A 244747-nucleotide genomic window follows, 5' to 3' on the forward strand; every position below is an offset into this window, starting at 1 on the left:
GTAGTCATGTTAGAATTACGATTTGACAATAGAAGAATCAACTTAACATGCAAAAATAGTAGAAGACACCATGCATCAAAGGACAAGGGATTATTTTGTCACACTATTTACTTATTTTATCCCACCATTAAGAAGTCCATAGTTACAATAAATTATTTAAGAAAATTAAAATTATCAAGCAAATGAACGCTGAAACAAAAGAACAAACTAATAGCTCTATCTCTGTCCTCTCTGGGTTGTGATATCAGTAATTTCTGGGATAGCTAGGTACTAGCTTTTAATACATAAGGGAGACACATATTTGAGGCTTCAATCTATGTAGTGTCTTTCTGAAGATACATATGCTGTTCAATTTTCCAAGTTATGAATTTAATATTTGAGACCTAACATTTATACTGCCCTTTACAGTTTATAACATGTCTTCACATCAGTTATCTCATTTGACATTCTCCAGTTGTGCCGAATAATTTAATAAACTGGGTAATACTGGCATTAAGTTCTTGTACAGAATGTAATCATGATTAACAAAAAGCAATTTAATGTATTTGCTGCTATGCCCTATACATCCATTTATTAAGGTTTAATGTTGCATGATGACCTAATTTTTGAAAGATTCCTATACATGCAGTCAAAGGGCTTAAGAGGAATGGTACTATTAAGAAGGAATATTAGAAAGTGGATTTAGAATTAGGTGAGCCAAGCTAAAATAGACGATTCTGCTCACATAGCTCAGTTATTAAGTCTGATTTTTTTTTGCAGAAGTCCACAAAGAAAATTTCCAAAGTAATAAAGTTTTATCTCTTTAGGATCTATCATTTCCAGTCAATTTATTCAGTTTTTAGAATTTCTGTAGTTCCAAGTTTCCTGGGTGTACTTGGATGTTCTTAATCTTGGTGATTAAGGAAACAGAGTTGATAGGTGTTGAAGCAGTCTGGTCATTGGGGCCTGGAATCATGGACTTTTTTTTTTTTTTTTTTGCGGTACGCGGGCCTCTCACTGTTGTGGCCTCTCCCGTTGCGGAGCACAGGCTCCGGACGCGCAGGCTCAGTGGCCATGGCTCACGGGCCCAGCCGCTTCGTGGCATATGGGATCCTCCCAGACCGGGGCACGAATCCTGCATCGGCAGGCGGACTCTCAACCACTGCGCCACCAGGGAAGCCCATGGACTATTTTGCTTCCATAAACTTGACTATTAGGGCCAAATACATTATATAAAATATATTTAATGCTGCTTTTAATAAAGATAACAGAGTTTTAAAAATAGACTGCAGAAAACTGAGATTTTCTTCAACTTAAAGAGGTAAAATAAAGTCTTTTATCAAGGTAGGTGTACACACTGAAAAGGTGAAAGAATATGTATTATAGAATCTTAAAGTTCTTATGAAAGTTCCAACTGAACCTGGTTAATAATCTTTGAAAAGATAAGAGATAACATTGAAAGTTAAAGTGAGAAAGCTTTTTGAAAGTGAAAGCATTTTCTTCTCTTGTAAATTATAAAAGGACATATGGATAGGTAGATAAAGATGACCATGTCTTAATGAAAGTAGATAAGAATAACTAACTTCTATGGAGTGATTACTGTGATCAAGGTCACAGGCACTGTCCTCCCAACAGCCCTGTGATGTACCCCTATTTTACAGACAAGGACACTGAGAGACCAAGCAAATTATCGGAAGATATGAAGCAGTTAATGGGCAGAACAGGATCCGAACCCAGGGAGAATCACAGCCGCCTGTGCCTTCTGAGAAAGTTTAGTTTCTCCTTGAGGCACTTGAGGTTGTTGCAGTGTTCTGGCAGGCCAGAAGTTAGTATATTGGAAAAACAAACCGGCTATGTTGGGTAAAGGAACAGAATAAAAGATTCATCTTTCTTAGCTGAGAAGAAAATGAGTTTCTGCTGGCAGACTGAATGTTCCCCCAGAGCCTTGGAAACGTTACTTTGATTTCCAAAATTGTTCAGCTTACACCAGAAAATGAAATGTTTGGGCTACAGATGACAGGTGGGTCTCGTATGAATGAATGAGAGAGACTGTTGATAGAGGCTCGGAGAGGAAGGATGCTTGGAGCAGCTCTCCAGGTCTTGGGTCAACAGGGCACAGTGCTGTCTGCCTAAGATTGGGGAAGGGATTGATGCGTAAGAATGCTAGGACTGTACCAGTCTTGGTATAAACAGTCCGAGAAAATGACTTAGTGAGTATAAGGAACGATGAAATTTAAAAATTCCCCTCTCCTCTTGGGGTCTCCGACTCCCCTCCCTCCCACATACCTCCTCACTACATACCTCCCCTCCCTCCCACATACCTCCTTCTCAGAGTGTCATAGTATATGTATGTTTCCTTGTAAAATGTATGATTTATTTTAAAAATGTAGGTTGCACTCATTTAAAAGTTTAACTGAGGTATGTAAATTAAAGATACTCGACTGTCTTGACATCCCCAATGGCAATCCTGTATGGTGCCCCTAACATAAAGGATAGTGTGCAATAGAGCTGCTTTTTCCTTTGTTCACTCAGCCGTGTGTTTTTTCACTCAGTGCCTGCTGCCACTGAGAGATGAGATAGTGTCAGCCCAGGAGCCAGACGGTTGGGCTTAAATCTTGGCTCTGCCACTTACTAGCTGAGTGTTAGTGGACAAGCCGCGTAGCTTCTGCTCTGGCTTCTCCATCTAAAGAAACTGGGGAAAATACAAGCGACCTTATATACCTTAATACGTATATCATAGACTCCAAGCCATGCTGATGCTAGTGCTTTATTGTTGTTATCAAAAGGCGTCACTGGGGAGTTTTCACACAACTTTAACAGAATAGGATGCTATGGGCCTTCTCTGGACAGCCACCTGCCCCTGCCCTGCCAGCCTCTCATGTCCTCTGCCTGCCTTGTTTGCAAAAAAAAAAAAAAAAAAAAACAAAAAACTCTAGCCTCTTAGGCCTTCCCCACGTTCCAAAGAATAAATTTAATCAGAGATATGAGAAAATGCAGAAACAAAGGAAAATAGTCAAGCAAGACAAAATAATAATAGTTTAGCCATTAAACAATGGCTCCTCTTCAAGGGCTATACATAACATTCTGAGCCATATCCTTTGAGCTGTTTTGCAGGTACTGAATCCCCCACAGGTAGAATAAGTTAACTGTATGCTGCCCACAAGCATGTAGACCTCAGACCGGTTGGAACCAGAAGGACTAGCTGACCAGAGATTTATGGCTCAGATAATGTTCCAACCACAAGCGAGACATGGTGGCTCCTTGGAATTGCACAATGGAGACAATCATCTCTGAAAATAGAAGACTGTCCCCTACCCAGCCCGTAGTCCGTTCTTCTTTTCCCTATAAAACATCCAAGCAAACTTAGGGAGTGGGGAGTTGGTTCTTTGGGACATGAGTCTACCTCTTCCCCATGATTGCCAGCTTCCTCGATAAAGCAGTCGTTTCTTTTACCCAACACCTGTCTCTCAGTATTGTATTCTTGAACGATGAGCAGCTGAGCCTGAGTTTGATAACACAACTATAGTGCTGCACCACCAGGCTGGGATTCACTCAGTAATTGTATGATGCTTTCTGATCTTGGAATTATTACATTGTGGGGGAAAAAAATGATAAGTCTATTAGAAGCAATGAAGTAGGTAATTACTGTAAGCATTAAATGAGCCAATATGCCAAGTGACTAAATCAGTATCTTTGCACATAAAAAGAACTCAGTATGGTTAAAATTTTTCCATGTAGTTGAGTGTGTATGTGTTTTGGGGTATATGTGAGCAAAAGGTTTAGTTCAATAGAGTCTATGAGGCCATATTTTCTCCAAACACAAGAGTCAACTTCAATTTATAAGTTCATAGGGGGACTGGGAAGGTAAGGCATTGATTCAGTTTGACTTACTCTGAAGGTCGTAGAGATCCTAGTGCAGCGATATGAACTAAGTAAGTACAGAAGGTGAAAAAACCCTGGGGCAAAGGAAGAAGTTTCTTTCAGCCTGTGGTTGTTGATGCCTTTATTTATACTAACGATCAAAAGGGATTTAAACAGGAAGGTAAAAAATAATCTCATGAAACAAGAAAAACATTATTAAAATACAGTCTCAAGTAACCCTCCAAATACAGAAGCCATTTAAAATTAAAATAAACTAAATTAGAAAATATTTTCATACAAACCAGTCATATTTCTCTTCTGACTTGGATGTTACCACAGTAAATGTTTTTACCACACACAATCAAAAACCCTATTAGAAAAAAGCAGCAAACTCTAAAATTGTAAAATAAACTGTCGCTGATATATATGTATTAACATACAAGATAAAGGTACCATTGTAAAACTTGAAGCTTCTTACTCAAAGTACATTAGTTGCAGAAAAAGATCAAAAAACAAATTACTGTAGCAGCTGACTGGTATCCATGCAGTAATTAAGTTCATCATGCATTCCTGAACAAATAAATGCTTTTAAGAATTATCCTTGAGGTCAACATGTTGAAACTTTAAAAATTGAATAAATGAATCCAATATATTAAATAGATATATTGATTTAGAGTAATAGAATACCTCAAAAATATCAGCCCACCATCATGTTTCTGATTCATAAAGGCATTTCTAGTCAAGAGACCCACTCTACCCCAGCCCATCTCCATCTATGAGTAGGCACTTAAAATAATCAGTATCACAATCCTTACATGGACATATATTTTGTTAAAACAAAAGAATAAATATATTCTCACACTTTCAAGTTGCACCTATATTCAGCACAATCATTTGTTGTAAGAGAAATTAAGGGAATCTGAATTACTTTAAATCTATAGATAATCTCCCACAAACTTATTTTAGCTAATTTCCACCCACTGAACTCTTAATTAGACTGGCTAACAAACAGAGAAAAATGGTGATATATGAACTTTCATTAACAACCTTATAGAAATGCTCACAGTCAATCAAAAAGTAGTATCTATAGTAAGACTGAATTTGCTGCCTCAAGAAAAGGAGAGTTTTGTTGCTTTCCTCCTCCAAATGCCTTCTTTTTAAAAAAATATTTATTTATTTATTTAGTTTTGGCTGCATCGGGTCTTAGCTGCGACAGGTGGGATCTTTCATTGTGGTGTGCAGGCTTCTCTCTAGTTGTGGCACTGGGCTCCAGAGCGCATGGGCTCTGTAGTTGTGGCGCAAGGGCTTAGTTGCCCCGAGACATGTGGGATCTTAGTTCCCCGACCAAGGATCGAAACCGTGTCCCCCGTATTGGAAGGCTGATTCTTAACCACTGGACCACCAGGGAAGTCCTCCAAATGCCTTCTTAAAGGGGGTTAATCAACTGATATTTTCTAAGAAGAAGGGTTTTTGTTTGTTGTTGAACACATGGTAGTAATACACCTGTCAGGTATTTTATATTTGTATCATCTCACTAGCATCTCCTATGAGTTAAAAAAAAGCGACAGTTCAGGGTAGTATGGCTTTCTTTAGGTCTTCCAGTTTTTCCTTTGAATACAAAAATGATACATTGTCCCCTCCCAATGAGGACAGAATATGTAAATGAACAACTGTAAAGCTGCAAGGTAAAAATGAGAGTGGAAAGAGACCTGCTTTTTAATGCCTTTACTGTTTTCATACCATAGGGGTCAATCAGTTCACATGCCATTGGTCTGGAGATACCATGAAAAGCAGTATGAACTATTAGTGGGAGGGTCACCTCATATGCCCAGTTCACTGAGGTTCACTTCTAAAAATACACGATTGGAGGTTGCTGGTTGCAGAGATGGTGAATTGTAAAAAGCAAATCAAGACCAAATTGTAAAAACCATTATCAAGACTGATGTTTTGACCCATCCTCTTTTATAGTGCCTGTTTGAAAATGGCAATAAAACAAATTTAAATTTGTATGTTGGTTGCAAGGATATAAAAGGCAAAAATATTCCAAAATCCTTAACAATAAAGAGATGGACCAAGCTATATCAGGCAAATGCTAAAACAAAACCAATAGAAAAAGGAAGACAGGTATGGCTACATGAAGGACAGACAAAATAGAATTTAGGGCCAAAAGCACTAAAAGTCATCAAGCAAGATGTTTCCCACTGATAAAAGCTAAAAACCAAACTAGAGGAGAGAACAGTTTTAAGCACACATCAATATGGCCTGACATACAGAAATCCAAAATGCTACAGAAACTGATAAGTCAAAAGTAAGTAAAACACTAAATACTTGAAGAATAAAAGAAACAGGTTTAGAAAAATGTGTACCCTGTAATCAAGTGAATAAATATTCTATATCAATAAATCAAAAAGCTAGCTATTGGAACAGAAAAATAGACACTTTAAACTACTCTGTTGAAGGAAAAAGGAAAAAAAAAGTAAAAGACAGAAAAAAAGGATACATAACTTCAGATATGAAACAGAGTTTTTAAATCCTGTATGGAACTTTCTATCAATAAATTTTTAAAATGTTAGACACTTTTTCAGGAAGATGTAAATTGTGAAAATTGGTCAAAAAGAAGCATAATGTCTAATACACCAGTTTCTACTGGGAAAAGCCTATCCCCACAATGGTAAAATTGTAGAATTCTAACAAATTTTTATGAATAGAGAATCCCAGTTTATATAAATTATCTCAGAGCACAGAAAAAATGGCAGTCTTCCTAATTCTTTATTGAGGCCAGAATAAATCTAGGATTAACATTGAGCAAGAATAGTGGAAAACCATAAAAGTACAAAAAATTACATGTAATTTAAAAGTCCTAAGTAAAGTGGCAGCAAATCAAATACGTGAGTCTGTTAAAAGAATAACATTATGACCAAGTAGGGTTTATTCCAAAAAAGTTTGATTCAATATTAGAAAACCTAATGGCATATTTCACTATATGAATGGATTAATATTTTAGTATCTCTGTGGATGAAGGAAATGCATTTTATAAAATTCAACATGGACACTCATAAAATCTCAAAGTCAGCTAGCTATACCATGAAATATACCTATACCTATAGTAAATGTTATACATAATGATGAAATATACAAAACTATCCTATCGATAGAAACAATAAAAGCTATGATTGACATTATTACTAACTACACAGGAAATAAACTTAGTATTGATCTTGGAATAAGGAAGAAACCTCATTGTATGCAATAATGATTATCAGAAAAATCCAAGAGAATCACTAAAAAGCTATTAGAAATAACACAAGAGTAAAGTGACAGTTAGAAACAAGAAAAATAAATAAACGTGGATAAATTTCCAATACAGCAGTAAAAGAATCATTTGAAAAAAATGCTGCAAAAGTAGATTGCACTAATGAAGTAAAAATTATAAAACAGTGTAATAAAATGAGATGTTTAATAAAACTCTCTATATAATCGGAAAAGCGAGAGAGATTATAGTATTGGATGGGAGAATAAATGAAGCTATTAACTCTTCACAGCTCTATAAAATTTCCAAGAGAATTTGTTATGGAACTTGACAAAAAGTTTCTAAAATTAATGTACAAAAGAAAGATTAAGAATATAGAAAATTTTGATTAGAAGAAAGGACTGTGTGGACTGGCTTGTCAGAAATTATATTCTAGTATAAAGATCTAGTAATGTGCAGGGATTAAGTAAATGATCAGAATAAATGGTCTAGAAATAATCATACACTTCTATGGGAATTGTGTATATGATAAAGGTGGGTTATGATTGGGTTAACAAATGGTGTTTGGAAAACAGACCATGTTATCTAGAAAGTTATTTATTTATTTTTGGCTGCGTTGGGTCTTCATTAATGTGCTCAGGCTTTTTCTAGTTGCAGTGAGCGGGGGCTACTCTTGGTTGTGGTGCGCGGGCTTCTCATTACGGTGGCTTCGCTTGTTGCGGAGTCCGGGCTCTAGAGTGCAGGCTCAATAGTTGTGGCGCATGGGTTTAGTTGCTCCGCAGCATGTGGGATCTTCCCGGACCAGGGCTCGAACCCATGTCCCCTGCATTGGCAGGCGTATTCTTAACCACTGTGCCACCAGGGAAGCCCCTAGAGAGGATTTTAAAAGTTAGATTTCTACCTCATACAAAATAATTATCAGGTAAATTAAAGAGCTAAATAAGTGCAAAACCATAAAAAAACAGAAAACAACATAGGATAATAATTTTATAATTTGGAAGTGAGAAGACACTCTCAAAAATCTACGGTTGAAAATACTGACAGAGTAAACCACATAAATGAAGTGTTTGTCCATAAAACACCATAGACAAATTTACAAGACTAGCAAAAGACCGGGAAAAAAAATGCAGGTAACAAGTTCTTACTAATCAATTGGAAAAAGCCAAGTAATTCAATAGGGAAATAAAAATAGGCAATTCAAAGAAACACAAATGGCTAATAAACGTAAGAAAAAAAATCACCAACCCATCTCATTAGTAATCAGGAAAGTCATAATTAGCATGAGTTTATCTTATGTTGTGTATCATATTGGCAAAACTTTTAAACACGTGTAATGTCTCAGATTGTTGAAGATGAGGATCTATAGATTGTTGTCGGGAGTGTCAATTGGTGTAGTGTTTATTAGGGCAATTTGGTCATGTCTCATTAAAATTTAAAATGCAGACATTTTTGTCATGGAAAATAACCCACTTCACAGAGATTCTAGCACTTTGTATGCAAGTTTTTTTATTGGCAATGTTGCAGAAGTGATCCAAATCACTAGAAACGACCTAGAAAAACATGTTTCTTGATGGGGTCCATAAACCACGTTCATAAATATAGTCTTCAAGGTTTTATTACATTACATAGTTACAGTCATTTTACAGAGTATTTGAAACTAGCACTGTGGCCTGACTCAAAGGCTACCTTCCAAAGAAAAAAGAAAAAGGCCTTGGCTAGATTGTCTTACATTTTGTGGTTACTATTTTGAGCAGCATAAAATCCTTTCGCCAAAGAAGGAAGTTGCTGGCTTTTAGAAAGCCTCATCATCTTTTAGCTAAAAGGCACTTTGAAGTAACATTAAAACACTTATAATTTTAGCCATATTTAATTAACTACTCTTCACATTCTTTAATCTAGCAATTCCACCTCCAAGCATCTAACATACGAAGAGACAGGCAGAAGGATGTTAACTGATTGCAGCGTTGTTTGTAGTAGTGAAAAAGTTGGAAACACCCAATTACTTAGGACAGGGGTCCCCAACCCTTGGGCCGAGGACTGGTACTGGTCCATGGCCTGTTAGGAACCGGGCCACACAGCAGGAGGTGAGCGGCGGGTGAGCGAGTGAAGCTTCATCTGTATTTACAGCTGATCCCCATCGCTCGCATTACCACGTGAGTTCCACCGGCATTAGATTCTCATAGGAGCGCGAACCCTAGTGTGAACTGCGCATGCGAGGGATCTAGGCTGTGCGCTCCATATGAGAATCTAATGCCTGATGATCTGAGGTGGAGCTGAGGCGGTGATGCTAGTGCTGGGGAGCGGCTGCAAATACAGATTATCATTAGCAGAGAGGTTTCACTGCACAGAGACCTTAATATGTCAATTGCTTGCAGGCTCGTCAAAACCCTATCAGTGAGCGGCAAGTGAAAACAAGCTCAGGGCTCACACTGATTCTGCATTATGGTGAGTTGTATAATTATTTCATTATATATTACAATGTAATAATAGAAATAAAGTGCACAATAAATGTAATACACTTGAATCATCCCAAACTATCCTCCACCCCATTCGTGGAAAAACTGTCTCCCATGAAACTGGTCCCTGGTGCCAAAAAGGTTGGGGACCAGTGACTTGGGAAAGTGTTAAACTCTATGTGCATATTAAGGTATACTATATGTAGCAATTAAAAAGAATGAAGTAGATATGTACACTAATATGGAAAAATTTCCAAGATTCATTCCTAGTGAAAAAGACAAATTACAGAAAATACATAACGTACAATCCCACTTTCATGAAAACAAAACAAAATAAAATCTTCATGGAAAGGTATATGTAAAAATGCTTTTTTGGAAAAGACTAGAAATTACATATTAAATAGCTAAACAGATGTTCCTCCTGTATCAGGGCAGGGGGCTTCTACTTTCTGTTTCCTGTTTTTTTTAAATTTGAAAAAGTATTTTCACAAAGGAAATGTAGTCATGAATTACTCCTGCAAAAAAGGGAAGTTTTGAAAAATACTATGTTTACATTTACTGATTGTGTATATATAAAATGCTTATTATTAGTGCTTAAAATTTATATATATATATGTCTGTGTGTGTGTGTATATATATATATATATATATATATATATATATACACACAAGCATACCTCAGAGATATTGAGAGTTCAGTTACAGACCACTACAATAAAGTGAATATCGCTATAGAGCCACACAAATTTTTTCTGGTTTCCTGGTGCACATAAAAGTTATGTTTAGGGCTTCCCTGGTGGCGCAGTGGTTGAGAGTCTGCCTGCCGATGCAGCGGACGCGGGTTTGTGTCCCGGTCCGGGAAGATCCCACATGCCGCGGAGCGGCTGGGCCCATGAGCCATGGCCGCTGGGCCTGCACGTCTGGAGCCTGTGCTCCACAACGGGAGAGGCCACAACAGTGAGGCCCGCGTATCGCAAAAAAAAAAAAAAAGTTATGTTTACACCATACTGTAGTCTACTAAGTAGGCATCAGCATTATGTCTAAAAGAATGCACTTACCTTAATTAAAAAATACTTTATTGCTAAAAAAATGCTAACCATCATCTGAGGCTTCAGTGAGTAATAATCTTTTATGCTGGTGGAGGGTTTATAATATTGCAAAATTACCAAAATGTGACACAGAAACAAGCAGTTACGCAAATGCTGTTGTAGAAATGGCATGATAGATGTGCTCCACGCAGGGTTGCCACAAACCTTCATTTTGTATAAAAATGCAGTATCTGCAAAGCGCAATAAAGCAAAGGGCAATAGAACAATGTATGCCTGTGTTAGAGATAGTCTGTGACTGAACATCAACCATAAGAAAGTAATTGGGGGACTTCCCTGGTGGCACAGTGGTTAAGAATCCACCTGCCAATTCAGGGGACACGAGTTCGATCCCTGGTCTGGGAAGATGCCACATGCCGCGGAGCAACTAAGCCTGTGAGCCACAACTACTGAAGCCTGCACGCCTAGAGCCCATGCTCCGCAACAAGGGAAGCCACTGCAATGAGAAGCCTGCTCACCGCAACGAAGAGTAGTCCCCGCTCACTGCAACTAAAGAAAGTCTGAGCGCATTAAGGAAGACCCAACACAGCCAAAAATAAATAAAATTAAAAAAAAGAAAGTAATTATATTTGTTTACCTGAGTGCTGCGAATTTTAAATGTTGCAACATTTGAATTTAAGAAGATAGTTCAGTTTTCATTTGGATGTACGGCAGCACAGAGGTGCAGTCTAAAAATCCATTAAAAAAAAAGACTATTCCAATTCGCAAATTAGTAAGTTTCATTATGAAAATTCCCAGAGGTAAGGTCTGGCATTTAATGATTAGAAAAGTAACAAGAAAATATTGCTTACAGAGTGAATCAATAGAAAAGTAAATTTCACTAATATAAAATTATCTTTAAGTTAAGCAAAAAACCACATGGAGTTAATTAGAGGAGGTATATTGTGTAAGTTTTTTTCAAAGTGTACAACATAAGCATATGTAGTGAGATAACGATCATGAGGGATACAGGAAAATAGAGTGAGAATTTTTTCAAGTCTCTTAAAATCCATTTAGGAATCATAGTATGACACTGAACAGTTTTACAAAACTGAGTAAGGTGGTTTTGCTTTTCTGTCCTCTGTGACTACATCAGGCTCCTACTGTACTATATGCTTGAAGTTTGTTAAGAGAGTAGATCTTAAGTGTTCTCACCACACATACACAAAAAGGGTAACTATGTGAGGTGCTGGATTCATTAAATAATGTGATTGTGGAAATCATTTCACAATGTATACGTATATCAAGTCATCACATTGTACACTTCAAATATACATAATTTTGTCAGTTATACCTCTTTAATAAAGCTGGGGGGAAAAAAAGGTCCAGTCAATGAATAGAAGTCAAACCAAAGTGTATTTCACTAGACACATCAAACAATGGCTTCAACAGATTGCCTGGGAATTCCTGGCATCCGCTGCAGTGTCCAGGGCCAGCTCTAGCCCTTTTTAGTGAGCTTTTCTTTAAATTGGTGCTCTAGTGGGAAAGGCCCATTGGAGTCAGTTGTAACCACAAGCACGAGCAGAAGGGCATAAAGGATGTTAAGAATGACACAAAGTTCACTGAACTTAAGGATGTGATTTGTATACCACCTTCAGTGTAGTCTATTCTTGTGTCACTCGGTGTTTTTCTTCTATGATGAGAAGATCCACAGTGGTTCTCTCTGCTGCCCACTGGACACGGCTGCCACGCTAAGGCTTTCAGTGGTGAACAGTGCAAGAACTAATACACGCTTTTGTACTACGGTTCTCAACGCAACTCCAGGACCTGGATCTTTGCAACGTTCAAAGCAGCTCAAGTAGAAAAGAAAAAGTTCAAACCAGTCACCAGATCCAAAATTAGCATTTTATTCAGAACGCTGGGGTCAGAGGTGTATCATTTATATTCTGGTACACAATACAGAGGCAAAGCTGTTGTCAGAAGTCTCTCCAGTTTAAAAGCTTTTTTTTTCATTTTTTTAAAAAAACACACACTTTAGTAGTGCCACCAGTGTCAGGCCACCCCTTTCGTTTCTTATGTTTCCTTTTTTTTTTTTTTTTGGTACAAATTATGTAAAACATTTGTGCTAAGAACTTTTCTCCCTCCCCAAACAAAAATGAAAATAAAAAATAAAAAAAATAAAAAAATTAAAAATTGAGTATTCTAACTACAGCTCAACAACTGAATCAAATGTCACTGTTTTGTAAATACTTTATCCATAACGAAAGATATAAACATGCAAAAAACCTGAATCCAGTCCAAATAATACATACACGTGTTCTGAAGTTTCTGCACTTCTCCATAGACTATGCCAATAAAACATTATGTACACATACCATTTTTACAGTGAAGTGGAAAAAATACAGTAAATAAAAAAGTGTACGTGGATTAAGACCAAAATGTGTCTAACATTCTAGTTTATGAAAAAATTCAATTTTGCTACAAATTGGTGATATGAAAACTCCCTTTATTTGCAACCAGCTGCATAAGTTTTAAGATTTTAGTGGAAAAAAAAAACCAAAAAAAAACTAAAGTCTAAATCTAGAAGTAATGTACATTTTCCAATCTCATGGTCTCATCCCCCAAGATAATAAAATTGCTCCATGAGTGGTTTTGTCTCTTTAATTCCGTACTTTTAATAAAAGCAAATGCATTGTAACAAAAGCGTGTCGAAGCATATCATGGTTTAACTTACTGCTCCCACCACAAAATATTTTGTCTTTTACTTATCGTTTCAGAAATCAGTACCATTAAAGCCTTAAACATAAAACTAATTCCAATCTGAAAAAGGTACAAAAAGGCACATAAAATCCCAGTGCTTCTGTACTGTAAAATTCAAGTGTAACTGAGCTCAGTGTCTTTCCAAACAGTATTGGATCACTGATATTCCCTCTGAGCCCAAACTGGTTTACAGCCTCTGCCACAGCCTCCAGCAAGCACTGTGCTAGTAGACTACAAAGTTCAAGCCTAGCTTCTGAATGCTTTTTGGGAATATCAGTTGAAATTGTTTGTACTTGTCCAAAAGCGAAGTTCACCCTGAAGTTCAGTCATCACCTCCACCGTACATGTCGGCGAGTTTCTTGAAGCGGGGCCCCCAGTCGTTCAGGTAGTCATAATCCTGGTCGCCTCCACTACTGGAGGAGTTCAGGGAGCTCAAGGACCCGGCCGTGGAACCACTGCCTTCATAGTCAAACACTAAGAGGGAGTCATACGGCGGAGCTGTGGGATCGTTGTCAGCAGCTTTAAGGCCCTGCAGTTTGGAAGACAGGAAAAGGATGAAGAGAGGGTTACAATTAGCAAATCCACAAGCAGACGCTAGTGGTCCCGTGGCATCAAACACTTGTTTTTAAGTTTCCACCTGCAGACCACCACATTTGCAACCCAGAGAAACTGGGGTTATCACCATGTTTGAAAGTTAGACAAAAACTAACTGTTGTCTCTTCCTCTGCGAAGAAAGAACCCTAAGGAGTCTAGCCCAGTGAGGCCGAAACATACCACGGGACAGGGTTCATTGGAGAATGCGTTTGACAGGTGACAGAAATGAATGGCCAACTGCCTGAAGCTGTGAGGGGGAAGACCCTAAATGAAGTCTGGTGATGCATTCCTGTAACAGTACATCGGGCAAGACCAGTTTTGAATAATTACTGGAAGAGTAAGTTACATGAAATAATACAGAAGGCTATGAAATCATGTGGTATGTGGACCCTAATCTATGTAGGGTCAGTCAGAGGATTCTGACAACAGACTGGCTTAAAAGGAATTATAGGCAAGGCAAAAAGAGAGACATAGAAATGAGTGCCATATGATCCTTGCCCTCTGTAAGCTTACAGTCTAGCATAACAGACGTTATTGTAGTATGAAATAAATGATAAACAAGTACCCAAACTATGAAGTCTAGACAAAAATTATCAGAATGCTGAAAACAAACTTCGACCAGCGATGAGAGCTACGTGTCCAAGGAGGAAGTGGCATTCTATTTGACATAAGTTTGGAAAGATGTCAAAGGAAGAAAGAAGATGGGCCAGAAGTGATTACAATACAAGGAAAGTTATTCACTAAATCATTTATGTTCTCAACAGAACATAAAATGTGAAATTAATTGATAAATTGTGATCAGGTATTATTTTTTAAGAACGGAGTGACTTCTAGCTCCCACAGGCTTTAGAAACGTCATGATCCAATATCAATACATAGTATAAACATTGAGGAAGAGGATCCTGCCAATGTAAAGTAATATGTGTATACATGGCTCTTAAAAAGAATTGGAAAAATAAGAATCAATGAAATGCTTATCAATACACTTAACTCCTGCAAAAAGATGCTTTCTTTATACATAACTCATGTATCTGAAGCTATCGTAATTCATAATTATGCTCTACAAAACTTTAAAGATTTAATACTATGTCTTTTTGCCACATACTAAGTATTTTTTTTATACTAAAAATACTAAGTATTTTTTTCTCTATTTTTTTCCCACTTCCATTCTAGTAAGTCCAAGATATACCAATGTTAGTCTCCAAACAATCATTCTCTTTTCCCACAACTCTTAGATGTAGACATAGAAAATGGACTTGAGGACACAGGGTGGGAGGGGGAAGCTGGGACGAAGTGAGAGTAGCATCGACATACATACACTACCGAATGTAAAATAGCTAGTGGGAAGCAGCCGCATAGCACAGGGAGATCAGATTGGTGCTTTGCTATGACCTAGAGGGGTGGGATAGGAAGGATGGGAGGGAGGCTCATGAGGGAGGGGATATGGGGACATATGTATGCATATAGCTGATTCACTTTGGTGTACAACAGAAACTAACACAGCATTGTGAAGCAATTATAGTCCAATAAAGACTTAAAAAAAAATGCCGGTGGGCTTATGGTGGCTTCACTCATCCAAGACGTGATGAACTGTCCATCTTTAGATCAGTCCTTCCAATCCACATGTGTTTTATGAGTACATATATGTTTTTTATCAGTAGAAAGGAGGAGGGAGAGGGAAAAGGGCATGAAAATTAAGGTCAGAGTCAGCACACGTAGTGGTTAAGAGCTCAGACTCTGGGGCGACGCTTCGGCTCCGCACAGTACTAGCTGTGGGACCTGGGCTAAGCTCTACCAGCTTCATTTCCTCATCTGCAACTGTAATCACAGTAATAGGATCGTTACGGAGACCAAATAAAATAAAAGGGACCCAAGGGCTCACCACAGTATCTGGCACTTGTTAGAGCTCAAGGAATATTAGTGATTTTTTTTTTTTTAATTTTTAAGGTTAGAGAAAAAGATTCTTGCTTTGGAATTTGAAAAGAAGAAAAATAGATGTGAAGACATAGCATTTTAGAAACAAAATGGCAGCTGCTGCACTTCAATCAAAAACCAGAAAGAAAAGTACACCCTACTGCTTCCCCATCCCAAAGTCTGTCTCACCAACAATCCTAACCTTTAATTAAACACCACTGTTCCTCTTCTCAGGTAGACTATAACCCAGACATGCCTGTGTAAAGTAAAATAAAACAAGTCTTCCTTGAACTACTTCAGTATATAAAACACAAATAATTTTGGATAGGAGTTTCTTGATCATATTTACAGAATAAGCTACAGGGCAATTCTGTTAAGACGGAGAACTGCAAACTCCCAATTTCTCAAAATTCCTAATTTCTTTTTGTGGTAGATTGTGTTACTGTCCTCAGTGATTCACCATCCTCTCCCTGTGGGTGGATCGCACGCCCGCAGCACCACAAGTGCCTCTCTGGAGCCAGCTGACTTCCCTAACCCACTGTCAGGCTTGGCTACCCAACTGGCGTTGGCCAATGAATGGAAGCAGCTGCGTGGAGGAGACTCGAAGAGTCTAACATGCTTCCACCAGTCCCCTCGCCTTTCCCCCTCTGCCAGGAGACGAGCCTGCCCCAGAGGAAAGTTTTCCTTCTGCCTGGATCCTGAAATACAGAAGATATGTGAATCATGGCATCAGCACCAAACTGGAAATACGGAAAGGTGAAGACGAACTTGAAAGGGTCAATGGCAGGGCATCATGTGTGCCTGGATTCCCTGGAGATGAAAACCATGGCCTGTGCTTCCTGTGACTTAAAATAAATGCTAGACGCTCCCTGGTCTTCACCAGTGTGTTAAAGGGCCCAAGACTCTTCATCAAATGTCTATGCCACCTAATTAATTTCCTTAAAACAAATATAACACTGGTGAGAATCCAGCTCCATACTCACCACCGAGGTTCTCAAAAATATTTCTTAAAAATTTTTTTAATCTCCTGCCCTGACTTTCTGGTCATTCTGATAGCTGTTGAATCTATGCTTTACTTCTTTTTTAAAAAAGGGGTTAAGGCTATAAAACCCCTGAGAGGTCACTGTGCTAGCCAGAACATCAAACACTGCCTCAGGTTTTCATGATTACAAAAGAGCAAAACCCAGTGAAGTTTTCAAGAATTCTTAGGCAAGAGCCGTCTTTCTAGGCTGAAGGTTAAGAACTTTAAGTCCCCTCCACTTGGAAAGCACTGATTTGTATCCGAGAATAAAATACGACTGTTCCGGCTGAGGCATTATATCAATTCCGGGTAGTATTTTGGTAATTCTATAAAGTTCATAGTCAAGTCCTGAGAAACTGATGGTGACAGGCCGGCAACCAGGGTGAACGTACCGATAAATCTGGGAGTGGGAGGCGGGGCACACGAGCTCTGGTCCTCCCTTATGGGATTCCTTTATTTGTACATGTGGACACCACTTCACATGATGTGTGACACGCTGTTGCCACATTTACAAGCTAACTGCAGGTGTATCTCTCTCCCTACCTGGGTTTGACTAAATCTAGAAGAGGATGCGCTTGTTTCACCTTTCCTGGACAGGCAGAGCTTGAACTCTGGATAAATCTGAACTAGTTTCCATAGTGAACTGCCTCTGTCAAATCAAAGAGCTGTGGCCCTGGCTGAATTCTTGCTGAGCTTATATTTATAGACTTCTGATCCCATGCTTTATGGATGGAGACATGCTTCTATAGGGACTATAAAAAACCCACATTCTTGGGTGAGGGAACACACGAAGGAGGTAAGAGGAAAGAGGTCCTATTGATCCCTTACATCCAGTCCTCTATTGTCTCAAATCCACCGCCTTAGTTCAGGTCATCATTATATCCTGCCTGGACCACAGCAAAGGCCTGACTGGTCTCCCTGTCCCCAGGACTATTCCTGCTTTTTTGGGGGGGGTGCGGTGTGCAGCTTGTGAGATCTTAGTTCACAGACTAGGGATGGAACCCAGGCCCTCGGTAGTGAAAGCGCAGAGCCTTAATCACTGGACTGCCAGGGAATTCCCTATTCCTGTTTCTTACTTACAAACAACTATTGGTTCCTTTTTCAGACGTTATTTGATTATTTGATGTCAATCCTCCCCACGCCAAGTAAAACTTTCTGATTGCTATCCCCTACAGCAGTGTTTCCAAAATAAGGGAGGAGTCCCCCTAGGTGTATGCAAGATGATTTTTAATTGGTGCACAGGCACTTTAAAACAATTTATTTAAAAAAAAGTTACAATTGATTAAAAGTTTAATAAGTACATCATAGATGAAGTTTGCAGACATGGAAAAAATTAGGTGTTACTCAAATGCCTGATGCCTGATGTTAGAGTAAGCTATAGGATGATGTCAAAACCCTCTGAGGAGCATTCAGTGGACCTAATCTGTTCACCCACCTCTTCTGTTGCAACTCTTCTCAATTCCAGCAACCATAACTGAATTATTCACCAAAATCTCCCCAAACCTAAAAAAGTCATGTTCTTAGTGTACCTCCATGTTATTTATGCATTCATTTCCTGCTAGCTGAAATGTGATTCCTCTTGTTTAAAATGTCCCATCTCATATTTTTTCATTTAATTTCCATCCATCCATCCATCCACTGTTAAAAATGTCACTTCTGGGCTTCCCTGGTGGCGCAGTGGTTGAGAGTCCGCCTGCCGATGCAGGGGACACGGGTTCGTGCCCCGGTCCGGGAAGATCCCACATGCCGCGGAGCGGCTGGGCCCGTGAGCTACGGCCACTGAGCCTGCGCGTCCAGAGCCTGTGCTCTGCAACGGGAGAGGCCACAGTAGTGAGAGGCCCACATACCGCAAAAAACAAAAAAAAAAAAAAAAAAGTCACTTCTGCTGCCTGGAAGTTTTCCCCTAACCATGACCGAGAGTAATTCCTGTGGTCTCTCTGGTCCTCTTTACTTCTATTGCCATGTTTTGGTTACACTAGATTGTGACATCCCTTTCTGCTGAGGTGGTGTTGTATTCATTTCATATCCGCTGTCCAAAACACTGCTTGACATCCAGTAAGTATTCTAGATGGTAGCTTTGTACTGTTGTCCTGGGCTTAATTTTTTCTCCTCAGCACCTCGTTCATGTTTCTATCTATACCTTTCAGAAGAAGCTAGGATTTAGGTTTAAAATCTCTGTGGACATAAAAGTATACCATGATCACATGACAGTGGAATTCTGTGACTTACCAACGCCAACATGACTATGTCTCCTTCTGGGAAATTCATTTTACTGAAAGCATTTTTTTTTTTTTTGAAAAGGAGAGGTTTCTATCTGTTTTATTTACAGTTATAGGGCAGTAGAAAGTTTTTACTCCTGAATAGTAACTTGTAATGATAATACAATACTAATAATAATTAAGAGATTTTACTATGCAACAGTCACTATACCAAGCACTTTACATCGATTTTATTATTCATTCCTCACTGCAATCTTAGTAGAAGGGTCTATTCTCACCCCCATTTTATGAATAAGAAAACTAGAAATCCAAGTGGTTACGTCCAAGGACCTTGACCTTGTACAAGGTCACAGAGCTGTTAAATGAGGCACCTGGATTTGAACTAAAACGCCTAACTCTTGTAGGAGAAGACAAAGATATTTTTAAAAGAACATGTTAAATTTAATGAATAGGAGAAAAAAGGCAACAATTTTAAACTTCAGGAGTTTTAAACAAAGTATTCCAGGAGCACCTTCCATAAGTTTTTTAATAATATTAATCAAAAGTCAGTCCTTTAATAGAAATATGTCCTTGGTTTTTAGATTCCTGAGATAAAGAAATATACAGAATTAGTATCGTTACTGGAGGTATGCTAATATCTACTGTCGGGCTGAGATTAAATGACACTGTTTCAACTCTTCACCATCTGAAGGTCTTGTTTAAAAATCTCAAAATAGAATGAAATTCTGTGTTTAAAATTCAAAAATGTGTGATTTGTTTTACCCTACCTACCATCTGGAAACGCTATCATTTTTGAGATTTATTATTTAAATAAACAAACTAGAAAAATTTCTCATGCGTTTACCTATTCCTTACACCTGTAAACACACTCCAATTCTAATCACCACTATATTCTTCTTCCTTTGGAACATTCGGTATTATGCTAAACCAAATAAAACCTGGGGATAAAGAAATCTGTTTGTATTTTAAGTGTATTTATAAAATGTGCTTGAGTTCTTTCTAGGTGACTGCAACCACTTTTAAAACTTTATTTTTATCTGTCCAATTATAGAAAGATACTGTACAAGTCTTAATGCGTGTCTTAGGTGGAAGAATCTACACAGTGAGTCTGAATGTAATCTCTGATTTAGGCCTTTGAACAGTTTGATCTCTTTGGACTTTTCCACAGACCTGACCATCACATCCCTCGACCCTCTTTTTAGTTGTTTTCTGTGACACCTTAAACGCCTTAGACTTTCTTTTTCCTGTGTCCAAAAGTAGGGCATTTCTAGGTATAGATTTTGGGTTCCCCTTTCTACTCCATATTCCTCTGCCTTACAATCACATTCAATTTCAAGGATTCAGTAGCCATTTGGGGAATAATTTCCAAATGTGATCCTTTTGTCCATTCATGTACTCACCGAACCAGTGTGCCCCACAATGATTCCCCAGGGATACACCTCTTCCACTGGACCACAGGAGGGCCCTGAGGGGAGGTAGAAGGGATGCTTGGGATAGGAGTCATGGAGGGAGGCGAGTTCTAGGTACATTGGGATGTCGCAGGATGGTGCCCACCCATACTCTGTGTCCCTGACCCTTCTTGGTCTGGTAAGGACTTAACTAATATCTAGAAAAAGGGCAAAGGACACTCCAGGCAGGAAAAACACTGTGGGAACTGGTGCTGGCATGGAATCACAAGCTGAGAAGAAATTACAAGTAGAGGTCTCTGTTGCTGGCCTGTAGGATGCAGGTAGGGGAGGGGCCTGAGATGAAGCCGGACCACCTAATAAGAACCAGATCTAATGGGTGTCCTCTGCCTGGCAAAGTAAGAGTTCAGATACTAGAACGTTTGCCTGGTACAGAGATCACGCTAGCAGCAGCGCAGGGAACTCACACAGAGAGAATCTCTGTCTAATGTCTTATCTACACATCACTGGCACAGGATGTACACACCATAGATATTCGGTAGTTATCTGGTAAATGAATAATCCTTAACCAAGCTCAAGGTGATTTCCAAATGACCCATTTCTAACAAATGCAGACAACTTTCAAAGTATGAATGGGTTGTATTCTGGAAGTTAATCGGCAAGTCAGTTGTTCAGAACAAACTTCTTCATATATGTATTCACGCATGTTTGCTACGACCTCCAGCCACTTTATAGACTGTGTACCTGGGCGCTGTTTTAGGAAAAGGCGATTCCAAAGGGAAATTCCTACTGTGTACCTTTTCCTACTGTGGCATTAGAAGGGTTGGGCAACTGAACCTTACTAACTAGATACTCTCCTCTCTCTACTGAAGAAAATCCAGTCATGTTAAAAAAAAAAAAAAAAATGAGTGAACGCACCAGACACAAACACAAGGTACACAAAACACACAACTTGGAACAGCCAATATCCTCACTTCCTGAATGTAATCGGCACCAGTGAGAGTGAAAGCCTCCAGACATGGGCCCCAGTGAATCCCAGCCAAATGCAGATGGGTGATGCTCATGGCTGCATGCCCTACACGCCCGCCACAGTCCTTGAATTCCTTGAAACAACAGAATCTAAGAGTTACGCAACATAGTAGATGTTTAGGTTACACAAAGAAGAACGGGAAATGGCCCCCGTTTCAGAGAGAATGGACGCACTCATAAGGAAGAAATAAATACTAACAGTGACACCCCATGGTGAGGGAGAGTCTTGTAACCTTCCCAGGGGTATCAAAGGGGCTTCACAGAGAAGGGGCGCTTGAGTTGAATCTGAAGGCTAAATGAGTGTCTCACTGAAGGTCAAGAAGGAAGGGCTTTGCAAAAGTTATAGTTAAACCTGTGATGCTTTTGAGGAACTACCAATAGTTCAGGGGGCTGCAGCACAGAAAGGGAATATGGAGGGAAGAGAGGGCAGGAATCAGATTACAGACAGCCTTAGAAATGACCCTTAGTGCTTGAATTTTATCACGAGAAAAGCAGAGTGTCCTGGATGGGATGGAAGCCCACGGAACAGTGACACTTCAGGAACTGGCAGAAACATTCAGGTAAGTATTTGCTGAATTACACCAAAGCCAGAAATCTTGCTTGAAAAAAATCCAGTGCCTACACCTACAGTCAAAGGTTCACTATATCTTGAAACCTGACAACCACAGGAATAAATAATTTCTTGTAATGACGAAAGCTAAATTAGAAGTAAAATCATCAGAAGTAAAATCATCAGGCACTCTTATATATTCAAAAATATCTAGTTTTATATATATATATTATATTTTATATAATATATATATTAAATTTATAATATATATTATATTTTATATAATATATATGTTTTATATAATATATATATTATATTTATATCATATATATTCCTGCTAATTCCCCTAACCAGGCCTATATGTATATAAGTAATCTGGAAAAGTCGGGGCATATTTTTGTACATAAAGGAGTTACCAGCATCCTGTTTTTGCCTTCTCTCAGCTTTTAAATCGTGTCTACTACAAATTAACCTATTACCTATTTAACAGAAGTGAACAGATAAGTTCAAAAAGTAGCATGTATTTTAGGAATAGATAGTAATGAATATTGTAAAGACAGATAAGCTAATTTTGTTTCAAAACTTTTCCTACAAACTATAAGAGCATCTAAAAATCTAAGGTAGATTGATGATGTAGATGTAATATACAACTATTTCAAGGAAGCCCAAGAAATGAGTCTTATCTGCACGAGACTGAAGGCAATATATACAACAGATGCTTTCCACTTTGTAAGGCACTGAGACCAATTCTAATCTTGGAGATTCTGAGTGGGAGGATCTGGCCAGAGAACACAGGCCCTGCCATATATTCGCGATCAATATCAATATGTATCATTTTCTTATACTAACAATAAAAATTGGAAAGAAGAATTGCAAGGCTTCCCTGGTGGCGCAGTGGTTGAGAGTCCACCTGCCGATGCAGGGGAAACGGGTTCGTGCCCCGGTCCGGGAAGATCCCACATGCCGCGGAGCAGCTGGGCCCGTGAGCCATGGCCGCTAAGCCTGCGCGTCCGGAGCCTGTGCTCCGCAACGGGAGAGGCCACAGCAGTGAGAGGCCCGCGTACCGCAAAAAAAAAAAAAAAAAAAAGAATTGCAGTAAAACTGTAGACATGATCAAAAGAAGCAGTATAAATCATCTGACTTCAAAACTTAAGGATTAAGTGTAGCAGAACTCTTGGTCAGTAATGAAATAAGAGAATACCATAATAATTTTGACAGTGGAAATCATATCTGTTATATTCAACAGAGAATTAACTGCCTCTTGCAGAAGCTCTTAAAACTCCTCAACTAGACAAGTATTTAAATCACTTACATAATATTTAATTTAGCTGCTCTTCCTGTTAATCTCATATGATGGACCTCTCGTTGTTGGGTAGGCACTGAATTCTCACCATTTGTGGCATTCAAAGGGTACAGTGTGAGGAAAATGAAAGTGAACTCTTATTACATGTATCGGTGCTAATAACTGAAATTAGAATTCACTATAATATCGTTAGCCTATTTATTACTTGTAATCTAGGGAAAAAATTCTTTTGGAGAGAGTGTGACTAATACTGATAATATATACGGATGTCATTTACAAATGTAGAATATTAGTTGATCCGTCTCTTTTGGGCTGACCAAACCATCTCATCTGTTCTCTGTTACTGAAGCCACATTTCCTTTTGCATAGTTAGGAAAAAGAATTGTGTTTTAATGAACTACATAGCTGTATTCCCAGCAAGTTGTGGTCTCCATAGTACTAACTGTTAGCATAAAATGAACACCCTTATAAAAAAAAGTGAGTCTCTCTTTGCACCTCATTAATAAAGTCACCGATGTCCCCAGGGTGCGGGGCTGCAGATCGAACTGGGTACTGGGGCTCAGCATGGATGGGTCTCTCATCCAACCGTCGGATTCCGACCGGCTTGATGGCATCTGGCTCCACGGTATCAGGCTGCTGGAGCTGGCTCAAATCATAGTCCTGCAAGAGACAAAACCAACACCCCATGGGAGACGGGCATTAAGATGGAAAGTTACCACCTCTGTTTTTAAACTCATACCCAGAATGCATAGAAATGAATGAAATTTAACATAATGGAAAAGTTGCCACTAGGAGCTTTTCATGTTATGATTAAATATTTCTTTCACGCAGCTCTTTCTTCTGTGTTTTTCATTTCGACAGTCTGTGCGCCATCTGCTTTCCTATGTTCCTCATCAGTTTCCAATGGGAAACAGCAGTGAGATGAGGTCCCACTACAAAGTGACTAAAAAACCGACTAGAAAATATAGTTGTACCATAGAAGTAAAAGTACTAGCTTAATGTTGATGGGGTTCAGGACAGCTACCCCAAACTATGGCATCGTGGCATATTAAATATCTGAAGCTCAAGCACTCTTTTTAAAAACGGCAGAAGCAGGAACGTCCCTCTGACTCTTCCCACCTCACCCTTCTTCCCTGAAACAGGTCGTAACGTTCCCATGCGAAAAGCCCCCTCCTGGACCAGGAGGAAGAAAGTCCTCTTCATCATCAGAGACTAGGATTTGGGACCTAGAACTCTGCACAAACAAACCTTTCTTTAATGATAAAAGAATTACGTGTTTATGATATAAAACTCAGAAAATAAAAAAGCTATAAAGAAAGCAATCTCATCTGTAATTCTGCAATGCGGCGGTCATATTTGGGTGTATTTTATTACTATAATGAAATGTTATTTTTTAAAAAAAATTTCTATTGGAGTATAGTTGATTTACAATGTTGTGTTACTTTCCAAGTGAATCAGTTATACATATATCAGTTATACATATATCAGTTATACATATATCCACTCTTTTCTACATTCTTTTCCCATATAAGCCATTACAGAGTATTGAGTAGAGTTCCTTGTTCTATACAGTAGGTCCTTATTAGTTATCTATTTTATTATATACAGTAGTGTGTATATGTCAATCCCAATCTCCCAATTTATCCCTCCCTCCCTTACCCCTGATAGCCATAAGTTTGTTTTCTACATCTGTAACTCTATTTCTGTTTTGTAGATAAGTTCATTTGTACCCTTGTTTTAGATTCCACATATAAATGATATCATATATTTGTCTTTCTCTGTCTGACTTACTTCACTCAATATAGCAATCTCTAGGTCCATCCATGTTGCTGCAAATGGCATTATTTCTTTTTCTTTTTTTACGGCAAACCTTCTTAAAATAACCCTTAACTTCCTAGTTACTTCACCATTTACTACTCTTAGCCCAAACCCTTTGTCTTGTCAATTCTTTACAAATTTACTGTTTCTTTGTCTAAAGGGTATAAGCTCTTCTTGCTCTGGTCACTTCTCCAGGTCTTCATTCTCTTGTGAAGGTCCCCATGTACAGGTAAAAGTTCGATCAAACGTGTGTGCTCTTCTCTTGTTAATCTGTCTTTGTTGGTTTAATTTTCAGACTCAGTCAGGGACCTGAGGAGGGTCGAGAAAACTTTTTCCTCCCCTACAATGTTATATTGCTTTCATATTAAAAGAAACTGTTGCAAGTGTATTTTCCTTTACTTAGAGGAAGGCATTAGTTCATCAAGGTTTCAAAACCACTTCACTCCTCCCTCCCTTCAGTGGTCTAGAGCAGGGGTCCCCAACCCCCAGGGCACAGACCAGGCCCCACAGTAGGAGGTGGGTGGCGGGTGAGAGAGTGAAGCTTCATCTGTATTTACAGCCGCTCCCCATCGCTCTCATTACCACCTGAGCTCCGCCTCCTGTCAGCATTATGGTGAGTTGTATAATCATTTCATTATATATTACAATGTAATAATAATAGAAATAAAGTGCACAATGAATATAATGCACTTGAATCATCCCCAAGCCATCACCCCACCCCACTCCGGTCCGTGGAAAAATTGTCTTCCACAAAACCAGTCCCTGGTGCCAAGAAGGTTGGGGACCGCTGGTCTAGAGTCTGCAAACTATTGTTGGTGGGTCCAGTCTGATCTGTGGCCTGTTTTTCTTGAAGAATGGCTTTTACATTTTTAAAGGATTATTTAAAACAACGGTAACAATAAAGAAGACAAAGAATATTCTACGGAGACTATATGTGTCCCCCAAAGCCTTGCTATCTAGCCCTTTAAAGAAAAAGTTTTCCAACCTCTGGCCCAGAGGTAAGAAGCCAGGGAGTGTGGATTCTCTTCTGGTGCAGTCCTGTGGGAATGTCTTGGAAATACAGCCTGTTCACTTTGAGAGGCAGAGAAGAACTTGGGAAGAAGGATGCTCTGGGCATTGGTTGGACCTTCAGAACTACTTTCAGCTTTAGCATCAGCCAGCTGGACAGGAATGTCCAAAGACACTAACTATAATGTGGAAATGCATCAAAATTTTAGGTTTGGGCAAATACTTTATAGTTTTCAAACCTCTAAATTCTGGTGATATAAAACGTCACATCCCCAGCTTAACTGAAATTCTCTAATTCACTGTTGATATTTACAGAAAGTACAGATTTGCTGGTACTCTTTTTAGTTCAGGCTTCATCTCTGTCTGAAACCAGCTCAAAACTGTTTACAGTTATCTCTATAGTGGTTTTGATTCATTCGACGCTTGAATATTTACCATGTTCTGGCAATGCTCGAGATCCTTTACATATGTTTGCTCATTTAATGCTCTGAACAACACTGTGTGACGTTAAGTTTTATTATCCTCATTTAAGAATTGAGGAAACTGAGTCTCAAATCACCCAAGTCATCTGTCGATGGCTCCATATCTACTGAGACACAGAGACAGGCTCTGACTTCAAATGGATTAGACTCTAAAGCCTAGCTCCTGGCGCAGGCATCCGGGAAGGCGAGTCAAGTCCCAGCTACAAGGTTGGATGGATGAGGGAGAAGGGGCAGGAAGGTGAAGAATGATTAAAACAACAAAGGAGTCACTGACATTCAACCCACTATGTACCAGGAGCTATACCAGCCTCCTGTAAGTGTCTTCTCACTGATACTTCTCCTTTCTTCTTTCTGAAGAATGCTTTATTACCATAATTTTAGATGAAGAAACAGACTCGGAAAGGTTGAGTAACTTGTCCAAGGTCACACAGCTGGTATTCGATTGGCATGAGAATCAAAACCAGGTGTGTCTGACTTCCAAATGTCAATCTAACACTGAGCTCTGTTCGTTGAGACGCCCTAGTTGTTCTGACAACCCTCCCCTAAACAACTCTTAACCAAGGGCTTCAACTAAGCCAACGAGTGAAGGCACTCAGGAAAAGCTCCTCCTCTGAGGGATGTACAAGGTGTTACGGGAGGGGAGGCAGGCACACAGAGTAGGACAAGCCAGAGTGGGATGTACGGTTGGTACATCGCCAAGTATAAAACGCTCAGAGAGGGAAAGAGCGCGTTAGGTTCGAACCTTGAATGACACGTGGGTTTGGGAGAAAGGACCATTCTGGTGGAATCAACAGCGTGAGCAAAGGCATGGGGATGCTGTCTCCTTTTGTGAGGGTAGAGTATTTCAAAGCACCCATACAAAACTTGAGTGAAAACACCTTGATCTTGCACACATGGGCTCCATTTAAAATTTTATAGGACGTGTGAGTTATTTATAGACTATCTTAAGGCAGAGGCACATAATGGTATGACAGACGGGAAAGCCTTTGAAATGTTAAAATGTTATACAAAATAAAAAGAGGGCTTCATTTAGAGAATTCTGAACGCTTACATATGAAGAAGCATCGTTTTCCAGGTGATGTTTAATTACATAACTACCAAGCTTAACAGAGGGGCTTAGCCATGAGTAAGCGTGTCTTCTGACAATGATGGAAGCTTTTTTTTTTTTTTTTTTTTTGCGATATGCAGGCCTCTCACTGTTGTGGCCTCTCCCGTTGCGGAGCACAGGCTCCGGACGTGCAGGCTCAGCGGCCATGGCTCACGGGCCTAGCGGCTCCGCGGCATGTGGGATCTTCCCGGACCGGGGCACGAACCCGTGTCCCCTGCATCGGCAGGCAGACTCTCAACCACTGCGCCACCAGGGAAGCCCGGAAGCTTTTTGTAGAAAGGGAAAAACAGACTCTAAGTACAGGGATGATGACAGTTAATAAATATTTTTACACTGAGGGTGAAAAATGCTCTATTAGAGATCTCAATTACATGAAATTAAGTAATTGAATCTTATGCTCAAGGACTGTCTTTAACCTGGTGACACATTCCTTGACCGTCCTCAGTATATCACGACAACTCCATATAAGAATACAGAGTGATTTCTTTGGCATAACTGGAGCCACGAGAGGCAGTGGGATGTTTCTTACGTGGAAAGGACTTGTCCACCTTGATTTCTTATACAGCTCCCACTATATCCAAAGGTTACAAGCAGAAATGCATTATGTTTGGTTGACAGCGTTGAAAAAATTTTCTAATAAGTTGTCAACACTCAGACTTTGGGATATTTTGCCTGCAAATAGGAAGATGTGGTGTAAAACCAGGCTTAACTTCTGACACAGAAAGCTGTTACAGCTGAGAGCATCTATCTCGTTTGGACAAGGACAGACCGTCCACTTGGCCTGCTTCGCTTATTAGTGTACACATGCACGAGCATATTCATTTACAGATTCTTACCTTCCTTTCGATAGCCCTTTCCTACTATCTTAAGAACCAGAGCAGGAAGTCTAAAGATGTCTGTGGTCAATATGTCAGGCCCATAGAAAGTGCTCACTAAAAATGTGTTGAATAAAAGTCTCAGGGATGACATTCATGCCAGATGTGCACAAGAGCAAGAAATGTGCTTTGGATCGCGTGACACACCATGGCAGGGATTCACAATGGGGAGGAAGGGAAAAAGACCCTGGGTCCCATTGCTGACACTCTTGGCCATGGTGAGTACCTCCCCCTCCGTGATGCAAACGTGTCATGTTCCTCAGATACACTGATATCTAAAAAAGAGGCACAAACCCACTGATTTACAGGAAACTAGAATTTGGGTTAAAACACGCGGCTTAACTCTTCTCTGTGATGGTTTCCCTTGTCTATTGCAAATACGGGATATGAAAATCTGATGGTGGTATGAAGTGGGCAGAAGTGTCTTCAGATCACAGAGACGGTTTTTCTGTCCACATCCATCTGTGCTCTATGGCAGAGTCCTGCCCCGAGGATCCAATTTTAAGCCTTTTGGTAAGGGGTCACTCTATGTGAAATTATACACCCTAAATTATATATCTTTATAATCCCATGATGCTTTACTTAAACACACAAATTACAGCATGTAGGATAAGAATTCTAAAGAGAATTACAGAGACTGAAAACATTCTCAGGGTCACTGGGTTCATGGCCTTACTTCTGAAGATTAGAAAAAACCCCAGAAGAAATCTTTATTTGGTTCCTAAAACTCTCTAGAGAAACAGTGGATCTGAAAATTCTCTTACAATTGTCAACCTTACTTTGTCAACATTAACTTCCCAGAGAAATCCAGTTTTCAAACTAAGGCCATGGAAAATCTTATTTTAACTAACGTTTGGAATATGTGTTATTTGGCAATGGTCATGAGAAGCAGGCATAGAATTAGGGTTTTTAGATATTAACATTGCAAGTAACTGAAAACACTTCTTTTTGGGTCTATGATTTAAAATGTCTTAAAGGTGACACAATTCTGGGAGAGTTACTAAGAAGTTAGTCAGCAGCTTTAACTCTGGTTCTGTCTTTTCTTATTAAATTCCACTGACTTGCAATGATCTATAATTGGTTCAGAAAATGATACCACGAATTGACCCGAAGGCATTTGGTTACGTTTAAATAAAATAAAATGCTGCTTCAGTATAAAGTGAAATTCTAGATTCCCAGGCAAAAATTTCAGAAAGCTCTGTGGCTGGTAGAATCTACAGAATCGTGCAATTATGTCTTTTTCTTTTTTACATTAATTAATTAATTAATTTATTTGCGGTACGCGGGCCTCTCACTGTTGTGGCCTCCCCCATTGCGGAGCACAGGCTCCGGACGCGGAGGCTCAGCGGCCATGGCTCACGGGCCCAGCCGCTCCGCGGCATGTGGGATCCTCCCGGACCGGGGCACGAACCCGTGTCCCCTGCATCGGCAGGCGGACTCTCAACCACTGCGCCACCAGGGAAGCCCCAATTACGTCTGTTTTATAGAGCGATGAAAATATTCATTTACGTTTCATGAGTATCCAAAGAGAGCTTACTGGGTGCCTGATGCCATTTTTAGCTCTGAGAGTGTGAAAGAAGGAAACCAGCCTTTACCTGGTGCCCATCATCTGTCAGGAGTTACCTTAGGTGCCTCCTTATGTGATATCTCAGACGCTCCAAGCAAAATCCTGCCAAGAGAGTGCTGTTCTATCCCATTGATTCCCGTAACTCAGAGAGGTTAATGATCTGCCCAAGATCATGGACTCAGTGAAACAGTGTGGAAGGAGCAAACAGAGACCACCAGAGCAAGCAAAATAACAACTAAAAAAAGCTGTATCTTCATATATAGAGAATAGAACTGTGGCTGTCAAGGGCGGGGCGGGGTGAGGGAGGGAAGGACTGGAAGTTTGGGATTAGCAGATGCAAACTATTACATATCAGACGGAAAAACAACAAGGTCCTACTGTATAGCACAGGGAACTACATTCAATATCCTGTGATAAACCATAATGGAAAAGAATATGAAAAACAATATATATTTGTATACCTGAGTCACTTTGCTGTACAGGAGAAATTAAACACAACATTGTAAACCAACTGTTCTTCAAAAAAAAGGCTGTACCTTGTTGCCTGGGCCAGTGAAGAAAGGGACAGAAGAGTTTGCTGAAGGGGGGAAAATGAGGGGCTTTAAGAGCCAGAAGGGAAGTTCAAGGTGGTTATGCTAACTAGGCCGTGGAATCCAGGACTCTGGTCTGCGCATAGCCGGTTAAAGCCTCACTGACTTTCAGTCAGAAAGGAGTCTTCACTTGGGTCCAACAACAGTCTGTCACGTGAGGGAGGGGGAGGGCTCTCAAAGTTCCTGGTCCTTTCTCAGCCTCCACCAGTGAGACCCAGGGATGGAACACAGGAGCCAGTTTGGCTGGTTGGTACAAGTGGAAAATGTTCCTTTTACAGTAGCAAAGGCAAGTAACTTTCAAATTCCCATATAGATAAGGTAAATATTTTTAATGTTTCAAAACTGAGTGAGAGAAATAAAAATACTAACATGAAAGTAAATGGACAAAATTCTCAAGGGGAAAAAAAAAGGTACCCGATACCTTTTACTTTTTCTTGCCTGTGGCAAAGGTAAGAAACCCTTCAGTCAGCCACAAAAAGGAATGGAAGATGGAAAAGGAGAACATTATTACCTCACCCTATATAGCTCCTGGCATTAAAATAATTGAATAAAATAACGATAAGGTGTCAACACATTACTATACAGCCGCTGACAGCTAAGTTGAATACACTTGCAAGCTTTATGTAAATTACATTACAACCTGATTTTCTTCCCCAGTGAGGTGTAGTTAAGATGGTTAGCTATTTACACAGGGGAATTGATGTGGAAAACGAGGTTGATTCTAGGGATTACGAAAGCCCTCAAAACAAAAGATTTGCTAACAGCTTTTCTGGTTTAAATCATAAGCCTAATAGAAATAAAGTAACTTGGAGACTTAATATATAGATGAAGGTCCCCCATTCTCTGTTTTCATCTCACTGGAGAGCCACTTTACCACTCACCACAGTGGGAGGGAGGTGAGTCTCCATTAAACACATTCATGGCTTCTGCTTCCGTGGTTTACCGTTCATGCTGCCCTGTCACAGCTTCTTTTAAAATTCTGTTTTCGAGAATGAGCACATTCTTTGGTGCAAAATTGTGGTTCTGCTTCAGAAACTGGCACTGTTGAAATTTTATCACAACTTATTTCCCATTGTAAAATTATGGCACGTTTTTCTGGAAACACATGCAGCAAATACAATGCAATTCAATTTGATTCAACAAAGACTTTCTGAAGAGTCTCTTGGGCCAGAGACTCGGTTACTGACCTCATAGAGCTTTTAGTCTAGTGTCTTTTAAAAGGACACATTTAAAGCTAATATAAATTTAACATAATAGATAAAACTATTACAAAAATATGGAAAATGAAGGTGTAAGGAGCTGTGAAAGAGGTGTTGCTGAAAGAAATAAGGATGTGGATACACAAAGCATTTCTAGCAGAGTAACAGGGGCTTCAGACAGATGATATGCTTCTCTCAAAATGTAAGATTTATTTTTTACCCTGATGTTTGTAATTTCCCATTCTTTCCATGTAATTCAGTTACTGCCTTATAAACATGGACATGTTTTTTTAACCCTTTCAAGCACTGTCTTGGGAGACAAAAAGTATAGCTTTCTGAATGCATCTTCAGTAATACATTCTCACCCCAAGCCCCAACTTCTCCTTATGTAACACAAAAATGTCACCACTCTGAAAAGGTCAAGGTCATTCTGTCTTAGCGTGACCTATTATTCTACCTTGGAGGAAATCTAAAGATAGGTAATAAAGGAATGGCAGTATTTGGTTGGGAATATGGTGACGGCATCAAAATCCTTCACTCGTTTATGTCACGTTGTTTTGGAATTTCCTAAAGAGATATAGTCTTTGTTTTAAGATAAATTTACAAATGAAATCAATACAGAAAAGGGAGTATAGTATTGTGATTTTAAAAAATGGATTCTGAAATCAGAGCATCTGGATTCAAATCCCGGCTCTACCCTATCTATCTGGGTGACCTTGGGCAGATTACATACATTTCCTGTGCTAACCTTCAGAGTATTCAACCTTTGGACAAAAGAGTGAATGAAGACTTCATTAATGGAAAGACGTTTATAGCAGGGATCAACTTTTCCTGTGAGACCTGATAGTAAATATTTCAGGCTTTTTGGGCCATCGAGTCTCTGTCAAAATACCTCAACTCTGCTGCTGCTGCTGTGTCATAGTAGCTATAGGCAGTACGTAAGCTGTGGACATGGCGCAAGGCCACACAAAATGGAATTTTTATAGTTCCAATACAACTTTATAGAAATAGGCAACTGGTAGATTTGGACAACTGGTAGAAGTCTGACATATACCACTTAGTATCCTAGCTTCTTTTTACATCCTGGTAACACATACTTGGCATACAAATCTTTATCTCTGTATTGCTGGGTAACTTTCCATTCCTCTAAAACTAAATGTAATAAACTTAAAATCTGTCAGGAAGAATAAACATTAAGATGAATTACATAAAATATTGTGTTAATTTACGTGAAGTGATCAGGATAGTAAATAAAAAAGTCACGTGCAGATCAAGTGCACATTAAAAATATTGAATGCCCAACAGGGAATGGGTACCAACCAGTTCAGACCATATGTTGTCTGTAGCCTACCAGTGGGTCACCTGGCCATGAGGGTTTTTGAAAACAGCATGAAAAAAGGGATGGCAGTGTGCTAACCCAAATTCCTGGTGAAACTTTCCTTTTGTGAAATCAGTGTCACTCTTTCAATAGCTAATATATACTGGAGTTTGCAGGTGGGTATAAATGCTTGAACAACTTGGGAACATATTTACAAGAGTGTGCTTTGGCCAGCAATGAAAATGTTGAAAGTGGTCTCCACAGTTATGTCCAGAGTCAGCCATCTGTTAGCTTGTTTATAAAGCAGAATGATTTTGTAAAGCAGTTATTTCGAAGAATCAAATATACCAGTTTCATTCTCTGCTTGAGTCAGAGGGTCAGGCTTGGTTGCCCACACTGGGGCTCGTTCCTGAGATTGGTGGGTAATCTTTAGAGCCCGTCTTGGCTCAAGCAGAGATCCCTGGTCTCAGGGAAGTGGCTGGTTTGGTCTCCAGGTGCTTTCTTGTACCTGTGTCTCATCCTTCTGTCTAGGTATCCAGCGTGGATTTTAGATTTTAGTACCTGTTGCCCAGATTGTATCTCAGGTCTTTTAATAACTTGGCTGCTCAAATTGCTTTTCCAAGCTTCTACACTTGTCAGTGTCAAAATGTGCTCAATTTTGCAAGCCATGCTTAACGAATTAATTGGGTCTTGCCCTTTGCCTGTTCTAAAGCCAGATTACCAGTGGTCATCTAATAAACTGAGGCTAAGTGCCCAGCCTCACTGTTTCTACAGAGTAACACCTGCCTGCCATAGACAAGCAAGAGTAAATAAAACGTCTTTTATGTGACCTCCATCCTGGTGCATAAGAGCTGGGCCTCTCAAGTCACATGGACCTGGGTTTGAAAACTGGACTAATGGCAATATCTACTGCATAGGGTTGTTGGGATTATAAAAGATTATAAAAGACACGTGAACGGAGAGCAGAGCCCAGTGCCTGACACAGGACAAGAATGTAATGAAACACTGGCATTTATGAATCTGATTATCATTTCCTGAAGCCATCATAGATTTCAAAAAATGAAAGTGAAGTTATCAGGCTGTAATGGTTCAATTAACCCTGTAGAAAGACTTGCAAACTAAGAGATTCTGGAAGAGGGCCCAATGCACAAACATTCTATGAGTGCCTGCGAGGTGCCAATTGTCCTAGATGCTGGAAGAAAAAAATGAATGTGACAAGTCCCTGCTCTCAGGGCCTTTAAGGTCAGGACCAGGGCTGCACACAAGATCTCAAAATAGAGGCAGACATGGGATATGCTGTGGGAGCACGCAGCAGAGACACCTGATTCAGCCTGCGACCCTGAGAGATGTCCTGAGATGGAATCTTGGGGGCTGAACAGAGTCAGGTAGGGCAAGACTGTGGACTAAGCCATAAAAGTGTGAAATAGCGTGAGACAGGTTAGATGTATAGGAAGTTCAATTCTACTGCAGTTTAAAATGCAAGGTGGAGGATCAATGGGAGGTAAAAGTGAGTCATCAACCCGCAGAGTCCCCCTTCCTCAAAGCCAAACCCTGAGTCACAGGAACTGTGGGTTCTTTCCCCAGCTCAGTCACTTCAATTCTGCTAAATGTGCTTTCTGAGTCATGGAGATGCTGGGGATCTGATCTACTGAAATACTGAGACTAATTTCTAGAAATCGCGTAAGACATTAATTTCATTGAAAAAAAAAAAAAAGCCAGTTAACACTCATACAGCAATCACATCTGGATCTTTTGGGCTTTGGAATCCCTGCCCACTAAAAAGAGCTCCTGGCATGACTCCTTTTATCCTTAAATACGTGATTCCTTTCATGTGCAAGTGCTGGGCCTCGATCAAGAAGACTTTAGTATCCCCGGGGCGCAGGGGCAGTGCTCCCCAGGTGGGGGACAGCTGCTCTCCCTGGATTTAGGTGAGCCTGACACACAGTGTCCCATTTTCCTGCTGGACCTTCTGTGTCTCCTCCGTGTCCAGGGACCCACTTCTTTCTGACACATCTGGATGGGTCAGATCGATGCTTTTGATCTAGCTGTAGGTAGTTACTGTGAGAAAGCATGTTCTCACAGAACCTCAGAAAGATTCTCTAAACTCAGGTACCTAACCAGGGTGGCTAGAGCCTTCCAGCTGGTCACCAAACCCATTTATTCTTCTCTCAAGGCAGGAGTGGAAGTGATGTGTCTCATTTCTAGGCCTGGCCCATGAAAATCTCCCACAAATCATCCTTCCTGCCCTTCTGTCACCCAGTGACACATGTACGTATGGCTAGGGTGACCTTGGAAGCCACATGTGGAAGATGGGGGAGTCACTGGCGCTCTGAGTGACTGCGTGGAATGGCACGAACTTTCTCTCTCCATTCCAAACTCCCATGACTCGAAACCCAATTACGGCCAAGTAAGCAAGAAATAAACTTCAATGAGGCTTAGGTCACTGAAATCTTGGAGCTTGTTCGAGCAGCTAGCCTATTTTAACTAAGAGATCTGCCTAAATATATTTGTGGCTAATTCTCGTTCTTTCTTTCTCTTTTTCAAAAACCAGTACTACAGGAAACCATCCCATGGTTTCAGAGCACTGTAGTACCTCCTTCCCATAGGAATTTGGTTTTGTTCATCCAAAGCATAATAATTATTATATAATTGACTCAGAGTCTGCAAAAAGGGGTATCTCCAAAGGATAAGCTGATAACATAAATCCATAAGGCTGGCCTGGTATGGAAAAAAGGAAACCAACAATTACTGGAACGCGCTTGCTGCTTAAAGAAGACGTCTCTGTTTAGTTTCCAACAATCACTGCCACGTCAGGATGCAGGCCATCTTTCCATTTTCTGAGAGGACAGGAAGAGCCAGAATTCTTTTATGTGCATTTTTGTCGGTTTTTAAACTCTGCCAGCTGAACAAAACACAGCTGTGGGCTTTTCATGAACAGACCCCCTGTGTCTGAACTGTGACTTTCAAGTCATCCAGAATCCAGCTTTCTGACATGGCCCTGAACCATCAGGGCTGGTAGCAGGTACCTTCTCAGAGAGCTCAGAACCATCTCTAGTGCAAAAGAAACTAGCCCAGAGCATGTCTCTAAGACTTCAGGAACCAAGTTTGGGCATTCTGAGAGTCCCCATCGGCCTGGAATGTGAAGCCTGCTGAGCCCAAGAGGTGCTGGGCCTTGGGGCAAGAGACCGAGAGCAAACAGCTTATTAGCCAATTGTGAGGCTATGCTCAACAGCAGCAGTAGGTATGGGAATTCAGAGTGGTACCCAGTGGATAACAAGGGCTGAGAATCCAAGAGTGACCCAGAGAGCGGCGACTTCATGCAGCTATTCACACTTTCCGTCCGGATCAGCCCTGACCAGCGTCAGCATTAATCTCAAATGAGTTGACTCTGCTTGTGCAGATGACAAGCCTGCTCCCTTACTGCTACGCTTGTTCCCCTGAACCACCAGCTGTGGTCCTAAGGCCCCCAGCATCCACTGACTGTCACTGGAGAAACTTCTGAACGTGCGTGGCAGCACCTTCTTCCATAGACCCAGAGCCCCCAGACAGCCCAAGGCCTCGGGAACAGAAAATCTTCCCAAGTTAAATTTTAAGAGCAGAGAAAACTACTGTAGTAGTTTTCATTCACCCGGAGCCTACTTCAAGAAGGGGACGGCCTTCTTCCGATAAATTCAGATGACATTGTGAAAGGCACTGTTTTCGTTGCCAGGCTGAGTTTCAGCTTTGCCAAGGAAGGTACCATCTGGGATTTAATCTGGGATTTAATCCCCACCTTCACTACTTTCTAACAGTGGGGACCTTCTTTGCTGGACTAGGGGAGGCTCAAATGAAATTACGGATATAAAACACTTAGTAGAGGTATTCAGTATCGTGCCTAATACGTAGGTTACCACACACACCCTGCCCCCCCCCCAACAATAGCTTCTGCTGTTATTATGGAGAATGAAGCTGTATCATGTCAAGAGATTTAGGCAGAGGTTGTTTAAAGACAGCACTAGTGAGTATTACAAACATAACACACATTCAGTATATGTCTGTTTAATGTAACAGTAATCGTAATTAAGTCTAAGATTTAGAGAGCAGGAAGCTAGCAGTTTCTGTTTCCCATCCTGGGGCTAAAAGGGGATGGGCTCCAGGAGAAGTGAACTATCAGGTGGTTCCACTGTACATTCACCCGTATTTTATTAGTGATTCTGATATGGAAGGAACCAGATACAAAGATCGTGAAAAGGGAGCCAGTGTCTGCAATCAGCTCCACTGACCAAAAGGGCACTGAAGGACATTTACTAATGAGGATAATTAAACATGACTCGATAAACACCCAAAGCCCCCCGATCACGGCAGTGAAGCAGATAAAGAAGGGACCTCACCCTCTCGAAAGAGACTGGGCATTATACTGAGTCTGTCCAACTGCCAACAGCGCTGTGAGGAAATAATGGTTGTGTTCAGAACACATCTAATGCCAGTTTCAGAAACGGGCCCAACCTAGTCACATGACAATGGAAACCAGAGCAGAATAGCCACACGCACCGAGACAAGTCTACTGTCCACAAGACAAGAGAAAAGATGTGGAGGTGTTTTTCTGGTCTGTTTGTTTTGTTTTTCTTTTCTTAGGCTCTATAGTTTTAGCTATTTTGTTAAAGAAACTAGCAACCTGTGTTTTGGCACAGAACTTAAACAGAGATGCTAATCAACAGCAGGGAAGATAAAGGCTCCCTTGTAAAGGACTGGTTTGCTTCGTTTTCTTTCTAATCAGTTAGCTCCTTAAGGATACTTCCTCTGGGCGGGAAGAATAAGAATTTTGGCTAAGCCAGCTTTAGGCTAGGCATCGTAGCCTCCTGGCGACAGCTGCTGCAGACCTGCCTTTGCCTGTAGCCACAAGCCTCCACCAACTAGCTAAACTGACCTCTGAGGTCTACCCATCTTTGAAAGCTGATGATTCTGAAAGACTGTCTGGCGGAGACGTCCGGCGGACCACAGCCTGATCGTGACAAGCTGTCTGCTTCCTATGGCACAGTCTCCAACCACATCTGGAGGTAACACCCATGCTCTGTAAAATACCTGCTACGTGTAATAAAAATTGACCAAAACTTGTCTAGAATGTAACGTGGCACCAGTTCCATTTCCGAGGCTCACTCTTGTAAAAACATAATGTCTTCAAAAAAAAAAAACAATAAAAAGTATGAGCCAAAGTCTGGTGCCAAAAAGGCTTAATGCATGCTTCAAAGAAATAGAATTTCTAACAGGGAGCCACATGTGAATTATGGACAATAGTATACAGTATACTTCACAAAACTGAACTTCTCAGGAACCGGCTATGACTTTAAGATTAAAAAGCAATGGCATCTTGTTTAGAACATGGAGAAGCATTTGGCATAAATTCACTTAGAAAGTAAGAGTATTAAATAAAGTGTTTCTTTTTCTTAAGGAAAAAAAGTGAATGATAAAATCCATCCAAAACTTTAAAATAGAAACCTTGATGAATTCTATTGGAGAAAATATCCTAACAGATGATAGGGAGATATATTAGAAAGCTCTAGTAATGAAAACAGCATGGTATTGGCCTAAGAATAGACAAATAGGACAACTAGTACAGCACAGAGCATCTGGAAGCCCCCCCACAGGTCCACACATATATAACCACCTGCTTTATGACAAACGAACCCCTTCAATGCAGTGGAGATGGGTTACCTTTTTAGTAAACAGTGCTGGATAGCCAGCTAGGAAGAAAACAAGAGACCCCTGATCTATATCTTTTTTTTTTAATTGGAGTATAATTGCTTTATAATGCTGTGTTAGTTTCTGCTGTACAATGAAGTGAATCAGCTATATGTATATCTATATCCCCTCCCCCTTGGACCTCCCTCCACCCCCATCCTACCCAACTAGGTCGTCACAGAGCACCGAGCTGAGCTGCCTGTGCTATACAGCAGGTTCCCACTTGCTAGCTATTTCACACATGGTAGTGTATTTATGTCAAACCTAATCTCCCAATTTGTCCCACCTCCACCCCTCTGTGTCCACATGTCCGTTCTCTACGTCTGCTTCTCTATGCCTGCCCTGCAAATAGGTTCATCTGTACCATTTTTCTAGATTCCACAAATATGCGTTAATATACGATATTTGTTCTTCTCTTTCTGGCTTACTTATACTACACGAATAATCCATTACAGATGGATCACAGACTTAATATAATAGGTAAAACCATAAAGCTTCAAGAAGGCAAGATTTTTTTTGGGGGGGCATTCATTAACTCAGGGAGACAAAGTTTCCTTAAATAGGTATAAATGTACTAACCATAATGGAAAAAACTGATAAATTAGACTTCATTAAAATTAAAAACTTCTTTTCATCATAAGGTACCACTAAAGAGAATAAAAAAGCAAGCTACAGAATAGAAGATATTTATAATACATTTATCCGACAAAGAACTGATATCCATAGTATAGAAGGCCCTCCTACAAATCAATAAGAAAAAGACAAACAACCCAAGAGAAAAGTAAACAAGTAAGCTGAACAGACACTTCACAGAGAAGATATCAAAAGGGCAAGTAAGTCAGTAGGAACATCCCAATTAAATCATAATGAGGCATACACCACCAGAGTGGCTAAAATTTTGAGAGTCTGAGAAAACCCAAGGGCTAGTGAGGATGTAGGGCAATTGGAAGTCTCGTATGCTGCTGCGGCCGGGGGAGTGTGAACTGGTACAATCACTTCGGAAAACTGGCAGGATTGTACTGAGGGCTGCGCCTATATGCATATTCTAGGACCTAGAAATTCAATCCCTGAGCACATACCAGCGCAAGTGTGCCAAAACACAGGCATAAGAACATTCATGGCAGTTTTATTCATAATAACTCAGCTGGATCAACTCAAATGCCAAGTGTAGTAGGATGGATAAATAAAATGTGGTCAATTCTCACAACACAACAGTATTTGGCAATGACAAGAAATGAACTACTTCTAAATGTAGCACGGATGAATCTTACAGATAAAATATCGAGTAAAGGAAGCCAGGCAGGAAAAGTACCTACTGTATGACATCCATTTTTATAATAAAATCCAAAACCAGGTAATGCCCATCTATGGTGATAGAAATAAAAAATACTAGTTACTTTTGACACAGGGCATACTGCCTGAAACACAGTGAGTTTCTGGGGTAATGGAAACATGCTTTGTTGACATGAGTGATGATTATACTCTTAAACAGAGAGGAAGCCTTCTGCTTCTGGTTGGGATAGAGAAAAGCATGAGATTATCATTGACACTCTAATGCTAAGAACGAGCCAGGTATTTTACTAAATCACAGATTTCTGAGAACATAAGATAGCTAAAAACATAATGAGATCTAACTGAATGAAAATAAAGAAACAAGCAAGCCCTTTCTAGGAGAAAGAAGACCCATAACTGTTCTTATCCCCGGAGGAAGAGTGAGAAGAGTCATTCAATGGGAGAAGGAGGGATCACCCTGACTCTGAAGGAAACTTTAGTGGCCATGAGTGGATATAGGCTTGATGAAGTCACATCCTTGGGGAGCCCGTACCTACCACCAGCTCCTTCCCATAGCCTTTACCTAGCGCACAAAGTGGGGGTCCACCAAAGGGTGGGTGCAGGGCCACAGATCTGTCATACTAAGGAGGGAGTTTGGATTTGGTAATTTCCAAAGAGCAGATGGGGTGTGCATCCAGAGACCGGACGCTCATGAGGAGGCCGCCGCAGGTCAGTGATGCTTCTGACCTAAGTGAAGGCAGTGGCCTGGATGATGGTGAAAGTGAGTGGATTTCATGAACCACTTTAGAGGCAGAGGAGACAGAACCTTCAGTGTAGGCTTCCTATGCTGCATATTTTATTCCGCTATTATGAGGTCCAAGTTAGAGTGAATAAAAAACCCGTTATCTAATTTTGTCACAATTTTCTATAATGAGAACTGCAAATGGGAATCGTAACAGGATCAGAGAAGGGTGGAGGCTCTTGATCTAGACGGAACTGCCATCAAAGAACCAAAGAGGCAACAGGAAGACGCCACAGGAAGACCAGCGCTATTTCAATAAAGAAACGAGCCACTGAGGTCAATCCACAGCAAGTTCCAGAAGAGTCTCTGGACTATCAAGAAAGTGGGTAGGAAGTGACACATTTGTGCCCAAGAGTTGATCTGGGAGCAAAGAAAATTTCCCGGGTCAGGTAAAGAAGAGGTTGAAGATCGATAACAATTTTAATAAATCTTGCAATAGGTTAAGTTTTACCATTTGATCTCAAGCATCAATCTAAGTGGACACAGTCAGTAAAAGTCTTTCCTAAAATAACGACAACAATAAAATTTCATTAAATAATTTCTTAAAGGAATTGGAAGGGAGGAGAAAAAGCCAGATCAGCTGACATCAAGTACCCTGGTCCAGACCCTCGGAAGCTGTGAAATATCTTGGTTCTTGATTCTAGGCAGCATCCAGTCATGACTGATGTCCTTCTAGTTGTTACTATTTTTACCAAAGCTTCACTGAGTTGGGTTTAGGTTTATGCCTAGAAAATTATGCACAATGACATGAAAAATAAAATGCTGAAAGAAGAAGACTTATGAGATAATGTGATCAGTATAATGTTTGCTGTTCTTGAACATAGCTCAGGAAAGTGAAAGGACAGATTAATGAGGGATTAAGCCAAACATGAATTTTAATATCCAAAGACATTTATAAGCAAGAAACCCTGGAGTATATTTATAGAGCCACTTTAATTAGTCAGTATTCAAAACAGCTTTACACATGAGTCAAGTTTTCGACAGATTTAAAATACACATCTCTTCTAAATGAGAGAATTGAGGTATTGTAAACCAAGCATGGAATCAGGAATCGGAAGATTCGGGCTTGAGTTCTGACTCTGCCAGTTACAGACTTGGAGAGCAAATCACAAAACCTGTTCAAATGGAAAATGGAAAACTCTGATGGACTGCCACAAAGATGAAACACAACAATGGGTGTGAATGTGCTTTGTAAAACAAAAAGCGATATATTATTTCCTCAAAGGAGTAAAGAAGAGAAAGAGAACATATGTTCAGAAATTTGCTTGAATTAATTTTTCAAGTTAACAGTCCTATCACTAATGTCTACGTATATACTCTGCAGACAGAGTATTTTGAATTTACTGATAATGATCCCAGACCCAAGGATTCTGGGTTCTTTACCTGACTACTACCCCCAACACTTGCATTAGTATATGGAAGTGAGCGCTATCCAATGTATCTAAGAAATACCTCTCACAGTGATTGCTCATGGATTATACTCATACCTTCCAGATCATTTCAAAAGGAACTGTATATTGATAACTATATAGTTAGTTTAGGCTGTATCATCAGACAGACCTGGATTCAAATCCTACTTCTATCACTTCCTAGTTGTATGAATTTATAGACTCCAACAATCCCTATCTGTTTGCTAACACAAAAGTGGACATAGTCACAATACAGTACACAGCTTTCAAAGATTTAAGAGGTAACAGCATTTAATGTGCTTAGCAGAATGCCTGGTATGTAGTACAGACCTTGAAAGTGTTAGTTATAATGATAGCTACAATGCTGCTTCCCAGCAGATAAAGTTCTTCATTTTCCACCTATTGGTCATTCCCATCCTCGAACAGGGATGCAGTTCCTTATGTACATACAGAAGCTCATGTTCTATAACCAGTCAGGAGCTCAACATTTATTAAGCAACTACTATAAGCCAGGCACCATGACAGACATCACGGGTACAGAGGTGAGCTAGATATTGTCTCTTACATTCTCAAGAATGTAAGACTCTTGGGAATTCCCTAGCGGTCCAGTGGTTAGGACTCAGCACTTTCCCTGCCAGGGCCCAGGTTCAATCCTTGGTTGGGGAACTAAGATCCCACAAGCCATGTGCGGAGTGGCCAAAAAGAAAAAAAAAGTAAGATTCTTGAGGGCAAATCTTTGTTGGCTCTGCCCACCTCTGTTTCCCCAATGATTAAAATAGTGTCTGGATTATTGAATGTGCTTGGTAAGTGTTTATGAAATGAATAGCTTGTGCTTTTTCTGCCATACTGATAAAAATCCAAATTCCAACATAGAAACTACTTTTACTTTTAGTTTGGATATGCAATGAAGAAAAACTGTAAAGAAAAACATTTTTATCAGTACGGATATAATTAGTATTAGGTGTAAATCCTGGGCTCCTTGAATCAATGTTAATGATCTTCTCACAAAATAAATACAATGACATTTGGCACTTTGGGAAAAAAAATCAATAAGCAGCACAGGTTGGAAAGAATTCACCAAGTGTCTGAGAATGGGATAAAGGAAAAGAAACTTGATCCCATTCTTTTACTCTATGTATTAACATTTTCCCCACCACTTTAATTTTTTGTTGTTGTTGTTTGTTTTTTTGTTTTGCGGTACGTGGGCCTCTCACTGTTGTGGCCTCTCCCGTTGCAGAGCACACGTGCAGGCTCAGCGGCCATGGCTCACGGGCCCAGCCGCTCCGCGGCATGTGGGATCTTCCTGGACCGGGGCATGAACCCGCGTCCCCTGCATCGGCAGGCGGACTCTCAACCACTGCGCCACCAGGGAAGCCCACCACTTTAATTTTAAGATGATAAAATTTCACTTAGAGATTTAAAGATTTAAAACATTGCTCACCTGGTCTTCTTCTCCTCCACCTTCTTCATCATATTTTAAAATATTATCTCTTACATCGTCTTCTGGATCAATTAAAAGTTGCTTGGCCTGGCGTTCCTTATCCCGACGTTTCATCCATACTACAAACATCAGAACGAGGACTAGGCAGAAAGAGAGTAAAGATGTACAGTGTTGTAATTTTAAAAACTCGACCTGTCTAATCACAGTCTTCAACATTAAAAATTTATACTTATATGGCTGGAAAACTTGTAATGTGTCTTTTACTCTGTTACCTATTTCTGGCCTCACATGACCAGAGCCAAGACAAAGCAGAGGCCCTGAGCGCTAGGTTTAGAGTGTGAGGACCCGGGTTCTGCAAACTGGTGCCCTGTGAACTCACTGAGTGGACGTCTGTCCTCAGTTTTACCATCTACAAATGGGGACAAAAACTATTTCTGTCTTTTACTTTGTCTTGCCAGAGGATAGGATATGCTTAATATAATGGCTTGTAAATTTTAGAACAGCAAACAACAGTAAGTGAAACAGTCACTCGTTATTTAATTGCTGTTTCATTCCAGTTGGTCCGTCATCATTCTACTCCCCAAATCAGAGAGAAGGGCACTTGTCAAGGACAGGACGTGCTTGCCAAGGTGCCTTTGGTAGTACATTAGACCTGGATCAGCGACCTGATCATGAGGATTTTTGACTCCCAAGGGCCTGGGTCCTTCTACTGCACTATTGTGCTTTTCCCTTTCCTATTCCACTGCATGTTTCAGGTAAGAAGGCCAGGGGATTAGTTTGAGCACTGAAATAACATTAGGCATTCATGCTTTACATTTCTGTGCCAGGATTAGAATCATAAATTTTCCAGTGCATTGATGCTACAATCAGCATTGATTCGTTTTCCTTCAAAATGGCTTGAGTCACTTCTTCATGCCACAATCCATCAGCTCTAAGTCTTTCTTGATAAGGTTGGTGTATATGCCCCACGGTAGTTGAAACTGAAGCATATCCTTAAGAGTACATCTAGTGCACATTCCTTCTAAAACCTGGGGCTATCAGTTTACATCCTGAAGCAAAAGATTTAATGACTCTATTTGAGCACATTTTTATTATTGGCCATAAAAGTAAATATCCTCCTTTTAAAGCCAGATACATGATCTCATTTGCCATTGTTCCAGGGCTAAATCCAGCAAGTGGATTATTAGTACAGCATGTAGGTTTCAAATTATAGTCAGAGTAGTCTCCACATAGGAAGTAAAAAATGCTTAGCCCTCTACAGTAATTGCTTAGAAAAAAAGAGGGACAGCATTCTAAATTACTAGAACACTTGCAAATGGAGAAAACATAAAAGAAATGGCCAACACTTTCAAGAAAGTGATTGGTGCATAGCATGACCGCACAGTAAACTAAGTCCGGCTGCTATTCAACAATACAACACAGGGTCCAGGCAATTTATTCTTTTAACCTGCATGCTTACAAGTGGTTCCTAAAGTACTTCCCAGTGGTTAATTCCTTGCATTCCACTGAACCAAAGACTGCAAAGTATTTTAAAAAGGAGCAATTCCTTAATCTAGACTTGCTCTAAAGACAGACAGTTTATTGAGCTGTGCAATCATTTCTATTATCCAATGTGCTGTATGAAGTACAATCTCTCACTATTTTATGCAGCCCGTCGAAAACAAATACCTTGATCCTTGCATGACTAGAGCAGGTTGCTGACTGCACTTTATATGAAGGAAAGCAATACACTTATTTTCCTAAATCACCAACTACGTGCCATGAATTCAGACTCGAATCCTAAGAGAAGGGCTCCAACTGAGCACTGTCTAATATTTTTCTATGAAACGAGTTTGCTACAGCTCCCCAAGCGATCAGCATCAGAAAACTGCAACAGGGCACGAAAGAGGTAGGCTGGCTGGGTTTGCTGCAAACATGTAAGTGCTTGCAAGGATGCTCAGGGCTTCTCTCATTCTGAAGTGGGCGTGGCTGCAAGAAAATGCTCAGAGGTGGAAGAGTGTTGTTAGGTTACGATGAAAGGCGACAATAAAAAGTTACTTTGCTGAACATCCTAGAAGCAACAAGAATTACACCTAAGAGACGAGGAAAGTACTCACTGAGCAGGATGATGATGCAAAGCAGGATTGCAATGATGGCGCCCGTGCCCAGCCCTGCGCCCACAATTCTATCCACATCTGTGCAGTCCCCGTTGGAGTCACACTGGCAAACCTTCACGCGAAGGATGGAAATATTTGACTTGGGAGGATTACCCGAATCTGTGATTATGATTGGAACTTCATATATCCCGGCTTCAAGAAATTTTATCTTTAAATTGAGCTGAGCAAAATCACCTATACAAAAAAGGGAAAAATACAGTCTGATAGTTCATACATTACACGATTCAAAAACACATGGCATTTTCCAGAACGTATTACTCCCGAATAGTACATATAAAGCAGTTTTCAACTACCTTGCACTGTCAAGTTTTTTTTTTTTTTTTTTGTCTTTAAGGGCTTCTAATATCTTATTTAAACTTTAAGTAGCTTTTAAAATACATTTAAGGGGAAGATAATAAAGCACTTAAAATTAACTTTTCATGCCAGGTCAAAGCCTCTCAACTGCACATATATTCAAATAATGAACCTGTTCTCACCATTAAGCCGAGTGATGGTCCAATTTCTCTTAATAGTCACTGGAGACAAAGGAAGATCAAAAGCAAATGGTCCAGCGTTTGGATCAATGTCATAGTCAAGTGCCGTGATGTTAATTGAATTGGGGTCCGGAGTTTCGCAAGTCTCTGCCTCTTGAGGTAGCACTTGAGGGGCATTGTCGTTAATATCAAGTAAATAGATCTGCAGCGTTCCTGTTCCACTCATAGGAGGGATTCCTTAAAAGGGAGAAAAAAACCACAAACCGACGCTGAACAATTCTTTCCCTTGAGACTCACTTACGATGAAACTAAGTTTCCAGCCTGCTTGCCCCTATCACTGCGTAACCTTGGAAGAATGTAGTTGCCACAGCATCTCGGCAGACTGTTTTTGGTACAAGGCCACTTCATGCCTCTTTTGCAGGATGACCCTGTGCTGCCCCCGCTGGGGCTGCGGGCGCTGAGGGGCGGTAACAAGGCGCATGCGCACGCCCCTGGCCTGGCCAAAGGGTGATCCGGCGCCCTCGCCGTCCTTACTCTGGGCCCCGTGCACATCGCGCTCCTCTAGGCACCGGCGATTGTAAGAGAAGCAGAACCCCTGGCTCATGATCTCATGGGCCCTACTCTTTGAGGGAGAACCAAGCCGTGTGCACAAAAGAACCCAAGAATGCTTTTCAAGCTCAGACACTGCTCTGAAATATCGAAACAGTCTACAGACAAGTGATATGGACCCACAGACCTCATCTTGGGGAGGAGCCCATGGAGAAGAGACATGGTATTTACTGATCAACCAACTACCTCCTTGAGAAAGTATTAGGTTGCTCCCTATACGTTATTTCATTGTCATCCTACGAAGTAGGTTTAAACAGATAGGCACCGAAGTTGCTGTAAACTGGTCACGGTCACACCCTCTTAGAAGTGGTAGGGTTGCTAGTAAAGACTGGTCTGCCTGACCCCAAATCCATTCTCATTCCACTATAAAATGTGGTCTCTGTACTTATCACTTGTGAACATTTAGACTGGTGACTTGGACTCTGCTGTGTTATAAATATTTATACCTAAATATATAACAAATATATAAAATGTAATGAAACCATTATTATATAAACATTATATTAAATATATAAGACAATTACATTTAATCATATAATTGATATATATTATATAAATCTAATATAATAGAAATATAGGAATTTTCTAAACAAGGCTGAATATTGAAACCCAGAGGTTTAAGTGACCTGCCCAAGGTCATGAAACCAGGAAGGTGTACACATACACTCCTCAGGAAGGGACAAGGAGAAATCTCCACGGACCTCCCTAAGGAGTACGGGTGGCTCTGAGAGCAGGGAGTTTAAGGTGGAGCGGTAGGATGGCTGTTCACCATATTCTAATAGCACCAGAACCACTATGATTCTTTGTAGTTTGAGTTAGTTTCACATTTATTATCACATTTAATATTATTTGACTGCCATGACAACTTCACAGAATAGCAAGCAGCAAAAACAACAATTAATAATGAAACAAAGGCACAGAGATTATAACAGCTTGTCCAATTATTAAGGAGCAGAACTGGGGCTGTAAATCCAGTCTTGTGATTTAGAGTCAAGTGCATTTGCAAAGCATCACAGCTACACAGATTTAACTGCTCACTTCTCTCTTGTATCAAACACCCTTTCAAGTAGAAAACAATCCACCTTGGTGAATGAAAAATCTGGTTGTAACTCACAACCAACATATATACATATAATTTTATAGCTCTTTAAATCTCAACATAATGGTGCAAGATATATTACTTTAAGTTTCACTGTGGAGAAAGCTACCGCTTACATATGGCGAGACAAGATACAACACACACGAATGCTGTGCTTTGATGTGAAATGGCAGAAGAGGTTCCTGCCAAGTTTCAATTCTAAATATTTGAACAGTAGGTCTCATATTAGAAAGTATAAGAAATATTGCTTTGGCCCTGTCACCTTGTAGATTTCTGACAGATAATGATCTCATTGAATCTTATTATACAGGATTTGGAAAGGTTCTTTGAAACTGTTCTTATCAAAAATGTTGATATGCAACGTTTTTCAAACTGCATATCTCGGGGCCACCAAATAGAAAAGCCTACTATTTTTATTAGATGCTAACATTCAGAGTCCAACATTAAAATGATTTTAAAAGATGGTCATGATTCAGTTTTAAAACTATTAACACATATAGAAATGTTTATTTGAGTGTTTAGTTTGTGCCAGGCACTGTTTTAAAACCTTTACATGTATAAGCCTTGTTATCTTCCCCTGTACGCTGTGAGTTACATACTGCTACCATTATCCCTATTTAACAGAAAAAGGAAATGGACAGATTTAAAACCTTGTTGCCAGTCCTGCAGTTAGAAAATGATAGAACTGGAGTCTGGACCCTGGGGGTCAGGTGGAACTTCAAAGCTTCACTCTTAAACCATGTCATATTGAGAGCTGAAACAAGTCCGACTCCAGTTTAACGTGAGTCATTTTCATCTTACATATCTAAAAAAAAGTGCTCTCTGTTAATATCAGCCATTTAGAATACAGCAGAGACCCAGAAATAAAAAAGATGCTAAACTATATGTTTATGTTTTTCAAAACCAACACACTAAAGCTCAAGTACTCAATTATTTCAATTTAGGCATGAAATTTAGAGTTTCCTAGCCTGTGGCAGACTAGAGGTAGAGAATTAGAAAAAATGCTAGATACAGACAAACTAATGGCAACAAACACATTGACTAGAAGAAATATAAAAAGACCACCTCAAAAACCACTGTGTCTGGGCCACTGAGGCATCAAGGTGCAGCAGGGCAGAAAAACCACAAAGGCTTGTGATCACAATACCAGGTGACCACGGAGGGTATAAGGACATTGGGAACATTCATTACAGAAGACAGGGGATGTATCACAGAAAGCCCAGTGGAAATGGAAAATAGAAATTGGGGCCTTAGAAGAATGAAGGTCAGTTTTCTAGACAATTGGGTTTTGTAGAAAACTTCATTTCCTGATGATGCATTTGTGATAAGGCTCTACGCTCTTAACAACATCCAGGATAATAGAGTGACTATATTTAATTACGTACCATTGTCAGAAGCAAGGAAAGTAGCGTTATATATATTATTTTTCACATTTGGAGATTCTCTGTCCAAAACAGCAATTGTAGTTATCTGCCCATTCACAGGATCTATTTTTAGCCAGTTGGCAGGATCAGATAATTTTGTGTATCTACAAAATGAAAGCACAATACATTTAATATTTTTGACATGACACTTAAAAAATAAAGCCTATTTTTCAGGTTTAGTCCCAGGTGAAACCGGTGCATTAACTTGCATTTTTGTAGATGATGGTTGGACATGCAGCCGTAACGCGGGAAAGAATTTCTGTGGCAGTCGTTTGGGGAGGTACATGAAGGTTGTGTGCTGCGTGGCCAGGCGCACAGGAAACATTGCATAGGTGTTCCAGGGGAAAGACCAGGAGCCCAGTCTCCCTACTGCAGTTTGGGGTTAAGGGGGATTTGACAGATCTGATTTTAAGCTCTTATCTAGTTCATAGGATAGCAACGGTGCAGAAAAAATAGCTCAAATATATCTTCTAAGCGAGCAGGAGCCCTAATGTATAGGGCTGAAGAGAAATTTTCATAGAAGTTGAATTTTCTATCACAGAACACTCCTAAAAGGTTTACCACCTTATCATGGTGGAGATGTGGTCACAGTGGGGAGGACCTCCCCCCCGCCCACCAATTCCCATTCCTCCTAGGATCTCCCCACCTGGGCCAAGCCTCAGAACTACACCCTTCAAGGCAAGTCCCATGGTCTGAGCAGATTTATCTGTATCAGCTTAACCTCCTTTTTTATGTGGCGTGGGGATAAGCTTTTCAAGCTTGGGAAACCAATAGACACATTGGAAAACATATCCTATGTTTTGAGAGGTAAAAATTTGCAGGAGTCCAGGATACCTATTCACTAGCTATTTCTCTATCTTGATTCCAATGTATAGAGAAATGAAGAAGATACGCAGTTATTCATGTGTTAGCAACAGTTCTGAAAGAAGTTAAATAAAATATGAGCTAATTTTAAAAATTACCATCACCAGCGACGGATAACAGTCATGTGTTGTATGCTCCGCCAACCATCTACTCCCTCATTAGGAAGGATAAACTAGACTTTGCTGAGGCTGGAAATCTTTACACATATGTTTTGGAAGTCCTATAACCACTGTACAGGTGAGGGATGAAGATAATTAGCTCTTATATCTTGGTGTTGGCATGAGTTTTCTTTTCTTCCTGATGTGTGGGGAAGAGGTAAATGTTATAAGCTTCTGAGACTCCCCTATTTACTCACAGGAGAAACTTTATGTGATGGTTGGCATAAAAGCACAGGCTAAATTATTACTAAAGTTTTTCAAAAAGGAAAGAGGACAGGAGAAAAGAGGCTGAAAACTTATTTCTTTAAATAATACATGAGAAGATCCATCTTATATTTCCGATATAATACACTCATGGGTCCACTGAAGAAACTTCATCGAAGAATTAAAAATAATCTCGTAATACGGAGTTTGCGTGCTAATGAAAATTTCTCACTCAGATGGCGAATAGATTTTGTGCACAGCATAGAACAGAACGTAAATTACAAAATGGCATTTGATACCTAATATTTTGCTGCATATATCGATCTGGGTCCTGAGCAGTGAACGTTGTTAACATGGTACCGGCGTGAAGACCTTCCTCTTGGCGAATGATCTTAGGATTTGGGGCAAAATAAGGGTTTTCATTCACATCAATAACCGTGACAGACACAGTCGCAGTTGACTGAGGTGGGTGCTGAATACCCTTGGCTAATGGCACTTGATTTTCTGCAGCGACAGTAAGGACATACATCCTATTTGTTTCAAAGTCGATTGGCTGGAAAAAGAAAAAAAAAATTCTTTTAAAGGAGAAACCGTATTTTTGCAGGAAATAAGAATATTTGCATTCTGCAGTTTATCCTTCTAGCAACTCCATTTCTAAAACATTAATTTTTCATTCACTACACCATAGGTTCCTCTCAAATTTCTGGAAAATATGCATTAGCATGGCCATTGACTGAAACATTTATCGCAATTTAACCTACTTATATAAGATATTTATATATCTAGGGCATTTCACAGATTTATGTTCACAAAATAATGCTTATTACTATTGCACGCTGTATTTATTTAGCTACATCTAACAACTGAGTTATTCTTAAGAACAGCACTGTTGACCAAAAATAAAAAAAATACTAAATAATCTGGGATCAAGTGAGAACATGATGGTGTCGATTGTACTCTCAAACATTGGTACAAAGACCACTCCTCACCCGGGAAAGCTTTTACCAGTCTGTGGTAAACAAAGTGGACAAAAGTGGACAAAACAAAAACTAGAAAATGTGATTTTTTTTTTCCTCATAAAGCTAAACTTACTCTATTTAAAAGTATCATTCATAATTTGAAGTATACATTTTAGAGTACACACACATATACACCTTAAATAAACAGTAGTGTTTGTAGGTAGAAGGATTTTTATTTTTTCCTTAGTTAGCAAACTAAAAACTTTATTTTTTCTGGCTGTTTTCCAGCATAATTTTGGGGATTTTACTGGTCTGTACAAATCCCAAACCTAAGAATGCCACTCTAGATAAAGGCAATGAGCAAATAACCTTAATGTAAATATTAACTTCCAGAGTTCCACTGAATCCCATTGTCAATAGAAAAGTTACCAGGAGTCAAGGGACCAGACTGGGCTTTCCCTCTTAATTTCCCTGATCATCTTCTAGCTGAGGTGCAGGTAAGCATTACTGTGCATAACAGTATGAAAAAAAGAGCTTGGAGAGCTCTCATGCCATCCTGGAGAGTCTAAGAAGGACCAAGGGCAGCAGCTACGAGAAAGCCACAATATTAGCACAGACCACACCAGTTTCTTCACCTAGACCACCTCCTCAACTCTTCAGAGTTTCTTCCCTCTCACTCTACAATCCCCAGTTCAACTTCCCTTTCTGAATTATTTTCAACAAGACGGCCAAGAAGCCAAGAAAGAAGACAATTCTTTTGAGTAAGCGCATTAGCTCCATGAAACATCCCTGACAACATTTACTTTTGCTAAGACCTTTAATGGGTATTAAGCTTATTTATCCCACAGAACAACACTGAGACTTAGGTACCAGTTATCTCCTCACTGTCTGTGTAAGAACCTGAGGCTTAAAAAACCTGCCATGTTGTCTCCACTACAAAGGGCAGAGCTGGGATTCGAACACAGAGGAGTGGCACTGTCACTCACTATGCTGTGTTCAGAGAATTTCCCACTCCCACCTCAAGGGGGAGATTACCGTTCTACTCACGCACATATAACATTCTTGGCAACGGAGCCCTTGGTACACCTTTCTCTGCAAGACCAACATTCAGGTTCCCTTACGAATCAAGAATGTTGGGATGTGAGGCAAAGAAGCAGCTCTCTTCCCTGGATGGCTAAAAAGAGATGATCGCTTCAAAGAGCTCTTCCATCCGTTAGTACCATCTATTTGTTACCCTAGAAGTTAACATCCCTTTTACTTCCGGCACTCAGCTTTACTTTTTTTTGACAATTAAGGATCAGAAGGACCAATTTCTTAAAGTCTTGAAAATAGCACTTAAAAACAGCAATGTAGGGACTTCCCTGGTGGCACAGTGGTTGACCTCCGCCTGCCAATGCAGGGGACGCAGGCTCGAGCCCTGGTCTGGGAAGATCCCACATGCCGCAGAGCAACTAAGCCCGTGCACAACGACTGAGCCTGTGCTCTAGAGCCCGTGAGCCACAACTGTTGGGGCCAGTGCGCCTGGAGCCCGTGCTCCATGATGGGGGACACCACCGTAACGAGAAGCCCGCACGCCACGGCAGGGAGTGGTCCCCGCTCACCGCAACTGGAGAAAGCCCGCGTGCAGCAACAAAGACCCAACGCAGCCAAAATTAAATAAAAAATTTAAAAAATTAAAAAAAAAACAAAAGGAAATGCGAGCTAATACTTAAAAAAAAAGAAAAAAAAAACAGCAATGTAAATTCAAAACCTTTTAAGAGCGTAGGCCCTCTCCTTGCCTACACTCACCCTGTATTACGTCTGTGATATTTTCTGGTTTGTTCCCTGAGCCAATACTCTAATAGCAACCTGTAGACATAAGAATAGTATGTGTGGGGCATCCTTCTTAATAGCTATCAATTGGCCATCAAAAATCCATGATGTAACATATCACTAACATATCCATGGCACTGACAGCACTGTTGAGGGCTGTCCTGTCTTCACTGTTAAAACTCCCCGATGACTGAAACACAATCATATTCCAGGGATAAAGTGAGACTATCTATGTTGGCCTCGGCATAAGTGAAAAATAACAAACGTGACTCCTCCAAATACATTAACTCAGATTCAGACATGTTCAAAAGAAAAAAGTCCTGAGATTCAATAACAAACTAAGGGGTAGGTGGCATATATGGGTTGCTGCAGAGTGGCCATCAGAGAGACCATCGCACTTACTTTTACTACAGTGACTAAGCCGTCGTTACTGTTGGCGTCGGTCTGAATGGCAAAGCGCCCAGCGGGGTCCCCGCCGCTGATTCTGTAGACGGCGTTCCAGGCTGGCGTGTGGGGCTGATCCTTGTCTGTCACAGTTAGATTAGCAACTATGATATCTACCCTGTTTTCAGGGACTTCGCCATAGAACTATAAGAAAAGACAAAGCTCAGTCAGAGGAGCGACAGGCACCGCTGAAGGACAGTGTGTCTTGATGACCACACTGCCCTGATGTTACCACCCCATTACATCTTTATTATCCACACTAAACGAGGAGATCAGTAATGCAGGTAATCACAGCATTTATGTTTGACTTTAAAAATACTATAATTTTTTCGGCCCTCAAATTTTTTTTTTTGAAATTATGTTACAGTTTCATTAATATTAAATTAGCGTCCTTCGGTGAGTATCTGGGTGGGGGGGAGTGGGCAGGAGTCAAGGACTTGTCTGAAGGAAATCATTTTACTCAAGAGATCATAATGATATGCTGACAAAGTAGCATCTATCAGTCACGTGGTTCGTGCAACTGAAGATATTTATGAATATTTTGTTATAACAGCATAAAGTCTCTTTAGGGCATTTCTTCTAGGCAGCATGTTTTAACAGCTTTATCAGTGGACTTGGAGAGAATGACAAAACAAATGACTTCGGTGCCTTATTTAAAACCCTGGTGTAAGTGACAGGAAACTTAGGAGTCAGTAGCCATTCTACGATGAGAAGAATGAAGCAAGTTCCAGCTCTGTTTTAACGCATTTATTATTCATGACGAAACTTCTCAGTAATGGACCGCAGGCCTAGACTTCCGTGAGTGACAGTCTGTACTTACTGTCATGGCAGTAAACTCCGGAGGATTGTCGTTGACATCTGTCACCGTGATGACAGCCGTGGCTGTGTTTGAAAGGCCATATGTGGGATTGCCTTCCATGTCTGTAGCTTGAATTATTAACGTATACTGTTGCACTTTCTAAAAAGACATAAAGATAACAACTTAAAGGCAACGAATTCCTCAAGAAGACGTAACGGTTGTTCTGTAAACGGCTCTTGATTACACACGGAAAGCACAGCATTATTCACCCTGATTAACAGGACTCAAAATTTCCCAAGTGGAGTTTACTTTAACTTGTGAAGCACAGGTCTGGTCCTTGTCTAGAGAGATGTAACTATATGTTTTCGCCTCTACTGGCGGAAAGGAAAGCGTGGCAGATGTGTGAAATTCACTGCGAAGCTGAAACTTCCATCTGGTCTCAACCTTTCTTTTTCTTCTGAACTTCACAACATTGTCATCAAGCATTCAAGTCATGTGGTTTGTATTTACTTTCTCAGACGTTAATTTCTACTCGGTTTAGGATACTGAAAACAATAAAGAAACTTGAGAGAGAAGAAAGCATATATAATTCATAAAGTATATATGCTTTCCTTTTATATATCCTTAAAGATGTTCCTTCTATTACACCAAGGTTGATACAGTAATTTTCTCCGAATTTCCATCAGTGTATACTATTTACAACTATAGAGGAGAGAGACATTGTTAAATGAAGTCAAAACCAGAATAAAGGGTTTGTGTCTATATCCTTCATTTTGTAACACAGTAGGTATTTAATAGTTGCATACTCAGCGGACTGCTATTTGGGCATAACACTCATTGGGTCCACAGACCTATAATGAATATGGATACATTTTCATATAGATGGTTAATATCAAATAGCATCACTGCTTTCAAATTCCAGACTGAAGTTTTTAAAGGGGAGCCATATTCAGCTGTAATGTGTCTCAGAGAAAAACCTTGAGATCGTCTGAAATGTCTACAGCACTAGTTGATGAAGTTCTGTATTAGGAAAACCTAAACAAAACAAATACCTGAAATCATTAGAAATCTCTGTGGAAACTGGCACAGATAAAAAACATAGATCATTGAAACATGTTAAAACATCCTGAACAACAAAACTCACTTCTTCATACAAAAATAAACAGTCACTGCAACGAGTAGTTTTCTCTAATTCTAAGTATAGCCAACATTATGAATGGCCACTCTTGAGGGATTTCTGGAGCTTAGAGAGAACAGACACAAATTGTAGCTCTTGCTTCAGCTGTTAGTGGCAAAGGCAAGGCAAAGAAAGGGGTAGGAGGGAAAGTCAAACCTCACACATTCAATTTTTAGTGTCTGTCCACCAAGACGCCAATCTCTAGCAGTTATTTCAGTTCCTTTTCCTTTGTCTTCCAAAAAAAACACCCACTTTTTTGATTGGGAAAAAAAAAAAAAAGAAACAAAGGAATAGTGTTGGTTGAGCCATTTTAGTTTTTCTTAACCCATAACCCCTCACCATAATGCTTACATAGGCTAAAATATTTCTCAATGATTTCCATTCCCAATCAAGAGTGTCATTTCGGCATAATGCTCTCACAGTTAACAAGAGAATTTTGTAGGGCATTCAATTCAGCCTCCCAGCTGAAAATCATGAAAAATAAAAATTTGTTATGACTTTGAAATGCCATTTTTGTTGGCTGCTATTTGCAGAAACAGATGAACATTCTCAAAAAAGAAAAAAATGGAATTTTTTACAGAAGATAAAAAGTGTACATAGGTATTATCTGGAGATATGGTTCTTTGTTAATGTCTACTTTACAGTGATCTTTAGAATTATATAAGCATAATATGTACAATTTTCCACTGAGCTGAAATATTGGGATCAGTAGCTAATACCTGAAATTTCCTATTGCTTCAAGCGAGTCTTCAGATATCTAAGTTACAAAAGAACATTGTTATTTCTAAAATGCAGTGCTTCTTCGAGTAAAGAAAAATACCAACTTGGTAAATAATATAATCTCCAATTTTAAGTGCCTGATTGGTAAAAATGCTTTTACATTTAGTAAGGAAGTCATCGCAGTCTATGTTTTAGACAACCAAACTATTTAGAGCTTCTTGCCTAATTTAGTCACTTGGCATCTGGTTCTGAATGACTGGCATTTAGATTTCATAAGAATTTGACTTCCCACCCTCATAGTTTCGCATCTGATCAAGGGGGCTTTGCTTAAAAACATTTCCTTGCTTTCTGTTCTACAAAGGACAAAGTCTCAACCCCTCTGCTTGCTGTCAATCCTTCCATGTCTGTGACTCACCTTTCCCACCAAAGCTCTCACCTTCCATTCACTGACCCCATACCTTGAGCTGTTTGTATTTATCTTCAAATGCCTATCGCATCCCTGCGCCACTGCATTTGGCATTTTCCTCTGCCTGAATCAGTGGTTCTTAACTGGAGCGATTTTGCCCTACATCTCCCCCAGGGGATATTTGTCAATAACCTGAGACATTTCTGGTTGTCACAACTGGGTAGCGCTACTGACGTCTAATGGGTAGAGACCACAGACGCTACTAAACACCTACGATGCACAGGACAGGCTCCCACAACAGAGACTTATCCTGTCCAAAATGTCAACAGAGCCGAGGTTGAGAAACCCTGGCCCAGAATACCCTTCCCCCTTTATCTGAGCCTAGCAAACACGAAGCTTAAAGTCGCCTCAGAGATGACTTCTGAAAGTCCTTGAGGAAGAGCTGTTTGCCTGCTCAGGACACACCTCTATCACTGTTTCTAGTTTCTGAGGCTGTTATCAGTCTATCTGTCTGTCCTCCCCGGCTACATACACATATACCCACACCCCTCCCCAGGGTCACTGCTTTGCAGACGTTTATGTCCCTGGCATATAGCGTAATGCCTGACACAGCATAAGCAAGAGACAAATGCTTTTGAATCTGTAGCTGGTGGGTGAATGTATGGGAAACCTCGGGCCTTGCATTATATTATAAAAATCACTTCAGGTTTGGGAAAAACCATCTCCTTATTTACGTGGCTAGCTATCATTTATTCATTAAAACATATATACTGGGAGCATAAACTAGCTCACTGTTTCCCAAACCGCTAAACTGATTCATATACCATCTTCCCAATTCTGCTATATCCTCGTATTTCTACACCATGAGTCACTTACTATTTATCTTGACGTGAACTCCCTTTTAAAAAACAATTTATTGTAAAAGTACTGTAAATGGAAAAGTAGCATCACTTGCCATAAATATAACTCTACAACTAAACACAGTACAAAGCCTGTGCTCTGGCAGTCTCTACTTGATGGAGTAGCTTCTAAAAGACTTGCGGTCTCTGGTTTTCCCTAGAGGCTTCCCTACGTGTATCAGTTAAAACCATTATACTTGTGCGCCACACTTTTGAAATTAGAGCCCTGAACCAGAGTGCTCTAAGTGAACGAAGAGGTGAGAACAGTCAGTCATCCATTGGGCACACATTTAATGAGTGTCTACTAGGTGCCAGGCAGTGTAGTGCTTACCTGGAGAAAATAATGAACAAAACCAGAGATGGCTTTGCTGCCATTAAGTGAAAGAGACAAATATGAATGGGTCACAGGGCCAAATGTGCAATGCAACCATAGTGAGAGTAGGAAGAAGTGATGGGAGGAAGCTTTCATAGGGTGCCTTCAACCAGTCCTCCAAGCCTGGAGGGAGGAATGAATGCAAGACGCATTTTGGGGGTAGACTGAAAGGAACTTGATGGCTAAATCAATCAGTGGATGGAAGGCAGGGCACAGGGAAGGGAGGTATAGACCATGATCTTGGGAAACTGGGGAGGTGGCACACTGATCACATGAAATAGGAAATTCCTCAGGAAGCACAGGTTTAGGGAGATGATAGGTTTGCTTTTGAAAAGATGCATTGAGTTCAAGGATGGAAAAGTAAGTAATAATGTCTGAGAACTTGGGAGGGGAGTGCAGGTTCGTGACCCTGTTCAAATTCTTAAATGCAAAGCCCCAGTTCCCTCATCTGTGAAATGGGGCTGACAGTGCTATCTACCTTGTAAGTTTGTGGGCTAAAACATTTTTTTTGAATGGTTACTGTATACCGGGGCATTGTTCTAAGGGCCTTGATAATAAAAAAATAACATTTATTGCAAAGGAGCACTAACTATGAGCCACACTATACATTGTGTCTCATTTAGTCCTCAAAATAAACCTATAAGGCAGGTGGACTGTTTTCATCCCCATTTTACAGAGGAGGAAACCAAGGCTTAGGGAGCCAGGGAAGCTTTGCCCATTGACACCGAGTCATAAGCAGCTGAGAAAAGATTTGAATCCAGGTCTCTCTGAGTCCAGAGTCTGTACCATTAATTGTTGTGCGATATGAGTGCCCTCCAAGCAAGTGGGAATACAGGCACGGCCTGAGTGAATCCTGAGTGGGGGAAGGAGGCGGAAAGCCAGATTCCAAGGAGACCAGGAAAAGGGAGGGGTGAGAGGTGAGTATGGGCTGCCCTTCTTAGGAGTCTGCTGTTGACAAGAAGAAAATCGAGTAACTTGAACTTTTCTTCCAGGTTCCTGTTCAAGGTGAAAAGAGGAGCACATGGACCTCAGTGAATACCAGGAGATGGCAGGCAGGTATGTTGTCCACGTAACACGGTCTCCGTGTATCTGGAGGAACACACGCCACTGTGTGTGCCCTGGGGAGGGGCTGAGGACCCGGCTCTTGGAGAGCGAGCATTAGCCTGCTCTACAGAGAGATGGGGCAGAAATCTTCAGGCAGGGGAAACAAAAGACAGAGAAGGATAGAATAAGTTCAGATCTGTACGAGGACTGACATGTGGCTGTATGGGCGGAGGGCATCAGTGGCTCCTTAGCAGGACGTAAGGAATTCTAGGAGCTTGGACTAAAGAAGGCTTTGGGACCAGTGTGCTCGAGGGTCTGGAGCGCCACGTTAAAGAGCTCTGACTTCATGCTGTGGGTTGTGGATTAGGAAGGAACCAGTGGGGTTTGTAGGAGGGAACCTGCAGAGGAGGGAAGACCAAGACCACAGGAAACAGGAGAACATTCCTTCAGGAGAGAACACAGAATCGAGGGCACGAGTAAACGTATTATTGGGCGTGGAAAACAGGAAGCATAATTCTTTCTTCATCATGAGAAAAATTATGATGAAGAGTCAAAGTGATGGTGATCGTACACTGGATGCTGGGAATGGATTTATGATGGCAGCAGGGAAAATGAGAGTTAGTATGTATTGGACACTATCCTGAACGCTTTCTGCCTCACGTTACGTCATCCTTACAACCGTCTCATGGAGTAGATGTAATATTATCACCCCCATTTACAGACGGGGGAGCTGAGGTTTCAGGTTAATACACTGAAGGTCAAATAGCCCATCACAGGCAAAGCCAGAATGATTCCAACCTAGTGAAGCAGAGGGTAACTCATCAGTAGTCCTGACCAAAAAGGGCAGGAGATGGACATATAAAAGCTGGAGCAAAGAAGAAAATGCCAGGAATGGGTACCACCAAATCAGGCAACAAGAAGTCAGGTGGATAAACAACAAGGTCCTACTGTATAGTACAGGGAACTATATTCAATATCCTGTAATCAACCATAATGGAAAAGAACATGAAAAAGAATATTTTATAAAACTGATAAAAAGGATATATGTAAAACGGAATCACTTTGCAGTAGAGCAGAAATTAACATAACATTGTAAATCAACTATACTTCAATAAAATAAATTTAAAAAAATGTATTTGGAAACCCCCCCAAAAAAAGAAATCAGGCGGAGATTAAAAAGTTGAAGACTGGCAAGTATGGTGGGTACAGCTTTAGGCCTGGAAAAACCCCAAGAATTGGAATTTTTTTTAAACGTGGAGATGAAAGGTAAATAAAAAGCTGAATCTCAGTAAGCATTTCAGTGATTAGGAATCACTTAAAGGTGTCATCCATCCTGGGAGGATGACAACGGAAATGACTCAACATAAAGAAAACTGTGAATTCTAATTGAAATAAGAGCATCCCCAGCCAGCACGGAGGCCCGGAGATGTCAGAATAAGGTACCCCCCCGGCCTCAGGCAGAATTACCATAAACCACCCAAGACAGACGTTTTCCCCATGTTAAATGACTTTTAGGAAAGGAAGGTTTTCTATAATTTTCCCTAGTAACTCGTTGTTGTGTTTAATAATTTCACTGTTAAGGAGCAATTTCTCATACTGTATCTAACCCGTGATTCACCGGCTTTGAATTCACGTCCACATTCATTTCATCGGGTCGTGGATAGCTGCTTCCGTTCACCGCAAGACATCCTTACCCAAAGTACAGCCTGACTTCCGACTTTCACCCTCTAAACTAAATACAGTCTCTTTGATTTTTAAATACAGTTGGTTTGCTTTGGCAAAACTATCTTTCATTCTCTATGCCTCTTGCTTTTCATAAAACAGTGAGGCTAAATGTGAATATTACCGTATGAAAACAAGATGAAGCCCCATTTCTGTATCTCACAATGAGAGTGTGAAATGAAAGAGAAATATTAGCTTTGGGAGATGAGCTGTACCAACTTAGTATGTGAGCAGCCTGGCACTCAAGAGACAATATTAAAAAATATAACATATTCTCATATAAAATATAGCATTCATGCTGAATTTACTGACATTTAAGAATAGTATTTCATACAGTAATGGAAGAGGTGTAAAGACATACATGTTCCAAATATCACTGAACTAAAGGTACTACTGCAAAAACTAAATTTCAACCATCTCTGGTGCAAAACATTCCTAGAGGAAGAATTGTTGACACGTGGGAATTAATAAGCACAATGTAACAGCCATACATCTAACTCCTAAGTAAGGTCTCAGCTCAGTTGTGAATTAAGTAATCTTGATTGGCTCATATTACTTTATTAAAGTGTTGCTAGCACTAGCTTGCGTATATAATGAATTGCAATAGTAATGTTTTCTTCAATCCAATTCAAGTGGATGCTACTTACTAAGGCAAATAAAGCGTCATAAAAACCAACTCCTAAAATCCTTGTCAATGATATTTAGTATGGTAGGCCTAATGGTTGGTTCCTTTTGACACACATAATATGAGGTCTTATCAATATAAAAGCTGGCTCAGCCAGAAATCTACAAGCACAGATCTCTATGAGTTGGCACCTGGATAATTCACTCACACAGTGATCACCAATGGTCACTAATGACCTTGAGAATCTCTAAGGAAATGGTCAGAACAGAATAGAGAAAGGGTGTAAAAAATTTGTGAGGGCTAGAGTTTTCAGGAAAGGATATAAGCAGGGCTTGAATGGCAGCATGAAGAATTGGAAGGTTCAAGATCAAGAAAAATGGGCAAGACATTCCTGGCAGAAGGAGTCACGTGAACAAAACACAGCAGGGTGCCGGAGCATGATGGGCTCAGGTCTGTCACAGCGAGATGACCCATCTGGAACGACTGAAATACCTATTCCCTCTCAGCCTGTGATACTACATAATAGTTCAATACTGTCAAGATTTTATGCCTTTGCAACAAAATATTAGGCCAGAAATGTGTTTCTCTGAATTTAGAACTTTAAAGCCTTGTCAGCAGAATGAATGCCATTCTTGGTGTTCAAACCTGTTAAATAAGTTAATCTTATTTAAAGTTAAAGGGAAGGAGATCATCTCTTCTGCACTAAATCAGGAGGCCACAAAAATACTCATCATACATGTTATCTGTAGCCTCTTAGAAATACGAACGTTAAAAATTATCCTAAATTTATGTATACTTTATTTGGGCATGATTTTTCACTTAATTCCTCACCAAAACCTTTGAATATGAGGGAAAACAGAAAAATGCCAAGAACTGTAAAAATGAGATGCCAGAGGGTTATTGGCATAACTTAGTCAATGATCACATTAAATATTACATGGACCAGCAAAGATTCATCCAGTATACCTAGATCATCTGACCAACTTGAAGTTCTGTAGAAAGCAGTACAACAGATTTCTTCGTGACCGTGAGCATTGTGAATGATCTTGTGGAGTCGTTATTACCTGGAGACAAACTGTATGTGACCCTGTGCACTTTTAAGATTACAAACAAATTCAAATACAGATGTCAGTTGGCTTACCTCTCTGTCTAGTCCAGCTGCCACTGTGATAATGTCCCCAGTCTCGTTGTTGATTGTAAACATGTTGGGCGAAGGGCTGCTTGGTGCCTGGGACAGGATTCTGTACCTCAGCATCCCATTGAGGGCATTTGGATCGTCAGCATCAATTGCAGTGACCGTCATCACATATGTTCCTAGACACAGCAGACATGGACAATGAATGGTCACACTTCATGTCAGCGTCTCCCAAACGGAAGGTATATTTACCTTCTCCATCAATCTTCATTCCACTTTTTCAAAGCAACATGTAATCATTTCGACTTGATTAAAAACACTACTGATAAGAAGAGTACTCAATTCAAAAAATACTGGACATGGTTGTGATGCTTGAAAGGAAAATAATTTTTTTTTAAATTTACATCTATAAAGACTCAATGTTTCCATATACTTAGAAGACAAATTCACTGTATGATTCAAAGAAAGAACCCCTTTAGACCTTCACTGATACAAAATGCAAATAATAAGTAACATGGATGCCATCTGAAACTTCTTTTATGGCCACCAATGCCTTCCCTCTGCCGTATTTTTCCGTTATGCAGTAACATCTAAAATAACATGCTGGGCATGATTCTCCCCAATGCCTAAGTCACTTTGTGAAAGTAAGCCAGCTGCGTAAGGACACACACTCCATTTACTGAGGTCGTGAGGAATCATTCCATGCATGACTTTTTGGTACATTGAATATAGGGAGTTTTGCATTGTGGTTCATTATTTCCTAGGAGATTAAAAGAACACTGTAACAAACTCAGGGACTTCAATTTACTACATATTGTGGAAAGGAAGTCTACAAAGCACCAGGATCAAATAAATTCCAACTAGCTAGACACTCTGTGCAACTGAGAAGTAGAGAGAAAAGTAGTTACTATTAAAGATGGTTTGTTCTTTGTGATCTTTATAAGAACTGGATTATAAAATGTTCCATCTCCAGTCTACCATCTTTGTAAGTACCCTATGGTCAGTTCTAGTTTAGAGCCTTTACCATTGCTGTTCCCTCCACAGGGTACATTTTTTTGCCCCAGAATTAACGAAGGCTTGTTCACATAATTCAAATCTCTTTTCAGAGCTTGTCCCTCTAAACAAGACACGCTATTTGACGATATGCCAACTTTATTCTTTTTCCCAAAATTTTACTGCACATTTACTTGCTTGTTTGCCTTTTACATTTCTCCTCTACTAGATTTTAAGCTCCAACAGGGCACAACTAACTTGTCACTGCTGTATCCACAGTGCCAGAACACTGCCTGGCACACAGCATGTGCTCTATAAACATTTGTTGAATGAATGAATTGTTGAAACAAAAAAAAATATGTTTTGGAATCTTGAACCAAATACTGCTTACAATATTGCATCTTAGTCTAACTCAAGATTCATGACATTATCAAACCTTGCCTAGAAGGATGTTTTCAAACTTACACTGCAGGAAATCGACTCACGAAATGTCTTTATGTCTCCTGGTCACTGAGAGTCATTTATTTATGGGAGGGATTTATGGCAATTCATGGTCAGATGCGTAATAAATATATCTGTAATGGTTTATTTTTGACAAGTTTTATGAAACAATACTTTTGATACAATTAGAAATAATAGAGGAAAAAAGAGAATGAATGATTTTAAAAGACCGAAAACCTTCCCCAGGCAAAAAAGCACAACGTTTATTTATCCTTAGAATATATGTAAAAACCTTGTGTTTTAGTAAGGATATGTTTAACATTTTTTGATTTTTTTTTTCCTGTATTTTAAAATACTGACGAATGCGACTCTGAAATGTGACTCAGAGCCACAGATGGTTGAACTTCCGGCACAGGCCCTGTCTTCCCACCCAGCTGCCTGCACACCCCACTCTTCTGAGGATACAGACAAGTGTATTTGGACCAGGAAAAGTGCCAGTTTAAGGCATAGTTGGCTATATCTATAAATTGGCTTATGCAAATCCAGTATAGATGACGAAGGAAACGCATAGCGTAAGTTGAAATGTCGAGGCTTTCTTACATACAAAATATTAAACTATAATTAATTAAGTCTCTCTAAATACCCAGACATCTCAGGAAAGCTGGCAAAATGTTTCCTTTTACCATCTCTATCCCAACTGATTTCTTGTCCACAAGTTTTCCAAACTCAAGAGACCTTTCTGGCCTTGGTATTCCACTGTGACTGAAGTTTACAGGGTTTTCAGTACAGAAGTCTAAAATCTTGGTCAAATATCACTTCACAATGGCGAGAGGCTTTCTGGCAGCTGCTCTTTCTAGGCTAGGTCACTTTCCATGACACTAGTTTAAATGCAAGGGCTGCAGAAGACATTAGGGTCACCCTGCAAGTAAGTATCTTGTGTAGCTAGAGAACAGCAATCTCTCACCAAGCCCCCTCTCTGCTTTTGGTTTTGCCCCACTGCCTGGTCCTAGGAACGCCACGTGTTTTAAGACACTCCAGTTGTTTTAGGTGCTGCTACGACTAATAAGATAAAATCTACACTTTACAAACAGAAAGACCCTGGTCTTCCAGTGTTCACTTTCTAGCTGTATGGCCTTTATCAACCATAGCGGAATCAAAGGATTGTATAGATTTTACAGTCTAGAGTCAGATACTGTAGCATATATTTTTTCAAAAGTGGAAAAAGTTATTGTAGGCAGTAGAGGGGTATTTTTCTGTTTTCTCTCTTCCGTCTGTTTTTCCCTAAGTTACCTTCCTTTTTGCCTAAAAGCAGCATGAATGAAAGAAAACAACACAAAAGGCTCACGTGATTTCTCCTTATCCTGCTTATATACGTGTTGGATTACATTGCATTTCCTCAAGCAATCTCCAAATTATGATCTTTGAACTTACCAGGCTTTGATCCCTCAGGAACCGTCCCATTCCAAACCTGGTGTAAGAACTCGGGTCTGTTATCATTCATGTCAATAACATTGATGACAATGTCAATCGGGTTCTCCACTTGGTTTCCATTAATATCCACTGCATGCGCCCTCAACTGCAAGAGTAATTAGAAAACAAAACAATTTAACAGACTTAGGTCTCGAGTGAGAAGATAAAAGACAACATACCCATGCTACCAAAACAGCACAGATGGACTGAAAACCAAAAGCTATTCGTCCCATCAAAAAAAAAAAAAAAAAAAAAAAGGAATTCCCTGGTGGTCCAGTGGTTAGGGCTCCGAGCTTTCACTGGCGAGGGCACGGGTTTGATCCCTAGTTGGGGAACTAAGGTCCCACAAGCAGCGTGGTATGGCCAAAGGGGAAAAAAAAAGCTATTTGTCCCATCAAAATTTAAGTTAGCCAAACTCTATATAATTAGGGGAGATGGAGTAGCAAAAGGTCACCACTTGCATCTGCTAGGCACCCTGCTCAGAGCTCTAGGGATTTTACTTCGTTTAATATATATACAAAAGAGTGAGGTAGAAACAAATCCACATTTGAAGGTAAGGAAATTGAGCTTCAGAAAAGCTAAGTAACTTTACTCTGTTTATTGACAGAGCCCCTGTCCAAAGCCAGTTCTGTCCAGCTCCCAAATCCTTTTGCTAAGTCCGTACAAGAGTCAGGGTAATTAAAAATGTGGTATTGGCCTAGAACAGTCATAGAGAACAAGAGAAAAGGAGAGAATCTAGAAAGAATTAAGTGCGTACAAGGAATTTTGACTCTTTTTTAATTGTAAAAGTCACTCACTCATAAATATTAAAAGTACATAAGGCAGTTGTTACTCTCCCAAGGTTGAGTTCTCAGTATTATAGGTACTTTTCTAGAAATTTTATCTTTTTCTTCCTTTTTAAACAAATATAATCACTCAGCTACTCTTGGCAAAATATCTTCAAAATCTTTTCATGCGGAACATAGAAAACCATTTCAATCTTTTCAAAAGCTATGTACTGTTCACTGAATTGTTTCTTTAAAAGAGAATGCTTCTATGATTTTCCTGTTAAGTATGATGCTGCCTGCTGGTTTCTGTCGGATATGCTTTATCAACCTAAAGAATCATCAGCATATCCTTTTGTTATTTAGAGGTTAACACATGAAACAAGGTAAATTTCATTACACTGGCCTTTTCAACACCTACAGAAAGAATTCCTTTTTCCCTTGACTTATTTAATACATTGATGGTGTTAAATAATAATAATACTCTTATTACATTAAGAGATTCTTAATAATGAACTATCCTGGCCATTGTATAATTAATTCTATTTTGTTACGGATATTGCTCATTTATGTGCAAGTACTGAGAATCTGGAGATCAAGAATTCACCCCGAAATTGACCTGAAAATATTTATTTCCTGAGTTTTAACCACAGAAGTTCAGATAGTGAGAATTCGTACAGAAGAGATATTTAGAATTTTTGATATTGATATTATTTGTATTCATAAATTAGAAACTAGTCTAATTAAGGACTGGTCTATTGTGTGCTGCCTTTATTAAGTTTTCTTATAAATGTGATGTTTTTGTGAAAGGCTTGCAAGGTTTACTTCTTTCTTTATGTTTTAGAACAATATAAAAAGCATTAGAATTACATGTTCCTTAAGGATTTTAGAAGAATTGGTTTATAGAACAATCAAGGCCTTTGGGAGGAGGGAGTTGAGCGATACTTTGGATTTAAAACATTTTTAGTTTTTTATATGCTTATTTGCCTGTTTATATCTACGGGAGTCTTGCTCTACCACATATCAATATTTTAATAATTTTCAAAACTTCAATAATCTTAAAAGTTTGTACAAGTGCAAAAAATTCAACAAATATATTAATGAGAAAAGTAAGAGTCTAAAAACAAACACATGCACAGGTGGAGTAAAAAGTATGGAATGACATGCTAAATCAATGGGAATACTAATTCAATGTATGGTGTTGGGATAATTGCGCTGGCCGTAAAGGAAAAGCAAAGTGGATCTATATCCCTTTCTTCTTTTACTAAACTAAACTCCACAGAGGTTGAACATTTAGAGGCAAAAATAAATAAATAAATAAAACAGATAAAATGGAGGAGATTAGCATCTTGGAGAGGGAAAAACCTTTATAAACATCTCTGGAAAGCCAGAATGCCTGATAAAATTAAAACAACAACAACAAACATCACCATGTAAAAACTATAAGTTATAATAAGGTAAAAACTATAAACAAAGTTTAAAAATGAACAACAAAAGGGGAAATATATGACAAATCATGTATTAACAACGCTAGGAGATAAAAGGTTCTTAAGAGTACAGAAAAAGATAAACAACCCCCTGCCCAAATTCAACATAAGACAGGAGTAAGGATATCATGATATTCAACATATGCAACTTAAAAACGTCAAGATAATTCTTTTACCAATAGTACTGGCAATAAATAAATAATGCCTGGAATTGATAATGGAGTGGAAAGTATCTACTATATAGTGGGAAGGTAGTGCAACACAATACAACTATTCTAGAGAACAATTTCACTATATTTATCAAAATAATTCCAATTTTAGGAAATTTTTCCAAGGATATAATGCGAAAATGTACAGAGAGATGTTCATTGTCACATTATTTATACAGTAGTTGTAAAATACAACTGAAAGAACTAAATTACCCAAATATCTACCAGTAGGTAATTACTTAAAATTACTTTAGAGCAATCAAAAATGATGATATAAATAAACAGTGATTTACTGACATGGAAAGATGCTAAATCTTATGATTGCTAAGTGACAAAAGCTGGTTTCAGAGAATGATCCCAATTTCAAAACAATACATTTATGAATCTATGCACAGAGAAATATCTTACAGAATATCACCAAAGTTAGGGGAAAAAAAAAAAAAAAGAAAATGGTTAGTTTTATGTACTGGGATTTCAAATTCTTTTCACTTTCTTATTAATACTGTATTATTTGAAAAATTTCATTTCTGTATTATTTGAAGTTTTTACAATGTGCCAATATTCTTTTCTAAGAGAAAATGATACTTTCATTAAAAGTTTTAGTAATTCCTATAGAAACTGGAGAAGTAATAAAGATCAACTTAGGTTTCTATATTAAATGCATGAAAAAATTGTTGAAATCTTGTTCCAGAAAAATGTGCAAGCATGGCTAGAAAAAAACGAAAGAAAAATGCTTTCTGGAATTAAGACTTTAATATTAGGTAATTCTTGAGTTTTAAAATACTCATTACAATATTATTTTTAAATCAGTTTCAAACAAATACGTATATTAAAAAATATGAACATATAACTATATACAAAAGCTGTTATAACTTAATAGGAAAATGAATAAAATAGAAAAATAACACAAAAATTAGCATAAGAAATATAACTAGATAATATACCTAAGAAAAGATTGTTCAGACTGGCAGATTGATGAAACCAAGTATTGGCAGGGTTATGTGGAAAAGGGAAATCTTAATTCCCAATAGGCAGACCAAAATGGCACATCTTTCTGGAGTTAATATGACCAACAAATAACAAAACAAAAATGTGCTATCCATTTACTACGACTCTAATGGTAATAATAATACCAGCAGGAACAGATAAAATGACAAACATAAATGTATATTAATAAGAAACTGCTATTAAAATGACAGTTTATGTATTCAATGAATACTATACAGCCATTAAAAATGTTGTGGTCTTTATATAATTTATATGAAACAGTATTGACCCCTTTCATGTAAATTTGTTCTTATAAATTCTTAGCCACGTATCTGAAGGCAAGTATCAGCATGTAAACAGTAATATGATTTTAAGCAGTTTTAGTATTTTCTTTGGCATTGTTTGTTTTTTACCACGAGCATTCATCAATTTTATGAAAACTGTAAGTTATAGTAAGGTAAAAACTATAAACAAATAAATAAAATAAACAATAAGTAAACTTATTAAAAATAAACTGAAAAGGCTACAAGTACATTTCTGGTGTTAGAATCAGGATCAAAGCTTTAAGACTGACGTGAGAGGCAAATGTTAAACCCTGCACATATTTGGAAGAGTATTAATACAGAGAATTATCAGCTGGCTGAAATCTTACATGAAACCGGGCTATGAGCTCGCGATCCAGAGGCTTGGTCACTGACAGCTGACCTGAGATGGGGTTGATAATGAAGATACCAGTTGGAGGCTGGTCGGCTCCCGGCCCAGTTACGCTGTACCGCAGAGAGAGGTTTTTATCTCTATCGGACCTGATCTGAGGGTCAAGAAGACAATCACATTAAACAAGGGACTAAATAAGCTCATTATCAGAGACAGGGCATGCCACACCTCACGGTCTCTTCCAGTTACAAACGTATACCATCTCTTCCCAGAAAACCCTTGAAACTCTGCCTGTCCTGCCCCTTTTCCTTGCTGCTGGGTGATGGGCTTCAAAACGAGATGTCACCTATCACCAGAAGGACTGGGGGCAATGTTAACATCTAAAAGAACACACACTAGGAGTAGTGCAAAAGTCAAAATTAAGGAGCATCAGTTTTTAAACAGAATCAAAGTCTCTCCTGGGAATCTGGAGTTTAGAATATTTACCCCTGTAACAGGTGTCCAATTTAATGAAGATAGAAATTGTTTACTTTTTGCACGAGTTAGGATAAGAAATAATTGTCTCACCATAGTGTGAAAGAGCCTCACATGGGAACTCTAAGATTATGGTTGAGCCTGGAAGTGAGATTCCTGTACTTGCATCGTGCTGATGTTTTTCACTGCGACCAAAGCTTCCCATGTTATTTTAAGGTGGCACCTAATACCCCGAAGTCTTTATTAATAACAAAGCAAGCAAGAAATGATTTTATAATATATCTCTATTACTCTTAAAAATTACACCCATTATAGGCTCACTGCCTTCTCCTCCAAATACAGCAATTCCTGGAAAAATAAGTTTACAGATGAGTGGTCATAGGAACAGGTTATAAAAAGGGAGGAAGGAGAACAGTACAGAGAAAGGGCCAGCTGAGCAATACTGTTTGGAGGTGATGATACAGGATATTTGTGTATTAGGTAGATATCTTTAATCCAGTAACAGAATCCAGTTTTTGTTTTGTTTTGTTTTTTTAGCTAAGGCAAAATTCTTTTCTCATTCTCCATTAAAGTAGGAACACAGAAAACACCTCGATTGGGGGGCTACGTCTTTCATTGTTAAACTGAATTATAATGCTCATTACCATAGACTATACAACACAAATAAATGACTTATTAAAAAATACAGCTTTCTGTATGTATCTGTTGGAATGTTAAATTAATCCTATACAGAAACATTTACTTTCTACTAGATGGGAATACAATGACTTTGTCTTATTTTCTTTTTGTAATAAATAAAAGGTTGCTCATTTTACTAAACGTGCAGAGATATCCGTCATTTTGTTCTCTGGATCCGATGGTATGCATTTAGAGTAAATGGAGAAAAATCTCACTCTTCAGCTCTGAAAGCCTATGTTTTTGCACAGCCCCAGGGAGTCTGTTAATGGTATCAGAGGTCATTTTTTATTTCTTTAGAAAACTCTCAAACGCACTTGGTACTGGCATTTTTAGCAATGATTGCCCCTTTATTTTTTCTTTGGCCCAAAAGCTATTTGTAGAGGGCAAAGATCATCACGGGGAGTGCAGATTTCAGACAGGGAAGCTAAGGTGTGTGGGAAAGGGTACGGTGTGGGTGTGAAGCATGTTGGAGCTAAGGCGTATGTATTCAGACACTGAACAAACTTTATCATCCATGAAATATAGGACTGACCCACAGAGTGCTCTATCTATAAATAATCTGAGGTAATGAAAAAAGGGAGAAGAGACTGTTTATAACACTACAGACATTTCATCACTACAAAACAAAATATGTTTTAGTACATACATGTTGTAAACTCTACCTTGTGAAAAAAGAGACAAAAGCACTTCTAACATACACTTGACACATGCCATGGAGATCAATGAAATTGTGCCACCCTACCCTGACAAGTTCTTGAGGAAAAGGCCCTCTGGAGTTTTCTGGCAAGTTGATTGGAGGGATAACCCAGTCTCTCTTCTGCCTTTGTAGGTAGCCATTGTGCTTAGTCAATTGTCTTGGGAATACTATTTCTTCAATTTCTCGTGATTCCTTTGCATTAAAATACAAGAAGACATTCCTGAGTACTAGGAAAACATTTTCTGAAAGTACATCAATATCAATGGATACCTGTAAGCGTAGGAATCACAGTTTATTATGAACAAGAAAACAGGTCTGGAGGCCCTCTCCTCGTCCCCCTATTAAAATAATAGAAAACACCGTAAAATTGTGGGTGACAGTGTTCACTGAAAAATTGAATTCCAAAAAATTTATTATGTGGCACAGCTGTGTAAACTATTTGCGGTTTCTATAAGCCATCTTAGATAGCAGTTAATACTGAGCAAAGTTTAATAGTGCCCTTTTATACACTTCTCATTAGTTTAAACCATAGTTCAGGTAATGTGCTACTGTGTACGTTAAATTTAGATCTTGATGTGCTAAAATATAATTTGGATTTCAAAAGGAGTTTAATACATACTGCTAAGGAACGTCTCACATATTTATGACCCTATTAAACCCCACAGAATTAATGCTGTACTTATTCTAAACCTATGTCAGTCGTGATGGATGCTGGAGATGACCCACTTTGCACATGGGGTATTAATCTCTGCTGGGTGTCAACATTTTCTTCTGTTTCTCCCTATGTCTGTAGACATTTCAGCCATTAGCCCTTGCTGCTTCAATGCAAAGATCCAAGCTAGTTTGCTGGAACACAGCGAATCATCAACAACAACCAAAGCATCTTTTCACTCAGTTACCAGTTCCTTACTTTATAGTACCCAAATGACATGATTTCCCCTAACAGTTAATAGATTAACAAATTACATGTCACATAATGAAAGTCCAACATGGGTATAAGAGAAAAAATATCTTTTTCTCTAAATTTATTCATATTTGATTATGGCTGTGTATATCACATTTACAATGAAATACCAGAAAAGAATGTGTGTATTCTTATCTCTCACAGTACAATAAATATACAAAATGTAAAAGTCATAAAATCATGGACTTGAGATTATATTAATCAACTCAAAGGACTAGAATATTCAGAACTAATAATGTTATCATAACTTTACTGAAGAAGTTAACGTTTCTATTTAAAATTCTTAAAATAGTGCCTTACACAAAATAAGTGCTCAATAAATATTGAACTGAATTGAACTTTACTCTGTTAGAAATGTATCTTATTTATTTTATCTTGGCTTATAGCAGCTTCCACCAGAGGGAGTATATTATTCCTAAAAGTCATGTCGGTAGTATAAATAATTCATACTCCCCAATTTAATTATTAAGAGACAAGACAAAAACCCAGTACTCCTTGACAGAAATTCTTTCCTTCTACTACTATAAATCTGTATTTCCCATCTAATAAATTTGGCTGGTGACATCTTACAAACAATTGTTTATTTTGTGGTTAAATTTAACACCTTATCAAGTTTCTAAGAAATTTAAAACAAACAACTACTTCTAATTTAAATTAAGTTATAAATCTCAAAGTATAAACAAACCTTTCAAATACAGTTTAGGATTGCTGATACTATATTTTGTCTAAGCATCTTATAAGGTTAAAAACAGCAAAATACTATTGTAGCAAATGAAGCTGATACAAAGTCAAATATTGGCCACCCATTAATGTGATGCAAAGTATGTATTTAGTTCAAACTGCACATTTCTGATCTGCAAACATAACTCCATCCAAAGCCATACTTGGATACTCTACCTTCACTGAATCCTCAGATAAGGTTGGTTTGAGGCTCAATTTTACTGCCACTTGCCACTTTTCCTGAGTCTCTTTGTCTTGAGCATATATCAGGAACTTTGAGTGCTCAGAGGAGAGGGGAAAGCTTCTCACGGCATACACCATGCCATCTGCATCCACCTTAAAATCTGCTGGTTCGCTGCTTTCATACTGTACTTTTCTTTTCCCGTTGCAGTTGCTAAACTTCACTGCAGAAGATAATAAATACGTAAGACTAATTATACCACAAAGGCAAAAAAAACTATTCATCTAATGCTATATCCTGATTAGGTTAAAAATAAAACGTAGCATCATGAAACACAAAAATTTTATTTTATTTTATTTTTTGCGGTACGCGGGCCTCTCACTGTTGTGGCCTCTCCCGTTGCGGAGCACAGGCTCCGGACGTGCAGGCTCAGCGGCCATGGCTCACAGGCCCAGCCGCTCCACGGCATGTGGGATCTTCCCGGACCGGGGCACGAACCCGCGTCCCCTGCATCAGCAGGCGGACTCTCAACCACTGCGCCACCAGGGAAGCCCCCAAAATTTTATTTTTACATTATTAAATTTTCATTAAAATTTTTTTTAAAAGTTACACCACTCCATTTACAGTTATTCCAAATATTAGCTATATTCCCCATGTTGTACAGGACATCCCTATAGTCTATGTTACACTCAATCATTTGTGACTCCCACCCTCACCCCTGTATTGCCCCTCCCCGCTTCCCCCCACTGGTAACCACTAGTTTGTTCTCTAGATTTGTGAGTCTGCTTCTTTGTTGTTTCATTCACTAGTCTGTGGTATTTTTTAGATCCCACATATAAGTGATATCATACAGTATTTGTCTTTCTCTGTCTGACTTATTTCACTTAGCATAGTCCCCTCCAAGTCCACCCATGTTGCTGCAAGTGGTAAAACTTCATTCTTTTTTATGGCTGAGTAGTATTCCATTGTGTGTGTGTGTGTGTGTGTGTGTGTGTGTGTGTGTGTGTGTGTGTATACCACATCTTTAGCCATTCATATGATGATGAACACTTAGGGTGTTGGGCTGTGAAAGAAAATGAATTAACATCTGTTGAATGCTAGGCACTGAACAAGACACTTAAGGTTATTTACTTTAACCTTAAGAATAACCACCCAAAGTAGGAATCATTTTATCTGTTCTACAGATGCGGAAGAAAATTCAGAAAGCCACCAATTCTCCAAGCTTTTGACTGTTAGTGGTTGTTTGCCTTATAGGAGCACAAAGGGATCTTCACGTCTTAAACCTTTAACAGACAACAAAAGTAAAGTAAAAGAGGCTTGATAGATGCTTGGGAAGAGAGTAATGCCACATTTAGATCTCTGAAAGTACCAAAGTAACTAGCATATTAAAAAGGAGTTCTTCATTTGGAGCATAGCTTGAATGTCCCACAGAGGGGAGGAGCTGAGCCCCTCACAGGCTAATGAGAGTGTGTGGCAAATGAGAAAAATTCACACTCACTGTTACTGCCACTGACTTCGGCTAATTTGGTACTCAGCTTACCTATTTGGATTCAGGTGTCAGAAAGATGCAGGCTAGGAAAGATACAGGCCTTTGAAAAAACGTATTAGCAAAGAAGGAAAAAATATGCCTTTTCCTACAAAGGGTCACTGCACATCCTATGAATGAGAAGTGGGTGATCCCAGAGAGTTTGACATCGGAGAAAACACGTGGGAGGAAATTGCATAATGGTTAGTTACTTAAAATTGTTTCGCTTTTCTAATACCCCTGCCCCCATTGGTTTAATATTTCTGTTATTAAATTGTTCTGGGTTTTTAAAACAACTGGTAATTTTCATTTGCTTTAATATTAAAATAAGCAGCATTTGGGACATTACTCAGTTTTAGAGAAAGGTCTTGTATTACATAATTCCCTTTGTACATTCAACCAGTGGAATCAATACCTCAACTCAAGGTCCATTGCCAAATGAAAAAGTTCTCCTTAGTGAAGTATCAATCCTGATTTCATCCCGTGGTTGTGATTTAATGCACAAAATATGCCTGGTTCACATGCTTAATCAATAATTACCAGGTTTTACTGTTTTCAAGTCATGCAAATTAAAAAGCTTATTAATTTCAATGAGTGTTATGGACTGAATTCTGTTCCCCAAAATTCACAGGCTGAAGCCCTAATTCCCAGTACCTTAGAATATAAGTATATTTGGAAATACGGTTTTTAAAGAGGTAATTAAGGTAAATGAGCTCATATGGCTGGGCCCTCATCCAATATGACTGGTGTCTTATAAGAAGAGGAAATTTGGACATAGATGCACATATACGTAGAGGAAAGACCATTGTGCGCACAGAGGAAAAGATGGCCATCTGCAAGCCAAAGAGAAAGGTCTCAAGAAAACCCAAACTGGCTGGCCCCTTGATCTCAGACTTCCAGCCTCCAGAACTGTGAGAAAATAAATTTCTGTCATTGAAACCACCCACTCTGTAGTCTACTAAATGGACAATACACGAATTCCATTTGTTAACCATTGGTCAGCGTTTATTGTGTGTTGTTTTGTTCATTTATGACTTAGATGCACCATGAATATTTTCTCAAAATTGACCAGATTCACTTCTGCCCTAGCACCAAGCGCTGAAACTTACTTAGGAGAAAGTTTTTACAGAAACATAGAAATTAATAGAAAAAGTGGAAAACCGCTATGTTATAGAATCTCAGTTACAGCACTAATACATATTTATAATTTATATAATATATTTATTTACCAGTTACGGACTTTCAAAACGGTTTTCAGGAGGACTATGGCAAAATATGTTTACCAGAAAACCTGGTTAAAAATAAAAAGGAGAGTGGACAGAAGCCACTTGAAAGGGAGAATGAGATATTCAAGGGACATGGTAAAATTAAGATTAGATTTAAATTTCCACTTTGAGATGAGGAAGGCAAACATCATAGTTATATGACTTGTGAGGAGAAATACATAGTTCACTGGAACCACGCTGTTTCTGTTATTAACATATTTTCCTAATGGATAGTAGGTAAAGAATTCTGAGTAATATAATACGATTTTCAACATTTATTTTCCAAAATATGAAGCAGTTTGATCATTTTTTAATGTATAGGTTTTTAAGAAAAGGTGATGATACGTTTACTTTAAATTAAAATGCATCCTTAGCAGTGAAACTATTCTGTATGATACTGTGATGGCAGATACGTGACAGGACGCGTTTGTCAAAACTCATGGACTGAGCAACACAAAGGGTGAATCCTAAAGTAAAATTAAGGACTTTACAGTAATGTATCATTATTGGTTGTAACAAATGTGCCACATTAATGCGAGACGTTAACAATAGGGAAAACTATGGGGTGGGGTGGATATGGAACTCTTCACTTGGTGCTCGATTTTTCTGTAAACTTAGAATTGTTCTAAAAAATAAAGTCGATTCATAATTAAAAAATACTTCCTTTAGGGGAACTAGCTATATTATTAGATATTTAAAAGGAGTAGATAGTTGTCAATATCCTGTCTCTCCCAAACGTGAGTTCCAGTGAATTGCCCCAACGTGGTATTAGCTGGAGCTGGATAATATAACTGAATCAATAACTTTACATAAACACCCTATGTATGGAGATACTGAAGGTAGTTTCATGAAAGTCATAATATTTTACCAGACATGTAATAAAGCTGAAATTCTGTTATTTGAAAAACAATCGAACTCAACTTGAAATATTTTTTTTCTGACGATCTTCTTTACATTAAGACGTTAATTTTGCTTAAGTGCTCAAATAACTTAGAGTAGAAGCTGTAGAATTTCAAAACATAGGAGAAAAGGAAATAAATTGCCTTAGACAACTGAAAAAGCAAACTTGATCCACTGGATCATTCAAATTTAAAACAACTCTACACACAATTAAATGTTTGTGCCTAAAAACATCATCATATTAAACAAGAAATTTATTATTAGTCATTGCATAGTTTACATATAATATATAGTTACTGTGTTCTAGCCTACATAAAACTTTGTTAACATGATTAATATGAAATTAAACACCAGTGAAATAATTATTTTAAAGTACTTTTGACTCTTAAAGCCATACCTCAAATTAACGTTGACCATAAAACCATAATATCCTTATAAAATATTAATGGCAAACCACGGATCTTATATATTAAATGTATTAGCAGTTAATAGCACTACATAAACCACAGAAATGAAAATGTGCAAATACACACATACAGTTTATAATTTTTGCCTGAGTGAAACATCACCCATATTTAGAAACAATTACAAGAGAACACTGTAAAATAGTTTTGTGCCTAAATATATCTTTGGCTATTTTATTGTATTTTTTTCCCACATTAATTGCTATTTCTGAAGGCATATTGGGAAAACAGAAATAGTTTCACAGTGTTAACAGACATTCTCCTTCTATGGGGACAGGGCAATATTTATTAAGGAGTTAGCTAGCTATCTATTAGTGAAGAAGTGATAGGGAGGAAGGTAGAGAAGAACTGTCTCAACATTAAGGATTTCATGGTGTTTTTACTTACAGATTCCAATGGAGAAAGGTTACCAAGTGCAGGTTTGTTCATAAATCTGCTTAGATATTCTTCGCTTACTCTAGGCCCTTTCTGAGTTTCAATTTGAGGAACAATTTTTCCTAGAACCATTTAGGGTCCACCAATCCTTTTCACACATGCACAGTAGGATACACTAGAGACAGTTTGGAAATTTCCATATGGACCTTGGTGGAAAAAGTCATTCCATTTTCTTTATAGCATATAATTATGATAAGAAAAATGAAATACAGAGTTTTGGGAAACATACTGACTATTAAATACACATAAAACTTCCATACAAAAAAATTTTTTTAAATCTTTAATAAGAAATTTGAGCTTATTTGCATGAAATTCCTTTTTAATAACAAGTTTTGTGACAGAGACATCAAATGCTTGATAATTACCACCAAGGCAAACTTTATTCACAAAAGTTGGTGGTAGCAAATGGGTAGCACAGAGTTCATCACTTTTTCTCCAATTGACAGAAAGTTCTTTCTCGTCATGAACCATGAGGGATATACTGATTAAATTTCCTGGTCCTTCTTTTTCTTAATTGACAAATACAATGTTGAAATTCCTTGTGGAAATGCAAAAGTTTTCATATTTTTTCATCCTAAGTATTTTAAAATAATGATAAAACTTGACTTCAAGCATATATAGGTATTGCTCTAACAGTCAATAATTCTTCCTTAGGATTTAAAATGTAACACCAACTAAATATCACAAATGAATCATTTTTATCCTTTTTCCAAAGCTGAACTTTGCTTCAAATCCATAAGCTTGGTGAGTATGTGTACTATTATTTACATGGCCTTTGCGATTTTCAATTAAGTTCATTCAGGTGCTCCAAAATGTCAGTTAAATAGGTTATTTTTTTCAAACAAATAACTCTCCTTCAACAAATCTGCAGTGAACAACATTCAAACACACTCACAATCCATTTTTCTATTAGCTAATAAACTCTTGCAAAAAAAGTGTCCTTTGGACAGCTTGGGCACTTTGGTATATATCAGCAAATATGGTTTTCTAATCCCTGATCTTTGCATAAAGCTGTTGCCATTTATTTTCATAATATCAATTTATGTGGTTTTAAGATTTATGAGCAAACCTTTATATACAAGAGTTTCTAGGTGAGTAAAACTAACAGAATCATGGGGCTCTCAGATTAAATTCCTGATGTTTATATCTTCATACCATTTATAGCCATTATACCTTCACGCCATTATGGCCAAAGCATCAGCCTCATGTAATATTTGCTTAAAATCTTGCTTTAAAGTGTTCATTTGGGTCTTTGAATGTATGATTTACAAAAGTTTGTCCTCCTTTTTTTTTCAAAATGAATAATGCTCTTTAAGGATTCTAACGACTGCTATTAACCAACATATTTATTAATTCCTTAAAGTCATCAACATGCAATGATCACTCTTTTGATCTAATCATCTTTTTGATTAGTGCTGTCACTATGATGTGTGACATGCCAACAGTACCTCTCCTGAGTGTATTATTCAAAAGTGGCTCCTTTTCGATTTCTTCTACTTCCTTGGTTTCCAGTATAGCACTGATGATACATATATAGGCTGGTAAACTAAGAAATTCTGCCTTTGTGTGAGGCATTTTGGCCTCACACATTAAGTGGAAAATCCCATAAATGGCTTTTAGAACTTGATCATGTAGTGCTATACTCAATCTCATAAAGGAATTTCCTTACTTTCTGCTTAAGAGAATCCCAAATTTCTTCTGCCTAAATTGGTTGTTTTGGGGTACAGTGAGCACACAATTAGTCCTGCATGTAGCTTCACTTTTGCTTCAAATAAAACCTTTAGACCAGGTGTGAGAATAATTATAAGGACTCATGAATTCCAATTTGAGGGAAAACATTTGAAGGGGTTTTTGTAACTGAAGTCTTTTCATTTTCCACTGGGTTGGGAAAGTAAACATACTTTAAAATGAAATCTAAAGACAAAAGAGACTGCAGGCATGTATAGCTTCAGAAAATCTATGTGTAAATAATATATAATATACATATAATATATAAATAGTAAAGTATAAGTAATATTATCCTGTAATATACTAATGAATATTATAAATATTACAACTATAAAATAAATATATTTCAGGTCTTCTGCATTGTTAAAACATTTAAATATAAGGCACATGAAAAGCTTGGAAAATTAAACGTACTGTAATCTAAATTGGAATACTGAATATTAATTTTCACTTAATTTAATAATTGAAAGTCTTAAAAATGTACAAAATATAATCATTATTTACAGTTCTGGATAATCAAAAAATATTTTGAAAGCAATCCATTTCTGCAACTTACAGTCCCGTTTAGTAATTTAGTAAATTTTATGTCCAGAAAACCAATCAATTTAATTCTAAGGAATTTGTTTCCAAAAACCTATATAAATTTAACATAATAGAGCCATTTTAATTTTAAAAAACACACAAAAATTAACTATTGGTTTCCATCGAGAAAAGATTTTGACTGTTAACTTTAAAATCCAACAGGAATAAAGGAAAAAAAGCAAAAGAAGAAAGTGGAAAAAAGAAAAAGAAGGAGGGAAGAAGAAATAAACAACTGAGAAATCTAACCAAGTTAATAATTCTCTGGTACCTGACAAAAACATAAAAGTTATATATACCTTCTCTTTTACAATTAAAAGGAGAAAAGTATGAGCAAAAGATGCAAGCAAATTAAATTGAAAGAATAATAAAAGTAACATTTGCATAAAATTTTCACTTAGGATAAACACGCTGATATGAAAACAATGATCAGGTGACTGGGGGGCTTCAGTGGGAAAGGGGACATTTTGGTGCTCACTCCATGTGCGGTGAGTACTTGGCCAATGAAAAGATCTGGGGACATGCTATGTGGAGACTTGGGTCTATGCAAGTCTTAGCAAAAGAGAAAAATAATAAAAACTTTCAGGAAGTTTTTACAGAAAGCAATGAAAGAGCATTCAAATGTAATTTTCACTATTGTGAGTTAATTTACTGACCTGTTTTATAATAAAAATGCCTTCACATTTTTAACACTATAAAAAAGTTCAACCATGAGTATCTACAGCACACTTATATCCCATTCTTGGCAATCTGGTTGGGAAACACTGATCTATTTTGCCATACTGCTGAAATATTAACGCTTCAGTTGGCATTGAGAATGATGACCAATAATTTCAGTTTTTCTCCTCTTTCTAAACATTCATAAAGATGACACTTCTCATCTCCTTGGCCTTCATTCAGCATGACCATGTGGATTACTTTGGCCAATAAAATCTGGGGATTGAAGTCACACATATCGCTTCCCAGCAGCAGCATTTAAAAGTTGATACCCTCTACAGCCAGACAAAACTATAATTCAAAAACATACACGTACCCCTATGTCCACAGCAGCACTATTCACAATAACTAAGACACAGAAACAACCTAAATGTCCATTGAGAGAGTAACAGATAAAGAAGATGTGGTACATATATGCAATGGAATACTACTCAGCCATAAAAAAGAATGAAATAATGCCATTTGCAGCAGCATGGATGCAACTAGAGGTTATCATACTAAGTGAAGTAAGTCAAAAAGAGAAAGACAAATACCTTACGATATCACTTACATGTGGAATCTAAAATATGACACAAATGAACTTCTTTACAAAACTCGCAGACATAGAGAACAGACTTGTGATTGCCAGGGGCAGCAGGGCGGGGGGTGTTGGGAAGGGATGGACTGGGAGTCTGGGGTTAGTAGATGCATAGAGAATGGATGGACAACAAGGTCCTACTGTATAGCACAGGGAACTATATTGAATGTTCTGGGATAAACCATAATGGAAAAGAATATAAAAAAGAATATATATATATATATATATATATATATATATATATATATAAGAGAGAGAGAGAGAGAGAGAGAGAAAGATATAGATAGAGAGATATATATATAAATAAAGAGGAGAGAGAGAGAGAGAGAGAGGGAGAGAGAGAGAGAGGGAGAGAGGGAGGGAGAGAGAGAGAGAGAGAGAGCGCCACCTGAGTCACTTTGCTGAACAGCAGAAATTAAAAAAAGAAAAGTTGATGCCCTCTTTCCCTGCAGTGGCAATTAAGAAAGGACATGTTAAACGCAGATAATAACAGGATCGAACCCCCGGGGTGAGTGAGCCCAGCCATGGAGAACTGCCCTGGAGAGTCTCCTGCTTCCACCGAGGACTTCTTCGCAGGAAGGGGAAATTGACATTTTTTACGTTAAGCACAGAAGAATGGGGGTAATTGTTACTGCAGCACATCCTAGCCTATCATGATAAGGTCTCAACTTGAGTGACCTAAATCCCTCTCACTGCAGCAGAATTAGGATGAAGTGTCTATGAAATGAAATAAATCAGAATCAAACTTATTGTAGATCAAATTAATACAACTAAAATATTTCTTCTTACTAAAAGCGTTGCTATTTCCCCACCAAAAGCAAGAGGTTTTATTATAATGTTCTCTAAAATGTTATAAAATCTAGAGAAGCTGTTATTTCATTTTCTTTCCAGGGCAAGTCATGTAGTATTTAACTAACATCTATATACAAGTTGCCACAAATAAAAGAAAGGAATAAAGAGCTACGATATTCTTCGTGAAATTGAAAAAAATCAAAACAAGCAGTAGGGATTATGACATTCAAAATATGAAATTTAGATTTTCAATTGTCCAATAATGCTATGCATACAATTTCATATATTAAACCTCTGGAAAAGCAGTAAGGTTATTACATTCTCCCTTATATGCAATTCTAGTAACTCAAAAAATTTAAACTGTTCTTCTGTTCTTCACTTCATTGATATTCTTCCTCCAGGCATCTCTGTTTCATGAAATTCAATGAAAACCCTTTCTTTTGACAGAATCCAGCTAAAAATATATTAAATGATCAGTGTTCAGGCAGAATTACTTTTTTTTTTTTTTTGGCAGAATGTGCCCATTAACAAATTACACTGAAATATCACTACCTCTAATTAAATTACTCTGACAGAACACAGGTTGTGTGGAAGCTCTTTTTCCCAAATGTATGATTATTAGTCTCTGAAATTTGATGCAATTTAGTTAGCTTTATGTTTCAGGCTACTTATGTCAACAAAGAAGGATCCTAATTCCTAAGTTTTGTGGCAGGTTTTTATTAATTTTTAAAGAAAACAGAGTTCTCCGAATAAACTTTGCTGAAAAAAGAAATTCTTGCTAATTGGAGTTTTCAAGTATACCACTAGAAAGGAAAAAACAAAACTAAACTAATCTTGTGTTTAAATCAATTTCAACAATGTGGCTTAAAAATGTGCCACAGAGACCAGAAAGAGGGAACGTCTCCCCAGAATGCCCAACTTGCTAAGTAAGACATGGGTATACCAAGGAACAAAAGGATGTTGTACATTTTATAAAATTTGAATAAGAGAAAGAGGTACATAGAACATAATGTTCATTAAGCAACTCAGTCCTACAGTATGACATGATATCACATAAATGGAAATTAAAGTCCATTGAACTATTAAACTATTAAATCCCAAATTATCTGCTGATAGTAAAGTTAGAAAACAGAAAGGATAAGATTTTTATCCTAAACACTTAAAACAATTTAAGAAATATTTATTCCTTTACTCGATTTTAGAGAAAAATATCCTTGTCATATATGAAGAAATGACAATGTACTGATATATAAAACAGCTCTTGAAAATCTGCCATAACACATAACTCATAATTTAAAAGCTGAATTCCCAATTATTACTGCCAAATTCCCCCCAAAGAAATACTGGCTCACTAGCTACTGGAAAGAACTTTGCAAAGAGCAAAGTTGGACTTTCTACAGAAAACAAACTAAAAATTTAACAAAAGCAACACCAAAACCCACAATATTACATGCGTTATTTCTAAAGGCTGTCTACATTTTTCTGAACATGAGCAACACGATGTGTATTAAGTATTTAATATATATCGGATTCCATAAAAATGTCATCAATGTTACTATGTCTTTCACAGAGCCAATGAAGTTGCTCAAAGTAATTATATGAAGTCTCTAAGTTGCCAATGAAATTTAAGTAGTAAAAGCAATGAACAAATTCTAATGTAGATTCAGTTAATGGGTTGTTAGTGGGTAAACATCACTGTATAACCTGGGGAAAAACATGGCCTCCATTTTTTTATTGTCTCAGTAGACCAGTTTCCAACTTTTTGAAGAATTATTGTATAAACCCTAGAAAGCTGCTCTAACAGCATGAAAGTATTCTTCCAACAGCCTAACCAGACAGTATTTCTTAGTACTTACTCTGATCTACTGCAGATAGTCACAAGAAAAACAAGGGTAAGTAATCTATGACATATAATAAAAAAAATGGGCTATGATTTTAATGCATCAATGTAATAGTAGTAAAGGGCTATTTCAAGATTATTTGGTTTTATGCAAATGCATAAATATTTGAGTAATACTCTTTTAAATGTCAATTACTTATTTATATTTAGAAATTATATTTTATGCTTATTAAATTTTTATTATAATGCCCAAAATTGCAGTCATTCCAAAACGCTGTCATTGGTTTAAAAGAACCAACCAAACAAACAAAAAAGTGAAACAAAAAATCCTCTTCAAAAGCGTTCCCCTCCCTTCTATCACAGCCTGAAATGAACATCTACCTCTGTGAACACACCAACTCAGCAATCCAAATTGCTGGGCAAAAATCTGCTGCTTCAACTGACAATAATAAGCCTTCTACTCATTAATGCGTTGACATTCCCTCTTGGAGAAATGATTACACTTCTATTTCACCATTCTCCTTAATTATATCAAAGTGCATGGGATGAATGGTCACACACTGTAATATTATGGCCAGCTCACATGCTCCACACTGTGATTTATCTGAAAACATCTTAGGTGCATGAGTGTTCTGTCCAGCGACATTATTCTTACCCCTGCTTTTCCAAATGACACTTAGTCCAGCTCTAAGGTAAACTTATGAAGGGTCAGGGTATCTCTACGTTTTACAGAGATAAAGATTTTGCATGTTTGATTTACCCCATGAATACACAGGCATGTATTAAAGGATTTTCACTACATTAACCAAGAGGATGTCAAGGCAAGTATCCTATGTACACACTATTTACTCCCAACTTAACCAATTCTCAGTCTGCATGTGTTAGCTACAAAAAACTGACTTAGGCTAAAACAATATCCTTATCCCATCCTGATAAGTAGATGCATTAAGCAGACCAGTTGGAATTACATCTTTTTGCCTAAAAGCCCCAGCAATACTAATGTTTTAGGATAATATACTAAAAGCCCTATTTTTAAAAAAGTAACTTAGACATTTGACTTCCAGAGTCGTTAAAATGAATTAAAACAACACACGTAAATAATTGAGACAAAGATATAAAAACATACGCCTAAACAGGGATGATGAAAGATCTATTAAATGTGGATTTTTCATCTTAAAAAAATCCCATTTAAAAAAAAAAGAGGGATATAAAAACCAAGAACAAATAGAAATGCAAGGTATGAAGGAGACTTCTGGATAGCGTGGCATGGCACAGTCGGGTCATGTTTTCGATGGACAACCTTGCTCCAAACAGGCAGCAATGATGAAGTATAAAGAGTTTTTAAAAAGAGAGAGACAAAATCTAGCCACACTCTAAAACAAAATAAACATCTCTGTGGACCAGAAATGAACTTAATGTAATTTGCCACCTGGATAGGAAGCAGGCAGGGACAACTGGAAGTTCAGCTTCTGTTGGGTTAAGGGGCTTGAAGGTCAGAAGACGTAGGGCACAGCATCTAGGTTGCCATTTGACGCCAGGATGTGGGGCTGGGACTGGGCTCAGAGTGGTTTTGTGCAAGGGCAGAATGAGAGATGAAAACAAAAATTCCACAATCCCAAAGTATCGTACATCAAACAATCTAATACTAAGGACAGTCAACGAAATCAACAATCAGAATCTAACACACTTCAAATGAATTTAATTTCATGGAACATTCCTCTGGTTCGCTCTAACCCACTGGCTACTTCTTCTGCAATTCTGTAAGATGCCTCAAGCTTCAGCCCGGCATCTTCACTTCTTTCCATTCTCACCCTAGGTGATTTCAACCAGCCCCAAGGTTTTAAAAACCACCTACACAAAGAAGATTGTTGAGAAAGTCTATATAAACCTTGACTGTTCCCTCGAGCTCTAGACTCCTATATCCAATTGCCCACTTGCCACCTCCATTTGGACATCGAATAGGCAACTCAAACTGAACAGGTTCCAAAGCCAACTCTTGATTCACTTCTGCCCTCAACAAATGCCATGGTGAACAGTTTCACCCTTCACCCAAATGCTCTGACTACAAGACTAGGAGTTGAGCTTGACTCCTGTCTTATTCCAAAAGGAATCTATTTGAAAGTTCTGTCAGCTCTGCTTTCAAAATATATCCCCAATATGGCCATTTCTCAGCACCCCCACGGCACCAGCCATTATCTGGGTTGAATTACAGCTGGAGCCTCTGACTCGCCTATCACTCCCACTCTCTGCGACACCTAGAGTGGCCTTTTAAAAACATAAATTAAATCATGCTCAAAGGCTTCCTATCACACCACGTAGAACAAAATCCTTAACAAAAGCCCTTGGCCCTGCAACCTCTTCCTCCTTTCCTCTTGGAGCTCATTGGGCAGCCACAGTCACGTAGGCCGTCTGGTGATTCCTCCAACAAGCTACACTGATTCCTGCCCCAGGCCCTTTTCCGTATATTTGGAATATTACACAATGCAGGAGAGAGGAGAGGAAAGAATAAGAGAGGAAGCAAGAAAACTTGGACAACAGGCAGGCAGGAGATTGATTAATTAATTGATAATTAATCGATTAATTGATTAATCAATTGCCCAGGTAAAAGGCCACTAGGTTAATTTTAGTCTTTTTAGTCTTTATAGATAAAGTCACCTTTCCTAATTTTTCCAACTTGCTTCCTTTCTTTTTTTTTCCATGTCACTGATAGCAATACATGATTAGAGTTGACTTTTTCCAACCAAACCAGAGAATGAATAAAAGGAATGCAAGACACTCTTTTTATTTATTACCTGGGTTGACTAGGGATGAGTAATAGGAATCACAGAACACATAGGGGAGGAGCACAGCATATCATGCATCTTAATAAGAGCTAAGCAAATAGAGAGGCAGCAAACGAAAGTGTTTTGATGTTTGCAGCCTAGTCATTGGCCTAATGGGCAAAACGTGTAGCCATGGCTGGGATGCCACAGACCTCCCAGAGTCTGTGCTCTACTGTACTACATGACCTCTCAAACAATGGTGGTTTGAAAACTTGCAGGAGGAATGAACAAATTCCAACCAGCTCCTCAACAATGAAGAATAAGGCAAACAACAACAGTCTAGTGCTGAGCTAGTGTTCATTCTTGTATGCATGAAGTCTCCTCAAAACTGGGGACCACTAAGAATGGGCATAAAGCAACTTGTGGGTTTCAGCATCTTAACCACCAACTATAACCTGCTTCAATGAGAAGGTGGATAGGATGACCGTTTTTTTTTTATTTAACTTTTAAAAAAATTGAAGTATAGTTGATTTACAATGTTGTGTTAATTTCTGCTGTACAGCAAAATGACTCAGTTATACATACATATACACATTCTTTTTTATATTCCTTGGATGACTCGATATAAAGAAACAAAAGACAAAGGCGGGGATTTCACCCTCTTCCGCAGATCCAACAGTACTAGTTAATAACATCACATGAACTTATTTTGTATGTATGTGTGAATCCATCTATCTGTCTACTTAGTGCTGTACTCTGAATAAGTAGTAACTACAGAGTAGGTGGTCAACTTACAGAGTAACTCAGCATGTACAGAGTAAGCAGTCAACTAATACTCTCACTACTACTGTTTCCAAGTCCAGAGTTCAGAGTTTAGAATGTTTGTGATATGTCTCATTTAAATATCACCTACAATGATATAAATACTTTCATGTACTTATTTTTTCCTATTCTTTCTTTAGCTGCCCATCTTCATACATAGGGAAACAGAAGGCCACAGAGTGTAAGTTCCCTCATCACATTGAGAGTGTGGCCACTGCTGCCCGAAATTCTTTGGGGGCATCCTAAGAGGCACCCATTACCTCTCAGGACGAAGGTTGATTTCCATTTCTCCCCGAACAGCCCACTCTCAATGAAAATTAACCAAATGATTCCTTGTTTGCCATTTAAGATGAATACTGAAATGAAGATGACAAGATCCCTAACCTCTAGGAGTTTAAAATTAGGAGGAAAGGGCTCCAATAACTAACAGTAAAGTAGAACAATATATAACAAGATGGGCTAAACCAAAGCTTTTGACAATTACAACCGAAGGGAGAAAGGGGATCACTAAAGATGTAGTGAAATGGCAGCCGACTTTTGAACTGAGCAGAGAAGGATGAACAGGACTCCGATAGGCTGCGTGGCGACGGGCTAGAGGTGGTGGCTTTAACGTGATCGAGGCATGGCAGTCTGGCAGTGATGGTGCCTTCAGAGGCATCAGTGTTTATGGAAAGAGTGGTGTCTGGATCAGCTCAGCTGCTCCTCGCTCAATGCTTTTGTTAAGGATGAGTATCTGTAAAGGATCTTTTTCTAGGGCAAATTTGTTTGGCAAGGAGTTTTGGGGACATATTATCTTTGTGGGGGAGGGAGTCTTATGGGCTAAAGGCTTTACTGAGAGAAGCAGTCTCCAGGTAGACTGAAATCCATTCAGCTAAAAGAAGAAATGTCAACAGAGGTACAAACGAACAATCTAATCACTGATGCACATGAAATTGGTTCATAGAATTCAGGAGCAGTGCGTGTGTATACCATGCCTATGTGACAGTAGGATTCACTGTTAAAATTTAAATGCCATTCTAGTTTTTAAAAAAGGCTTAGCATTTCCCCTTTTCCGGAGCCCATGGGTGACCTCTTAACATGAGGAAGACCATGAGTGGCATTTTTTAAACGTGGGAATTATTCAAAAATACACAATATAATATGCAAGATGTGATTATAAAGAAATAGGATTGATTCCGCAAATTACACAGAAAAATCAGACTCATTATATAACAAGCACGCCTTGAATAAATTATAGTCCAAACAACAGGGGCACTAAATATGCACTTTAATTTGGAGTACAGTACAGAGGTAACTTCAGCTTCTAATCAGATGAATTATTCATAAAGCTAAACGATACTAAAAAAAAAAAAAACCAAAACACTGCTTGTATAATAAAGGCCAACTCTAATCTCATGTATTTTATAAGAAATCTCCATTAAAACACTACCGTTTTATACTCAATTGAACCATACTCTCAACTAGTCTGACGTAGGGTACTTTTCTCTGAATAAGAAGGAACTGCATTGATGATGAGATGTTTTTTCTTATCATTCTGTTCTTGTTTGCAAAAAATAAAGAGAAGAGAGGACCACAAGTCAGTAAATTCAGTTTTGGTTGCGGTCCCACTGATGCCCAATAATCCTCTGAACAGCTTTGGATCTTCAGTTCTTATGGGAAAGTCTCACTGGAAGACTGCTAATATCTTTTACAGCACTAAAAATATGCATACACATATTCTAAAATTCAATATCATAACAAATCCCTGAGTGAATATTACCACTGAACGTGATACTCGTTTTTTTTTGTTTTGTTTTTTTTGGTTGTTTTGTTTTAATTGTTGTTGAGTAAGTTTTAAGTAAAAGACAATGGCTTCTCCGAGACAAAAAGCAAAGGACTACTCCTACAGGAATAAAATCATTTTAAATGTACTGTTCTCTAGTTATTAAAAGCTATCAAATTCCAGAGCAAAGTTAAAATCTAAGTATCACATTCCATGTAACGATGGATGAAAGGGCAGCAACAGCTAGAGTGATCGAAATCATGACAATGATTCAATGGTCACTCTTCCTTTCAAGAGGTTAACAAATTACATGGGCATTAATGAATTGTACTTTATAATCTGGTTGCTTTCCTTTTGCTAGAATTTCTTTGTCACCAAGAAAAGTAAAAGAAGCTTAAGTTATTCTGTTTGAAACACAACTCTTCCTCTGATAGACCAATCACCTTCTTTGCATGAACAGATTTCAGTCATTTCTGTACTAGGGTGTCACAACGAGTATAAATCTTTGAAGGCAAAAGATACGACCAGTATTTCAAGTTCCAAATTCTATTCCTCACTCCCTTTAAAAATAATGAATGTCGGGCTTCCCTGGTGGCGCAGTGGTTGAGAGTCTGCCTGCTGATGCAGGGGACGCGGGTTCGTGCCCCGGTCCGGGAAGATCCCACATGCCGCGGAGCGGCTGGGCCCGTGAGCCATGGCCGCTGAGCCTGCGCGTCTGGAGCCTGTGCTCCGCAGCGGGAGAGGCCACAGCAGTGAGAGGCCTGTGTACCGCAAAAAGAAGAAAAATAAAAATAATAATAATGAATGTCAATGAGAAGAGGTAAAGCCTGAACTTCTTTAGAAGACATTTCTTTAGAACAGTTCTTCAGAAATATTTCTCTGGAAATAAAAACTCTGGAAGACAAAAATATGCATTCGAGACAACTAAAGATGCGATCCATGATTTCTCCTAAGTTTGCAATTTTGATAGCATAAATGCTCCTCAGGAAAGATAAATTGAGGACCTACAAAGTTCCTTGGGAGATTATACGGCAAGAAAACCAATGTGACTATTTCAAGATGAAGTAAAATAGGTACTCCTTTAGCTTTTACACGACGTATTTTCTTTTAAAAGTTTCCAATAAAATAAACTCAGTGTTTGTTATAAAGGAGACATTCTTTATTCAGTTCTTACCATAATGGCCATACAGAAACATTCTGCTGCCAAGTTTTGGTTTCTAATGAGTAGCATTCTTTTTTTTTCAGGTTCAAAGTCAATTTCTTTAAACTGCCTGTTTTATATGCATATACCACCTTTGGATAATTCTTTCATGGATTACAGTTTAGCCTTTAAAACAAGAAACTTTGTTGAATATCTGATTATTTTTCTAGGCGGTTTCAAATCCCTTGATGTCTGGCAAATTTTTACAAAATTAATGAGGTTAACCTTCATTTCTCAGACTTGCAGAGTTACTTTAGGTTAACAGAGATCTCTTATTTAAAGATGACTCGTAGCCAAGGACTTTTAAATTTGACTTTATTTTCAGGAAGATCTACTAAACTCAAAGTATATCTTAAGTAAGAGAAGTATGCGACACATTCTTAATCTTAAGCACATTTAGGCAACTAAATACAGGTTAATCCCGCTTCAAATAAATTAGATTTGTAAAAATATAGACATCTGAACTAAAATGTAAAGGGACATGAATAATGTTTTTCTATTTATAAGATTCCTTTTCATAGCTGCCTAATATTCTATCTTCTTACTCCTTTTCCCATGTCTGAACGTGTCCGTCCTCCTGTAAGGAAGGAGCTGAAATCTAAACGTAAACATGGCAAGTGTTCTACCATCAAGGAAGTCACAGTCTCATCTAAATATTTCTCTAGCAAATTATGTGATTTAAGATGAAGATCTACATAGTGGGGATTAGGGAAATTAGGCCACGAAATCAAAATGCTGAAGGTGACATTTAAAAACATGTTTAAATAGAGTATCGCAAAAGGGATAAAGTTTGCCACAAAAACGTGTGGCTTGTAAACCTTTCATTTATTTGCAGATTGCAGGAAAATGTCTACTACATACAGAAAGGGACAAACAGAGTCTGTTGCCAAGTATCAGCAGCTGGATTTGAAGATGTGCAATTCTCTATACTTACAGCACTAAGGAAGGCAAAGGAGAAATATGGCTTTTAAGCATTCCCTCCTTAAACCACCACCCCTGCCCCACAGAATACATGTGTACAGTTGTTTTTTTTTTTTTGGCTGCGTTGGGTCTTCGTTGCTGCTCTTAGGTTTTCTTTAGTTGCAGCGAGTGGGGGCTACTCTTCGTTGCGGTGCACGGGCTTCTCATTGCGGTGGCTTCTCTTGTTGCAGAGCACAGGCTCTAGGTGCACGGGCTTCAGTAGTTGTGGCTCACAGGCTCAGCAGTTGTGGCTCATGGGCTTAGCTGCTCCCCGGCATGTGGGATCTTCCTGGACCAGGGCTCGAACCCGTGTCCTGTGCATTGGCAAGTGGATTCTTACCCACTGCATCACCAAGGAAGCCCCTGTGATTATGTTTTAATTTGATTTTTAGAATCACAGAAATTCATAGCATCACTGACTTCTTTTTTTAAAAATATAAAATATGCTTTGTATATAAGCCTTCTCATTTTATGCTACTTTGTTTTCTGGTTCAACCAAATCACTGTTAGTGAGAATGAATAAGGCAATTTCTGTTACCTGAAAGGAAAATGTAGGATTCTGCTTGGTTCTTTAATTTCTCCATGAAGATACACACATAGCCCTTTAATAAAAACATGCCATTGAATTTCCATTTCCCATAATTCCTTCTGCTTAGTGAACAAAGTCATAATAGGTATGTCAGAATAAAAACAGGGATAAAGTTCTTTCGAGTGGGCGGAAATGCCTCTGCAGCTTTTTATAACTGGAATACTGACCGTCAGCAAAAAAGAGAGATTGGGTGGCTTAACAGGGTCCACATTACATCTGATTCACTGATCCCTTTCAAATTCTTGCCCCCAACCTCGGTGCAACACAAAACCCTCCTGAGCTCTGCCGGTCCTTTTGTCTGTTTGCAAAACAAAATACAACAGAATAAATTCTTGGGGGTGGGGGTAGGGGTCGGGGGAAACAGCTTTTCTCTTTGGACAAATCTCCCCCTTTGGGTTCTCTTAAGATGAGTGTTCTACCTAGTTTTGTCAGCTAGTCACTCTCCGTCACCTGTTATTTAGCAATTCGTTAAGTAATAAATATCTGTAGCTCTCGTAGCTTTCTCCAAAGAAGCAACTTGGATGAGAGGTCAATAATGAACGTGCTCTGTGTACCCAGCAGCGCTCAAAGTGCTTCTAAGATCATTAAGGCTGGTAAGGACTCGTTGGTTTTGTACCCAGAATTGGGTATGAATCCAAGATTAAATGTCAAAATGAGTGTGTCGGAGAATACTTGTTAAAATACAAAATTTCGTAATTAGAGAAAGGCACTCTATGCTCTAAATGCACCTAAAAGATGCTCAAAGTGTAAACCATGCCTACAAATAATTTCACTATGGGTAGACACAAGATTCTTGAGCGCTTTTTCTCTCAGATTGCTACAGACGTTAAACGTTCCAAAAAACTTTATAAGGTTTTCAGATAGGGTTCTCGCGTGAAGGCAGAACTACTTTTAACAATGGCTAGTCAGACGTTGTCTTGTTCTGAAACATCCCCCTTTCAACAATTAACTTTCCAGTTCATACCATATGCTAAATAGTTGAGTATAGCATGAGAGTACTGTGGGAACCAGTGAGGAAGTCTACAGAAGTATTTTGGGGCAATTGTGAACCTTGGAGGATTTGGGAAGATGATACTAGGAAGAAAAGGGAATTCTGGTAGGTAACTGGAATAACCCAGAGCAGAGGAAAGAAGACTTACAACATACCCAAGGAAAGGCAAAAGCTAACCACTGCTTGAAATATCAAGTTAATATAGGGATAGAGTGGAAGATGCGCCTACAGATTTAGTATAGACAAACTGTAGAGCTCTTGTAAAAATTTGGGAGACAGATGCTGAAGATTTTTGGGCGGGGAAAGCGCAAGCAGTGTTTTGGGACAAATGACCTAACTTAAACACGCAGGCTGGGATTAGAGTGAAAAGCCAAAGACATTCTACTGAAGAGATCAGTGTTTGAGCATGAACTAGGGACCCGAGCCAGTGATGGCAACAGGAATCCCAAAGAAGAAATACAGATTCAGAAAAGTGGTGAAAAAAGAATCCATAGGAACAGAAGACTAATTAGATGTGAGGAGGAGAAAGGGCTAGGAAGGAAACGTTAGGAATCGAAAAGGATTCCAATGTTTTGAGTCTAGCTGACTGTTTAAAAAGAGGAGTGGAAATGGGCTAAATTTGAGGGAGGAAATAGTTTTAGGAAAGACTCCTTTCCAGAACTGCTGATTTAATTTAGCATTAAAAAGAATATACGGGGCTTCCCTGGTGGCGCAGTGGTTGAGAGTCCGCCTGCCTTTGCAGGGGACACGGGTTCGTGCCCCGGTCCGGGAAGATCCCACATGCTGCGGAGCGGCTGGGCCCGTGAGCCATGGTCGCTGAGCCTGCGCGTCCAGAGCCTGTACCCCGCAACGGGAGAGGCCACAACAGTGAGAGAGGCCCACGTACCGCAAAAATAAATAAATAAATAAAATAAAAATAAAAAAATAAAATAAAAATATACGAATCGTGCATCTTCTGAATGCCTGACATGGGGCTAGGTAGAAGGAATTCATAAATTACCATACAGACCTTATCTGAAGGAGCTCTTAGTTTGACTAGAGAGACAGACACACAAATCGTGCGCTCAGCCGAAGCCACAGGGATGGGGTGAGATCTTTCAGGGAGAGTCATGTCTAATCTAAAATTTTCCTGCTGAGGTGATCTTGTTTAGTTGTCTAATTGACAGAAAACACCTGATAGCCATCTCATCCGCAGACATCTCTTCAAAAAGATAAAAACTTACTGAGTCAAGCTTTTGTCTTTTTTTTCCTCCTTATAAAATCTATTCCCTTCTTTACTCCTGAACCTTTGGTAATTTGGGTTTTTTTCCTCTGTGCCGTATTCTAACTTGCTACTACCTTTTTCAAACATAAAACTCACAAAATTAAATTCTTAAGAGCTCCAATGCTGGTGCGAATTATTGCAAACAACACTTGAGTACCTACTGAATGTAAACTAGTTTTCAGCTTTTGTATCTCTTAGGCAGGCTTGGCAACTTCTTCCGAGCCTAAAAATCTTTGGAAGGATTAATGATCATTGAGCCATGCATGCCCCATCTCTGGTGTGGTACACAGGGTGGCAGCGGCCTCTAAGAGTCATTCTTTAAGTTCTTGGTCCCTTGCTTAATGCTCTACCAGATTTATGGCTTGGGTCTCATGTCACAAAGAACCCCTTCATTTCTCTCCTTTCCACAGTCACTGGAAGTTATCTCTGGTGAGGCCACAACCTATACTGCATGAATCCAGTTCTGACATCTGAGGATTCTGAGGCTCAGGGGAGGGCAGGAACATACGATGCATGGGATGGCAGGTGTTTGAGGTCAGGGCACATGGGCACAGTGGTCCCCTTCACTTGGCTGCATTCTTCTAGTGTTCCTTCCAATCTGCTCTTGGATGGGGGAGACTGGCGGAGACTGGCGCTGACATTTCAGTGATTCCCAGATGTGACCCTAATGGTACCTGACGACTCACTCCAGCCTGAGTAGGCAGCAACTCATATTTCTATTTTACAATGAATTCATTAAAGCTCAGGGAGATGAAGCAACCTGCCGGAGGTCCCATGACTGTCAAAGAGAGCAAACTGCCATTATTCGGGACCAAATGAACTACAAATAATGGTAGGTTTCTAGCTCACATTTAGCTGATGGCTTGTTAAATGACCTATTTTCTGCTCTATCAGTGCCAAGTCAGGATTTCACAGTCTGTATCATGTGTTTTTTTGGTCAAATCGAGGTTCTTCTCACGACTGATTTGTAAGGATAATTTCCCTCCAATTCTCCTAGTCGTAGGGATAAGCAATTCCCCCAAATTTAGTCTTGTGTGACTATAAAACAGATCTTGGTATTTTACAGTGACACCGCAAACACAAAGGAAACGAAGTTAAAGTAAGTCAACATTCATGGTGCAAGAAAAGGAGAGTATTAGGCAACCAACAATGAGTCAATGTCTTTTAAACTATATTCTGATGATGACGCAGGCTTTACTATTGTCATGACTGACCAGCAATGCCCAAAATAGAAGCAAAGCCTTTTTTGACTAATTGAGCACAAATAAAAGTTGCAAATAGTTTTTATTATGATAATACCTTACGATGGTGTCACCAAAGAACAAATATCTATCTTCTTAGTTGGAGCCCGTGATGCTTATTGAACGTTGACTAAGCACTTGTGCCCAGGGCCTTGGAGTTAAGTGTCCAAGCAACTGTGTGTCATGCTGTGGCCCTTTCCACTGCTCTGCTTTACAGCTAAGACATTGCTCTTTAGCAAAGGGAATTATATCAGCTGTACTGTCTGATTAAGATAATAATAGGACCACTATCCTACAGCTATATAGCGCTTGAAGAGCTACAAAACTGCCTTCATATGAGCAGAGGGTAAATTATGATTTCTGCTAAGGCAGTCCTCCAAAAATGTGACGCCAATGGCAAAATAATTAACTCATTTCCCAGTAGCTAAAATTCCGTGAGGAACAGAGCATGGTAATTTTCTTAGGTCAGTGCCCTGATAAACACTGCGTTCCTAAGATCTGCACTCAACACAAAATTTCTTAGTTTTCCCTCCTGTTAACAGAAGTGTCAGAAACAAGGTCATCCATAGGTTGCAAAATTGATAACTGCTTGAAAGACATCAGATGCAGAAAGCGGAGGAAACAGTATAAAGGAGAAGTTGAACTGACACAGTCCAGCTGAGCTTTGAAGTGGAATTCTGCAAACCCTCACTACAGTGAATACCCTACTAAGTGCAGCAGTATTAAACACAGAACACCAAGATGGGGAACTCCAGTCCTGGCCTCCAGAGACTCACAGGATAGTGAAAGAAAAACAAAGACCAAGGATTCTAGCTCATCATTCTCATATTGAAAGATCTTTCGTCCATTGATTCAGTGATTATGCCAGACACACTACATACACGATCTCATTTAATCCTAAAAACAACTCTAAAAGGTAGATGCTATTTTAGAGATGAAAAGAAAAAGAAGAAAGAAAACAAGTTACAGGGAGATAAAATACCAGGTCCAAGGTCACACGGTGGTGGAACTAGTATTTGAACATGGCTGTGTGATTCCAAAGCCTGGTATGCTTTTTCAAAAATACCTCACTGCCTTTCAGTTTGGGGAGAGGAGTCCACAGTAAGCACAAGTGGAGAGTAAAAACATAAGCCTTGCCATGAATCAATATATTTATGAATAAAACTATCTTTCCCTTAGAAACCACACTAGATTACACATTTATAAACTAATGGAATCCTATCGTTTGATACATTCGTGAAACAATCTCTCTTAATTGGCATGTTCGTAAAAGTGGTTTCCTGCTGTGAAAATCTGTTAAAATAAGGTATCCACAGGCACCTGGGCTTCATAAATCTTTTTGACTTTTCTTAAAAAAAAAAAATTCATTTAATTTCTCACTGGAATCACACATCGAGTTTTACATGAAATAAGAAGAATGGATTTCTACTGAGTACTTCTTGCTTTAATCAAAGCCTGAATCAGACCCAAGACTCACCAGGCAAAGTGAAAAAAATGGACAGTCAGCAGGCATCTGTGTGTTTTCAATGGATAAGTGTCCATGACAACAGGAAAAAATGCCACAGTAGTGCAAGCAACACTGTTAGCAGGCTCAAAGAGATTAGGAATAGAATTAGCCTAGAGATCAATCCACCTCTTTCCTTTCCTTCTTAGAGATGAATCATTCTCAGCAGAATTAAGAAGCATTGCAGAAAAAAGGACCTGCCTCCGCATCACTTTTATACCTGTTCCTGAACTGATAGAGAGCTTGTGTGCTAAGTGCTGTCCATCTGGCACTTTTTAACAATCCTACACTTTACATATTTCCTTGTAATTCATAAGCAAATTATAAAGTTCCCAATAACCGTAAGAATGGATGAAATGAAAATGTATGTTTATTTTCTAAAAATGAATACACAAAGGTATACCATTTTATCAAAATGTTTCCAATTACCTTAAGTATGTAACCCTGATTTCACTTAAATACAATTTTTTCATTCATTGGCCTTATTGAGGTATAACTGATGAATAAAACCGTAAGATATTTAAAGCATACATTGTGATGATTTGATATACGTGTACATTGTGAAGATTCCTCTCATCTAGTTAATTAACACATCTATCACCTCACATATTTTATATGTGTGTATATATATTTATATTTATTTTTTGGTGAGGACCTTTAAGTTCTATTGTTTTAGTAAAACTCAAATATACAATAGTGTTATAGTCACCATGTTACACATTAAATCCTCAGGCTTTATACATCTTATAGATGAAAACTTTTAAAAATATAATTTATTGATGAAACAAATGAATTAATACCAAGAAACAATTTTCTCTTTAAATAGTTGTTCTTAGGTTTTGTTACACCCTTTGTAGTTACAACTGAGAAACAGCTGTATACTAGGAGGGCAATCATCATCATAAAAACAGGAAATATGAAAGCCGTAGCTGGTATATTTGTTTTTGTTTTTGTTTTTTTTTTGCTGTACGCGGGCCTCCCACTTTTGTGGCCTCTTCCATTGCGGAGCTCCGGACGCGCAGGCCCAGCGGCCATGGCTCACGGGCCCAGCCGCTCTGCGGCATGTGGGATCTTCCCGGACCGGGGCACGAACCCGCGTCCCCTGCATCGGCAGGCGGACTCTCAACCACTGCGCCACCAGGGAAGCCCTGTAGCTGGTATATTTGAAACACCAAATTGTTAATAAGCACTTTTTTTATTCACAATATATGTGCTTTTATATTTTACTAATACATTTTGTTGTTAAATTTTTTTGACTGTATGTATAAAGGAAACAAAGTTCTGAACATTGTATTTAGACCAACTGATTTATTTTTCTGTTGATTCACAGACAAGATTTTCTGTTTTTATAACAGCCAATAATATAGCATTGGAATTACTGAAATAGTGCTTTATTATTTTACTTTAAGTGTACTCTAAGTTAGAGGTTCTTTGGTAATTCCATGATTACCTGCCTCAGATGACATCTAAGGTGATCTGTTTGACACTAAAATCCACTCTTTATAAAATGGTATTATAGTTCGTGTATCTCCACTGATGGCCTGACATAACACACCCAAAGCATATACACATCTTAAACTCTGATAAATTCTGTTGTATTCTTCATGTTGAAAATAAGTAGACAAATCGCCTCACTTTAACATGTCATAAAATCATTCATTCATTTAACAATTACTTATTTTTCATTGAGGTATAGTTGACTTACAATGTTGTGTTAGTTTCAGGTGTACAGCAAAGTGATTGTCATATATATATATATATATATATATATATATATATATATATGCCTTTTCAGATTCTTTTCCCTTATGGGTTATTACAAAATATTGAGTGGAGTTCCCTGTGCTATACAGTAGGTCCTCGTTGGTTATCTATATTATATAGAGTAGTGTGTATATGTTAATCCCAAACTCCTAGTTTATCCCTCTCCCCTTTGGTAACCCTAAGTTTGTTTTCTGTGTCTCTGGGTCTACTTCTGTTTTGTATATAAGTTCATTTGGATCATTGTTTTTTAGATTCCACATATAAGTGGTATCACATGATATGTGTCTTTCTCTGTCCGGCTTACTTTACCTAGTATGGTAATTGCTAGGTCCATCCATGTTGCTGCAAATGGCATTATTTCATCCTTTTTTTTACCGCTGAGTAACAATTACTTATTGAACACCTACTATGTGCAAGGCACTGTTATGAGCCTTAGGAATACAGCAGTGAACAAAACATCCCCCACTCCCACCACACAAGTTTTTAAGTGAATGAAGGCCATGTTTACACGGGTAAGTCGTTAAAGGAAAATAAGGTTTTAAAAATACACTTTTAGCCTTATTTCTGCTTGACATCTACAAAATGAAGGAATTTCATCATTTTCCACTAAAGAAGAAGAAGAAAACACAGAGTAACTAGAACTAGTGACTTCTAGCAGAAATCATGACCTGGCACAGGAGTGAAAGGAGCGACCTCCTTCCTACTGTGGAGATAAAATGTGGATATCTGAAAAACAGGTTTGATTTGGAGAAGTTCCTGGAGATCTGTGATTTTTAAGGGCACTTGAATAAGTTCTTTAGTGGCAGTGAGTTTTCATTACATTTCATTTCACTTCTAACTTTATGACTTTTCCTTATGAAATAAATATCCCACTAGCATTATTCTTATGGCCCACACCTTCGAAAAATGTCATTTTCATTTCAAGTTAACAAATAAAGATAGAAGAAATGATTTCCCTAAGATCAAAAGTTGGACAAGAGACGGAAAGGAGCTGGAGAGGCCAGGTTTCCAAGTGAATGATCTCAAGAGACAAGAGCAGCGCTGAGGAGCCACCCCCAGCTAGACTGTGCATCTCTTTTTCAGCTTCTTGAAATTTTGAACAGAGATACAGAAAGCCAGGGCCCTGCAGATAGCATGTTAATTTTCGGCTGAACCCTGGAGGGGAAATTCCACAAACTGCTCCACTTCTTGGCTGTTAACCTCTTACTTTGTTTCTGGGAGACTTTCTTGGGATTCTTCCAATAAACAATCCTTTTTGCTTAAGTTGGTTTCTGTTATTTGTAACCAAAAGAACATTAATATTATAATGTTATCAGGTTGGACACAAAGTTCGTTCGGGTTTTCCCATAACGTCTTACAGAAAAAACCCAGACAAACTTTTTGGCCAACCCAATATATCCCTTTTCACTGGTTCATTTTGTATCCTTATTTGAATTCATTTCCTTTTTTCTAATTACCCTGCTAAAGACTTTCACTGTTCCCAACTGCCAATAAGATAAAATCAAATCTGCCAACATTCTGATATTCTCTGGATGGCTCTCCAATAAGCTTTCAAATCCAGGTCCAAGTGCACACATAGCCTGTCACCACTTCCATCCCTTGCTTCCAATTCTTCCTAAAACAAAATAATGGAAAAGACAGTGAACATAATTTTTAAAAAAATAAATTTATTTATTTTTATTTTTGGCTGCCTTGGGTCTTTGTTGCTGTGTGCGGGCTTTTCTGCAGTTGCTGCGAGCGGGGGTTACTCTTCATTGCGGTGCGCGGGCTTCTCATTGGGTGGCTTCTCTTGTTGCACAGCACGGGCTCTAGGTGCACAGGCTTCAGGAGTTGCAGCACGCGGGCTTCAGTAGTTGTGGCACTTGGGCAGTGAACATAGTTTTAATGATATATGTTTGGCTTCAATGCTGGACCTGCTAATTATTAGATGTGGAAGTTCGCACAAGTTTTCTCACCTCTCTAAAACATAGTTACCCTTTAATAATGTGAGGATAATCATATCTTGTTCCTAGAGTTATACTAAAGATGAAAAAGAATATATATATAAATAAGTAGCACAGGGTCCAGCATATAGAATGTTTTCCATAAATGACAGCCATTTTATTTCATTATGACTTAAATCTATATCTTTAACCTCAAGCCCTTTCTTGAGATTCAGAGCCACAGATTTAAGGGTCTCTATGACCTTTCCATGTAGACAGACCTCAAATTTCAAATTCAATCTATCCAAAAGAAAAATTAACATCTTCATTCCTTTCAATCTGGGTTCTCGTACATCCCTTACTTTGAAGAATGAAGGATACCATCAACCATCAGTCACCTAGCCACAAGTCTAATCATCTTAAAACTCTTTCCTCATCCCACTCGAACCCCACCTTGTAAAATTTACCCCCTTAACATCGCTCAAATCCGTCCTCTCCCCTTCTCCGGGTACAAAGATCTTCTATGCCTCTCACCAGGCTTCCATCAATAGCTTCCTATCTGATATGCTTGGCCTTTGCAGAGCTCACCAAATTTACCCTCCCAACAGCTAATGAAGATGTCTTTCTAAAACTCAAAGCAGATCAAGTTTAAGTCTATTAATAGCTCTCCATTGATTAGAGAATAAAGATGTACTCTTTGGACTGTTACACATGTCCTTGACAATGTGGCCATGGCCTGGAGTTAATTCTCTCATCATGCCTTGTTAGTGAACTCTGCTCCAATCACATCTACTTGCTTACAGTTTCTGGACCACAGCAGCCTGTTCCTGCTGGTCCATCTGAGTGGAACGTCCTTCCTTCAGCACCCTGGCAAGTGGCTATGCATCTTTCGAAGGTCATTTCCTTTATGAAGCCTCGGCAGATATAGCCCTCCCACACATTTGTGCTCCAACTGTAACCAGTTGCAAATGTAACCTTAAATACCTCCATCATAGCACCCACACTTGTATTTAATGTGTTTGTGTACCTATTATTCCAAACTGAAAGGGCAGAGCTGTGCCTTTTTCCTTTAGGGTCACTGATGATCAGCTCAGGTCTGGCCCATAACAGGCCCTTAACATATGCTCCCTGAATGAAGGTAACAAACAGAAAGAGACAGCTAAGGGAATTTAAAATTTGAATTTCAAGAATAAAAAGCAAAGTTCAGAGTATGTTTTGGAGTCTGAAGACATTCAGCATCTCACAGGACCCACAATAATACAGAATATCATAACTGTTCATAATTATGATTTCTACTAATTAAGAAGACATTCCATCATAGCTATTCAGAGTACTCTATTGAAGGTAACCACGTGTGTGATGAAGCTGACATGTTATTCCAAAAGGGGCTGAGTCAAGCGTGCAGTTTTGTAAGATGGCTATTGCCCCTTAAATGACAATTTGAGAGACTTATAAATGTCTTCTGGTCTAAAGAATTTCAATGTGGTGCATTACTGAGCAACACCAGAAAACAGCTTACTAGTGTCTAGTAATCTGAGACCATCTCCTATATTATTAAGAAATTTGGGCAACTTTAGTGTTAAGTTGCATAACTTCCTTAATGGGTACTGAAAGTTTTAGAAGAAAACAAGAAGATAAAAATGCACTGGGGGAGGGCTTCCCTGGTGGCGCAGTGGTTGAGAGTCCACCTGCCGATGCAGGGGACACAGGTTCGTGCCCTGGTCCGGGAGGATCCCACATGCCGCGGAGCAGCTGGGCCGGTGAGCCATGGCCGCTGAGCCTGTGCGTCCGGAGCCTGTGGTCCGCAACGGGAGAGGCCACAACAGTGAGAGGCCCGCGTACAGCAAAAAAAAAAAAAAAAAAAAAAAAAAAGCACTGGGGGAAACTGTTTGATAGCTGATTAAAATAGAGAATTACTTCTTTAAAAAATGTTGATAAATATGCAATAATAAAACATTAAGAAAATATGCAAAGATGTGGTCAGAAACCAAAAAAAAAATCAGTATTTTTTGACATAAGGTGATTCAAGGAAGGAAAGTAAAGAGAACTAACAATTTAGAAGAAAATCTTACATTCCTGAATCAAATTATGTTGTAATATAAGACTCGGTGCTGAGAAACACACTCTGCAAATTTCCAGAATGCATCCTAGATAACAGATCTTCTACATATTGTCACAGACCAGAATAAAATTGACATAATTTATCCATCAGTTTCAACCTACTCAGTCAAAAACTCTAAAGGAAATGAATGGACATTTTAATAGACTTTAAGAGCACTATCCATTCTAAGTTTAATAAACAGTTGAAAAAAAATTGTTTAGACTTTTCCAATGAACTTCCCTGGGAGCAAGACATAATTTTGCATTTAAGATCTCACTTCTGTTGAACTGGAATAATGGATGAAAGTGACAGGAGCCATGACTGATTAAGCAGAAGTAAATTTCTCCTTTTCAAGCTGCCGAAAAGGCAGGTACACGATATTACCTTTGTGAAATCTAGTGGAGGGTTGGGAAAGGAAGACGATGAATTTCAAGAAGCAGGCATTACTGGGATGTGTGAGAAACCAAATGATTGTATTTGATGGGATTCCTAGAGGGATTCCTTAACCCTTCAGCTCTTCTATGGCTTGTGATCTGCCATGCTCCAGGGAGTTCACAAACGAATTACCATCACTTCCAGAAGAAGTGGATTCTCAGCTGTAGGAAAGGCAGCTGAGTAAAAAAAGCACTAAGAGATTTAAATACCTAGAAGCTTGCTAGAAGCCAAGAAGGAATGAGATACTGATAAAGGTTAAACATCTGTCCATAGAAGGCCTTGACCCTCTCTATATTCATTGCTGAGCAAGAAAACATGTCAAAATACTCTTCACTTTACATCCCAAGATGTTTTAAGACCAGAGGGTAAGATTGGCCTCCCGAGCACTCAGCCAATGAACTGTAATACTCATGATTATCCTTTTAAAATAAAAAATAAAACGTTAAAACTTGCCTTCTAAAGCCAGGCTAGACTTCAGTTCCATAATTATCAGTTAAGGTAAAATCGAGTTTTCATCTGATTATTTAAGTTCTCATTACAAAACATTTTATTTATTTATTTATTTATCTATTTATTTTTCATTATTTTTGGCTGCATTGGGTCTTCGTTGTTGCATGTGGGCTTTCTCTAGTTGCAGCGAATGGGGGCTACTCTTCATTGTGGTGCACGGGCTTCTCACTGTGGTGGCTTCTCTTGTTGCAGAGCACGGGCTCTAGGTGCATGGGCTTCAGTAGTTGCAGCACACAGGCTCAGTAGTTGTGGTGCATGGGCTTAGTTGCTCCGTGGCATGTGGGATCTTCCTGGACCAGGGATTGAACCCGTGTCCCCTGCACTGGCAGGCAGATTCTTAACCACTGTGCCACCAGGGAAGTCCCACAAAAGATTGACTAACCAGCTCATTTCCATATGCAGAATAATGCTTTGGTGAGTTTGAAATGTGGTATTTTTTTTTTACCTTTAGTGTTTAAATGCCGAATGCCAAAAAATAAAAGGGGAGGGGAGCTGAAATAAAATTTCCTGTTACATTTCGGCTCCACCTCTGCTTCTCACTTGACATGATGGTCAAAGATTTTATCATGTTAAACGTATACACAGAAACAACCCTGACAAAATATGCGTCACATGGTGATAAATAATTCCAGTTGTTATAAAGAGTAACTGAATTTGATATGTAATGTGGGTCCAGTGTCCCCAAAGCATACAAAGTGGGAAACGAGAGACTGACGTTAAAGTTTTTTTGGCATTTCTTCAAAACTACAGTGTTATTCATGACGCTATTTCCCAGCCTACGTGGAGGTGTTTCTATTTAATATATCGGAAGCACGATACTCAGGGACATGAATCTGAATGGAAGGAAAAAACGCTGAACCCCTAACTAAATGCAGCAGTCTCCCTACTTCAGAAGAGGCAAACACTGCCAGCAAAAACAACAAACTCAATTTCTGTTGAAACAAAAACGGCAGAGCGTGAAAGAGCAGCCTGCCATCAGACATTGGGAGTTTGATTTTCATCAATGGCAGGTGAAACAGCCCTCTCCTCCCACTTGTGTATGGGGAAAAAGAAAGGACAGACAATACTATCTGCATGCAAGCAGAAAGACAAACCTTGCCAGTCCACTTGCTCACTCCAGCATGAAATCCCCAGCAGCCTCTGACGCCCCTTTACGCACTATTTTTTTCCCTGAACCCATGTTATGCTCCTAGTTATTGTACATTTAGAGGGAAACACAGTTCTTTTTAAAAAGATTCCGCTGGTGTCACATCATATACGGGAAAAGTTTTCAACCAGAGGGCTTATGATTGATTTGTTTGGGGTCATGTGGAGGTGCAAGGAAAAGTCTGAAAGCAGCAGCATGCATTTTAAAAGTCCCCTCTGTGATGTCTACACAAAAACGTGCCGTGGGCACGTGGTACTTGTGCCAAAACAACAGTCACTAGTTGCTTTACAGCAATTTCCAATTCACCTGTTACAATGCTAAACAAGCTCCTGAAACTCTCCCTTCAGTGAGAGATGAAACTCTTCACACAGAGATGAAATGAACAGTACAAATACACACTGTGGTAGGACTGAAGGGCAAGTTAGATGGAATAATGCAGATTGATAAAACAGAAAACATCCTCAGCTAGATGCGATCATTAACGATACCACAGAAGCACCAATGTGCCTTACAATTTTTATAGGCGTTTGTTCATTGGGCATAGTGTACTGACCAGAAGGATGCTGAGGGACTAGACGAACTCATCACTGAATAACGTCCATGACGAGGCCACATGCACATTCAGTGTCAAAAAGTAAACAACCACCAACAAAAAACCTTCTCAGACCTGTTCGCTGCTTTTAGAAACTTTCAATACAATGTAACCAGATGCAATGAGGAATAATGACAGATGATGATAATCATTTTAATCGTTTGAATTACTAGACAGGAAATATTCACTCGCTTCTTCCCCCGCTATGGGCAGAATATTACTTTCCCATTCCATTGATGTTGGGCTTGAATCTGTGTCTTGCTTTGGCCACGGGGATGTTAGTAGACGTGACACGAGCCAATGCTTGCAACGCGCTTCCACTGAGGGGCCTGCCTTCTTGGAGGATGCCATCACGGTGCAAAGGAACATGACCTGGCTACCACGGAGCTCAGGAGGATGAAGGGAATGTGGAGTAGATAGAAACTCAGTCTGCAGCTTGTATCCAAGCCCAGCCTGGAGCAGCTGAGCCTTCCCCAGTCCACAAATGCACGAGCAGGAATAATGATTGCTGTGCCTGCCACTGAGTTTTGCAGTGGTCTGTTATGCAGCATTATTTTGGCGAGAGCTCACTAAGATAATAGTACTAATAATGATATGATTAACATATCATCATAAATAGTGTCTATATGTTAAATAATGGTATAGGGTGAAATAAAAACATAGAGATTTCATTATTGCTGACAGAATATAGTTAAAAGCCTCAATCAAATTGGACCTTCTTAGTTTTAATCCCCTCCAAGTTCATGTAAGTAGCTGCTGCCATTTCTTCAACACGATGTTTCAGCCTCAGCATCTCAGGCACTAAAGCAGTCACTTTCTATTCATTTGACTCTTAAAACAATTCCCGTAATGTAACTTTATTCCCCTTCTGATAAGGGAATCAAAACTCACAGAGGTTAAGTAACTTAGCCCACAGAGCTAATAGGCTGCAGCTCTCGATTTCAAGTAGGTGCACCCTTAATACTTACCATATTTCAGTAAAGTTTTTTTCTATTTAAGAATGTTTAAAGGAGGAACAAGCTGACTCCACAGAGGAGATATAATGTCTTTTTCATTTTTGTTGCTCTGTAGGGACTCATCTGGCACTGAAATAGCTCTCCCATTCCCACCCCCAGATGGTCCACTTGACAAGGAGAGGCCTCTGGGGATGACTGAAAGCTCTCTTCTTGTAAAGGAGAAGTACAACCTAGAAAATTCCTAAGATAGACATAAGTTTTAGCTCAAGAGGGTACTTAAGTTTACTTCTTTTCATCTATGATCATTAAGTTAGCTCAGGCTTGATAAGGGCTACTTATACATACATACTAAGAACTGAAAAGAAAACAATTCTTTCAAACAATTTTCCTTCCCCATTTCTAAATCTTATGCATATTATTAAAAAACAGATAACTATGAATATTATCCTTTGGATGGTAGCTTTTAAAAGATTCTGAGGTAGCTTTGAAAAGATTCTGACGCAGAGAATCAGCCCTTCTAAGCATTATACTAAATTATCATAAAATTCCTGTTGCTCATAAAATTCCTGTTTTATCAGATATATTTCCTAATATTTCAGGGTGGTCAGGCTATTTCATAGTAGTGGAAACTAAAGGATAGCTCACATGACACTGGGTAAAGACCTTTCAAAACTTTAAGATGTAGGAAAACTAGATATTATGTTAGGAGTAAAAATGACCTTGCAAAGATACCAAATGCACTAAAAATAACACTTGCATAATTGATAGGATGACATTATCTCTACAGTCAGTAATATCAGGCTTGCAACCAAAAATGTCTGCTCATCCTAAGAAATGAAGTCTATAAAGTAAACGGAGGTAATTGCATGTAAGATGACAGATTCTATGTCAGAATCATTCTAATACCTATCAGGAATGCTTGACTTTTAAAAATTAAGATTTTAGTGCTCAAGATTTTTAATAAAAAAATAATTTAATCCTTTGCTGCAAATGAACCATACTCAAAAATGCTTCCTACTAACTGTAGAATTGCCCTTCCCCTGGTACAAGATTCTTTATGACCACGTTTCCTAGCACATAGTCTGTATCAGGCCTGCTAGGAATGCCTGTGTCTCTAGGAAAACAAACTGTATGAATCAATGTGGTAAATACTTACTGGTATATATTTTTCTATGGACTCACTATGTAATGATGATAATTATGTCATGACATTAATTTTAATTGGGAATAACTGTAAAATACACAAAAGGAGAGAATGCACAATGAACTCATACCAATCATCCAGAGTGGGCTATTATCAGAATTTTGCCGTATGTGTCTCTTCTGTCTCTTTTGTTGTCACTGCTTAAGTATTTTAAAGCAAATTCTTGATCCCATTGGTATCTGTCTCAAAAAATGTGAACACTTTCTTACAGAATCACAATGCCATGACAGCCCTAATACAGTCAGTGATAACTGTTTGGCATCATGGAATAACCAGTCTACGAAGTTTAAAGCAAGTTTGTTTTCCCATCATAGTCTATTTCACAAGGAAAATTACTTGTATTTCCCAGCACTACAATACTTTTCCAAAAGGCACAATGAAGAAATGAAAAAGTAATTAGATAAGTCATAATTTCCATTTTCAATTTATAACACATGGAAAGTAATTTGTGTAAGGGATGTATGACTAAGAGAAGACATGGTATCAATATGTATATCAAACTTGTAATTAAACAGACAAAGGGGGAGAAATCATTACTTGAATGTTAGTTTATATTTAGGCTGTAACAACAGCGAATGAAAAATTGCATTTAAACTTCTCAGAGTTCATTGTCATTAAAAAGCCTACGGAAGTGAACTCTGAAGAACATTCTTTCTTAAGTTAATTTAAATAAAAAGCTTACATCATACTTAAGGGTTTGCTTCTCTATAGGGTCTTACTCATTTGTTTGGAAAGGGTGGGAAATTCCAAAAACTGTAGAGAGGTGGTTTCAAATGATTAGATAGTGCCCTAACTTCAGTGTTGCACATGCATCAAAAGAAAAGAAAAGGAAACCAGCACGGGAACAAAGCAGAAACGGATAAAGGACAGAAAGTGAAAATATCTGGCATGACCAGGTGGCCAGGTGTTCTCCAAGGGCTTCCGCTTGTTGGACACCAAGAAATAGATGGTTGAAACAATAAATGCTGAAGAGAGTGTGGAGAAAAAGGAACCCTCCTACACTGTTGGTGGGAATGTAAATTGGTGCAACCACTATGGAGAACAGTATGGAGGTTCCTTAAAACACTAAAAATAGAGCTGCCAAATGATCCAGCAATCCCACTCCTGGGCATATATCTGGAGAAAACTCTAATTCGAAAAGATTCATGCACCTCAATGTTCACAGCAGTATTATTTACAACAGCCAAGACATGGAAGCAACTGAAGTGTCCATGGATAGATGACTGGATAAAGAAGATGTGGTACATATATACAATGGAATACTACTCGGTCATAAAAAAGGAGGAAATAATGTCATTTGCAGCAACATGGATGGACCTAGAGAGTATCATACTAAGTGAAGTAAGCCAGAGAAAGACAAACATCATATGATATCACTTATATGTGGAATCTAAAATATGATACAAATGAACTTATTTACAAAACAGAAATAGACTCACAGACATAGAAAACAAATTTATGGTCACCAAAGGGGAAAGGGGGTGGGGGAGGGATAAATTAGGAGTTTGGGATTAGCAGATACAAACTTCTAATATATATATAACATAGATAAACAACAAGGTCCTACTGTATAGCACAGGGAACTATAGTCAATATCCTGTAATAAACCATAATGGAAAAGACAATGAAAAAGAATATATATATAGGTTAGATCACTGAAACTAGCTAACTTGTTTTTTGAACAAGAAAAGAAATCAATCTCTCTCCTCAGATCACTAAAACATATTTTGTGTGTTATGGGCTCAATTTTGTCCCTACCCCCCAAATTCATAAGTGGAAGCTCTAACCCTCAGTACCTTAGAATATAAGGAATTTAAAGAAGTAATGAAGGTAAACTGAAGTCACATGGGCAGGTCCTAATCCAGTATGACTGGAGTCCTTATAAGTAGAGGAAATGGGGACACAGATAGGCACATACACTGAGAGAAGATCACGTGAGGACGTGGTAGGAAGGCGGCCACCTGTAAGCCAAGGAGAGAGGCCTCAGCAGAAACTCAACCTGCCAACAACTTGATCTTGGACTTTTTAGCCTCCAGAACTGTGAGAAAGTAAGTTTCTGCTGTTTTAAGCCCCCCAGCCTGTGGTATTTTGTTATGACAACCCGAGCAAACGAATATACTATGTAATGCCGAAAACTCTAAAACTTAAGTCACTGACTTCATTCATAATCAGGCAAGTCAGTATTACTTTAATATTTTAATAAGTATTAAACATTTTGTAAAGATAGTAATACGTATCATATCTCAAAGTGAACTATAATTCATTACAATTACCAAATATTCAGTCAGGAATCGAATTTCCCTGACTGTCATGTATATACATACGTATGCATATATACATACACATTTGCATGTAGATGTGCTTGTTTCACATATAGACTTTACGTGTATTTGTATGTCTATTATAAACCTGCACACACACATACACATTTGTTTGAATCAGATTCCAGTGAGACTGGCTCCTTTAATTTATAAGTTCTCCATCCCCTTTTTCCTTTTAAGTTTTTTGCTGTTGCTGAAGAAACCAGATCATTTGGGCTACAGCATTTCCCCACAATCTAGATCTTGGCTGATTGTAATTCTATAATGTCATGTAACATGATCCTCTGCCCTCTGTGTTTCTTACAAGCTGACAGATCTAGAAGCTCGATCAAATCCAGGCTTATTAATTACTTTTTTTGTCAGGTGACGCTAGTTCACAGATGATGTTGTGTATTCTTAGAAGAAGGAAACAACAGATTTTCTTTCTTTTAGTCACTGGTGATCATTGCCTAGAAACACTATTTTAATAAGAGATGCAAAATGGTGATGATTTCTGTAGTTCCTTCTTCATGTATTAGCTTCAATACTTCTATAAAAAGGAACTTACTCCCACCATCTATTCATATATAGGGCTACCATGAAATCAAGCATTATAGAAAAAAACAAGATAAATACTTTATTATTTCCCATTATTTAACAATTTTCAAATCAATGACCAAAATGGGTTCGTTTTTTTTCCACTGCAGTCATTAACCTTGTTCATGGCCAAAGCTGACCTAACTTGGGGAAACTGTTTGATAAGACTAGTGATCGTTGATAGTTGTGTTGCTGTGTGGTGGGGCAACAAGATATTCCAGGTCATCCCATATACTTGTGGACAAAGAATGTCACCTGCCATATCAGTAAACAAAGGATGTTGTGGCCATCAAGCCATCAGCCCCTGCAGCCTCAGGTGTGCAACCTGAGGGGATTCAGGATGGAGAAAAACAGGATACTGGCCTTAGATAATCAAGGTGCAAATCAAAGAGATGATTTCATTGAGCCTAGATTCTTGCATCTTCCCATACATAGAAAAGCACTAAATTCATTAACTTGAGATGTCTGGTTTTCTTCAATTAACAGTAATCTTTTGATGTTCCGACTACTGGTTTTTGTTGCAAAACATCCTATATCCCGGCTTCTCCCTTACCTCTTTGGAACAGTCCCTCACAGCTATCTGAGAGGCTGACTCCCGGGCTTAAGTCCTCAGTATGTCCACTGAATAACACATAACTCTCAGCTAAGGTTGTGCATTTTTTTCAGTCGACACACTTCTTGCCATTCACCTGGAATCAGCCATTTCTTCCAAGAGGTTCCTTCTGGTGAATCTCAATGTGGACCCCAGGGGAACTCATGGCTACTGGAAGGATGTTCATTGTTTTCAGGTATTTTAAAGGACACATTTAAGAGATAAACATTTTAAAGATGAATTCATTTTGATACCTCTGACTTGATTCAGGGTATCAGGATTTTTACTCAGTCACACTAATCTTACATCTCCCTTCTCCCAGCCAAAAACATGGTCACTTACTTGCTTTACCCCACAATTACACACACAACAGTTTCCAAAACTAACACTGCTGCCAAATACGATTGTGAGAACATTTAAAATTTCTTTGCCTCTTTTTTTAGATCTTAGAGTATAATCCACTGAGGATATACAGTCAAACTTCTGTGTCTTAGTATCATTTGAAATGGTTTGTCTCTGACTGGTTAGACCAGAAACTAGATATACAGTGAGGTTTATTTATTTCATCTTTAATGGTTGTCTTCATTTTATTGATTTTGTTTTATACTTATGTAAAATATGGACACATTTCCAGAGCCAAATCCACAAAACACCCCCCTTAAATAAGCAGTAGCACTGTTTATTTGAGTACACTTTCCTGGGCAGTGCTGTTTTCACTTAACATTTTATCTAAGAGATCTCTCCACAGCAGTTTATAGATAGCCCGCATTCCTTTTATAGCCGCATAGTACTTGCTCCGATGGATGTACTATAATCTATTCAACCAGTACCCAACTCAGAGTCATTTGGTTTGTTCCTGTCTTTAAATTTTACGAACAGCTGCAATGAACAGCCTTATTTTTTGCAATAAACTTGTGAGATATTGAATCTTTATTCTAGCCACTTATGTCTCTTTTAACTTTAAAAAGTGGCTAACATTGTTTCAAAAGGAAGGGAATATAATGGAATAGGATAGACACCTGGCAACTTTTCATGCACCTGTCCACTAAATGAAAGGATCTAGCGATGTTTCCAACAGGAACTATAGAACATTCAACTAACTGACGGCGATTTATAATCTAATAGACGCAACTTGAGTCAATAATAGAGTCTCAGTTTTGGGTGTCTTCATTATTTTTACAGCATACTATAGATGAAAACTTTTATAATTCCTAGGTGTTTTTTAAAAACATCTCCTGATACTGCCAATCAGGTAATCCACACTAGGTAGTTGAGAAATGCAAATAGGAACCACATTAACATGAAATCAGGCGGCCGCGTATATGAAAACTTTCCAAATTTTAATGGTACAACATTAAGGGAAAAAATGGAATGAAACATCACAAATTGTGAAATGCAAGTTTTATACAAGCCTAACAGGCTCCCAAATTGTTCAGACTATATTATAATATCATAGAAAAACAAGCAGGGCTTCAAAAAGCAGCTACTCCCTCTTAAGCCACTCATTTTAAGGGTGATTTTCTAAAAAAATAAAAGCAGAGAGCTTTGTACAATTCTATTTATTTCATGAAAAAGGACTTGGACAAAAATCACACACTCTCAAATTATTATAGGGCGACAGCAACGTTGATATCATTTTCTTGCATTTCGAATCTCAACCATTTTACTGTACGTCTCATGACTACTATAACACAGTCACTGTCTGGTGTCAAAGGAAAAAAGAAAAGAAAAGTGGGCAGGGAGTCAAGAACCAGCAACAGAGGAAGAGTACACGGACCAAAGGCAGAAGAACACCCCATTGTTTGGGGGGATGGGAGGAGAAGCAGTCTTTCTCATCTGGAGGAAAAAGAAATGGGGACCCCTGGCAAGTTATTTATGGGGGCACACACCCAGCACAACAGCAGATCCCTCTCACCCGCCGTATGGAGCAGGAAAGCATCATTAACGCACCCTAATAAAAACTTTGCACAAGGGTTCCTTTCTCATCTGCATGCAAAACTAAATGTCAGCAGGAGGCCTATAGCTTCAGGAAGCCGTAAAGGGAAGCCTGAACCCAGTAATGATCTGTAGCGGGGTGTCTACGGAGACAAATTCCCCTGGCTGGGGCAGATCTGACAGCGGAACTGTGTATATGTAAAACTTCACATCATTTAAGCTACACGTCCCTGGGATTTGTAGACAAAGTATCCTCTTTCACGCTTCAAAAAGCATTAATAGGCTTTTCTACATTTTTTTTTTTCCCCTAAAGGAGCTTCCTATTATTACTGGTAACCATCTATATTCTCCAATCTTCAAAAATCACTAGCGGCACATTCTACTACATACAACCAGCCCCAATTTATTCTATCATTAAGGCCAACTTAAGCAAAGGAAAAAGTAATACAATATTTATTGCCTGCCTGAGAGGTGTTAACAGCCAAAACAAGTTAAAATATATGCTGTCCTTCATTTATTTCTCCAGACGTGTCTGGATGAGAAACATCTGGAAATCTCTTAAAACTATAAATTCCTCAAAGCGGGAAGGGAGCGGGGAGAGGGAGAGTTTCTTTCTCCTGTCTCAAAAGGAGCCTCACCTCTGAATCTAGTATTTGTATGGAAGTGATCTCTGGGAATTAGAACAGTTTTCCCCATTCTTTTTCTTCTACGGGCTTCCGAAAGTAGAAATTTTTCCATGAAGTACCAGCCAGAGCTTATGGGGATATACCAGAGTGTACTGAAGTAGAGAATAGGAGGAGAGGGAGAAAGAGGGAGGGAGAGAGAGAGAGAGAGAGAGAGGGAGGGGATGAGGAAGGGGGGAAGAAAAAAAGAGAAAGAAAGGACTGAAATAGAGACTAAAATAGAAAAACAGGGATGAATGTAACTAGCCACCCCTCCTAGTGTTCTGAACTTCCTGAAGAGATCTCAGAAGAAAGAGACCTGAATCTCTCAAGGCTCCAGTAATTTTGGTGATTCATTTCTCTCATTTTAAGTAAATGTTCACTCCATTTTACATTCTGTACTTTTTTAAACAGGGCTTCAGGTTTCTGAATACATCTGGCTTGGTTTCCACATTCATTTATTCCTTTTCTTTTCTTCAAACCATTTACTAGAAATGTTTTCAGATTACAACCTGGCTTCTCGTCCCCTTGGAGGAGACTCTGGAATAAATCCCAACAAATCCCATCACTCAGGGCCTGCAAGTGAGGGGCCCTGAACTTCCAGCTTCCTTAGCTTCCTGATAAACCCGCCTCTGCTCTTTGCTACTCCCTCCGCTTGTCCTGTTCAAGAACCATGAATTTTCAGGTCACTTCCTTCCCAGCAGCTGCCTACCATCATCAGATTTCTCAGACCCAAGCACGTCACAAATGGTGTTGTGCTACAACTCAAGGGCTGTGCTCGGTGGCCACTAAAAAACTGTAACTTACTGTGACCACCCTCGTTTGTAGCTCATTTCAACATGCCTCAGTCCCTCTTGTAAAGGGAGCTCTTGGGAGGAGAGTCAGAAACTCAGTCATCAAGGGGTTTATCTCCCGTTGACACTTCACTGTTCAGAGAGGTAATAAGATATAAGCCAAGATCCAAACCAGGGCCCCAATTCTATTAGGCATCACAATTGATAATCTATGCAACGTAACACCCAGATATCAGGATGCAGGTAATAGGCTGATTAAGGAGTCTCCAAAACAATGCTTTAATTACAGAAGATGTATTACTCAAAAAGGCACTCAAATTGTCTGTTAAGAAGAATCCCTCCCAGAGCAAACGTAATAGAGAAATCTTCTGAAAGGACTGCTATTTTCAACTATAAAATGCTTCCATCTCCTAATATGGAAGAGGGATTACTGTTCTACATTCTCAGACGCTGGCTCAAGTGCGAAGAATGCTGGCTACGCTGATAATCCCGTTATTGTCAACCTCCAAAGAAATCCATGGTCACTTGCTATAGAATTGGTTCCTTGTTTTCCCAGAGTGCTGACATGGTAAGAGATATTACATCAACATCTTCTCCACGGTAGTCATTGTCATTGTCATCGTCATCATCATCATCATCATCATCATCGTGTCCAATTCTACAATATTAAATTCTGCAGGAGACCATAAGCAAGGGTATCTTAGAGGAAGACCTAGTCAGTCCCCTGGGTAATGAGGTGATTAACGACTCAGAAAAGCAGGACAACCATCGGCATTCATTTCTTGTAGGAACGCCAGACTTGAATGCTGGGGGTTTGAAAAAGATCGCAAAATTAAATTTCACTCTCCCTAGGCCCTGATGATTATTCCTTAAGATACATAGTAAATCTGAGGAAGAAGGCATCTTGGGGCTTTCTGGTTAAAGTGGGGGTGGGAGGTGATAGGGTTTGGGGCTACATCCCCCCACTTTCCCTGTTTGTTCATCAAATATCTGAGAGCCTGCTAGTTTCAAGATCGGCATGTCAATTTCTGCCACAACTCTCTATGATAACTGTTTGAAGGGTACTTAATCACCGTCTTTAAAAGAATCATTCTTAAATTCAAAATGTTTATCTGAAAAGCTAGAACTCAAATGGATTGAACTGGACGGCTTATTTCAACTGCACACAGGAAAAAGAAAAGACTTAGCCAAAGCAGATAATTACGAAATGTAAAATAATTTTATTTTCAAAACCAGTTACAGATGAGCTTCAAAATTGCAGATATTTCATGAAGAGAAACACTGCTTTTACATGATTGAAAGTAAAACTTGGATTCCTAATCAGAGTATTTTTAGAGTTGAAGGTTGCCACCTTTAGAGCGAGAGTTCGAACAAAGGTTCTTATGTTTAATGCATCAACAGTTTTCAGAATAATTCTTGATAGCGGTGCATGGGATTGTATTGACAACCCCCTTTTCCAAATAGACCCCTTTCACTTTTCAAAGGCTAAACTCTCCTTTTCTTACTGCCTATCAAACAGACAAGCATGTAATTAAAACCGTTTTACTAATTCTCTTTTCAGTTTAGGTGCCACTGAAAGGCTGGTACTACTCTACTGTTTGAATAATGATTTCTATTATAGTCAAGTTGAATCTGAATGGTGCAAAGGATAAGTTTTACCACCGGATCAGATGGAAAAAAAAATTTAACCTGTAAGTTACAAAAAAAATGTGTATTGTCAGAATCTGAAATCCACAGTATGAGCACATTGAACATTCCAGAGACTCAACTCTTGCAGCATTTGTATACATGCTCCTCCAACATGAAAGAAGTGACAAAGCCCCAAAATGGAAAAGCCCAAAGTAAATTTCAAGTAACACTTGAAATAAAAGCCCTAAAACAAAAGCATCATAGAAATTTAGTTTTCTACCTGAATCTTTCTTCTCATAAACAAACAAACCTACAAAAACAAAACCTCATAAACTGGAAGGGAAAACAAACTCTATAAATGTACTAACAAAGAGATTGCATGGATTTATATACTTCATGGTAACGGCAATAACTAGAAATTTATGTTAAAAATTCACAGAATCTGAAAGCAAATATTGGTAAACTCATATTGAATATGCAGTATATGTATTCCTGTGTTTGTGGTTTTGGTTTTGTTTGTTCTTTGTTTATTTCCAGCGACACTGACTAATTTTCTCATACCTTTATTGAGATATAATTCACAGATTATACAATTTACCCATTTAAAGTATACAACTCAATGGCATTTAGTATATTCACAGAGTTGTACTTCCATTACCACAATTTTTTTAATCCAAAAAGAAACTCTGCCCCTCTTAGCTATCACCTCCCTTACCACCCCCCATCTCAACTCCCTACTACCGAACCCTAGGCACCCACTGATCTACTCTCTGCCTCTATAGATCTACCCTTTTTTTTTTTTTTTTCCAGTACCTGGGCCTCCCACTGCTGTGGCCTCTCCCGTTGCGGAGCACAGGCTCCGGACGCGCAGGCTCAGCAGCCATGGCTCACGGGCCCAGCCGCTCCGCGGCATGTGGGATCTTCCCGGACCAGGGCACGAACCCGTGTCCCCTGCTTCGGCAGGCGGACTCTCAACCACTGCGCCACCAGGGAAGCCGGATCTACCTATTTTTTAGATATACATGGAACATATGGCCCTTCCTGACTGGCTTCTTTCACTTAGTATAATGTTCTCAAGATTCATCCAGGTTGTAGAATGTAACAGAACCTCATTTCTTTTTATGGATGAAAAATATTATTTTAGACAGCTATGCCGTATTTTATGTACCCATTCATCAGCTGATGGGCATTTGGGTTACTTCCAATTAACTACTTTTAAAAATAGTAACTCTTATCTAGTTTTACTTTCTTGACTAAATATACTCATCCTATCAAGCTCTACAAAGCATCGTCTCCGCAAAGTAAAATAATTTACTTACCGTTCAAGATTATGGTCAAAAGTACTAAATGTCCCTGAGAGTCCAGTTGTAAGAGTTAAAAGCAAGGCTCACCACCTTATATGGGCCTCAATTTTCTCATTTATGAAATGATGGATTATCTAGTTATGGTGAAATAAAAATTATTTCTGAGTTTCAAGTATAAGGAATCTAGAAATTGATTCTCTGGCAAGGATTTCATTGGCTAAATCCATCCAGAAACAGAGGGCAAAGGAGCCCAATGGTGTAGCCCATACAGGCCAGCCTCCTGGGGCAGAGAGCCGACCTGGAGGAACAAAGAAAAGATTCCTGGTCCCCAAGCACTTCACACAGTGTTTCAAATTTTGAAAGCTAAGAGCAAAAGAGGAAAAAAAAATATCAGAGTTGCTTGCTTTAAATTGTCAACATTATGAGCAAGTATGCTGGTTATTTATAAACACAAAGAATGTTCCAGAGAGTCCAAATGATACGTAGTCAGTGTGCATTTCTGAAGCACCAGGTAAGCGAAATCAACAAACACGCACACACATAAACACTCATAATGTCACTATCAAGACCACTTTGAACAATCTGAGAAGGAACCCTCAGATAAATGTTCTTAACCAGCACAAAACTTATCAACAAATTAAAAATAAACCGAATTTACTCATACAGCCGATAATGCAGACACTTGGTATTAAAAGCAGAAGTGTCAACAGCATGACCAAAATAGCTTCAGTAAGCCTTGTGGCAAGGTTATGACACCTAATGTTCGTACATGAAGATAATGACATTAGCCACTATCACTCAGTAGCAGCAGCTTTAAGACTAAACTTGGTCTTAAAAAGGCTGACAAGAAATGCCCTCCAGCTAAAGAAGAGCTGTAGAGCCAACTCATCATGGTGAACTAGATCCTGGGCTGTTCCATTAACTAGTGACTAATTGGACAACCTGATAGAAACCATGCTATCAATAGTGAAAAGCTATTCAATCCGAAATCTGTTTAATAACATGAGAAACAGGTTAAATAAGAAAAGGACAAGTCATTCCCTACCATATAATAAACCATCTTTATTCTTTCTCTCTTTATTCTCTCTCTCTCTCTCTCTTGCTATTTTTGGAGAACAGTCATGTATCACTCAAGGAGCATATTCCTGGATTCTCCCTTAACCAAGACTATGCCTGGTAAATGACTGAGCTATTTCTGTTTACCATATGAAATAGAACCACCATGAAAACTCATTCAGCTCAACCATTTTGAAATTGTAGTAACCTTGACACATTTTTTACTTGGGGAGATGCACATTATTTCAGAATTTATGCAAAGAATTTTCTACATATCTTTATATTCCAGTAAGTATTTTCAATTTTGGAAATTCGATAACACTGACACTGTAATGCTACCCTTTGCTTGTCTTATTAATCTAGAATTTGACATGCTTCTTCAAAATTTTTCGAGGTAACAATCTGAAAATATCTATATGATTATTCTCTAAGTGGTAAAAAGAGTCAATTTTTTCTGAACCTCCAATATTACTCCCAGGCAATGGAAACTGAATTTCATTCTTCCCGAAGGAACTACCCTCCTCATTTTGTCCTCTGTGCCATGGTTTTTCACTCCAAGTTTCAAGTGTCCAGAACCAAGAGACCCAGTGACAACCAACTCATCTTAACGCGACTTTCCAGGACACCTTCCAGGTGGACTGCCTTGAACGTTCCTCTCTGAAATCTTGAGGATAAAAGACAACATTTGATATCTCACCTGAAGATGAGCAGTACCCAGTCCCTGGGCTTCCGCAAGCTTATTTGATACCTGTTAGTACAGCACACACACACACAAGGAATAAGATGCCCCACCAGAATGTGAGATACATGAAGGCATGGACCACGTTTCATGTGATGCTGGAGTCACCCCCATAATGAGCCTGAGCTGTGTCCAGTGCTGACCATCCAACTTATCTGGATGCATCTGGAGGAATGACTTACCTCGCCCTCCACCTCACTTTGAAAAACCCTGAAGGTTCCACTTCCCTGGAGAGTCTATAAAAAAAATGTGATACACAAGCAGCCTCCCAACCGAGAATAATGCAAAAAGTGAAGGTCTACTTTCAGGCCTCCAGAGCATCCACAGCCGCGAGAAGCCCAGGAGGCAAGATGGGCTCAGGAGGATGAGAAACATGGTGACTAGCCAGACAGCTAACCCGATCTGCACAGGATCAGAGATGGGAAAACTGGGGTTGGAGGATACAGCTTTGAATTAGGCAAGAACTCTGCAGGTCAAGAAAATTTACACACACACTCTCACTCTATTACCTATTTGTCTGTCTATCTCTCTATCTACCTATCTATCTATCTTCTCTGTACGAGGCACCTTGCCAAGAGTAAACGTTGCTTAGGAAGTATAGTATCTGCAGCTATTGTTCTGCCCTCTTAACAGCCCTAACTACAACTACTGCCTTCATAATTTACAAAGTGCTTTCATAGTAATTATCCTTTTTGGGTCCTATTACCAGCCAAGGAGGTAGGTATAATTACCCTCCTTATTGCTAAGGCTGGGAAAAGTGTGTAAAAGTTGCTAAGGTTCTTGCGGGGTGGAGTAGAGGTGGACTGCAGTGGGGGTCATTCCATCCCACAGAAGGAGACGAACTCCACAAGCCCAGGGAGAAGCCAGGGCCGAAATGCAAAGGGCAAAGCGCGGAGCCAGTGCATCTGGGAAGAGAACACCACTGGTCCAGCCTCTCTTCTGAAGCTGGACGCCTCACTAGATCAATCTCTACAAAATAAAAACTGCTTGACTTTCTCTGACGCACGCAAGAGCCTTCTGGAACATCTATTGTGGGTGGATCTCTGAGAAGGCAGTATGCCTGGTCCCAGCTCTCATGGAGGTCCCTGGCCTAACTGGAGACAACCAAGTGTAAACAAGTAATTAAACATCCTAAGATAAATGTTTCAGCATTTATCAGACAGCGTAGGTAGAGAGGTGAAATTTCAGGAAATGGTAAAAAAGCATGCCACACCGCTAATTACGAGCAATACATTAGTGGTAGGATTCGGATTAAATTACAACTAGATTTTACGTATTTATTATTCATTAGACATTCTGTTTTTCAATTATTTTTTCTTCTTCCTCCACATTAGCCCACCCATTTTTAAGCCTCCAGCATTAATTTGATTTCCCACCAATAATTCAAAGATAATGACTTGTGTCTTGGTTCTGTCTGCATGGATCTTCCTCTGATAATCTGGAGAGAAAATGATGTGTATCTCCCCTCTTTTCAGACAGTGGCCTTAGGGATTTTATTCATCGTGGGGGCAGGGCCTTAGCTTTTCTGACAGATTTAAGGAACAGGAAGACAGAAATCCAGAACCGAACAAATCTGTTAAACTCATTCTCTTGCAGGGTTTTCTGCCAATTTTTGTTCCCTCCCTCCTCCCCCCACCTTTTTTCCCTTCCTTTAAGTAGGAGGAAGAAGCTGGGAAAATATGTATTTCCCAGTTCCTAAAGGGACAGAAAAAAAAGTGCTAGTGAGCAAAAAAGCAGGTGTGTACAAGCTGGAAGGTCATCTCTGCTCTGAGCAAAAATTCAGGTGTGTACAAGCTGGAAGGTCATCTCTGTTCCCTGGAGAATGAAGCAGGAAGTTCACAAGGGCAAGTGAGTGAGTGAAAGAAACAGAGATGGGGGGGACAGAGGGACATCTGTCCATAACTGTAACTCCATCATCAATGCCTTCACAGCAGAACACTGGGGACAGGAGGCCACCTCAGCCTTCCTGGAACTGCAGGACCCTGACCCACTCTACCTTTCTCACCCCTTATCTTCCCATTAGTTCAAAAGCAGGCAAATAATTAAACCTCTTTTATTGCTATATAAGAAACCGCCGGCATTCTGAAAAGCCAGCATGCATTTTCTTGATCAGTAACCAACCCAAGTAATTTTGTTTATAAGCTACTTAAGATAAATCCCGCCACTTAAAAATTCGAGATGAGCCTATGTACACTGTCCATTTCCTTGAAGTAGCTTGAGGAAGCCTTTCTTCCCTCCCTCCTCCTTCTCATCTTGGGGACTTCACTAATAACCCTAAGGGTGGCAAGAATGCTGCCTATAGTAGTTCCACCGTCATTAGAAAAAGGGACGGGACTTCCTTGCTGGTGCAGTGGTTAGGAATCCGCCTGCCAATGCAGGGGACATGGGTTCGAGCCCTGGTCCGGGAAGATCCCACATGCCGGGGAGCAACTAAGCCCATGCACCACAACTACTGAGCCTGCACTCTAGAGCTCGCAAGCCACAACTACTGAGCCAGGGTGCTGCAACTACCGAAGCCCACGCACCTAGAGCCCGTGCTCCACAAAAAGAGAAGCCACTGCAGTGAGAAGACTGTGCACTGCAATGAAGAGTAGCCCCCGCCGGCCGCAACTAGAGAAAGCCCGCACACAGCAATGAAGACCCAACGCAGCCAAAAAAAACTAATTAAAAAAAACAAAAAAACAAAAAGGGACTAGTTTTATGAGACTTTCTTTTTTTTTTTTAACTTTTTATTTTGTATTGGAGTATAGCCGATTAACAATGTTGTGATAGTTGCAGGTGCACAGCAAAGTGACTCAGCCATACATATACACGTATCTATTCTCCACAAGACTCCCCTCCCATCCAGGCTGCCACATAACATTGAGCAGAGTTCCCTGTGCTATACAGTAGGTCCTTGTTGGTTATCTTTTTTAAATATAGCAGTGTGTACATGTATGGGACTTTCTTATACAATTCCTCTTCTAAGATCCTAGAAATTCAATAGACAGTAGGGATAATGATATTGCTTTTGATAAGCCCACCAATGACTGCTTAATTGCCCAAGTCAACGACTCTGTAGAGAGCTTGTCTTGAAAGATGCAGTCAGATTTGACACCGTCAACTCTGCCCTGAACCTTCACCCTCCCACCCCTAACCTAGCTCTTGGTTATCATTTTCTCCTGTTCCTCGCCCACTTTTGTACCTCTTTCCTATCTCTTTGTCCTCTCTCTTGAGTTGAATCTTCTTTAAATGGTATAAAGAGCACTTTGGCCCATCCAAGCTAACCACCCACCTATCCCCAGGCTAGCCTTATATGACCGCCATACTGCATGCTTTCCAGCTTCTGAGCAGCGTCCGCATCCACGTGGCTCTCTCTTTCCTTTGCTCAACCTTGGAGACTCAATCTGGCATGAATCTTCTCCATCCTCACCACAATTTGGTATCACGACTTGTTAGCTGTCTGTCTGACTCACTAGTTTCACCAGGTCAGGGACTCCATCCCTCTAGTTACCCACACTACTGCTCCAGAACTTTGCAAGTAACCAATCAAGAGTCCTGAGTAACAGAACAGATGAGAAGGTCATATCTAAATGACAGAGACCAAAACCAAAACAAAACGATAATTTTCCATGAAACTTTTACATGTAACATGGGGAGACTTTCTGAACTTTAGGATATATTATTCATCATCACAATGTATTATCCTTCAAACAGAAGTAATCTATTAAAAGACCTTAAATACCACATCTTCTCTATCCATTCCTCTGTCGATGGACATTTAGGTTGCTTCCATGGCTTGGCTATTGTAAATAGTGCTGCAATGAACACTGGGATGCATGTATGTTTTTGAATTAGAGTTTACAATGGAATACTACTCAGCCATTAAAAAAGAATGAAATAATGCCATTTTTAGCCACATGGATGGACCTAGAGAGTATCATACTAAGTGAAGTAAGTCAGACAGAGAAAGACAAATATTATATGATATCACTTATATGTGGAATCTAAAATATGATACAAATGAACTTATTTACAGACAGACTCACAGACAAGGTTACCAAAGGGGAAAGGGGGTGGAGGGAGGGATAAATTAGGAGTTTGGGATTAGCAGATACAAACTACTATATACAAAATAGATAAACAACAACGTCCTACCGTATAGCACAAACTATATTCAATATCTTGTAATCACCTATAATGGAAAAAATATGAAAAAGAATACATATATATGTGTAACTGAATCACTTTGCTGTACACCAGAAACTAACACAACATTGTAAATTAACTATACTTCAATTTTTAAAAAAGTCCTTAATTGTTTGCACCCAAGGCAATTTCTGCTGTATGCAAAGTAATATTTGAACATGAGTGGTATCATAAATTCAAAATAAAAAATCCATCAATGTTCAAAAGCATGTGAACTCTAGTTAGATTCATGGGTTACACAGTTACGTGCGTGTGTGTGCCTATACACACCTACATGCGTACTCACACATACACACACCTAGAGTTCCTATTACTGTCTGAGCTACCAGTATACTAATTGTCAATAATCTCACATAGATTATATAGATGGTGACACAGAGTGTTTTTTTTTTTTTTTTAAATAATCACTTTACAAATGCATATAAGCCAGAGGGTACTGCGAGACTATCACTGAGAATCATTATGCCCTGTCATTTGGATTACATTTCCTTCAGTTCCCTAGTGTAAACAAGCCTTCTTCCAAATAGCCCTATTAGTAAATGAAATATTTACCACACTGATAAATTTGCCACAAAATTTGCTGACCAAGAATGTTTTTAATGTTGAGAACTTCATTTCACAAGGCATTTATTTCATATCCTTTGTCAAGGTTTACATACAACAGAGGCCTTTAAAAAGCTTACTAGGTTCTTAAAAAAAAAAAAACAAAGCTTACTAGGCCTGTTTTCTAATGACGTTTTTTAAGTTTTTCTTTTAAAAAAAATCAATATAAGTATAAGATCTCTTAGTTGATTGTTTTTCTTTGAAAAATATAAATCAAGCTCCTGAAGCGCTAGAAAATGAAGACATTACTTTAAACTCTGCTTTTAACGCTGACTCTGCATCTTTAAATCGTTACTTTGTTTTCAAGGTGGGGGGTGACTGTTACTAAACGGGTGACCTTGAGCCTTCTCAGCTTACCAAAGGCAGATGACAGTGCCACTCTGCTGAGATTCTTGTAAAGACTGTAATGCATGGGAAGCATTTGACTTGGGACCTGGTACATTGGAAAGTACACCATATATATTTATAGAATTGGTAAAGACATGAAGCTACTGTGGGAGGATTACAGGCTCTAGAATGAAAGTCCCTGGGTACAAAATCATTTGCTACTCGTCATGTGACCTTGGGAGGCCTTTACTCAATATGTCCAAGATTCAGTGTCCTTATCTACAGAAGAGGGTTAACAAGATGACCTGGCTCCCAGGGTTGCTGCACGATTCAATAAGATGGTGGCTATAAAGAGCTTAGCACAGCACCTAGCCATTCGTCCTCTTATTATTTCTACCGTATTAATTTCATTTAGCAGGGGCAGCAGATGTGCCCAAAGAATTCTGGAAAACTAGAAATTCTCACTCTACAAGGATTTTTTAAATTAGATTTTGTTTTTTATTCACCAAGTTAGCACGAGTATTTGATGCCCGCCTGTGTCCACATGTACAAGGAGGTTCAAAGCAGTCATGGGAAGGTGGACTTGATATGTATATGATACTGTCTTGTCAAGCAAAGGTCAAATGATGCCATGCCATGCTGTACGAAGCTTTGAAATCATCTGAACGAGGAAAGCAGTGAGGGAAGTTGGTTGCCATGTGACACATGCATATATGAGAACACTGAACCCATTAGCGTAATACAGACACATTTTGTGTAATGCTTGTTTCAACAAAACCTCATCATCCATGACACTGAATTAACACTCTAACTCCAATTCTAATGACTTTTTAGTTTTCTGGTGTGGCTTAAAACTACTTTGCCTTTATGAGAGATGTATTGTAAGAAAGGCTTAACTAGTTTCATATTTTGCATGTTATAACTAACATGATAGAATTTAAATCGTCTGTGAAAGAGGCCCTTTTTTAAATTCCAAGCTTAAGAAACGCTGTTTTTAGGGAATGCATTGCTTAGTTCATCAGATCTCTCACAAAATTATACCCAAACATCTTTGCCAATCTCTGACAGGTGAAAAAGCAAAGAGCTGTGAAAATTAAATGAGATGATGCATGAGAAGTACTCTATACGGTACCTATCTCCTGTTCTTAATAAAGTTTTGTCATTATCATTACCATCATTATCGTAATCATCAGTCATCATTATCTATAGACGTATCTATTCATCTTTCACTTTAAGAAGGAAACCTAGGTGCTATTTGTATTAAGTAGCCAAATTGGCCATAAATGTTCATTTTATGTTTCCTATTTAGATAGTTACTGTTTTCTGGTACATTGGCCACACTGTTGTTCTAAGTATGTTCAAACTGGGAAAAACCAACAACTGAGTAACAACATTTTATTCTGCTTGTGAAAAGCAGAAGTCATAATCTTGGAATAAATACTAAATGAATAAATTACATCAGAGATTTCAGAATCCAAATTGACTAAAATGTAAATTTATAAAGGAAGATGTTATCAAACTAGAAATTAAAACAAGATTGATATGTGCTCTAGTAAAGGAAATCACCAGTACAAGGACATTCAAAAATTCCTGCTTCTGTTACACTAAAGCCTTCTAACAGAGTAATGTCCGAAAACCCAGAAAGACCATCATCTTTTAACTTCCTCTAAAAATCAACAGAAAAAAATTAAAAGAAATTGCAAACATCTATCGTGTTTTAAAAGAAAAGGAACAGTGGTTATCACTAACATTTATTCTCCTATCAAGTGGAAGCTTTGTAAAATTCTAGATGCTAAATCAGATCTGTGGCCATTGCAAGGGAGGCACTACTTGGTTATCAAGTTCAAAACTGATTAGGTTCTGTTCAGAGAACACAAAGTTGGATGTAAGCTTTGTACCAGGAGACATCCACGCCATGGCATATATACTTAACTACTTGCAAAATGTCCTTGCATACAGAACACATTACATTCCTTTTGCATTTCCACTTGACATGAAAACACAGTTTTCAAAAGATCTTGGAATGTGCTTTGCAAGACCTACTCTGTGCCCCAGAATCCTCCAGATTAACTCAAAGCATTCTCCAGGGCTGAAAGAACTTTCCAGGTCATCTTAAGCTCCCTGTCTTGGGCAAACACTACACTTATTCAATTCGTACAAGGAAAGTAGTGATGTTCACATATAAATGAGATGGAGAATTATTAATGAATTTCTTGATTCACTAATGTCTTGATAAAAAAAGGAGTGGGCTTCCCTGGTGGCACAGTGGTTAAGAATCCGCCTGCCAGTGCAGGGGACAAGGGTTCAAGCCCTGGACAGGGAAGTTCCCACATGCCGCAGAGCAACGAAGCCCGTGCGCCACAACTACAGAGGCTGCACTCTAGAGCCCGCAAGCCACAACTACTGAAACCCGCGTGCCTAGAGCCCGTGCTCTGCAACAAGAAAAGCCACCGCAATGAGAAGCCCGCGCACCGCAACGAAGAGTAACCCCCGCTCGCCGCAACTAGAGAAAGCCTGCACACAGCAAGGAAGACCCAAAGCAGCCAAAAATAAATAAATAAAATAAATACATAAATTAAAAAGAAAAAAGAGGAGAATCTATATTTCAGCAACAGGACAGGTAGAGTGTTGAGGAAGAACTTAAGGAAAGGTAGGTTGAGGTGGTAGGGGCAATCGCTGGTGACTAACTGGGAAACTGGGGTCAGGGAGTGGAATGATGTTATCTCCAACATCAGAACCAAGTGCTTCCTGATCTTACCAGCCTGCCTCACCTCCTGAGCCTCCCCTTCCTCACATCTAATACCCAAGCTACACTAAATTCTCCCTTCCAGTACAGTAAGTCCCCTACATATGAATGAGTTCCATTCCGAGAGCATGTTCATTAAGTCCAATTTGTTCGTATGTCCAACAAAGTTAGCCCTAGGTACCCAACTAACACAATCGGCTATATAGTACTGTACTGTAATAGGTTTATAATACTCTTTGCACAAATAATACATAAAAAACAAACACAAAAAATAAAGAAAATATTTTTAATCTTACAGTACAGTACCTTGAAAAGTACAGTAGTACAATACAACAGCTAGAGCTTCTTAGCAGTACCGGCTACGTCACCGCTGCTCTTACACTTGCTTCCAGATATCCTGGGCTTGAAATAAAGACACTGTACTATTGTACTCTATACAGTACTGTACAGTAAAGTACACAAAAGCACAGCCACTTGTAGAGGATGCACACACGCGACAATGTACGCCAGACACGTGAACTAACTCACGTGGTTGGACTTGCGAATGCACGTTCACATCTTTGAAAGTTCGCAACTTGAAGGTTCGCATGTAGGGGACTTACCGTACTGTGTTCTTTCAAGCACTCGTGAATTTGCACATGGAGTCTTTCTGCCTGAAATACCTTTCTCCAGCAGAAAAACTCCTACTTATCTTTCCAGACTCTAGGAAAACATTTCCACACATCCACAGCTTTCTGTGCCTTTTCCCCAGCAGTCTCATCCCTGTCTTTTATGCCTCCAAAGCCCACTGCTCACTCTTCCATTGTGAGCGTGCTTATTTCACACAGGGCTGAGCAACCAAATCTGGGATAACTTAGAATGGGAATTTCCTCTGGACACTCATAACATCAGTCTGCCACATACGAATCAAGAGAGTAGAGCCCACCTTGAACTGTAATTGTTTACCTGGTTTTACTAGTGGACTTTCAGTTCCTCAAGCCTATAAGAACGTTTCTTATTTATCTTTGCATCTAGCAACATGTTAAGTGCTCAACAAATATTTGCTAAATAAATAATGAAAATAATCTAACATTTAGCTATTTAAATTAAGATTCCTTCTTACACAGAATTTTCAACTTTTAGGTTGTGTTTTTTTTCAGTAGACACTTGGCTTAATTTCTCAAAGTAAAGCTCTGTAGTTAAAAAGTAATTCATCTCCTCTCCTCCTCCATAGGTGGGGATGAGCCATATTTCTCGTCCACTGAATATATTATAAAAACCCTTGTTCTCTAATCATTCTTTCTACTCCTTTCTTTAATTTCTCAATTCTTAAAATATGGCAACCTAGCAAGAAAATAAATATTATTTACAAGAGAGGCATAGTGAAAGGTTTACATTATTTCCAATCTTGTGTGGGTCCTGTCTGTATACAATCAAATACATATTCAGCTGTATTTGGGTCTCTCCAATTATTTGCTGTTCTATAGCTCTGTACTTTCCCTTGATGCAAATTATCCTGCTTTTTTAGAGATCATGGCTTTAAATTCCCTAATCCCAATGAATATTTTTCCTTTGTAGGATCAATTTACTTAAAAAAAAGGATGCTCTGGTCAATGGTTTAAAGTGGTAAAGATTCCCAATTCCAGTTCTGTTATCAGGTCAGAGGCAAGATGACACATACTTGAGAAGGGGAGAGCTCTGTCAACAGGACACTGTCCTCAAAACCACAGCCCTACATTGTTAGAGCAAGGCCCTATCTATGACCGAGACTTTAATTCTAGCAGATACAGTGGGTAACCTTTATAAAACGTGAATTATTTTTTCCAGAGAAAATGTGTCACATGATCGTACAGACTTAACTGATTTTTAAAAACTGGCCCGTTATTTTCTACATTAAAAAAAAAAAAAAATTTTAGCAAAGGGAAACATGAGGTCAGAAAAACATCTTCCTACATCTAACATGTAAACTGAAATTCTCTAGAATGAATTTACCCAGAGTCTGATTCAGGGACCCTGAGGAGTTTTCAGTGATTAATGACAGATTCCTCAGGGCTGATATTCAAAAGAGAAAGAATATTCTGGTAACTAATTTACCAGAAGGTGGAGAAAAGACAAGGCCTGAAGGCAAAGAAAAAAAAACACAAAAAGACAGCTGCTGTAAGGCCAAAGAGAAATTAGCCATGAATATTGAAGGTCACTACCTGAAATCTAACACAAGCCCAGAGGCCTCTCAGGGATATTCTAAAAACCATGAATAACACCAGAATCTAACACCAGAATACAGAAATCTCTGTTTTCATTTCCTATTTAATAAGGCAACTTGAAATAGCCCATTCCTATTCAAAAAGAAATTAAAATTCCACAGAAATTACACTAAGACACAAGTTTACAATGCAAACTGGTTGATTTTTGCTGTAAAGATGCCTCACTTTCTAAATTTTGAAGTTGTCAGACAATACCGCATAAATTTAATAATCTTTAATAGGTCTTTCAAAAATTAACAGCACAAGACAACAAAGGAAAAGGAAGTACTTTAAAAAAAAATCTGACACCTTTGATTATCAAAGAATGGGGAAACAAATTACCACAAGTTTTAATACAGTTTAAAAAGTTATTTTGTTCATATAATACTTATGGCTCATTTGTGAAATCATGCTCATGCTAACTTTTAACCCAATGACCAACCTCATTTAAGTATTATACAGTAAATTGAGAAAGATGCATTTCTCCTGCACACTGTCAACTAAGATACCTGAGCACCTAAGATATTCCACACCTTGTAATAAATACCAAGAAAGATATTTAACGATAATCAAAAGGGTCCTGGCTCGTATGTAAATCATTTTTCCAGTAATGCAGATTTCCTATAAGCTCAGCAGCCACGAACTCCTGGAAAGCACCGCTGAGCCTACCTCAGGGCCTTTTTTAAGCATTCCTTCCACTTTGAATGCCTTCTTATCCCAAAGTAGCTTTGTGATCAAGGGTAAGTGACTAAGCTCTGAGACTTGGGCTCCTGGTTGAGAAAAGGCTGTTATGAGGCTTACGATCCACAAAGGGCCTAGCAGGGCCTCTTATAGACCATTGGAGTCACTTACACTTGCCCTCATCATTCTAGATCCAGTCCTAGATGCTATTCGTCCATCTAGGTCAGGATAATCTCTCCTTTCCTGGATTCCTTTAACTCTAACAATTTACATTTAATTGCTTTTAAATTATTTACTCAAATTAGTAATTCTCCCCAGGTGTATTTTATTCCATTAGGACAGGTCCCTTTTATATCCTGAAGTACTTCATAAAGCACTAGTCAAGATAAATATTCACTGAAGCCCAGAGTGGAGCCATTTAAAATATGTTTTAGGCAAACAGCTTATACCTAGATATTAAAATTAACTTTTAGGGAATGTTTTAAAATTACAAGGCATCCCTCACAAACGGGCTATTTTTAAAGTTTTTTATAAACCAGTTGTAATATTTTATCTGCTAAGGTGTTTTTTGCAAGTTGCAGTATTATAAGTCTTACTTCTTAGACCATCCTACAGAAGTAATTTACTCTCTATTATATGAGTAAAGCACAACATTAATTGTATTATTTCACCTACCATGTGTAACAATGCTTCCTGGATGGTTCATAAGACTTTGCTGAATAATGATTACGTCGCATCTGTAAAATTAATTATTTTCTACGCTACAAGCATCAGTCCACGTCAGCATGGTTTAAACGGTTAGCTTAGTGGCTGTGGAACCTCACACATAATTTAACATTAAGGTAATGAAATATATGTGAATAATGTTTGCCAAAGGTGAAACATTTTAGAGCAGGGTATTTCATTTGATTAAAATGCACAGCATATGCAGGTCAGAAAGCGAGAGGTTCATATTTTCTTCATTGCCATCTCTTAAACAGTACCTTTTTCTGTAACGGCTCCTCACATAACATATTCAAGTTCAAAATTAAGTTTATAGTTTGGTAAGAAAAATCTTGCTGTGAACTATTTGCAAGCTTATTGTAACCAAATGGCTGATCCAAGTATTTTCTACCTATTACTATAAGGAACACAGCTACCTCAGGGTTTTTTTTTTTTTTTTAAGTTTTAAAAATGGCAACCAATCCTTTTAGGCTTGGTTACATTTCTTCTCTGGAGACTTCTTCATAACCTAAGTCGATTCGAAGTAGCCACAGTGGATCAAATTCCTATGAAGTATCTTTGTCACATTAAAGATTTTAAGAGGCACCCCCATCTAGAAATTAATTTCTTTTTTTTTCCTACAAACTGTTCAAAGATTCACAAAGCAATTCCTATCATTTCATTAATCCTATTTTATATTAGATTATGAAATGGGTGCATTACACATGGTGTCTTATGACCACACAGCTGTTCCTTAAATGATTGCTTTCTTAATTGTACTTCAGCTTTCGTTTCTTGAATCTAATGCAAACACACGTTAAATTTTTTTTCATTATTTAGGACTCAAGGAAAAAGGACAGGAAAAATACTGTCAGTACCCACAGGCGAGAGTGAGAGTCTTCTCTGAAGGGGAGGATTTCAGCACTGGCGGAGGACTGGTCTGAATCACCTCGAAGGTTCTTTCCCACCCTGGTCTATGACCACAGGAGTAGGGTTTGTTCTTCTTCACACTGGACTAAACTAAAATGCGCTATAAACACTTCGGAGCAGCCTAAAAGCAAGTAACAATTTGTGCCAACCCAAGCAGAAAAGAATGCTGATATGAAATTTCCTGCCCATGAACTTCCTAGGGGAGAAGTCCTAGAAAAGATGTGTGCTCTTGTTGATCTGTTTGTAAAGCCATTCCTTCAATTAGCTCCTGGAGACATAGAGAGTATAATTAAGTAACTACAGATAACATCCCCCAAGAAACTCATTTTCAGCATCAGGACAAAGCCTACAGCAGTATCTTGCCTAAATCTTTTTTTTTTTTTTTTGCCATACTCGGGCCTCTCACTGTTGTGGCCTCTTCCGTTGTGGAGCACAGGCTCCGGACGCACAGGCTCAGCGGCCATGGCTCACGGGCCCAGCCGCTCCACGGCACGTGGGATCTTCCCGGACCGGGGCACGAACCCGTGTTCCCTGCATCAGCAGGCGGGCTCTCGACCACTGCGCCACCAGGGAAGCCCTCTTGCCTAAATCTTATATTTTATCATCCCTGTCCACCTCTCCCTGAGGTGGTAATGAATAGACAAATAGTCAAAAGTCACGAGACACAGAGAAGACTAAGAATTTGAAAAGAAAGGGCTTTGATCCAACAGAAACCTGGGTAATCTATAGTTTAAGCACAAGCACTGTTGTGCCAGGAAAAAAAAATGTGGATCACATTTACCCAAGTAGAAAACAGCAAGAAAAAAAACAACTGTTGTAAAACTCTTTCAAACACAACTGAAAGAATCACGAATTATTAAGAGCTGGAAAAGACCTTAAAGATCATTTTATGGCAGAGGAAATTAAGACCCCAGAGATAAGTGACTCACTCAAGGTTACGAAGCTGGTTAGTTGCTGAACAAGAACCAGAACCCAGATTGCCTTATTTTCAGGCCTAGGTTTACTCACAAAGTCCCCAGCCCCCTGAAGCTTGATTTCAATATGTTCTCTCATTCCTCAAAGGTATGACAAATTTAAGGCCGACTGAAAATACACATACACACACTATAGTCAAATGAATTAAAACCATGATTTTCCTTAAGGCAAATGGAAACAGGCACAGATATTACAACGTCAGGGTAGGCAATAATCACTGTCCTGAATTCAGTGTTTGGAGAACACATTAGGTTGGTTCTATGACCAACTCCTCAAACTCACATTTTTACATGGGGGTGAGAAGGTACATATTTTGGTTTAGTTAGCTCCCCAGCTGCCTTGCAGAGTACAGCAGAGAGCAATTTTGCAGAATTTAGAGAGCTGTCTCCAGCTGGGTTCACATACAATCTGCAGCCTGTCCTGGGTAGCCAGTAAACAAATCAGCCATGAAGACTTTTGTCTGACAAATTCAAATTACCGAATACCAACGGTACATGACTCAGGGCTGACAGCTAGCATAAATGAATCCTATTTATTTAACTCTCTGTATACCTCTTAGTCTCTGAGTTTTTACAAATATCAAAGGCAGTATCCACAGTTTCTTTGCTGCCTGAAAACTAGCAAGCAATATTGAAGACAGAATTCAACCCCTTACTCAGAATTCTAAGGACATCAATGGGGTGGATTCAGCCAGAGTCACTGAGATCAAACACACCAGAGAAAGGACTTTTATGTTCCCTCCTTTGTTGTTTCTTCGTTATTTTGCTTTCCCGGAAGACTCAAGAGTACCAAATGATGACAGGAAGAATCACCAACACTTCAGGGCTTGCTTTTTGTGTCTTCATCTGTGGTCAAGCATCTGAGAAATGGCCAGAGAATCTCCCCGTTTACCTGGTTTCTCCATGCCACTATCAACACATTTCATAGAGAAGGAGGGGTACTGAGAAGCCATGGCGTGTGCACGCACACACACAGACATCACGGTCCACATATCTAAGCCCCAGGCCACCCTTACTAGGTTACTGATCAGCTAAATGATTGTTCCATTTTGGCCTGATCTTTCAACCTCATCCGCCCAGCAAAACTTGAAAACTGGGATCGATATAGCAAAGCACCATCTCACCCAGATGCAGGAAGCTGAGAGTTTCTGGAAAAAAATCTTGCAGCTCTGCATCTCCTCCAATGCACGCCTTGAGTCCTAATTGGGTAACTAGTAGGCATGAAGTTTCTGATAACACTTTTTTCTCCCCCTCCTTCAGGGACCATACTGAACCTTCACTAGGCTCCCACCCAACCAACGGGTGACTTTACCTCCTACTCTCCTGGGAAGATGGAGGCCACCAGCGATGGTCAAAGTTCAATTCCCCACTCTTCTACCTATAAAGTTATCAGCATTCACACCCATTCCCAACTCCAGGAATACAGTTGGAAGTTCTCTTCCTATTGGTGACTAGCCTTCCAACTTTGTCCTTGACCCTGATTTCACCTAGAGACGTAGGTCACCCCCTCCCTTCCTTTTTTCAACTACTCTTTTTACACTTTCCTGTATGCAGGCCATAAGCTTGTTCCAAAATGACCATTTTTCTCTCCAGGCTAATCACTACACTTTTCAGGCTCTACTTGGCAGTCCCTTTCTTCCGTGCCCCCCACCTCCCACCACAACGCATGCAAATGGACAGACACATGCACCCTACAACTCAAGCATACTGAGAAAAGGAACTGTGCTGCCCGGCAATCACAGCATGGCCTCTACTTGTTTCACCCTGCTTCTCTGAACAGGCTTGATTTTCCATCTCAGGTGCCTCAATTTCCCACCCGCCCCTTGAATCTTAATACCCTGGGGGCATCATTCCCAAGTCCTGGCTCTTCTCACTCATCCTGAATGATTCCATCCACTACAGTATGCTATCAACAACCAGCTCCCTCCTGGGGACTCCTAGATCTGGACCTATTTGCCTGGACTTAACCGCCGTCTTCAGAAAACCATGTTCAGTGAGGTACTTGGCAGTGACTGACATTACCACGTTCATGGGCATCTTGACCTGAGGGAACTTTCTTCCAAGTGTGGTCCTGTACTCGCTATCCTTGGGTCACAGTAATCCTTGAATCCCTCCTGCATAACACTGTGTTTGGGACTTAATATGTACTTAATGTGCTGAATGAATGAACTAATTACTTCTAACATTATAACTTCCTATAAAATTAGCATTAGAGTCATGTGAACTCATAGCATGATAGTCAACAGTGTAGGACACAGGATATAAACTCCTACTGCGCCCATCTTCTCAAAGAGGAATGAAAATATTATCCACCAGGAAGCATGTTTACCACTGTATTATAAACTTGTTTTAGAAACTAATGACATTTAGTGACCAGACCATAGGACCTTTGAGACCCTGTTAATTTCTGCCCAACACAAGGGCAACTTTCTAGTAGGCAGAAACAGTGAGGCTAAATTTGCTCTGGAACAACCTGGTTTGCCATTGAGAAGTTGATGCAATTAAGAACGTGTTTATACATTTCTAAAGAAAGGATTAATGGGGTTACTATTTTCTTAGCCTAATGAAGTGGCTTTTCAGTTCCAGAATTACCCTACAGTCCTTTCCAACAGCAGAATTTTGTACTTCTCCAGTTATTGTTAAGCTTAAACAATTTCTCTCCTTCTGTTTAACTCCTTAAGTCTCCTGGTCAAACTTTGCTAATTTCCTTGATTTATTAAGACTTCATTGTTTTTAAGTTAAAAGGTCCATTTACTTATCATTCAATCACGGTTGAGGCCTTTCATTTCCCACTGAGAACAGACTGTGTACACAACAAAAATCTTAAGAGTGGAATCAGGAATGGATAAGAAGAGCAAATTTCCTGGGTCAGCCTCACATCCTGTCAAAATCAGGACCCTATGAGCTCTGTGGGAGCATTGACCACGGCTCTCAATAGTATATGAATCTGGACAATTACAAATGTATGTTTTTGCTTTTTGCTCATACACAAGCCCTACTAGGGGCTCGCCTCAAGTTGAATGGCTCCTGTGTTCAGTCTGGGTTTCCCAGACCATGCCCTCATCTCATTAGAATTTCTGTATCCTCTGGTCTTGCAGAGTTCCCTTTACCTTCTTTTGTATCAGACAAAAGATGGTAATTTACGTCTAATTAACGGAACTGAGTCATAATGAGTTCTCTTCTCTTAGACAGCATTTGAATGTCCAAAATAAACAGCGAGATTGGGCTTTTTAGACTCCCTCCAGCTTAAGGTTTTCTAACACAATACTCTTATTCAGGCCTTCTACTTTGCATACAGTCAGAGGGCTGGAGGTTATCCACATTGTGAAATTCTTTCGCTAGCCATGCCCTGAGTGATTTCATGGCATGCAGGCCGATTTCATATTTTCTGCTGAGCAGCTCTGTTGAAACAGTCAAGCTTACGATTGCATTCTTTTTATGCCTCTTCCTTATACTCTGAAATGCTAGCTTTTGCCTGTTGATGAATTTGATAGCATTCTTTATGAGATCAATTTCCTTGCGAAAGATACAAAAGACAGGATGAAAGAGAAGTTTGAGGCAAAGCACACAAAGGGCTGTGCATCTGTTGTGAAGAGAAGCGCAGGGAAGCATAAAGTGTTTCTCCCCATGCCATGAGGAGAGACAAAGATGGAATGGTGTAAACACAACGAGCCTGCCTGAAGAAAGCAGAGCACATGTTCTAACAGAAACAGTAATCGGGTTCAAGGACTAAAAGCATCTTCTTGCTGTCTCACATGCCAGGGTATTTTATACCACCCTCTATACATGCCTGCATGCCAACACAAACAAGCCACACACTCATGCCCTCCTGCAATGACACCATTTGGACACAGTGAGTTTTTATTCCTGGGACTGTCTTCATCCAATCTTTTTACTACATTCGGTTAAAAAGTAAAAAAATAAAAAATAAATAAAATAACAATCTTTCTTTCTTTCTATACCTCAAATACCTCAATACCCAAATATATACTCCTTGGATATAATATTGTTATATTTTGAAAAGTGTGGCAAGGCCACTTAGCTGTCATCATCTCCTGCTGAAATACATATTTTTCCACTGCTCCAGTCGTAAAAACAGCAAGAAAACAGAACAAAAAATAATGCTGACCAGACTTCTACCATGGGAGCCCTGGGACAGGGAAATTATAGCTGCGGTACAATACAAGGACAGGGAAATCCAGGCTAGTGGTTTGTATTGTTTGTCTCCTCATTATTTTTCCCCCTCAGAGGGGCTGGAATGTAAAATTTACAAACACAAGCTCCTCAGTGGACATGCTTATAGTCTGTCAAAATGAAAAGATGACTCTTTGGTAACTAGGCTCCTCAGTGAAAATGTTAAACCAGACAGTAAGTCAGAGAAAATGAAATACTACCTTGATCAATTAGGCTTAATGGATGAGAAGCAACTAAGTTATATGCCTAAATTGACAAAAATAGGTTAAAGAAAAAAGAGACTTTCACATCAAATTAAAGTATATTTTTTTTCTTTTTTATGGGGTTGGGGGGTGTAGACTGGTACTCAAAAAGTGAATTGCTTTTTTTTTGGGGGGGGGTGCACGGGCCTCTCACTGTTGTGGCCTCTTCCGTTGTGGAGCACAGGCTCCGGACGCACAGGCTCAGCGGTCATGGCTCATGGGCCCAGCCACTCCGCGGCATGTGGGATCTTCCTGGACCGGGGCACGAACCCGTGTCCCCTGCATCGGCAGGCGGACTCTCAACCACTGCGCCACCAGGGAAGCCCATGAATTGCATTTTTGAGTATATAAGCAAAAATCGCTCTGGGCACTTTTAAGCAACTGCCCTTACCCAGTGAGACTGAAAATCTAGTATCAGAAATAAGACGTGTGAACCTTGAACATACAAATGGGTTTGAAAATTAATTTACAGGTCTGACTCTTGACTTATTTCAAACTAAACTGGGAATCATAGGGATGTCTCCAAAATAGCTCAGAGAATCCTTTCTAACCTAGAATCCTTTCTAAAATAGTGAATTACCAGCACAAGGAACCTCATGTACTTGAATGCATGCAGACCCTGACAGTGATGGGGCAGGAAATGTCCTTTCTGGGTGTAGGTCTGTCCTAGAGGGGTCTAGTGAGCTGGGTACCTCCTAAAGTAGCAGATAGAGAGAGTAAAGCTCCCAGCTCTAGCAGCGTCCCCAGTGGTGGGGAAGGGTTCCTAAGGGGTTGAGGGAGGTTTCCATGGCAGCCACCTTCCCAGCAAGTCAAGTGTTTCTAAACTGGGGGCTCTCTGTACATACCAAAAGATAACAAGGATACAAAACAGTGTAAGTGCGAACCGAGTGGAAGCAGAACCTGCGTAGCGTGAGAGAAAGCAAGAGGTTTATGCTGGGTGTCAGGTAAAGACTACAGTGCAAATTCAAAGGGAAACCAAAGCTGACTTAAAGAAAATTATTATACAGACTATTACACTTAAGTATAATTTATAATAGCGATTCTAAAAGAGCTTTATAAACAAATAAAAAACTACTTAGTTTTATTCATTATTATTTATGTGGCTTAGTTTTATTCATTTCTTCTTTCTCATAACTGAATATACATTGAATAGAAAAGAGAAAGAAGCAGAGTTTGACAACAGATTAGAAGGATGTTCCCTTTACTTGCAGTAGAAACAAACCTCCTAAAAACCTAAATGCCAAACAAACTTCTCTGCCTCTAAGCCGGATAAGGACACCATGAACTGATAACTTTCTGGAAGAAAGATTTTATGACTTCAAATAAAGGAGTCAGAAACCACATAATAATTACCACGGAAAAATCAAACAATAATATTCAGTCACCACTTAGAAAGAATAACCAGTTGCACACATTTCTTCACATTATAATTATATACATCACAATTATTCTCATTGTCAACAGCATTTCCTAAAATGTGAGAAGAAGTTTAAATGGTCGTACCTCTCTGTATACAAGAATATCTGTTTTTTCACAGTCTTCTTCCTAAAAAGCCTATAAATTGATGGTCTGTAAAGAGAGTCATGCTTCAGTTATTTAATTATTATTTAATAAAGTCAATTATTTAAAAATTTTAAATAATGTAAAACAATTGCCACTGCAATTTCTTTCAGGCCCAATAATCTTTCTAAAGCAAATGGTTATATCTAATTTATCAATTTCCTATTTGGTTATATCTATAACTGTTTTTTAAAAGAAAAATTGGGGGAAGTAAGGTTAGCTGAAACCAGGTCTTTTTCCGAGAGATACAGTCAGCAACAAATATTTTTTTGTCACATACCACCTGACAGTGTATGACAGGTGCCAGGAACACTGGCAGGACACAAGACAGAGCCCCATGCCGGTCCCACTGGAGCTGTCCACACTTCGGATCCATGTTTGGCAGACAGAGACCCTTCAAACCCACTGTAAATTGTGTTTTTATAAACTTTTTGATTTTATCCTTTTAGTAAATCTTTGAGGTTTCAGTGATGAGAAACTAAAGTGTAGATAGCAACTTTCAAAAAATTATTGGCTGCCATAGCTATAAGGGTCTTAGAGATCAATGAGGCTGTTCCTTTCCTTTTGGAATGTAAGTTCTAATGTTTAATTTATAAACAAAAGTACACAAAACACAGAACTGACTTCCTCCCACATATTGGTAATGTTCTTTTTAGCATCTGTGGACTAAGATAATGATAATGAAAGAACTATTTTGAATTCAATATGCTTTTAAACGGATGCATATTGCAATTATCTCAATCGCATCTAAATTCATTTGAAGAATAGTGGCAAACGTGTGGTATTAATATGGATTTGTGTATTGGGCAATGATTCTGAGGTCCCTAAAAGGAAAGAGCCCAAATCTCATCCACCTCCCTCATGTCACCACTGAAGGACAACTGAGGGCCAGAGATGATGGAACCATCTTGCCAAGGTCACACTCCCGTGAGCAGGATAGTTAACTTGACAACACTGAGGTCTACTAGCTTCCACCCAGGTAAAGATCTATAAACCCTGCTCCGGTGCTACCCACAATCTTCCTTCCAAAGAGGACATTTCTCATTTACCTTTCCAGAATTCAGAAGTCAACACTGTGTATATATCCTACTGCATTTCAGTACACTCTTGGAAATGCTCTACAAGATTTTCTCCTTCCAATCTTATGGTAGATAAGAACATAACGAAACCTAAAATATAACTTCAGGGCAAAAGACAAATTTTCTCTTACTGTACTGTAGAATGTTGCATCTATCATGGCCTAAAATCACCCAGAAGCCAGTATAATATTTCTAATGCAACTTTCTGGATTGGGGAAGAAAAGAAAAGTCTTTTTATTCCTTTTCACTCTGCCTACAACTAGAACATTGAGATAATAGAGATTAAGCCTTAAATTTCTACATCCAATAGTGGCAGAACCACAAGAGGACTGAAAAAGCATTTGTCTCCACAAGCTAATACCCAATATGTTAGTCCTTTGGGCAGTTTACATTGATTTTGCATTTAATTGCATAGGTCGACTATCCCGTATTTTCCAGGATAAAGCTGTAAAAATGATAGAATCTAGATATACTCTGATATGAAGCCACAAGAAGAAAGTAAACTTAAGAGCACTGATTTCTGTAATACCTACATGATTGCAAAAAGGTTGCTTTCGTTTTTGTTTTCCCTACAACAATTTCCCTAATCAACAATTAGGGATCATAAACCAAATTGAGAGCAGAGGTGATAAAATTGTACTTTCTTCCCTTTCCCTCTTTTTTCTCCCTTTATTCTTCAGTTACCTTGAGAAGATGGCAAATGAAAAATGCCCCCTGGCACTGAGCTGCCTTTCACCTACTCTGTAACCAAGTGGGTTTAATTCCCTCTAGTTCAGTTAGCCAGAGACTTTGTCTTTCAGTCTGTCTGGCATATATTCCACAATTCTTTCAGTGTGTTTTTGTAAATTGGGGAAGAAAAAAACAACTTATTAATTTAAACCATCAAAGAAGGTAAAATAATATCGTGATGGGAATGGAGCAATTAATCCTAATGATTAACGCAAATTCTTTTTCGAAGTATATGTTTCCTGAAGCTTCACAGAAAAAGATACTTTAAAGACAACCTACTGATCAGCGCCCTGAAGGAGCTGCCATTGGAAAATTAACAAAATACTGATGGCTTTAGGACACTCGCAAAGGGGCTGTGAGGAAGGGACATTGTTTCCAAAGGAAAATGATAGATTTATTTTTGGCAGTTGATTAACTGAGCTTGAAACACGACCCCCTGTATTAGTTCGCTAGGGCTGCCTAGCGAAGTACCACAGACTTGGTGGCTAACAACAGACATTTATTTTCTCACAATTCTGGAGGCTGGAAGTCTGAGATCAAGGTGCAGGCAGGGTTGATTTCCACTGAGGCCTCTCTGCCTGGCTTATGGATGCCCATCTTCTCCCTGTGTCTTTACGTGGTCTTCCCTCTGGGTATGTCTGTATTCTGATCTCCTCTTGTAAGGACTCAGGTCACATCGGATTAGGGCTCACCCTGATGACCTCATTTTGACTCGATGACCTTATTTGCCTTAATTACCTCTGGAAAGACCTTCTCTCCAAATACAGTCATTTTTAGAGGTACCGTAGGTTCAATATAGGAATTTGGAGGGGGACAAATTCAGCCTGTAACATCCCCACTAACCAAAACTTAACCCTCTTCATTTCTGTCTAATTTTCTCAGCCCAGCATTGTTTATCTCCAAGGCCAAGGAAAGAAGACTGTGGGAAAGTCAGGAAAATCACTGACCATGATGCCAAACCAACAACGGTCAGTGCTAGTCGTGGTCTAACCTTAGCCTTTTATAACTGAAGAAATGATCATTTTGTGTATAAATTTGGAATGGTTATGATCAAACCAACATAAATAAGTTAGAGGAAGAGTGAGACACACAAATTTTATTTGTTAGCGCTCAGAAGCCCAAGGGGAGGCATTCAATGCAATTGTCAAAATTCTTTCAACAGCCCTAAATCAAGAAATAGGAATAAAATATTGATCAGAGGAGAAAAAAGCAAAACAAAACAAAAAGCAAAAAGCATGAAAATTGTAAAAGCTTTACAAAAACTAAGCAGTTGAAAATCCTAATACAGAAATACTATTTTTGTCAGAGACCATATCTTTAAGGAAACCACAGCAAGGCAAAATCTATAACCCAGGTGGCACCAAATCACACTTCTAGTATTTATTTCTAATTTTATTTACATTCCATAGAATGCATGAAATTATACGAGAAGGACAGAATCACAGAAATCTTCACATCTTTCCCCTCATTTTAACAGTAAAGGATGAGGTCCATCAAAAAGAAACTTTCTCGACAACCAAGTGGAATCATTCAATATTCAAGCCGAGGCCACCGCCCTACATCTAAGTTACATCTCTTTCCAAAGACAACCAATGAATCTGAATACTTTTCATACTGTTGAACAAATCACAAATGTAGGTAACACTGAACTGTCACCTCTGTTATTCTGAAGGACTTGTTCAAAAAGATAGTAACAACAGAGTTGTTTGCCTTTTCATAAGTCACCTCTTTCACCTTTGAAAATACTGTTGATGATGTTATAAATCCCGTTTTCCAGAAAAAAATACACACACAAAATTTGGCATTTCAGAAAAATCAAATACTACCTTAAAAAGTACTCAAGAAGTAAAACTTCTGACATGGATCAGAAACAAAGCCCAAGTTAGAAGATTTTAACTGGAGTTTTTTGCCCCTGAGCCCCCTTTTTTTTTTTTTTTTTTTTGGGGTGTGCGGGGCTCTCAATACTGTGGCCTCTCCCTGCTGTGGCCTCTCCCGTTGTGGAGCACAGGCTCCGGACGCGCAGGCTCAGCGACCATGGCTCACAGGCCCAGCCGCTCCGCGGCACGTGGGATCTTCCCGGACCGGGGCAAGAATCCGTGTCCCTTGCATCGGCAGGCGGACTCTCAACCACTGCGCCACCAGGGAAGCCCCCTGAGCCCTTATCTTAACTGAGAGTTTCCATGTAATAAAGTAATAAGGTGGGAGTTCTAAGTTTTTGGAACTCAGTAAAGAGATACTATAGAGTTTCAAAGGTTTCTTTCTGCCCTTTACTCCATTCTAATCCCATATGGAGGCCACTGTTAGCTGTGTCTGGTGTGATTAAGAAAAATATCTTTATCTTTTAAAGTTTAAGCAAAGTAAAAAAAAAAAAAAAACAGACAAAACAAAACATTCGATTGTTCTCGAAAACAAAAAAGCACTTGACAAAGTTCAGACAAAACACTGTGAAAAACACTAATACTGCCAGCCAGTTGCATGACTAATACAATTTTCTTGACATAGCCTATTTCATTCTTATACATATTATAGAGAATATGGAAAAACGAAAACTCAAAACCCAGTAGTAATTTGTTCATGTCCTTGTCACAAAGAGAACTATAACTAAAGTCCCAAAACTTCAATCCCACTTTTTAAAAAGCAGACAGCATACACAGGAAGCATTTTTGGAGGAACACATAGGATGATGAGAGATGGGGTAGCATATGAGCACAGACTTCCCTAAAGGCCAATTGGACACACTGTCACAGCCCACGAATGAGCAAACCTAAGTTATTCTTGCATTTGATTAAAAACTCTTAGGCTCAAATATGCAAAGAGGTGCCTAAAGTTCTTCATTATATTTCTTAAGAAATATATCCTTCTACATTTTTGAAATATTTTCTTTTTGAAATAAAAACCTCAGCTAGCCTGAGGAAAGTCACAACCGCTTTGCAGTTCGGCTTGCCCAACTGTAAAGAGTTTTAAATAGGTGATTTCTAAGATCTCTCCCAGCTCTAAATGCTACTCTTCTAGGACTTGAAGTTTTTAATGAATGAGTGTGGGGATTTATAGCTGGCCAGGCCAATTTAATTAAAAGTTGATCAAGTTTGGGAAAATAACCTTTGATGAATTTATAGCATGTTATTACATAATTTTTCCAATAATTCCTGATCATTGCTGCTTTAAAAAAGTGTCTCAACTCATATTTTCTAGCACTTAAGACCCTTTAAAGCTCTAAAATCAGACTTGTAAATTATCTAGGGACCCAGGTTTTCCCTCCATAAATAGTCTGGCCAGACTTCAGGCACCAGGGTTTTCTCATCTTTATATACTCTGTGCCCAATAAATCTTAGGACAGCACTCAGACATCCAATAAATACTTGAATTAATGAACAAACGTAGGAGGAACTGCATTGTTATGTGTTAGGCGTGAGGAATTAAAAAAAAAAGAAGAATCTGACTATGGGTTTCCACCTCCCAGGAAGCATCCGGAAGAGGGAACACAGACACATAAAAAAGAATTACGATGTACTGAGATTAAGTCCTACAAATGGAGAGTGTACGTACATGAGGTATAATAACAACAGAAAAGGGATGAACGAATTGGTATGAGGCCTAAGAGGTGATTACTGTGAATAACTGGGTGCATTCCAATGTCAGAAAATAAACTATATGGGAATTACGCCCTTTGTACTAGCTCTGCTTCTTTTAGGGGTTATTATGAGGGTGGTTCACACATGTATTTATTCCTTAGTCTGGATCCAAATGAAAACCCAATAACATGAGGTGCAGTTCCCTCTGTACCACTAGGTCTGTGAACGTACACAGTAGAGATTTTAAATTTTACGTACATAAAAAGTATATGGAACCACTCCATAAAAAATGGAATGACCTTAATTGTGGCAAAGAAAAGGCTCCACTGGGCAAGTATTTGGGTAAGAATTATGAATAATGATTTTACACAAGACAAAATTCCAACAGTAAATACTATTAGAAAAAGGTCTATCCTTGCTAGAAATCAAAGATACATAAATTAAAGCAAACTTGAGATGCGATTTTATGGCCGCTAAGGAAGCAAGACTCTTTTTTTTAAAATAACACACATAACACACGATGATGGGGTAACTTTTGTAAAGAATACTATTAATTAACAACACGTTTTTGGAAAGCAGTAGGAAAATACATGACAAAAGCAATGAAACAGCTCCAAGTAATTCCACTCCTAGGAATATATGCTCTAAAAATATCCCACAAGAAATAAAAAAGATGTGAGCATTAAGTTGTTCTTTGGCATTATCTGTAATAATCAAAAAGTGGAACAAAATCCAAAATGATCAGATTAGGGTAAAATGTTAACAAATTAAAATATAGCGACACAATCTAATATTACTTATTCAATAATTTACGATCTCAAAGGCACTGCAGAAACAAACTGAAAAATCTGATATGAGGAAATGTGCAAACTATGAAATGCCACATGTACTTTGTAAATAAGAAGTAAATGGCATAAATCAACATTTGTTCTCTTGTAGCAGCAATGCTTAAAATAAATGATAAGCTAGACACGCTCACTACTCAAGAAAAATCATATGCAAAATTAAACATCTGCCAATGTAGTAGAGGCATGCAAATTTATAGCATTAGATAATTTTTCCCATTAACATAAGTCATCTTTCAATGTCTAGCACACACGTCACCTCTTTCAGCCGTCAATTCTCACAGCAGAAAGTAACATTTACTCCAACCTCTGTATTTCCAGTGTATTCAGCTCAGATTCCTCCTAAGGCATTAATCAGGATCTCCCTTGCAGCAGAGGGTCTATGTGTACTTGTTCTGACTTGTGGGGCCGGGGAGGGAGTGATACCCCTTCTGCGCTTACACACCTGCATCTACAAAGAGCAGATGTGTGATTCTTGCTTCCTGAATTTAGAGATCTCTAACAGAGCTAGACAAAAGAAATCAAAGAGGGGCTGTAAATGGAGGTAAACAGTCTGAGTTCTCCTCCATACCTATGGGTTATAACATTCAGAAGAAAATAAAGCTATGTAGTTTGGTTCTTTTTTGGAAAGGAACTTATTTATTATTTATTTATTTATTTATATTCATGTATTGTAGATCTACAATGTTGTGTTCGTTTCTGGTGTACAGCAAAGTGACTCGGTTATACATGTATATTCTTTTCCATTATGGTTTATTACAGGATATTGACTATAATTCCCTGTGCTATACAGTAGGACCTCGTTGTTTATCCATTCTATATGTAATAGTTTTTATCTGCTAACCCCAAACTCCCAATCCATCCCTCCCCCATTCCCCAGTTTGGTTCTTTTTAAAATCTTGAATTCACATTAGAATATTCAAACCAGTCTTCAACTGTATCAATACAAAGAGAAGGTTGGACTAAAAAACCCTAAGGGCTCCTGCAAGTGCATTCTTATCTAATCTGCAATTCTCTCCCTGTCTAAAATACACTGCCCTGCAAGTTAACTATATTAGAAAACAGTTGCTATAAATGGCCACTGAAATGAAAGATAAAAATAACTTATAATTTTTTCAAAATCCCATAAAAGTTTTCAAAATTTGATAAAAATGGAGAGTTTATTTTGTTAATTTCCTTTTTTTTTAGAAAAGAATACATTAGAAAGATCACAAAGGAATTTTACAAACAGCAAAATTCTCAATGTGCGTACCCTGTGTTCCAAAATTTCATTTGCAGAAAATTTATCCTGAGGAAATAATCATGTACATGATAAAGATTAAGCTACAACGATGTTTATTCCAGAATTGCATACAACAGCAAAAAGTTGGGGGGGAGGGTTAGTTACTGCTCTATAAAAAGACTTTTATTAAATAAACTGACAGCCCATCCGCATACTGTATTGCTACAGAGACATTAAAAAGACACCGAAGAATATTTAATGACACAGAAAAATATTCAAAATACACCATTAAGGAAAAACGCACAAATGTACAGTGCAAGTCAACTTTTGAAAAGTGAAAAAAAAAAAAAGTTGATTCTTGTTATTCTCTGTAGTTATGTTCTATAAAATCACTTCAAACACTGATTTAGTGAATATTTAATTATTGCTCCTAAGAGAAATTCGGAGTTAGGGTCCTGCACACCTCTGTTCACAACATTAATGTCAACTAATCAATACATAACTTTGTGGTATGTGTATTTCTGCTTAAAGACACTGATTAAACATATATTGATAATTCATTAACGTTGAGCACACGGCTAAGGGCACTACAGCACATGCCTGAATGAAGCTTATCTGACACACCTATTTTCTCCAAAAGGCACATCACAGCCTTCTTGCACTTAGGAACACTAGATAGCACTTCAGTACTACGCCTGTGAGTACAAGAAAATCACCAACAAAAAGTGCAACTAAACAGACTGTAAGAAGGACACCTGTTTACAGGATGAGGACTGAAACAAAACAGAGTGGCTTTGCTCAGTATCAGCAGGGGAAGTGTATATTAGGTGACAAATTTTTGCCACGCTGCACTTGGCTGTGAATGACCTTGAGAGCTGCGAGTACTGATTAGGGGGTTACAAATAAATTTTAGGGAGGAGGTGAATTCACAAGTACAGAATCCATGAATAACAAGGATTTACTGTCCATATACAGTGTCATAGGGGAGAACTAGATGGATAAACTCGGAACAGAAGTCTCTCCATGTCACAGCCAACGAGGTCTGTCACGAGGGATATTTATTTTCTTCTCTTTGCTCATCTGCTGTTTCAAAGTAAACTTACCATACTTCAATTGTTTTTAGAAAGTACATGATTATCAATTCAAACTTTCTAGAGCAAATGTTAACTTTTTGATTAGGGGAAGAAAACAATTACTAACAAAATCCTCTAAATTATGGTATTTCCATAATATTTTCAGAACTCCCTTTACACCATTAAATATTTTATAATATTGAGAGTTACTTAACATTAACGATGTCCCCTAAACATTGACAGTGTCTGTTCTGTAGGAATTAAAAGGAATGCAGGTCAAGAAAATGTTATGATCCTATGGTGAAAATACCAGATTAAGAGAAAATGAACTCAAGTTATTTATATATAATAAATAAGTTTTTGTTTTGTTTTGTTTTTTGCGGTACGCGGGCCTCTCACTGTTGTGGCCTCTCCCGTTGCGGAGCACAGGCTCCGGACGCACAGGCTCAGTGGCCATGGCTCACGGGCCCAGCCGCTCCGCGGCATGTGAGATCTTCCCAGACCCGGGCACGAACCCGCGTCCCCTGCATTGGCAGGCGGACTCTCAACCACTGCGCCACCAGGGAAGCCCCATAAATAAGTTTTAAAATATTGATGTTGTATCTCATTTTTTGTGTTTGTAGTCATACTAATAAGTTTATTATCAGTTGGAAGATTTCATTGAACAATTTTTCATCAATTAAAATCTGAAAAGTTATTATCAACACAGTGAAAATAAAGTCAGTTGGCAATAATCCATTAGAAAGAAGTTCATTAAGGGCAGAACTCACGAAAACCAAAATGACTTAGAGTGATGAAAAGATAAATAGTAAGTATAAATAAAGATAAATAAAGACAAAATTAAATATAAATATTAAATACCATGAGGATAGGGGAAAAAAGAGGCCATGGAAATTTAAGAAAAACTGAGAGGCAATGAGATATTAAGGGAAGCAAATAGCAAGTAAAATGAATGGTGTGCAATTTCAGAGAAGAGACAGGTTTAGATCCTTTTGAGTATCTTTGAGTACATTCAAAGGTAGGAATAACCTTCGGCTTGGCCCATATGTTAAATGCAAGGTTCAAAGAATATTATATTTCAACAAACATCTGTGAAATTATGGCTTTTCAACCAGCAAAAACAGAAGTATGTCCAGATTTACAGAATGGAAACTTATGATTCTTTAACTTCTATAATGAACTGTCATTTATCCATCCATCATCCATCCATCCATCAATACTTATTGAGCACTGGTGTTTGTATTGTTCTGGGCACTGTACAGACACCATGTGTGATGCGGAAATTTTATGTCAACTTGACTGGGCCACAGGTTGCCTAGGTATTTGGTAAAACATTACTCTGGGTGCTTCTGTGAGGGTGTTTTTGGATGAAATTGAATTAAACAGGTAGACTGAGTAAAGCAGATTGCCCTCCCTAATGTGGGTAGACCTCATCTAATCAGTTAAAGCCTGAATAGAACAAAAAACGCTAATCCTCCCCTCCAGTAAAAGAGAATCCCTCCTGCCTGACTGCCTTCGAACTTGGACATCAGTTTTTTCCTGCTTTGGGACTTGGAACTGAAACATCGACTTTTCCTGGGCCTTGAGCCTATGGCCCTCAGACCAGAACTACACCACCGGCTCTCCTGGGTGTCCAGCTTGTAGACCTCGGGACTTAGCCTCCATAACCACTTGAGCCAATTCCTTACAATAAATCATATATAAGGGTTTATACAATAAAACATATATAAGTGTTTCTCTGGAAGACCCTTAGTAATACAGTAGTATACCGTGCTAGACTACCATGGTATATACGAGAAAGACAGAGGGCCTGAGCTTCTCCAAATCTGGTACATGACACAATGTCTCTGGTCTTCAGTCTAGCTTGGCAGACTCTTTAACCATGAGACAATCCAATGTTATGCATATTTAAGACTATGCATCATGTAAGCATATTTTAAAAATTTCTAAAAAACCTAAAACCTTTTTGTTGGAACTGAAAGGACTACAATTATTAGACTCTCTACAGTTATTACAGTAAATTTGAGACGCTAGCTCAGGACAGGCCACCTGCATGGCAATGACATGTGCTTCACCTAGCTGACACTTTACCCCCGTCTGTCCCATTGAACAGGAAGGTCTGAACACAAGTGAGTAAGACAAACTCCACTAAGAGGGGTAAACTGGAATTCACTCAGACACATGTTTTAAAAAAGGGAAATTTTGTAAAATTTGTTAACAAGTGTTACTGTCATATTACTCATGGCACTTGATATCTGATTCTAGGACCTCCGAGTGGAGGGCTCACCATGGCGACCTGGATTACAAAACATAATAGTTCACCTCTAACACAGCTGTTGCTAATGACTAGAATTCATGTGAATGATTTAAATAACTCTCCAGTTACACTACACCTAGAAAACCTCAGGAGGTTGCTTCCCACTTAATATTTTTGATGTCCAAACTTCTGTTCGAGAATATTCGAGAGCTTCCCATGTTCCCATTCTCAGCTACACACATAGCTGCTACCTCCCTGGCAGTGTCATCTGAGCCCTGGAGCTATTTATACGACCTCCCGACTACACACAACTTATTTTCATCTCCCATAATGAAGTTAGTGGTGAATTTTCCCGCCTCTCAAAGCCATCTGCAGCTGTATGCATTTCTTTAACAGCACCCTCTTAACTTAAACTTCTCCAAAAGCCACCTGGAGACTTGACTGTACCCACACCTGTGATGTATAAACAAATACACCACAACACGTTTCAGAATTTAATCTCACCCAGCTTACTTAATACCTACGTGCAATTTTGAGTAAAACATTATGTTTGCCAGAAATAGCAGTTCTTGGGGACTCAGTTTTAAAAAGAGAAAGAATTGATTAAAGGACAGGAATAAACTTCTCTGGAATCCAGGAAACCAAACACAATAGATCACAAAATCTGCCCTAAGTATCAAAGGGTTTCTAATTTCCTTGATTGTTTAAGAAGGCTTCCAAATACGCAGAAGTAAAAAATAAAATTACTTCACCCTACCAAGACTCCCTGCTTTGGTCTTAATGAATATCCTATCAAAGCCAAGATTAGCCACTCGTGCACCTGTTTCAGGTTTTCTCTGCCCTCTCCATTTCCACCTACTTCTCTTCCTGTTTCTCAAACTGCTCAAGAGGGAGCCAGCGATGGACATGCAGTGTGAGAAGCTGATGCGTGTTCCCCTTTCCCTCGGCCATCTGTACAGAAAGGCCCCCCAGTCTTAGCAACTCCATGGGAGGGGCTGAAACCACTTCTACTGTGAAATTGGCCTGTGTCCTCGTTTCCCATTTAGAAGAGAAAGTAAAAGTGAGTGGTTCCTCCCTCTCTTTGGGGGAAACTGTGATGTTTTCCACAAACCAAGAAATCATGAGTTAATTTTCGTAGGAAAAAAACTTTATTTTTTTTTAACTTTATTAAATGGAGAAATGAAACCCCAAGCGTTTGGAATTGATGGACTGCAAAATACCTAAAGAATTAAGAAATGAAAAATTTCAAGCACAGCCTAGCCTGAAACGTTTTCTTTGGTTTTGTTCTGTTTGAACTAGAAATACTGGGTACACTACCATAGACCCAAATCTCTGCTTTCTGGTTCTATATATCCAGCCGGGCAGTCAAGGCTGTGGAACTTTATGCAGGACAAGAGGCCCATTCCCACACTGAGTATCCATTAGTGAGTGACAGTAGCTGGTACCTTGGGGAAGGGCGGTGGCAGAGCAGATTATTATTTATTTTTTAATGAATATGTAAATTACTCTCTTGCCTGTTTAAGTCAAGAGTTTAGGCACTTAATGTAAAGTAAACATAGAAAATCCTAAAACTTATCTTGTGGTTTGAAGCCAATTTTTGTCATTAGAGGCCTTATTTATTTGGCTTATTTGTGGGAGAGGCGGCAGGGGGTTAGGGTTGTGGCCCAAAACTACTTATCTGAGAAATGGAAATTAGAAGGAACTGTAAAGTATAAAAAGAGGCTATCAATAACTACTGAGCAATGCTAATTACCTAAGAGTGCCTAACACTGCAATTTGAAACTGGCTTTCGGGTTATAAAAAAATTTAGAGTGTAAATGTGAAGTCAGGAAAAATACATGAATACGTACAACGGAGCTGATTACAATCGTCAAAACATGATTTGCCTAGAAAGAGCACCCTGTTTTCACTAGTTACTTAATAGGTACTTGTAGGTAGGTAATCAATGAACAGCCAGTTAAGAAATAAATGAAGTAAGCGTCTTAAGCCCAACTGATAAACTCTTACATATTTATAAATGCCAAAAAAAAAAAAAATTAACAGGATTTTAAAATGCAATTAAAAGAAAAGTTTTGGGCTCTGTAATATGAAAAAAGGCTGCACATGTGAATATCAATGGCCCAATAGAAGTCGGAGTAGCACTTTTTTGGCAAACTCCACCAGCTGTGGCCAGCGGCACTAAACTCTTGCTATACTTTGATGCCAACTGGCTGTGCCTTTTTTCTGTCTGCCCCTCTAAGAAAACAATCACTGTTAACTCCAGTTGGTTATATTATTGATTTTGGTTATTTAAACAGATTTATAATGAAAGAATACTATAAATAATGTTATCAACAGTTTCTGTTGGTTCTGTACCAAATATTATGACCGTGAAAATATTGGATTGGCCAAAAAGTTCATTCGAATTTTTCTGTAAGATCTTACGGAAAACCCCAAACGACCAATTCAGCCAACCCAATACTTACCACAAATCTATGCACTGAAAGATTCCTCACGCATTTGCATCTGAAGAAATTAACTAAAACAAAGGTAATTAAAAGTGCACAGGTAGCTGTTCTATACAATAAAATTCAGTTACCTCGAAGTTGAAATTATAACTCTTGGTATATTGAAACTAAGGGTCATAAACAGATGATAATTAATTCTCACCTTTCTTCAAACATTTTTGTAAAAACCAGGAAGTAATCCAAGAATTTAAACTAGTTGTTTTACACAGTATCCCTATTCCTCCCCACTATCTTATGGAGGTTTTAAGGAGCAAAAGTCCTAAAACTGGGTCATGAAAATAAATAAAATTATCCTCACCCAAATAAACTTATTCTTGCAATTAATTCACAAATTGAATTAAACATACTTTAATACAAATAAAGGCATTTAACTACCTAAACATATATGTGGATGCAGAAACTAATTCACCATAATGAAGTATACTAAAAATAAAATTCAACACCCCCAGCTTCACACCATAATTTTTTGAAGTTATAGTACATTTATTGGAGAGAATTTTTCATGGTAAAAATACCTGACCTGGGGCTTCCCTGGTGGCGCAGTGGTTGAAAGTCTGCCTGCTTATGCAGGGCACACGGGTTTGTGCCCCGGTCCGGGAAGATCCCACAAGCCGCGGAGCGGCTGGGCCCGTGAGCCATGGCCGCTGAGCCTGCGTGTCCGGAGCCTGTGCTCCGCAACGGGAGAGGCCACAACAGTGAGAGGCCCGCGTACCGCAAAGCAAACAAACAAACAAACAAAATACCTGACCTGCAGCTAAGAGTTCAGGGTTACAGTCCTTTTTTTACAGCTCTTCAGCTGTGTGTCCTTGGGCAAGTCATTTAATCTCTCTGGACCTCATTTCCTTCCACTGTAAATTGAGAAGGTTGTGGTTGAAAAGCTCTAAAGTTCCATCCTGTTCTAATAACCTATGAATCTGTGAGAGAGAAAGTTCATAAATATTCCATAATCTTCCTTTTACCAAAATGTTACTTCCAAATATAGGTAACCTTTCATGACACAAAGCAAATGTTATGACAAGGTACTGTTCAATTAATGCAAATTTTTCAGTTACTATTTAAAACAATTCAAAAATAGAGCAGACTCTATCAAGATGTTGTGATTTCGGCTATTTCAGAACACAACATAGGGATCACATGCCAATCAAAATAAATCTGAATGAAGCAAACTATTAAGTATGAATTTTATTCATACTATTAAGTATGAATACTTCCAGATTCCTTCTATCCTTTTCAAAGTAAGACTTTCAGAAGAAGAAATACAGTAAGCCTCAATTAAACGGAAGCCATCACTTTTATATATTTAAAGTTAAAAAAAAATTCTTTTTACTCTAATCTTAGAGGGAAAAGTTCAATTTGACATCAGAACAAATTCGTATCTGTCATTCAATAAACCTTTTACTCTTTCCTCTAACTTCTGGGGCATGGCCGTGTCACAGAACTCTAAAATGAAAATTCAAATTCACAAAAATATTCACCCAGGTCAATGCACAGTCCTTAATTAAAAATATAATCACACTCATTATTGGTGTTATAATAAATAGCCGAAGTCTCCAAATGCGTTTTATAAAAATGTTTAAAAGTAAAGCTTGAATAGAACTAGGTTCCTGGTTAACCCCTACAGGACTATAATGAACCAGGAAAAAAAAAAAAAACAACAACTGTGTGGATTAGTTAATTGAGGACCTACCATAAAAGCAGTAACTGGATGTTGTAATAAATGGGAAATGAGTAGAATGCATTCTCTTGAGTAATATCCTCATGCTATTACCTCCCTCAAAGGGCTTATTCACAAGTTCTCTGCTCTGAGATTATGAATGTGAGATTCTTGAAAATGTTTATTTCCTGCCAGCAGTCAGTCACCATGAGCAAACATGGGGTTGGAAAGTGTTATCTGTATCTTATGAGCATCAACTTACTGGGTTTTTTTCTTCTTCCCTGATAGGTGGCTTGAATTTAATTTTTCATCTGAGAAAGAAAAAAACTATCTATAGAAATTATCCACTACAGTTATAAATTTATAGATATGATTTTTTTAAAAATCATGTAACTTGTAAGTACTCAACAGTGAGGAAGTCCACAAGATGAGCTAGTCATCTGTTTCTAAGACTCAGAGCATCTGTCTCATTTCATAGACTCTTGTTTCTGGCTTAACTAAACTATTCTTTATAAACTATTTTCCTATAGAATAAGTATCTTATATATCAGCTTTTTAAAAAATCAAATTCAAGTCCTTAAAATAATTTATAATTTAGATTTAGCACGTCTAACTGTATTAATGATATTCTAGGTCGCATGAGACAATTATTTTTTTTACAGTTCATTTAGCTACACAAATGTTTAGTGAAAATTATTTTGGATATAAATAGAAAAATCAAAATTACATACAAAGAGGGACTAATTAGAAATGTGCACACGCACACACACACAAAACTAAGCATTCATTACCAATTCCCTGCCAAATATTTTCTGAGATGGTGAGAAACTTGGACAGTAAAATTAGAAAACCCCACAAGTTTGACAATTAAAAGTAGACAAAACTAGAATATTCTACTACAGTACATTTGCTGGAGTTAATGTCTCATAAAAATCTAGCACCATTTTAGACTATAAAATCAAAGCTCATCAGAAATAATATATTCTCTGAAGCAAGACACCTAAAACCTAAAAGTGAACCTAGACACATATCTACAACACTCCAATACCTACATATGTTGTTTAAAATGTTGAAAAATTAGCTGGTTCTTGGTGTGACAGTAAAGTCTAGAATGAGAGCTGGTATGCATATTAACGCAGAAACCGTGGAATCCGTGATATATTATAATATCTAAGAGTGTAGGAACACTATTTTCTAAGGCCTTAAGATGACACAAGACTAAGTAAGAAAAAGCCCCATGTAAAGAACTAGAAGAACTGAATAAATGACTTCATAGGAGTATAATATTGCTACAAGCCTTGCATTTACAAGTGGAACTTATTCCCCTAACACGTAAGAGTTACAAATAAGCATATTAGAGTTCTTCTCTACTGTATATAAGAATCAGTCAATAAAACAAAGAGGGTTGCAAAGAAGAGGGCAGAAGATCAGAAAGGCAGTTGTCAAAAGAAGTACGGGAAACAAAGGAAGTAAAAGTTTTTATGCATTTTAATTAGCCTACTTGCAAAAAAATCTAAAAAACAAACAACAAAAAAAACAGGTGAAGACTACTAATTATCACCTTCCAGCCCCATAACACTTTGGAGTCTAGCAAAAAGGAAGGAAAGGGGGTGAAAAAAAAAAAAAAGAAAAAGAAAAGCAGCCTCTCACTCAAGGCCATTAAAAAAAAAAAAAAATATATATATATATATATATATATATCAAGGCTTCCTCCAGCTACTAACAAGATTTATCTTCAAAGAACTTTCTTGTTTACAATACAAATCTTCTCCTCTGTTTCAAATTAAACCCAATTATCTGGTGAACAGTTTCCATAATAAAACCTGGTAGACAGAGGAAAGCATTTCCATTTTTTCTCCCTCCATTTGATAGCCTGCAGGTTCCAAGAAGTGAAAACCATTCTTCCTTATCCCATTAGTACATAGGTGTTGAGAGGGCAATGGAAACCCTGGAAAGATAAAAAGTGAAATCATTTTCCTTGGATCAGGCTTTTGAGCCAACTTCCAAAGACCTGAAAAAGTACTGAAAACTCCCAGTTGCTTATTTGATCCATAAATTTAAAAACTACTATGGGAAACATAACATTCTACTGAAAAGCATCATTAACTCTTTCTGGTCCATGGCATCTACAGTCATTGGTGTATCTAGTCATTGCTGAAGGACGAAGTACAAATTCGCAAAGAAACAGATCCATCCGTTGAGATAGCAAACAGATAAAATGCAATCATAGACCCTTGAATCCTGACCAATTCTCACTCATCCCAATAGACTGGGGCTCAACTTTTAACCAAGCGACTGCTCGAAGACACATTTGTGTCCCTTTACCAGTCAAACACAACATCCATCCAACGAGGAATTTCAGAGAAATCAAGTTTATTCTACGTCCTCAAAATCCATTTGTGCGTGCCTGATATACACAAACCTCAATTATAAAACTACAAACTCTGGTTTATTCTATGGTAATATTTTGCATTAGGCAGATGACATATCAGAAGGTTTTAACTAGCCATTTTCTATTGATGTGAACTCTGCTTTGCAAAAACATAAAGGGGTACTTTAAAAAAAAACAGGTCACGGTTAGAACAGAACAGCTTTTCCCAAATTTTCTTGACCTTAACTAGAAGCAAGAGAAATGTCTAAACAAATTTGAAACACTTCCCTCTCTTCGTAGTCTATAGAATTCCATTTACCTGATCTGTGAAGAAATGCAGAATAATGAAACCCAAGTCCAGTCATCCCTCAACAGGTTCTGTCCATGTTGAACAGTAAATAATACTTTGACAACAGGGCAGCACCTTCTCCAGTACTAAAAGCAGTCTGATTAATCTTATTCAACCAGCATCTGAACCATGGCCACCATGCAGTGGGAAAATAATGAGACTGCTAACGACATAAATACTGTATCTACAAACTCTTATGATTGGAACTAATAAGGGTCAAAAGAGAAAGTTTGTCCTTGAAATGCCCAACACAAATTAAGAAAACTTCCCATAGAAACAAGATTCCTAGGCCACAAAATAAATAAATTTTGGTAGATAGGCCTGTGACCTTAAGTAACCTTTAGTGTAAATTTTAACACTTATGATAGAAGGAAGTTTTGCCAGTTTACAAAGAACTGACAAATAAATAAATAATGGAATGCCATCTAAGTTTAACTGGGGGGAATTCCTTTATCTGTACATATTTAGAAATAAAGAGTCATGCTTTCTTCCCCCTTACAGTTCATGAAAGATTTAAGGAGAAAGGTTTACTGAGCATAATGAAAACTTAAAGTGGAACTCTTTGGCCGTGTCTCCTTCTATTTTATTTATTTATTTTTTTAATTGAAGTAGAGTTGATTTACAATGCTGTGTTAGTTTCCATGTCTCCTTCTAAGTATTATCATAATAAATAATATGAGACGCTAACTATGGGAACGATCATACAAATAAGACATTTTGCAATATTAGTCCCCCAAACTGGGGAATGATTTATTATTGCAGATTTCAATATCATGCAAGACAGAACCAAGTCTTCCTTCAAGGTGATTTCACAAATAGCTGGTGTCAAAATCTCTTTGACACTTTCCCTACTACTTTGCAATATGAAACTCTAAAAACAAAAGCCAAAAAAACCCCCCCAAACTTTCATGTCTAGAGAAGCAGATCAGAAAGAAAGCTTTCTTTAGTGTTTATAAAATTATGTATTCTTATTATCATTAAAAGTACATAAATAGTGTCAACACTTACAGGGGGTTGTTAATTCCTCTTTCATATGTCAGAGCCGTATTTTCAAAAATAAATGCTAGTTAATACACACTATTCCCTTCCTTTTTTGAATGATCAGACAAGAATTTACACACTATCCTTCTGGAGAAAATCCTTTTTGACAGAAGGAATTGTCACGGCAGGAGTATACAAAAACAGGGCGATGTGCTGTCCTTTCTTGAGATAAGAGGTGAAAGGCAATCAACCTTTTGGAGTTGACTGTCTTTCTGAATTATGAACTTGGCGTTGCCCATGCGAGCTTATGAAATGAGAACACTCTCACGCTGGACTAGTTACACGCGGGACCTCTGCTGTTATCACCACTGCGATGCACTGTCCTCTGGTAAATCCTGCTTTGTTTTCCTTTCTGTGTTTTAACTTTTAAAGAAAAAGAATTTTTTTTGATGTGGACCATTTTTAAAGTCTTTATTGAATTTGTTAGAATATTGCTTCTGCTTTATGTTTTGGTTTTTTGGCCCCAAGGCATGTGGGATCTTAGCTCCCCGACCATGGATCAAACCCGCACCCCCTGCATTGGAAGGCGAAGTCTTAACCACTGGACCGCCAGGGAAGTCCCCCCTGCTTTGTTTTAGTTCCAGCCAAAGACTAACAGAAAACAGCATCTCCCTACGTGGGACCCTCTATCAGCCACATTCCTTCACCGCATCAATTGTTTCTTGAAAATAAATCTTTGCCTCTGTTCCCCAATCCTTAAATTAAAAGTCTGCACTGCCAGCTAGTGGGCTGACCCCCTAAGCAATAGTAGGGGTTATCTGGAGGCGGTGAGCTTACATGCTATTCAGGAGCCAAAGGTATACAGAGGATGACTTTCTGCTACCAAATAAGGCAGTGATGACCACAAAGTAAGTGTGGGACATAAGTGCTGAAGTGAACCTGTTACTACTGCATCAAGAGTCCAGAAGAGAAAGCTGCCCAGGCCTCTGTAGGCTGCAGCTGAAACTGAAGCCAGAGGGAGGTGGCCAGGCTTGGCCAAGGGCACCCAGCTGGCTGCAGAACGCAAATCTCTATTCTCCAAATCGTGGGTTCCCTTCACCCAGCCACACTGCCTCCACGGTCCAATTCAGAGACACAGCAGGACTGAAGGTAAATCAAGCTGAACTGGGTTGGTAGAGAAATTAAAGAAGAAGATGAAGAAAGAACACGCCCATCTGACAGTCGGCACCGAATCAGGTGCCTTCTTGCCCAGCGTTGTAACAGAGTTCTTATCAGTTCTTCTATCAACTCCCAAGGCTGACCTTCAGTGGCTCGCCTGGCCTACTTACAGGCCTTGGAAACAGGCAAGACAGATACGGCCAGGAAAGAAAACAACAGAGCGGGACTTCTATCACCAAATCTCAAAGCCCAGCAGCCTGGCCTCGGCTTCAGTGCCCCCTCCCCACCCTGACCGAGATGAAGATGCTCAGAGCTCACGAGGCGAGAACACATCATGTACTCAAGTCTCTCCTCCCCACCCAGGCAAGGGGAATCTCACGTTCCTTCTTTTCTCTTCGGTTTCAGCTGTAATTTGAATGTTACTTAACATAACCTTGAAACAGAAGTGGCTTTTTTAAAGATTGGAAACATATGCATTTGAGGTAATGACACTGTCCACGTCAAAAAAAGAAATAACTCTTGTGCTATAATTTGTGGGAGCGCAAAAACATCTTAGGAATCTTCTAACCAAGACCTATCATTTTATAAATGAAGTAACTGAGGATCAGAGAGGCAGGTGTTGCTTCTTTGAAATTAAAAACACAGATGTCTGGATCTGCCTGAAACTTTCTGAGTGAGAAGAGTCAAATGCCGGCAGAAGGAACACTAAACGGAAGTGTCAGAAATTCAAAGTTTGGTTTCACCTATGCTGTTCATTAGCAGGGAGACTTGAAAGAAGGCGTTTACCTTCTTCAAACCGCGTTTACTAATATGCAACTTGGAAAGATTAAGAGCTTGAAACTGACAATCTCTAAAGTCTTTCCCGCCCCGCTCTAAAGTTCTGTGATTCAGTTCCAAACTCAGGAAGAGTAGATAACAAGAATAAAGTAAACAACAAGAATCACAATTGTAAATAGCTTAAGGGCATTACAGTGATTGCTTTCAAAATTGTAAGCTAACCGCGTTATACAAGTGTACACTTATTTTTGTATATATTTTCTTTCCTCGCTTCTGTCACAGAGATAGAGTTTTATATCTACAAAACTAGAAAGACAGTTTGACCTTAACGTTTAAGGGCAGCAGACAATGACCCTGACAAACAGTTAGTGGACAAGAGTTAGATATATTTAGCATTTAAGAAATGCACTATCAGTACACTGAACGTATTTGGAGTCTTTCGTCATCAGGAGATAGAGCATGAATCATGTCTGTGTTACTACCCGACCACTCATGAAATCTCTTCCACTACAAATGCAAGACGCTATGTCTCCAGGGCTGGTTTGTTTCATGTTTCAGCTCTACAGCCACAGACAAATTCACTGATCCAAAATAAAACCTTCTGACTTGCTGCACTCCCGTCCTCAGATGGGTTAGTGAGGTCTCTGCCCGCAGAATTCCACACCAGGCTCTTAAGGAGCAGCAGGGCATTCCAGGCTGCTCTCAGTAGAGAGGACACCAAATGGCCAGTGAAAAGGCCACACCGAAATTCCTTTGAAGGAGGCACCGAGGTGACAGATTCAACAAAAGGCTATGAAGTTCATGTAGAATTTCGCGAAAGCTTCAAAGGCTCTTAAAAGAAATTACCAGGCTGGTTTGAAAAAAAAAAGGAAGTTTCTTAAGACTACATTGTATTGCTTACTTGGTCATCTTTTATAAGAAATCATGTATGTGACTTCTTATAAATGTCCTCTAATTGGTCACTCAAAATTAATTTAATTTATTTATTTATCTATTTTATAAATTTATTTATTTATTTTTGGCTGCCTTGGGTCTTCGTTGCTGCGCGTGGGCTTTCTCTAGTTCTGGCGAGCAGGGGCTGCTCTTCGTTGTGGTGCGCGGGCTTCTCACTGCAGTGGCTTCTCTTGTTGCAGAGCATGGGCTCTAGGCGCGCGGGCTTCAGTAGTTGAGGCACATAGTCTCAGTAGTTGTGGCTCGTGGGCTCTAGAGCGCAGTCTCAGTAGTTGTGGCGTACAGGCTTAGTTGCTCCACGGCATGGGGGACCTTCCCAGACCAGGGCTCGAACCTGTGTCCCCTGCACTGGAAGGCAGGTTCCTAACCACGGCGCCACCAGGGAAGTCCCTCAAAATTTATTTTAAAAGAACAAAAAAACTTCCTGAGGATCTCAGCCCACATTCAAGTAGCAGATTTACAAACACAAACAAGCAGATCAAAGTGCAGTCTAAGACCCCTTATCTCTGCAGGCTGGCAAGCAAAGAAGGCCCAGCCATTGAAAGGGTGTCCACTAATTCTTTTAAGGAAGAAAGTCAAAGGCACAGAGACAACACAGGGAAGGAAATCAAGGGGGCCAAATCTGTGGAACAAGAAAAAATTTTATTTTAAATATATTTGTCTGTTTTGCTAAAATTTAAGAATACTAGAGGAGTGGTTAAAAGTATAGGGAAGCATTCACAGAATATGAAGACAGTAAATATTCTTTCCACACCACCTACATTTATCAGACCCTGAGTAAAATATTGAATCTGGGTTCTAAGGTGCAAATAAACTAAATAGATTCTGGAGCAGCGCTGCCCAGTGGGAATATTATATGAGTTGCATGTGTAATTTTACAGTTTCCAGTAGTCAGTTTAAAAAAAAAGAAGGTATATGGGGCTTCCCTGGTGGTGCAGTGGTTGGGAGTTCACCTGCCGATGCAGGGGACACGGGTTTGTGCCCCGGTCCGGGAAGATCCCACATGCCGCGGAGCGGCTGGGCCCGTGAGCCATGGCCGCTCAGCCTGTGCTCCGCAACGGGAGAGGCCACAACAGTGAGAGGCCCGCGTACCGCCAAAAAAAAAAAAAAAAAAAAAAAGGTATAAAAGAAGCAAGTGAAATTAATTTTAATAGATTTTATTTAACCCAACATATCCAAAATACTATCATTTTAATATGTAATCAAAAAAGGAGACGTTTTATATTCCTTTTTTTGTACTCAGTCTTCAAAAAAGTAGCCACATTACAATGTCCAGTAGCCACATCTGGGCTGCTGGCCACCGTATTAAACAGAACGTTTAAATACACACAGAGTTGATTGTCTGAAATTCAGAAGTGTCAAAATACTGTTGTAAGCCAGGAGAAGAAAAAAAAACAAGATGAAAAAAAGGCATATGTTCACCAAAGATGTGGCACAAAATTCTCTGCTGCCTGAGAAGGGAAGGCAAGATAGAGATAGATTAGGCATACGTGAAACATGAACGATTTAAACTTAGACATCAGAGAGAACTTCATAGCAATTGGGACGGAAACATCCCTACTGTAGGCATTTATACAGATCTTCTTCCTCAGAATACTGTGTAAAATGAGCATGATTTTAAAAAATAACTTAGGATTAGCTCGGAAAAAAGGACAGGGAACATGGAATACTACTGCTATACATTCCATCAAGCTTTTCATGATTCCTAGGGTATATAAAGTTAACTTCCACAAGAGACTGAGTGATTTATACAAATTCTAAGGAGGCATAATGAAGATATGCATTTACCTTTTAAAAAAACTAAGGAAAAATGACAGTATCTTGAAAAGGACAAAGGAAAAAGGCAATGTAACACATGAGCAGTCATTTGGAAAGAAATCAGGTTCCATGGTATTTGGTAGTGTCATCCTCCACTCCAACAATTAAGACGTTAAGTGGGACAAGAGAACCGGTCCTGGGCTTCCCTGGTGGCACAGTGGTTGAGAGTCCGCCTGCCGATGCAGGGGACACGGGTTCGTGCCCCAGTCCGGGAACATCCCACATGCTGCGGAGCGGCTGGGCCCGTGAGCCATGGCCGCTGAGCCTGCGCGTCCGGAGCCTGTGCTCCGCAACGGGAGAGGCCACAACAGTGAGAGGCCCGCGTACCGCACAAAAAAAAAAAAAAAAAGAGAACCGGTCCTAAAATATTTCCAATTTAACCCAGGCCTATATGCCCGCACTACTAATTATTTTTCTAACTGATCCTCCAACATACAATTAGTACAGAAACATGTGATGAATAAGAAAAAAAATAAGCAATTAAGTTCTTCATATCTGGATTACTTAAGTTTTTATTTGAATTTATTTCTAAATTTAACTGACAACTGATGAGCAATAAAATCTGCTTTCGTTTCATTTAAATTGTATTCTTTTCCTCTTCTTTCTATGCCATGTAGCTGTCAAAGAGGGTTTTGAAAAATGACTCACATTAAAGCTGTAGATCAATGTTATCATCATCTAAATCTGATGTCAGTAAAATACCTAAGGTTACTATGTCATGAGAGGTTTTAGTTATGGGGCATCTAAAATTGTGAGGCCTTGAATCAGTTATTAATATGCCATAACCTCAGGCACATTGCAAACTTTGGCTCAACCTGTCCATCTTCTAAAAAAAAAAACATTGTAATACCCTCTATCTAAATTGTAGGCTGCCTTCATAATGGAAACAAATATTGGAAAAATATTTTACAAGAAACAGTATTAAGGTTTAGCTTCCGTCTGTCAAAAATTTTTTAGGCTCCCCCAGTTCTCAATCATTTTCCTGCCCAACCCACCAGAGGGGTTTGACAAATCCCTAATAATAACCAGGAGGTCCTAAGCGGTGACTCAGTGATGTCAAAGGAGTAGGTCCATTCTCACTCCTGGAAGATGTATCTTGCCAATTGAAACTCAATGAGTTAAGAACCCTGGAGTGCCAGGTGTCTTCAGCCTTTACTTGAAGGCTGGGAACCAAAGTGATACCCTGGAAAGAACTGGGTTTACCTAGAGTGCTGCCTCCTGGCTGTAGCGGTGGCTGAAGGATTTTATGGGAGATATTCCTGACAAAGAGTCCCCTACCCACAGGTGCCACAGTGATGACTTCCACAAGGGGGCATGAGTCATATCACTTTCATTCCTGCCTCATTCTTCAAACCTTCCAAACTGGAAGATGCAGGAATGTCCCCAGCATGAATCACCATGCTCTTCTGGGTAGCACCCATTTGTGACTGGAAGAGGAAATCAAATGAGTCAACCCCTAAGGATTCTCAAACACAGGCCAGTGTTTCCTACTGGCTGGTGACAAAACTTCCCACTGGTCCCCATATCTTTCTCAGGGAATTTCCTGATGTCAGGGCCCCTGGCTACCCAATCATGAAGGTCAACAGGACCCTCATCAGAACCACACCAGAACCACCACAACAACTGTACTGGCCATTTCCAGTTTGCCTAGAATACTCCAAAATCACGTAACAGATGTTAAAATTATTACCTCCATTTATACAAACATGCCTATGTGAGTTAGAATTTTTACAATGATTTTTTTCAGTGATGGAACAAGTGGTGCATCTGAACTCCACTTCACCTTCTATGATCTGGTCCAGATCTGTCAAACATGTATCCGGAAAACAAGTAAACTACATAAATCTCATAAAATTTTAATACTGCATTTTTATTAGGTCAGCTTAAGTTTCCCACACTGTCCTTCCTTGAGAAGCCTTATCCTTCATTCCGACATTTCGGGTGTTAAATGATGGTAATAATTGTTTAATGCAATGACTCTCAACTCTGGGTGATTCTGCCCTCCAGGTAACATGGCCGGTTTTAGAGGTATTTTTGATTGTCACCAAAATACTGAGGCATCTAATGGGTAGGGGTCAGGGATGCTGCAAAACACGGTACAATGCCCAGGACAGTTGCACACATCAAAGAATTATTTGGTCCAAAACGTGAACAGTGCTGAGGTTGAGAAACTGGGGCGAAAGCCTTCACTAGGCAATTTTTTTTTTGAAATTTTACTTATTTTTTTAATCCAAATGACCTGGAATTGCTAAGCTAAAACGGACAACTTGTTAGGGAGAGACCACTGGTTGACAGAGTTTAATAATCAAAGAATTTTCAGACTAGATAACTTTGAAGCCTGAGCATCTATAAGAATGAAGGCGATAACAGATGATACATTTGCATAATTTTTTTTTAATATGGTGGTTTTATTTTTATTTATTTATTTATTTATTTATTTTTGGCTGCAGTGGGTCTTAATTGCTGTGCGCGGGCTTCTCATTGTGGTGGTAGTTGTGGCATGTGGGCTCAGTAGTTGTGGCTCACAGGCTCTAGAGCACAGGCTCAGCAGTTGGGGCCACAGGCTTAGCTGCTCCGCGGCACATGGGATCTTCCCGGACCAGGGATTGAACCTGTGTACCCTGCATTGGCAGGAGGATTTGTAACCACTACGCACCAGGGAAATCCTGCATGATGTTTTAAATTTTACTAATTGCTTTAACTTGTTTTCTGATCAAACTCTATGTACATTTCGAACACCCTTTTATGAACCATTTTGGATCACACCACACGGATTTTAGCTTAATACAAAGCTTCTCAGAAAAATAACTATTGCAGTAGGAAGTGGGTTCCTTATCACTGTAAGATTTTACATGGAGAGTGAATGACCACGCATGGGCCTATTTTATTTTATTTTATTTTTTGCTGTACGCGGGCCTCTCCCTGCTGTGGCCTCTCCCGCTGCGGAGCACAGGCTCCGGACGCGCAGGCTCAGCGGCCACGGCCCACGGGCCCAGCCGCTCTGCGGCATGTGGGATCTTCCCGGACCGGGGCACGAACCCGTGTCCCCTGCATCGGCAGGCAGACCCTCAACCACTGCGCCACCAGGGAAGCCCACATGTGCCTATTTTAGAAAGAACTCCCAAAAGGCCAGAGGATTAAACAAGATGATACCAAAGGTCATTGACATTCAAGGTTTCTCTCTAAGACCAGTCAAGAGCAAAGACTATGTGTTTCACACTTTTCCAAACAACTCTTTCATTTGTTAATAGTTTTCAAGCTATTTCCCTATTGGCCTTTGATCCTGAGCTCCGAATCAGTGTGACACAATCGACATTCGATGTTTGAACCACTAGAAGTCTGAACTCCTGACTTCCTGAAACTGAACCAGCCCTTACTAAAGGGAACTGAAAAAGTTCACACAGGCATACTCCAAAGGAATAGCTGCTTGTTTTATGTAGTAAGTACCTGTCTTAGGAATGAAGTGGGAAGAATCAGTATTTCATCTTTTTAAAAGCTAGATTACTTAAATATTGTAGGTGGGATAGGGTTCATTAAACAGCTACATCTCCCACAACTGTGTCCCCGATCTGGTTTTTGTACTCTCCCTCTCCCTCCCTCACAAATTACAATGTGTTTGAAACAAATCTAACTTCTGAAGTTTGAAGAGTGGCTTGTTTATCTTACTCATTTTTCTTCATACTGATATTGAATATTCCCTTTAAATTAAAATTGATTCTTACTACACAAAGGGGAAGCAATGACACATGAACAGAAAGCCACACCTACTTGTGAAAACCAAACTGTTCTAAATAAGATTGGGACTGGAAATACCAACCTCAAATTAAGTGAACTAAATCCATATGGCCAGACATGTGATCCAAGGGGAATACGGATAAAGGAAAAAATATACAACAGGGCCAAATGTTCACAACCAGCAGATCAGACAACCAGCAGGCTGGGCATCCTCTCGTCTGTAAAGGATGCACACCTGGCACGGCTGCCCACACCAGATGCACACCCACAGCTTCACTTGTGAACTAGTTCAAAGAGATTTTATGTAAGTGCTCTTTGATCACAGTAGGAAGAGGCTGCATGCTATCCCCAGGGACCAGAGCTTAACATCACTAGGTCACAAATTTTATTAAGGAAGAATTTAAGCTATCAAGAAAAGTGTGTATCTTTAAAGTAAGATGGATTGCACAGATCTATGCACAAATCCTGCTTTGCAGAAAGTGGCTTTAAAAACTGCTGACTTATTGTTTTATTTTATGTTAATTTTAAGATAAAAGTAACCAGTAAAATGAAAATCACAGACCTGAGAGAAATCTTAGTGATCACATAGTGCACGCCCTGCAGTTTACAAATAAGAAAACAGGCTGGCCCTGAAGCCCAAATTTCCTGACTCCTAGACTGTTGCTCTAGCTAATAGCTTAGGCTGCCTGTCATCTAAATACTATGTACAGTCCTGGGGAAAAAGTAAGAGTTTTCACATACCCCAACCTAAGTGTTTGATCTGACTTAATTTATTAAAAATCAAAACAAAGATTAGTGATGTGATATCTCCATTTTAATTTAAATCTTCTCTGCCCTCTGCCAAGTATAGGGCAATAGAGACATTTTCCTTTTCTGTTTGCCCCCGTTGAGTTTTGTTTTTTCCCCATGATATGATTCTATCCATACTGTAAAGCAGAATCTTTCAAGATTTGTCTATATGATAATTAATATCCACTTATATCCACACGAAAGGACAGAGAATAGACTGAGTTTGAAAGAAGAGTGAGAAATGAAAGGACAGAAGTGCAAATAGGCAAAAAAGAATTAGGAACAAGTGCTGATTTTGCCACAAATGTACTGATGCATTTTTACAGCCAAGCAGTGTTCCATGTTCTACTATATAAGACTTTTAGTAACATCACTATTGGTCCTCACTGTTGTAATATAATCAAAGAAAATAATCAAACAATTTCAAAAGAATACTGCTAAAAAGAACAAGGTCCAAAGTTCTCATTAAAGAGAATAACAAAAACAAAGATAAAACTAGGTGACCAGTTTTTTGTTATTTTTTTTAAACATAAATTATCCCTTCCCCGCTCCCCCTATGGTAACCATAAGTTTGTTTTCTATGTCTGTGAGTCTATTTCTGTTTTGTAAGTAAGTTCACTTGTATCATTTTTTAGATTCCACATATAACTAATATCATATGATACTTGTCTTCCTTTGACTTCCTTCACTTCCCTCTAGGTCCATCCGTGTTGCTGCAAATGGCATTATTTAGTTCTTTCTATGGCTGAGTATGTTATTGTTTCATAATACATTTTGGGTCTGATGAGTGTGTGTGTGCTAATTTCAGGACGCAAGCAATATGAAGGTCATTCCAGGTTTTGCTGTGTATGGGATTTTAAGAATCAAACCCAAGTGCACCTAAGAGAGGCTTAGCCAGTATACCTTAATGGTTATTGATGCATTCCATCAATTTGTATTAAAATTGCCTCTAATTTCTTAAGATTGTTCATTCTAAAATATCCAGAAGTTATAGTGCGATTAAATGGGAAATTTTAATATCTGAATTGCTCAAGAAAGGAGAAGAATATGCATAACTACTAGCTAAAAGTATATTTGTTATGCTAAAAAAAGCACTTTTCGAATCCTGAAAATTCACTAATTAAACAGACATAAATAAAGTTATTTTCCTTGCTCCCCGACATGACCAATTGACTACAGTGGGGGCAACTTCGTAATATATTAGAAAATTCAAAACCAAAAACGAATCCAAGGAACAGAAAGAACCTGAACCTTCAAAAAAATATTTCCCATGATAGCAACCAGGTCTAAAGTGGATTGTGTTCAGGGAATATGGTACAGAGCAGACTCTGAGTGAATGGAATGAGGAAGAAGAGACTTTTGGGGCAATTATGCCTGTGATGTTCACCACTTACAGCCATGATCGTCAAGGCCAGTTTTTCACAGGGATGTGGAGACAACTGTAAACACCTTAATGCTAAAGCCTATGTCCCATTCACTTTCTATCTCATGTAGTACCTGGTACAGGACCTCCACTTAGAGGAGCTTAACAAAGGACTGAAATAAATGAATGAACAGAACAGCATTCAAGAAGTCATCAGACACAGGCCAACGCTAACCTGCTGGGAAACAAATGGGCCTCCAGCAGCAATTCAGTGCCACCCACCACACAACCAAATTCCGCAGATCAAAGTTCTGGAATTTGAGATCATCACGTTTTCCAGTTGAAGGAGATGTCTTATGCATCATTCATAAAGCATTCAATAATGCCTTAATATTGACCAATATTGAGCAGACATTCAATAAATGATCTATAATCATGCAAATATAGAGAATGACATTACTGCAATTTAGATACACAAACTCTATTGTGCCCTAGGACAGAAACTGTAATCCGATTTTTATTCTTACCTTCTTCCAAAGTAACAGAATTTTTAGTTGGGCGCACAGCAGCTCAGAATAAAGTTATTTCCCTGCCTTCCTTCAGGTGGTTGTGCTTCCTACGAAACCTCTGGCCAACAGGATGTGAGGGTCAGTGATGTGTGCAACTCCCAGACCATGCCTTGAAACAAAAGGGGTATTCTCTCCCTTTCTGCTGCTTGGCCTGTAAACTTGACTATGAGCCATCTTGGGCTGTGCAAATGAGGGCGACACTTTGGAAGGCAAAACAGTGACAAAGGAGCCGGGATCTCTGGGTGACTTTATGAAGCAAAGTCACCCTGCCTCCCCTGAATGTCCAGTGGCAACTTCCAAATGGCTACATGTGAGGGAAATAAACTTCCTTCCTTTTAAGTTATTGTTATTTCTAGCTCCTGTTTCACACGGCCAAATTTGTATCTTACATAATTCATAAACCAAGTGAACAAAACCCACACTTTTTAATTATCCTTAAGTATTCTGTCTAAATTATATTACACACACACACACACACACACGATTGAAACGATACACACAGACACACATATATGTATGTATCATACACCTGTGTCTTATACATATATGCGTGTATGGGCCCCAGTCATTTTCGGATGGAATATTTTGCTGACAGCCCTAACATATTTCTTAAACTTCCTCTCCCTAATGCTTTTGTCTGGAGTAGACGTTTTCAAATATGACTAGTCAAGAACTTGAGCAAAGAAATGCCAGGATATTCCATCACAGAAAAGATACAGATTTTGATACATAACTTGTATACATTACTTAGTCTTCTCCAGAAAGTTTTTGCTGTTACATAGTCATAGGTATAAAACAAGTACATGCTTGTCTATGACCAAAATTGATATTGCATCCAACAGGACATAGCTAGACAGCCTGTGTGTACTGAAAAGACATGACCGTAAGAAAGAAGACAGATGAGCAGTACTATAAAAGTGATAGATATAAAAGGAAGGCATGATTTATGCCCGAGTCAGACAGAAAACCTATGGTACTCCATCGACCCCATCTATCCTGTCCTAAATTGTAAACCTAAGAGTGAAACAACAGTGAAGAAATAAAGACACAACATAGAATGGTCATCCCTAGACACAGACGTCACCCATCCTATCAAAAGTTGTCTTCTTGTTTTTATTTCCTTTGATAACAATTTCCTGATTCGAAAATTAAATTGTTTGGCAAGGGTTTCAGCCCTTCTCAAGAGAAAGTCCCTTTGGCCACAGGTGTAAGCTGTTACTCATGGAATTTGACTCTATCCACAGGCACTGGGACAGCTTACCGTTAACAGGCTCATTACAAGTCAAGGACAAACAGAGAAATCCATGGAAACCACAGTGAAACACTAATGTTATTCTTCTGTGCAGTTTCACAAAAGTATGCAGTACTTAGAATATGTTTTACGCAGTAACCAGCTTTCAATCAACTAAAATGACCACAAGAAATCCTCAGCCTGCTGGTTACCCAGGGGTGAAGGGTCAATAGAAAACACTTAAATAAACTAAATTGCCCAGCGCATTACAAATAACATGTGAAAGCATGGGAATGTTTTCTTAAAGAAACACATATTTTCCTCTTAACCGCTCAATTTAAACTACTCTCAAGGGCCTCAAAGGCTGCCCATTCACCAAATGCAACCTTTTCATTATGTCTCATTTTTCTTGGCCTCCCTGCAGTATTTTAACTCCTTGGTCATTCCTTCATTCTTGAGATTTTCTTTGTCCTTCGTTTACACTGTACTGGTTTCTCTCCTAACCTCCTTCAGCTCCACGTTTGGATCCCACGAGGCAGTCCAAGGCATACTCTTCTCTAGATTCTAGGCTTTAAAGCACCAACTGTAACTAACTAGCTAGATTAGGTTCTCAAACCTCTCCCCCAGCTCCAAGTAAACCCAAGCCACACTACTGGATGTCCTCCCCTCAGTTATCTTTCCAATGATCAGAATTCTTTATCCTCTTTCATTAATCCAACAGAAATCTACTGAGTATTGACTGTGTGCCCAGGATGAGGGTTACCAAGAAAAACAAGGTCACTGTTGTGCCAACTAAAACCACACTCACACTGGTGTGATGAACCATGAAAGGTTCAACGGAACCACACATCCTTTGCTCAGCAGAACCACAGGTGCTAGAAAAGGAGGGTGGTCTTCCCTGCTCACCCTTGAAATTTGGTCTTGGTGTTTCCTTATTTTCGTCAGAGGTACCGGCAGTCTTCTAGTTACTAATACTTATTCACACATCTTGAAAGTCTTAGGCTAGGCTCCCTTCTCCTCCCGGTACCCCTTACCCAACAACTGCCAAGCGGAAAATCCCAGTCAGTTTCATCAAATTCATGCTTCTGTTTTAAGGCCAAGCTCCAAGGCCATGTCTGCAGGAAGCCTTTCCCAACCACCACACACACAAGGAATCACTCCTTCATGGATCCTCTAACATTTCAACTGTCTGCCGTTGTGCTCAGCTCCACTATTTGATGAAAAGCTCAGAGAAAGCAAAACTGTTTCTGTCCACATATGCGCTACAGCAGCGGTCCCCAACCCTTTGGCACCGGGGACCGGTTTCGTGGAAGACAATTTTTCCACAGACGGGTTGTGGTGGTGGTGGTGGGGTTGGTTCAGGCGGTAGTGCGAGCGATGGGGAGCGAGGGGGAGGGGCAGGTGAAGCTTTGCCTGCCACTCACCTCCTGCTGTGCGGCCCAGTTCCTAACAGGCCACGGACCGGTAGTGGTCCGCGGCCCCGGGGGTTAGGGACCCCTGAGGTACAGTATTCGTGCACAGCAGGTGCTCAAAGGTGCTGCCTTTTCTCCAAGTAGGTTTTTTATTTCCTATTCATCCTCACCCTGGCTCTTATTATTGAGTATGTTCACAGTCTCATTTTACTCTGTGAGCAAAGTCAGCATAAATTAAGTTAGCTAGTTTGTGGTTTACTGTTTCAATTCACGGACCCCATGGAAGGGGGGCAGGGCTCGCCTAGGCCATGTGCAAAATTCCTTGCAAGTCTAAAATTCTAGTCTTTTCTTCGATCTTATAAAATACGGTTAAGGAGAAATTGTCAATATGAAGATTTCTAATTATAAAACACTGAGGGGACTTCCCTGGCGGTCCAGTGGTAAGGACTCCGCGCTTTCACTGCCGACAGCCCAGGGAACTAAGATCCCCGGGAACAGGCTGATCGGCGGGGCCCAAAAAAATAAAAATAAAAAAAAACACTGAGAAATAAGCAGTTTTGATTCAACACCCTATCAGGTGATTCCTCCAAACGTTCTTACACACAACTCTCTTAGCACACTCGAAGTCATGTATGTGCTTCATGTTTGCCTAAGAATATAAACATTAGCTTACAACATTTCGTATAACAGAAACTAGAAAATAAAAAAATCTCCAGTGGGTCTCATATTAATGACTTAGCTGCCATATGAAAAACAAGTAATTTCCAATAAATAGGACCACCTTCATTGAGATAGACTATGCCAAGCAATAACAGTCTCAGAACATTGTTAGGTCATGCTGAAAGTTTGTAAACAGTATATGAAGATATAAACAGCCAACAAGATGACAAATTGTGTCTTAGCACTTTATATAAGGGACCAATGTTCAGGCTTCAGTTCTGCCTGCATATCTTGATGCAAAAGTTATAAAACGGATATCCCAAATGCCCTAAAACACTGTTCCAAATATAAAAATAGTTTTAAAGTTAAGATGAAAACTGCTTAAAAGGCTCACTAAGAGCAAAGCCTGAACAAAACACAGAAACTCAAAAGAAAGTATGATAGATTCCAATTTGTTGTATTCCTGCTGCAAATGAATCTATACAAAAATTACAGTGGACAGATCACCTCTCTGAGAATCCACAGACTTTTCACAAGCACGCAGCTAATCTGTGGGCATACTTTCATAAAAAGTATTTTATTCCAAGCCATTTAGCAGCAGTCATCTTACATGATTAAGTCACAGATATTACTGAAGCAGTATTTTGCTGACACTAATTTTTCTCTCTGGAATCACATGATTTCTCTTGACGCCTTCATTATTATAGGAGACACGTCTTTGGATGGACTGGGGAGTGCGCTTGGTGGAGCTTGTCCGGAGGGCGCTCAAAAGCGCTGCCCAGTCCAGAATAATAAGAAAAAAACCTCTACCATAATTTTGATTGTGCTTTAGAACAGAAAAACAGACACCTCCCTGGCCCAGCCGGAATGTTTGGAAAAAAGCTGGAATGCAGACTTCATTACACTGTATTGATCTCACTAAATAAAGGGTTCGGAATGTATTGATCAGCTCGGATTAAAGCCCTGACTGTTCTGCACCATGTGAAGGCCGGTTCACTAAAGAAGAAGAAACAGAAAGCACTTTTGTTCTCCGCAGCCACAGAGCAGCGTTTTCCACTAAGTAGTAGATTAACATGATTAAAATAATAGACAGCATTCAGTTAGAGAAGAGGCAGGGAGATACAACTTGTATTCAATTCAAAGATTTCTCAGTTTTAAAAAGGACGTCATAATAAGTTAAAGGTAAAACGACTTTAAAAAGAGGAATATCTTCTTTGCAGACTTCAAGCAGAAAGGCAATTGTCTCCTCAAGACAGTTGTTCAATACAGTGGAAACCCCCCAATTATGTCTGTAATGATTTTTTTAAACTTTAAATCTGCAGCAGCTTTCCCTTTGCCCTTGTCATTTTCAACATGACTGTGAATTGATGCATTCACACGATCACGTGCATCACAAGCAGGAGTAAATCCAAGATTAATTTTAAGGTTCGTTTTGTACATCTGCTCACTTTCATTTGGAAGGACATGATTTTCTTCAGTCAAACTCAATTTTCATTCAAAATGCCTGGATATGCTGCGAACTGATCTTATTACAATAAAAAACCGCTGTCAAGGGGTAAACATACACCCCCTTCTCCTGGTTTTCAGAACCCAGGCCAAGCATGTGTTCCCAAATTTCGTGAGTGTCCGTCTTTACATGTTCTAATTCTCGATTTTAAAACAAATACACGAAAAACTTGTTTTTCTAAACTTCAGCCAAAGGAATATTTCTGAAAAGTTCTTCCACCTTCTCTTCCAAGTTCAACGGGTTAAGTACTTTGATCCACTATCATATTTACTCATTATTATCATCTACATTTACTACTCCAATATTACCATATTTGAAAGACAGGACGACAATGATTTAGGATTAAATCACTGCATTCATTTCCTCCTTATCTCTTAGGTCTCTTCAACCTCACTGACCAATAATGATTAAAGGATGACTCATTTAAAAAATAAAGTAATTGGTTGTAGTTCAGAGGAGGGTGGTTAACGGTGGGGAAATCTAGCCCCGGAACTGGATTCAAACTTGAATGCAGTCCAAATCCCGGTTCAGCCACTAAAGGGCTGTGCAGTGCAGTACCTTAGGCGAGTTGCTATACTTTTCAGTTTCAGTATTATGGAGTACACACTGCCTACTCACTGGGTTGGTTCTGAAATTTTAAGACAGTTATTTGAAAACAGTATTAGATACAAATATGAGTTATTTTAAAAACTGCCTGGGGTTTAGATTCTAAAATCTTTAGGTCCACTTTATCAGGAGACCACCATAGCTGTGACGCAGATAATAAGGACTTTTCTATTTGGGGAAGCAGGAGGGAGAGACTTCTCCTTTAATATTTATGTTTCAGACTATGAAGTATGAGAAAACTGACCCCTGAAGGTCGAGAAGCCAGAAACCCAGCACATTACTGCCCAGCCATTGATTCATTTAACCAATATTTACAAAGTACCTAGAATGACTAAAGCAGCTGCCCCTGCTCAATTAATACACTGAGTACAAAAACTAATATCAGCCAGCAGTGACTCCAAGAAGACAAGAGGTGGAAGAGAGTAAGACTCAAAATTAACATTAATTTTCTTCTTCAAAAGGAGGTCAAGATTAAGTGGAAATACACTGAGGAGAGAGAGGAATGAGGAACTCAACCCAAATATTTGTTTTATAAGAATGGACTTATCTACCCTAACCTATTAAATACAAATTAACTTGATTTCTGAAAATCAAGGATGAAAAGGAAGGTGTAGAAGTTAAAGAACCCTCAATTGGGCTTCCCTGGTGGCGCAGTGGTTGAGAGTCCGCCTGCCGATGCAGGGGACACGGGTTCGTGCCCTGGTCTGGGAAGATCCCACGTGCCGCGGAGCGGCTGGGCCCGTGAGCCATGGCCGCTGAGCCTGCGCGTCCGGAGCCTGTGCTCCGCAACGGGAGAGGCCACAACAGTGAGAGGCCCTCGTACCTCCAAAAAAAAAAAAAGAACCCTCAATCATCATAATGAACATTTATGTAGCATTTACTATGGGCGGGCATTGTTCTAAGCAGTTTATAAATATTAACTCGTATATTCACCCTAACAGGTTTGCAAAATAAGGACTGTTATTATCTTCAGTATTTGAAGGAAGGTGAAGGGGCTACATCTCAGATACAGTTTATGACCTACAACTCACAGATCCTGATTACAAAATGCATATGTTTACCATTTCAGAAATATTTGGGAGTATAGAAAATATGCAAGATGGTGTCAACATTCTCCTTAAGTTGAACTGAAAATAGTATGGAAAATGAAAAACATGAAAATTTACCTTAAGTAGAGTATTTTTACAGGAAAAGAGATGAAGTCTACAGTTAACTGCACTGTTTAAACACTTAGAACTGCTCAGACCGACAGCACAAGGGTTCACATTTAAAGAAAAACAGGGAAACGTTTAATAAAATGAGATTGTTAAAAGGTCATACATTGTTATTCTAGAGGAAATATCCAGATGCTATGCTTTTAAAACTGTACAATTGGTTTTTTTTTATTTTGAAGACTGCTATCATTCAGAGAAAAATGGACCATGATATCCATGACTGTTTGCTTAATTATACACTGTCCTCAAGTGGATATATGAGATAAAACTTAAACAGAGTAATAGGGGGAGATAATATGACTACATAATAAACTTTTAAAATCAAAATGAATCATTTCTTTAAAGTCCAGAACAGTGTATACATACGCTAGCCTTAGAGAGATGGCACGTAGCCTTTTGATAAAATATGGAATCTTTCAAATACTAGCTAGGTGCTTGTGCAAACTCTTTAGCTTTTCCGAATCTGTTTACTCAATCCCTTTCAAATATATATAAAATTTACCCCACTGGTTGATAAGATAATTAAGCTAAACAACACATCTAAGCCCCTAACACGTACATAAATATAAAACACAGAGGGCTTCTAATCTCTCGTCTACAAATAATTACCTTTGAAAAAAATTTTAATATTGGGTAAATCGCTCCAATTTTCTAATCTCCTGAATAAAGAGAATGAGTGAGTGAAATCCATCATTGATTTCAGATAGTACTGAGTGTGCTGTGCTTGGCACAGGAGATAAATATGTGAATAAGACACAGGCCGGGCTTCCCTGGTGGCGCAGTGGTTGAGAGTCCGCCTGCCGATGCAGGGGACAGCGTTCATGCCCCGGTCCGGGAAGATCCCACATGCCGCGGAGCGGCTAGTCCCGTGAGCCATGGCCGCTGAGCCTGCGCGTCCGGAGCCTGTGCTCCGCAACGGGAGAGGCCACAACAGTGAGAAGCCCGCGTACCGCCAAAAAAAAAAAAAAAAAAAAAAAAAAAAGACACAGGCCAGTCTGGCAGAACTGCAAAGCTAGCATGGAAAAGTGACTTCCAACTTCCTAGAGTTGCAAGGTGGACGGAGGGGGCTAGTAGGTTCTGGAGAGACAGATCAGCACCTGCAAAGATATGGCAACGTGATCCAATCTGCAACCAGGACGCATCAATAATAGTTCCCTATGACGGGGCCCAGAATGACCACAAGGGCCGTGGGGCAAAGTAACTGCAGAGGCGAGTTTCAGGGCCAGATCCTGCAGGTGAAGGCCTTGCATGGTACACCAGGCAGCTAGACTTTGTCCTCACAGCACTGCTGGCCCATGTAGACCCATTAGGCAGGCGACAGACACAGTACCCATTCTGTATGCAGAATTCCAGCAGCAGTATGGAATATAACTTGGAGAGGAATTTTTATTATAAAAAAAGATAAACATTGTGTTACTTATTAAATCATCTTCTTCTGTAGAGAAAAAGAATGACTGTCAAGTCATCCAATCCACCAAGCTGATACAGAAGAAATAAGATGAAAATCGGTAGGGCTTTCCCCCCGGTTCCCATGGCAGCAGCTCTGGATTTGGCTGATGGATTCAAAGTTTGAGTGGCTTGGAAATTTATAAGTTTCCCCCTAATAATAGCCAATTCAAATTCCGGTAGCTGGAGGGACAGGTTCTTCGAGCCCTATCTAGAATCTGGAAGCAGCCATCAGTACAAGGCCCTGAGGTGAAGGAAAGATACTTTTTAGTGAGCAATGGTCAAACCAATTTACCTATTCACACACATGTAAGATTTTATTTAATGTTATTAAAATGATGCTGATTCCACTTTTTAATAAGGAAAATAATCTTTTAAAAAAGCAGAGCACTAAGGTTGACTACAATACAGTAATTTAAGCCATGCCAAAAAAAAACCACATATATATATATATTTATAATTAGGTCTAAAAAAAGTGGGGTTATATATAATTAGGTCTAAAAACATATATAATTAGGTCTAAAAAAAGTGGGGTTTTTTATGGTTGGAAGCAGAGTTGCCCTAATGTATACAAGACCTTCAAGGCTTGTATTTCAGTACGAACTTAATTAGAAAATTCTTTCATAAAGGAACAAAAACGTGCGTCATTTCCTCTTTCATTTCATATAAACACATGAACTCAGCGAACTGTATGGTTAACAGATTGTGAAGCTCTATGTGCTTAGGCATCAAAGGGCATGGGTATCGCTGGCCAAAGGTGACGGTGGTCAAATATTTTGCAAAGCCGAACTATTACCTATTAACTTGTAACCTTAAAAATATGCGCAGTGATGGGCTTCCCTGGTGGCGCAGTGGTTGAGAGTCCGCCTGCTGATGCAGGGAAGATCCCACATGCCACGGAGGGGCTGGGCCCTTGAGCCATGGCCGCTGAGCCTGCGCGTCCGGAGCCTGTGCTCCGCAACGGGAGAGGCCACAACAGTGAGAGGCCCGCGTACCGCAAAAAAAAAAAAAAAAAAAAAAGCAAGCACAGTGACAAATATTTGAGTTAATGAATGAAATGATAAAGAAGTGACCAATGACGAGTTGGCTGCCATCCTGGGACACTGCTGATGTTCCCAGGACATGTGACTAAAGGAAACAGTGAAACAGTGTGGTCAGTAGGCCATGAACAGGTACGAGGAGCTCATGATAACTCGTTATCACACTTTTGACGTACTTTAACAATGTTATCATGAAATTCCTTGTCAGTTTTTCATTTGGTTTTTCTGTAATCAAATGTAAAATTAAAACTAATTAATAGGTGCTGAAAAACTTTTAAAATTATAAGTTTTATAACCTTATCACTTATGTAATTTCCTAAATTATTCATCAAGAACTCTGTGTGTATGAAACAATAAGTGTGTACCCAAAATATCAGATGTAGTATATTTATTTCTCATATGGTTAGCTACCCTCCAAAGAACCTTGATAGTTAACCTACAGTATTCAAAGTTTTATTCTAATATGTTTCAATGGCATGAGTTAAGGAACTCACTGAACACTGGGTTTAGCATTAACCCTGTTATTAATGAGGCTACCTCCCAAAGAAGGACACAAAAACACAATAAATAGAAGGAGCTTTACCACAAGTTCAATACACACCCTATTTATTTGGTTCTTGCAGATACACCAGTGTAAGCCAAAGCCTATCTGAATTGCTGTTTTGCTTATATTTGAAAGTAAATTTGTAGACTAATTTCAGATGCAGCCAACAATGGACAGGTCACACTCATAACCTCTAATAACATTAGACCTTCATAAACAGGTTCAGGACCCTAGGGTTCAGTTGGTATCCTAGCCAACTCAAAACAATTAGGCATCATATATTATGTGATTTTTGCCCCTTCTATACACAAACAGAACTTAGAATTGCCTTTGTGTGATCTGTTTATTAGCTACTCCACTGAAAATTGTAATTTGCCTTTTAAAACATCAAGTCCAAAGTTGACACATTCCTAAGGCTAAGTCATTTTTCTCTGAAAACGAATTTGCTTCCATCACTTTAATATTTTAAAATTACAGCTGTAAACATTTTAAACTCACAAACAAAACATAACTACCTGTGTATAAAAATCTATCCATGATTTAAGTAAATATGCTTTAATTATCAAAAAATATGTGAAAGAAGATGGCCTTGATTCCTTTGGTAAACATAAACCAAAGATAAACTATCAAAACTTTCTTGTTCTTAATGAAAGTTCAGCTTATGATTTGCAAATCAGATGAATACCAGTGAGACTCTAGTCCTGGCCACAACTTGGAAAATAAAATTTATTAACTTACAGAAAATGAATGAGGAAGGACTTCCCTGGTGCTCCAGTAGTAAAGAATCCACCTTCCAATGCAGGGGATGTGGGTTCAATCCCTGGTCGGGGAACTAAGATCCCACATGCCACAGGGTGACTAAGCCCCCGCCACAACTATTGAGTTCGCCCGCCTCAACTAGAGCCTGTGAGCCGCAAACTACAGAGCCCACGCGTCTGGATCCCACACGCCGCAGCTAGAGAGCAGCCTGCATGCCACAAGGAGGAGCCTGTGCCGCAACGAAAGGTCTCACATGCCTCAACGAAGGTCCCGCGTGCCACAACTAAGACCTAATGCAGCCCCCCCAAAAAATTTTTTTAATAAAATAAATATAAGAAAAAAGAATGACGACTCTATATGTCATCAGTCATAATTTATATAACTTTCTTACCTATTTTTAGGAAATCTAGAACTACATAAGAGAGGTGTTATTAGGTTAAAAAGCCATACTTTTGGAATAATTCAGCTTTAAGCATAGTGTCCCTTCTCTGCTACATCCTTCACAGAATAAGGAACCTCTCTTTTCATTTGTAAAATAGACATACAATCACAGCGCTCACACCTAACGGATGATTGTAAAGCAAATGGGTGGTAATTCAAACACACAAAAAAACCTTTCATATCTAGCACACAGTGTTCAATAAATAAATACTAGTTAGAAGCATTATGACCACTTTGGAATGGCATTAGCACTAATAGAGTGACTGTGGGCATGGGGAAGTCATGGCAGGTCATCGGAGGGCCACTTCTGCTGGAGAACAGACAGAAACCCTCTGGAGACTCTGGGGCTGAGTACTCCCTCCACGCTAGAAAGCAGGGCGAATACACTGCTTTTCAAAGTACAGATAACAACAGATTATTAGTATAATTTGGAATGGAATGGAAAATGGAGTACATCACAGTCAAGGGTAAGTGTACTGTCTTGTGAAATACATATATACAGGATCATAAAATGTATTTCTGACATCTCCCAGTCATAGCAATTTGAAAACTAGTGCCCTAAAAGACACGGGTATACACCCACCCCACACAGGGCATCTGCGAAGTAATGACACCAAGCTGGGGTCTGTATGGCAGAATTAATTGGCAAAAGTCCTGAGAAAACAGAGAGCATCACAGCAGCTGAGCAGGCCTCTTCCAGCGAGCCCTGCAGGAGAAGATTTGGGCTCCGTCTCCAGGGACTAAAGTCTAAAATTATGTTGGAGGCCTCCATTGGGGCCCTGAGAGCTGTAATTCTGCCAAGACTTTCCAAAGTGGAGTTCCACTGTGAGGGCAATAGCCCTCTTTAAAGCAGTTGAGAAGAGTGAAAGGATTAAATTTCCATGGGAGGCTGAGGCTTCAGTAATCCCCAATTTTGATGAACCCCCTTTAAGAGTTAATTAAAAATTTAGAATCAGGCACATATCTGAGCACACATACTCATCTATTCAATGGAATCTTTATTTTTAAAAAATCTCTTTACACCATGTCCTCAGCTAACCAGACATATAACCAAAAAAATAGTTCCAAAAATCTGAGAAAGCAAATGTCATTTTGGACCCACAGATACCATATAACTACACAGAGAAGCTCAACTACGATATTCTAAGTTCTACAGTGTTTGAAAGTGATGATTTCCTTTCAAGTCTCTTCTGTCCTTTTCACAAATCTAGAATTGTATATCTTTTCTTTTTCAAAAATACTAAAACTTATGTTTAGTAAATACTAAATTTTATGCTAGGAACTTGCTATAGACTGAATATTTGTGGCTCCCCCAAAATTCATATGTTGAAACCTATTCCCTGATATGATGGCATTTGGAGGTGGGACTTTTGGAGGTGATCAGGTTATGAGGGTGGAGCCCCCATGATGGGATTAGTGTCCTTATGGAAAAAAAACCAAATAACAGTGAGCTCCCCTGCCCTTTCCACCATGTGAGGACCCCATGAGAAGACAGCTGTCTGTGAACCAGGAAGCAGGCCCTCAGTGTATCAGCCAGAGTCTAGATCTTGGACTTCCCAGCCTCCAGAGCAGTGAGAAATAAATTTCTGTTGTGTGTAAGTCTACAGTACTCTGTTACAGCAGCCCAAAAGGACTCAGACAGAAGCCAAAGGAAAAAATTTCTTGGATAGTGAATTTCCTTTCAATTTTTAAAAATCCAACCCTCTGAATGACATTTGCATCCTTACTTTGTAAGAACAGAGGCCATAGGGTGAAGACGACCATAGCAAGGTCCCTATGACCATAGCAAGGTTCCTATGCAAGCACCCTGAGGATTTTTAATGACAATCCCTTACTTTACTTCTAGGCAAGTTACAGGAATACTTTGATAGAATCTTCACATAGCACATCAATCACTGCTATGGTGATTTTCTAGTAAGATCTGACCTAGAAAAACCCTTAATTTTTCTTCCTGCACTTTTCTATCTTACAATATATTCTTGTAAGAAAATCAAAATATTTTGGAAGAGATTTAGAAAAAAAAAAAAGGTCCATTTAGAGAGAGAGAAAAATAAGGATAGAGTAGAGAAGAAATTGTTCCCAAAGCCGTTTTTTGTGTCCTAAAACAGTGAGACCCTACAGCTTAGTCAAAACTTCCTTTTACCCAAATACTTTTCATCAATTCACAAGCTAGTATCCCATTTACATCTTTCAAAATTACTAAAGACTTCATTTTTCTTTTAATTTCCATACTATTCCCTGCAACAGATGATACTCTCCTTGACCTCGTTTCCTATTTCTCGTAAATCTCCAAACTTTTGTTCACACTCATTTAATCTATCAGCTAGAGCTATGACCAGGATTTGGGAGGTATTGTGTGAGGCCCTGAGGATAATGGGTAAATAAGTGACACGTCCCACCACATAGAGCTGACCACCATCTCAAGCCCTCAGCAGAAAAGCACAGACCCCTGATCAAAGCAGCACCTTTCTTACCTCTGTCTTGATACTTCCCCTTCCTGGCCATAACCCTGTAAACCAGTTTCTCCTGCCCCTGCAGGTGGAGAAGGAGTAAAATTTCCCTAAACTTGACATCACTGGTCCAAAGGTTTCCTCTGCGGTCCTCGGAATAAGGCTGTGATGCCTCTTCCCTAAAACTGGAGGAGGATTAAACTTCTCCTAAAGCTAAGAACTGCACAGTAATTGAGGAATGAATCTCAGGGAAGGCTGCCATGATGTCCACCATGCCACTGATTCACCACAAATCATTATGCACATACTGTTTATAGCTTTTAAAGTCAGCTTCATCCATATGGTCCTCTCCAGAATCCATAATTACCTAATTCTCCTTCCCATCTCTGGGTGACTCCCACCTCAACAGCCAACTCAATCCCTCACTCTGGAACTCAAGGATCTTTAAGACTTTGTCCCATCAGTCCACATTGTGGGGGGGTGTTCTCCAATAAAAATCTTCCTCCCATGTCCATCTGATCTCAGACACACACCCCTTATTCTATGTCACCTCCTTATGTATCCAAACTGCCCCTCTCCAAAGTGTTGCTCAATCACCTCCCCCAATACCTCATCCCTGCTGGATCTGGTCCCTCACTGACCTGACTTTTCAGCACACCCTGTGGAGGCAGCACAGTCCATCAGGAAGAGCACAGGAGTAGACATCCCACAGACCCAGACTCAACCCCCAGTTCCACCACTTGCTAATGGTATACCTCAGGGAAGTCACTTTAAAACTGTTTACATCTGAATTTCCTTACATGGAAACACAGGTAAAGATGAAACTTAACTTCTATAAGGACCTGGAACATACAGTCACTTGATAAATAAAAACTCTATTATCATTATTGGACCATGAAATCTCTTGTTTATACACAGTCTTCTGTTGCTGTCTAGAGCTCTCATATGCTAGACCTTCAATTAACAACAAGTATTCTGGGCAAACAAGAGGATTCATCTCTCTATCTGTGCCCAACGAGCTGTATCTGGCAAAACCAAGATGCTGCTTCATGAGGGCTACCTGTGTCTTCTATCATCTTCCATAGAAATGAATTTCTATTTCTTAAGTAGAAAACATTCAGGGCGTAGAGTATGCTGAGTAGACGGTGATGACACACCACGAAAACAAACAAATAAGCAAACAACAACGACAAAAACCCCTAAAACACACCTAAGTTGCTGAGAACCTATTAGAGTTCAGAAAGGTGGGGCAATTGGACCAAATGACTGAGAAGAACTCAGATGATCTCACTAGGGAACTGAGCAAGGTTTTGTGGTCATTCTTATAAAAGAACGGATGAGAAAATGAACTTGCACCTTGTCTGGCAACACAGATTTTAAAACCCCAGACAAGCGAGTGAGTACTGGCACGTGGCGGGTGAGAGCGTCGAAGGGGCACAAAATGTCCCACGCGAAGCAGCCTTTCTGAGCAGCAGAAAGGCTGCTCAGAAAGGGATCTCTCATGAGCTGGAGGGGAAGGACTCTGTACAAGGGACAGAAATCAGAAGACAATATCCAGACCACATCCAGCCACTTATTACTCATGATTCCAGGTGAATCACCTCACCTCCGTAAACTCACTTTCATCACGTGAGCATAGAAATGTTCCCCTCTCCGCACCCCCGGGCCCCATCCTAGCTGTCCCTCAGAGTTTGGGGCAGCCAAAATAACATTTATGAAATTTCTCAAGAAGTATAAGATGCTATGCAAATATAATACACTTATAAATAACCAATCTGAATGTGGAAGGTAAGGCGATTCTTACAAATTTCAACGTAGCATTGCCCAAATGTGCATGCTTCAACCACCACACATTATACATCAATAATCAGCAAAACAAAGGATGCATCCTGCTCTTAATTGCTTAGTTTATTTAAATGGTTGCTTGGAAAATAATAAATTGTGATTATTATTTGAGATAGGTTAAGCAATTAGGGCATTTAAATATAAAACTACTGAACTTCTGAGAATGTGGCACTAATAGGGATTGAGAATTCACGCTATCTACTAATTTGCTAATCATTAGTAAAGTGACAATACCATACTGGGGCTTTATCAATTTGAGTAGTTAGTGTGAGATTACCTCATAAGGGAACATTTTCCTACAATATAAATGCAACAAGATGCTTTAATAAATGTCTTCTACAACGACAGAAGAGATGACAAGTCAACAAAAGATGCTACAGCGAATCAAAGTGACTGAACTGAAGGAATAATTACATATATGCATAATGTGAAAATCTGCAGGGTTTAATTTCACAAAGGAATTAGGAGAACAAATATTCAGCTCTGTCGAATTTTTTCACCGAGCATTTCATTAAGGTGGCCCATTATTTTTGCCCTTTAAAACCACACAGAAATGCTCCAAAGAAACATTTATAATTTAAATAATGACCACAAATTGGGACTATTTTCCCCGCTACCACAAGTAATAAATGTGAGCTGGGCACTGGCATTTTCCAAAGCAATGCAGAGTGACTTCCTTACCCAGAAGAAAAAACAAATATTTGTTGAATAAATGTTGGGAACACAAATACTCCCCAGGCTCTGAGAATTTCCAAATCAACATTTTGTTAAATTCATAATACCTTAATCTGAGGACACTTAATTTAAAGTGAAACTCTGACATAAAAGACAAAAGTAATAATGAACTAGCCCTTGTTTGTAGGGTTTGAAAATGCCCTTCAACAAATGGCTCAATAAAGTCAAGGGCCAACAGGAAAGGAGAACTTCCGGAAAGCCAGTTGATGTCAGAGGAAAATCAAATGTAGTCTATCGGGTGCTTCCCCTCCGATAGAGATGCCCTGGGTTAGACCACGACATCAGCAAGTGAATGAAGGGGCCAGGAAAGAGGAGATTTCAACCCGAGGAATTAGAGTTTATGGGCCATTTCCTTTGATGTAACTCTTTTTCTACCAGGTAAGTGAAGAATCTTAGTCTCGACTTATTAGCACTTTTTTAGAACTTAACAGTCTCCTCGTCTGGTAAAATAAATATTCAGATGTTTAAAAAAAACAAAAATATAATAATAGTGGACACAGATATGTTTGGATTGTAAACAGGAACAAAGGTTTCATCAATATCTATCTTAGATGATCCAAAGCTGTCCAAACAAAGAGAAGAAAGTAGGCTTCTTCATAAAAAAGCACTCGAGAAGAGGTAATGTACAATCTTCAAAGTATAACACCTCTGAAGATCCATCTAACCTGTGTTTCTGTCATGTAAATACACACTAAGGGCCAACTGTGTAAGTCAGGCGGAAGACCACCTTTATTAGAATCACTCGGATTTCATCGGTAAAAACTGGAATGTCTAAAAACCAATCATATTGGTTTAAAAAAAAGTAAGTTAAGAGAACTCTGGAAGAGTAAGTTCCTGTACTTTTTTAATACAGACACTACAAACAAAAGTTACACTCGAAAGAATAAAAGCATGTGAAGAGTGCAGAGCCATGTAACAGTCATTACAAGGCAGTGCAATTAAAATTTGATGGATTTGTATGTTACAGGGATACCTCCTCATAGACTGGAAACCTTACACAAAGGAGAAACGATGCACCATCACAAAGCCTGACTGGCTGCTACAGTGAGGCTCAGAGAAGGCACGTGCCAGTGCAGAGACACACGTCTTCAACAGTGGTTGGCATTCTCAACTTCACTCTTGAAACAACAGCGTATGATGATGATTCCCTTTGGGGGAAAAAAACAAACCTAAAAGACATTTTTCCCCCTAAAATCACAGCAAGCTAAAATATCCACAAAAGGAAACTAGTCCACATTGAAGAAAGAAAAATAATAGAATGAGGTATCAGTGACTTTCCCCTTGAAAGTGAGCAAACCCCTACTAGGGTGCGCTATAAAAGATTCAATGAGGAACAATTAAAAAAGCAAACTTTAGAATCCTGCAGAGACAGGGTTCAAAACACAAAGTTACTGAAGGCCAAAAAAAAAAAAAAAAACCCCAAACACCAAAAAAAAACAGTGCTCACATCTCCAAAGGCAATAAAAGGTTCATCTCTGTTCTATGTTCCGTCAACTTAGGGGATAACCATCTACTGAGGTAGAAGTCCTCAAGATGAAATGGAGACTTCGTAACACCGATAGATGTGCTTTAATAAGATAGGTGCATTCTTGAAAATAGATGATTTTTATTTTCCGTTAAGACGAAGGAAATTCGTTTTGCAGCAGGAACGTCAAACAGTAGTAACTGGGGTGATCTAAATCCCCTCTTATTTATACCTACACATATCTGCCATGGGCCTTTTCTCCACTGCCTGACATGGAGAAATCCTATTTTAAGAAAACCATAAACCATGAATTCAAATAGAATCTTAACATGTGTCTCGAAGTTGCTACAGGCTGAAACTCATCCACCACTTTTTGGTCATTTAGTAATTTAAAGAGTGTGTGAGTGTGTGTGTGTTGTGTGTGTGTGTGTATGCTTTACACCAATTCGGCATCTTATGTCATCTTAAACGTACAGATGTTATCATATGCCCCTTCGTTCAAATGAAGATTTAAAAGAAATACTGGCATTGATTCCTGGGGCTTCTATGTGTCTAGGTTGCCAGTTGGGGTCTCCAGATGGTGTTGAAGCTAGGGCCTTTTTGAAAAAAAAAAAAAATCTACGTATAGGTTTAACATTTGAGTTCAAAAAAATCACTTTTTTAAAGTGCAAGACAGTAAGCAGATCGAGTTCAAAAATCATTTTTTTTAAGTGCAAGATGGTAAGCAGTTCATCTGAAAAACACCCATGAGTGTTCGTTAACCACAGTCTTAACAGGAGCCAACAGAAGGACGCAGCAGTGAACAATGCTAAGTCCACCTTGGGCTGCACTAGTGTGGCATCCACATCGAAGGCAAGAAGGACACCTTGGCAGCACAGGCAGGACATAGAAGGTATGCGTTCAGTCCTGGAGGGAAGCTCAGCTTCCTCTGTTTGAAAGGAAAGAGTAAACCAGAATGTTCAAACACCACGGAAGAAACGGTTTGATGTTCAGCCTGCAGCAGAGATTTAAGGAGCCAAGGTGATTATGCTCAGGTATTTGAAGGATCTCTCAGTGTAAGTTTCCACTGCAAGGATTTTGCCCATCTTGCTGACCAGCATTGCCCTGTTCCTTGAAAAGGACCTGACATGTGATGAATGATCAAAAATATTCATTGAACAAAAACTGATGAAATGAATTACCTCAGAGCATAAGAGAACACACTCGCTTCTCCGTGCGGTGCTAAATGACGAAACAGGCACCAGTGGGTAAAATCTTTAGGAACATATGCTTCAGTTAAACTTTTTCAGAAATCACTTTTTAACAGTAAGAGCTCTCCAACGATGGAGCAGATTCTGGAAAGGAGTGATCTCCTCCTCCTGTGGGGGGAGGGGGGAGCAGTGGTATTCTTGCAGAAACTGGATAACCATCTGTCAGGGATGCTACAACGATGAAAACACTGTTTACATCATTGAACACCACAAGGGTTTCATTTTTATCCTAGCTGCCATTTCTGTACAGCAAACCTTCTGCTGACATAAAATCATCAAGCTGAAAGGAAGGACTTTAAAACCCTTTTAGGAGTAAGTCAACAAAATGGGCTAGAGTGGTGCCCAAAGACAGGTACATAAGAACATCCGTGGAGCTCATCGTAAGTACAGATTTCTAAGTCCCACATGATCTCATTTTTTAGTCCACTCCATGATATTGCCCTGGTAATTGTCCCCTCTCTTCTGCACCATCACTTTCCCTCCCTCCTGGAGTCTTTGCCATCAACATGCAAACATGCTACTCCCATCCTTAAAAACTATCCTTGGGACTTCCCTGGGGGCACAGTGGTTAAGAATCCGCCTGCCAATGCAGGGGACACGGGTACGAGCCCTGGTCCGGGAAGATCCCACATGCCGCGGAGCAACTAAGCCCGTGCGCCACAACTACTGAGCCTGTGCTCTAGAACCCACGAGCCACAACTACTGAGACCATGTGCCACAACTACTGAAGCCCGAGTGCCTAGAGCCCATGCTCTGCAACAAGAGAAGCCACCGCAATGAGAAGCCCACGCACCACAACGAAGAGGAGCCCCTGCTCGCCACAACTAGAGAAAGCCCGCATGCAGCAACAAAGACCCAAAAAACAGCCAAAAATAAAGAATAAATAAATTTAAAAATAAATAAATAAAGTATACAATTCAATTTAAAAAACAAACAAAAAAACATCCTTGGGTGGGAGAGGGCAGGAGTGGAAGTTTGGTATTAGCAGATGCAAACTATTACATATAGGATGGATAAACAACAAGGTCCTACTGTAAAGCTCAGGGAACTATAATCAATATCCTGTGATAAACCATAATGGAAAAGAATATGAAAAAGAATGTATATATGTATAACTGAGTCACTTTGCTGTACAGCAGTAATTAACACATTGTAATTCAACTTTACTTAAATAAAAAAACAAAAAGCCCAACATCCTTGGTTGACCCTGCTTCCCTCTCCAACCTCCACCCAATTTCTCTCCTTCCTTCTAAAGGAAAACTCAATCTGTAGCCAGCTTCCTTCCTCCACCTGACTGTGGAATACACCTGAGTCAAAGACGTCTAGCTACCACCATGCCTTTGAAGACACCACATCCTACTGATTTTTCCCCTAACTCTTGGTCTCCATTCCTCCTCTTTCTTTCCTTTTGAGTCATACCTTTTTTTTTTTTTTTTTCTGTGGTACGCAGGCCTCTCACTGTTGTGGCCTCTCCCGTTGTGGAGCACAGGCTCCGGACGCGCAGGCTCAGCAGTCATGGCTCACGGGCCCAGCCGCTCCGCGGCATGTGGGATCTTCCCGGACTGGGGCACGAACCCGCGTCCCCTGCATCGGCAGGCGGACTCTCAACCACTGCGCCACCAGGGAAGCCCCAGTCATATCTTTAAAATAAGAAATCATAACTGTAAAGGGATGAAAAAGCTCCTGCATAAAATTTTAACAGCCATATATCCCAAATATTTGAGACTCTAGTCAAAAACTATCTAAATTTTAGAGGAAATGCCCATTATCATGTTGATAAAGGCATAAAACCAATCTTTTGAGGTTTTTTAAATTTTTATTTTATTGAAGTAGAGTTGATTTACAATGTAAACTTATTTTTTAATTTTTTTATTGGAGTATAATTGCTTTACAATGTTGTGTTAGTTTCCGCTGTACAATGAAGTGAATCAGCTATATGTATACTTATGTCCCCTCCCTCTTGGACCTCCCTCCCCACCCCATCCCACCTATCTAGGTCATCAAAGAGCAAGATGAACCTATCTTCAGGGCAGGAATAGAAACGCAGACATAGAGAATGGACAGGTGGACACAGGGGGCAAGGGGAGGGTCGGATGAATTGGAAGATTAGGTTTGCCATAAATACACTACCATGTGTAAAACAGATAGCTAGTGGGAACCTGCTGTTGTGTTCATTTCTACTGTACAGCAAAGTGATTCAGTTATACATATATGTACCTCTCTATATACATTCTTTTTCATATTCTTTTCCAGTATGGTTTATCATAGGATATTGAATATAGTTCCCTGTGCTATGCAGTAGGACCTTGTTGTTTATCTCCATACCACCTCTTAATCCTGACTTCCTAACCCTGGAGTGCTCAAAGGCACCATACGAAACCATTTCTTTCTCTCTTTGGTTTTCTCCTCCTCACACTTTGTGAAAATCCTCTTATGATTTCACCCTCGGTCATGGCTTTCCTTCATACACTTAGGACGCCCCACTCTAGAGCCCAGCCCACTCCACTAAACCCCAAACCCACAACTCAATGTCTTCTTACCTATCTTTGATATTCATCTCCACACACTCAAACCAAGTTCCTGATCGTTCCCATCACAGTGACTAATGTCCTACCCAGGGTTCAGACCAAATATCACGGAGTCATCCTTGACCCCTCTTTTCTCACAACCAATCCATCAAATCCTGTCAGCTCTACTGCCAAAACATATTCCGAGAACAAAGTTGGACATCTATCTCACACTACATACAAAAATGAACTCAAAATGGGTCAGTGATCTAAATAGAAGAGCTAAAACCATAAAAATCTTAGAAGAAAACACAGGAATAAATCTTTATGACCTTGGATTTTACAATGGGTTCTTAGATATGACACCAAAAGCAAGAGCAATAAGAGGAAAAACAGGTAAGTTGCACCTCGTCAAAGTTAGAAACTTTTTGCATGAAAGAACGTTATCAAGGAAATGAAAAGACAGCCTAGAGAATGGGAGAAATACTTACCAATCATCTATCTGATAAGGGTCTAGTATCCAGAATACATAAAAACTTTTACAACTCAAAAATGAAAACCAAACAATTAAAAAATGGGCAAAGGACCTTTCTTTAAAGAAGATATACCAATGATACACATGAGAAGATTCTCAACATTATTAGTCTTTCGGGAAATGCAAATCACAACCACAAAGAGGTACCACTTCACACTCACTAGGATGGTTACTATCAAAATAAACAGAAAACAACAAGTTTTGGTGAGAATGCCGAACAATTGGAACCCTTGCATAGTGCTGGTGGGAATGCACAATGATTCAGCTGCTGTGGAGAACAGCTTGTCAGTTCCTCAAAAAGTTAAACACAGAATTACCATACGACCTCTTAATTCCATTCCCAGGTATATACCCAAAAGAACTGAAAAAAGGTACTCAAAAAAGTATATGTATACCCATGTTCAAACCAGCGCTATTCACAATAGCCAAAAGGTGATAAGATCCCAAATGTCCATCAATTAATGATGGGTAAACAAGCTGTAAACTATATACACATATACATACGTACGATGGAATACTATCAGTCGTAAGACAGAATGAAGTACTGATACGTGCTACAATCTGGATGAACCTCCAAAACATGCTAAAGTGAAAGAAGCCGGACACAAAAGATCTGTGGAACTGAAGAGGATTGGGGAGAAAATGCTTAATGGATAAGGAGTTTTACTTAGAGTGGTAAAAATGATTTGGAACTAGATAGAGGCGGGCTTACAAAACACCGAAAGGCACTAAATTCCATTGAATGGTTCACTTTTAAACGGTTAATTTTATGTTATGTAAATTTCACTTCAATAGATTATTTTTTTACTATTCAGAATCCACCCCCTTTTCTTACCTCTACAACTACTACCTTGGTTCAAGCCACTGTCTTCTCTCACCTAGATTATCACTTGCCTCCTACTTTGTCTCTTCTTCCCCTCATATCCCCTTTGGGGTTTTTCTCAACACAACAGCCAGAATAATACTATTTTGTCAGTCAGATCATGTCTTTCCTCTGCTGAAAGCCTTGTGATAGCTTTCTACCTCCTAGTAGTTAAAGCCTACGTCCTCACGGTGGTCTACAGGACCCCACACAACGTGGCCCGCCACTGCTCCAGCCTCATCTGACTTCACCCCCTACTACTCTGCCCCTTCCGCTCTCCATGTCTTGTCACATGGAGGCTCTTTGCTGCCCCTTCAACATTTCAGACACAACCCTGCCTCAGGGCCTTTGCACTTGCTGTTTGCTGTTATTTCAAATGTTCCTCTCCCAGTTATCTATAGCTCTTGGACCATGTGCAACATCAATTCTTATTCAGATGTCTCCTATGCAATGACACCTCCCGACCATCCTATTTAAACAACAAAACCACACATTCTCCCTATTTCCCTTCTCTGCATTATTTTTCACCATAGCATCTAGCATAAAGTAAATTTTACTTATTTATTGTGTTTATTTTCTACTCTCCACCAGATGCTTACTAGACAGGCTAAAAGGACAGAACGAGAGGGGCTCCCTGATCTTAGGAGGACAGATTTTTAAACCGTTCAGTGCCTGCTTGCCGATACGTTTGCACAGGTGAGGTGTGACTTACTTTCTTTATCACAGATCTGGCTGCTAGTTTGTGAGACGGCAGACCTCAGCTACTCCAAATTACTGAAGGCTATGTATAACTGCAAAAGGACTTTAAAAAAAAAAAAAAAAAAAGAGAGAGACCAACCAAACTGGCTTATCTTGGTTTGCAGCATTGCATTAAGAAACCTGGACCTAAAACACATCACGTTAAAAGGGGTATAAAAAGTTCCAAGTCTTTTTTTCTTTTTTTGCGGTATGCGGGCCTCTCACTGTTGTGGCCTCTTCCATTGCAGAGCACAGGCTCCGGACGCGCAGGCTCAGCGACCATGGCTCACAGGCCCAGCCGCTCCGCGGCACGTGGGATCTTCCCGGACCGGGGCAAGAATCCGTGTCCCTTGCATCGGCAGGCGGACTCTCAACCACTGCGACACCAGGGAAGCCCCCAAGTCTTAAATAAAGTCTAAATGATTACGATGAAAACAAGGATGAAATTTCTTAGTTCTTATGTTGATCTTATTACATCCTTAATAGTTCTTTAAAAAATAAATGCCACGAGGTATTAAAAAAAAAGTTCTCCATCCCTGAGAATCTTTATTTCATTTGTAACTCCTAAGAGCCTATCATCAATATCCAAGAGAACGATCTCAGTCCTTAACACCTTTTCCCACAATCAACTGGGAATCAGTAAAGTGTAAAGGGCTGCCCAACGGTATAAACAAGATGCTTAGAAACCTACCTTTTAAATATCTTAAAACATTTACACATTCAATAACAACAAAAAAAAGATTTATCAAAATGTAAAAAAAACCACAGTAATTGAAACAAAAGCCAAGGTTTCCTAACATATTCATACAAGCCTGGAACACAGCAGAACTGCTTAAAATATAGATGGCTTCCCAATTCAGTAATGCGTAACATACACAAGCACTTATATTACTGAAAAAGTAGTGCAGTTGTATAGTCCTGCTAGATAATAAAAAAATTTCAGTACTGGTATCTGAAGATACCGTATGACAGCTTCCTCTCAGCATGTTAATGCGGGCGAGCCTCAATCAGTAAGTAAACTAATCTAAATCAAATTCCATCTAGTTGAAAATAATCATCATGGGCTGCCCAGAGTCGGTGAGTCTGAATGCATTACTGAAGAGCTTCTTGGTAATTGCAGGTTGCTATTTATGTTGACCAGAGTTGGAGGAGTTTACTTAGCGAGATGTCTAAGCATGCGGACCACCAATGCAAAACACACGGGAAAATCACTCTTCACATCCAGCCGAAAAACGGCTTAGATGCTCTCTGCTGATATTGCAGCACGGTTGTTATTTCCTAGTGTCAGACACACTGCTGGTGACAGAATGAAAATTTACGATTGCAGTTATTTTATTTCAAGTAATGTGCTCCCACAAGAGATTTTTTTCTAGTTCAGTGGAGTGTAAGTTAAATATTTAAGACTAACTATTATTTTCTAAAGCCCTAAATGTTTCTGCTTGTAAACAGGTATGCACAAAATACTCATAGTGACAATCATCGAGAGATTTTTTTTAATCATAGGGGGGTTTGTTTGCCTTAGCGTCACCAATTCCCAAATGCGTCTAGTAACACACGAACCATGGTGTTAAGTGGGAAATAAAGAAGACCAACTCTAAGATAAACTTGTCACGAGACACATGGACAGGTAGGCTAGCTCTCACTCTTTCCTGTGTTATTGTATAATGGCTTTTTATCACCATCATCGTCATCATCATCACTAAATTAGGTATCAGAAACCTGCGTTCTAATTCCGGATCTATAGTTAACAATCTAAAGAACTGTACAGTCATGGGAAAAGCCTATTATGTCTCTGAGCTCCAATGTGCTTACCTGTAAAATGAGGGGGTTGGCAAGAAATGCTTTTAAAACAGAATAGAAAAATGCAACGTAAAAATGACGACCTAAACACATTAAAATTGATCCTAATTTACAAAAGGCAAGCAGAGAATACCACACGATAAAAAAGGAATGTTTTTCACCTGAGGGGAAGTAGGAAAATAAAAAACATTGTAAAATTCAATGGTAATGAGGATGGAGAAAAGAACTAACAGACCTTCAGCCCTGAAAAGAAGAGGTCTACAAAAATGCACCAAAAAAGTATATACGCTCTCCATTCCCTTTGACCTAGTAATTTTACTTTCGAACACAAATCCCCAAAGAAAATACCCCTACAGAAAAATCAGAGTTCGCTAAAAAAGAATCTCCACGGCAGCACAATATGTAAGAGAAAAACTGGAAACCACCTGTAAGTGCAAAAATAGAGGCACAGTTAAGTAAAATCTGGTTTTGCTAACAAAATGGAACAGAGAGAGGCCTAGATAACCATTTTTTTGAAGTACTGACCTCTTTTCAAAAGAGTGGAAATATTCAACATGATATAATGTGAAATGGGAAGGTTTATCACAAAATACATTTGCCCTCTTTATAACTTTACCAAAAACTCTCTGATGAAAACCGTAAGAGAAATTGGATGGATAGCACTAGCTCATTGGGTCCAGTCTTTCTATGAAATTCATTACAACGGCAGAAAATAGAAGGGGCGGATGGGAGAAGAGGACGCTCTTTAGACTAGAGCCCGCTTTTCTAACATGACTATAACGCTGTCTCTCTCTAGCCAATGCTTGATGTTTTTCAAGCACCTTCACAAAGATTGTGACTTCACTGTTTGAAAAAGAATCAGCTTGCATGGCACTTATACACCCAAATGTTAAACTTTTGTACAAAGTCTAGTTCACCAGGAACGTACACTATGAAACCATCCTAGACATACGGTTGGACTACTGTCCTCCTTTCCCCAAATGTCATCAGTGGGAAATTAAAGGAAGCATCAAGAGTTAGGAGTCAGGACTTCAACAGGTTTTTAGACTCTAATGTCAACCTTAATATGGTAGAACCTGCCATGAGGCAAATGCCTTGGAAAACTGTTGCATATTTCTTATGCACAATTACTTCTTTCCTTGAACACTGTAAATCATAAAACCATGGCAAAAGTGATCACTCTGGTTGGTCTTGCAATAGATTCCTCTCAGCTTTAGAATATACATGGTGAATGGACTTAGCGCAGAACGTAGAATTCGTGAATATAATTATGGTATGGTATTTATTTGGGTTCAGTGGACACACCCAACTTTGGATTATCATCTCACTAAAAGCTCCAAGAAGACAGAAAAGGTAAAAAAAATAAATAAATAACTAGAATTCTTGTAAGTAACAATTCTCCCAAATAAATATAACCGGTGACAACACTCTTGTAAAAAGGAATGTTGATGTTTCACAAAAGCCCTCCTCCTTCCAAAGAAACCCGTTTTTTCTAGGAATCAATACTATGAACTTTACGTTTCACACATTGAGATGCTGGTTTTCTTTAACATATTCTATGAATGATAAAGAAAAAAAATAATGGTGTGTCAGAAGAGAAACAGTTTTATCAAAAAGGCTAAAAGATAAAAATGGTAATAACTGGGCATACGGAAAGCGCAGAAATTCTACCAGAGACTGTCATACACACTCCCCTCAGAGATGGCTAGAGCACAAAGTCAGAAGTATTTTCAATCTTTTATATTTACAAGTCCAGCGAAGTTCCAAGTTTCTAGGTTATACTAAAATGACACTGGCAATCAGCTGTGTCCGGTTTCTACTGTCACCAGCATTATCTAATAACTAAAAAACAGGCTTTCATTTTCAAAACTATTCAGCATGCCAATGTATTTCATCTTAAATCAATGGCTTCTAGAGACAGACCGTGTGTTTATTTGTAACCAGCAAATTTCAACAAGCTTTTAGAAGGAGAAAGTAGGAGAAGGAATTATCCATTTAAAAATGTATCTCAAAAATAAAATGCAAAAATGCAACAAATTCCACTGACATTTTTGCTCTGCCTGAATTATTCTTTAGAATCATATCAATATATTTTTTCAGCATTCAAATAATATTTAAGGTCACATAGGTCCTAGGATGCCACATAATAATTTATAGATTTAAAGAAAATGACAAATGTGCAGAACTCTGAAACTTGTATTAAGTAAAAAAAATCTACACACTTTGATTTGAATTAAACCTCTATCGCATCAACCATTAACCACTAGATGAGATAGCAATTCAGCATTGAGACAGACTGATTTAACATTTACTCATTAAAATACCACGTGATGAGGCAGGGACGGGAGGATGTCTTTAAATAAGAAATCAACTTCAGAAAGATCACATAGGTGTAAGCAAATCACAATCAGAACAGAAATTAAAATAAAAGATAACCTGCACCACAGATGCTTAGTAGGGTCCATTTACATTTCAAAGTCCTCTGTCTATGGTATTCTTAAGTATGGTACCACTAAGGTTTGTCAGAGCTACAGAGACACTTCAATTAAGGCTGTGTGGTAGAGTCCCGTGTAAATTAATTAGTTGAGGTCGCTCAGATTTTCTAAAAGCGACTGTCTAAAACAGGCTCAGAGAGATGCACGATTTGTGGGAAATTAGAACCTAAATACAACTTCTTAATCAATTCTTCTTGCTTTCCTATTTCAATGACATTTTGAGTAATGATAAATAAGTCCATGAAAATATTACTACCCAAAATTTTATTTGCTTTCAATTAGAGGTAACAGAAGGGACTTTGAATTTTGCTTTTGATTTCAAGTTTTATTTCAGATTTAATCTAGACTTATTGGCAAGAGTTTTCATATGATAACTGTGATGACTTTGATCCATATTTAGATAGAAGATGAGTCTATATTGGAAACTCACATATATTACAACTAAAGCAGCTATCTAGTAATTTCTATAAACAATGGCATAATAAAAATATGGATTTCATGCTCCTGTCTTGAGACTTTCTTTACCTGCTAAATCTGTTCATTATAATTTTGCTAAATATTAAAGTTTGACATGTCTCAGCAGAGATAATATTATAGCCATTTCTTTGATTCAAAATACTAAGTAAATGACAGATGACAGCTGTAAATAATTTTTAAAAGCAGTAGAATCAGATATTTGGTAAATATGATTTTTCAACATAAGTAAAATGTAGGCAGAAAATTGTAAAAATTAATTGTGTGATGGTTTCCACTGTAAATGAAAAATGAAAGCTCTCTGACGTTTTCAAGAGATCGGGAGCCTTCCAGTTACGTACATAAGAGATTCGTGAGCTCTTCTGTAATCCTAAAATAAAGTCCCTACAGCTTCATTATAGGGACAGTGAAAAATTCATACTTATTGTACAGTAGAGATCATTTAGAGACTTTTTTAACTGCAGCATGGAACAGTGTTGCAAGAGCACAGACGCTGTGTGTACAAATGTATCTTTTGAGATCCTACCATTGAGAAGAGGCTGTCCTTCGAGCACATCCTGGGACAAGACTGCACTGTAAACATCTTCAGGAAATCCAGTCTTGCATAATGCGATCTCACCAGAAGCCTCCACAGACGCCTGCAACACAAGAAAAAAAATGTGTGCGGTGATTGCCACCTCCTTCAACCGAGAAACATCCCACTTGGCATAAAGCCTTGCTTTTCCCACTATTTTGTACAAATAACCCCTTTGTTTTCAGAGTGGTTGCGATTAGAGTGTAGAGGTCAAAGGGTTAATCTTTTTGATAACTAGGGTAGAAGAAACAAATCCCACTTGTCCAGTAAAATCTAAATAATGCACATTCCAGGTTCTTCTAAGGACTGAACATTTCCATCAAAATGGTCATTGTGAATGAAAAACTCTCAAGTGAAGCAGGAGGTGGGGGGACAGCCCGAGAGTTTTGAGCCTCCACAAATCACCGTCACTAACTTAACTTCGCAAGAAACATGTGTACGTTTGAGTATACTGATTTCTATATTCTCGTCTAATCCTTTATGAAGTTTGTTTCAATATACCCTTGAATTAAAAAGCAAAATTGCAATATATTTACTGAAGGATATAGAGTGTCTCATACCAAGTAAAACCAGCCAATCGAAAGTCTATATTTCTCTAGACTCACAGACACAGATAGAAAACAAACTTATGGTTACCAAAGGGGAAAGGCAGGGGAAGGATAAATTAGGAATTTGGGATTAACAGATACACACTACTATATATAAAATAGATAAAAAAACAAGGACCTACTGTATGGCACAGGGAACTATATTCAATATCTTCTAATAACCTATAAGGGAAAAGAATCTGAAAAAGAATATATATATATATATATATATATATATATATAAAAATAAAACTGATCACTTTGCTGTACACCTGAAACTAACACAACATTGTAAGTCAACTATACTTCAATTAAAAAAAAAAGCGTATCTTTCTCTAATTTGATCAAGGGCAAGAACACATTAAAAATGTAAATAAAAATCAATATAATTATGTTTCCCTTTTATACTTAAAAATGAGAAAGTCACTATCTCTTGCCGTGTTCTTCTGTCTCATCACATACACAGCTAACTTCCCAGTGGGCTGAGATCTCCGTCATGCCAAGTGCTATCCACCTGCCGCCACCGTCCCCACCCCAAGTTAATTTCCCTACTTCCTACTGACATCATCACAGGATGATTAAGCCTCAGTAGAACTCATGCAGCATTTACGTTAATTATAAAAATCTTTACCCGGCCCTGATGGGGATCCAAATACAGGAGGAAGAGAGTGGACAGAAGCTGCCTGAAGGAGGGATTTCAAAAGCTCCAGGACCAGCCTTAGGAGAGGTCTGCACTGGGGAGGAGAACAAGAAATTGGGACGAAGGAGAAAGGGAGGCCCCAGAAATAGGGAGACCTCAAAACAGTTGTCTGAATGAAGCCATACAGCACAGCTTCACAACTGAAGGACTTCCTGGATGATGCATGGGAAGTACTGCAAATACTGAAGTTGCAAGGATCCAGACTAATCTAGTATTTAAAGGATTCTTTTCAGATCCGAGAAAATCAAGAGAAAAGGACATTTGGACTTTGTTAAATCTCACACAGTATCTAATCTCAAAACCGTATTTGGAGCAACAGTGAGATATTAGGTCAGACCCAACAAATTAGCAAACAATATTAAGTCTGTCAAGGGCAAGAGAAGATTGTCTTGAGTCAAGGATACAGAGCAATCAACCCCCTTACACAGGTATCACCTTAGAGTGCAATTCGGAAACTCCTAGTAAAGGTAAAAGTAGACATATCCTACATGGCAGGTATATTCCCTAGGAAACTCTCCCATGGGCGCCCCAGTCAACGTGTGCAGCAATGTTCACTGCAGCATGGTTGTAACTGCAGGACTTAGAAACTACCTAAACGCCCATCAATAGGAGAAATGGACCAATAAATTTTCACTTAGTCAAAAAAAAAAAAGCATTAAAGTGGAAGAATTGGAGCTACATCTATCCACGAGGTTCCATCTCAAAACAAATACTCAGTTTCTTTAACTTTCAAGTAAGGTTGAAAGAGAAATTTAATTATAAATCAACCTAGGAACGACTATTATCTTTAGTAAGTTCAGAAATCTATTCATACGACATTCCACATTCAGACTGGCAACAAGGTGCACTGCAGTCTAAATCGTGCAAACAAAACCCCAAAATCCAAAGCATGATTGATGACTGTTTTTATATATAAGGTATGAATTCAAAGGCTAATGTACAACATACATATGTAGTGAGAATATAAAAATATACAAAGTAGCGATAAGCACCAAATTTAGGAGAGTCGCTACCCCAGGGGAAGGTGAGTCAGGGAAAGCATCAGGAAGAATCCTACAGGCAGCTTTGATTTTATTTGTCATAATTCATTTCTTTCTAAAAGAATCTAAAGCAAACAGGGGAAAATGTGAAGGTGTGCACAGACATGTGGGTGCAAAGTATATCATTCCCTGTATACCCCGCCTGCTCTACGTATTTCAAAGTGAGAAAGGAAAATCGCTAGGACTCTCTGAGAAGTAAGAACTTGGGCTTCCAACAGCCATCGAGTTTGGGACACAGGGTGATATTTTGCTACTTGCCAGCTGCAACCATCCAGGCATTTATACTGGCCCTGGCACAGAGCAAGCGCTTCTAGTTAACTTTTAGCTAACTAAAACAAACAAAGGGAAGTCCCAAGTTCGCCATGTAAGTTGGACCAATGTGTTCTAAATCTGTGTCCCAGTGACAGGTTAGGGGTTAAGGGGCCTTTTTACCTCCAGCCTTCCCGCTACAGAGGGGAGCCATGGTGGGGATCCAATCCCAAGAGGTAGATGGGAACAGAGCTCGGAGAGGGCAGCAGGCCAGAGACAAACAAGGGTCACATTCCATCCTGTGGGTGGTAGGGTTAGGGCGGTGTGTGGTTTTCTAGGTGAACTCTCAGAGGGCAATGAAATCTACAGACTAGAGGAAAACTGTCATCTCTTCTTTTTTTTTTTTTTTGCGGTACGCGGGCCTCTCACTGTTGTGGCCTAACAAATGCTGGCTACCAATATTAAACAGCCATGGGCGTCCTGTATTACTTTATGAGATTTTCATATTTTTAAACAACTGAAACTTTTCTGAAGTCTTCTTCCCCAAGACAAAATGGACCCACAAAATAACATGCTATTATTATCCTATAATGTGTTTTCTTTTCTTTTTTTTTTTTTTTTTGCGGTACGTGGGCCTCTCACTGCTGTGGCCTCTCCCGTTGCGGAGCACAGGCTCCGGACCGCAGGCTCAGCGGCCATGGCTCACGGGCCCAGCCGCTCCGCGGCATGTGGGATCTTCCCGGACTGGGGCATGAACCCGTGTCCCCTCCACCGGCAGGCGGACTCTCAACCACTGCGCCACCAGGGAAGCCCTATAATGTGTTTTCTTAAATACAGGCTCCATAAAATTATTCAAGTATGTATTTCTCCCCATTAATTTATTATTAATTTCCCCTCTTAATATTCAGTCCAGGAATAACAAAAGTAACATGTTCCTAAAGCAGACAGGAAGCACTGAAATGAATACAATCGCCAAACAGGTCTTTTGTAGATGCGTGGATATCTCATCTAATGCTCACAGCAACCTTACAAAACAGGGGCTGGGACCAAGTCCGGGATCATGCGAGACCCCGGAGCTGGTGACACAACCCATCCAGGGAAGCCAGCTCCAACTCATGAAGCCTCTAGTGCCAACAGCTTTTTGGACATTGAAAGTTTTGTAGTCTCACCCATAATGCTTCAACGTTCTCCAACATTCATTCTCAACCCGGGGTGGTACTGCCCCCTCGGGACATCTGGCAACATCTGGACACATTTGTCATTGAAACTGGAAGAGGTGACGCCACTGGCTTTTAGTGGCCAGAGGCCAGGGATGCTGCCAACCATTACACAATGCCCAGGACAGCCCCTGCCACAGAGAATTATCCAGCCCCAGATGTCAATAGGGCCAATGTTGTGACACCCTGCTCCACAGTGACACAGAAAACCAGGGACCACTACCCTTAACACCCCCAGCAGTGCAGAGGTCACTATCTATCCCAACAGTCCACGAAACCCTTACTGGAACGTTCTCCTTTTCCGAAAGCCCAAAGCCAGCTCCTGTGGCTTCCCCCGCCCACCCCGACACTAACTCATCACTGCAGGGACCAGGGGGAGGGCTCCAGAAGTTCAAAGAGAGGAAACCTCCTCTCAAAAAGTTCCGTGTACAAGGAGGGGGCAGTGAATCGCATTTTCCTAACTTGAATAATGTACTCGGCTCTGCTGCCGAAGTGCAAAAGTGGGCAATCAGTAGATGAATAAACGTGGCTCTGGTCATTCAAATAAAACTTCATTCATGGACATCAAAATTGAAATTTCATATAGTTTTCAAGGGTCAAAAGTTATTATTACGATTTTTTAAAAAGCATTTAAAAATGTGGAAAAGATTCTTGGCCATACAAACTCAGGCAGCAGGACTGAAGTTTGTGGATCCCTGGAATAGGATGCTAAATTTTATAAAACACTGCCATCTCGCTTAATTCTCACAATAGCCCCCGAGGGGACTGTAATTATCCGAATTTTACAAATAAGCAAACAGATTCTCCCTCAGAGGTGAATACCCAAGACCTCACCTCCAGGAAGAGGAAACAGCAAGATTCTAATCCTCTAGTCTTGCCAAGTAGGACAAATAGTTACAATTCTTTGCAGAAACATGTATTAAGTGTCCACTTGCCAGGGGAAACAGAAGGAAACACAGCCCTGCACTTAGGAAGTTCAAGGCTTCAAGTGAGAGCAAAATAGAGATAATTGCAATAGAAAGTGGCAGTGAGAGGTAGAGGGATGCAGAGGGCATGGGGAGAGCCCAGGGCAGGGATCTGGGGGCCTCCCAAGCCGAGCCCAGGAGGAGTCAGGCAGTGGGGTGGGGGGCGGTGGGCAGGGAAGCCATCCCAGGCAGTCACTGCTTGAGCCAGAACAAGGCAGCAAGAAACAGCACACTGCCTGGGGAATTACAATGAGTTCAGTGTCACGGGAGTCCAAGAAGCAAGGCAGGGAGTCAAAAGTTGAGGCTGGAGAGTTAGACAGTGTTAGATCATAGATGGCTGGGGGCTTGGGGTTATCCTGTTGGCTGTGGGGAGCCAGGCACACATTTTCAGCACAGGCAGATTGTGTTTGATAGAGAATTCTCTGATGCTTCGTGGGAAATGTGTGTGTTTTGTTGGGGGGCAACAAGTGACAGGTTGGCGACAAGTTAGGGCACAGACTTGAATCAGGCAGGGGCTGCAGGAATGAGAAAGGGGCGATTGTATCAATACGCAGACAGTTAAAATTGATTCCTCGGCAGGGACTCGAGTGGGAGGGAGGGGAGGGAGGGAGGAAGGAGGTTCTGCCCTCCTCCTCCGTGTTTCCAGCTGAGTGACCGTGGACATGAGTGGCACAAGCTAAGAAAGATAATCGCAAAATTATAACATCCGGAACAAAGTGCTAAAGCAGCAGAATGGGATGACAAATCTGCCTGTAGAAATCAAAGAAGACTCCATAGCTGCAGTGACATTTAGGCTCTGCCTTTAAAGATGATTAAAATTTTGCCAGGAGAAAGAGGAGGAAGTGGAAAAGGGCATCCCAGGCAAAAGGTACAGCAGAGACAAGGGCCTTGCGCGCAGTCAACCCAAACAACCCAGGTCTTTTTTACCAGGCAACTGTTAAGTAGTGGCTTCCGGTATCTTTGCTCTGACTTGGGGCCCTGAGGGGCAGCAATTACATTTAACCCTCCAAGACTTGATCTCGATAAATTAATACTCCCATCCAGATTTAGTCATTCCTCCCGGCTGTCTGGATCACCCCAATGTCTTCATAATGATGCTACTCTGATGTTAAAGACAGGGCATGACACATGCCCAGACATGGCCCTTCCCACTGACCCAGAGCCACAAACCAGGCTCTTAAGAGGGACAGCCCAGACTTTCAACACGCCAGACTGCCTGAGTTTGAATCCTGCCCATCACTTACTATCTGTGAGACCTCAGAAGTCCCAGTTCCCCCATGTGTGCAATATGTATACTGAGACAGCACCCACGCACAGGGCGGGTGTGAGGATTAAATGAGATCACATGTGTAAAGCACTTAGAATAGTGTCTGGCACGTGGTTATTCAGTGTATTAGCCCTGAGTAATATCAGTATTGATACTATGATGACAACACGATTCTACCTCGTACATCTGTCCTAAAGCCCAGTCATTCCCAACTTACTCAGCATAGCAAGTAATCTGGGACATTCACCAAAAATTGATTCCTGGGTCCCAACCCAAGACTCACTAACACAGAATCTTAAGAGCTGTGGTGGATAAATCAGTATGTTTAACAAGTGTCCGTGCAGCACTGGGCAGCCACACATCCAACCCAATACCTCCATCTCCCCAAACCTTTCTGAACTCCAGATATCGGCATGCCTGCCTTTCCGCCCTAGTCTCCAAGTTGAATAACTTTGCAACAAAAGGGAATAAAGAAACAATTATTTTTTTCTGTTCTGAACAAGTCCATGCTGTTTCCTAGTTACTGTGTACATCTGAAAATGAAAATTGCAAGCCAAACTTTCCTCATTACTGGCTGCAGAATTCTGCCCCAGGTCAGCATGGGGCCCTCTATTCTTTTGTTTGAACACCACATTTTCTGGATTTGGCTTTTTTTTTTTTTTTTTTTTTTTTTGCGGTACGCGGGCCTCTCACTGTTGTGGCCTCTCCCGTTGAGGAGCACAGGCTCTGGACGCGCAGGCTCAGCGGCCACGGCTCACGGACCCAGCCGCTCCGTGGCATGTGGGATCCTCCCGGACCGGGACACGAACCCGTGTCCCCTGCATCGGCAGGCGGACTCTCAACCACTGCGCCACCAGGGAAGCCCTGGCTTTTCTTTTAATTGGGACATTAACCCATCCCCAGTCCATTAGTAATTCCCGTGTTCTCCACAATTCTTCCAAGATGAAAGCAGTGGGCACGTCCTCCTGGCCCACCAGGATGAAATTCACGCTGAGCAGAGGATCCCCACTCATTTAGTGCTGCTCTACGTGCTCAATACAATCAGCTCACCTATCCTGAGTTTCAATTTCCTCTTACAAGTATTTGCTCTACTCTTCCCAGGCGGAAGATCGACCTCCTTGTCTAAAAAGGACAGACGCATAATGGGAGCGGAGAAGTTCTGCGGGCCTGTTAGGATTGGTCTATCTGTTCCGGTTCTGAACCCACAGTGACATCGCTTTTTATTCTCGTTATGATTTTCCCATAGTCTCAGTACCACGAGCTTTCAAGCTGAGTCCACTACTCTTTGAGGTTCCTATTTCCGTGATTCTTTTTTATAGTCTTCCTTGGTCACTGGCTCTGCTTTCCAATTTCCTCCAAGTCACTCCTGAATCCAAGCTCTTAAAATATTCCACCGAAGCCAGAGCGGACCTTTCCATGCCCCTCTTCTTCCTGATCAAGATCATTCATGGTGACTGGCTCAACGTTTCACATCTGAAAGCAGCCCAAACCTAATGGAACCTTCCTCTTTTCTTTCTGGCTCTGAAGACAGCCTACCTAAAACCGAGGCTCTGCTGATTATCATAAACTCTTTAAGTTTAACCAATTGAATGTTTGGGTTTCCCCCCCCCCCATACATTGATCTCTTCCTTTTTTCCCTTTCAGATGGTCAGAATCTACTAACAATTAAAGTACTGAGAAGGTAGATGATCAAATGCAGTCCACAAAGCTGGAAAACTCTTTTTGCTTTATATGTCTGTTCCCCTTATTCTTTACGGAAACAAAGGCAGGAATGTGTGTAGTAGTTAAGACCTGGGCCTCCAAGCAAACCTGCTTAGGTTTAAATCCTGGCTCCCCTCTGGCTACCTATGTGACCTTGACAAGCTTTATAAATTCATCTGTGCCTCCACCTTTTCCATAATAATAATATGGAGAAGAAGAAGGAGGGAGGGGGGAGGAGAAGAAGAAGTACTGGTCTCCTAGGATTGCTTTGAGGCATAGCAACAACACCTGATTCACCATAAGACAAGGGTTAGCTATTGTCATGATATTGTTGGGGGTTTTTTTGTGAAGACTTTTATCTCTTTGCTACATAAATACCCGAGAAATATTTTTAAAGAATTTTGTGAAGTAGGAATACTGAAAAGAAACCAAGGTGATGCACTGTTGGTGGGTATGTAAATAGATACAGCCACTATGGAGAACAGTATGGAGGTTCCTTAAAAAACTAAAAACAGAATTACCATATGACCCAGCAAGCCCACTACTGGGCATATACCCAGAGAAAACCATAATTCAAAAAGACATGCACCCCCAATGTTCACTGCAACACTATTTATAATAGTCAGGTCATGGAAGCAACCTAAATGCCCATCGACAGACGAATGGATAAAGATGTGGTATACATATACAATGGAATATTACTCAGCCATAAAAAGGAATGAAATTGGGTCAGTTTTAGAGACGTGGATGGATCTAGAGACTGTCATACAGAGTGAAATAAGTCAGAAAGAGAAAAACAAATATCATATATTAACACATATATGTGGAATCTAGAAAAATGGTACAGATGAACCGGTTTGCAGGGCAGAAATAGACACACAGAAGTAGAGAACAAACATATGGACACCAAGGGTGGGAAGTGGCGGGGGGCGGGGTGCTGGTGTGATGAACTGGGAGATTGGGATTGACATGTATACAGTGATACATATAAAATAGATAACTAATAAGAACCTGCTGTATAAAAAATTTAAAAAAAGAAAAAAAAAAGAAACCAAGGTGACAAAGAATAAAACTTCATTCACAAACATGTACAAAAGAAAACAAGTGAAATTCCTTTCATAACAGGTGATGTGTGGGTGTGGGTGGGTAGCGGTGGTGGTGGGGACAGCTCTGAGGATGCTTTTATTATGCCTGTATGTCTTCCAAACAATATAAGCAAATATAAGCAATTAGCGAAGACACTTTTAAAGCAGCTAGTGGGGTACATGGTAATAGAATAATGGAACCCTTCAAGACCAATTCTGCATGACTAATTTTTTTTTAATGTTTAAATCCAATTTATCACCATACATTTGCCAGATTCTCTACATTTCACAGGATTCCATCCATGACGTGGGAGGCTATGTTAAGAAGATTATTCAAGAGCTAGTGCCACTCTTTAAAGATCTTTCTCTGCATAAGTCATGCCACTGATGACACTTTGGATTTCATATCCCTGGAAATATACTTGAAAGGTGCAGAAGTTTAACCCTGGACTTTGATATTTTTGTTTTGTCACGTACTGTCCTGGAGGGAGAGCACAGCGTTTTGAACGGGTTAACTCTTTCTTGCCTTCATAATACAACCTAGACCACCTTAGGTGCAGGGGTCACACTGCCCCCTGTGACCCACCTCGTGTCCATCTTTATTTCAATTCTTAGTACAGGTCCTTGAATATCTCTGGTATCAGTACTTTTATTTTTTTCTGATTTTCATTTCTTTTAATCAAGTAAGGACAAAGAGAGTCAAACAGCAGTGTTGATGCTGGTCCAGGAACCTGACAACCATGCTGACCTTGAACTCTGAGCTGGAGGACAACACTGCAGTACAAACGCTTGACAGACAAAAATCAGAGTGCCTCATCGGAGGTGCAGTTTAGAGTGTGGACTTCTCAGGAGTTGAACCTATCAGACCTTAGGCCACATACAAACATGTAGCAAGTCATGTCCACAGAGGTCTGTGCAGTCGCTGATCTCTTCAGCCCCTGTGAGGGGAGGCTTCCTAGGCATCAAGACTTTGTGGAGTGGAGTCTCAAAAGATAGACAGGAGTTTACAATAAGCATCTGGATGTTTAACGTCAGGGGTAGCAACGCTACACCTACAGACTGACTCGGCTTATAGAAGTATAACACAATCCTGAGACACTGGCTCAGGCAGTTATGCAATTAAACTGCCACTGAAAGTTCCAGAAGTGCCTACAGCAATTCCAGTAGACGTGGCCAATCCTGGCTTTGATTGATTTTGCCCCATCAACTCATTACACTCAGCAGAGACTGCAACATGCTTTTACACAAGGTTCAAAATGTCATCAAGTAGTAGAGTACGTGGCATCAGACTGTGGCTATAATCAACTTGGAAATTAACTAAATACACTGAATGTTGGTGATTGCTAATATTTATCGAGTGCCTAGGAACGGTGCTACAATGCTTTCCATGCGTAGATCTCAACAATCTTCACAACAACACTACAAGGTAGGTACTATTACTACTGCTGTTTCGCAGGCAAGGAAGCAAACTGAAAGGAAATCGCCATGAGGCATTTAGCTAGTCAATTTAGGGATGATATTCAAACCTACACCAAAAGGCTTTGGGGACCACTGTTAGCCACTGCCCCATCTCACACACACACACACAGGCACACACACACACACACAAACCATCAGGAAGCATCCTCAGACACTGGCTAAGGGCTGGAAATTGTCCTATAAGAATTAAGACCAAGTGACAAATCTACCTGCTGCCATTGTGAATTTTTTCCTAAAATATGATTCTCAAATATGACTGTGACATACGTTAACAGAATAATTACAGTGTTTCTGTTCACCACGTGAAAAAAACGGAGAGAAGACATCAGGTCAAACTTTTATAAACAACTTGTTTTTTAAGTCACCCCACTCCCCGCCCTACCCGGCCTCCACCATAACCAACCCCAAACTCTTCTAAAAGCACACATGGAAAATGATCAGTAAATACCCACCATGGTGAGTGTATTCATTTTCTGTAGGTGATATATCGATGAGGGCTTAATTACAGCCTGTGATAGACTCTTTGTACACTTTCTGTACCCCACACTCCTTGGTCTTCATGTACAATTACGTCTGTTTCATAAAACCTGGAACATGATTTCACTTTTTAAAAATGGTTACCAATGCTTCTAGTGCCTGTAACTCTGATTTAATTTGAATAGCTGGCCATGGTGATGATTTATCTCATTCTGAGTCCTTGATGAGATAATTATCAAGACAATTATACCATTATTCTCGTGAGAAAATCACATTCCCAGCACAGCCTCCAGAAATGTGCTGCCATGAAGAGGGCTCTGTCAATAACGTCAGAGTTCCAAGCCATTCCTGAACCTGCTCCCAAAGCAGCACCCTGCCCGGCGGTGTTCTAGGTTAAGCCATGAAGAAGCCAGCGCACCAGCCCTGCATGCTAACCCACAGGTTACAGGGCTAATGTCACCAGTTTCAGGTTCAACTCGGGGGGACTGCAGACTAGCATTTCTTCCACCTATGGTTATCTTGAGTAGTTTAAGTCTGGCATTTGGACAATTGCACTGTATAACCTGTAGAGGGGGAGTGCATCTTCCCTTCTCGAAGCTTCTTTCCGTGTGGAAGGAACTCTGCTTCTCTAATACTCTCATCTGTTTCCACTCCACCTGTCAGTCAGACTGAACAGCAGTTCTCAAAGTGTGGTCTCGGGATCCCTATGGGTCCCCAAGATCCTTCCAGGGGAACTGAAAAGGCAAAACTACTTCCATAATATAACAATATTCTTATCCTTTCCACTCGCATTCTCTCACGAGTGTCAAGTGGAGTTTTCCAAAGGGTGAGTGATGTGTCATACCTTCACAGAGTAAACGCAGAAGCAGATACAGGAAACCCACCGTCTTCTACTAAGTCAGACATGGAGATGGGCAAAAATACAAAAGCACAATGCTACTCTTCCTACTAATTTCATTGTTCTGCTTTGGAAAATATAGTTATTTTTCATAAAAATTGGTATTTGTGTTACATAATGGGTTTAATACTTTTAAATGAATTAAATCAATACCATACAATTTCCTCAGTTTAATTTCTAATATGCTAAACAACGGTAGATATTACCCACATTATAGAAGCTCATTAGGGCACTTAATGATTTTTAAGAGTGTAAAAGGGCCCTGAGACCAAGAAATGTGTGAACTGCTACTCTAGAGAGAAGAGGGATGAACTGAACTTATCTGAAGGCTGAATTCGAAATAACAATCTTGGCACCTGGTGCCCAGCTCTGCCCCCTACTCCTCCCACCTGGGAGTCGCAGGCCCACAGAGAACAAGCGTGGTGATCTCATTTTCCACGCTGGGAGCTCACGGATCCCCTGCAGCACTTGTAGGTGGGGGGCAGCACCACCTGCAACTGAGTGAGCAGGTCTGTGGAATTCTGGGGTTCCACATGGGCAACAGACAAGCCCACGGATAAAGGCCATGCCTTCCAGCCCAGATCTCACCAGAACCATGGTGAGATTCTCCTTTCCTAACTGTTGACTCTCATGGCTTCTGTTCAGAACCTGGTTCAGGGAGGAGAGGTCCCATTTATTGGGCCCCTTCAAAGACTTAGGCATTTGGTGTACGCTCTGGAGACTTTGAGAAATAATAAAAAAAGGAATCCAGTGCTGGGGAGGAAAACAGTCCCGGAGGTACTGGGGCTCTGGGCAGGGGAGGAAGGGTGCTTTCCTAGGGCCCTGCCTGTTTTTCAACTTGGTGGTTTGTAGTCTTGATTGTGCAGTGTGGTGGGTTTTTATAGTTGGGCAGGCAGCTTTTAACATCAACAGGCTTTAGTTCCTAAACCACAGGGTATTTTGATCTTGATGTGTGACCACAACTTACGCTGGTTATTCTCTAGGAAAGTGCTTGTTTACAGAGGTAGGGCCCAGAGCAAAGACGGTGGACTTCAGGGAAGGCCATGGACCAAGGAGACAGGCCACGCGGTGACCACGGCCAAATGGCAAAGGCCTTTGGGTGAGGGCCGTAGCAGCATGGCCTTGGTAAAGGTCTGAGGCAGCTCAGGACTCCTGGGGGTGCCCGTGAATGAGCAGAGACAGCTGAGGCACAGAAAAAGGGGATTATTTCAACATCTCCTGCCTAAAGACTAGTGAGCAGAACAATATTTGCTATTTTTAAATGCAGTGAACTCAAGAGCCTTGTGGAGGTTCTCACTTCAAATTATGAATGACAGGTCTAGGAGGGCGGCACTGGATTGCCTGCCTCTAATTCTGCTCTGCATTCGGAGGCCAAAGAAGGCACATCTTGGCTTCTTGTAACCTGACCACAGGCTCAAGGGCCAGCCTCCACCAAGCAGTCTGGACTGATCTTTATAAACTAAGGAGAAATCTTCCCCCGCACATGGCCTTTTTTGGCCAAAGCAACCCCACAGCAAGTGGTGAGAGACAGAAAACACCTGCTCCCAAGACAGTGCATCCCCCAGTCATCTACCCAACAGAACCCACGCTGGGGACAGTGGCGGGCTGACAGCCTCGAGGGGCTCACAGGGGAAGGCCAGGTAGAAGGTTTGAATGTGCTGGTTGCAAATCAGAATTCATCTGGGAGAGGCTCCCTGTGGGAGGTTAAATTTAGCATTCTGTATTTATCGGGGGGAGGGGGCCCACCTGTGCCTTCTGGGTTTTCTTTCAGGAAGCTGGCGTTTGAGATACTGCCACCTATGTGCAAGGTTCAGAAATACCCCCGGTGGTGATCCCCATCTTTTTGGAGGTGCCCTTCCTTCTCATCCAGCATATTCTGTCTCTGTAAGTCTCCATTTCCCCTTTGACCTCTGTGTTTAGTTCAAAGGTCACGACTTACAGACAACAGGCTTAGCCCCATTAGCATTGGGGAAAGACTCGACCAGGGAAGGTTCTTGCCACCCACGGTGAGTCCTTCCCTCAGATGTCACCTGCTTCCTATCACGGTCTTTGGGACATTTAAGAACAGGCTCTGGGGTCATAATGTCGCCTAGAAAAACTCGCCTAGGATCAGGATCGGTTTGCTTTCCAACTTTGTAGGCTGCACAGCTACAGGCATACGCAGCTTTACTGCACTCTGCAGGTATTGATTTTCTTTTTTACAAATGGAAGGTTTGTGGCAACTGTGCATTGTCAGATGACGGTTAGCATTTTTTAGCAATAAAGTCTTTTTTTTTGCTCTACGCGGGCCTCTCACTGTTGTAGCCTCTCCTGTGGCAGAGCACAGGCTCCGGATGCGCAGGCTCAGCGGCCGTGGCTCACGGGCCCAGCCGCTCCGCGGCATGTGGGATCCTCCCAGACCGGGGCACGAACCCGCGTTCCCTGCATCGGCAGGTGGACTCCCAACCACTGCGCCACCAGGGAAGCCCTGAAGTCTTTTTTGATGAAGGCATGTACATTGCGTTTGTAGACATAATGCTACTGCACACTTAAAAGACCACAGTATAGTGTACACAGAACTTTTATATGCACTAGGAAACCAAAAAGTTTGTGACTCCATTTACTACGGTATTTGCTTTATCACACTGCTCTGGAATCTAACACACAGTATTTCCGAGATGTGCCCGCGCTGCTGTGACCATCTTGCGTGCTGCATTAGGCTCGAGGATTCTTTATAAAGTAAAGCTATTGATCGTCCAGGACTTCATGAAGTTGGGAGCAAGACTGTCCTGAGAGAGTCCATCTCTCCCTCTGAGGGTGACTGCCACTCTTTGGGATGAGCACACACTTGATGGGTAAGAACATAATAAACTCAATGGTTAATGCAAACTCTGCGGAAGGCTTAGCGGAACCCTTACTCCCTCCTTCCATATAGAGCTACGTGAGCAACGTCCCACCTCCACCCACTCCCCAACCTCTGTCAACCTTTCTGGTCAGTTTGGATGAAACGACTGGGCACACAGAGCCTGGTCCCTTCCTCACCTCTTTTCTGTTGGGTGCCCAGCCTCCTTCCACAGTGCAAATGTTGCTATGCTGTAGATGACCTTAAAACAGCAGGATCCCTAGGTGGGAAGCTGGCTCTCATCCAGCACCATTAAAGATGGGAGGCGGGTGCAGGGGGAGGGGAATTAATTCAGCGACCTATGTATGTTCTACCCTCGTCCTTCTCAGTAATAAAGGTTGTATTGTGGTTCTTTATCTGCTGACTCTTTTGTCTTATTCATCCAGAACTCAGATGGATAAGAAGCACTATTTATTAGGTCTCTTCAAAGACAACAAAATTACCAACAAGGTCTCAACATTACTGAATACTCAGAGGCCAAGGCTGAAGATCAAAAAGAAGCCAGGCCAAATAACATCCTGAGACCGCCAGCAGGGCCGCAAGACCACTAGGATGGCTGGACACTGAGGGTCTGAGAGCAGACAACCAAGTCTCTTCAAGTGCTCGGTGAAGCCCAAGTCCTGGGAACAGAGAATCACATGTGCCTCTGCATTGCTGGGTGTCTACAGTTCAGGGCCAAGCCGGCTTGAGGTCGGGAAAAACGGCAATTCACGGCACTGTCAACCAATCAGTTACCTGCATCTCTTAAAATCACCACTAGGGGTGGTTTGGCCAGAGACAGAAATCACCTACTTCCACAGCAGCCTAGCCTAATACTGGCTCAGTGTTAGATTTTCCCATTCATAAGGCCAAAGGTTGCTCCCTGGAATTGAGATCCTTGAAGACTTCATTCTAGAGTCCAAATTCTCCTCCAGGCTGCAATCCTACAAAACCTTGAATAGAAAGACTTATCTTGCTCCCACTGGGTCAGCTCTTGGAGACTCCCAATGACCTGATTGTTACCAGGGCGGAAGAAATACTCAAACCCTGGGAGGTTCCTAGAGGTGTGCCTTTGGGTTAAGCCAGGCTGCATTCAGACTTTTGTAAAATGGATGATGATAATGATGCCGACTTATCTCAGGAAGCTGAGGTGAGGATTACATAAGACAATGCAGGCAGCCTGCTTGGCCTGGAACATAGTAAGCACTCCACAAATAATAGATTTAATCACGAGTGAGCTCTCCAGAAGGCTCACACTCCTTGGAAAGATACTATACAAACCATGACTGGAAACGTTAGGCAAAGAGAATGGGCAACAAATAGCAAGGCCAAGCTACAGACGAGTTACAAACTTCATTCCATGGACTAGGGCTCTGCAGACACCGCAAGGAAGACGAAAGGCCGGAACATATATAAAAACAATCTCCATCGTGTTAGTAACCAAAAGAATACAAATTGAAACCAAAAAGAGATACCATTATGCAGTCCACCAGGTCGTTAAAAACGCTAAAGCTTAACTAGAGTATGTATACTAAGATTATGAAAAAAGAAAAGTATGTACGTGGTGCTGGTGGAGCAGCTGGAGAACAACTCTTGCAGTAGCTGGTAAAGAAGAACAGGCACATAACTTGTAACCCAGCAATCCTACTCCTTGGGACATACCCCAGAGCAGACCAGCATTCCATCACTGGGAGCTTGCTGGAGATGTACTGAATCAGGAGCTCAGGGGATCGTGCCAGGAATCTGTTTAACAAGCTTTAGGTGATTTTTATATAAGCTAAAATTTGGGAAATGCAGCCCTAGAGTATCCCTGGCACTTACGACCAGGTGGCATGTACAGGAATGTCTGCAGCAGCAAAATTCTGAAACCAGACACACAGTCCATCAGCAATAAACTGAGTAAGTAAATTGTACCGTATTTATAGCATGCAGTGCTCTAGAGCAGTGAAAATGCATACATTATAGCTACACGACTCAGTTGAATGAATCTTATGGACATAATACTGAGAAGAAGGAATCACAAAAAATATATTTTATATATATATATATATATACACACACACATTTGTGTATATATACACACATATACATACATACACACGTATACATGGTACATTTACACATATATGCATGATATATACACATTTATATAAACATCTCTATATATACATTTACACATATATAAAAGGAATATATACATAGATGATAAAACTGTAAGGAAAATCGATGAATAATTATCACAAAAATGAAGATAACGGTTACGTCTGGGAGGAAGGAGGGAAATGGGAACAGTACTCTGGAGACTTTCAAGGCACTGGTAATATTCTATTTCTCAAGATGTCTGGTAGTTGTATGGACATATTTTGTAAACTTTAATTATTGTTTAAACTGCATATATGCTTTATATACTCCTCTACATGTACCACATTTTACAATGGAAAAAGCTGTTTTAAAAAGTCTATCCTGCCTTAATTTTTTTACCTACATTCAAATAAATATCAAACCTAGGAACACAGGCTCCGACATCAGGCTGCTGGCATTTGAATCCTAGCTCCATCACTTAACAAAATAACTTTGGGCACCTCAGTTTAACCTATCTGTACTTTGGTGTCCTCATACGTAATTGAGTAAAATTTTTTTGCAAATTAAATGAGTTAATAAATGTAAAGTACTTTGAACAGTGCCCGCACATAGTAATTACTCAAAAATAATGCAATATTATTAAGATAGAATGAAACTAAGTTAAATGTAACATTTCTTGCATCTAATCATCAATAAATCATCAACATCTACAAGAACAATGAATCTACCTTCACTGTTTTTGCAGATTCTGTACTGGCATCAACCAGTATGATAAGACTACCCTCAACCCTCTCCTCTCTGCTGGGTCCTCATGATCATGTTAAAAACATTCAGAGACTAAGTAACCTACTCTGGTTGCAGGCTAGTCTCAAAACAACACACACACACACACACGCTTGTGTCCATAAAAGAACATTAAAGAATTAAATCACAGAAGCAAAGAGACAGACCTACGAAGACACCAGAATAGCTCCTGTTTGATTACCTGTAATTCCCAAATCAAATTGCTGACAGAATGACACTCCATATATATTCATCCCTTTCCCTAATTGTATCAGCCTAGACAACATCTGTTAGAATTAAAGGAGGAATGTTAAAATATGCACCCTTCAATTGTGGCTTCCACATGCCATCTAAGGGGCACTGGCAGCATTCCATGCAGAAGGACAAGTTATCCCCCTGGAACACTGAACACAGAACAGCGCTTCGAATGTACCAAGTACTCAAACTTATTCAAACAATTAAATTACCCCTTGATTATGTTTGTGTAAAACGAGGGTAATGATTATACCCCCAAATCTTCAGTTAAAGATCTTACATCTTGTTTACCATATGAAAGCACTTTTCTAAATGATGTATATACATTAACCCACCTACTCTTCCTAACAACCTTATGACAGATACTACTTATTACCCCCATTTTACAAACAGACATCCTGCGTGATAGAAACGCCACACATGCTGTCCAACTTCACACAACAGCCAAGTGTCAAAACCAGGGCCCCAAACAGGTCGTCCTGCTCCAGAGCCAACATTCTTAACCATTGTGCACACTGCCTCACTAGGCAATCAGCACAATTGGAGAGAGAAAAAAGGACATCCAGAAGCCTATGGCAACCTGTACTTAATAGAGGAAGCATTTGTTTAGAAAAACCAGAAGTTTTCTTTGACAAATGACAGCTACCCACATGTTAAGACCTCCTATTTCGGGGCTTCCCTGGTGGCGCAGTGGTTGAGAGTCCACCTGCCGATGCAGGGGACACGGGTTCGTGCCCCGGTCTGGGAAGATCCCACAGGCCGCGGAGCGGCTGGGCCCGTGAGCCGTGGCTGCTGGGCCTGCGCGTCCGGAGCCTGTGCTCCGCAACGGGAGAGGCCACAACAGTGAGAGGCCCGCGTACCGCAAAAAAAAAAAAAAAAAAAGACCTCCTATTTCATACCAAATACAAAAGTAAATTTCAGATAAGCAAAATATCTCAATGTGGAAATATAAAGAGGTAAATATAATTTGATACAGCATGATGTTTGAGAAGACTGTGTTTGGAGGTGGACAGTCTCAATTTATATCTTGGCATACCCACCAAAGTAGTATTCCAGAAACACACCATATGTATATATATTTAATTTATTATATATAATTTTATTCCAATATATACAACCTACATATAATATATAATACATATTACATGTTATGTATATTATTATATATTATTTATTTTAATTATGAAGAACCAAGACTTCAGAAAATAAGATATCAGAGTCTTGACAATTCTTAACAAATCCATTACATACACAAACACTAGAAAAAGTAACCTCACTGTTTTCCAAAATGCCTTTATTCTAGGCCATAAAATGTTATAAGCTATCTACACATAATCCGTTGTTATCTACATTCAAATATACCACTATCCCCCTTTCAAACAAAGCTCCATTGAGACAGCCTCAAATAAAGGGAAAGACCATAAACCAAATCACGGATTTAATTCAGCTTCATTTACAAGGCACTTAGCTATAAATCAGATGGTAAATTAAATCAATGGTTATGCGATTCTCCCCAAATGTTCTTAGCTATCTGTCAAACAAAAAAGACAGAACTGTAAATAAAATTTAATGCTGAAAACACAAACACTGTATGTAAACAATTGCTTTTATGGTAGAAAACTATGTGTAAGGGCGGAACACAAGTGAAGTACCAATTAGATATCAATAAGCTAAAGCCACACAAGAGTACAATCTTTCTAAATATTGTGAAGTCCACTCATGTACAAACATAAATGAATGAGAGCTGCCTTGAAAAAAACCAGACCCTTGGTGGGCCATTCCCTCTGGATATGGATTCCTTAGTCCTTATCCTTATGCATGGAATCCTCCACCTAGATTCTAGCTCTACTCAACATGTATTATAAATGGAGAGAAAAGGCCCTCAGAAAGAAAGCTTGGGACAAGCATGGCGCTCCGCATCCTTCATGGCAACCTCTCAGATATTTAAAAAAGCTACACAAACACAAAAGAGGATCAACTATACCCAAAGATGCACTGACCAGCCAGAAAACTAGCAGTCTGTGGTATTATAACCCCCAACTTAACCTTTTTTAAATTAAAAACAAATCTTGATACTATGTATAAAACATAATTGATGAGAACATACTGTATAGCACAGGGAACTCTACTTAATGCACTGTGGTGACCTAGATGGGAAAGAAATCCAAAAAGGGGATAAATATATATGTATGGCTGATTCATTCTGCTGTACAGTAGAAACTAACACAACATTGCAAAGCAACTATACTCCAATAAAAATTAATTAAAAACAAATCTGGGTAGGACCTCATTGAGAAGTGGGTCACTAGGAAGCTCAGAGAAGGTATTAAGAAGCATCACTGAAAAGATTAGTCTTAACACCCAAACCTTCTGCTTTAAGACTTCAAGTCAAAAAGATATTTAGTGCTTTGTCTCCATCCTCCTTCTGATATAGGGAAGCCAAGAAAAGCTATACCTTACTAAATTCCAAATGTCTTTGGTTTTTGGTGAACAATATTGCCAATTTACCAGAACTAAAGAAGAAGATATCTAGGTAGGAAAATCCACAAAAGGTGTTTCGTGGTTTGACACCATGAACACTGAAGTGACCTTTAGCTGCAATGAAACAGCCTGTTTTTATTTTTGTTTTTAACTCAGCTTTCACCCTCCTTCATCCCCCAGATCCTTCTATAGAGTCCATGAGCCTTTCCTAATTTTGTGACTATTAAAAAATATATAAGATACAAATATACAGATGATTCTACAAATTGAGTGAAAGATGCCAGCTACAAAACGGCGTACAGTGTACGACTTCATAAAGTATGGGAATAAGCTAAACTGATATATGCCATTAGAAGTCAAGTAAATAGTAACCACTGAAGAGATGGCTCAAATTGGAGAGGGTACCCCTGGGATGCTGGAATGCTGTGTCTTGACTGAGTGCTGATTAAATACTATGATCAATTAATGAACACTCAGCAGGCTATCCACTTATACGTGTACTGTCCCGTATACATTTGATACTTTCATAAAGAGTGAGTGTGTGTGTGTGTGTGTGTGTGTGTGTCTGTGTGTGTGAAATTTAAAATTTGAATTTCCTGAAATATGAGAAGCAAGACATGAGAACCCAATCTTGGAGTTGCTCTTGTGGGGGTGTATACCAAAGGAGCTGTGAAAGACTAATATTTTGGTTGCAGAGAACACACTTTTCTTTACTAACTGGACCAGAAAGCCATAAAGAATGAACTGCAGACTTTGAACTGTTGTGTTAACCAATTAAGACAACAAAAGAAAAAAAATTAAAGTAGCCACAGCCTCTGATTTATTAAAGATTTGTGTTAAGCATAGGGATTAAATCATAGCCTTTAACTTAATAAGTTTAATGTTTTTTAAGTGATTTATTTCAGAGTTCGCTTAACAGCTCCCCAACCAACTAAGAGACATTTTGTTTGCTATTATAGTCAAGCCAAGTGTATCCACCCACCAACGATACGTCAAGTTACAAACAAAATAGTTCTAGGCTTTCTGGGCAGCAAACAAATCAGCGTGTACTCAGTCACGCCACAAAACAGTCACACAAAAACCTGTTGTAGATGTGGATGTATATATTTTTAAAAGATGTCAACTGGTTTCATTTGTGGGAGAAGTAATTCGAATTACTCAAACATGGAAAATGTGCCATTAAACATTAAAATGTTTTAACACAATGACAGAATCTCTTGAATTTACTTTTATTGAAAAAACACAGTTTCAAAAAAAAAAAAAACCTAAAAAACAAAAACAACCATGCGTAGCCTGAGGCTTTCTTGGCTCTTAGAAAGTATTTTAAATTCCAGGATTCACACACAAAAAGATATTTTTTGAGTACTTACCAACACATTATTTGTTGATCAAGACAATCTGAAGAACATTATAAAACTGATTATGAATCATTTACCTAAGATTTTTTTTCTTCTTTCTCTAAGGGAACATATTAAAAAAAAAAAGAATGAAAATCTTAACCAAGCATTAAATTTTGGTTTCAGATGCCAAAATAAATCAAACTATTTAAGGTCAAAATTAAATAGAGAATGTAACTCAAAAGTTAACTACTTTACAAAAACCTTATAAACTCAGTAGTGAGGAATTGAAATTTCCCTCTAATTCGATATTCATTCCCTGAATATCATATTAAAAGGGTCCCAGCCTGGTGGAGGGAAAACACCTTGGGCCCTGCAGTCAGGCTTAACTCTGCTATAACCAGATATGGTTCTACTATGCACTCTCACAATAAATACTCAGACTGTCTGACTCCCTCTTTGATAGTCTCTAAAATGAAAATAAAACCACCTATGTTACAAGGTTATAGAAATAATTAACTGAGGTAACATGTTAATTTCCTTCCCTACAATTAAACTTATTTCATTTTTAAGGTTTAGTACTACCAGACGTTGGTTTTAAAAAAAATATTTGAAGAGGTGACAGCAAATATCTAAAGTTTCAAATAGTTTTATCTGGCATGTGTGCTCTTCTGACTTATATGAATGACCTACTGATTATTACTAAAAATAAAATAAATTGTGAAATGTCTTAGAACTGCATATGGGAAAAAAAAAACACTGAAAGGGCATTCCTTAGATTCCTTACTGGAAGCAGTAATACGAAATTCGATACTTTTTTTTTTAATGTGTGAATTGTCATTTATATTTTAACCAATTTTATTGTGGTATGATTTACATACAATAAAATGCATCCATTTTAAGAGTATAGTTCAATGAGTTTCAAAAATTATACATTCACCTAACCACCACCGTCAAGTTCTAGAGCATTCCTGTCACCCACAAAATTCCCTCATGCCCCTTTGTAACCAATCTCTTGTCTCCATCCATATCCAGCCCCAGAAACCACTAAACTATTTCCTGTCCCTACAATTTAGATTTCCCTTTGCCAGAATTTTACAAATTTTGATATTTAATGCAATAGAAGAAAGTTGAATAAACTCAAAATTTATTATAATAATGAGGATAAAGAGAGTCATTTCACATTTCTAGTTCCAATAATTTCTGGAATAATAAAGATTCCAAATTATGATCCTTTAATTTTTTTTTTTTTTTTTTTTTTTTTACTAATTCCTTAATTCACCAAAACACTGAATTATATACAGAATGGGGTGGGGAAACTCCACATGAATGTTTTAAATTATGATGGTCAAGTACAATTTTTTTAAAAACACAAAAACAAACATTAAAACTAAGACCATAAAAATATAAAACTATATGGTCGTACATAAGTATGCTACGGTCAAGTTAATTTTTAAAATTAACATAAAAAACAATATTAAAATAACAGTACGTAGGAGTACAGAAGTACACTATTATTCCAGGATTTATTTATTTATTTTTAGTATAGGTAGGTATATTTTGCAAAAGAAAATCTAAGAACAGATCATGGATCAAATACTTCTCCAAGTTACTGGATTATGAATGCCATATTATGTTTATAATAACACCTCCTTTTAAATGACTCAAGCTGTTTTAAAAGCATTACACCACGAATTCTCCCAATGCTACCTGAGAAAGTTGAATATCTTACTTAATTGAGGCTGTAGACGAAAACATCTGATTCTAATACTAAACATTCTTCTGCATCTCAAGTTCTAGGTACTAGTAAGGTCCACTTTAGGCTACCTTTTCACTATCAGAACAGGTTAAAAATTAAATATTCAATCAGTCAAGAGAATGTAAGAAATATCTTAATGGTTTAACCAACTAGTATAATCTCTCGGGCACAGATAACTCAGCACAGTGTGGTCATTCCATGATACAACATGCAAACTATCTATTACATAACTACCCATTAAATTTAGCCAATTTTCCTTGGACTTACTTATAAGCTCAGCCTGCTACGGGTTGTTCTCAACCCAACTTTAGGATGTTCTAGTGTTAGTGTATGTCATCTTCATCTTATTTCTACTCTCATTGATTTTCTGTTCTTCAGTTATAGCTTCTCTCTGTGGTCTATGTCCAATTCCTCTTCATTCAGAGGCCTTGAAATCCCACTGATGATTTTGGCTGTCCTTCCCTGAAGCTTTTCTAGGTAGATACCTAGTGATTATGCTAAAACATTAGGTGGTTTAACAATAATTTTCTTGAACTGTAAGTAGAACTAAAATGTTTTGTTCCACACAGCAGGGGTTCTCAAATCTGACTGCACATTATTCCACAATTTATTAAATCAGTCCCTACCGGACTTTCAGAGACCATCTAATCTGATCTTTTGTAATTATAAACAATGCTTCAATGCAAATCCCTGTATGTGTAAATATATACATCATGCATACATCATGAATACAGACATATCTGTAAAAATGACTAGAGAAGAACTTGCTAGGTCAAGAGGCCATATTTTTTTTAAAAAAGAACTATTATTTATTGTTAATTTACAATGTTGTGTTAGTTCAGGTATACAGCAAGGTGATTCAGTTAAACATACATACATATATATATATGTATATAAGTTCTTCTTCAGATTCTTTTCGTTAATAGGTTATTACAAGCTACTGAATATAGTTCCCTGTGCTATATATAGTAGGTCCTTGTTGTTTATCTACTTTATACATAGTAGTGTGTATATGTTAATCCCAAACTCCTAATTTATCTCTCCCCCCTTTTGCCTTTGGTAACCATAAGTTTGTTTTCTATGTCTGTGAGTCTATTTCTGTTTTGCAAATAAGTTCATTTGCATTTTTTTAGGTTCCACATATACGTGATATCATATGATATTTGTCTTTCTCTGTCTGACTTATTTCACTTCATATGATAATCTCTAGGTCCATCCAAAAGAGCTATATTCTTAATGCTGAATGATATGCTATCATATATGATAAACTATTGTCAATAGCCCTCAAAAATCATACTCTATCACTCTGAATACCTGAAAAATCTCTGCATTTCAGGTTAGTTATTAAAGTCATTCCAAAGTCTTTGAAAAGGAATCATTTTGGGATATTTTAAGCAGTCCCAAGAGTCACAGAACTAGAAAGTCCCTTAGAGATCAACTAATCCAACCAGGCCCGAGGTTTTATTATTGAGGAAAATGAGGTCAGCAGAGTTTAAGAGACTAAACTACATCTGGACCGGATTAGAACCCCAGGCTTTCTGCCCTTGACACTAGCTCTTGACCTTGACACTATGTCAGGGCAGCTCACTTGCACAGAACAAAGCTATGATACTCTTTGTGCCCAAACCACCTTGGATGACACACACAAAGTTATCAATTAACTATCAATTGACAGTTCATGCCAAATTGTGGTAAATGTTGCAGGGAACGCATGTAGATAGCAGTCCTCAACCTACGTACTGCGCATATATATGCAACCCAAGAGCCTGCCTGCTGTAAGTACAGTTGGAAGCTCAGACAAGGAAGTACACTGGGTCCTAAAGAGAGTAAGATGGAAAAACAGAGCAGTATTTACGCATAATCTAAAATAGAGCTTAAAAACTCGATTGTAACACAAATCATAATCTTTAAGTTCAAATTTTTCACAAGGTCCCATTTAGATCCTGAATTCACCTTCTGCCTACTTTAAACTCATCACTTGGTATATGCAGAAGATGTAGCTCTTACTACAATATTTATCTGTATATACTTCCTCCCTGGCATGAATAGGTTTGCTTAATTTAAAACTTATCTACATTTAGTTAAATACACAAAGACTATCATCCGCTCAAATTAACTGGCATAATTTACTGAAAAATTCAAACAAAAATAAATTTGTAGAAGGAAAAAAACAGAAATGTGAGGCGTAATGATTTGTTGGTACAAATTATGTTTCAGCTTAAAGTTCTTAACCCAACTTGAAAATAGATTCTAGAAGGTGTACTCATGGCAGATGTGAAATAATTACTCAAATAACAAAACCCAAATTCCAAATCTATCATATTTTTTAAATGGCTGATGAAATTCACCACAAGTCTGTGCAGTGCTTAAACTTGATTAATTTTTGTATTTGAGCCCAAAGAGCAAATTTGAATAATGTTAACTTGGGCAAACCCATAGAAAGTACATACAAACACTACACTTCTTAAATAACAGCTGATTTTTTTTTTAAATCACTCTTCTAACTTGAGACTATCCCTTTGAAAACACGATGGGGATGAGGATTTTTTTGAAGGCGTTTTAAAGCAAGATTAACTGTTGCTTTAAGTCCTGACATTTCACAATTAATAACCCTAAAGCTTAATGAGGCGCAACAGATTTAAGAATTGAAGATTTTTTAATGAAAACGGAAATTAAGGACAGTTTGGTGCAATACACTGTCACCAAAATAATCTGTTCCAAGAAGAATTGAGTCTCTACACGTAAAAAATACAAACTATCTAAAAGAATTTCCCCTTAAAATCTCAGTTCAAACTTTTAGAAGAAGGTCAGGGTAGACTCTGATGAAGGTATGAAAGTCTACTTTGTAAGTAAATTTTGAACTTGCAATTAAGGCCTAAAAAATTATATATAATTTTAATTTATGTATATAATTTTAAAATATGTTTATAATATTTTAGGATACACAAATTATTTTTCAAATCACCCCTAGAACATGTGCAATGCACCACTTGTTAGTCATGGCCACATGCCACAAGTTTAAAAAAGGGCAGAGACGCATAAGTGGAATAAACTGTGAACACCAACTATGTTAATTCTTAATTTCATAGGAACTTGTTACAAAGCTGTTGAAAATCAAATAAACATGGTGAATACATATATGGTCTATACTTAAAATGATTATTGTATCCTAGATTTTCCACATTCTAAAACAAAGCTTTTTTTTACATTTCACGTGTTGAATATTAATGCCTTGAACGTCTATACTTAATAGGTGAAAATCACATATGGTTTGTGCATCTTTTTTCATACATCCTCATCCAGGGTTGAAAGCAGAACCAAGGCAATAAGACTAAGAATCTAGAATATCTGTGAATCTTAAGGAGGTGTCCTTGATTCTTCATAACCCATACAAACATATTTAAATTAGAACAATGCAGCTATGCAATTAAAATGTGAACTAGAAAAACAAAGCAGGCTTCTAATCTATTCATTACTGGATGGGTAGTAAAAGTAAAATTGGTTTTTATTCCTGATGATAAATCTATTTAAGGATTTGAAAGTCACTTGTATAATTTAAAAGGAAAGCTTGTCATAACTTTGTGATATCCCTTGATCAGTGAAGTTTAATGCTCAAATTCTGCTTTTTTTAAAAACAGGACGATGCTAATGCCTCAAGCTAAAATGAGGAAGAATAGAGAAAATCTTAAACCTGAATATCATAATATGCAAAATTGACTAGAATTATGTAAATCTAGGTAACAGAATAACTCAACTAGTAAAGATTCTCTCAAAGTGAAAAAAGTGTTCCAAGTAAAAGAACACTTCAGTTAATTAAAGGGATAAAGTCCTTTTGAATATTCAATTATTCTTCTTTAACTGGTCTGAAAAAAATAAGGCGGCTCCGTTATCTACACTAACAACCTACTCATTCTCTTTTCTAAAACTCATGACTCCTTAGTCTGGCCTGAAAACAAATGAACAAACAAACAAACAAAAACCTAGACTTTTAATAGCAGATGACTGCAGAGGGGCCATTTTCACCTTGCGGATAGATCTGTGTTATTCTGGTGTGTAAATCAGACCATTAGCACAAAGTCATTTCCAATCTCAGTGTGTACAATCCACAAGGTGCACTTAACCCTAAAACTCGTGTTGCATAAACTGCTCTGCTTCCACTTCTAATGACCTTGCAAACCACTCAATGTTATTGCTCGACTCGAACCCGTGAATAACCCAAACTTGATGACAAAGTTTTAATCTCCCCTTTCCTCGAGGTTTATAAAAGTCAACAAGACATTGGCTTGGAAGAAACTGAGAAAGAACATACAATGGAAAAGGGAAGGGCGTGATTTGACGTTTATAAATGATGTATTTTAAAAATGCTTAAGGAAATAAAAGAAAATGACCTACAAAATCCACACCTGGTTTCAAGGCAGATGACTCAAAGAGGAAATGAGATTGCTCCAGTGGTACACACTTTAGTCCCATGTTATTAGCGACCAACAAACGTCTCCTCCTGTCCTAACTTCACTGCACAGTATTCAATTAAAACTTACTTTCAGATCAAAAAGTTGGTGAGCATACCATCCACTGCTGGACTCACACTCTTAGGACTTATTATAAGTTGCCTGTAAATAAGTCAGACCATGCCATGATATCCAAAACATAATGTTTTTTAAAGTGAGATTTGTTTAATCTATGACATATTTGTTTTAAAAAAACCTGATGTCCACAGGGTTAAGTTTATCTTGCTTTCCCCTTAACTTCAAACACTTGAAGTAGCACTTTTCTCCTTCTTCCCCATTCAGCCTAACCTCTTCAATAAACCCCATTTTAAAAGAAGAAACAATAAATGAAGTGACAGGAGGTGAAATAATGAGTGTGCGCTCCAAGAATAAAGGGCGGTTTTATAACAGGAGGTACTTTTGTTAGCAAGTGACTGGCAGGTCTCCTCCCCCAAGTTAGGAGAAATTCCATCCACTCCCCAAAAGTGCAGAGGCCAAAATGTCTAACAGTTTTGAAACCCCCGAGTCAGGAGAGAGAATGGGGACGGGGGAGGGGGAGCGGACTGGCGAATGGGGGAAGGGGAAAGAAAAAGACCAGCTGGAGATGATAAGAACAAAAGGAGAAACCCAAGAAAGGAGAAAGGAACGGCGGGACCCGGGCGGCCCGGGAGCCAGTGGGAGGGAGAAAGCCGGAAAGTAGGAGAACTGGACCCGGGGGAGGAGAGCGCGGAGCCGGCGCACCATGGACAGGGCTCGGCGCAGCCGCGGCCCACACCCCTCTAGGGGGTGGCGGGAGGGAGTGTGAGAGACCGCGGGCGCCAGCCCGATCCAGCCCCCGGCGCCCGCGGCCGGAGCGCGCCAGGCCCTGACTCACGCAGACCACAGAGAGGGACGATCCGCACCATCTGTCTCTGCCCCGGTCGCCCCGGTGGCAAAGGCACTTCCAAGCCGCGCCCGCACTTTTTGGAGCGGCCACCGGCCGGCCACTCCTAGCCGTCGGCGGTGCGCTGGGGGCCCTTCAGGCGGATTCCCCTGAAGATCCTGCCCTAAAGTGAAGGCGGACACGCCCCTCTCCCGCAGCTGCTTGGGGCCCCCGCCGCTCGCGGGGTCAGACTCGCGACCCCCGCCCGGACCCCGCCCAGCGCGGGTGTCGCAGCCGCGGCGCGTGGCGTCGCTTCACAAGACCCGACTGGCCAGCCGGGAGGGGCCTCGGTACATCCTCCGGGCGGACGCCGCGGGAAAGTTGGGCGCTCGGCCGGACTGGGGATCCGCGGCGCGGAGTGGGGAGGGAGGCTGCGACCAGTCTGGAGCAGGTGCTTCCTGCCGCGGAGGAGCCTCCCGGTACCGACTGCAGGGAAAGGCTGTCTGGCACTCTCCCGAAGGCGTGAAAAGTAAAGGCGCCCCCAGGGCGCACGCAGGGCAGAGGCAGCCGGACAGGAGAAGAATAAAAGCCGAGTAACGGAACTTCTCCCCGCCCGGCGGGATAAGGGGCGTGCGGGCCAGGGGCTGGGTGCGGAGGCGCCGACCCGCGTAGACTCTTTGGGGCTAGGGGGTGAGGTTTTCTTTTCAGGTAGGACCGACTCAAAAAAAAAAATTGTGAGGGCAGGAAAACAAAAATAAGAAGCAACTCTAAGCTGCGATAAAGACAATAGGACGGGGGAGCCCTTGGGCACCGGGAGGCGCGCGGGTGCCAGGGTGAGGTGGGGTGGAAGCAAGTCCCGTAACTAAGATACCAGAGTGAGAATTCCTACTGCAAACTCGCGACCCATCCCTGCAGAAATAAACAAACAAAAAATGGAGCAAAGTTCAATGCTAAGGGCGAGAAGCGCGGAAAACTGCAAAACCGGAGTGCTATCCTACCTCACCTTTCTGCTGCCTAGGGACACCCCCCGCCCCGCGAGCTCGCCTGACCCCGCAGGAGCAGAGGGAGCCCGCGATCGGCCCCTTCGGGACCCGCCAAGAGAGGCGCGGGAGACCGGCTGGCTCCGGCAGCCCTGCCCTTGCGCCCTGCCCAAGCCTAGTGTCTGCGCAGCTCCCGCCCGCTTGGTGCGGCAACTCCCCTCCCGGGTGCGCAGCCGGGCCCCGCAGCGGCGCGGGGAACAAAGGGACCCGGCGCCGCCCGCCCCACCCCGCCCGCGGCCCGGCCCGCGGGGACCGCCGCGTACCTGAAGCAGGGCCGCCAGCAGCGGCAGCAGGGTCCGCGGCGCTCCCACTATCCGGCACATGGAGGCGGAGAGGGGCCGAGCGAGGAGCCGGAGGCGGCGGCGGCGGCAGCAGCGGCGGCAGCACCAACAGCGGCGCGGAGAGACGGCTCCAGGCAGTTTCCACCCCCTTCCCTTCCCTCCCCACCCCACCCCCTTCGCCGCTGCTCCCCGCTCCCCGCCAATGGAGAGAGAGCTGATGACAAATAGCGGGCCGCGGAGTCCGCGGGACTCGCAACGCGAGTAATAAAACAGACCGAGAGATCAAGGAGCTGGGGAGGGGGCGGGGGAGAAGGCGGGCGTACGCGTGAGGGTGTCTCTGTGTGTGTGTGTGGGGGGGGCCGCGGTGGCAGCGCCGGCTGCTCTGCCCAAAGCGCAGCGGAAGCCAGGAGGGATGCAGGCGGCGGGGACCTTGGCCGGTGGAGGATGCGGAGGTGGAAGAAGAGCGGCTGGCACCCCCCAGGAGCTCCGCAACGCGAGGTTTCGGTCTCAGGGTTTTGCTTCCTCCGGGTCCCCTCTCCAGGGCCGCTCGGCACGACGAAGACGGCGGCGAAAGCGCCGCGGGGAGGGCGCTTCGGGCCGTGAGCGCTGCGCCCACAAAGGGCAGCTGTCCCGCCGCCCCCGCTGCGTGTGGGCTGAGGACCCTTTCTGGGCTCCCCTTTCCGGTCCCTGGGAGAGTTGGAGACTGTTCTCTGGCCTCGACCCGCGGGGGTGAGGCCAGGGTCCGGCGCGGCCGCTCCTGCCGCGGCTCCGTCCCGCGTAGCTGCCGCCGCGGCTGCCCCTGCTGGTTCCCGCCCGCCGGGAACCCGCCCGCCGGTTCTCGCCCCGCGCCGCTCACTCGCGCGCGCCGCCCCAACCCCCTCCGCCGCCGCCGCCTGCGCGCCCCGCTCGTCCTCCGCGAGCGCGACCAGGGCGAGCTGCCGCCGCCGCTCTCCCCGCGCTCGCCCGCCCCGAGAGCTGCCTGGCTGCGCAGCCCGCTCCCCGCTCGGATCTCCTCCCGCCGCCGCCGCCCTCGCCCCCGCCTCCCTCCTCCGCCGAGCTTCCCCGCCCGCGTCGTGGCCAATCGGAGGCCACCAAGCTGCAGCGGTAGCCGGCCGGATCCGCGGCAGCCGCCCGCCCCCGCCCAGCCGAAGCGCCCCATTTTTGCTGCAGCCAGCGGGGGGTCGCCGGAGGGAGGCCTGGGGTGCGCAGAGCACCGCCCCGGCAGGTGGAGGGGCTGCGGGAAAGAAAAGAACTTGCGCAGGAACTTGATTGGTGGCAGGTTCATTTGTGGACCGCGAAGGGAAATCAGAGATTAGGCTTTGGAGAGGGAATGTGTTCTCCGTCGCCTCACGCACGCTTCTCTTTCTGTTCTGGCTGTTTTTCTGGGCAGGGGCCGACACAGCAAACTGGCGACGCAGGCAAAGCCCATCCTGGCCATTGTTGTCTGCGGCGCTCGCCGCGAGCCACCTGCGGGCCTGGAGGGGGGAGGCCCCGTGGCTTCTCTCGGGCGCACGCACCTCTCCCTCCGTTGCGGATGTGCTGGAACAGCCCAAGTTTGTGTGTGCTTGTTTTGTTGTTTTTCCCTCTGGGGGGTTGAGAGTGCGTGTTATTTTATTTGAAATCTCCTGTTGTCTGTTTCTACTCGTTAGCGATACTGTTCACAATTTTTAGCAAACGGTCTAAGGGACTTTGACTCCCTCCGTACACCCCCCCCCCCCCATAACAACAAAAGAAAGTAAAGAAAGAAAGAGAAAAGGGAAAACGACCTAAAACCAGAACTTGCCGTGAAAATAGGATTATCTGAGACATGAATGACTGATTCAGAGTTCGCACCAAGTAAAGGATATTTGCTTCCTCCTTTTAAGGCATGAACTTGGGGTGGTTCACAAAAAGTGAGAGACTTTACAAGTTTGGGTCACAAGCATTTGTGGAATGGAGGGAAGGGTGAGGAGCAATTGATTTTGGCGAGGTATTAAGTTTTTGTCAGAACTTTTTTTTTTTTAGGTTTTTTCAGGTAAATAAAAATACGGTTTTTTTTCTAAGCGTTTCAGCACTTCGGAGGTCATCGAACTTCGTTGCGGTTAATGTACATTACTCTTCTGCTTTGGGTAACTGAAGTATTAAGATTATTTGAATTTGAGTTTCAGGATACTGATCATTTAAGAACTTGATAATGAATCTCTAAAAATCAAGTACTAATTTCTTTGACGTAAGTGATGTAGCTTTTAATAATGTACTGTCGCTGGCTAGGCTTTTCAAAATTCAATATTCATAGGGAAGTTTATGCAATTTTAATTAAAACATAATATTGTAGGCCTTAAATGAAATTCAAAAATTTTTTCTGGATTTTCTTTTCAAAAGGATAAGGAAGGTCATGTTAATTAAATTTAAAGACAAAAGGCCCCACTTGTTCTTTCTCTTCCTTCTTTGCTAGATATTATTGTCATACTATGGCTGATTGGCCTAAAATTACTCCTCGCAATAGGGTATTTATAAATTCCACTTTCAAGGAGTCATGCATAATAGTAAAACACTTAGTAGCAATATGGGGATATCCTTTGTTGTATTCCAAAGTGGAATTTATAGATCCCATCTCTATGCCTAAGAATTAAGCTGTGATCCTGGACTTGAGGCTTTACTTACATCCTCACCACTCCCAGCAATAGCCACTGATGTTTATTGCCATTATGATTAATGTAAAGGTAGAAGAGATTTCAGCATGAATAACTATTGCTTGTTAGTATTATTTGCTTGAAGCTTTAAACACCTTGCCCCTTATAAATTAAACTCTTATTATGACTTCAAAATCTGCTTTGGAATGCCTGTCAGTCAACTAATTCTCTGACTCCAGTAGATTTCAATCAGACAGGTAAGCATTGGCAGCATTTTATTTTTTTACTTTTTTATTTTATGTCCAGCTTCCATGCCTCTCACTCTTCAATGGTATGGACTGCTTTGGAATCTTGCCCGAGTTTAACCTGATCACGTGGTCAGCCGAACCTTGCTAATCAGCCTTTGATCACAAGAAGGGATAGCCTAGTCTCAAATCAACTTATTGGAGACTTGTGCATCCATTTGATGCTAATGAAAGTAGATCTAGTATTGACTTTGACACCCAACACAAATGGTACTTTCATTGCACCATTCTAAAGGTAATCTAATGGGGCCTTTCATTTCTCTGGGCAAGTGGTGACCCAGCGGTCAGGATTTCAGCTTCTCCTCAAGGCATTGCCAGTCTGAAGACTTCCTATCAGCTTGCTCAGCTCCAGGGCTGCAGGGACTTAGGCAGTGACTCAGAGAAACAGCTTGATTGTGAGGGAAGGGGGGAAAGAGGGGGAAAACCAGAAAAATAATAATTAAAACTAAGGCTGGACTCATAACACTGAAAATCAGCCTAATCCCTTGATTTCTGACCTAGGCACTGCTGCCGATTTACTACAAGAGGTCTGCAAATGAATACCTGCATCAAACATTACAGACAGACTGAATAAATGACGCCTCTTGCACTCATGGCAAGTTTTCATATGCATGTAAATGCCATGATGATTCCTTTTTAAATGTTCATTTCAAAGAAAAGTCATAATAACTTTTTTTTCTGGTGTGTATTCTCAAACAGGAGTTGCTAAACATACATTACGTGAATGTTTTTCTAAAAGGATCCTGACATTGGAAAGAAATGCAAACAGTAGTTGTCAAGTCTGCACACACACTCCTCCCAGACACACACACCTCTGGGGCAGGACACACACTAGTCTTGGCCTCTGACACCCAGCTGAGTGTCCTTCCCAAATGTTAACTCAAGACCCTCCACGCTTCCCCCTTTCTCTCCCCATCTCCAGGGCAAGGTGGGATTATCCCTTGTCCCTTAGGAAGTAGCCGTCACATTTGCAGGTTTCTCCCCAGCCAGCTTTAGTCTGTTAAAACTGACCTTCCCTGGGTTCATAGGCCTTTTAGAGTCATGGACTGTTGTAAATGAAACGTAAAGGCGGTCTGTGCAACTCCCTCATTTTACAGGAACACTGAGGCTTAAAGACGTACAGAAGGCTACCAGCGGGCAAGTAGAGAACGCTGGCTGGGACTCAGTCTTACTCCCAGTCTCCCCTACGGAGTCTCTTTTAACTTTAGAAAAATTCACCTATGTGGAATGAGGATGGTTTAAACACAAGAAAAGGAGAATTTAATAATGCTGGGGATTTGTCTAGTATTTCCCTCAGGTATTTTGTTCTTCAAAGTATGTCTGATTGGAGATGTAAGTCTGCGTTTCCTTTCACTGGTCTCCATTCTCAGGTGCCTTTCTCAGTGCAATCATCTCACGGGACTTAGTGTGATTCTGGCATTTCAAGAGTCATTATCTCTGATATAACCTATAGCCAAGTGCAAGCCATCCGTTCATCTGATCCTCACCGAGAGAAGTCATGATCTGTTCCAATACTAGAAGAAAAACCTGGCTTTTTAAAAAAAATCCACTCTAGTTTGGAAATATTATTTACCTTTCTTTTTTTTAGTATTTGAAAATGAAACTCAAAGTTTTTATGGAAAATATCACCAAATTTATCACTTGAAGTATATACAGTCAAGGAAGTGAGAAAATGAGTTTGTTATACATTTGCATGACGAGGGAAGTTATTCACAAGCGGCCCGTGTATTAGGAGGAGCACCACCAAATCCCCTTCTGGAAGGTGGAAGGGTGTAATAAACAGATTATGGATTTGAATTCAGGTAGACTTAGCTCCATGAACTTGGGTGAGTTTCTGAACATTTCTGAGGTTCTTTTTCCCCTCTCTCCCAAATGTGGATAATATACCAGAATTTCTTAAGAAAGCCTGATATGAACACAGAGCAACACACTAGGAACTTAGCTTTTTTTTTTTTTTGCGGTACGCGGGCCTCTCACTGTTGCGGCCTCTCCCACTGCGGAGCACAGGCTCCGAACGCGCAGGCCCAGCGGCCATGGCTCACGGGCCCAGCCGCTCCACGGCATGTGGGATCTTCCTGGACCGGGGAACGAACCCCTGTCCCCTGCATCGGCAGGCGGACTCTTAACCACTGCGCCACCAGGGAAGCCCAGGAGCTTAGCTTTTCATCTGTACATGTATGAAGTATGATTATTTCCACTGAGGATTTGGAGTGGAGTTACTCAGGAATCTCAGTGACTGTTCCTCTCACCTCCTCCAGTTCTGTCTGCAATTGAAAAAAAAAAAAGAAGCCGAGACTTTTAATCAGAGTTTTATTCGGGAGGCTCAAATTTTACAGAACAACCCGAAATCTCTCATGTAGATCGTAATGGCTCTGTAAGTAACACACAGGCTGATAAAAGTAATAAAAAATTTGGTGGCTTTATGAAATGCATAAAAACAAATCTGAGAATATGGAAGTATTCATAGGAACAGTATAGTCAATGTCAATATATTGATTTCATACAGGAAAACTAATTCATTTTTGAATTATCTCAGAAGTTGATAATAGCAAGACCAGGACTACAACGCGTTTTGCTCAGAGCCTTTCTCCTGTGAACCTGGCTCTTGAAAGTTCTCGAACCACCTTCTGCCTACTCATTCCCAGAGTCCAGGTTTCCTAGTTGATTTCGTGAGTCCTGCTTGAAGATCACCTGTATCTGAGAAAATATGATTTGCATGCTATTCAAGAAATCTACCTTCTACAGCAGAAGTGTGAGTATTTATGGGGTACCACTTTGGATTATTTAAAAGTCAGACTGCCTATTTCTCAAGCTAAACCTCTCTTCAGAAAATAAAACAAATCATACTGAAGACTTTGGTAACGTTTAGTGGTACCAAGCTTTTGCCCTCATGTCCTTTTAAAAGCAAAGTTCTGCTTTCTGGAAAGTTCTGAAATACAACTGTCAGTGTTTAGACGATAGTAAGACATCTTTAGTATCTAAACTTATATTGACTGTACCCTTTCCTCCAGTGAAAATAGAGGCAGTTGATAAAGTATTTATTAAGCTATGGATACCTGTGTTCTCTTGCCAGGTCAATGGCTGGCTGAATAATCTTAAACATGCCACTTCATGTCTTTACATGCTTTTTCATCTGTAGAAGAGAAAGAATTCCACTGTCCTCAAAAAATGCCAGAGGACTAAGAAAAGGATGTCAGTAAAGCCTATTTAGTTCTTTAGAGAGAAGTTCTAGAGAAATACATGGAATTCTTTAAGGCTGTGGATTCAGCTACCACAAGAGGAATGATTAGTTGGTTCCAAAAGTTAAGTCACATTTTAATGATATGGCATAACCAACAAGCCACCAAATGCTTATTAAATCTTTCTCCTTTTTAATTTTCATTTATCCACAAAATTTAAAAATAACATATTTAGCTTTCTATTACAAAAGCAACACATGTTCATGCATAGATACTTGAGAAAATTATATTGTTCTGTGCACCATGATCATTCACAGATGATTCAGAGTTGATTCTTTATATCACAGCACTCTCTGGAAAGATACAATCTGAGTTTTCCTTTTATACAGTGAACGCAAAAAATCAACCATAGTCCCATTTATCACAGAATTTATAACGTATGTCACTGTGATTCATTCTTTACATAGCTCAAAAGAGCTGAGTGATATCACAAATAAGCATTATCCTTCTGGGAGGTCTATTATTTTGAGTCATCCCTGAGAAAGGTTTTTCAAAAACGAGTTTGCAGGAGATGGGAATGTTCTCACTTCTGATGATGTTAGGATGGCCAATAAAAAACACATATTTGCATTTCAAAATGAATTGATCCAAGCCTTATGAAATTTCAGACTCTTTGAGGATCCCTAGGACACCTGATGTCTCCAGTTGAGGGAAGAGTTCTTTAAGGAGTCTGATCATCAAGGCTCTGAGGGAAGGGGTGAGAAGAAGCAGGGACAAATGGACATAAGTGAACAAGCAAACATCAGAAGAAGGCGGGGACTAAAGAAAGCACCTGAGGGGGCAGTGGTTGGGAGTCTGCCTGCTAATGCAGGGGACACGGGTTCGAGCCCTGGTCTGGGAGGATCCCACATGCCGCGGAGCAACTAGGCCGCGTCCGGAGCCTGCGCTCCCCAGCAAGAGAGGCCGCGACAGTGAGAGGCCCGCACACAGCGATGAAGAGTAGCCCCCGCTTGCCACAACTAGAGAAAGCCCTCGCACAGAAACGAAGACCCAACACAGCCAAAATAAATAAATTAATTAATAATAATTTTAAAAAAAGAATAAGCTCTTTGAATGCAGAGAATGTGCTTTAAAACAAAACAAAACAAAACACCTGAGGTTTGTGCTCTCTAAAGAGGGAAGGGGCTCGTGTGTGGATAGAACGTGGACTATGGCCAAACTACAGGATAGGGACAAGGTCATAATCCCAGTAATTGTTCAGTAAACATTTGCTCAGTTTTTGCAACAAAACAAAACACAGGACGTGGAATTTGGACAAGAGCGTGCGGACAGCCTTTTGGCATCTAGAATAGATAGCAAGGGCCACACAACAGGGCAACTGATAAGTAACAGTCCATCCATGGCAGAATGTCCTGTCCCAGAATTTGCACATCTCTTGATAAGGGCAAGTCGTCACCGCTGCCAGTTAGAAAGTTTCACTCAGATGGTTGCTAGTGGGGTTGTGAGCTGCTAACTCTCAACTCTTAAATTGTTTACTTCAACAAATATTAAAACCCTGTTTATACTTCAAAAATTCTCCTCTTGAGTTATTTTTGTAAAGGTGGAAATGATGTACAATGACTTTTTGGGTTTTTTGTTTGTTTTTAAGTCAAAAATAAGCACTATTCATTTGTTAATGAGGTAGTATACGCTTTAACTAAGGAAGACATATGTTGGCTTCTTTTATTTTATTTTCCTTAATTTTCTGGAACTCCTGTTTTTTAGAACTTCACAGATTAATCCTTAATTTTCTTATCTTTCTCACCTCCCCCACCCCACAATTTCTTTCTCTCTTTTAAATAAATTTCCTGGAAGATTTCTTTAGCTCTCTCTTCCAGCCTTTCTGTTGAAAAGTTGATCATGTTTTTAATTTCCAAGAGCTTTTGGTTCTCTGATAGTTTCTTTCCTAGAAACTTGCTCTTGTTTCATGGATGTGAGAGTTTTTCTTATCTCTTCCCATATTGCTTAAAAGTTGTCTTCTGCTCACTGGATTACCTTGGTTTCCTCTCTGTTGCTTTTCTTGCAGGGTTTATTGTTGTCTCTGTCTTTGATGTTAGAGAGACTTTCTTGGGGATAATGTTCAGTATGCAGAATTTCACTTAATCCTCCCAGATTTTGATAAGCCACCTTACCCTGCCTCAGTTTTCCCTGGGTCATGAGTTCAGAGTTTTCTAATGTCTGCCCCACACAAGTGTATAAAGAGTCTCCCCTGCTGGGACAGGCTCATGCCACACTGCACTCTGCTGCTGGCTTGACCTTACTTATCTCTGTCCAGATTTAATCTGTGACTTATCGCTTGACAAAGGAACGAAGAAGCCCTTGGTGATCTTCTGGAGGTTGGATGATTGCTCATATTTTCCCCTGTCTAAGTTGGTCATCTATCCCATCCCAAGGATGAGATACACATCAGTCTCAAGGGAGGCCCATGTTCATGGCAGCAGCTTAGAACTCCCACTAGGACCCAGCCCCTCCTCCAATTAATTAAGGACGCCCCCATTCTCCATTTTTTAAGAGAAATAGTGTCACCTCCACAAATTACTTAGTCCCAAATCATTGTTTTAGCCCCTATAGTTTTCAGCTTAAAAAAATGTAAGTGCTCTATCCTCAACGTACATAATAGTTATGAAAACTATTTTTAAGGTTTTACCACATGCTGTTGAAGCAATTCATGGGTGTGTATTCACCTAATGTGTTCACTTGCTTTCTCACTAGCTAAAACAATGCAGAATGAAGTACTTATCTATATAATATGGCTAGATTCATGATTCCAATAGACAATGATAAGATATAAATTTACAGCATTAGTAATCCAAACTTGAAATTTAGAGGAGAAAGAAGTATCTCATTAATTAATGTGTGTGTGTGTATATATATATATATGTATATATATATATACATATATATATATCAGTACAATTATCTTCAACTATTTTTTTTTTCTGGTGTTGTCATACTATATGTGGGTGCTAAAATGTCTTAGAAAAAAACTCTTTCATTGGGGGAGGTGAACCCTATAAATGTATGTGAATCAATAGGTGCTTTTACCTTAACTTGCCCCCCAAAATATTGTGACATGTTCCTGGTGGGGACGGTCATTACTACTTTCCCCACTAACACACCTGGTGCTGAGAATCACTGACTGAATATTTAATTGCTCTTCACTCTCACTTAGTATAAACCTTCTCTTGGGTTGGCCAAAAAGTTCATTTGGGTTTTTCTGTAACGTCTTTCGGAAAACCTGAATGCAACTTTTGGTCGACCCAATATTTGTTCAAAGCCTTATGAGGTTGAATTTCATCATCTTGCTATTCAACAGGGTACCATCACTTCACCTTATAGGGATTTATAAAGATTTTAGCCACGTGATGATTGCAAGCTTGGAATTCAGAGGGGTATTAGCATCCATTTAACAGATGCATAGAAATCATTCACCATTTCACCAGAAGATTTTTATTTCCAGATAATCAGTTCTAAGAAATGTATCTCTTTTGCTGAGAGTATCCGGTTTACCTTTCATTAGAATTGGGTAGGAAACCACTTATTAGTAATAACAAATTTATTAACGTATGGGAGGAAAAAGCCGGTTTTTAATAATAAGGGAAATAATTACTCTTAAAAAAAGATGACTTTTAAAAGACTGTGTGCAGAGAACTTCTCTGAGTGAGAACAAACTACAAGACCAAAACTGCCAATCAATTTCTTTTACACTTAGCTCTGAGGAGGACAGGTCAACTTAGAGCAGCTCTGTACAGACTATAGAGTTTATGGGGAAAGAAACAGTGGGGCAAGGAACACGCTGGCGGGGAGGGAGAACCATGGCGAACAGGAACACGGACAATGAAAACTCTAGAGAGACTTTTCTACTCCATGTGCCTGGCAAAAGCTAGTGATGAGTAGATGATGAGTTCATATAGCTCCTGCCTGAGGAAATCAGGATTAGAATAAGGAGGAAATGCTTTAGTTTGGTCAGTGGAGCCTAGAAAAACTAACCCAAGACCCTGACTAAAACCTTAAAGGCGTTCCCCTGTGGTACATATTTTTTTCCTGGTTTTTTTGTTTGTCTATTTTTAAAACTCACAAAATCAATCCAGTTGCTTGCCCATGATATACACCTTTAAGGAATCCTTCTGCATTCCTCTATGTCCTGCAGTTCAGACTACTGACAGCATCTCCTATAATCCGTATAGCAAAATCAGATGATTATGAAAGTTAAAGTAAAAATATATTTGCTATTTTAAGTTTCCCAAAGTTAATGTTAAAAATCTTCACTAACAGTTAAAAAGACGTGATCCTCCACAATATTGCATTTACTGTAAACACCAATATCATAATTAATATTCTTCCAGAATGAAACTTCTTAACTCTTTGTGCAAAATTTTAAACATAAAAATAAATAAACAAGATGAAAAGACAGCCCTCAGAATGGGAGAAAATATTTGCAAGTGAAGCAACTGACAAAGGATTAATCTCCAAAATATACATGCAGCTCAATATCAAAAAAACAAACAACCCAATCCAAAAATGGGCAGAAGACCGAAATAGACATTTCTCCAAAGAAGATATACAGATTGCCAACAAACACATGAAAGAATGCTCAACATCACTAATCAGTAGAGAAATGCAAATCAAAACTACAATGAGATATCACCTCACACCAGTCAGAATGACCATCATCAAAAAATCTACAAACAATAAATGCTGGAGAGGGTGTGGAGAAAAGGGAACCCTCTTGCACTGTTGGTGGGAATGTAAGTTGATTCAGCCACTATGGAGAACAATATGGAGGTTCCTAAAAAAACTAAAAATGGAACTACCATATGACCCAGCAATCCCACTACTGGGCATATACCCTGAGAAAACCATAATTCAAAGAGACATGCACCACAATGTTCACTGCAGCACTATTTACAATAGCCAGGACATGGAAGCAACCTAAGTGTCCATCGACAGATGACTGGATAAAGAAGATGTGGCACATATATACTATGGAATATTACTCAACCATAAGAAGAAATGAAACTGAGCTATTTGTAGTGAGGTGGATGGACCTAGAGTCTGTCATACAGAGTGAAGTAAGTCAGAAAGAGAAAAATACCATATGCTAACACATATATATGGAATCTAAAAAAAAAAAAAAGGTTCTGGTGAACCTAGGGGCAGGACAGGCATAAAGACGTAGAGAATGGACTTGAGGACACAGGGAGGGGGACGGGTAAGCTGGGACAAAGTGAGAGAGTAGCATTGACATATACACACTACCAGATGTAAAATAGATGGCTAGTGGGAAGCAGCCTCATAGCACGGGGAGATCAGCTTAGTGCTCTGTGACCACCTAGAGGGGTGGGATAGGGAGAGTGGGAAGGCATATGGAGATATATGTATACATATAGCTGATTCACTTTGTTATACAGTAGAAATTAACACACCATTGTAAAGCAATTATACTCCAATAAAGATGTTAATAAATAAATATTTTGTACCCTTAGTTACCATTTTCCCAACTTCTGTTTTGTTTAAAAATATTTGCTTTTGACCACATTTGTCTTCACTAAACATTTCTCCACCTTTGTTTTCCTTTGAATCAAAACCTATAGCTAATATAACTTCTTAGCTCTCTGTGATTGATGCTATGTTTAAAAATCTATTTCTTCTGAGTCAGCTTACAATATCTTAAAAACAAGCAAGCAAGAAAAAACAAATAAGGAGGGGGTAAGTGGCGAGGAAAGAACAAAAGGATGCTCAGCTATCACACTGTTGACTTTTTTTGCGGTACGCGGTCCTCTCACTGTTGTGGCCGCTCCCGTTGCGGAGCACAGGCTCCGGACGCGCAGGCTCAGTGGCCATGGTTCACAGGCCTAGCCACTCCGCGGCATGTGGGATCTTCCCAGACCGGGGCATAAACCCGTGTCCCCTGCATCGGCAGGCGGACTCTCAACCACTGCGCCACCAGGGAAGCCCCCACACTATTGACTTTTTTAATGCTTTATTTAAATGTCTAACTCTAAAAATGGAAGTGGAGTGGCCTTGCTCTTTGAACCAGCCATTAGGAGGTGCTCATACTTTAGAACAGACTCTTCCAAACCTTTAAGGCTAGTATAGTTATTATGTTTTGTATAACTGATCTTTAATTTTAGAAATTTTCTTTCCCTTGAACTTACCACTTGTAAAAATTGTCAAGTGGACAGCTCTGGAAACTGAAGTCATCCAATTAGTCCAAAAAACAAAGTTTTTGTGGCATCTCTCACCACAGAATACCAGATAAATCCATCAGGTTCAAAGAAAAACATGTATTTGAGAAAGAACAACTTCTCAGCTACTTTACCTTCAGAGGGATGTAGTTGATGTTGATTGGTGTAGAGCAGGGGTCTTCAGGAAGTCTTCCCTGGGGCTGTATCTACTTTTGTAAAATAGAAGGGTATATTTGTATCCTGAATATGCCTCCAGAGTAGATTCTACTTTCCTAATGCAGTTTCACAGCTGTTTATTATGGACACAATTTAGACTGTTAACTACCCATTTTGTTTCCATCATTGCTGCTTTTTATTTGCTGTTACAGACCCAAACAGGCTACTTGACAAGGGTTAGGTGCAAACATGAACATGCATGGAACAAAGAAGACTAAAAAACAAGTAAAGCCACCAGAAAACTTGGAAGGTTTCCATTGCCTCTGAGGCAGTGTTTGGAGGAGAATAAAGGGTTTTAGGCTGGGTATTTGTAATAGAGATTCTTGTTAAGGGGTTATAGGTGTCGGTACAAGTACTAAAATTTTACAGTGCTGTGAATTACTTAACTGGTTGAACAATGGCTTCAGTAATTTTGTATCAATTATCAAGTTCCATGTGACAAACATTGATAATAAACATTATTATTTTTTAAATTTCCACATTGAAAAAAACCAAAATTTTAAAATTGTACAACTGATAAGATAGAGAGCTAATTTTTTTTTTTTCTTGCCCATGCTGAGCGGCTTGTGGGATCTTAGTTCCCTGATCAGGGCTTGAACCTGTGCCCTTGGCAGTGAAAGCACAGTGTCCTACCCACTGGACTGCCAGGAAATTCCCATAGCGAGCTAATTTTTAAAAATCATTATTACTAGGAGTTAACGCCTGGCAAATAGGAATATGTATCTTACTTTCATACCTTTGGCACTCAACTCATAAATGAGTTTAATGGGTCTGAAGCTCAGGCTTTTTTTTTTTTAGCCAGCATCGCATAATGTAGATCATGACACCTACTGGCAGTTTAGGGTTTTGCACCCTAGTTCCATAAGACACTCAAGCCCTTGTTACTTAAGATAAAGATATTTTAAATGTGTGCTTATGTTATGAGTCAACATTAAACTTTACTGGGAAAAATTATATCTTGGAGGATGACTGTCAGTTTGGATAGGCTAAATTATGCTGTGCTAACAAACTTCCTAAAACTCAATGGCTTAAATTAACAAAGATTTAATTCTTGCACACACTATGTCTGTTGCAGATTATTAATGATGCAAAGTGCGAAGTGAAGATTGAAAGTAAATGCCACCTCCAACCCCACAGTTAATTACTAGCCTGCTGTCCCAAGGATAGTCACTAAAAACTTGAGATATAGATATTTTTTATATTCATTGATCAGGGTCTTTCTGATTTGCCTCAGTTCCACACCACTTTAATTGATGTAGCTTTATAATAAATTAATTATTTGAGAAGACTTATCTTTCCCTCTTATTATTCTTTTTTTAAAAAAATTACTGGTTATTCTCACCTGATTGTTTTCCATAAAGTTTAGTATTATTTTAAATTACTCCAAGTCATATTTGATTTTTATTTGAACAGCATTAGCTACCAATTAATTTGACAATAATTTTATCTGTGAAATAGTCTTCCCATAAGAGTTATTTATATCTCTCAAAAATATTCGTAATGTTCTTCATATGTTAAATGTGTTTTTACTGAAGTAGATTCTTGGGATTTTATATTTTTGTTGCAACAATGAGTGAAATTTCTTTATATACTTTTATTTCCACATTTGCTATTACCTGCATATGAACATGCTATTGGTTTTTTGTATTCTTCCCTTGTAATAAATGAAATAATCGTATAGATTTTCCATAGGATGTCATTTTGGATTTTCTTTAAATGAATCATTGTTCTTTATGTCTTTTATTTATCTCTTAGCTCTGGGTCATGTCTTCTAGCATTGACCAAAACGTTCTGATAAGAATGTTAGACATCCTTACTGTTTTTTTCCACATTTAATGCAAATCTTCCTTGGGTTTAACTGTTAGAAATGTATGAAAGCAACTATTTTTAATCATGTTGGTGGCATACTGTATGCTATGGGTGTTCTCAATAATTGTGATCATTGAATTTTTTCAATGCATTGCTCCAAAATTATGATGTTTATGTTTTTCTTAATTGACTTAATACTTTAATGATTTATAATGATAAAGTAAGTAATACTGATTCTTTTTGCATTCCTGAGATAAATTCTACTTGATGATTTTTTATGTAGTGTCAAGTTCTAAGATTTCATTTGTGATTTTTAAAATTCATATTCATTTGGAGATATATTGGCTTTTTTCTTGTATTGATATCCTCAGCAAAATTTCATATTTATTTCTAAAAGTATTGTTATGTTGTGTTTATTACCTAATTTTATTTAATAATAATTAATAATGTTATATAATGTATATAATATATATGTATATATATGTAATATATAATTAATAATGTTGCATAACATAATAATGTTATATAACTAATAATGTTATTAGACATTTGCTTTTATTATATTTTTTAAAAAATTTTGGATCTATTTATTTTTTTAATTAATTTTGTCACCCAATTCTTCCTTTTTAAAAATTGATCTTATTTTCTTTTTCTAAAATTTTGTTTGTTTGGGTTCTTCACAACACACAGAAAAATATTTATGAATTCACTTTTGCACACCACCTTTGCTTTAACAGTTTTGTATATTACTCTTTATCTCTTCCTTGGTTCAGTCGTTTTTAGAAAGGTGTGTTTTCATTTCTAAGTGGTTGAACCTTGTTTTCAGTAAAAAAAAGTTTCTATTTTCATTGCATTGTTGTCAGTTAATGTGGCGCATTGTTTTGGTTTCTTTGGATTACCGACTTTGCTTTTGGTCTGGTACCAATTGCCATAGATGCTTTTTGCATCTTTTACATGAAAAAAGTTACCGGCAATGTCAAGAACGGTGAAAGGTGTGGATGTTGCCCTACTTGATAGCTAACAAGTTAGCTTCCAGTCCTGTACGAATGTTTGGAGAAGACATGCCGTTCCTGTGTCAGAGAGAAAAGATTTTAGTACTCCCAGCAATAGCAGTAGCTAGAATGTTATCATTTTTGTGTCAGTTCCCCACACTGTGATTTCCATAGGAGCAGGTGAAGAGGGTCAGGTGACACCTCCACACACAGTGGATATTTACAGGAGAGGAACCCTGAGCTTAGAGAACCTGAGTTTTTAATAAAAGGCAGTAAGCATGCCTCTCCTTTGTTCTGGAAGGACACTGTCTCTATCTTACAAGACTTGAAGCAAGCCAACACGTTGATTCAGTGGGAGATATTCTCTCTCTCTTCCAAGGTTATTTCCTATAAAAGCAGCCTTGGAAAGATAGTCTGGAACGAAGGCATCCAGTGCCTCTGCTCACAGGATGTGCAGAAATGCAAGACTACCATGGAGAATTATCTCCCAACAGAAAAGCAGAGGATAAATGTTATTCTATAAATCAATTCTACCTTGTTCAGATGTCTTAAATTTTCATAATATAGACACTGATACAAAAATAGAGATATTTCGGGCTTCCCTGGTGGCGCAGTGGTTGAAAGTCTGCCTGCCGATGCAGGGGACACGGGTTCGTGCCCCGGTCCGGGAAGATCCCACATGCCGCGGAGCGGCTGGGCCCGTGAGCCATGGCCGCTGAGCCTGCGCGTCCGGAGCCTGTGCTCCGCAATGGGAGAGGCCACAGCAGTGAGAGGTCCGCGTACCGCAAAAAAAAATAGACATATTTCATATGTCTATCTATCTATCTATAGTCCTTTGATGTTTAACAGGATAGATAGATAAGGTTGTGTGTTTAAAACATCATTTTCTATATTTTTAATAATTTTATGTGTTTTAAGCTATTAAGCTTTAGGTACTCAGTATTTTTATTTTTTACTGTTTGTGGTTTTGTCAATATATAACAACCCTTTTAAGTCCCATTTGTGTAAGTTGCCACCTCGGCTGTAATTTGAATTATTATTTAGATCTCTCTTAAAAGTAATAAATCACTGGATTATTCAATCAGATACATTTTGCCTTTTAAGAGGGAAGTTTATACTATACTCATTAATTTTGTCGGTCTGACTTAGATAATTTTGTTATCTGTATTCTGTTTGCTTACCATTTGGCCTCTGTTCTACAGGCTATTTTGTTTATTTTTATATTTTTGGTGTTTTAGAAATCAGACTTCCTGTGCTTAATTCTGTTAGTGGCTATCTCATAATAATTAATATGTATTCATAACTATTTGCTTATTAATCAAAATAGCAACAAAGAGCCCCTTGTTTATTAATTGTGTTTCCTTTATCCATATCTTCTCCCTTCCCAGCCTTCAATAATTAATCCAGTTATGTAAACTTTGTCATAAATATAGCTACATAGGGCTTCCCTGGTGGCGCAGTGGTTGAGAGTCCGCCTGCCGATGCAGGGGACATGGGTTCGTGCCCTGGTCCGGGAGGATCCCACATGCCGTGGAGCGGCTGGGCCCGTGACCCATGGCCACTGAGCTTGCGCATCCGGAGCCTGTGCTCCACAACAGGAGAGGCCACAACAGTCAGAGGCCTGCATACAACAAACAAAAAAAAAACAGTATGGTACAGACAACCTACAGAATGGGAGAAAATATTTGCCAACAGTGTGACTGACAAGGGATTAATCTCCAGTCTCCAAAATACAAATGGCTCTTGTAGCTCAATATCAAAAAAAAAAAAAAAAAAACAACCCAATGAAAAAATGGGCAGAAGAT

General features: G+C 39.5%; 1 protein-coding gene across 1 annotated transcript; it reads right to left on the bottom strand.

Annotated features, from left to right (window-relative positions):
- Positions 1-12454: 12454 nt before the first annotated feature.
- On the bottom strand, positions 12455-228046 carry CDH2 (cadherin 2). The gene is made up of 16 exons (XM_027127659.1): positions 227585-228046; positions 197663-197774; positions 73792-74018; positions 71976-72122; positions 70080-70235; positions 65942-66086; positions 63083-63255; positions 54997-55134; positions 54135-54320; positions 51261-51514; positions 49697-49839; positions 46607-46840; positions 46071-46304; positions 43975-44114; positions 23863-24027; positions 12455-13860 (listed from the first exon to the last, which is right to left on the bottom strand). Exons 1-16 carry the CDS (start codon positions 227642-227644, stop codon positions 13654-13656), a joined length of 2721 nt encoding a protein of 906 aa, XP_026983460.1. The 5' UTR covers positions 227645-228046; the 3' UTR covers positions 12455-13653.
- Between the last annotated feature and the right edge of the window lie 16701 nt (positions 228047-244747).

The sequence above is a fragment of the Aethalodelphis obliquidens genome, unplaced genomic scaffold, assembly GCF_003676395.1.
Source record: "Aethalodelphis obliquidens isolate GAN/ISIS:26980383/991018 unplaced genomic scaffold, ASM367639v1 scaffold32, whole genome shotgun sequence".
Taxonomy (NCBI): domain Eukaryota; kingdom Metazoa; phylum Chordata; class Mammalia; order Artiodactyla; family Delphinidae; genus Aethalodelphis; species Aethalodelphis obliquidens.

Bases quoted from the DNA above. Each gene is read 5' to 3' on its own strand.
- CDH2 (XM_027127659.1), bottom strand. From the start codon at position 227,644: ATGTGCCGGATAGTGGGAGCGCCGCGGACCCTGCTGCCGCTGCTGGCG. The intron at 72,123-73,791 runs GTAGAGTATCCA...TTTAATGCAAAG, and splicing joins TATCTGAGGATTCAGTGAAG to GAATCACGAGAAATTGAAGA. The intron at 63,256-65,941 runs GTAAGTTCAAAG...TGCTGTGTCTAG, and splicing joins TCCTGAGGGATCAAAGCCTG to GAACATATGTGATGACGGTC.